Source organism: Anticarsia gemmatalis, chromosome Z, assembly GCF_050436995.1.
Source record: "Anticarsia gemmatalis isolate Benzon Research Colony breed Stoneville strain chromosome Z, ilAntGemm2 primary, whole genome shotgun sequence".
Taxonomy (NCBI): domain Eukaryota; kingdom Metazoa; phylum Arthropoda; class Insecta; order Lepidoptera; family Erebidae; genus Anticarsia; species Anticarsia gemmatalis.
In genome coordinates this window covers 3,222,090-3,465,603 of record NC_134776.1, presented here as the reverse complement: position 1 = coordinate 3,465,603, position 243,514 = coordinate 3,222,090, and the positions used below count along the sequence as shown (strand labels likewise).

The window sequence follows — 243,514 nt, the reverse complement described above, 5'->3', positions numbered from 1 at the left end:
CGCATTTCCCGAAAAAAAATAGGTGGCGAACGAAGTCGCGAATAATCAATTTTATAATGACATTGAATTAACAAAATTCCGTTGTCATGGCAACTGTTTTAATGGTGGATATGCCATAACGCGACTTCGTTATCTATATATATATAAATGAATTGCTGTTCGTTAGTCTCGCTAAAACTCAGTCACAAAATACATACTACATAAAAAAGAAAAAATAACAAATATTTAGATATTTTTAAAATAGAACAACCAACTAATATGTCAAATCCAATTTGTATTTAATAAAAATGCATTTATTGAATAAAGCATGAAGTTTTAAGAATTATTACAATATTATATCTATCTTTGTGGCTACGTGTGCTAGAACTTTATTTACTTTGGTGATCCTTTGTGATAGTGACATTCCAAGTAATGTGCTCTTTTTTGTGATAGTGACATTTTACTGCAAAATGAGCAGGAAATTTTCTCAATTTGATTAATTACAATTTACGATGCCGAGGAGAAGACGACCTGACTTAGGTCGTCCATTTGCGATCCATGAAAGACAACCAACAGTATACCATTTGGCAGTCCATTTAGAAAATGGTCAACGAGTTTATTTTAATGAATCTAACGCGGCAGACAGAGCGGCACATCCACCGTCGACAACATTAACAAGTTTCTTCACAGTCTGTCAAACTGATGATTTTGCTCGCACTTTGCTGTATGCTGACATGCCACGCTGTTACACATGGAACGCATCATCGAAATCGTTTCAGCGTCGAAAACAAGGAACACCAGTTGAAGGACATCCAAATGTATTTGCTTTAGATGCTCTGGGTCGCATCTACACAGTACATCCAAATAACGATGAATGTTATTATTTGCGGTTGTTGTTGGTGAATGTTCGTGGTCCGACATCGTTTAAACAACTGAGAACAGTTGATGGACATCTGTGTGCGACTTACCGTGAGGCATGTCAACTATTACATTCACTTGAGAACGATTCGCACTGGGATGATACGCTCAAGGATTCCGTAATATCTTCGTCGCCGCATCAAATTCGTACGTTGTTTGCGATTATCATATCGACATGTTTCCCCTCGAATCCAAAAGATTTGTGGGTTAAGTATAGAGATGACATGTCTGAGGATGTTTTGCATCGTGTGCGCCGTCAAACTTTGAATCCTACAATACAAATTAATGAAGAAATTTACAATGACACATTGATCATGATAGAAGATATGTGTTTATTGATGGCAAATAAAGTATTGTCGTGTTTGGGAATGACATCACCTAATCGTCATATGCACGATGCATTAAACCACGAGTTGCAAAGAGAACATCAGTACGACATTGAAGCATGGGCCGAAACAGTTCGTACAAATGTTCCACAATTAAATAAACAACAAAGAATTGCGTACGACACTTTGATAGAAGCTTTGAACAGTGGATCTGGTGGAATTTATTTCCTTGATGCTCCCGGAGGAACCGGAAAAACGTTTTTAATTTCATTGCTTTTGGCGAGGATCAGATCGCGAAATGATGTTGCTCTAGCGTTGGCTTCATCTGGAATAGCTGCAACTCTGCTGTATGCAAATTGATTGTATGGGATGAATGCACAATGGCCCATAAGAGGTCACTGGAGGCACTGGTCAGAACGTTGAAAGATCTTCGTGACAACCAAAATATTTTCGGTGGGGCCATGATTCTGTTGTCAGGTGATTTTCGTCAGACTCTTCCAGTTATTCCCCGATCAACTGTTGCTGATGAACTAAATGCATGCCTTAAATCATCAAATTTGTGGCAGTACGTACAGACACTACACTTAACAACTAACATGCGAGTATTTTTGCAACAAGATATAACTGCAAATGTGTTTCCGAAGCAGTTGTTAAACATTGGAAATAATAAAATTGCAGTGGACACCTCGACCGGATTCATCACATTACCTACAGTTTTCTGTCACATCACAGACTCAAAAGTGGAGCTTATTCTGCGAGTTTTCCCAGATATAGCGCAAAAGTTCAATAACCATAATTGGCTGGGTGAACGAGCAATATTAGCCGCGAAAAATAATGATGTCGAGGATCTTAATGCAACCATTCAGAATTTTCTTCCAGGACAGTTGGTTTCTTTCAAATCAGTCGTCACCGTAATGAACCAGGATGACGTAATCAACTATCCCACTGTGTTCTTAAATTCACTAGAATTGCCTGGATTACCACCTCACAATTTGCAGTTAAAAGTAGGATCAGTTGTCATCATGCTGCGTAACAATAATCAATCTCGACTATGCAATGGTACAAGACTGGCTGTGAAAAGACTGATGAATAACGTCATTGAGGCGACAATCATAAAAGGAAAATACAAAGGAGAGGATGTCTTGATCCCGCGGATACCGATGATTCCAACGGACTTACCATTCGATTTTAAACGCTTACAATTTCCAATACGTCTGGCCTTTGCGATGACCATAAATAAATCGCAAGGACAGTCGTTAGAAGTTTGTGGAATCAACTTGGAGTTTCCCTGTTTTGCGCATGGACAATTATACACCACAAAACAAAACAAAAAATATAGTTTATGAGAAAGCTTGAAATTAATAAACAGACAGTATTTTAACAGTGTGTGTCTGTGAATATCAAATTTAAACCTTATAAATGGCCAGTATTTCAGGAAAACTCTTTCTGTGTAACTGTTTTCTAAGTAAGCAACATGATGTAAAAAATGTGAAAATAATAATAAAACTTCATGCTTTATTCAATAAATACTTTTTTATTAAATACAGATTCGTTTTAAAATCATTTTATACAAAAGATTAAGATCTTTTATTTATCGATGAGGCAGTACGAAGTCTGCCGGGTCAGCTATAGAAGAAAGCGTGAGCGGAGCTGCGCGGGTCAGCTAGTAGTAGATAAAATTTAAACGACATGTTTTCAGCAAATCTATTCACTTGAAGGTTATCGAACTATCAGCATGTAATCAGCAATGATAACAACTAAGAGAAAACTCTAGCCTTGTTCAAAGATAAATTAAATCTTAATGCATAATATATTGATATCTGAATCCTAGTGGCCTCTAGAAGAGAAAATATAAATAGCCGATACTTATTGAATTAAAACAACAATCCGAGATAAGAGTGCTAAGTAAGTATGTACATTAAAAAAATATTATACACGTGATGATGTAGACAAATGAAATGTGTTTCCCTACATAATAGAGATGGCACGAAACTACTGAGAATATTCTAACAAAAAAATTAAAAGCTCATTAGCAATTTGTCCGACTTGGAAATCGAACCCAAGTTGTCATTGTCAACAGCCGTTATCATAAGTAATTTTGTATACCTTTGCAGTACTAACTAACGTATTAAATGATCATTGAAGCGTTTTAATTCTTATTCAAAATATTATTAATCAGATTTAAGCGGGCAGGTTTACCAGTCACAGATAATATTGTCACGCAACCTAACCAATAGATAGATATAATAATAACAAACGAATGTAAAAAATATAATATTCTACTCGATAAGCTATCTATTTAGTACTTATTCAAAAGCAGTAAAACCGATCATGAATATCTGGTAAATTGTAATCTAAGTTGTTCAATTCACTTTACAGCTTTATACTTAGAGTTAGCCTATGGATAACAGTAACTATTATTGCAACAGACTAAACCAAAATTTGACCAGCAGCAAGCCCCAGCCAGACATCACTTAACAGCTTTCCATCCATATATATGGAGCGCATAAAGCTTTGCTTTCTATTTCAACGTTTACCAAACGCTGAAATCCACAAAGTCGTGAAATATAAAATGGCCAAAAGCCATTTTGCCACCGACAACGATTTTCTATAATACTTTACCGATTGTTTTGATGTAGTTTATTTTTATTTAATAATTGATTTATTCGTAATCGTTCTTATCTTACTTATTATCTAATTAATCTTACTCTTAACGGCTGTAATCTTAAATAACACCATCCGGGACTGACTTCTTACGTACCATCCGAGGAAACTCTGTGTTCAAATAAGCGAACCCTCATCTATGGAACGACCGTGTCAAACTTCCTTAGCCCACAGATAGTTTACCGATCGATCGCAATTGCTTTTGAGAGCCTGAAATAAACGTTTAAAGTACTTTCTCTCCACCGCCCATTTTTTTTTCACCCCCTATTATTTATTTTTTCCATAACGTCATTTCTAACTATACATAATTCCTATCCTTATATAATAAAACGAAGTTAGTGTAACAGAGATTGGTGGCCTAAATCCTTGGCCCTATTCTTTCAGACCTCACAATGGGCAGTGGGCTAGCAATTATTTGCACTACGTGTCAGGAACCAGCGGCCAACAAAAGGTATAATACCACTGACATGATGATGAGGTCAATTAAAAACTATACTAGTTATGTTTTAGCATATGTTTCCTGCCCGTTGTGCCTATATCCTCTGAGCGGTAGTGCATCTAATTGCAGGGTCGCAGGTTTGATTCAGCTGCATCCGGTGAGACTGGAAGCCGACTCCAACATAGTTGAAAGAAAGGCTAGGCTGATGAGGTTTGGTTCCCAGGTACCATTCCTACATAGAATATTGAGGTATTTTTTTGTCTTCAATATTGGATTAAGCATTTGTCTCCCAGCTCACCTAAATCCTGATGGTAAGTGAAGATGATAGGTAAGAGTAAGGTGAAGTTTATCACACACATAGCTTACTCTTGAGATATATTAGATAAATGTTACAGTATCGCGGCAATCGAGAATTAAAAAGTGTTTTTGTAGAATAAAAACTCTTTCCACTTGCCTTCTTCAAGTACAATAGCACAACATTCTTACATGAACAAATCAAAACAGCTTAGATCCTTGAGAGGAAAACTTACTATAATAAGGGTTAACAAAGTCAATATTTTCCCGAATAATTTTTTAAAATTTATATTAAATTCGCAGAATGTCACAGAAAACCACTTTATTAAATTAGTTTAATACAACTTTAATTATAAATAATTCATCGGTCGCAATAAAACGACCACCATTTTCTATTTATGTAATTATAAATTCACAAACGTTGGATGATCGGATTAAATTTGTGCACCCATTAACAACAAACACTGTTCCAAAACATATAGATTTTTTGATGCAGGCCTCTTTCAAAATTTAATTATATAGACACACTCTGACCGATGCAGGAAGATTTTTATTCTATTTTTTTACCCTAAAGTAAGTTTAAGACGACAATTGGATTGTTGTTACGTCCTTAACCTATCTTATCTTATCTTAGGGGTGGGGGTGCCGCTTAATGCCTGGCTGACACTTCGACCATTCCTGATCCTTTGTGTCACCCCCTCCTTTGCTACTCTAGACGTAGGGGGCAGAGCAAACTATTAAGTTTTGCTATGCACCTCACCGGTAGTAGCCTGTAGTCTTCTGGTTTAGGTTAACTGCATCCTAGAAAATCCATTCTTTTCACCTTAACCTACATTTACCATAGACCTAAGATCCGAAAGCTTGTGACCGCAGCCGATATGGAAAGCAATTCAAAATTACTTTTTGAGTTAAAATGGTATTACCCTGCCAGTCAAATTAGCTACTCTTTATTAAACGTCAAAAACGCTTTTTAGCATCACGACAGTGACGATGTCACAAGTATATATTATTATGTGATCTAATGTTGCAAATAATAATCAAATCAATATGTTTATGTTTTCTCAATAATATAAAGTTTAACATCATTAATAAAGAATTTTAAATAGCTTTTAAGCATTTAGGATGCAAACAGTATCGATACAAGTCATTATTAAAGGTTTTTGTTAACCTAGTAAAATACCCTCTTCCAGTACAATAGTTACCATCAGGCGAGACGCATGTATTTACCTACCTTCGACGGTATACGCATAATAAAAGTTATTAATAATGCAGTGCAAAGATTTTACAAAGTATGCTTGCTTTAAAAAGTAATTTATAATTAAAGACTACAATTTTTGAAGGTAACATTTTCTGAAATTGTAAAATGACGGCTGAGAATTTAATTTACTTGCAATGAACGGGTCAACGTCAAATATTAACACAATGGGGTAAGAGCGATGTTTCTTGAAGCATATGATTTGTTTTGTGTAGGGTGCGACGTATGTTAGGCTCGGAACAGAGTAAGAAAACAATTAATTAAATATGTAACTCGTTCAACTTACATATTTAATTGCAACAGTACGTTTGGCCCAGTGGGTAAAGTAGTCACTTCGCCGCAATAACCGTAGCGCCGCGTGTGGTGGGTTCAAATCGTACTCGGGACAAATCTTTGTGAGATGAGCACGAGCATTTGCTCTGAGCCTGGTTGTCAATTTATCCATATAAGTATGTATTTCAAAGAAGATAAGTATGTTTATCAGTTATTTGGTTACCATAGTACAAGCTCTACTAAGTTTGGAATCAAATGACCGTGTGTGAGTTGTCCAATGATATTATATTTGATATTTAACTTATTACTAAGTTTTCAAAAAGGCGTAAAGTCTGCTTACTGTAAAGAGAATATTTCATGTACTTATTGCTATAAAAAATTTTAGTGTGTGTATCTGTACATAAAATTAAATTATAGATAATACACCTAAGACAAGCACTTGAACAACGGACTTTAAAACATACCTAAAATCACACCTTATATCCATTGGGGTAGGCAGAGACAAGGGACCTATAAAATGTATTTATAACCGATTATATTAAGGTTTTAGACAATTAATCTCAGGACCTCTTCAGCAAAGAGAGCTATAGATAAGCACAAAATAACAGCATGGGATGTTTATCCTAGCTACAAAAAAAATATTCCATAGTCGATAGTGTTAAAAAAATGCGAGTGAATCCTCCATCGAATTCATCCGTGACTGATTGTACAGTCACAAACAATTACATGTGTACAAAAAATTGAAACTACCCGCGACGCATAATGCACCTTTCATGTAAAAAGCCTGGATCACTAGTTTGTTATATGAAGGCGTATGGACAAAATACGTATCGAAAAATTTGTTCAGTCATCGACGTGAGTAAAGGCGTGCTCAGACGGTTAACGGTGCTATCGTTCGCTTTTATCACTACTTACTATATAATTAAGTCTTCTCATCACGACTGTCTGTCTGTTCGTTTGTTGTAGCTAAGCTTAAAATCTACTGAACATGTTTCTGTTTTTACTAATAGATAGAGCGATTCTCGAGAAAAGCGGGCCGCTAGTACGTTTATAATATTTTTCAATGATATTTCGCGTCCTGATTTGTTGAAACTGCGCAAATATTTCAGTAATTTAGTCTGAATATATGAATAGAACCTTAATATCTAGGTTATTTAATCCAGCTCTAATTCCTTACAAACTAATGATTTACCGACACGACGAAATAGAGGATAAAGCACAAGATTGACAACTTTAGATGCTCTTCAAATCAGAAAAGTCTCAGTCACAAAATTTCATATTCGATTCACCGAAAATTTCTTTACAAAATCTATCCTTTTGTCACAATCACAGAGTCCTTTGTAATTTCATTGACTAATGCTGGATCACATATCTACTAAACCATGTTTGCTGAAGACATACAGCAAGCATGGTTCGCTGGTTCGATAAATTCGTCTTCAATAGCATGTTCGCGCGAATCGATCGTCTGGTATGACTTTATTTCATACAAATTAATTTGGAACCGCAGAGGGGTGATGACAGCATATCTATTATACGTTAAAAATAAGGGTGCCTGTACGCCTGTACGTCCGCCACGAAAGCTTTCGGAAAAGTGTACGTATCGAATTCGATACCAATTAAAAAAGCGCCCTAATTTTTGATAACGAAATATTTCTGTTTTAAACCTTTAAAACGAAACCCTCGAGAGAACCTCGTACCTCGTGCTAAAAGCCGTAAGTCAGCAGTAAGTAGTTTGATTTGATTTTTGGTTATGTAACATATGGAGCCTGTTTATCGACGAGTTGTTTGTAAACGAAAACATACTTATATACTTCTACAATATTCTATGTACATGCATACGTACCTATGAACTATTAGGTAGGGGAAAGTCATTTCGCATTGTATTAAGTATGAACTTGTAATAAAACCTCTTTAGCTTCAAGAATCGCAAATGAGTAACGGTTCATTAGTATTCTTTCAGTGAGCTCGTTAGGTACCCAAATATCGACCTTTTTTGTGTAGAGAAAAGATTTTGTTACAAGTTCATACATACTATAATGCGAAAATACAATTTCCCCGACTAATATAAGTTTTAAACGGTAATTTATCAAGATGCCATCGTCGTCGTTCATAAGTTAATATAAAAAATGATCTTTGATGAGCTAATATGGAAAGTAGTATGATTTTTTCAACTAATAAGATATCTTTAGGGTACTACCACGCATAAATGAAACCTCAAAACGCTTTTAAGTTGATCTAGCTAGCTATTTTAGTCGTTCAAACGAGTAATTAATTTGTAGCCTAAGTAAGTATTTAAGATGTACTTATTAGGTAGGTAGGCCTCCATGGCGCAGTGGTGAAGGAGATCGCTATTGTCTTAGGTTCGATTCATTTCTCACATATATACATAAAATCACTCCTAGTTTCCATAGAGGTATGCGAAGACCAAAGATGGTACCTACAAACTTAATTTGTTTCGTTCACATCCATACATCTGGGCATGCAGGATCTGCTCGCCTAAAACGTATCTCAGTTGACAACTAGTGAACGTCATTTGATGGGAACTATATGTATGTACATTGCTGCTTTGACATAACGTGTTAACACTATAATGTAAGGAAGAAAACTATTGTACCGCATAGTGGCTTTCAAATAGTTGTCAACTGAGATATGTGATAGCGCCTTACGAGTTATTTTGTTATACAACAGACGATAACTACCTAACCTTAACGCGTTGTTTCAAAACAATATCCGAAACATTACATCCAATATTGGTCGAAATATCTTCGCCCTCTGTTTAAGGGTAGAACAACAACCTACCCCACTGTCGTTTAATTATGATAGGTCTGTTTTGACGGGTGTCGTTGCCATGGCAACGGGTACGCAGCCTTCAGACAGCGTGCGGAGATTAACAAACAGTGCCTCGATTCTCTTCTACTATCGACTAACGACAACCGAACTGTCATCGAGAAATTTTGTATGAAAATCTGATCAGCGCCTCTGTCGGGTGTCGTAGGAAACATTTTGGCAGTACATTCTAAATGTCAAAATCCGATAGCTAGCCGGTTGTCGGTAGTCGATAGTGGTAGAGAATCGAGGTACAGTGCCTCGATTCTCTATTACTATCGACTACCGACAACCGAACTGTCATCGAGAAATTTTGTATGATAATTTGATCAGCGCCTCTGACGGGTGTCGTAGGAAACATTTTGACAGTACATTCTAAATGTCAAAATTCGATAGCTAGCCGGTTGTCGGTAGTCGATAGTGGTAGAGAATCGAGGTACAGTAGCGCGATTCTGTAGTCGGTACTGTCGAGTATCGAAATTTTGACATTAACAATGTACCTACTGCTAAAATATTTCCTACGACACCCGTCAGAGGCGCTGTTCAGATTTTTATACAAAATTTCTCGATGACAGGTCGGTTGTTGGCAGTCGATAATATAATAGTAGAGAATCTAGCTCGATTATCTGCTTTGATAGCAGCTTTGTAGAATCATCTCAAATCGATGCTTTTGGGACTTCAAATTACTTATTAAGTTTATTGTTAGAAAAATATCTTATTTAATTTAAGTTAAGGCTGTCGAATTAAATGCGAAAGTTTATACCAAAGACGTTTGCTACTCAATCGGATGTTTGTTACTCAATTTTGCCAAAACTACTATACAGATTCTGAAATTAGGTATTGTTAAATTGAAAACCTGTATCGTTGCGCGGACGTAATCCGGCCAAAAGTGAGAAAATTACATTATTTGAAAATATTCTCAAAATTCTACATTTTAAAATTGCAAACAGCGTATCATCACTACCATATTTTAGTTTTAAAAACCATTAATTGATCAACCGTTTCAAAATCCCAGTTCCACAAAAACATACCACACGCACTACCAATGTACCTAACTCTAATCCAAATAGTCAATAAAAACCTCATCAAATCATAAAAGGGGGCTTAATATTGCCCGCCTCCGTGGCGCAGTGGTTTAGGTCCCCACGCCGCAACTATTGCGTCGGGAGGTTCGATTCCCACACGGAATTATTTATTTGTGCGATCTACAAGTAATTGTTTCGTTTCTGGTTGTGCTATGTGTCCGCTGTTTGTATGTTTGTAAAAGTCCCCGTGACATAAGAGCAATTATTTTCTCCAAATCTATCAGCGAAAGCGTTCCGTTCTATCCTTACATAGCATAAAAACATAATTTATAAAAACGGCTAACAAAATCACGATTGTAGTATGCTCCTTAAATATTTATTTTACTGGCTTTTCAGTATGTTAGGTTATAGCGGCAAAAGAAATACATCATTGTTTAATAATTCGACTCTAACTATCACAGTTTATGAGAAATAACCTGGTGACAAACAGTCAGCGATGTCTCGGCAATAGGGTCCGGTTTTTACCCTTTTACGGAACACTAAAAACAAATATTCGAAAAGAATTTTCAGGCAGCGTCAGAAATATGTATGTCACATTTGAAAAGCATTTTTATTAATGAAAATAGGGAAATTACTACTGTTTCCAATCCGTACATCCAATCTTGCAAATTGAGTGATTGTCAGATTTCAATTTATTGATTGATTCGTGCTTTGAGAAGCCTTAGTAATTGTAGTCGCAAAGCGGCTTGCTACTTTGACTGTTTCTGTTTTTGCACTCAGCATAAAGACGAGCTATCTCTCGTGGCTCTACTTAAAAATTTAATATTTTGTGGTTCACCCAAAAAGAATAACATTTATTTTTCATCGCCAACATTCGCATTTACAGTCTTACTATTGAAATAATAATGTCGTGTAAGCTCTGATAGCTTCTGATTATACAGTTATTCAACCTTTTCACTAGTATAGTATCAAAATTTATTGAAAGTAACAAAATATTGTACCTATAACTCTAATCAAAATTTACTCTACGTTTATTAGTACGACAATTACAATATTAGTAGATACAGGTTTTTACACCCGGGTGCAAAATTTGCACCCCATTAGTGTTAGCACCCCTTAGAGCTTAATGTTTTGTAAATCAAAAAAGATACAGCTAAACGTACACAGAGCAATTAAAAGTGTTAACAGTCGAATTTAAGTTCCGTTTGCGAATTAAGTGCACTGTAGTTTTTAGGGATAAGTGGAATCTGGGGCAATGAACTTAGAATCGTCCCTTTGTAACGAATTACGGAAATGTTAGTGCTAAATAAAATGGAACAAATGGACCATCCAATACTTACGGATAGATGCTTTTGCTAAGTATAGTGCATTCTTATTGGGCGAAAAAGCGTGTGACTTACCCCGCACTATAATACTATAGAGTCTATATACACATAAGTCATTACTTGCCGAAACATGTAGATGCTTAGATGCTGGCCAACTTAATTTCAACAAAAGTTTTCAAGTCACCGACATATTATTTTCTTTTTACAAAACTGTGAACAGTGCTGCGACAGCCGTCAGCAGTAGCGAGATTCTCTACAGTACCTACTATCAAATATCGAGAATTTGAAATGTAGTGAAAAAATAGTTCTTAAAGCGTCCGATAGAGGCGCGGTGCAGATTTTCATACATTTTTTCTCGACATTACTCGACAGCTGACTAGTTGTCAATACTCGATAGTATTAAAGACTAGCTGACCCGTGCAACTTCGCTTGCGTCCAATAAGAGAGAATGGGTGAAATTTTTCCCCGTTTTTGTAACATTAATTACTGGTACTCTGCTCCTTTTGGTCGTAGCGTGATGATATATATAGCCTATGTCCTTTCTCGGGTATCAAAATATCCCAACTAGCACACAAGCTGCTTATACAGTCGTTATACAGCCTGATAGTTGCATAAGAGTCGTTCAAATGCTGTACAATTCTCTATAAGTTGTATACTAGCTATTTAAAAAACCCTTTAACAGCTAGGCGGGACAGTAGCCGTTTAGTAGGAAACTAATGACTTATAGTAATATATATGAGCATGTAATTGCATCGCTATAGGGAAGTATAATTGAGTTAATGGAATCTTCTATAACACCGTTAACTGTATAAGGGGACTTTAGGAGATAAAGGAGTTTAAACGGAGTTATGCGTTGCGCTTATAGCGCTCAAGAGCGTAAATAAGCTTTTTGTAATGCCTTAGGTTCTATAACAGATTTTTTTAGGGCTAGTGTATTACTCATCTATAAAAGAGTTGTGTAGGTCTTTAATAGCGCCTTGAGCGTTATATCAGATATTAATATGGCTTCTGTACGGCAAATAGATGTATAAGGTATCATTCGAAACATTTTTACAGCCATGGGGATTACAGAATTATGTTAAAGCACCTAAAGCGCTATAACCGAGTAATATACCTTTATACTAAAGCTTAAAATTATTATCATAATATATTTACATAGGTGCAGTGGTGGTTCAATCTGTCAACTGTTTTCAAAGAATCATACTATAAATTGACTATCAAACCATTTTAATATTCAACGACTGACCCCTTAAAGTACGAGTAAAACGCTGGTGTGCGACCAAAACAGTTATATTGAAGCACTCCCATGCCACTACTGCAAAACCTTGAAGTCTACAACAGCAAACACTAGAGCCTTTGTACAGCTTAAGGCGCTAGAGCAGATGTAACCAACTCTGAGAGCTGCTTGATCGAGACGCCATTATAGCATTTGGTAAACATATTTTTTGAGGTTATTACGATCTTTTGAAGATCATATAAATCTAAAGCCTGGTAACGTTAACATAATTAAAATCATTTTTTATTACCTATAACCATACAATTTCCAAATCCACATATCTATATAACTTTTGCATTTAAAACTGAATATTTTGAGGGCGCATGAAAATATTGACGATAATATACATATATATTGACAGCAAACTGGAACTCGTACTTTCATATCACGTATACAAAGAAATAAAAGCGATAGACTACTTGTTATTTTAATAATCTAATCCGTAAAAATAAAATGTCTCCTCATTTGTCACTGATGATTCATTTTAATACAATATATTTAGTTTACACCATAATAAACCGACCATATTACTAATTTAGAGCGTTAGCATTTATAACCGTTCCACAGTAGCGCTAAAATAAGATAAAGGTGGTATAATCGCGCTACAAGAGCTTTTTTGAACGCTCGTGGCGCTAACCACCTCCGTACAAGAGCCGGTTAGCGCCACGAGACTTCGAAAAAGCTCTTGTAGCGCAATTATACCACCTTCATCTTATTTTAGCGCTCCTGTATAACTACTATACTACGTACTATTATAATTACTATTTACGACTACTGTAGATCCAATTTAGAGCTATAAGCTGGACAGTATGGGCCTATTTGGCGCTACAAGAGATCTGTAGCCGCTTATAGAACTACTATAATTCTTACTAAGCAGCCCAAAGCCGTTATAAATTCCTTTATCCGGTCATTGTGCAGCTTCTTATAGCGCTTGTGTGCTAGTTGGGATCTCCATACCAAATTTCATGCAAATTGGTTTAATAGTTTAGGCGTGATTGAGAAGCAGACAGACAAACAGACAGACAGAGTTACTTTCGCATTTATAATATTAGTATGGATAGTATGGATTTGCGCAACGGGTCGATGAATTTAGTTGACTCCTTCAAACATTCTTCACCTTTGAGGTCTACCATAGTCACTGTTACTAGTAAAGTAAACATTATAATCATTTAATTACCGATATTACGTCTAATTAATAATTAATAACAGTATTGGGAAGATCATATTCAAATTGCCAGCGATTACAAAACGATACACGACACCGACCACGCGATGTTGTTATGAAATTATACTGTAAGCTAAACGCATGGAATTTTGTATTAAAATAGCTAAATTAATTAGTTATTTAACTAATACTTGTATAAGTACCTGTATTAAACAGGGTTAGGCACAATTATCTTACTCATCTTCTATTGGAAACTAATATTAATTAATAGTAATTGGTTAAATCGGGAGTTAATATCAAAATATATCTTGTAAACATCTCATCATTACATGCTTACTGTACGATTACAATTATTTATTAAAGACTTGTACTACTTAAGGGCTCCTTAAAACGAAGTTTTGATATAAACTTAATTCGGCAGTTCCGTGCCGTAAACGCACAATATTAAAGACGACATGACATTAACTGTCTCCATCGTTGGTTCACAATACCAATGTTTGTTATCTATTTTGGTCTCTATACTCAATCCTGCCTGAGATTTAAATGTTAGTCAAATTTTTATTATTATCTAGTCTAACAGAATAAAATGTATAAAATCTAAAAAAAATAAACTGGTTGCTTGGCTATAAAGTGACACCTTATTTAGCGTATAATAAATATTGAACAAAAATTATTATATTGAAAAATATCATCGTCATTTAGATAGAAAGTATCCTTATAGTACTTATAAACGTAAATACAACATACTTAGAGAACATACCTGAAAAAGACCATTGACTGCTCACAATCCGCATTCCCAACCGTGAGCGTTCACATGCCTTAGGCGTGGTGCATCCCTTTGTGCATCCCTGCACGAATATTTGCCCAATAAAAACAAATCCCATTGAACTTAGCAGACAATGTTTAATTCTTTACCTCTCTTCCTCAACCACTCGGTTCCTTTGTATCGTGGAAATGGAAATTTATTGATTGTGTTTCGAACTCCTTCAATAAACTTTTGATCAGACGGGAAGAAAGCTTACCTTATCAAACGATTGCGAGCTCTGTGTTATTGTGCATTGATCAAATTATTTTTCTGTTCGGTTTGTTTACAAGTCAACTAGATCTTAATAAATAATCATCTTTGCGTAGAGAACAGAGCTATTTTCAATTTCTTTTAATTTTTTGTTACTTTTAAATTGTCGATTTCCATCCTTGCGCAGAGATGTATCTTATTGGATAACTACTAACCGTAACAAATGTCGAAGGTTTTCAGGCACATAACTCAAAATTGACAAAAGTTTTTTTTTATTATTCTGCTAGGTCCCCACGGCTGGTCAATGGTCTCCTCTCCTTTAAGGATTGCCGAGGTCGGCCGTGTTCAACTCGGGCCCAACTGCAGGTTTTGATTTGCGCGTACCTTCAAAAACTGTTTAACCTTTACACATTTGTGGGTTTTCTCTAAATAATATTTTTGACCACATTTACAATACACATTTACATTCACAAAGTAATTTGAATACATGGACATTCTACCCGTCTTGTAATATAAATGAATACATTATTCCATGGCAAAAATAAATTATATAGTTTTTCGAACAAAGTCGCATACAACAGCAAGTATAGATTTCGTTGCACCTTAAATATTTGTTATTTCAAATTAAATGCGCGTTTCTTTTGATATTGACCTTAATAATCGTCGCAAAGGTGACGCACTGAAATATGATGTTCAGTTGCGTAAAGTTGTTATTTGTGAATGCAGTTCTGCGTTCTCAAGTTCACTGTGACATTGAGTTCAGCAGTTTTGCTGTTGTTATATGATATTTGATATCAACTTATAAGCGGTGATAGAATTTGAAAGTAATTTTATAACGATGTCAAATTTTAATCAAAAATTAGTATTTTTTTGTTAAATATTTTTGATAATCGTTACAATTACTGAATCTACTTATAGCTCAATTCTCTAGTATTATCGACTGCCGAAAACCTAACTGGCTAGCTATCGAGAAATTTTATAAGAAAATCTATCTTTAACGCTTCTACCAGGCGCCGTAAGAACTATTTTAACTAACTTATTTATGTACGCTGAAGGATTTAATTTAAAAACGAATCATACGTTTTAAAAGTAGGTAACTGTTGAAAGAATTCGCTAAGCGTTGTAAAATTACTTTAGAACCGCTATATTTTATGAGAAAAACTAATACAGTATTTTCAAGAGCTTTCCCGAATGAAAGCGAAGCCTGTTTCAAACATCACGCAGCTAACTCGGTCAGAGTAAATGCGATAAGATTATGACCTTAAGTTCCTTTCAATAGCTGTATAGATATTGCCCTATAAATTATTAACGAATGCAGGTCACAATTATTGTTAAGTAAGTACGAATCTACGAATTAAAAGACAATTTGGAAAAAAGTAGCGATGTGCAAATCGAAATTCTAACTAGCAATAATAATGTATAATATCTAGAAAATAAGAGACAACTTTATTTAATGAAGTATCTTGCAATTTAGGCTAGCGGCGACGTATCTTTCACATAAGCATGTATAATTTATTTCACAATCTACGAGTCGAATTAAAAAAATATAAAAATCTAATGAAGTCGATATACTCCGACATCTAAACATCCCAATTCTAAACGTATAATAAAAACACGAAAGTTTGAATGTTTGTTAGACAAATGAACTGATTTAAGTGAACATCGCATATTGCAGTTTACGTACCATAATATTGCAAAGGTTAGAAAATGATCGATATTACCCATAGTTTTATTCCCGGCAAAACAAAACACAACTATAATACGCGGACAGTTTCAACGGCAAGATCGTTTCATACATATTTCTAACAAGCCAGTATTTTTCAAATCTCACAAAGCTACTCGGGATAACGTGTCTATATCGTATTGTTTAGCAGAAATGTTTCGATGGTGCAATTAGTCAGCACAGACTAATCCGCTTATTGAACGCTATTCGCCATCATATCGAGTGTTTCCAAGCACTCTAACAGTCTACAACAGATACTCATAACTACTAGAAAACGTACGTGAAGATGAAAAATCGTTCATCTTTTGTTTTGATTTGTCTAACACTGTCTCAAGTTGAAGCTGTTAGTCTAAACAACTTGTTTTTGTAAAGGTACAGTTCTGCGATCATCTGTTGGTTAGCGTATCTGAGAGATAAGGTTACAGCCAACGTATGAAAAAATATTTCATTAACTCATCTATTAAGCTGACCGTTTTACAAAAGTATAAATAAATATGTAAATTAATACCGACTAGAAGAATTCAAAACATTTGATATAATATATTATACGAAGTACTTTTTCTAAATTACGTGTGTGTCAGAATTTAATATTACTTACTTGGTCTAGCTGTAAAGGAAACATTGTGGGGTGACATAGCATTCCAAATTTTATTCAATATTCATTAAATGTATTTAAACTAATTGTAAATAGACTTGTGTAGATAGTTATTTAATATACACTCACTAATTTTCGAAAAAAATAATTATCTATTCTTAAAAGATTCTGTTTAAAGTGGTATCTCATGATTATTGCGTAACCTTTTTTAATTGTTTCCTTTTCCAAAAGGTTGTCAAATAATAGTCGGAAATATAAATTATTAGAAATCACATATGAAACCTTTATTCCGAGAACTAAAACTTACGACAGTTCGAAGTAAAACGTTAGAACATTGTTACATTTTTCAGGAACACACTTCTATTTGGTTCGATTACTATTGAATGCAATGTTACATCAAGCGGAAATTTTCAAATAATAGCCCCTTTCATGGAAAACAATAAATATAAAATGTGGAGACAGATATTTTTCCCGTTATTGTGTACATGTTTTGTGCGGCGAGACTAACTAATATCTGTATTTTAGAACTAATATTTTTCACTTCTTACCTTATTATTTGCATTGTTGTATTTCTAAGAAAATTCTCACGACTGTATTATTCGTTATCGATAACTTTGGTGTTTGTTATTATGATATATTGTCACAGACTTAAAGTTTTGAAACTATTATTCTGTAAAAGAGACGAGTACTTATGGGAATTGTACCTTGAATTTAATTTTCCAAAGCAGATGCTTGACAATTCTAACTCTTTTAATGTTGCATGGGTAATTTGGTGAATATTTTTTTTAGACATTCACACTCGGAAATCTGGTTCCAAACTAAGAGTAAAATCATTATATGCGATTGCACCTGTGCTTCTCAATAAGGGTTGAACAAAAATCGTATAATGCCCATTAGGCCTGCAGGCTGTATTTTCGCCGGACGAGGCGTGCCCTGCTAGGCGCCCTTGATCGAATCATAATAATTACAGCATGCCCTCCTCAATGAATTTTAAAGTATATTAAATTATGTACCATCTACTTCACGCACATAATACTACCTATTCCGGGGTATGCAGACTTTGATACCCCAGCCTGTTCCGTCATATTTAAATTTTACTTCGAAAATGTTCGTGATTCTCAGTTTTATTTCATTGGGTGCAAATTTTGTTGCAAACCGCGAATGGTGCGATGGACGCTTTAAAGTATTCCAATTAAACGTTCACCTTAAAATAAAGGCATAAGTTCGACAGCGTTGGGGCTAAGGTAAAATATTTTAGACAGCTTGAATAACTTTGATATTGAAATAAATTGTTTCAGGTAATAGTCGATTCAAATGACTAATAATTTAGCTTGTTTGTAACATAAATATTTGTATCTACGGATAAGATATTAAAATGTTTGTATCATTAATTCAGTACCTGACTAGCAGTCAAATCAACTCTATGAAATGACAAAAACACGTTTAAGTATCTAAATACGGTATAGTGACGTCACAGTTTCATATTTTTGTCGGTATCAAATGAGTGTTTAACAAAATGTTTTAGTCTGTAGAAAAAAATTACATAGCCTGAGCATTTTAGATGAACCTTTAACGAGTACAAGCTTAAATAATTTTTGCGTGAACCTAGCTAACTACCCAATTCTGTCTTTAATACGAAAAACGGATGAAAACTCATGTTATGAAATCAGCGTTGTAGCCTTTTTTGCTTGAACTTTCCGTTATGATTATCCTAGTAATGTTATATATAAATATTATAAGGACGTAAATATGTATGTTTGTTCGTAACTCTTCCAAGCAGACTAATTAAAGGACTTAGCTCACAGATACGAGGGTGCGTTTTTAAGTTCGCGGAATGGAATAGAAGGGGATGAAATAATAAGTACTACAAAATTATTTTTCTTTTTCAATATTATTATATTCACCTAAAACCCTAATACATTTATCTGATCTATGAATTAACGTATGAATACTGTAAAAAAAATGATTTGTCTTCGTCTAAAAAATACGTCAAAATTACATCCTTCACTTCTTCATATGTAGAAAATTTCTTCCCTCGTAGCTCTTTTTTCATTTTTGGAAAGAGATAATTGTAGCTGAGGGCCAAGTCTAGGCTATAAGGTGGGTAATCAATGATATCGAAACCTTATGCAAAGTAGCCAATGCAACTCGACTCTTGTGAACGGGAGCATTGTCCTGTAAGAGCGAGAGAAACGAAGAGAAAAACCTTTGGTAAATTTTTCTCTTCGTTTCTCTCGGATAGCCTCTTTTAACTCCTCTAAAATTGAAGCGTAGTATTCCCCGGTTATAGAAACGCCTTTATCTTTGTAGTCTATTAATAAAATTCTTTCAGTATCTTAGAAAACTCTCGCCTTAAGCTTGCCGGCCGATTGTGACACTTTAAATTTCTTAGGCGGTGGTATACCCTTTTTATTCCACTGCATTGAGTCTTGTATAGACTCAGGTTCATAGTGATGAACCCAAGTTCCAATCCCAGTAAGAATTAGATTCAAAAAGCCATTTTTATTTTCATTATACTGGTTTAAAAACGCACACGAACACTCGACGCGCGGTTGTTTTTGCGACGGTGTGAGCATTCTAGACACCCATCTTGCACTGACTATTGTCAAGACAAAATTGAATATGGAGGATCTTAAAAACGGTTTTTTCAGATACTCATACTCATACCATTTCTGCGAGTTGTTTCTTCTTTAATTGTGCATCCTGCAGTATAATTTATTCGATATTTTTGATGAAATCAGGAGTAGTGACCTGTACAGAGCGCCCAGGTCGGGCATCGTCTTCGATTGATTCCTTGCCTTGCTTAAAGAGGCCGTGCCACTTTTATACCATCGTTTTTCCTGGACAAGAGTCCTAGTAAACTGATGACACCTCTTTCAATATGGTTTGAGCACTTTGTCCTTGCTTGGTAAGGAACTTTATAACGGCGCGGAACTCCATTTTATCCATACTTCACAATTTCTTTCGGATTGAGTTGCTTGATCGACGATAGTTCAAATACTAGTGACCTAATTATCATAATACTCGGTATATATGTTACTGTAAAAGCCCGAACGGTGGTAAATCCTAAGATTTTCCGGTATAACCTAAGATTTACCAACTCGCAATGGTAAAAGTCCGAATAATTCTTTTATTTCGAACATTTACCTATATTCACTTGATGATGTCGAGATGTCGCCGGAGCCCCGCGGGGCTCCTCCTACCGGGTGGTTAAAAAAAAATAACCACGAAGGCTAAGGTGGGTTCTAACCTAACCTACCCATGCCACTGTGCCCAAAAATCCTTCTTTATAACTATGTCACAGTATATAATTATACCGTGAAATAGTTATAAACATAGTTATGAAGGATGATTTTTTTATATACCGTAACATAGTTTTTAAACTCCGGCTTGTTCGGACTTTTACCATTGAGAGTTGGTAAATCTTAGGTTTTACCGGAAAATCGTAGGATTTGCCACAGTTCGGGCTTTTACAGTAACATATACCTATACTAATGATTATTCACTGAACACGATAAGACCTAAATTAGTACCCTCACCTCCCTCCATCCACGCCATTCCGCGGACTTAAAAACGCACCCTCGTAGTTTATAAACTACGTTTTACGGTGGGAAATTATTCACCGCGGACGAAATCGCAGGCAAAAAATTATTTATTTATAATTTCATAACAATGAACCTATTCCTTAAAAGAAATAACACTTAGCTTTCATCGGAGCAAGTAAGCGTAGGTTTTTAAAGGCGATTTGTTTCAGTGGTAGCGTAAATATAGACGGAATGAAGGCGGAAAATCGTCTCCAATTAGAAGAGAGCCCTCGCTCTGCGGGTTTACGTCGCAAATACCAAACGTTGCGTGCTTGATTTGTTCTTCCCTTGTACTGCAATATTTACTCACATGTTGTTGAAAACGCCCAGAAAGACATACACAGATCATATCAGCAATGGCTTAAAGAAAGGTCAAGTGTGTAGTACTCGTAACCGGCGGTCCTGTATGATAAGATGTATGGATGTGAATGACGCAAGGCAAGTTTGTAAATATCGTACCAAGTAGCGTTCTTTGGTCTCTGCCTACCCTGAGAAGGCGTGATTTTTTGTATGTAGAGGCATGTTGTTTGCGTATAATCTATATTAAATTACTTAAATTTCAAGTTGCTATCGGAAGTCACCGAATTCGTTATTATTAATTTCTACTTATGTAGTACCTAGTGGATCTTTAATACGGAACATGCTTCTACTAAATAATCCTCTTACATGTTAGTTCCTGATATTGTTTCTGAAAATACAAATTAGGCTGTAGTTAAGGTGCTTATTTAAATATTGTGTCGTAGCAGAATCGAGATCGAATTTTCGAGACCGTTTGGTGAGCGGAAACAAAAACTTGTGAGATTTAGTCGGCGGTACCTTTGCTGTTGTTTGAAACTTTCCGCGTTAGTTACAATAACCTCACGCTATGTTTCCTTGAGAGTTGGCACAGAGGATAGAATGCCTTTTGGTACAATCCTTACAAACTTATTTTACTTTATTCTCATTCATCTTGTAAGACATGACCACATTCCGCAATTGTTAGCCTATAAGTTGTTTCGTTAGTCCAAAGTTGTGTTACCATTTCGATTTTCAATAGCACCATTGTGTCTTAGTTGGTTTTTGGTTTCGTACATTCGTGAATTATACTAGGTTGAGAATTTTATTCAAACAAATCTTGGAAATTAATAAATCGTGGTCAGAATCAACCAAAATTGAGTTAAATTTCTTCTGTCAGAAAGATACAACACCACCAATGCTAGTAGTTCCTAAATCATGGCGCCGTAGACATCGTCCATCGACATAGCTAGTCTTACAAACATACCAAAATCGAAAACGATCATTTTTATGAGACCCTAGGACGCTTTGCCTGCTTCATTTAGCTTAACAGTAATGTTCATATTTAGAAGTACATACTAATCGATTCAAAACACACCGGGAAAGCTTCTTAGCTGCTTATTACAACTACTTAAAATATAAACATGACATAATTTTCCACCACAAATATTTATATCCCACACCTTCCATATTACGCCTGAAGAGCTAGCAGGAATACTTACCTCCGTTCCTAGAAGGCTTTAGAGGAGAATTCACGAATACCGTAGGCGCTACACATCGCTCCTTTTCGAATGAAGTCTTGCAATATTTTCTACTGAGAATTTTATATGATATAATATTATTAAATTATTTACTGACGTAATATACTATGTGTTATTACGTATTTTATATATTTCCAATTTGTGTTAATGATATAAAGCTGAAGAGTTTGTTTTAACGCGCTAATCTCAGGATTACTGGTTAAATTTAATGATTGAAGAGTTTGTTTGTTACTATAAACTCACTAATACTACTGATTTTAATTAAAATAAATAAATATGTTTGCGTTGAACAGTCGATTAATTCAATATACCTATATGCTAAACAGGCAAAAGGCTATACTTATATAATATCAAGCCTTAACTAATAAGAGGATAAATCAATAAATATTGTCGCTAATAACGTGATAAAGTAAAAAAAAGTGAATATTTTTGTACGAAATAGACGCGCTCGTAGTCACCGGTCGGTAAACGATCTGTGGGTTAAGCAATTGTTGGCGCGATCATCCTATAGATGGGTGACCGCATACTGATATTTGAACTGAGCGTCTCTGTGCTTCGGAGGGCACGTAAAAATTCGGTCCCAGTTGTTGTCAATTAAGACAACAGAATCAGATGTTAGGCCAAGGCCTTTCGGGCGGCTTGAACTACTTTGACACTAGGTTGACCATTAACCATACGATAGATAGATAGATGTACGTAATAGTTAAAGTCCTCAACCCGTACTTGACAAATGTGGTGACTAGAGCTCCTGCCTCATTCTGAGAAACACATCAGAGTTTTGAAACAAACCTTAAAGTAAAAGTTAATTCGCAAAAACATATTTCGTATTTTTTTATGAAATTAAGAAAAGTGTAGGTATCATTTAATTATTATAGTATTATATAAATATGTCAGTCATAAATGTTTCGAAGTTCAATCGCTTGTACATAAGACACGGCGCGGAGAGAACATTTTGCGAAAACTACAATATTGCTTACCAGACAGGAGCCGGGAACGGTTAACGCCATCTGTTACCAAAATGAAGAACTAATCGACGGTGTTGCAGTACGCGTAATATAAGCTGTTTATAAACCAACATAATTGATAAAAGTTTGCAAAACTAAAATGAATCTTTATCAATTGTGTTGGTTTCATATAAAAAAATAATCGAAACTAATTCAAATTCCCACGTGACGTCCCAAATGATTCAAAGTGACCCAAGTTGACTGTACTTTAGTCTGATATACAATTAAATACTGTATGAGGAATTATATTATTATCTGAGCAAAATTTATTTAAATCTACCGAGGTATTACTTGTCATTTGCAGTATCTACGTTAAGCTAAAGTAGGTAACTACCTGGTTTCGTCAATCTATCGAGTTAATTTAACATTGTAGATTAGGTATTTATCTTGATGCACATTGCACAACATAATAAGAAAAAGAATCTCCTTAACGAACTACTCTGAAAATAGTAAAAACCTATGAAGCAAAATAATGAAACTGTTTATCATTCACAACTTATATAATGTGTCTTAATCGACACTAAATTAACCCTAACTTCTTGAGAAAATGACCTCAGCAGCAATAAAATGGTGTCAAAGAAAGGTCAATAAGGTTCACGCGCCTATCTACGTGCAAATGAGTGCATCTTGGAATCAAACAAATTGATGCACATTGGAACAATTACTTCAATGCTATTGGGACACGTGATGTTATATAATATAAGGATTTTATTTATAAATAAAAATAACATTCTACCATTTTATATCTTGTTTTACTATATATCTTTCTTATGTGTTTCTGTGCTGGTTATTTACCAGTACCTACCTACATACACTTAGTCACTTAATCGCCACTTGAAACTAAAGTCGAGGAATAATGCTATGCCATTTTATTCTCAATATTAGTTAAGTAAAGTTCTCAAAAACCGATCAAAGTCATTTCACTATCACTGAAGACTTAAGACTTAAAGTTCTTTATGAGGGCAAGGTATGAAGAATCAAGGATTTTATTTAATAATCACTTATGTTATGTAGATAAAGAGATCGGCAAAACAACGAACAATTTTACAACATTATTCTTCAGTAAACCTTTCAAAAGACGCTTAATAATAGCAATCTCAAACCAGAAAGCTTAAATGCTTTCTTTTGGTTAGGAATGAGTTTATGTCACTAGAGCAGTGCTAGTGACAAGTTCAAGATTGTTATTAGGTTATCGTTTCCAAAGAATGTTCGGAAATTTCTTCATACCACTCCACTAAGAAGAAGAACTAGAAAGAAAGAAAGACTAGCTGACCCGCGCAACTTCGCTTGCGTCACATAAGAGAGAATAGGTCATAATTTTCCCCGTTTCTGTAACATTTTTCTGGTACTCTGTTCCTATTGGTTGTAGCGTAATGATATTCAGCCTATAGCCTTTCTCAATAAATAGGCTATCCAATAGTAAATTATTCTTCAATTCGCATCAGTAATTCCTGAGATTAGTGCGTTCAAACAAACAATCTCTCCAGCTTTATAATATTATTATAGTTGCCATCATTAACTTCTCGTGTTATACTTACTGTTCAAGTTCTATCATAGTAAGGTAGGCACTAGGCAGATAGGTAAAAAAATAACGACAACCAATATAAAGTTCATATCGCTTTAATGCTTAATCGTATTGCCACTTTCTTAAATCACATGGAAGAAACAATAAATGTACTAAACATATTTAAAACTTACAATTTTAGAAATTAAATAATTCACAATTATATATTTATTTCCATCATTATGTATAACAATAACAAAGCTAGCTGAATGAACGCGTGGCGACGCTTCACACTGCACTTGAAATACAACAAAAATACTTTTTAATCGTAGTACGTACCTAATGAACTTTAAATTATTTTACCATATAGAAACGTGTCTCAAAAAACTTAGAACTGCGTCAAAATAATTATAATATTAACTTTTAACAAATAAACGAGTTCGAGATGAACATTTTTTAACTCTTTTCTACGATCATCCTTTATTCTTATAGGGTAAGATAGGCTATAATGTATAACAAACTTTTGTACTAACATATTTTTTTATAATAAAACATTAATTGTTATCATAACTGAATAATTATAGGGTGATATATTTTAAGTAATTTTAAAATAGTAGATTTATACATTGCAGTTTATTTGCATGTTCAGAAGGTACGACGACTAATAAAAATATTTTGCAAATTAGTAAACCATTCCGAAAACTTTCTTTTACACACGCAACTTAAATACTCTTCCATTGGATACGCGATTGTTTTTCTAATAAAAATATATTTTATTACATAATCTGGTTTTAATCATTATTTACAAGTTGTTGAAATATTTTTGAATCTATGATAAGTAACTTGCAAAAGAAGTCATTTTCTTCTCTTTCGTATGATATAATACACGGGATTATCACTTTTGTGCTGAGTCAGTATTATTATTGTGTGTGCAAAAGAAAATTATCAAATAATTTATATGTAACATGCGAGTATATGCCACGGTCCATTGCATACAGCTAAAAACCTGAGATTTTGAAAAAATGCATCAAAGTACAAAATAACATTAATATCATTGTGATGAACAAATAAATAATATTTTAATGATTCACAGCGTACAGTAGCGTGGTACATTACATACCTTTACAGCTGTTGATAAATTAAACATCGTATTAAATTACATTTTAAATTAATAGTTATTAGGTATTATTGACAAAAAAGAACGTTAATTCAACTAAAGTTTAATGGAGTTAAAGTTACATCACTAAAAAGGGCTATTCGTGTGATCGGTGCGCTTGCGCTCTGTCTATCGTATAAGTCTTTGAGACTCGCTTACATATAGCCTCTAATATGCGTACTGGTGTTGCCACACCACATTATACAAACACCATAACATTTGTACATGTTCTTAAGGATTTTTATAACGAGTGTGGCAACACCACATGAACAACGTCATCATATAAATTATAATGTACTAACACGAATGAGCATTGGCATTACGAATCGAATAAATAAGATAAAATAATTGACAGAACAATATTGGCAATTATGAGCTGATTCTCCTACACAATATTATGAAAAGATATATAACGCCACTATCTCTAAATAACATCAATTAAATTGATTTAAGAAATGTTTTAATTTTTTCACACGATTCAATGTTTTGGCAAAGTACTGGCTTTCATGCTATGCCGTAAAGTAACTTACGATTGTAATAAATCCGTATTGAAACAATCTTAGTCAATAAATATGTGAGGTTAGTCCGCGCCCGTCCGAACAGCCCGTATCAATTTAACTAATTTAAGTTTTAGACACATAGAATCGTAAATAATACACAAAGAGCTAACAATAAAATGATACAACACCAAACTTGTCATATTAGTAGGTACTATACTAAGCTCAAGGCTAATTCATTGTACAGGCTTTAGTTAGCTGAGTTAGAAAATTATATTGCTTTTTGGAAACTTGACGAATTGTACGCTGCAGTTATCAGTTGGTTACACTTAAAACACCTCTTTCCTACATTTTCATGTGCCTTCATTCACACTCTGTTTAGTTAAAGACCTGTAGCATCGCAAACAGCATCAGTTTGTTTGTACGACATGAGAAACAAAAGCTTTACAGTCTGCTCTTGAAATGAATTCGCGATTTCAGTAACGCATTAACGTCACTCATATCCACACTTGCTCCTTTTTATGATATAAGCGTGGAATTATTTATCACTATTTCTATCAAGAACGGTGTACAAGGTCTATTACGTATTTCAGTTGAAAACTACTGGAAAGCCTGCTGTTTAGATTATAGTGATTTACGTGTTTCGTCAAAGCAGCAATGTATTATGTACTGAATAGTAACCATTAAATTGACTAGTTGTCAATCGTGATACGTAATTCGCATACAGGTCTTAATTGGTAACTAAATGATAACTGCAGACTTGAATCGTCATTTCTTACATTCAAAAGCTGTATACGCACTTTCAAACAGGCATTAAAAATTACACATTTTCGAGCACATAACACAGCACATGAAAAACACGTTTGAAAATGCGTACCTCTATTACGAAAATCTCACAAAAAATGTCAACGCTTTCGTAAAAGAGTCTAGTTCTCTTAAATATAGCGTTTAGGATTCTGCCTATCTTTCGGCAAGTATAAAAAGCAAGGATAGATTAGAAATCCTTTAGCGCTAGTTACATACGTGGCGATGACTACGGCGGTTGCCTTTTGATATGTCGATCAATGTGTCGATTGAGACCACTGTGTATGTGGCTAGCTGTAGGTAGCTTATCTTGCTCCATACACATTTGCGAATACGATAAACACGCGTGCAAGTAATGTGATGTATTCGGACGTTGTTTTCGAACCGCAAGCGTATTATACTACTCTGCAAAAGTGTGATAATTTTTCGCGTGTTCAGAACTTTCTAAGTGTTTAATAAGCGTTGTTGTAAACGTATTCGCCAATGTGTTTGGATGTTTACAAATATGCAAATAAAATGTACAGATTTACATACTATAATTATGTTTTATACCAGTTTTGTATTACGTAAAGATTTATAACGTGATACCTATGTTAGTGCAAAAATATTTGAGAATAATTTATTTATTTTCAGTTTTTATATTGTATCCTTAGTACTATGAACTACAGCCGTGGTTCAGCCAGCGTCAATATTGTGTGCTTCTGAATGTGATCCATGCTGTTGACTATATTTTTTTTTACTAACATTTATTTTTACTTAGACGTGGACAACGAACCGGCAAGAAACTTGTTTATTCTAGTAACCAAAGCTATAATACTAGCGCCTACCAGCAGCGGAGAAAACTGGTACTAGAAAGTAGAGATCTACCAAAAATTGGAAAATTCTGAAGCGAAAGTAAGCACGATTCCTATGTCTTCTATTTCGTACTTATTATTTTTCCATTTACTCTCAACAGCAAAAGATCACATTCTTAACTGATATTTAAACTTACGTTTATTATGGTGATGTCGTTAAAAATTAATTCAAACTTTGTTTTAACCAAAGATTTAAATCAAAGAACTAACTTGTGTGTCAAGACGTTAACAGTTCTTTTGTAAAAGAGGACTAACTTACCCAAAAGGTGACGCCATTGTCGCTTTAAAACCAAATCAATATTGTGTTGAATCTATTTACGCTTTTGGGATCTCGGCAAGTTCAGTTTTGTGGCCTATATACAAGTGACGCCACCTAGTGTACGTATTATTAGTCGGTGTGTAAAAATTCGGTGACTAAAACTAAAATCGGTTTTAGTCACCGAAATTATATTTTTACATTATTGTGATGGTTTCATGGTGTTATTTAACAATACAACTAAAATATATTTTAAACTGTCATTTAAAATGATTAAGATATGTTGGCTTAGATCGCGTTAGTACCAAATAAAATGCTAGAACAATATAACGTAATAAAAACAAATAATCCCACAATTGGAATTACCAATACATATATAAAGTAACTAACGCTATCTACATTTATGATTGACAACTTAAATTGGTATAAAGGAGCGCATCTGCGCATAAATTGGGTCGCAGAAACGCTCCTTGTTGCAATAAATTGGCAAATGAGTGGGGTCAAAGATGTCTCGTCAAGTCTTGGTGTGAACGTGTCACAGGGGTTTAGGGCGCGGTCGAATCAATTAATACATGCTAGTAGATTTTTTATAGCTTTACAATAAAAACTGCAATTTTTCAGACGGCGAAGTTCGTCCGACGTCTTTAAACGAACGGCTGAAAGAAAAGATGAGCTGCCACTGGACTACTACTTAAAGATTCAGTTTAGTTTAGAAAATTGATGGATAACTTATCCGATTTATAAAGTGATCGTATGAAAAGAGCTGTAGAATTTCACAAGATAAGCTAATCGGAAGTTATTCAGTGATGAAACCGGGCATAATATTTCTGAATTGAAAAGTAATGTCACTCACTCTGATGTCAAAAATACCTGGTATATCACTCAAATTTTACGAGTGTCACCGTAAGATGTAGTCCTCAGGCAGAATATTACAGTTTATAGCTTAACAATGAGACCGCGCCCTTAAATGGTCGTTTCTATTAGCAATCGTTTTATTTAATACTTTGTATTGGAGTGACTAACGACTGCTACTCGGGTCAATTCTGTGGGAGGTGATGAAAAACAAGGCATTCGTAGGACATGATGTCTTTTGACAGCTAGGTACTTGGGAAATTGCTCTGCGGATAAAATGACTGTTACATAAAGTGTCTCAAGGAGTCTCATACATATTGGTTTAATGATAAGGGATGGGTACTAGCCATGTGATGTAATCTTTGTGTAGGTTTTCGTGACTTAAATACATTCGCATGTATATTATATACTAATTAGATACTACAGTTAATAGCGAGGTGAAAAGGCTTTCGTGTGATTCATTCGCACTTCCAAAAAAGCATAAGTTGATACTAAAACAATGTCACTTATGACTTTTTGGACGTGTCAATTTAAATAGCTGTGATATATACGCGTTTTGTTTTGCGACATCTATCGATCTAAATATGAAACTTTGCTATGAGGTTTTATATACCGTGTTTGACAATCGATTGTAGGAAATGTCAGTTTCATAGAAAGATCTATGTTCAGTACAATAGCTATTCTGAAAATAATTTCGAAAAATACTATTAAACGAATTATTCTAATACTAATAAGCTATTAACATTAATTTACAAGTACAACAAAATATAATAGGCAATAATTAAATTGGTTCATTTTTAAATAGCCGTCGAAATATTTTGATAGGACAGTAAAAGTTATAATTATTAAGTTTAATGCAAGCTATACAATTTATAGTACAATAGAAAACTATGTGTTATCTTGTCAAAATCTTATTGCAATTATAACTAAACATTAAATATTTATCTGAGCGTATGGCTTAAGTATTTAGCAACGATCAGACATTTTATAATAGGCGCTTTTACTTTTCAATAGTTAAATCAAACGCGTCGTATACGCGTGCACGCACTTACGTGCAATGTGAATACGTATACGTAGATTATTTGTCGGTCAAAATACTTAGACCATACGCTCCAACCGTCAAATACCTTTTACATCTGACCAATACTGCACTATTCATCGACTATATAGCCTTTCAACCTAGTGTAATTTTTAAGTGTATTTTCTTCTTAAGTTTGTCAAAACGTATTGCTGAATTAAGGTACATCCGATATAAAATAACTACATTAAAATTACTTATTTTGTGATAATTAAAACTGCAAATAAGTAATAAGGCGCTTAATGTATATTGCTTAAAGAATAATTTACAATGCGATTTACAAAAGGTAAATATACTATATGTATAAGGCTTATATTATTTTCTTCATATTTTAAAGAGCATTATTTCTTAGTGATGTATTTGTATGTGTCGGGCCCTTATGTGTTTGACCTATTTCAATAAGGAGTATTTGAATAAAAATATCGTTCTCTTACTTATGATAGTTTTTATGTATGTCTTATACTAAATATGTATAGTTTTCAGTAGATTTCTAGGCTAATAGTGGTTAATGAGAGCTAGCTTGCAAGTCTTTGGGCGTGCCCAGCGATTCGTACTAAGAAAATAAGTCATAGTATTGAATACATTTACAAATATTGTAAACGAATTCAGTTCTATTACAAATTAATATTTTTATAGACCAATGACATTTTTTAATGAAGACAACATTTTGTTCAATATATAATATTGAGCAGTATAATATTATTCGGGTTAATTATGTGAACTACGCTGCCCGAAGGCAGAATAGCAATAAACACACATTATAAACTTTCCGTGGATCTATTCCACGTAGTAAGTACCATGTTAAAAGTCTGTCATTGGTCGAAAGCTGTTCTTGTGACGTCACTATTTTCCCAGTACGAATGAAGTATATAAATATAACTTGCTATAAGTAAATGATCAGAAACACATACCCCTCAAGTAGAAGCTAATTTTGCATCAATTTCATATTCATAAGAATGGTTACAATTTTAGTGTGCTCACGGCGACTTCGTAGATAATAAACTGATTTAATTACGCATACGGTTTTTATGTTCCATTTTATTAATCGCAAAATATTGTAATTGACAACATAGAAAAATTTTATATGAAAAATTGCTTTTTTATTTTGACGCCGTAAGCACTTAAGAGGTAAATATAATAATATTTTTGGTAAGATACATTAAGATTTACAGTAACATAATATTGGACGGAATGCGAATGAATTGAACCCAGTGTTAAAATATGCGTTATAATTCTATTTGTATATGATATAAATAAATTCCCTTCTAAGGATATTAATATAAGTGAGAGGGGTAGTGTTTCTGATGTGTTAGAAAAAGAAGGGTGTATCGACGGAGTTTAGTAAAGTTGAGATGTTTTGAAATATTTGATGATGTAGAACGGTCAGCGTCAAACATATGTATACACTGTCCCATTTGCAAAAGCACTTTTGTCAATGAAAATACTACTGTTTATTAACTTGAAAGTAATTTTACAATCACTGTTCATTGTTGGTTATTGATCATTAAACATTGTTTATTGATCAATAGCAATAACTAAATTGATATTTTCATACAAAAATTACGAGTGAAAATGTAAAGGTGTATATATATTTCTGACTCTGAATGCACATTCCATCCTCGCCACAATTGCTTAAAACATAAGCTGACAGATTTTGGGCGATTCTAACCTGACTTATTTATTTCCAAAAGGGCATATCTCATCACAAACATATACAACATGTGCCCTTTTTGAAATCGTATAATCAAAGGTGGCAAGAAAATGGGATGTACTCCGTTTGGTGGAAGAAGACAGAAGAATTGTGATGATGTCTAATCTATTTCCACTACTGTATTGTTATTATTGCTTGTTTGTTTAAATTGTACCCGTTTAATAACTAATCATCTAATAGTGCAGAGTGCAGCGAGAGTTTGTTAATCTATTGATGATTTTTATTATTAAGTGGGGTTCTTGGATTACCTTATTTATTAAGATTACTAGCAATTTGCGTTACTGAATACTAGCAATATGTAACACAAGGAAAAAATATACGGTGACAGTGCAAAATAAGTACCTACAACCTCTCAAACCATCGAATCGATGTTACATCATTGGACTATTGCTCTTTTTTAAATTCACGTACAAAACTTAGACTTTTACATAGTGTTAAACAATGATTAAACTGCCAAATTGCTTAAAATACTTTTTTTAGATAGTGATAGTTCTGAAGAATTTTAGACTATTCGATATTAAAAAGTAATCCAAAACCCCACACTAATTAAATCCAGGTTTAGTCATTTAAGTTTAAATTACTAATGAAATCTAGCATTTACTACGGCATTATGATATTTTAACTATTGTCATTACGGTCACGCTATTTATTTTAAGGGACCAAAAACAAAAACACGCGACTAGAGCTCATTTATTTTTGCTATAGTATTCCGTTGTAACGTCACATCTACGCGTATAACTTCGATAGGCGAGATAATAGCGGTGTAGTAAACTAAGGTTTCGGAAATCTGAGATACTCAGCGATTTTAGTCATCAAACCATTACCGCCATACACATACACTAAGGTTCGGAAACGAGACGTTCGTTCGCGTCGCAGACATTAGTCCAGTGTGTAGATTTCTATGCTGTCGGTTGAAAGTTAAAATCGTTGAGCATCGTGGATTTGGGTAGCCTTAAGTACGAAGGGCCTTATACTTAGACCATTACATGTCATTTTTATCAGAGCCATTCATCAGATCATTATTCTCGCTCTCACACGTCACATGGAACTGCCCTATTGTAGTCACATTCTTTTGATAGTTTTGACTATGACATAGTTCGCAAGTTTGTGATGGCTCGATAGTATGTTGTTATGATATAGCATATTTGTTTCGGGTCGGAATCTTCGTATCGCGGTTTTTGTATTTTGGTCTTCGTCTCTCGCTACACAAATACACAAAATTTTATTATAGCATGTGCTTATCTGCTTATTTAGCTAACATTTTTAAGTGTTAAGAAAATGCGGACAATTAGTATTGCTCATTTTTTATAAGAGGTCGAAAATTTCAATTACACCTTCCTTTGTTTTTTATCTTCTTTCTTTTTACTGCACGACCAGAATGTAAAATCTTAAAATTGAATGGACCATACACCCAATGTTAAGATTTTCTTAGGATGGTATACATGTTCAAATACATGCATTTATTTAGCTAAAGATAGATTCGAATCATCTGCATTTTCTCAACTAATCTAACCGGCCTACGACTTAGCGAAATTTTATGTATGTTCTTAACCAATTATGAGCTAGTGGAAGCCTGTAGTGATGTGCTTATAAAATTGGTGTCATCGTTATTATTGTCCAATGCTATGATCACGTTATTGCTTGGGGCATAAGACTGGTTTTCCAACGACACGATTTTTTAATTTTCGAATTCTTCGCTTTTGTAAGTGAACGCTGAAGAATCTTTTTCCGAGGAAAACTTTAGCTGTTGGTATTTAGAGGATGTTTATTGCAAGAAAAGTATAAGTTGCAAGATGATACTTTGATTTTACGACCTTATTCCATTGAAACTTATCTTTCAGGGAGCTTGGATATCAAAAGGCGTGTAGGATCTTATAATAAATAGCTTATACTTTTGCTTGCACTGAACTCAAAATGTCAGCAGAACGTGCTGATTGCAGATACGGGCGTATACGTGTACGTATACGCACCGAGCAGTGGGTTTGTTAAAGCAAAAACGGCATAAAGTTGGGTTTGTTATAAATAGGTGGATGCCAGACATCAAAATTGAAGTTCCATGAATAATACAAATGTAGGAAACAGGAGGTATGAATTAGCAATAGTTAGAATTGAATGGTAATGCATGAACAATCTTCTCTTAAAACAGTGTAAGCTTGTTTTTAAATTAGCCTTAACACAAAAAGTACTTTTTCATTAAACCTGAGATGCCGCGTAGAAAGACATATTTCTTAAGACTTTATATTTAACTACAATAGTAATAGATCGAAACAATATACGAATGGATTTGATCACACCAAAATTTTTAAACAATATTTTAAAAGATACAAAACACACAACAAAAGAATTAGGTCGATAACCGACCAATTATCAACGTATCATACGTAACAAATGCTTCATTCATCCGTCCGTCGGTAGAATTACTGCAAACGTCTTCTATTAAATAACTCAAAAACGTAAGAAAAAATCAAATATGCTTGCCATAAATTAATTTGAAAACATAAATAAAATATTGCCTGCAAACAAGCTTGTTCATAATTTCTAATGTTTCCATCTCACTTTTTTCATGACAGCTTTGAATAAAGCTTTTTCAGCTTATGACATCAAATAAACCTATCGTAGAATAACGCTATCGACGTCCATCATTAACAGAATATGACACGGCTAATCACTTCTTCACTTCACCGCCCGAACACTCACATACCTGGCGTTGTGAAGGCGTGACACAGCTCTTTCATCCGCATGATGCGTACGTACACATACGTGTACGAGCGCGCACGAGCACGTGCACGTCACACTACAAGTCACGCGTTCCAAGCGCACACTGACTTCTAGTCCCGTATGTGGTGGGTATGTGTCGCAGGATACGACATACGAACTACTACGAGCGTATGTCTGCCGACTATACGCTTAGCGTGTAAATGCTCAACACTTATTATTTAGTCAATCTCAAGAAAGATTCAGGGAGCACCCGACTCATAACAGCCTCCTTCTGAGCCCGAGTCTTCGTTCAAATCAAAGGGGATGGGCCGTCGGTCCTCCACGCTGGCCCAATGCGGGTTGGGGACCTAGTGTGTCTTTACTAGCGGAGATAACTATGCGTGTAGATTCACTGCAATATCGATGCACGTCCACAATGAACAGAGGTCATTCATCGCTATGCAGCGTACCTACACTAGGCGTACAGCGTACACACATAACTACGAGGAGTTAGAGGTGTGTGCCCTTGGGCTTGGACCCCTCGCCCTCCTGCGAGGGAGGCGAGTGGTGATACCCTGGACTCTCCCCGCCATAGAACGAGATATCACATTTCTAATTATTACAATTCGTAACCTTATTGAGTGAATAATTCACCCACAACTATTTTAAATTCTGTTTAGGATAATTCCAATAAATAATAGTGATCGATTCTTTTGTGTTACGCACTCTGATAATTAGAGCCATGATATAGAACATATAGTAAGGATGACGACAGTGTAATATAATCTAAGTTTCAGTTAGTCCGTCAGCCACATTACGATGAACGTGTTACTAGTTCCTAGTAGTGGATACGTGGAGCGACCTCCGCTCATCTGGTTAATGAATGAACTGTGTTAGTCAACCCGCTCGCGGTACATGTTTTAACATACCACATTAGATATCAAATACTTCTCATTCATTAATCACATGTGAGAAGGATAGAAGGTCGCTCATCGACGTATTCTAGAACTGAACAAGTGATAATTATGTCTAATTAACACACATAACTCCGAAAAGTCATTGGTGTGCTGCCTTCGGTTCGAGCCCTCGACCACTTGCGTGGGAGGTGAATACTTAGACCACTCGGCAATCACTGCTCTTTACAGACGAACAACCGAATTAGTCATCATCCCTTTTTATTTTATAAAAGGGATTTCTTGAGATTAACAAATATAAGTGCTACAGTGAGGGAAAGAAGCTGGTACTTTCACATGTGACACAAGGAATACTTTTACAGTGACCTATACTATTAGTTTAAAACAAAACAATAACGATTGTGGGATTGCTCGCGAATTACGTAATAACTATTTGAAATTTTTTGTGTGTTTATTGTGTCTGGTAGTTTAAGATCAGTGTCGTAATGCGCTAAACACTGTTAAATTGTAGATTTGAGTAGAGCTTTGGACAATAATTGAAAATTTGCTAACAAACTCAACGGCACTCAAACATGCTGAATCAAATTGAAACCGCGTTTCACTACATTATATGAAAACGAACGAATACAGTAATTCCACAGATTGTTAAACATGTTTAATTTATATAACGGTGGCCGCGCGTAGCGTTTTATCAAGCTTACAAGTAACTACCTCAAATATTGATGCAATTTCGTTGATCTCTGATTCACCGTCCGCCTAGTAAGGCTCGTACCATAGATGTTGGGTAGAGCTTTTACAGCAAAAACACAAGTAAACTTTGGATTATACCTACATTTTTATTAATACGAAACGCACCGCTAACCCGAATATAGCTACAAAAATATGATATGTACTTTATGTGACCGAGGCATACGACATGTATACGAGGATACAGAAAAACAAACACTTTGAACACACATCCACAACATAGTTCAAACATGTGCCAGTACTGAACACACGCGAACAAATTGATTGAAAGTATTTTTATAATGTTATATGATCCGGTACCAAAATTTTTATATAAAGAACACTGTTCTCACAATACATTACTACTAACCTTCACCGCCCGAACACTCACATACCTGGCGTTGTGAAGGCGTGACACAGCTCTTTCATCCGCATGATGCGTACGTACACATACGTGTACGAGCGCGCACGAGCACGTGCACGTCACACTACAAGTCACGCGTTCCAAGCGCACACTGACTTCTAGTCCCGTATGTGGTGGGTATGTGTCGCAGGATACGACATACGAACTACTACGAGCGTATGTCTGCCGACTATACGCTTAGCGTGTAAATGCTCAACACTTATTATTTAGTCAATCTCAAGAAAGATTCAGGGAGCACCCGACTCATAACAGCCTCCTTCTGAGCCCGAGTCTTCGTTCAAATCAAAGGGGATGGGCCGTCGGTCCTCCACGCTGGCCCAATGCGGGTTGGGGACCTAGTGTGTCTTTACTAGCGGAGATAACTATGCGTGTAGATTCACTGCAATATCGATGCACGTCCACAATGAACAGAGGTCATTCATCGCTATGCAGCGTACCTACACTAGGCGTACACACATAACTACGAGGAGTTAGAGGTGTGTGCCCTTGGGCTTGGACCCCTCGCCCTCCTGCGAGGGAGGCGAGTGGTGATACCCTGGACTCTCCCCGCCATAGAACGAGATATCACATTTCTAATTATTACAATTCGTAACCTTATTGAGTGAATAATTCACCCACAACTATTTTAAATTCTGTTTAGGATAATTCCAATAAATAATAGTGATCGATTCTTTTGTGTTACGCACTCTGATAATTAGAGCCATGATATAGAACATATAGTAAGGATGACGACAGTGTAATATAATCTAAGTTTCAGTTAGTCCGTCAGCCACATTACGATGAACGTGTTACTAGTTCCTAGTAGTGGATACGTGGAGCGACCTCCGCTCATCTGGTTAATGAATGAACTGTGTTAGTCAACCCGCTCGCGGTACATGTTTTAACATACCACATTAGATATCAAATACTTCTCATTCATTAATCACATGTGAGAAGGATAGAAGGTCGCTCGTCGACGTATCCTAGAACTGAACAAGTGATAATTATGTTTAATTAACACACATAACTCCGAAAAGTCATTGGTGTGCTGCCTTCGGTTCGAGCCCTCGACCACTTGCGTGGGAGGTGAATACTTAGACCACTCGGCAATCACTGCTCTTTACAGACGAACAACAGAATTAGTCATCATCCCTTTTTATTTTATAAAAGGGATTTCTTGAGATTGACAAATGTAAGTGCTACAGTGAGTGAAAGTAGCTGGTACTTTCACATGTGACGCAAGCAATATGTTTACAGTGACCTATATTACTAGTTCAAGTATCCGTTTAAAACAAAACAAAAACTTTTGTAGGACTGCTGGCAAATTATGTAATAATAAGAAAATTCTTTGTGTGTTTTATTGTGTCTGGTAGTTTAAGATTCGTGTCTTAATGCGCTCAACACTCTGTTTAATTGTAGATTTAAGTAGAGCTTACGACAATCGCTGAAATTTTGCTAACAAACTCAACGACACTCAATCGGGTCGAAACAAATTGAAACCGCTCTCCAGTAAGCTCAATGTCAACGAACGAATGCAGTAATACCACGGATTGTTAAGCATGCCTAGTTTATGTTACGGTGGGCGTCTGTAGCGATTTATCACACTTACGAGTAACATAGTAAGACTCATACCATAGATGTTGGGGAGGACTAAACAGCAAAATCACGAGTAAACTTTGGATTTCCTACACCATTATTTTCATGAAATACATCGCTAACCTGAATATAGCTACAAAAATATGTAATGTACTTCATGTGACCGAGGCATACGACATGTATAAGAGGATAAAAGAGCAAACACTTTGGACACACATCCTCAACATCGCTGAAGCATATGTCAGTACTGAACACACGCGAACGATTTCAAAAAAAGTATTTTTATTAATGTTATATGATCAGGTACCAAAATTTTCATTTATAGGACTCTGTTCTGACAATATATTACTACTAACCTTCACCGCCCGAACACTCACATACCTGGCGTTGTGAAGGCGTGACACAGCTCTTTCATCCGCATGATGCGTACGTACACATACGTGTACGAGCGCGCACGAGCACGTGCACGTCACACTACAAGTCACGCGTTCCAAGCGCACACTGACTTCTAGTCCCGTATGTGGTGGGTATGTGTCGCAGGATACGACATACGAACTACTACGAGCGTATGTCTGCCGACTATACGCTTAGCGTGTAAATGCTCAACACTTATTATTTAGTCAATCTCAAGAAAGATTCAGGGAGTACCCGACTCATAACAGCCTCCTTCTGAGCCCGAGTCTTCGTTCAAATCAAAGGGGATGGGCCGTCGGTCCTCCACGCTGGCCCAATGCGGGTTGGGGACCTAGTGTGTCTTTACTAGCGGAGATAACTATGCGTGTAGATTCAATGCAATATCGATGCACGTCCACAATGAACAGAGGTCATTCATCGCTATGCAGCGTACCTACACTAGGCGTACACACATAACTACGAGGAGTTAGAGGTGTGTGCCCTTGGGCTTGGACCCCTCGCCCTCCTGCGAGGGAGGCGAGTGGTGATACCCTGGACTCTCCCCGCCATAGAACGAGATATCAAAGTTCTAATTATAACAATTCGTAACTATTTTTAATCATTGTTTTTAGGATAATTCCAATAAATAATAGTAATCGATTCTTTTGTGTTACGCACTCTGATAATTAGAGCCATGATATAGAACATATAGTAAGGATGATGACAGTGTAATATAATCTAAGTTTCAGTTAGTCCGTCAGCCACATTACGATGAACGTGTTACTAGTTCCTAGTAGTGGATACGTGGAGCGACCTCCGCTCATCTGGTTAATGAATGAACTGTGTTAGTCAACCCGCTCGCGGTACATGTTTTAACATACCACATTAGATATCAAATACTTCTCATTCATTAATCACATGTGAGAAGGATAGAAGGTCGCTCGTCGACGTATCCTAGAACTGAACAAGTGATAATTACGTCTAATTAACACACATAACTTCGAAAAGTCATTGGTGTGCTGCCTTCGGTTCGAGCCCTCGACCACTTGCGTGGGAGGTGAATACTTAGACCACTCGGCAATCACTGCTCTTTGCAGACGAACAACCGAATTAGTCATCATCCCTTTTTATTTTATAAAAGGGATTTCTTGAGATTGACAAATGTAAGTGCTACAGTGAGTGAAAAAAGCTGGTACTTTCACACGTCATAATAGTAATATGTTTACAGTGACCTATATTTATAGTTTACATCCGCCTACAACAAAACAAAAATTACTAGGATTTCTGGTGAATTAGGTAACAATCAGAAAATTCCATGTTTTTAAACTGTGTGTGGTAGTTCAAGATCAGCTCGGCAATGCGCTGTACGAGCTGTATAATTGTGGATTTGAGCGGAGTTTAGGACGATCTCTGAAAATTCCTAACAATCTGAACGGCACTTGATCAATTCACCGGGCTGTTTAGCACGCTACGTTTTTGTTAAGGCAATGGTGTGTAGCATTTAATCAAGCTTACAAGTAACTGACTCAAATATTGATGCAATTTCGTTGTTCTCTGATTCACCATCCACCTAGTAAGGCTCGTACCATAAATGTTAGGCAGAGCTTTTACAGCAAAAACACAAGTAAACTTTGGATTACACCTACACTCTTATTTTCATGAAATACACCGCTAGCCTGAACATAGCTACAAAAAATATGTAATGTACTTCATGTGAAAGTGTATACGACAATACGAACAACTAACACTTAGGACCCGCGTCTTTACATCGCTCAAACATATGTATGTCAGTACTGAACACACGCGAACAATCTCGTTGGAAACAATTGTATAATATTATATGATCAGGTACCAAAATTTTTATATAAAGAACACTGTTCTCACAATACATTACTACTAACCTTCACCGCCCGAACACTCACATACCTGGCGTTGTGAAGGCGTGACACAGCTCTTTCATCCGCATGATGCGTACGTACACATACGTGTACGAGCGCGCACGAGCACGTGCACGTCACACTACAAGTCACGCGTTCCAAGCGCACACTGACTTCTAGTCCCGTATGTGGTGGGTATGTGTCGCAGGATACGACATACGAACTACTACGAGCGTATGTCTGCCGACTATACGCTTAGCGTGTAAATGCTCAACACTTATTATTTAGTCAATCTCAAGAAAGATTCAGGGAGCACCCGACTCATAACAGCCTCCTTCTGAGCCCGAGTCTTCGTTCAAATCAAAGGGGATGGGCCGTCGGTCCTCCACGCTGGCCCAATGCGGGTTGGGGACCTAGTGTGTCTTTACTAGCGGAGATAACTATGCGTGTAGATTCAATGCAATATCGATGCACGTCCACAATGAACAGAGGTCATTCATCGCTATGCAGCGTACCTACACTAGGCGTACACACATAACTACGAGGAGTTAGAGGTGTGTGCCCTTGGGCTTGGACCCCTCGCCCTCCTGCGAGGGAGGCGAGTGGTGATACCCTGGACTCTCCCCGCCATAGAACGAGATATCACATTTCTAATTATTACAATTCGTAACCTTATTGAGTGAATAATTCACCCACAACTATTTTAAATTATTTTTAGGATAATTCCAATAAATAATAGTGATCGATTCTTTTGTGTTACGCACTCTGATAATTAGAGCCATGATATAGAACATATAGTAAGGATGACGACAGTGTAATATAATCTAAGTTTCAGTTAGTCCGTCAGCCACATTACGATGAACGTGTTACTAGTTCCTAGTAGTGGATACGTGGAGCGACCTCCGCTCATCTGGTTAATGAATGAACTGTGTTAGTCAACCCGCTCGCGGTACATGTTTTAACATACCACATTAGATATCAAATACTTCTCATTCATTAATCACATGTGAGAAGGATAGAAGGTCGCTCGTCGACGTATCCTAGAACTGAACAAGTGATAATTATGTTTAATTAACACACATAACTCCGAAAAGTCATTGGTGTGCTGCCTTCGGTTCGAGCCCTCGACCACTTGCGTGGGAGGTGAATACTTAGACCACTCGGCAATCACTGCTCTTTGCAGACGAACAACCGAATTAGTCATCATCCCTTTTTCATTTTATAAAAGGGATTTCTTGAGATTGACAAATATAAGTGTTACGGAATTAAATAGCTTTATACGCGAGACAGTTATAACCTCGTAGAATCAAAATATAATTTAGCAACGACAAATTGATAAAAGAATTTTTTAAATGAACATGATTTTTTGTGTGTTCTGAATTTTGAGTACATCTTAGGGAACAAAAGTAAAGTCATTTTTAAAACGTTCTAATGATTGTCAACAAAAATATTTCAAGCATCGTCATTTCAGGGAATAAATTTTAAGTTTATTCAATTTTGATAATCACAATGTATTTAGGAACGAAGTACCTAATTTCAGAGGTAACCTACAATTCGTGATCAAAGTTTCAACTTTTAACTAAAAATTAAGAGGATTAAGGGATATTTTTAATATTTTTTGTTATTATTTCAGAAGCGTCATTCGTTTGTGCCTACAAACCGTCAAAAATGAAGATTTCTTATAATTTATAGAATTTAACTTATTAAAGATTTTGGTCTGATTTAAAACTTGATTTATAAAACCAAGTCTTGTGATATCGCCGTCAGTATATACATTTACAAATGAAAGATAATATTTCAAATATTTATTAATAGTTATGTCAATATCTCATTGAATAGGGTATTGGCTTAGTATGTGTCTAAGGCTTAGCACAAAAAATGTATTGCGAACAATAAACGTTTGAATTTGGCGATTTTGTCAACGATATTTTGTTAAAAAGGTTGCTCTCATGATGAAAAATAATAAAAAATACTTAATTCCAAGCCTTTTAGACACATATTAGCAATTCAGGGTTAATAACAAGCCGTGTACGATTCGCGAAGTTAATATTGGCCATTAAAATATAACTAAAATATTAAAAGTAAATATGAAATATATGCTTACCTTGTTTTTATAAGCTACTAATATTTATTTTTATCAAAAGGGATGATGACTGATTAACATTTAGCTACATTGAAATATAGTAATAAAAAAATCATAATAATTAATTCCTTGCGGAAGGTGACCCTTGCCCAGTAGTTGGACAGTCGAAAGTTTAAAAAATGAGAGCGGTATTAAATCTAAAATAGCAAATCATAGAGTATTAGAATATTAAAAGTCAAAAGATTTTGGCGAATCGTACGTCATAAATATGTAAATTTCATACTTTTTTTATTATCAAAGTTTTGTGAATTAAAATAAATTAGTCACCATCCCTATGAAAATAAAATATTTGGTCACCAATTCAGATAATCTATATCATAAATATTTTAATTTAATTTGGTCAAATGTGATGCATAAATGAAACTAACGGAAGACTTATAACATGTACCGTCAGCATCAAAAGAAAAGCTTAATACGACTATACTTTTTAAACGCCACACGACGTATTCTCTATGCATAGTGTTATTGAAAATAATAATATGGGTTTAATATTTTAATGCTGACCGTACAAAGTGTCACAGCCTCACTCAAAACCATCACTTAAGTGGCGCTTAATTGTCATTACTGAAAGTTATGCGTTATCCAAGTTCAAGTGATGATTTTGAGTGCAACCGTACATAAATATTAAAAACAAAAATAAATAAAAATATTTTAAGAACAATTTATTTTTATCAAAGCTTTCCATAAATTATAATTAAATAAATAATAAGAATTTGGTCACGAGATGTGATGCTTAAAATAAGCGATAGTCAACTATCACTTAGGCCCTTCTCCCATTACGATACTTGTAGGGTACGATACTCGAGTATAATACTAGTTGGATACATGTTCGCTACCCGATGCTCGCATATTATGCAACTTAAAAGTTACTAAATTCGTCATTTGTGCAAACTCGTTTTTTGTAGACTGACGTTATGTCGAGCGACTCCAGTGACGATGAAGCTCTTGCAGTTTTTTTGTTTTATAGAAATAGAAGACGTCAACGCAAGAGTAGAAAATACTGGATTCATCCATATATTGAAAGAAACATAAATTGTAGAGTTTTTGTAGCCGCACAAGAACTACAACACGATGATAAGAAATTTTTATCTTTTTACCGAATGTCTAAAGAGTCCTACTTGCATCTTGAGCCGTTTTCAATCTATACATATTATTATAGGTAATAAAATCGTAGGAAAGTCAAAACTGTAGATTGCATATTTTTTTATATTTTATCTCTTGGTTGACAGTCCTAAGCCTGTGTAAAGTATGAAGGTAAATCAAGGGATATTTTTGTCTACATTTATACAGTAACAAATAATGTATAAACTATAAAGCAGTTCTCAATTTCTCACAGTTTCTATAGCACCTAGGAGCTGTGAGGAACTGAGGAACTACCTATATTATCAAATGTTAGATTCTGTCAAACTTGAAACGTGGTGGAACTATATAGTTCCGCGAACATGTTTCCTGAACATAGTTCCAATTAGGAAATGAATGATTCCATGTTCAATCCGCTCCCGAACATGTTAAGCGCATGTCTACGCGAGACGCGACGCACAAGCGACCAACACGGCGGGTATCGCGAGACTAGTCGCGAACGCGTAGAATACCAGTATCGTAATGTGAGAGTCTCCATACAAATGTATGTGAGATACTTCGTGGCGACTAGTCTCCGAGACTAGAGTCGCGCGGGCGTATCGTAATGGGAGAAAGGCTTTAGTCATCTACATTTATAGTCGCGTCATAACGTACACGGCTTTAAGTCAAACTATACACAAAGGTCAGTAAGTGTACACGGGAGTGAAAACTATACATGTCATCAGTTAATAAAAACTGCTTTCAGTCAGATAGGCACACGTATAGGCACGTATCTTATTATTGTATATTATGTCAAATAATCGCACTTCTCTTATAGGAACGACGGCTCCAAACATCAGGCACCGCGAGAATTTAGTAAACAATAAAAAATAATAGAATCGAAATATAAACTCTGATCATAGCTCACACTAGTGGCGCCACCTACACGCGATTCCGAGCCGTCATTCCCAGTGTAACGTATGTAAGCTAGAAAACGAAAAGCTAGGAGAACAACCCAGCGGTGTCGGAGTACCTACACTAAGTTAAGTCTGTCCTAAACATAAAGCAAAGTAAACGAGCAGTATCACTTAAAGTTCCTACGCTACAATAAATTATTAGCAAGGGTCGAGGTCGCCTAGATAATGTAGTATACCTAATATTGCTTGCACGGTGCTCGGCGTGTCGAGTGGCGACGTAATAAGTGCGAGGGAGACTGAAAGCAGTGTGTGTCGATTGTTTCATTTCTTGGTGGGCGTGCCGCGCTGCGTGAGGCCCTCGAACCTCTTGAACGTGTAGTTGATGAACACCCAGTCTTTGTACGCCACTTCGCCGTCTTGGGGGATTGGCGCTGATGCTGCAACAATGCACGCAATGTTCATATTGGCTAACGTTGCTACTTAGATTATATGGCACGGATTATGATTCACTATTTACATACATATATACATAAATTCATGTTATTTTTCTCATAATGGTAGCCCGGGACCAATTTAGTTTACTTTAATCTCTAAGTTAAAAAGATATAGTCGAATACTACGGAGGATACTACAAAGATTGAAACTTTAATCCAAAAACCTCAACATTCTGGTTCTGCTATAATTATAATAAACCCCATTTACCTTATTATACAATAATTATTTTCAAGCAATAAATAAATAAAAAATAAGAGTAAAAGTCTTGGTTTTATAACTCTATAACCAATAAATTAACTATCATCCAATCCATTACCACAAAGACAGTATAATACGGAAAAGCAGAAGAAACAAAAATATTTCAAATTCGTAATAAATAGGACACTTGAAACAGTCCATGAAAATAGCAAAAGTGTAACATTTTTGTAAGATATCTGCGAATATTGGAACTGTGCCCATATTTATATTATTTTTGTGATGTACTCGTCAACTCACGAGACGATACTATAAATAACACTATCGCTACACAATAACCGGAATATTAGTTTGTCACATGATTTTATGAATCATTACTTTTGTAAAATAATTTTAAAAGTAATTTCCGCAATAAGAACTACTCTTACGTCGCGGAGACTTTTACAAGTATAAAAAACGGACACATTACTAGGTTCGAAATAATTGATTGCGTCTCATAAATATTACAATATCTTTTTGTATAGTATTGCACCGTGTTGCGAGTTGATTATTATAGGGTTTAAAAGCGAAGACTTTACTTAACGCGAGCCTGAGATAGAAACTAAAATTCTGACTAGATATTGTCTGATCATTTAAATGTAGGCTATCCTAGTGTTACTAGAATAAATTGTAATCAATGGTCTTGTAAGATAGTATGTAAAGAAATATAAATGAATCAAAAGAGCTGTATGTGGAAAGTTGGAGAAGTGTTTTTTTGTTCGTTTTCCACAAAGACGCAAACCATGATTTTAGCTTAAGCTTATATTATAATCATTATCTTCCTCTTGCACATTTATCTGCCAATCACATGATTGGCAGAAGCCAATCACATGATTGGCGGAAGCCTATGCGGGACTAGCAATCACCACATGGTGATTGCTAGTCCCGCATAGGCTTCCAAGAACAAAAGTGCACTAATTCTACCTGACGCTAATTATATGTAATAGATGAACATAGGCTAAGTGATGTGGTGATAGTAATATATTAATAGTACAAAAGTATATCACTCACGTATTTCGAGCTTGACGTCGGGGAAGTCGTCAAAGTTGGAGGTGTCGTCGATGGAGCGCACCTCCACGGAGATGGCGGCGGGGCGCTCGCGCACGTGACTCCAGTCCACGCCGCGGAAGAACGGCACTGACTTCACGTCCTCGATGCCGCGCTGAGAACCCAGTCTGGAAGATAGTTTTATGAATTTTGGTTATTAAGTTCAAAATGGCAACGTGTGTTTTCTTTCCTTTTTTACTGGCGTTCGAAAATATCAACGGCTTGAACTAGATTTGCGTTTCTGGATAGTAATGGGGTCCTTTTTTCCAAAGACACGAGGTACGACGTTGTACGCATACAAGAGGAATATATTTGAGAGTTTAGGCTGACAATATTTGATACGATCTTACTCAATCACTTTTACTTTAGTTCCCATCACACAGGGCACAAATTGTCCAGTATGTGTGTCTTAGTACAAATTGTTCAAATTAATTTTACAATGATCAATTGCAATTTTGTACCCCCATAAAATAAAAAAACTCTCCACACCTAGAGTACTAACAAGATATCATTATCACAGTTCCTTAGCCAGAATACTTTAATAAAATTCCTTAAATGTCGTTCCTTCTATTACCTGCATTATTTACCCTTCTCTTTATCATCTACAAAACTGTAGAGCAATGTGTTACCTTCGATCGGGTTCAGAACAGAAGCGCAGTATGGTCTCCCTGGCCTCCTCGCTGATGGGTATCTCCGGCGGGAAGGTGAGCGACTCGCGCCACGACATCACCTTCCTGTACGTCTCCTGCGGCGACTCCGAGCAGAACGGCGGGTAACCGATCAACATTTCATACCTGAAACATTATTATCATTGATGAAGAAATACTTGGGCTTATTAGTCAATTTTGTGGCTACAATTTGATGGAAATTTAGTGAAAAGAACGAAAATAAATTAATTTAATTAAAAAGGGAACAAAATTATATCTAAAAAACATAAAATAAATCATAAACGAAAAAATAGAAGAAAGATCTAATAAAGAAATGTTCATTACTATAGTTTTCAGAGTATTGTGTTCGTAGCTGTGCTTCATTTGAAAATATTCGCATGGAGTTTTATAGTTGCATGGCTTCTTATAACTTATTATGTTTCTTATATAACACGCAGCAATTAATAGTTATAAGTCTCGACGATTCAACCATTGCTGGGCTTTCGAATTGATAATTTTGTGTCAATGATCCATCACTTTCTAGAACACATTATGACAGTTTATTCCCAGTTCACGAACTATTTAAAATAATCTTAACAATATCTCCAAATGAGTTTATTCCTATGTGCGTTGCAGATGGCAATAAGATTTTTCACTGAAAGTCTATAAATATGAACCTTTATATACGCGCAGCTGCTGTGGCTCCTATGAGAAAAATCTTGCACGAAGTTTCCGAAAAACCATATGCTTCATTTTAACAACTTTGTTGATATCTTTGAGAGTAGATTCTACTTAGTGAAAATAACTGTCGATAGATAAAGTTCTAATATCACTTTATAGATTTGTACTAAATATGCATTTTTTTGTTTCCACAATCGCACAATTCACGCCAGCAATGTTGCATAAATTGCCTAAACGCAGTATTTTATCGCACAGCTACTGTTTAATTGGAAGGAAAATAGATTGCATAGGCTTATAAAAAGAACACAAAATAACAATAAAATATATAGAGAAATCATGTTCATCACAACAATTAATATAGATAGTTAGGAACCCATGGAGCGTTCTCAACCTAAACCACAATATGATTACACAAAGATTTATACTCAACAAACAAATGTGATTTTCACCTTACATTAGTTTGTCATTCATTTTTTTAAATATAAGGCTGACAAATACTGGCTGAAAATTAAACAAAATTAAACTTTTACTATTCAGACACTTGAACTGAACAGTTTAGGAAAATACATAACCACTTCGATAAGACAAAAAACGCGTTGAAGACTGTTTAATTGGCCTCAATGGCACTGCAGAGACCATAGCATAGAACGGTTGTACATAGTAGATAGCTCCATGGGTACCCAACTACCATCACATCATACTAACATGATAACACCAAGGCTCCACCAATCGGCTTGCGGTCCATAACCCGTTTGCAAGAACACTTCAGGCGCTATATAGTCGGGCGTGCCGACGGTCGAGTAAGCGAGCGCCCGTCTGTTTCGCTTCCATGACTCAGCCCGGCGCTTCGAGTCCATCGCGGAAGACGACGTCGATACTGCACACGACAGATTGAAGGTGAAGGAATAGTCTACAGAAATGGAATTGTAATATGTTAAGAGTTGTACATGAATGACTGCTACGTGGTACGAGTGGGCGGTTAGAGAATGATATTTATATTTATTTACATAACTATGCAAAATCACGACTTTTTCCCATAAAGAAAGTCAGAGACCCGAGAACATTTGTTTGTAACCTTTAAATTAAGTGTGCTCTTGCAATTTTTAACGCTTGTTTCAAAGCGCGAACTATTATGCATATATTATTTGCTGTTTAATCTTTAGGGTCTTAAATTCCCCATCAAAAATAAAGTGCACGTAAATAAAAAGTCGTTTACGTACACGCTCTAATTCAAATATTGACAAGAAGTGTGTAGTTTCGATCAGAATCCTGATGCGAATATAAATTACATTAACACGATTTACATTCAGTTCTATTTAATAAATATCATCCTTTAAACCTCATTCACTGTATAGCAGGATAGCAACATAATAAATACAAAACAAATGGCATTCAAAGTTACACAGTTTTATCAAAATATGTTTGAAGTTACAGGGTTTATAAATATTTGGGTAAATTCTATTCATGCTAAGAAACACTAATGAAAGTGAAATCTGCATGTATGAATACTATTTAGGAGGCACTACACTGTATTTTTTTATCAAATAAGTTAATTTTCATGCAATTTCTTTAAAATCTGTCAATTTCTATCAAGTTAGGCATGCAAATTACTTCACTCCGTTCAAATTGACATGCAATATCTAAAGTATTCTAACATAAGGATTAATGGTGATATCTCACTTGGTTACTTGCATTTGCGTTTATATATTTAGCACTGTAAAATTTGGAAACTGGCTAAATTTCGCTCGATGCAAGTTGGCTAAATAAGTCTGTGATCAAAACTATAGAAGTTGACCATACCGTGGGGAAATAAATAAACCCCATTTTTTATTCGTGTATAGTATTTTAAAATAATTAATAATATCGTTTTAATGATAAAACTCTAGAATTGTATTAACTACAAAGTACAGTATAAATGAACGCGTCGCTAGCTTGATATTGGTTATTGCTTTCAACAAATTGGAAATAAGGCTAGGCAGATAATGATCTGAATTGACCAGATGAACCTAAACTATCCACGTTTACCTGTGGACAGTCTCCAGTGCCGACAGTTAAATTACACAAATACGAATAACCAAGTGTAGGTAATATCACCATCAAACGGACAATCAAACTTTTATTATATTTAAAGTGCATACTCACTGAAATCAGAGGGTGTGGCTCTCGACAGGTCTCGGTAGAAGTCCGTGCGATGAGACTTTTTGAGTCCCGTACAAAGACCGAAGTCGCTTAGTTTGATGTGACCGCGCGCGTCTAGCAGTAAGTTGTCTGGCTTTATGTCTCTGGAAACGAAAATGGTGCACTTTGAAAACTAGTATTCATTTAATTTAGGTTTGTAAAGTGATGCCCATTAATAGTTCAGTAGATGCTATTACAACATATTTATTTATAAAAGGTCAAGAAAGAAAAAGCTTTGTTCGTGAAAGAATAAAAAAAATCTGATCCTCACATCATATGAATACACAGATCGCAGTCAGAAGAGACTAACTTCTAGCGTAAAATCATAAGTTTTAACGAAAGCGAAGCATCTTCATAATATTTTTAAGTTATTGATTTTTCTTTGATGATGATTAATTTGACATAATATATATTGCGTATAACATAAGGAGACGTGATCAATTGCTTTAATTCTAAGGTTTTTTTCTAAAACAAATAAAAAAGAGCCTCCTAAAAGAGTTATAAACGTACCTGTGTATGAACCCAAGCTTGTGTATACTATCAATAGCGAGCGCGGTCTCAGCGACATAGAACTGCGCGCACTCCTCGCTGAGCGTGTCCTTCTTCATGAGCAGCGTCATCATGTCGCCGCCGGGCAGGAACTCCATGATGAGGTACAGGTTCATCGGGTCCTGGAAGCTGTAGTACATCTTCACTACCCACTGGTGGTCCGCCTCTACTAGGATGTCGCGTTCTGCTCGTACGTGGGCCACCTGAGGAAGATGTGTTTAGTTGATATTATTCGTTCGTGTTTAAATCATACTAAGTCTAGTGAGCATAATATGTAAGTTAGTATAAGGCGAAGTATTCTGTGGAAAACTTCTGGATTGCGAAATCCAACCAAAATCATTTTTACGTTGTATTAATGGACAGAAGTATCGTGGGATATTAAAGGGTGAGTCCCACTAAAAATGCAATTTTTCAAAAATAGCAAATAAAAAAGCAAGCGAATACTCGCTAATTCTAAGAGATTGTCTATTTTTTTTGTTTTTAATGGAAGCGAAAAAATAATATGATTGGTATTGCAAATTACCATATAAAGATAAGATTGCTAAACCGTTAAAGGTAAAGGTAACCGGGGCAAACTATGCCATTAGGTTACAAAGACGTATGATTTACGGTACCTCGCGAAATCACATGACCGAATGAAAGTAGATCAAAATAACAGTACGATAAACAGGAATAGCGAATATGATGACTAAAACATAAGGAATAATGAATCTTCCTGTTTTAAAAGTGTGTTGCTCCTGATTATAATATGTTTACGTTTGATATTCATTCAAATATGCATTGGATACAGTATGGAGTGAGTTTGAAAGTCAATAGAGACACCTATTTTGTTTTGATGTCATCAAACTTCATCTACTTTTCTAAAAGATTTATACAGGACTAGCTGACCCGCGCAACTTCGCTTGCGTCCAATAAGAGAGAATGGCTGAAATTTTTCCCCGTTTTTGTAACATTTTTTACTGGTACTCTGCTCCTTTTGGTCGTAGCGTGATGATATATAGCCTATGTCCTTTGTCGGATATCATACCAAATTTCATGCAAATTGGTTCAGTAGTTTAGGCGTGATTGAGTAGCAGACAGACAGACAGACAGACAGACAGACAGACAGACCGAGTTACTTTCGCATTTATAATATTAGTATGGAAGAAAGAAGTATCACAGATTCTTTAAATGTCACAATTCACGTGCAACTTTTTTCTTTTACTTTACCAAACAATCTCTTGGCTTTTGACTTGTGCAGAACAATGTAATGCAATGAAACGATGATTAAAGGAATAATAACGCAGTAAAAAATTGGTGTGCAGTACTAGTAACTGGCGGTACTGTATGACAAGATGTATGGACATGTGAATGAGGCAAATGAAGTATGTAAAAATCGAGTCTATCGTCTTTAATATCAAGATGCGTTTTTTGGTCTCTGTCTACTCTTAGAGAAAATAGCTTAATTAACGTATGTAAAGAAATGGCATCGCAACATAGGCTTGCAAAGTTACAGGGAATCGAACCTATTAACCCATACCTACTGTAACTTATCTATGCTACTATTGAAAACATATTTTTGTGTACTAGAACCAAATACGGAACCTCTATACTCGAGAGCGATATTATGCTTTACTGTTCAATAAGCACGAAAAAAGAAAAACAAAATTTCCATATGACACTTGTATGTTTGTGACAAAAATATTGATTAAATAAAGTTGCATTATCACGATGAAATGTATGTCGTGAAATTTGTGGATGTATCTTTTAAAGTACTTATAACAGTTTGTGGAAGAACTGTAGATGCATATATTGAGTTATCATCACAGATAGAGATATTTGGTCAAATTGTAAAAAAATTACGACGGTGTGAATTGAAAAAAAGGGGAATTAAGTGTCAGAGGAGCAGAAGAAGGAGTTGGATGATAAATTCTGCCTTAAGTCACTAAACCACGCGAACAAAGTTGCGAGCAAAAGCTAGTCCTATATGAACAAAAGCACTTTATACGATGCAAAATAGGTTAAATTATTCAAAGAACACATTAAGGATAATGCACAGCGAACGTTTCATAAAAGGTTCCTTGAAGCAATTGTCGCAATCAGCGCTCGTGCATTGAAAATATTCCAAGTAGTCCAATTGCGAATTATTAGAGAACCACTGCCTTTGTGATGTAATAAGGCAGTTGACTTTTGTATGGAAGTTGATTGTGCTTTGGGAATAATACAGTTTTGTATGTCTTTTGTTGACTAATATTCTAATAATGCATAATATCTCCGGAGGTGACCTCTTTTTCTATAAAGCATCCGGTCATTTACCCGTCACTCCTTAAAGTTTTCTCAAAAAGCGTTTTAAAGAGAGCTTTTTTGTATTATATCGACAACATTCCCTATTGTATGTATTAAAAAACACATTTGGTCGAAATTAGGCGGCAAAATGAATTTAAGAGAACGAATATTGCACAGGATACTTTTCACGTAATATTTCACACGAAGGTTACGGAAAAGAGTAAGTTATGTGATTTTTATATCAATATAGACAGTTGAAAAGTTCAACTGTGTTTTAAAGGGTACTGTTATAGCAGTTAATGTTACAAACCTGTTCTTTTTCCAACATATCAGCTTTCCTGAGTATTTTCATCGCGTACACGTGTCCTGTATCTTTCTTTTGAACCAGTCGCACTTCACCGAACGCGCCCCTTCCTATCACCTGAAACAAATATATTATCATTAACAATTCATTATTGTATTCTTAATGAGTTAAGATTGCTTTACTTCTTGTTTAATGAAGCAAGGATTTTTAATGTTGCACGTTAAATTACTTACGTATACGTGCACGGACACATTTGTAGAGCTACGATCAAAATATAGGATATTTTTTAATATACATATCATATTATCAGATATTAAGGGAACTTTATACATATACTAGCGGACCCGACAGACGTTGTCCTGTCTACACGTCTTTAATTTGAAAATTTTAATTTTTTTTTAATAATCTAAACCATTCTCAGATCCCCTTGAACACACACAAAAAAAATCATTAAAATCGGTTCAGTCGTTTAAGAGAAGTTCAGTGATAAACACACTTACAGAAGAATTATATATACATATAAAGATATCAAATCCATATATATAAAAATGAATTGCTGTTCGTTAGTTTCGCTAAAACTCGAGAACAGCGGGACCGATTTAGCTAATTTTGGTCTTGAATTATTTGTGGAAGTCCAGAGAAGGTATAAAACGTGAATAAATTTGAAAATGCGAGGTATTAAATAAAAACAAGAAAGCGTGAGCGGAGCTGCGCGGGTCAACTAGTTTTGAAATAAAAATCTCTAAATAAAACATTTTCAGCCGTGTTATATTTATAGCTACGTATATGATTTTACAACTTATTTTAACTCTACGAAATATTTTTTTACTCAATCTGTAGAGAAACTGCAACCCTTCAATTTACCTCTTATCCTTTATCAAGTTTAAAGCTAGTTTCCGAAAGTAAAACTACAGAAACCTTCACATGCATACTTATTTCCGCTCCAGACTCCCAGACTTATTACAGTAGCTGTTCAATCGAAAATCTACTTTTATCAGATTTGAACACCGTCGCGACGACGCGTATGTAGAGTTGGGACGTACAGGTAAATGTTATTTTGTAGAGACTGGCAATTGTATTGCGTGTTCATAATAAATAAGTAAGATAAGAAAGTCGTTTTACAGGAAAAAGAAAGAAGTTCCTCAGAGTTTTATGTTTTGACAATATAGTTTTACATTTTTACCATTGGTATAATATAGAAAAAGATAATCCTGCTGGTTTATGCTGGTACTATGCGGCAGTTCGTATATGGAGAGTGGCAAAACATTGTTTATACAGTTACAAGCAAAAATATGTATACAGTTTCATACTTTTAACAGCATTTTATCTATGAAAGTAATTGTATTACTTTGACTTGAAAGCAATTTTACAATCACTATATAATCATTGTTGATTAAAAGCAATAATTTAATTTATTTTTCCATACAACAAAAGTTACTATTGGGAAAGTCACATGGCAGATATTGTATAGGTAAGTATGTAAATATTTTTGAAGGAAACAAAAGTCCTTAAATTATCAAGACTTAGTACGTACCTTAAGTGGTTCGAAGTCCTCAACCCCTAGCCTGGACCGCTTGAGTCTGAGGAACTCCGTCTCCTTCTGCGCATGTTGTTGTCTTTTCTCCTGCTTCTGGCTTTCTGAGAGGCTGTCATCTTTCAATGACTCTTCTAGTTTTTCGAGCCTGTCAAAAAACAAAAAAAATAATTCCAAGATGTATAGATATGGTGTAATGTCTCATGGTAGTCGTGTCAGAACATTTGGAGTTATAGTATAACAAACGAATAGTATTGTCAAACGAATGCGCTGATGTACTGTGTAGTATCAAATAAATGTAATAAAGTTAGTTAAAAATACTATATCAACGGCTCTTAAATATCAACTTATAAAGACAAAACTTAAATGCAGTGGATACGTACCCAAAGGGTAAAAAGGGTAAAAAATTTACTGAGACTTCAGTCTGCTACCACTACCAGGCTGTATTTCAAGAATCGTGATAGTAAGTCGGTTAAAATTTTCACATATGATGTATTTCTGTTGGTGCTATAAGAACACTAAATTAAAATCTGTACCAACAATACCAATACAAATTTCTTCGTAATTTACATTATTATGTCCATCATTTATATCAAGGTCTTACGTACGTTACATCACAGTTATTTATCTACTCGCAAAGAACAATTGCCATCGCCGTACCTATGATTTAATAGTGCAGCCATTAATTATTCAGTTGTCAGGATATTAAAGATTACAGGCACCCTACCTGACTGAAGATGATTGTATATTATGTAATATTATAACTACTGCCGACTGCGCAGATTGTCCCCTATCTACGCCCTAAGCGTAGCTAAGTATAGATTATTTTATATACCTTACGGCTACACATACAGTTATATAATACAGAAAACTCATTGTTATTATACTATGAAATAACTAACATCTGCCTATGACATTTTTCGCTAGAATAAATTGCCTGAAGATTAATTTCCTAAAACAATGTTGTTATTCCAGGTAATAAACTATCTGCGCATCAAATGAAATCAAAATCTGTTTAGGAGATTTGGAGCGATTGAGTAACAAACATCAGTCCAAAATTCGACATAATATTTGTACTATAATTATAGATAAACGTTTCTTTTCGACTAATTACTTGTCTAAATAGAGAGCGTCTTCGAAAGATTTGTTTTACCGATAATCAAGTTCTTTAGAAACTATCACCAATGTCGAAGAAACCAAGTTAAAGTTGGAGTAAAGTACAAATCTATCCATCTCTTACTAAAGATTCGTAATTGATAACGGTTCTTTCAACAAATATATCAATAAATATCGTTAGAAGCAGAATTATTTACACGTCATCGTTAAATTAACTGATAAATTGGGGAATTTGATAATTATTGTTCTCAGAGGTTATGTTTTCAGTTGATAAAACTGACGTAAAAACCGTAAAACTTCCTTCTATTGTTCATATTATTTAAAATATCAAATGAATATGAATTGTTGCCTATTTTCATTATTCAACGGAGCAATTAATAAATGCATGAATTTATTTCCAGCACACTTCATACCAGATAGTGTTTTCGTGAGAATATTTTTATTATTTTGCATAAGCATTACTGTTTAATACACGATGACTGCTTGCATAACGCAAAAGACTCAAATGGGTACCACGTAAATTCATGCATTAGAATTCTTCGTAAAGCGTATGTCTATCATTTCTTTCTCGTAGCTAAACGAGTCTGGCCATCAACTTATGAAAACTGTCAGATAACCTATCTGCGAGACAAAGTAACAGCAATCAAATTTCCAGATGGTAATCTATCTAATACATATCCAGAAGCGGTAACGCCATAGTCTAGTAAAGTTGCAAGTAATTTATCCAAGTCGATCGATGTTATTCTATTTTTGTCCCGTAGCTCGTATTTCGAACACTACCATTGCTAACTAGGCTTAACTTGACAGCCGAGTAGCATCCCCTCTATTTTTAGAGCCGTCAAAGGCTGGCTTAACAATTAATAACCTAATGGAACTACCCACACCGTGGAGGGGCCTTTGATTTGGCTGTACGGGTAATTTGTTAATGAAATTGCATTCGGGGGTGTCCAGTTAAGCCCTTTGACGTATTAAAAGGCAGCTTAAAACCAGACAGGGGGGGTGCTCATATATGACTGTACAGGTAGTGACCGCGACAAAGCCAGTATTGATCGGGAACAGTCTGGTGACTGCACATGACACGGACACCATGATAAACCACCACAGAGGTGGCTAATTGATCAGTTATCGACCGCTGGCTTCGAGAGCTCAAATTCAATTATGCTTTTTCATATTTCGGAAATGGAAATTTTGTGAACGATTTCGGGATAATCTGCATTCGGAAGTAAAATAGGTATGTCGAATTCAACGAGTCGTATTGTCACTACAAGACAGGTAGGGAAACATAAATTTTTGAGTGGTCCTTACAACGCCGTTTCGTGTCTAGAAGTCGATGTCACAGGAGTTGTTTGGCATTTCTTACACAAGAAAGTCCGAGTCTCTAAAAACTTTGGATCTCGACCCAGAGGAAAAGGCATTTAAAGCAATTATTCTACAAATATCTCCTAGGCTAATAGATAAGGAAAATAAAATCGGTGAGGGATCAGACAACTAAAATCTAAGCCAAATGATTTACAGTCACACCCACTTTTACCGTAAAAAATATTCCCTAAAATAAAGTTTCGTGTTTCTTACCTCTGCTTTCTCTCCAAGTGTTGTGTGATGAGGTTCGTGTAGAAGTTCTCTAAGGTGACCTTCGCCTTGGTGGCTTTGTCGAGCGTATGCCCGCTAAACCGTATGTTGTCGGTGCCTGTCATTTCCAGCACCCCTGTGGACAAAGACATACCAATTTATTAGAAAGCAACAGTGGACTATATTGCAAGTAAAGTAATATGTGACAGCCTCTGTATTCAGCGGTAGCGTATGCGATTCCTGACTAAGAGAGTCTTGCGTTCAATATCAAGACTAGACAAAACTTTCAGATTTATATTAGGCTATACTAAATTTGTAGTTGGTGAGGTACCCGTATTAATTGTATCATAATAGCCCCCCTATTTCATGGGACTAACATTGTGAATGGCGAACGTAGATTTAAGGCATACACCTCTGTCTTTATTCCACATCTTCGTTAAGACTCGAGGAGTTGCCTTCCCTCTTACGGTTAAGTATTAAAGCGAGAAGTATAAATATCTGTTAAATTGTTGTCTAATAGAACGTTTAATTTAGCGAGATGCACTGCGGGTGTAAACAACGCAGACAATCAAAGACATTCTCCAGACGGTAGGGAATGTCGGATTGCGTCTTGCGTCCACTCATCTAGTGGATAAGAGCTTTAGAGCTTGCAATTACTGACTCAGTTTACTTAATAGTATCGCAGACATCTTTCACGCTTGGATCAAAACAAGAATTCAAATTAAACATTTTGAAGAAAATGTTGTGATAAGGATTGAGAGAGGTAAGCTCAGATGTTTTGGCCATGATGAGAGAATCAATGTAGAATGAGAAATAAAATTAACTACTTAATTACTGTTCGAAAGTAAATGGAAATGCCGGGGGGGCGCTAAATGACACGCAGAGCATATCGGTGATAAACTTCATAAATATCAGATGCGTAAAATCGTAACCGACGATCTTGTATGACAAGACGTATGGATGTGAAAAAACAGGGGATGTTTGGAAGGATCGTACCAATTGGTATTCATAGGCCTCTGTTTACCTCTATGTAAACAGGATATGATTTCATGTATGTAAGTATTTTTTTTAACAGTAAAGTTGAGAAAATACTTTGGTAAATGTCCCATACTAATATCCCTTAAACCCCTACCTTCGTTACGTAACAACTAAAAGAAAGCCTTTTTTAACAAGTCGTTACTCAGGCTAAGCTTCTTTTAACTCAAAGGCTGACGCCCTCTTATTTAGACGAAATAAATGCTCGTTAGGACATGGAGCCGAGCGTCTTTTGAACTTTGGGAACAAAGTAATAGCATGGTTTCATATTTTAAATAGTCTTATTTGCTTAAAATATGGATAGACATAGAGGCTGTGTAGTTAACTTTATTATATTGGTAGGACTCTATTCACTATTTTATTCTATAAAATCTAAAAAGGTTAAGTTTTAAATAGGCTTATAGGTAATAAAATAGTACATTGTTTTTATAGCGCGTTTGCTAGTGTATCTGAATACTGATATAGAGGTTTCAAATTTATTTTCCCAGTCGGAAAAACACTTTGGTCTTTTCCAATTTGTATCAGAATATTTCTCAATAGTAGCCCGGTATGATAATGAGCCTGCTAAATGGCAATAAGCTTGCCTATTACGTAAGACTAAGATTGTTGATGGTGAAACTTGGGTAAATTTCCAGTTTTCCAAGAAAATCATTTCCAAGAATTAGAATTTCCAAGTTACTTTTGGGTAAAGTGGTTGTGATATAATGTTAAACTAGCGCCCCTAACTTCGCGGTTAAAAGAACTCTTTAACAAAAACCCTTTATAATTTTCACATTTAAACCTTCCTATGCAATCACTTAATCAAAAAAATCATCAAAATTCGTTGTGTAGTTTTAAAAATCTAAGCATACATCTAAACATACATATATAGGGACAGACGAAGCGACTTTGTTTTATACTATATAGTGATAATAGTGATGTACTCGTAGACAATAAGAGATATTAGTACAGTCCGATGGTACGATATCATATCGATCGGTCGGCCGTGTCAACGCGTACTCATTACTCAAATGTATGTGTATTACGAACATTGTCCGTTACCAGTGCTCTGTACTTTAGTAATTGACTTATGTGCAGATAACTGTATGCGACGTTACTGTATTACACATAGTTCACTAGACTAACGGCTTTCTAAAGTCGCAACACTTCTAAGTCTTAAACTTATTTTCATAATAATAGCCATTTATTTGAATATCAATATATATTTAATTGGTTGAAGATAAATTGCTGTCTAAGACTATTACGACCAAATAGTCTTTAATTCACTGATTTCGGTAGCAATTGCTAATCGTGAATGTTTAAATGAAAACGAAATAGATATAAGATAGATAAGGGCTTGAAAATATTAGATCATCATCTTTTATATTAGAACTAACGCGGAAATTTTCGAATTATTCTGATCCTTACGCTCACGAAATACTTAAGTTTGAAGCTTCGCTTTGTATTTTTCTTATTGTCTTTGTATTATTCGTATTTTTTTTGTAATGAGAAATACAAAGATCTGACAAACTATTTGAACTTGTAGTCAGACCTATCTGGAACTGCCTAAGGGGAGATAGATACATATACAATATACATAATATGTAAACTTTGGAAAAACAATTCATATTCATAAATTGGCCCCATCATAATCACAATCCCTTGCCCTACTTTAAACCTAGTTTGATCGTAACAATATGCACCAAGTTAATTCGGTTACAGAATGCACCAAGAAAAGTCCTTCTAAACCTAATAAAAACAGTAATTTAACAAAAACAACGTCACAAACACTAGTGTAGTAGTGACGTAACAATGTCAATATCAATAGCACACGGGTACATTAATCAAGGCAATTGGCACTGAGCAGCGATCAATCATTATAACCGCCGAGGAAGCGACTGCTTACGTCCCGTAATGTTCCATGTGATAATGCACTATTACGACGTAAATAAGGCTAGAAGTCATTTTTTTACAACAGTTTTTACCACAATTACTTAATAATAGCAACAAAAATCTACTAAGGTTTTAACCCGTGCTGTCCTGAGACTCAATAATAACTTAACAATAAAGATTATTACATTGTAAATAGTTTCTTATTGAATTAAACCATACATATAACGTATTTGTGGTATCCTTCAAAAGTATCAGAAGGTAAAGGAAATTATAATATAGTTTTTAAGAACCAAACTTAATAGAAATATCTTGGTGTTTTATGTGATAATGCGCTGTTATAGCGTGAATCGTAGACTATTTTTCGCAATAAGATCATATTAGTTATGATCTAGTCATTTAGTTACATTCAACGAATATAAAGCTTCGCACAAAATTCCCAACATTTGTAACCAAGATTTCGTGGAATTTCATGACATGTAAATCTTCTAAACCTACTATAATTTACGAAAGTGCGAAACCATAAATTAATTTTGACGCCGCATGACACGATAGTTAATTAAGATCAAATTTGTAACGAAACTTTAGAAAAACCAGCAGTATACTTAGACCGAGACTGGCGGTAATGCATCAATACGAATGAAACAAAAGTTTGTAAGGATCGTAGCAAGCGGCGTTATTTGGTGTCTACGTACTTTCAAAAGGCATGTCCACTGTCATTGCCTATGACGGCGTCCTTAGCTTTTCAGCGTTGCATTATTGATATTTACACGACACTACCACACAGGAGTGCTGCAATCTGATAAATATATCAAACACAGAGGTAAACAATGTTTTATCGCGTGCATACCCTAATTAATGTCAATATTTAATAAATAAAAATAGATTTTTTTACATTAAAATATATTAAAACACGTAAAAACTGTGACACTGATAATATTTTTACAACAGATTCATAGCTGACCTTGTACACATAAGAACAGATTCTCATAACGAAGTTATAAGCCCGTACCTAATTACTTTCGGGAAGGAAACAAAAGAACTGGCTGCTGCCCCATAGTATCTCCCATGAGTATGGGGGCGAGTTCGAGCGAGTACGAGAGAGAATCTATCCTCGATCAGTCACTAATTATTTCATAAGAAACAAACGTATTAACACCCAATAACACAAAATAGTCGATAAGCCAACTTTAGCACCTGTCACATGACCCATAAATAATATCTTCCATCCACCCCTGCCACTGAAGCGAGATAATGAGATAATATCCTCACGACCTAATGATAATATTATATTTATGCATATTCATAACCAATATTATAAATGCGAACGTCAATTTAAATACGCTTTACGGCTACACTGCTTCACAGATTTTAGCATAACTATAGCGTTTGGAAACCTGTCTAAAAAACTACACAAGCAATTTTTTTGCGTAGTGTCGATTTTTTAAGATAATGTTTGGAAGGACTTGCCTTAATTTCACTACTTCTGAATGAACACCAGAGGGTTAATTCTGTATAGCCACAACATCCGAGTATCGAGATTTTGACATTTAAAATGTACTGCAAAAATAGTTTCTACAACGCCCGCTAGAGGCGCTTAACCGTTTGTAATACAACTTTTTCGAAAGCTAGCCGGTTATCGGTAGTCGATAGTGGTAGAGAATCGCGGTACAGAATACGATACATAAAAGATGAAGTTTTGACAGTTGTTAGTGTCTTAATATCTGTCGTATAGGTTACTCGAAACATATCCACGAACCGAGATACTGGCCCTTGGGAATACAACAAGCTAATTAGTAGCTAGCTAAGCTAATTATTAGCTGAATTAAGCGAAGCTGTCATAATGTAAAATCCTATTGGTGGATAATCTATAATCTTCTTATATGGCATTAATCACAGTTCATTAGTTTCGCTAACCCCGAGAAATATGAAACCAAAATAATTAAATCCAGCTGATTTAATTATTTTGGTTTCATATTTTTTTGAAAGTCTAAGTAAATATGGAAAAATCTATTCACACACGCGTCGGCTAGTTTGTACGAAATAATTTAGGAGTTTTATTATTTACCAATAATATATTACACTATTAATAATGCTCAAAACCTCACAGTTATTTCAAACCAGATCTTTGAATACGGGGTAATCAAGTCATACACTCGCAATGTTTTAACAAGAAGTCATTACATAACGATGAAACAATAAAAGCGTATTGTTTTGTTTAACGGTATGCAAATAAACAACAAACAAAGATGCACTGGACAATAATAACAATAAGAGATTGAAAATAAATGATTCAACGAGATCATTTGCAAACTAAGACATTTATCATGTGATGTACTATCGAACAAACTGAATCATGACCCACCATGTGCTCATTTTCTAAAACGCGTCTATATACGCGTAGGTCGAAATTGCCTTGAACCTTTCGTTTCCTTGGTAATGAATTTGTTATCTGTCATTATTGCGACAAATCTTTGTGCGCCAATACAATAATGCTTTGCTACCGTTTTCAACAAGCTCCGTGGCGTAGTGGGTTGATGTTACGACTGCGACGCGTAAGGAGTGGGTTCGATACCCACTCAGGGCATGGTTTATTCGGCTATTATAGGAAATAATGTAACTATAAAAAATAAATAATATAGGGTAACCAGCATAGTTATTACCCGATTAAGGAATTGATACACAATTTTGGCCAATAGTGTCTTTATGTAGTAAAACATTGACATAAACTCTATTATAAACGCAACTTAAATATTCTTTCTAAAAGAACATCAGTCCTTTGTTTCAATAACTTTATACTAATTCAATATAAAACACTTATAAACCATAAATACTAGCGAATACTGTTAATTCAAATGTGTTATCCTTAACAAATATTGCAACAAACTTTTACCTTTTCTTTTCGAACTACACGCCTGTCGGACATGAGTTCTATAAATTAAAAATGTTACCAATATTCTAAAAATGACATATATCGCAATTAATTTGAACTGGTTACTTTAGAAATTAAAATAAAAGTATTATTCCTTAACATTGGCAATCACTGTATGATGGGCAATGACTGTAATGGTTACCCTAATCGTTTCACAGATTTCTAAATGACGTGCTTTTTGATATTTGACACAAATAGGTTTTTTCGTAGTGAAAAGAGTTTAGACTATTTACATTCTACATTCAAATTAAGAGTGATTTATCGAAAACGTATCTACGCACTGTAATAACAAAGGTCAAAGTTGTATGTAGTCGTAGATACATCATAACACAGTCGTATGCATGTTTAAAATGTCCTAAGTGCAACTTCGACGATAGAGACGAAATTCTTACTGTTTTGACGGTGTCAAGCGAATTATCGGCAAAATGGGTCATGAATCAGTTGGTTCGATAGTACACTCGTGAGATTTCAAGCAATGAAGAGTATAATTTGGCATCTTATTTTGTGTCACCTACAACACATAATGCACATAATGTTGTGAAGTTAATCTTATTCATAAACTGTAGTGTTTAAAAAGCCTTAACGATGAGAAAGGAATGGGGAAAGATTTCACGGTCATAGGGACCGTAGCTAAGAGAAATTCGGATTAACTTCAAGGCACATCTACGAGTAGTACCAGAAAATAACTTACGTCTCATCTTCTAAGATTGTATACAGGGAAATTTTCAAACACATCATGCCTAATAAAAAAAAATCTTAAGTAAAAATGTCTTCTAAATTAAATGAGATTTCTCAAAGCAAAAGTTTCCCAACTACAAAATTACATCTTTCATGTTGTAGCCACAGATAACCGTCAACTTCCACGGTCTCAACATCAAAGGACTTTCATAAAGTTTAGAGGACGAATAAGTAGGATTAAAAGTAGTGTGCCAGCATCAATATCATAGCTTTCGGCAACAAACTTCGAGCTTCAACGGACAGATTAAATCCTGCGCCGATACTCACTAAATACATAATTAGATACACCGGCAGCGCTTATACACGGTTGCACTCACCGGTCGATAAACGATAAGTGAAGAAGCTATCTTTAGCACAACCAATCTATAGATGGAGCGCCGTTTTAGTAATTGAGCAATACCTTTGGGCTTTGGAGTGCAAGTGCTAAGCTTATTTAGAGACCTTCGAGTTGTCTATCGACTTTGGTATACATGAAAGAAGGAAGATTGTATTCTCTAAATACTCTGCTATATGAATGACTGTACTAATGTGTCAAAAATAGCATAAAATGTTAGAAGGCAGCCAAAAGAAAAAACGAAGGCCTCCCAGTCCTCTACGCCCACTATTTGATGAACCAGAACGAGTTGATCAATCTTAGACCCTAAAACTCTTGATGATTTTATGCTTAGTATTTTCGTTCTGAACGGTAAACGGTAACGCTTCAAAAGGAACAAGGAAATGCAAGAAATAATACGATGACGACACTAACCATTGATGAAACTCTGATAGGGCATTATTAGGTAAAGAGGCACCTGTAAGATTGTAAATGAAGGCAGAAGTAGGCAAAGTAAAACCATTAAAAGTATGACGAATACTACGTTATATCGCTACTGAAATACATGAATAGACGAACGCAATCGATCCAAACCAGAAATAACTTGGTTATACTTGGTTATATAAAGAGCATAATATTCACGAACTACAAACCAAATGAGTGACAAGGGTTATTGACCAATCAATGGATTCTTTGTGCACAATGCTGGGTTGCGGATTCAATTTCTTCTAATATAACGTTGTATGGCTAAATTGAAGTCAACGACCTTTTATGCACTCCTCTGAATTGGGTCTTGATAAATCACAATGAGGATGCAAATAGGCTACTTGTGATAAACTCCCTTAAGATTGAAAGCCCTCTTGAGAACTTCCTGCTATCTTCAATGTACTAACAAAGATTACAGATAGATTGCTATTGCTATCTTAGACTAATACGTCAAAATGATTTTTTGGTTTTGGGATTGCTATCCATGATTGAGTTATAAGCGAAGTAACTTTAAAATGGTAGACGCCTGTCGTTAATTGGTAAACGGTGGATAGCTAGGGCATTGAATATGACCGTTTGGAGATAGTTTGGTAAAGGCCACTAGGCTACTAATATAAAAGATTAATTTTCGATGTAATCATTATATTCGTACAAATTACATTGCAGTCTTAATTTTGAGAGAGTACAGCTTATCAGTCACATACCAACGAAAAAATTGCGATGAAATTGCAAAGTACTCATTTTTTTTTTATATTAATAGTACACATAAAAAATTATCGGGATTAAACTAGTGTAAGGACATATACAAACAGATACTAGAGAAAGAGACCTACCGAATACTCTAATCCTTGAAGGCATTAAACCCATGACGCCTTGTCGAAGTATCTACTGGTAGAGAGAATCACTGAAGACTAAACGAAAGAATTGTCTAGTCCGAATGACGCGATGTTCAATAGTGAAATGTATTAAATTTCGTTCTACATAGTGTTAATTATTGTAAAATATAATTAAATAAATTACTGTACAAAACTTTTTAAATACAGTTCTTGATTACTAAACTGTTAATTATAACACCAAAGTTTGTCGGCAGAACTATTTAAAATGTACTAATTACTATTATATAATAAATAAAATAATGACTGTTATACGTAAGAAATATTTCTTATAGTTCAAAAGTTGTGTATTTCATAGAATTATACGATAAAATATTCACAAATAGAGTAGTAGGCGACTATTATCGTTATCAAGTAGTTAACGGGCCGACAAAAAAATAACAATAATAAATTAATGTCTATGTAAGTACGTGTACTTTTATAAGGAAAACGTAGGAATCGGTAACATATTGAATTTATCAGGGTGACAAGGTCACAACTAGTTGGTTACGACTATAACTAGGTTTCAGGATAAGACTTACTAATTTTGAGATAACAACAATTCATTTTTTTCCAAAACAAAGAAGATTCTTACAACCGGTTTCTCATGTACATTTAACGGTAGTTTATCTATTCAATAGCGTCAAAACTCATCCAAAAACAAACCCTATTGAATAGATAAACCACCGCTAAATGTACCTACTCAGAAACCGGGAGTTAGACATTTTTAAGAACAGCAACAACAGTCTTTCAAAAAGCTCATAGTTATATTGGTATACCTAGGTATAATTTTATTCATTTCGCGATTAAAGCGAGTTAAGTTTAGATTTCCAAGTTTTAACAAAAGAAAAAGCAAATTATATGCAATTTGGCAGTGCTTAACTTGCCTGGTATCATTAGTATCCACTTTACTATGCGATTATTTAATTTAAAAATATCTAATTTCGAAACCAAATCTCACAAGGTTTGAAAATCAAAGTAAAGTTGCCACCAGTTCAAAACCTGGATCAAGTGAGAAAACCGACAAGAAAGCCTGTACTTTTTATCATCACAATAATGTATTCCTTCCACGTGTCCCACCTACTGCAATCAATAGCAATATAACATTTCTATAATTAGTTATTAATTTAATTTCGCAGAACCTTATAAGCTGATCAAGTAAGAGCCTTTGCAATAAGAAGACCTACGCAATTAATTGATATTGACGTTTCAATCGTAAGCCCCCAGTGTTCATTTATAAGTAGCGATATAGGCCGACAACTTGGTAGAGAGTATGTAAAAGTCGCTATTAGCAGAGCTATACAACAACGAGAATTTAGATCCTCAGTGACCCTAACCTATGAAGCGGATGGTGGCCTGTCTGAGCTACTTTATTTTGGATATATACTCTTTATTGTAAATTATGTATATTATTAAATCCCAACCCGCAATTGGCCTGTGTGGACTCAAGGTCTAACCCCTCCCTTATTACGGGAGGAGACCCTTGCCCAGCAGTGGGACATTAATGGCTTACATTTATTTATCTATTATTAATTACTACCGACTGGCCGGACTTCGTCCGGGTGTAATACGATTTTATCCCGTTGGTTCCATCCCCGTGGGAATTTTAATCCCATACAAATAAAACTTTGTCTTTACAGTCACAAATATTAAAAAATAACCATCCAATTTAGTTTAGTTGTTCTAAAGCTATGAGCGTAGATACATTTCGGTGATTCATTTTCATTTAAAATAAGCAAGATAAATCGTGCTTGCCAGGGTTCTCTACTAAGGTGTAGCACTACAGGTTCTAAGGCTTGGCTTAATACAATTTATTTAATTGGAATGAAATCAAATGTACCGGGAATATTGCGTGGCTTTACATAGAAAATATTACTTTGTGCCAATATTATTGATTCATGGAATACATACAAGAACATTCAAGACATTTAGGAACGGTTTCTCCATTTCTGGATAATTATCAGACGGAATTTGTTTTTATACATTTTCTGTCATTGTTTTACTTATTTAGCAAATAGATTATCTAGAACTTATTTGTAATCAGTAGTAGTAAATTCAAATAAAGTAGCCAAAGATTTTCGAACTCAGCGGAATGGGACTGTGGTTCATTCGGTTTTCAGAATAAGTTCAAATTTCATCTACATCGACCAAAACTCACATATTTTTATCATTTTTCATGTTTCGTGGAAAAACACAAGAATATTTTTTAGCATTTCTAACAAAATAAATTATAATATAGAGCTTCTTTCACCATTTACGTAAGCGTACGTTTAAGTGCCGCTCAATTAGGCTATTGAGCCGTCACTTCAAAAATGAGAAAGATTAATTATTAATAATGAGTAGTATTATAATGATAATAATGCTAAATACATTTAAGATGTATGTTTGAAATATATTTGGACTACTTTTAATATGTACTTGTTAAGGAATTTCATCTCCTCTCACCTAATAGTAAGAGATTTTAAATCCACGCATACCCACACCATAACTTTACACTATTCACATTCATTCAATAACAATTTTATGTCACTATTTCCTTAACAACTACAATAGACATATAGAATTGCAACGACCGCCTAAAAACGACAAACAATTTTTTTTTTGTTGATACAACTATACCAATCCTAGCAGTGTGCAAGGACACTGACTTTCTAAAAGAGCCTAACTGCCTTGCGTGTATCGCTGACTCAGTAATACCTATTTATTTGACTTATATACTCGAAACCTTTTACAAAAACGTTGCTTATAAAATAAACTTATAATAAGGGATTTCAAAATATAATTCTTCTTTTTTTTATTGAAAGGGGAAATTATTTTGGAAACATATAGCCCAAATAGGATTATTGATTTCAATTCTACGCTAGTGTAATGTTTACTCAATCCAAATTACAAGCTGTATAAAAATACGATTAGTAATTTTCGTTTTTTTTTATGTCAACTGAGAATAAACTAAGAACATAAATATACTCGTTAATCTATTGCTTGGCACGGATCTTTTCCCCTAATGATAGGGAACTTAGCCCTTGTGTACCGCACAAGCCAAATGCTGCTTAAAAACATAAGGATAGTAAATTCTATAATCAATTGGACATTTTAAAATATCACCAATAACAAGCAAATGATCAAAGTTTACAAGTATTGCTTATATTGTAAACGCGGAAGTTTGTAAGGATGGATGTATGTACGATTATAAGATGATTGTTACTCTTTCACGAAAAATCTCCTAGACGGTTTTGATAAAATCAACTACGCAGATGATTTATACATAGGATACTTTTAACTCCGGAAAATCTTTTCTGCGGACGAATTCCCATCCATGAACTAGTATACAAGAACAAAATAAACTCAGAAAACGCACGCGACATATAAGTAGATTATGACGTCATAATACAGTATACCGTCGTACGTCACCGTTGGGACCTTGACACAGCCTCTCCTTGTCAGTTGCTAATGACCGCTTATGTACCGCGAAACACACTATATGTGTACTGTTTACTTAGATACTCTTTAACTTGTACACAATAGAACATGTAGTATCTAGTTATTGTTTGCGTAACGAATGAGTACAACCAATATATCAGAACAATATGTAAGATACCTTGCCCAGCTGTGAGAAAGCGTGAAACGAAGAAGGGGCACAAACTTAAGGCATTTATGATTGATACATTCGCGAAGGAGCTGTTTACAAGAAAATAAGGTTAAGATAGTTTAAACAGAAATGATAAGTCAGCTTTTATCAGCATAGTGATGTGAGACTTAACTTTCACTCGGGACCATAGAAGGATCAAGTAAAGAAATAATAATATGTTCAACTGTATTATTTTCTAGTATAAAACAATGGACGATTAAGGTCAAAAATGACAAATCGTAAAAGCGACAATAACAAAAACAAGTTGAAAACACACCTCTCTTTCTTTTCATAGTAAATAGAAAGAGCGAACACGACATTAATATGACAAACATGTCCTAGAAATCAGTTATATTGGAGTCGTGACACGCCACAAATCAACACACCCAAGGCCCACACTTTTATTAGTCAAAATCGCATATCTTCACTTGTTTAAATAAAAGCCGAATGAATTCAATACAATGACATCATGCTTGGAGAAATATTGCCACGGAATCGATAGCAAAATATATGCAGAAAATACATTTTGGAGATAAATTTAATAACTGGGTGATAGATGTCGAAGGGTTTTTTCATATTCTCGTATTCGGCGTTATTGAAATGTGGATATGCTGGGAGTAGTAATTCCGTATTGGATTTTTTTCAATTACAGGTATGCTTAAATTGACAATTCTTTATTGCAATTCACAATGTCAGGTATTTAAAACTTGATTTAATAACATATAAAATGGATTTCTAGTCCAAGTATACTCCACGATTATTAATAAAGGCCTTCGAAGTGTTCACTATAAAAGGATCTTTAGTATCATTTCGAAAAGTAAACAGAAGTAGAAAAGGAGGCTAAGAGAAAGTCAGTAAAGATATCCTTTTATGTCACGATAGAACAACAATCCCTATTTAGTAACAAACTAAATTAAAAGCACCGTTCGAAAGTCTATAGTAAACAAATAAACTTACTATTTCAATGATTGAAAAGGCAGTAGATTTTTGATAATTTCAAAAAATACGAATATGTGTTTCCACATGACGAGTAATTTTCTTTACAATCGTGTAATAGACTAGATTCTTAAGATATCTTTAAAAGAAACATTGAATACAATAGGGGATTTATACACAAACAAGGTGACATGAAAAGAAATGGTAGGAGAAAGACAAAAGAATTCCACTCCATTAGAAATTATTTTTATCCTATTATGTAGCGATCAAGTCGAGAGGAACAAAGGGGTATGAGACAAACACATTATAGCTTTATATTGTGACTATGTGTTACTCGAGGTTTCACTGGAGTAGACATTTTCTAGTGGGCGAGTATTCTATCCCTTTAAAGCGAATTAACTTATTTTTTTAGTGTTTTTGCTGTAAGACCACAAATTATGCTATGTTTACCTAAAAGACTTAATACCGCGCAATACCGCGCCTATGAGTTTATGCGCATCCGGGATTCTACCAGCATTATTTCTAAACCGAAGAACTTTAAATACCGATCGAAAGATTACTATTTTGATAGTCTATCGTCACACTCTTGGAACGAACTAGTCGTCAAGTGATGCTTACTACAGGTTAGTTACAATTTTTTTATGGTTGTATTCACATTATTTTGCCTGATTCCTCAGTAACTATCGTTCAAAGATACAACAGGCGTTAAAGGCTGATATTACTTTCCCACTACATAATCATGGCTAAGTATATTAGCATAGACGGACGCCAGGGCGGTCGCCACCCACACGGTGGCGTCTTCAGCCCGATTGTACACGCTGACTCGATTGTTTGGTCTACTGCTTACCCTCAGTTCGAATTTCACTTCGAAGAACCACTGATAAATGTACATACTACAGGGAAGCTGAGCTTATTGTATTTCAGTTATGCAATGCATTGAAATATTATAAGAGGGGAACTTAAATACTGGTTAAAACAAGCAGTGTTGTCAGCTCGGAAGACAGCCTACAGGACGATAAAAAAGACGTCAACGAATTTTCCGATAGAATTTCATAAAACAATACCTTTTGTCCGAAATTTCGTTCGCACCATGGAACAAGAACACAAGGCATGCTAAATATGCTCGTCCGATCCTGTCTGTCTCGTATGCATGTATGAAAAAATAAGCGTTGGAGTATGTTCATAAACGAAAAAATCTTTTCGCCTACGAGCTTTGGATACGTAGAATACAAAAACTCAAAAACGTCTAGACTGACGTACACTTTTAATTAAATAGCCATATCTTTAAGAAGTACCTGAAAATGGCCATTAAAAACTAAATTAACGCGATTATTTCCAGTCAAGATTTGCATTCAATATTATTTTTTACGACTATCTACGTTAAACAATTCCTACAATTCTTGAAAGTCAATGATTTTGTTTACATACATAACTGCTTAATGATTGCTCTGGTATGTGCAAAGACTTTTCCCAAAGGACGATACCAAAAAAAAGTGCAATAAATGGCACCATAAAATCGGACTCAAAAACGGGAAATCATTGAAGCAGAAATCGAACAATATCATAAATGTCAAAGGGTTATCTTGTGTCATACAATGCCTTGGTATTGCTACATTAATATAAATTGAATTGCGACTTCCCCCAACCCCTGTAGGCACCAGTATTTCTCTCTATTGTCTAGTCAATCTAATGTAGAATTATTTTAGCATATGTGATTGGAAATCTATGTTTATACCATTGCTAGTCATTTGATTTATGAGCCTAATTTTTATCATTCGTTTCTATTCTAACCCGCACGTGGACAGCATGGTGGTCTCAAGGGTTTATCCTCTACCTCCCTCGGGAACGAAGGTTCGGGGAGAAGACTCTTTTCCAGCGGTAAGACAGTCATGGGTAAAACAGAACTTGAAGGACGTAAGGCACATAGTCTCACGTTCCTTAGGTTTAAACAACTCTTAACATAAGTATTACGCTGGCTTTGTCGCTTTGATGTGTACAGTAGCAACCAAAATACGTGGACTATTATTCATTTATTTATATTTCTGCATTCGGCCGATACCTATGTAGGTATAATAAACCCAATTACGTAATTATAAATACAACTTGCAAAAAGTTATTTTTATCCCAAAATGGATTTTAAGATCGAAATACCGTTCTTTAATCTCTGTGGGAATAAATTCGACACATATGAAATAATATGTACGTATGTAAGAAAAGATTCTACCTAGTGAGTAATTAATAAACTTAAACACATAAAAGAGCAATATAAAGGGAATAAACAAGTGGTGTAAAACGCTCGCTAAACCAGATAATTAGTTAAAAGCCGGTAGGCATCGGGGACTATAAAATTTTATATCTGTACCGAATTGGAGAAAGTTTGTAGGTCGCATACATGTAACCAGATTGAATTTGTTTAATATTTACACTTATGTAAAGAGCCACGCTTGTTATTTTAATCGTGCAGAAGTATACCTTTGCACTTAAGGGTAATATTTTTGACGTATCTCATTAGCATCCTATCCTGATAATATTTTATAGATATAGATAAATGTATGTTTGCTTGTTAATTTTTCTCGATTCTGGACGGATTTTAGTAAAATTTGGTACACTTGTTTATAACCTGGATTAACACATACGATACTTTCTACCGCGGGAATTTTTTTTACACGGATGAAATCACTAGCAGGAGCTAGTCTGCCATGAAATAAAATTCGGGACATTTTGATACGCAGTAGTGTTTACTTTAAACAATATCAGTGTCTATATTTTTGTTCGGACTAGATACTCTGAGGTCTGCCAACGCAGTTTTCAATTTACAGAAATATAAATCCATAATAACATGAAACTTTGAGGCTTTGGTCAACTCATCCCGCTTGATCTCATCCCGCGGGATGAGTTGTCCTAGTCCAATTTTTGAATCGGAAAACTCATCCCGCTGATATATTTTACGATTTGTACAGACTTGAAAAAAAGTGGTTCACGCGCATTAGGACTAACTCTCAGTGTGGCAACCGACTCGCTAGTGTACTATTACTCATTATGGCCACTGCCCCTTTAGGCTACTTCTGAATAGAGCTACTTCTTAAAATTCGGAATTGATTACGGAAGTAAGTACTACTACTAAGTCTAGTCAACAAGTTTAAAAAAAAATGACGTTTTATTTCTTAATAAGTGTCCCAACATAATATGTAATAGTCCCCGTGACACAAGAGCAATTCTTAGAGCGGGAGTTGTCCTTTCGAATCCCACCCGGGACAAATCTTTGTGTGATGAGCACGAGTATTTGTTCTGAGCCTGGATGTCAATATAATATAAATTTAAATATGTATTTAGAAGTATATAAGTATGTTTATCAGTCATTTGGTTACCATAGTACAAGCTCTGCTTAGTTTGGAATCAAATGACCGTGTGTGAGTCCAATGATTTTTATTTATTTAAAAAGAAAGGAAATAAAATATATCGATAAATAAGTGAGTAATAATATTCATCAGACATTTTTGAATGTACAGCTTATAACACAAAAAGAATATTTATTTAACCTCATCTCCTACTGTAATAAACATAAGACCACATTTATAGCAACAGTTTTGTTCACGAATGTACAAATATTTCAAATAATACAGTACATTTTTACCTTTTCTTTAAAGCGGGATGAGTTGACTAAAGAAAAATAATAAAAATATTAATGTGGACAACTTATCCCGCGGGATAAGTTTTAAGTGGGATGAAATGACCAAAGCCTCGAAACTTTACTGTACATGCCCATTTAGAATTTCCAAATATGAGAAAGCTTAACACACAGGTCTGTCGTAGTGTACTTAAGTACCAGACGAACGAAGACCTTTTGTTAATTGTTGCAGCTGCACCTGTCTACATTTCATACCCTCACGTCTGGTTCCCACGGGTCTAAAGGAATATGTCTGCCATAGGACTGTCTACAACCAAAATCGAAGGTACACCACGCAATGCACGGCGGAAATTTTCCATTTTCAACTCAAAATAATGTTTGTCCCGTCTCTTAAACGAAGGGCAAATTACGTTTTGTGATTCAAGTGTAATTGGCGATATTAGTAACATATTATTCAAGATATACGCTGCAATAACTTTCCCAAATAATCTATAGTTTTGTACAGCGTTGCAACAGCAGCGCGATTTCCATTACTCATAAAGTTTGGAAAATCCCGCTTTGCCTCATAAATATAGCAACCCTGATATATGGATGTTTCTCGACTTTGAATAAATAAAATTCGTGAATCTCATCAAAGGTTACGATTACCTAAGCACAAACATTGTCACAAATATTTATTTATAACTTGACAGAACTTTAAACACTTATTCAAGTGAACCGTAGGAAATCGATGGACGGTAACTTCCGTACGATTTTAAACCGTGTGCCCTTGCCAACAGTGTGTATATTAGATCGTTGTTTCTTCGTAAACTTGATAAACTGTTGGCGTGAGAAATTAACAGTGATTTCATAATCGAACACCATCGACAGCCATCTTTGTTTGTGACGTCATGCCATGGTACGATATGCACGAAGGCATGTGACGAGTGGGGATTCCTGAGTGATATAATCCATGGTATTGTGATTTGTTTACGGTGAAAGGCTTTATAGGTGAAACTAAGTTGGTAGCTTTTAAGAGCCATTTTATAAGACTAGCTTCCGTCCGCGTTCTAATGTTTTTCGGGGTAAAAAGTGTCCTATGTCCAAGTCCAGTTAGTAAACTAAAAGTTGCTTAAATTTCATAAAAAATTACTCAGAAGTTTTTGTTGGAAAAGCTTACAAATATACATCTAACCTCATAAACTTTAGCAATTATATAAGTGTGATTGATATTAAATCATAGCCTTTTTATAAGCCTCCTAATTTCACTTTATTAAGGGGCTGTTTTTTAAAGAATTAGATGATATTGTTAATGAACTGACACCGTGTTAATTCCATCAAAATCAGTTCACAAGATTCTTGAAAGCGTAGCTAAGAAATTCTCGTTATTTAAAATTTCATGGTTAAATAAGGGCACGCAATATTGCGTAAAAACGTTTCAATTTTAAAACCAGAGAGTTGTTATATTTCTGGATTTTTACTATGGAAACAGGAAACGATTATGTTTATATGCAATTTAAAATATCATGAGGATATTGTTTTGTGAATGAGATAAGACATTTGAACATAATGTGTCGAAAATATGGTTCTATAGTTCGCAAGTTCGATTCCCCTAAAGGCATTCTCTAGCAAGATGATGGTGATGATGACTTGATGATCTGTTGATTGAACAATGTTGCACAACTTTTATATAATAGTCCGGTAACCTATCCCATAGATAAAATAACAGCAAATGTATGAGAACTGTCAACTATCCACCGAAGTAACCGAAATTAATTAAAAAAAGAGTGAATCCGGGGCTTCCTTTATGAAGGATTTATCATAGATCAATGATCAATATTTTTAAATTTATCGTATGGTTATTGGATAACTTAATGTAAAAGTTATTCAACCCTCTAACATTGTTTAGGCTGTTATCTCAATTTATAGCAACTGGGACCAACACTTGGCGATGTAGCCTCCGAATTACGGAGATGCTATGCTCAGCTGAAATATTACTACGCGGCAACATATTTATAACATATCCACGCCAAAGACTTCACACACTGATTGCTTACCGACTGATGAGTGCAAATGGTTAGGAGCACTTGAATTCATACTTCAAGGAAATGCAAATATTATTATCAAATAATTAGTCTAAACGTATGCTACTGCTGGCGTAAGATACTAAATACTCCATAATTAAATAATGACAGCATTCTATTCACATTCTGTTTGAAACACCATAAATTAATCGATGAGTAATCGATTCTTTTGCCAACAGACGAGTGACGTCACGTGTACATAATGTACTATCGAACAAGCTGAATCATGACCCACCATGTGCTCAATTTCTAAAACACGTCTATATACACGAAGGTTGAAATTCGCTTGAACCTACGTTTCCTTGGTGATGAATTTGTTATCTGTCATTATTGCGACAAATATTATTTTGTGCGTCAATACAATAATGCTTTGCTACCGTTTTCAACAGGCTCCGTGGCGTAGTAGGTTGATGTTACGACTGCGACGCGTCAAGAGTGGGTTCGATACCCACTCAGGATATGGTTTATTCGGCCATTATAGGAAATAATGTAACTATAAAAATTAAAATAATATAGGGTAACCAGCATAGTTATTACCCGGTTAAGGAATTGATACACAATTTTGGTCAATATTATCTTTATTTAGTAAAACATTGACATAAACTCTATTATAAACGCAACTTAAATATTCTTTCTAAAAGAACATCAGTCCTTTGTTTCAATAACTTTATACTTATTCAATATAAAACACTTAAAAACCAGAAATACTAGCGAATACTGTTAATTCAAATGTGTTATCCTTAACAAATATTACAACAAACTTACTTTTTCTTTTCGAATTACACACCTGTCGCACAAACGTCGGACATGAGTTCTATAAATTAAAAATGTTACCAATATTATAAAAGTGACATATATCGCAATTAATTTGAACTGGTTACTTTAGAAATTAAAATAAACGTATTATTCCTTAACATTGGCAATCACTGTATGATGGGCAATGACTATAGTGGTTACCCTAATCGTTTCACAGATTTCTAAATGACGTGCTATTTGATATTTGACACAAATAGGTTTTTTCGTAGTGAAAAGAGTTTAGACTATTTACATTCTAGATTCAAATTAAGAGTGATTTATCGAAAACGTATCTACGTACTATAATAACAAAGGTCAAAGTTGTCTGTAGTCGTAATACACCATAACACATTCGTATGCGTGTTTAAAATGTCCTAAGTGCAACTTCGACGATAAAGATGAAATTCTTACTGTTTTGACGGTGTCAAGCGAATTATCGGCAAAATGGGTCATGATTCAGTTGGTTCGATAGTACATATATGTAAGTATGACAATGTGTTTATGTACAAATACAGAATAATGATTCAGTTTTGAATGGGGAACAGAATTTGTAGCACTCATTGTTCATAGTATTTCGATCTGAAGTAAGTCATGCGTTAACCACAAACTGTAAATTCCGAACGGAAACTTTTATGTCATATAGAATGTAACTATTCAAATTTTGTAACTGCCTACACCCCTTTTATAGACTTATGAATAAACAGTAGTCTACTTCTCTAATACCTCCTAACTCCTGCTTCTACGAGTAAGAAGGAATTTGTACGAAGTATTTGAAGATCGTAACCAGTGGCAATATTTTTGTTTGTCTTCCTACTACGACGAAACCAAGACATGATTATTATGGATTCAAGACCTATTTTAATAAGAGTAGCATTGAGCATAATATATAATTCCTGTCAGCCCCTTCAACCGTAGCCGTGAGCCTAAGAAAGACCTAAATCAGTCAAAGCAAACTATAGTCGACCTATCGCTACAAGTTCCGCATAGAAAAAAAGCAATTACATTTTTTCCGACCTAGAATCAAACTCTTGACAATGCAGTCGCAGTCTACCGCATACAGCAACGAGGCAATTAAAATGGCGTTATTGTTTTCGTAATGGTCGGTTGAAGTAAATAAACAAAGTTTTGTAGTTGTGACGTCATAATGTAGTGTCTCGGTGAGTCATCTTCGTGTAATACGGGATGAGTCAATGTAGTTATGGAAAATTATGTTTGTCGTGGGAATGGCTTTGATTTTTAGGCTAGTAACTGTACAAGCTATGGCACAAACGTGGCTATACTATTAAGTTCTAGATTGGTCTTAATGGCGTTCCTGTATGCGAATGTGAAAGCGAAATAAGTATGAAGGGCATCGCAAATAGCGTTTTTTTGGTCTCCAGTACAAGTTTAATTCTTTTTTTCATAGCAATATGTACTTGAATTTCTAAAACTCATCTCTTAGTGGTCCTCTACTTTTCCTAAGGAATACTAATTCCTTTATACCAAATTTCAAATTTCTACGTTCAATAGTTTCGGCTGTGGGTTGTCCATCAGTCAGTCACTCAATAACTGAAGAGTTTTTTAAATAATGCTAATGAATATATCACATTTATTTATAAACTAGAGTATAGAATATTGTAGAGAATATACCGATCATTAGCACAGCGCATGCAATATAATAAATTGACAATCAATCATGGTCAGCTCCTCGCAACAGCAGTTTATATTAAAACATTCAATATGTAAACACATAAGAGCTATAACTTTAAAATATCATAAAATCGAAATCATTTATTGGTGCAAGTCAATGATAAAGAGAGTAAATTTTCCGCCAGTACGGAAGGTAGAGACAATGACAAGAGCCGGCAAGAAACTGTTCGCCACTTTTCACAGTTGCTCACTTGGATATTGCCTCCATAACATAAGCATTAAAGCTAGAACCCCCAAAAAGATAGCATAGATACCTCCTTTATCAAAATACAGAAAACCACGCCTCAAACTCACGGAAATTCCAATCTAACAAAAATTATCACTTGCTATGACCAAACAAAAATCTTTATTTAGATTAAAAAACTTATTTTGCTTTCACACAAACACATAAAATAACAATGAGTCTGTACAAATTATCAGTCACTATCTTCTGCCCGCGAGTTCGTCCACGTGCAAAGATATCCCGGTGTAAAAAGTATCCTAAGTTGTAACCCAAGTTATAAGCTATCAGTGTATTGAATTTTATTAAAATCCGTCTACTAGATTTTCGTTAAAGAGTAACAAACATACAGAATTTAATACTTAAAATTTTATTGACATTTCACACGGCCAAAACTGTTCTTAGCCTCTGAAAATATGGTCACCTATTTAATTATCATGCAAAAATGTGTAATAGCCAGTGATGAACAGTGTTTAACAATAAAATCATGTTGTTTAATAAACAATTTGAAATACACATAAATTGTTTTATTACAAACTATTAGAAAATTTATAGCACATGACTTATTACTTATAAGTGTATGTGTGTTTAAGTGCATGAGTGTATTGTGTATTGTATACATCTATAGCTATTATATTCTGCAAAAAGTTAGCTTTTAGCTCATGTTCGACTCAGTACTGATTTAGGTTAAACCCTGTAGTCCAGTTAGGGGTGACGAACTGGACAATGGCAAATGCAGGTATAAATTTATCATATGGCAGACCAGAGTGTTATTTCATTCGTAGTGTTTAAGCTACCTATATAGCTAAAAAAGATAGATCTAATACTAATCTATACTAATATTATAAAGCTGAAGAGTTTGTTTGTTTGTTTGAACGCGCTAATCTCAGGAACTACTGGTCCGATTTGAAAAATTCTTTCAGTGTTAGATAGCCCATTTATCGAGGATGGTTATAGGCTATATATCATCACGCTACGACCAATAGGAGCAGCGTACCAGTAAAAAATGTTACAAAAACGGGGATAATTTTGACCCAGTCTCTCTTATGTGACGCAAGCGAAGTTGCGCGGGTCAGCTAGTTGATAATATAATTATAAACAAAAATCTGTAACTGTTGCTGCCATTATTAATCCTTGTCTGCATTGTCTTTATTTTTATAATTTCTTGATTGTATTGTTGTCTTTATATAACATGTGTACGAGTTGTGAGAGAGAGAGTTGTGTATGAGTGTAGGAGTAAGAGATAACTAACCCGGTGGTTGGGGTGCTGGTGCCGGTGTATCTGGGGCCACCGTAGTGCCCGGGGTGCTTTTCCCCCAAGACACGGCTCACTCTGTAACAAATGTAAATATTACTACTGAAATATTTCCCGTTTCACTATTCGATGTAGATAATAGGTAGAACGGACAATTGGTACGGTAAATTCTTGTATATGTATGACATGATGTACCAGATTTCCTTAGGTTAGCCTAATATTAGCACGGAGTTACAATAGAAACTACATTTTGTGGGTTGTGTAGGTAAAAATTCCTTTGGGAAACTCACCAATACATATACAGAGGATGTGTTTCCCTATTCTATGTATGGAATATAGGTAGTAAGGACAAATAGTAAGGTATTTTAAAGTGATTTAATTTATGAATATAAGTATCCATAATTCTGTTAACTCTTATATCAGATAGATACAATGGAAACAATATTGTGTTTCAAGTAGATCTTAGTTCTAGCAGTTGATAAGCTTAACCAAGACTACTTTATTTACAAGTTATTAGACATGAATCTGTATGTAGAATAAGATGGAATTGTGTCTAGTAGGGGAACTGGCACTAATATCATTAATCAGCATGATTATTATATATTATACTAGCTGACCCGCGCAACTTCGTTTGCGTGTATCCCGCTACTTCGACAAATACAGTCAACGCACCAACACATATTGGATACTAATTTTCAATTCACAATAACTTCTCTTTCCCTTAACCGCGTTTAAAATATTAAACTGTTTTTTGGTTTCTGTGACTCTTCTTTGATCGCCCCCCCTATCAGTTTTTGGAAAAAATATTTAAGTAATGTACAGATTTTTTTTTGTCTTATATGTATAGATCAAAGTCGTAGTACCTACTTTTTAATATTATTTATTTTTTATGTACCGGTTTTTTTATATTTTTTGTTTTTTTTATGTACTTACCTACTTTTGTTATATACATCTAACTATTATTTTCTTGTTTACTTTTTAAATTATTTACATTCTACATTTTATTACTTTTACTTATTTTTTATTTACATTTATTTTTAGAAGATTAACTTTGTCTACATTTTTTGAAATATAATACCTACTATTATCATACAATTATTGTTGTCGCGCTGAAAAGCACGTTTTATTTTTCTCAAAGAGCTGCGATAAATAAACGCGTCCGATCGCTTCCAATTTCAAAGTGCTAATGGGGAGCCGCTGCCCCCGCCGCCGCGGCCGGCCCGTACCGTGCCGCAACACTAATATCGTGATATCTCCTAAACTATATGTCTAAATAACACACTGTAAACTGCAAAAATAATCTAAATTAAATGCTCGTGATGATGAACTTACTTATTTTGATAAGGATATATCGCACCCCCGGTGCAATAATGTCACTTTTGTAAAAAAATGCAAAAATGAGTTACTTATGTAGTAATTGATTTAAAGCACTACTACTGTATTACTATTATCATTATATAAGCAAAAGTAAAGTTAAAAGTATTCGCTGATGTATTCATCTTATCAATATCACATAAAGTTATTGTTGTGGGAGGTGTCAAAGTTTAAAATGCTTCTCCTGAAAAACTACATTTTTGCATAAGTGACAGTGTTGCACCGTAAGTACGATATGTATTATTGGTTATATCACCAGTTAAACATCACCCAACGAATTAAATGTTTTTTTAATACAGAAAAGTAGTTTTTGTGACTTAAATAAAAAAGCTGGATATATGTCATCGCGGACTTTTTTGTAGAACTAATAAAGACCAATGTATTTGCTATACATTGTTCTTACTTGTATCCAACGGTATAAGCGGCGCACGCACAAATGCAATCTTCAATTAGGTTTTTTTTTTGACTTCTTGGACATAAATCGCTATAACTCAGCTAATATAGTTTCAATGTATTTCAATTATATATAAAAACCTGTCGGAGAAAATACTCTTTCTATTAGTGAAAACCGCATCAAAATCCGTTGCGTAGTTTTAAAGTTTTATGCATACGAAGGGACTACAGACAAAATGGGCGACTTTGTTTTATACTATGTAGTGATATTATCATTGACAGTGAATGAATTGTAACTTTGGCAATCAAATGTCAATATTTGACCTAAATAAAAGATTAGGATTTAATTGAATATTTTATCTTAATGACATTGCACTGTTTTAATTTTACAACAAGATAGATTATATTTATTTTAACACTTTAACCGACTTTTTAGAAAGGAGGAAATTTTCAATTAAATGCCAATAAAATCTTATAATTTTTATTTATAATTTTGTATGTTTGTGTCAACTTTAGAATTGAATTCGTTTGTTATGCAACAAATGCCTTAGAAGAATATTTTAGGATTTTCAGTCTACATTTCTAAATTCTCATGTAACCATGAAGTCGAAAATATTTATTTTTACTAGTAGTTATGAAACATAACGACTAGTAAAAATAAATATTTTCTTACTTAAACAGAGTCACAAGAGTTCATTATGAGTTAATCATTAATTAACTGATATGATTCATAGCTTCACTGTTATCATGATAAGCAATTAAAATTGATTTCCCCGTACTTCTCTCTGTTATTTTTAACAGTATAATAATTTTGAGAATTGACTAAATTCGGCCCGCGACTTTATCCATGTGAAATAATTGCCTTAGGTAAATAGTATCCCTTTTCATACATCCTACCAGTAGTTTTGTAGTGATTTAGTAACATACAAACTTTCGCATTTAAAGCACAGAAGTACGATTGTGAGTCCCACAAATCCAGTAAATGTTAACTACACATTTAACTATAAAAGACTGAGTATATTGGCTATCTACAAAAATTTGCTATCAAAGTCTTCAGAAGGCTAAGAAAAGGCCTGATTTGGTTATTATACTGTTGAAAGATACTGTCTATGAACAATGAAATGCCTGATATGAAAGCAATATGAAATGAATACAGAATGGCAAGGCAGAGTCAAGGTTAATACCGTTTTACATTTTTGAAAACAATATGTTAGGCACAAATTCAGTCTAAAATCAAGATTGCTTTGTGTAATACTGAATATTTCTAGTTCAATGTGGTTTGAGAGTTATTTATGTTCATTTTTAATAGCCACTGAATATGTCTGCAATAGTTTAATTGCAGATTGATTTATGCATATTTGGGAAAACCTAGTTACTTACTAAAATCTATTACTGAACCTAGTTTTACTGAACATAGTAACTGGTTCAAATGCAGTTTTGAGCACTTATCTTTACTTTATCTGGAATGGAAGTTACAACAATCAGAATTTGCCATCCTTAGTAAAAACTGACTACATTCAAATGGTACTACATAAGATCTTGTGGCAGAAATTGAAGCAGGATATCTGTATTAGTAAAACTTTTAATAGGTCCAGTACTTCAATAGTCCAGTATTTTAAGCTTTAGTTAAGGTCATTTACCTCTTAAAGATGACTGGGTCTAGCATACTATAAAGATTGAGCATGACTGTCATAGGTACTCTATAGTAAAGAGCTACAAAAATAGGTTTAGGTTTTGCTACAGTGGATCATAACAATATTAAATGTTAAAATCATACCTAATTTACTATTTTATTGGATCCTCTGCTTACTAAAAGATAGTTGACTATAATTTTACTACTATGCAAAGCGGGCCATTGAAAAAATGTGACAGCTACACAGACTGAATATAACAACAAACAATGAACCAATTGACTATATTAGAGGTTATTTACATCATTCTACTGTACACTGTCTTAAGGAAACAAATACCTATAAAATGCTCAGCATTAAACACTCAACAAATGGTTTATAGTAAATGACTTCTACAGAATAATATCATAGTTCTGCTGTACATAGTGTTTGTACAATCTATAAATAGTAAATGGCTTGTGTACATATTGACGTTTCCTAGAAGGCTAATGTAATAGCATGACTGTTTAGCCTGAACAGATAGCATTTGTATAGGCAGATTATAAATAGAATACTGTCTTACTGAATCAAATTGTGTAAGAAAATGTATTGGTTAGTGTAGAATGTGCTATCTTGAACAATATTAATTTATATTATAGTAGTAAAATTGGCTTTTATAACCAGAACCAAAGAATTTTTCAACATTTTATTCTATAAGAGATACTAATATCTATGTTAGAATATCAGAGGATGGATTGGACTACATAATATTGTCCTAATCATTGGCCAAGGCCTCAGGGTTACCATTATTAATATTGAAGTATAGATATTGTATAAATTGGCTGCCCCAGTTCCCCTCCATTACACTCATATAGACTAGTTTATGTACCTGAGTACTGAGTAAATACATATCTATCATGTTGTTGTGTATTGAACACAGCACAATGCTCTCTCTGTACAAACAGTTATTGATATCAACACCAATTACTTATCTATGTTTATATGAAGGCAGACTGAATCACACATAACTGGAGTGCCTGTAGTAGTGTGGGAAACACAAATATCACTTGCAATGACCATGAGATTAAAAGGCCCTACATAATGACCACAGATATAGCATGGCTAATGAGAAGAAGTAGATGAGAGCAATGTAATCGTTTCCGTCACACTACATTCACACAATAACGATAGCTGCGCCCGTAAAGGGCACACCACCACCAGCTGCACGGGCTGCACGATCTGTACGAGCTCTATCACACGACACTATCAACTCGTAATTTACGTGTGACAACGTTATCATTGATGCATGTCATCCTTCACTTGTCACAAATCATCACACAACATATAAATAACGGCGGGTGATTGATGTCTTCGGGAACTCGCCTAATTAACGGAGCTCCGAGATGCTGAGGTTTTGCGTCACAAAGGAGCTCGCGAGAGCCAGCCTGACAACCTCCGCGACTTCGATACGCACTCCACTCACCTTAGGTTGGACTGTGACCCGAAAATTGTTGCTCGATCGCCAGTCACCCGACTGCACTAATAAATAAACAGCATGAAAACAATTCCTCTCGACGAGATGACTAAAATCGATAATTTTGTAATGAAAATAAATTATTAGCACCGTGTCACGGGACGCCCGTTAATTTTTAATTGTTGCCCCACAATCAGCGGTCGACACTCGCGAGCAGATAATACCTTTGTTAGATGAATTACGAAAGCGAAATAACGGGATTTTTCACGAGAGACTACAGAAATTGCACAAAGAAAGACGTCAGGCAGGGGCACAGATGATAAATCGAATGGCTCAGTGTTGCCAACGTCAAAATGGGAAATTTAGTTTTTACCGTAACTCGATTCCGGAAAAACCGGTAAACAAAAATTAATCGATTTAGAAATACTTCCCCCTCTGTGAAAAAGATTTAAATGTTTTTATGCTCATTACTGCAAAGTAATTTATAAAAGTTTGTATTTCGCTGCTTCTAAAATAATAAATTGAATCTAGAAAGCAAAATGTTGCACTAAAATAGTAAACTAGAATACTTTGTCTGAATTAAAAGATGTTCTGTGATCTGAATGCTTCCCGAAGCGTGATTTTATGTATGTTTTAACTTTGTATTCATTAATATGTGAACCTATTATGTTTAGTAACTTAAATGAGTGAGACACACTACACAGTCATGTTCTAACACATGCTTTGTTTTCAGAAAATTGTTGGTACCTAAAATACCCAATGGTACCTGCGAGAGATAATGTGAGGGAACAACATTTTAATAGAGCATAACTACTTATGTAACTATTTATGTTATTACAATATATCACTGTGGATACTGATGTGAGTTATGATAGGTTTAGGTACGTAGTCTACATGCACTAACTACTGAACAGGGAACATGCATGGTTTGTGAAAAAAAAAACAATGAATAAAAATAATTCGATTTTATTGTTTAAAATATGATCGCAATCACTTAATATTCTTTCCTTGGCTAAATGATGGTGAGATGCCTGTGTCGTGTATGAGCTTGTATGGACCAGTATTCGGTTCTCCTCCTGTAACAAAAGAAAAATTATTTCAATAATAGATACCTATTCATAATAAAAGCTACAATGTTCTTAGCAGTTGTCTTCTAATGAGTTGAACCGATCTTAGATTTAATATGGACGGTTCTGTCTAATACTTTCATTCAGTTGGATGTAGACATGCCTACCTAATAATTGTCTTGCAAGTTGGTCTAGTAGTACGTCTGTCGTACTTTTAAGGCACAATCACGATGCTACCTAGTACCGAGCATCAAGTGGTACTTACTTTTTTAAACTATCAGAGAGCAGCCACGGCTATGAGCATCTATTATCTTTATCTTATAAGGAGATGTAGGTAAAATGTCACCACATCATCATTGGCCTGTATAATCTATAGCAGATTATTCAGATGCTATAGATTATACAGATACAGCCGTCTATTTTAAAAGAGAAACAAATTAAAGATGACAAACCTGCTCCTTCAGCGGACAAGTGCGAGTTGCCAATGATAATATCTTCCTGTCCCGGTTCTGCACGAGATTCTGATCGGAAGTTAGCTGGTTGAACCTGGAAACATAAAACAATCTTATTAGATACAAAATAATCATGGGTGTCGAACAACGGCGAGATATATGAGACGGTTATAATTTATTTGATTTGACAAGGAATCTATTACATATAATATTTATTAAAAGACTCAAGGCAGTAAAAACCTCAAACGCACTTTGCTTACAAGTTGTATCAGGCGTTCCAATTAGAATTCTGGATATTAATCCTGTTAGTCAACACCTAACGTGTCAGCACATCACACCAACACACACAATCTGATTCGTTAATTTCTGCTAAAGACAATGAAGTCTATATACGGGGAATACCCTGTTTTTTTCCATATTTGTTTTTAGAAGCCATCTTGTAATCTCTGTTTATTTAATACTTAGATAAGAATTTCGAAGTAGTTAATATAATGTTTTATCCTTGCCATCAACTATGCTTTGCTTTAGCTTATATTCTTACGCACCTGGCCCTCATTTCTCATCAGATCTGGGAAGACCGCAGAGCCTGGATATCTGTTGTAAATGCCGTTCAGATTGTAGTGCAGGTTCATATCCGGACCGATGTTAGCCTTAAGCAACTGTTCCCAAATTCCACCTGGAAATCATTAACAAATCGGATTATGGCTTCTATCGAATAGCGAAAGTTTGATATCTATAATCACTTGGAAAAAGATATAGGAATTAACGCAAAATCGGATTTTCTCTTGGAATGCCTGACTTTTCGGCGCCGGTTACAATAGCCATGGCCGTGGACGTTGATTTTCATTTTCCAACATTATTTTAAGGGTGCAAGGGTGCAACGCGAAAGTTAAGAGTAGTAGTAAGTTTTGACTTGGAAAAATAGTTCTAACGACATGCGATTGGGGCGCTGATCATATTTTCATTCAGATTTTGTCGCCATTTACTCCGTTAGCCAATAGATGATAGTAAATAGCCCTTCAGACGTACTAACTGATTATTCAAGCGCTTAAAACTGGTATAACTTAAGACACATCAAGAGTAATAATGAATTTCTTCCGGTTGATTAAGCTGACTCGCTTACATTATGCGTAAATGATGTCTCTAATAAGAGAGACGATCTAATTAGGATGTTATTTACTTTGTCGACTGAGATTCTGTGGGCAGTAGTGTATCTATCTATAAGATTGCTGGTCACGAGGTCTCGCGTTTGATTACCGGGTCAGACAAAGTGCAACTAGAATTTTCTAATCTAAAATAGATAATTCTCAGTTGTGGCTCAGAGTTTGGTAACGGGCCTAGTATACAGGGTGTGGCGTAAATAATGAATAATCCTTTAGCAGCGGATGGGCGACTTCCCGACTGATGTAAAAATTAAAATTTACCTCTGGCACAAGTATCATAGTTTTTGAGATTTTGGCCATTTTATGTGTTTTTTAAGAAAGCGATTTACGCTCGTACTTTTTGATGCTGCGATCACAAATTAAGGATTTTTTTAAATCCGTTTTTTGCAATTAAATCCTGAATAGATGTGCTATTGAATCTAGAACGCGCTTAGCGTGCAAAAATAAAATTAGTCGACCGGCAAAAGTGTTAATAATTTAAGTTCTTTGTAATATTTTGACAATAATCAGTATTAATGATGCATGTTATACCAATTTAGAATTTTAATAAAATTTAGAAATTATGTATGGCGTGGGCAGTAAAGCCACCATACATTTTTTTTTCACCACAAGTGCTCAACGTTGCACGAAAGTTGTGAAAGAGTATAATATTTAACTTTGAATGCATAATTTAAATAGAAAACAAGTAGTAATAACAAAACAAGATATTAGGTTCAATAGCACATTAATTCAGGATTTATTTGCAAAAAACGGATTAAAAAACAGCCTTAATTTGTGATCACAGCATCAAAAACTAAGAACGTAAATCGCTTTCTTAAAAAACACACAAAATGGCCAAAATCTCAAAAACTATGATACTTGTGCCAGAAGTAAATTTTAATTTTTACATCAGTCGGGAAGTCGCCCATCCGCTGGTAAAGGATTATCCATTATTTACGCCATACCCTGTATAACAATAGGCTCGCCTTTTATTAGATAGGTAAATTCGTTTTCTTTATCATGGGTACAGAAAAAGGCGGAACGCGGATACATTGTTAGAACTGCTCTGCCTACACTTTTAGGTGTGATGTTTAAGTAGATATGTACATTATGTAAGTTACCTTTGTCGACAGATACAACAGGTCTGTTCGACTGCCAGGGATACTCTCCGTGAGCTTGGAAGTAGATCGCGTACGTTGACAGCTGGAATAGAGTGAACAGATACCTAGTTTAATAAATTAAGAGCTATTGATGCAGAATAAAAAAGACGTGGACTTTTAATAACTTTCTTAAAAAATATAATATTTCTTAAATCTTTCTTATATAAATCTTTAAAATACAGGTAAATAATATAAATAGGAAATGTTAAATGAAGTTCGGAAATGACTTTTCGCTGATTTTAAATACTTAGTTAAAGATCAATAAATACAGTAAGTAATACAAAATTAACTCGTAACTTTAACCAGCCCCTCCCTTGTCCCCTTCGAACACCACCGGTGGGACAGTCATATGTAAAAAAATACAAAATGAGTTTGACTGCCTCCATGGCGCAGTGGTTTAGTTCGCCACGCCGCTACCATCGACTCGGGAGGTCGTGGGTTCGATTTCCATACGGGACAATCATTTGTGCGAACTACGAATAATTGTTTCGGGTCTGGTTGTACTTTGTGTCCGTTGTTTGTATTTTTGTAAACGTCCTCGCGACACAAGAGCAGTTCTTAGTGCGGGAGTAGACTTAAAAAAGGAAAGTAAGTTTACCTGTGTATAGTAAAGAGCAAGCCAGTATTTTCCGCCGTGACCAACGAACGCCGTCTCATTAGCATCCATCAGACCGATCGGAATCTCATTGTGCAGCATCTCCTGAGATATCTGCAGGTTGCAGCCATACCTGAAGAAGATAGATAAGGTAACAAGATAAGATAAGGTAAATGTATAAAAGTTTGTGGACGCAACATCTTAGTGCTGCTTACGTAATCTAACGTTTATCTTTTAGTTTTTCGAGATTTTACCTAAGAGGATTCAAATCTAGCATTATCATTTACGGTATGAAAGAAGTTTTTCAACATGACTCGGAAGATATCGATAGCTAAGTAATTTACTGGTGAAATAGTTAAGTAATGCAACGGGTCTTAAACGCGGGTCTTGATTTTTGATTTTGATTGAAAATTAACGGTTTGGATACCTACCTTATATGTTTACCCATGCTTTCACGGATTAACTATTTAGTTCATCGTTATGTTTAGAATATCTGATGATTCATGATCAGATTTAGGTTTGGTATTTTTTTTAATCAGTCTCTGAAGTGCTAAAATATGGATGCAGCCACACTAGATCAGACTATATGGGCTTAGATCTTTATTGCGGGTGCGATGTAAATCGTGAGCATCTTAGTATTATTTCAAGCTGCGATAATTAAAAAACGTTATTTATATTTCGTTCCTCAAAGTTGTTTAACTGTGATGGTGAATTACTTACCAGTCAGGGCAAGCCTTCAAAATATCATAAGGTGCTCTGTAGTATTCTGCTCTTCGTACAACCGGGTTCCTTATGTTGAACCGTTCGTTAGGATCGGTTAGATTGATTCGTTTGATCTTAATATCTCTTCGTTCACAAATGTAGTCGTAGTGGAACTTTGGTACTGATTCCCCTCGAGCACAATAGGTTTCTGAAATCAAAAGCAATGAATGGTTATTGGTTAAGCTTTAGAAAATATTATATTTTTAGGAAGATTGAATTGATTTTTTATTCATATGAAAAAAAAGATTTAGATGATGACAATTTTGGGCTCTGTGATCACAACACTCTTTTGTACGTAAGTAGACCAACTATCATACGAGAATAATGAGTAAGGTAAGGTCGGGAGATAGTGGGTTCGACCCCCGACTGTTTCGGATTTACGAACAACTGTATGATGTGTTCTTTGTTTGTAAAAATAGTTCGTAGAACCGATATTGGCTCTAAAGAAATAAAAAATCGGCCAAGTGTGAGTTGGACAGACAGACAGACAGCAGAGGCCTAATAATAGGGTTCCGTTTTTGCCCACCTTTTTGTACGGAACCCTAAAAATAGGTTAAAGAACAGGTATCTACCAGCTAACATATTTATTTATTAACTTACTTTGACAGCTTCCATCCATGGAGCTTACAGCGGCGTATTTATCAATACAGTATCTATAGCCAAGCACAGTCGGGTACCGGAGATACGGCACCTTGCATGAGAACCTCCCTTCCTGGTACATAGCTCCCTGGAAACAGTGACTTCATCAGCCTACTTACTTTCTATCGAAATCAATTCCAATAATCTTTTGTATTACAGGCTTCCTCCGCGGATGTCGGATGTTCGCTCGACCTTTCTACATCCGTTATTGCGAGATATTTTAATTAATAATAAGGAAAAGAATTAAATATGAGTCGTAAAATTCTATAAATCATTTTTAGCAGAGGCTGCCTCGTGGAAAAGCCCACACTGTCAATTGGAATGTTCTTGAAATTAAGATATTAATCAGCTTTTACTGCGTGGTAGGGTATTATTGCTTTCAGTCGCCGTAATATTAAATAATATAATAGAAAATAATTTTCTCTGTAAGTGGAAAATATTGTTCTAGTAATAAACTGTTTATAATAGACATCTCGCTATGAATCACGGCCGGCAGAGAGCAGCAAGGTCTAACACGCGCCAAAGAGCACGAGGTTATAGTTTTGTAGTAGATTGATTACACATTCTAAATTCTACTTTATATATTCTACTTTATAATAGCTTTTATTTATTGCATTTGAAACATTTATGCATAGTAGATCTGCTTATTAGTACGTGATTTTGTTGCGTTGTATATTCGTGTGTTTACTTAAATAGTTTTGACTGCTACTTCCCTCGAATTTCGGTCTTATCATTTGCAGGTCCTTAGAGAGAGATATGTGAGAGTCAGGTACAAAAGTTGAACAAATCGGACGTTTCGATGTAGCTGAAGCATGCATAACGATTAAGATCTCAATTGAATTGGTTGATTGCGGATATTACAACAATTTCTTTTGTTTTACAACACTATAAAACCACAATGTAAAGAAGTTTTGAAAAATGTTGGGTAGTTGAGACTTTTGTATTTTGACTAAGTATATTTTTTATGAGACAACTTACTGTAACTAAAATCACACCAACAAATGATTTTATTCCTTCTATATAACCCACTTTATCTCTACCGCTTTAAGCCTTACCTTACATATGACACTTCTCCTGCCCGGAGGTCTGGAGACTCCTCCGAAGCAGTAAGTCCTGGTGCCGTTGATCATGATCTCCGTGACTCCGATGTGTGAGATGAGCGTGATGCCGTTGATGCCGGCGAGGGCGAAGCGCTGCAGACCAGCTCGCTTGCGAACCTCCACGTTGTTCTTCATACTCATCGTGTTGACGATCGCTTGCCAGCCGTACACGAATTCGTGCATTGGACCTGTGAGCATCACATTGATACATAGACTCGGTACTATATTGATAGGTATCTAGACCGTTGGGTATGTCATAAAATAAGATGGCGCAAAAATGTGTAGTGAGTGATAAACTCTTCTTGAAGCGCAGGTATTGCTTCGGTAGCTTGGCATAAGTCAGCACTAAAATCACTCCTTGTTAATTAAGCCTAGGAAAAATACAAAACTGCAACTTTTCACATAACATTTACTTCACATCAACACACGAGTGAGAGAAGTGACGTATAAAATCTGTTTTTCAGGAGATTTATAACATTTTTAGTTTTTCTTTGAATATTAAAAGTATGGTCTATTAAATATTTACCAAGTAATGTATACATATAATAAAACAGTAAAATTGACGTGTCTGAACAATTACTATATTTACAAAATACCTCTAATTTATGAGGGGTGTTTAGACTTGAATAATTATGGTTGAACAATGAACATTATACAAACCTATGCCAAAGCTGTCTCCATCCAGGAAGTTGAACATCTCTCCGAAGGAGTCAGGCATGAGTCCGGAGATGATGGTGGAACCTTGTATGGCGCCGTCATCGCCCAAGACCGGCACGATCTCGTCCGACGGCGTCGTGAACTCATGGGACGACTGGTTGTTGTAGTGGGAACGAGCATGGTTCTGTAAGATTTTGGTAGCGATTTAGTAGCAGAATAAAGCCGGTGATGGTTTCTATGAGATTCGTAGCCCGATTTTTTACTAGTATCGACTATCGACAACCGCTAGTTTTTGTTTGAAAATCTATCCAGCACCTGGAACCATAGGAAGAATAGGAGGCCATAGGAACTAACGTGTAGTACAATTGAAATATTAAACTCTCGATTTTCTATAGTGTCAGCTGTAGAAAAATGTACTGTAGCGCTACCATGAGTTGGTAACTACAGTCTCCCGGAGACACTGTAGTTCTCGTAAAACTCGAACAGCGCCTCTAGCGGATAGTTAAGGTTCCAAAATTGCTACCATGGGTCGCCATATTTAATAACGTGTAGTTAAATTAAACAACAGTGAATGTAGATTGGCTTTGTCGTTCATTCTTTCCCTATTTGAGCCCACTGTTGTAGTTGCGTTCTCACGTTAACTACTCTAGTTTTTAACTACGCCAACTCATGGTTGGGCTACTGTTTCCACCTTCCTTCCCTTAAACGCACACAGATTTGGAACTAAAAATCCCTAAGAAACTTGCTATTTATCCCCAGTTATTCGAAAGTAGGACTAAAATCGTCATTTTCTTTTATATTGACTCTACTACGAGCCTACACTCGTTTAAATTTGAAGGATGCTAGCTAGCAACGGCTTAGATTTTGGGCTTGTCACCGAGAAGCCAGGCGCTTATATCCCACTAAAGGCTTAGGCAGGGGAAGGCATTAGTCCGCGATAATCTTTGAATTCCGAATACGGAACATTTGATACAGAATTTTGAACTTGTAATACAATCTTTTCTCTACACAAAAAAGCTCGATATTTGGGTACCTCACGCGCTCACTGAAAGACACCTAATGAACCGTGTACTCATCTGTTATTCTTGAAGCCAAAGATAGTTCATACATACTATAATGCGAAAAGACTTTTTCCTCGACCTAATATATTAAGAAAGCCAAAAAAGTACTTTGAGAATTGTCCTTCGTTTCCGCTGGTCCTAAACTTCTTCAGTCTAGTCCAATTCCTTACGATTACTTGTGAGCTACTTATACTTCAATGATTTTAAAGTTTAAGTGTTACTTATCTTATAATGTTGTACAAACTACATATCTGATGCTTAATAAGAGACTGGCCTAACTCAAAAAACTAGATTTGTAGGCAACCGTTAAAACGTTTTTGAAATCATAGTAATAATTGTGAAAACGCATGAGAGTGAAAGAGACCGATATAGTAGTAACTCGGTCTAATAACGAGATATCGAAAAAAATCCGGGATAGAAAGATAGACGGCGTTGAAACGAGTTCCTTTGTTTACTTAACTCATTTTGGACCTAAACAGTAATCGGTCAGTTTATTGAGCGTGCGATATCCTGAAAGGATGTTGTGTTATTTAATGGTTTCGAAAATTTTCTGACTTTATTATTATATTGTTACAGCATTTGAATTATGAAAAATAGTAAAGATAAGGCAATTCCATTTCACACTGTTAACAAGCTTGAGCTTTCGTTAACAACATACATACATAATATCACACCTTTTGCTCATAGGGGTAGTCAAAGACCGAAAAACGCCACTTGGTACGGTCCTAACAAACTTAACTTTCGTTAATAAATCTACATCATTTAAATATTGTTTCTTATGCATGGTTAATTAAGTACCAAAGCATTGCATCTCTTAGAAATCTATATTTATTGACTTTCTTGACTCTGAATGCTCGGCTCAGTAGAGTCAGTAGACGTTCCGACGACAACTTTAAACTTTACTTAACTACTTTACTTCAGATGCCTCTTTATAATATTAGTATAGCTATACATTCAATAGAAAAACCACCAAGAATCTGGTGAAATTTATAAGTCTAGATCCCTTATCCCCCAAAAAGCAAAATGTTACTTACCTCAACCACTATAGAACTAAAAACTAAAAGTATTATTATCGCCGACATGGTGCCTGCTGTTGGCCGCACTGACAGACGGACTCGAGAAGTAACTAACGTTGAATTGTTATTGGAAATATAATTGGTTATAAAGTTAGTTAGTAAGGACTAACGAGTTAAGTAACTGCTTCGATAAGAGCGTTTGGGAACAGTTAACTTACGTCCACACGTCAGTGTTTGTGTTAGAGTTAAGTCAGCCAACTCTCTGGGCCACTGGAGTACCTACATAGGCTACGTATATTATGTAGTTTCACCTGCTTAGATCGATCACAGTTTAGAAAACCATAACGTCCAAGGTACAATGTTTTATCTTACACGCTCCGGAACATTGGCACAGGCAAATATTGCCTGTATTATAGGCTGGCTGAAGCGTGTATGAATGACTTCATATAGGAATCATGCTTATTAAATTATAAATTATCTTTATAAATACTTAATACATCGAATCTACATCTTCATTCTTAGTATTTAACTGCACGATTGGCGCAGTGTGATTCAGTCTTTGTGTGATGAACACGAATATTTATTCTGAGCCTAGTTGTCAATTTATCGATATAAGTATGTATTTAGAAGTATATAAGTATATTTATCAGTTATTTGGTTACCATAGTACTAGCTCTGCTTAGTTTGGAATTAAATGAACGTGTGTGAGTTGTCAATTGTCCAATTATATTAAATTATTCATATTTATCAGTGTATTCATATTCCACTATCGCTATAATATTTATCAAGGTTTTGGTAATATGGTGTCTGCCTAGAATTCTATCCTCAGTGACTCGAACTACTTATTGATAAAAGGCCATCTGTCTTTAAGCTACAACTATCATATTTGTTTAGTAGATATTTGCATCAGTATAAGTTATCTCTTGAGCTTATTTTCTCCTACTAGCATAATTGTTAATAGATATTTTAATAATACTTTCAATACAGATTTACTCTGAGCTTATTTCTGTCTACACTCATACAATCTGATAGGTACCTATCACAATGCCTATCTTAATAGCCCTATGTACGTGATTGTATTATTCACAAAATCATACTTACAATGTCTTTCTCCACGCTGCTTTATAGGTGTTGATAAAATTACCATTTGATTCCTACCTAGTTAAGAAAGCTAAACTGTGATCATAGTTGTGGCACATGAGTAAAAAACATGTGTAATTAGTTAATAATAATCAATGTTTTAATTATTTCAAATTTACTGTATCCTGTGTGTTGTGTACCACTGCTAGGCAAATGCTTTCCCTCTTGCCAGCAGTGGGACACTTCACCAGGCTAAGGTAGAGAAACTGTATGTGTAGTAATGCACTAATACTTTTTGACTTTACTGAGCTTTTAAATGAGTTTCTTCAAACAGAGTATATAAGTATGGTAAAGCAACGAATAGCCAGTCTAAGCCAGGCTTTCTTACTGAGTAGTTGTGTGTATTAGTGTGTACTATGTAAATTATGTGTATTCATGTTTCAGTTTTCAGGGTTAGGTATTCTTAATAAAAACAAGTAAATATGGCCGAAAGATTTAATAAAACAATTAAAAAACCTAAGTAAGTAAATACAAAAATCCTAAGAAAATACAAACAAGTTCAAAAAAGTTATTTGGCACACAAAGTCAGATCAAAAACAGATCATAATTAATACAAAATTCAGTACAATATTATTAGAAAAATTAGGATAGAGGTATACAAAATCACAACAAAAAGGACATAAGTGAAATACAAATTAAATACAATCTTATATCCTAACATCAATTCACTACGGGTTAATATATAATATAATATATTCTGATCATATATTCTTATACACTATTGGTCTAAATTAGAGCTTTACTCAACCTGCGGCCCGCGACTGAATGCGGCCACTCAAACTTATAAGAATGGTAAGAACTAGTAAGAAAATAATTCCCAAATATGTAACATATTGCAGATTAAATTTTGTTCGATATGTAAAAAGCTAAAGTTCATAATGAATATAAAACTGCTAACCATATATAAAGCTCCAGACAGATTTACAAAGTTTTTGAAACAAGTCGTAAATTTAAAATTAACTAAGATAATTATACAATACGCAAATGATCAAACATAATACTACAGCCGCGGACCAAAATAACAATTTTTGTGGTCTTTCCAAAAGAAAGGTTGAGTATCACTGGTCTTTAAAAGGAACAATGAACAATGACGTCAGCAACTCGACCAATCACAGCAGCGAGTGAAGGGGGAGTAAGATCATTCAGTTTCCCCAAAACTTAATATGCAAAATCATAGAAAAATAATATACGACGATCCTCATAGTGTAACGTATCGCTACTGATCTTGAGCCTCGCTACAGGCCGTTGGTGGGGTCAACGGACCTTCAAAGTCTATAATTATTGTTCCTTTTAAAAACAAACTTATAAATACAACATTTACAACTAACTTACAGGTTTTTTCAAACGTGAAACGTATTTTTTACCGCTGTTGATTGATAACCAGTACTATCCCGAACGCTAGCGAATATATAACAATAACAGTTGGTATAAAAGTACAAAAATAAACTTCAACAATAACGACCACCCAACAATCAACTTTAACAAGTTAAAGGCTCCCCCACACAAGCGCGTTATCGTAGGTCGATAATATCGCCTGCGTTACTACCATATCTGTTCTCAGTACATTTTGTATCAGGATGATCATGTAGGTACACGCAGCTGCGATTATGTCATGACATCCTAATACAAAATGTAAGTCAGTGTGGCACATTAAAACCGTATATTTGAAATAATAATCGATGTAATCGAGTTGCAATTTTTAGAATTGTTGGTAAAACAGCTGACTAACCACTCACCTACCTACCTACTACCTTTACCCACTTTTACCGACAATTCTACAAACAGTCAACTCGATTATAACGATCATCATTTCAAATAGACGGTTTATGCCACTCTGCTACTGAAGACAGATGTCACAGTAACGCATGCTATATTTTCGACAACTATAATAAGGCGCCTGCGTGGGGGAGCCTTGTTTCGCGCACGTTCGTATTCATACTATAATGGTTTCGTTCACGACTCGGAACCGCGCTTCTCACTCAGAATATGATTTTAAAACATGCCCTATAATGTCAATTTTAACTTCACATCAACAACTTGTGCAGATAAAATTTACCTTAAAGTTCTTTGTCTTAAAAGCGTAATTTGAACGGCTATAAAACGCCAGGGCTCAACAAGCCATCAACCCAAGTCTATCCACAGCAGCGAAAAATAAACCTCACATTGTCAAAAACCTATCTAAAGTACAGTCGCCCTTAAATTCAATACCTAAACCCCGATCAAGATATAAAACCCCCATTATCGAAATATCAGTCGAATATTACACCCTACAATTTTAAATTTACTTCGTTTTTGCTGCACCAGATTTTCAGTTCACTTTTATGTACTACCCATATTTGCGAGCGACTGTACCTATTTGACCAGCTGACACCGATCACAAAGAACTGAGAAAATTCAAAATGTATTTTATAATAGCATTACAGTACAAAATGCATTGCAAGAGATGACTTGTCGAAACAAATGATTTCTAACAAGCTGTTTTGAACCGTTTCACTTCATATAAAATGCATTTTTTGGAGTATTTTCAAGTTTTTTATGACTCAGTGTTTTGATCCTACCTTATATTTATATTATATTTAATTAATTTAAATTAAAGCTAAATTATGATATACGTGGTGTCCTACCTAACTTATGCTAGAACGCTGAGTTGTTGTAAAACCATGTCTACGATATTTGCTTAGCTTCAGGTGAAGAGTTTACTCCTTATGTCAAGTCTATATGGTACAGTGGAGCTCTCTGTCACCCTCACTTCACGTTTTATGTCGAGATGTTAAGTGTCAGTTAGTATCTGTTGTCTTAGAGAAGTTTCCTTTAAAATGTTAAAATAAAATACGTAATTTCTGAACTCATTACTATTCCAAGTGATGTAAACTGAAAACTTGTTGGTTAAAATCGACAAAAAGTAATCAAACTTAGAGAAACTAATATACTCGTAAAACGAATTCAAGTTCTTTTCTGTTATTTGTTCTAAATGTGTTAATATAAAATCAAAGAAACTATCTTTTACAGTAAATCAAATAATATAAAGAATTTACGAAATTATAACCACTTTAAACTGCCGGTACAGTAAAACAACAAAATCTATTTTGGTTTAAAATAACCATACATAACGATATGGAAATGTTAAATAACTCAGAAAAATCTGTACTAATATAAAAACCTGAAGAAGGTAAACCTATCATAAGAAACTGTAATGAACTTACCCAATCAAAAAATAACAAAAAAATGTGATGAATTAAAAGAAAACCCAAACTATTTCCACTAAAACCTAAACATAAACTCCTTTAAAAACCCCTTCAAATCAAGTCAAATTAATAACCACGAAATTTAAAGCAAGATACTCTCAATCATTTAAACAAATTGTAAATCAAGAGTACCAAAAAAAAAAAACCTTCTTCACAACGAAAAAAATTGACATTTCCATAAAAAAAACACAGGAGACTTCTCTTTGACCAACGTGCGACACAAAACAGCAAGATACCATAAATACGGCATTAAAAAACCGCGTTGTTATCCTAACTAACCCTAACTTAACTATGTCATCCCCATGTCGTATGTACAGCTGGGGGCACTTTCCTTACACCTAACTTAAGGGTAGCAGGCACGCAAGGTGAACTGCCGTAAAGAGAATGTATAATGACAGCCGGGAAAGGACAGAAGGGGCTGCAAACGATGACGTCTGCTGACCAACTATCACTTTACAGAGGGAGTTGGATGCTCTATCAACTGAAACACGACTTTATCTCACTGACGCAAGTAAGATTATTTAAATCCTGTTTTTTGTTTCAAAATGTTTTGTGTCTGTTTCAAAAATGCCTATTTTTTTTCTATTTCAAATGTGCTTTTATTCCAATGTGTCTAATGTTTGACTTTTAGTTTTGAATTCCAGCTTTGATTTGAGATTGTTTTGTTTCGTAATTTGGATGTTTGTTCTAAATGCAATTTGGTTTTCTTTGTCTATTTCAAATGTGCTTTTTGCCAATGTGTCAAATGTTGTATTTTTAGTTCCGAATTCCAGATTTACTTTGACATTGATATTAAATGCTGTTTCTATTGTTTATTGTTTCTTAATGTTTTGAAAGTAATAAAGAGAACAACTGAATAAAATTTTGTTGCTCAATTTCGAAACTGAAACTTAACTATTGTTTTTTGAAAAGTAACTGTTATACCAAATGCTTCAAAAATATTGTGTAAATGTCGAATTATCATCCAAATGTATAATTAATATAGAAAATAAGATAAAATTGCGTCTGGAGAATAAACCGAGAACAGTGACGTGAAACATTTCCCTCCCAACCGACTGCTTTTTACTATGATCACTTATGAAAGTAGGTACTATCGGGTAGTTGCCTGCATCAAATTAATATTTAACGGCCGGATTTTTAACATATTAGTAAAATTCGTTAATAATTAATTAAATAATTTAAACGAATAAAATGTTGCCGGTATTGAAATTATTATCAGTTTTTTATGTATTGAAATTTTACCGAAACATATTCGCAAATGGTAATTAAAATTATTTAAATGAATTAAATGTTGCCGGTAATGAAATGATATCAGTGTTTTTTGTAATTAAATATTTTAAATAATTAGAAATAATTATGCTGAAACACGTACGCAAAATTATAATTAAAATAATTTAAATGAATAAAATGTTGCCGGACGTGAAATTATATGTGTTTTTGTAACTGATAAAATTATTAGAAATAGAACTGAAATATATTAGTAAATGATTATTATAAATTAATTAAATAAACAAAATGTTGCTGGTAGTGAAATTATATCAATGTTTTTTGTAAATAAATAATAAGAAATTATTACACGGAAAATATTCGTAAATTATATTTAAGTTATTTAAATGAATAAAATGTTGCCGTAAGTGAAATGATATCAGTGTTTTTTGTTATTAAATAATTATACGGAAACATATTCGTAAATGATTTTAAATTATTTAAATGAATAAAATGTTGCCGGTTGTGAAATTATATCAGTGTTTTTTGCAATTATTAAAAACATTCTAAAATTATTAGAAATAATTAGGTATACGGAAACATATTCGAAAATGCCATTCTTAAATTATTTAAATGAATAAAATGTTACCGGTAGTAAAATTATATCAGCGTTTTTTTGTAATTAAATCATTTTTAAATTGTTATACGGAAACATATTCATAAATGATTCTTAAATAATTTTAATGTATGAAATGCTGCCGGTAGTGAAATGATATCAGTGATTCTTGTAATAAAAAAGAAAATTGAAATAATTATACGGAAACATAGTTGTAAATTATTTAAATGAATAAAATGTTGCCGGTAGTGAAATTATATCAGTGTTTTTTGTAATTAAGTAATTCGAAATAATTATAGGGAAACATATTCGTAAATGACTTTTAAAAACTATTTAAATGAATAAAAATGACTAATATTAATATTTAAATGAATAAAATGTTGCCGGTAGTGAAATTATATCAGTGTTATTTGTAATTAAATCATTAGAAATAAAATTAAAGAGAAACATATTCGTAAATAATTTTGAAATTATTAAAATTAATAAATGTTGCCGGTAGTGAAATTATATCAGTGTTTTTTGTAACAGAATTATTTTTAAATAACTAGAAATAATTATACGGAGTAACTGATAAACTAAAGATGATGATTTTAATAAAATAATCCGATAAAATTATGACGTAACTCAGTATATTATGTTTAAATCGGTAACGTGAGAATATTTTTGAATTAAAATAAACATGTTTAAAAACCTAGGTATTATAAAACCTAAAGATGAATAAACTGTATGAACAAATACGTAACGAATGTATAATGGCGTCATCGTAAAAATAAATTGATACTGTTGAATACTGTTGATAAGAATAATTACAAAAGAAACTATTTCAAATATGAAAAAGTAATTCGTATGTTAAGAGATTTTTTTTTAAATCAATGCAAGAACAATGAAGATGATGATTTCCAATAACTGAACTATTTCCGAAATGGATGAATAATGTAAAAATCTTATAAAATAATAAAACCTTACGAAATCATGATAAAAATGAGTTTTCAAATAAAATACCTAACTGACGGCTGACGCCATTACTTCGCAATATGAAAAATAAAATCAATTTTATTTTTGCAAAAATAATCGAAATATATTAACTTTCAATTAATGAAATTATAAAAAGTAATTAAACTTTAAATAAACGGCAACTACCCGATTTTCCGTAAGATGGCCATATTTTAAACGGTAATTTCATTCATGCCTATTATTTAAGTTATGAAGTGCCGGACCAAGATGGTTTAATTTTAACGTCGAAACCAAAAAACTTAATATTTTAATAAAAAGAATACCTTGACTATTATTTCGTATAACCAAAATTATAAATGTTAAACTTTAGAAACGCATAAGCCCACGCAACGGAACTTAAACCGCCTAACATTTAATCGTTTTTGAATGTATTTTTTATTTTTTTCAAGACTATTGTTTGAATTTCGGGGGGTCATTTAGACTATTATTTTTAGGGGCCAGTAAAGGTGCCTATTTAACATATTCGATCATAGTAATGGTACATTATTAACCCTCTAAGATAGTCACCAGAGTGCCTCTTACCGTAGCATGTATATACGCATTTATATAGACGTAGCCAAGAACTAAACATACATAATTGTCAAAATTAGTATAATTTAAGTAATTAATAATAATTGTTAGAAAAAAATTGCCAAAATATTGAAAGTAGGAAACTAATGTTAAGTTAAGGTCGAGCATTGCTTGTTTAGATGGTTCAGGCAGTCAGTTGTACAACTGCTCATCACAAGTTCCCGAGTTGTCTTCGGGTTAGTCAAGGTTTTACAACCTGTCAAGCAATTTCTAATATGCTCACCCAAAAAAAAAACAACACAATAGAAATATTGGCATAAATTTAATAACTAAATAATTTCGAAAAGTCTAAATTAATGATAGCGCAATGGTCTTCGTGAATGTTTGAGCGACCAAAGTTTTTAATTTGCGTCGAAACGAAATAAAGAATTATCTCCATAAATGCGTGTATACAAAGCAATGATGTTTTTTTGCTTGTGCCTGGCGTTGAGAGCCAAAGCGCATGAACAGTGTGCAGACAAAGACTTCGCAACAATTCAAACTTTAGTTGAAATACGACTGACGGTGACTATTTTTCAAGTGGCCAATTTAATGTTGACGTTACTTTGGTGTTCTGAACTAGCTTTTACAAGAGGCTGATGGAGTTCTGGCTGCTAATTAGCAGCTTTGTCAAGAGACGCTCAGTACGAATACCACATAGCGGTCTATAGACTGGTCTCTGAGTTATGTTTGCTACAAGCTTTGCCTTTCCTGCCCATATGCTCTGACCGAAGCCTCCAACTGGCGTTTGTACACATGTAGACAACCGACTGTGTAGCAACAGCTGACAAGCTATAAGAAATCACTCAAAAAAAAAAACTGCCGAATACGTAAACCTTGAACCGAGTGGTTCTATAGTTAAAACCAATATAAAGAATTTGGAGCGAGCAATTTCTGTAAATCAAATCAACTGTTGCTCTCTAGTGAAAAATTTGCAAACTTCATAACATGATAAAATTCAAAGTTATTCAACCAATATTTAAATTACAGAGTCACCACACTCATCTTGATAAATACTGGTTGAATAATAACAACACCGCGATTGCATGAAAGAAAATATGTCAAAAATATAACAGCAATGAGGATCATCGGTTTGGTGTCATATATCCTTCCATGCGCTCACGACAATAGGTCTCTGTAGTGCAAAAATAGAAATCTCTTATTTCTAATTATGTCTAGTTAAATCTAATTACATCTAACATTCCTATACAACCAATTCGCCTTTTACTCCCCATAACATTCCATTTAATCCCCCGTCTTGCCAACCGCGCTTCCGCCGCCAGCAGAATTCGTATTTGTCACTAATGCAATCAATTAAATTATATCCAGATTCAAAATAATACATCTCTGTAATACGCAATGAACTGAACAATATAAGACATTTAAACTGACCAAATCATCAGTGGGTAGGGAAAAACAATTTACAAATATAATAAAATAATGTCATCAAGATCCTCAGCAATGAAGATGTCGATGTTTAAATCATAATAATATGTATAAACAATTATTACTTCGGATTCAAATTATTCATAATACATACTCCAAATTCTACTGGCGGCATCGTACGCAAGTTGTACAACATAGGCGAGGTCCCACATTCCATCGCCTATGTCCTTCTGTTCTATCCATCAACTTGCCTTACAGACAACCAACTGATATTTACGAAATTTCATTCCCACACCATAGCACTCGATTTCATTCCTTATAGTCTAAGTACAATTGAACGATAAAGTACATATACTTATTATAAACATCGATATTTGACCGAGCTACATCGCGAGGCATCTCATCATACGAGTGGGGATGCGGCCTGAGTCCCATTGACACTTCGACCATGTTGATCTCTTTCCTATCGCCCCCCACTTAGTCACTTCAGACCCCTATGGGCGCAGCGAGACTGATTCGTTTCCCTATGTTTCTCTATGGAAGCAGTTCCTTACAAGACCCATCTTTTTCTTTCACTAAGAGTTGGACTCACATTACATTTGCATCATCATGGTGACAAGCATCTTTAGCTTCTAGTTTGTCGGTGCCATAGTGACCCGTGAATGCGCTATTATTTTCAAGATGCTTTCTTTACTAAGCTTTATCACGTTCTCGCTCAAACGTTTGTTCGAGCCTTTAATAACCGACTGATGTAGTCTCGATATAAATTCTCATTTCCTCTATGCCGCTCCCTGGCATGTTCACTCAGGGCGAATCTTAGCATAAACCCTTATTAGAAAACCTCAAAGACTGGAGTTCTCTTGGAGGCAATATCGACAATACCTCGCGAGGTAGCTCGGTCAACGTGCTACCCTATTGTACAACGTCGGTAAAAAGATTTACCGCCTACAAGATAGTTACTAACATCGGCAACCAAATAAAATTTAGCCCGATATTACACAATGTAGAGTAGTATAAATATAAATATTTATAAAAGACAGACATATTATACAATTAATATTGTATGAGTATATATGCAGTCTATATCAAAACTCTTCAGTTCGAAACAAGCCTCGTTTGTAAGGCACCGACATACTTTTGACTTCAGAAATCAATTTCAACATTTAATATTTTTAGAAAGAGTGTATGTTACTATATGAAACGTTCATTCAATACATTCGTTGGCTTTAAAAGCACGTTTACAAACTGTGTAATATCATAGATGTGGATAGTACGAGACAGAAGAACTAAAATGCGCCTATCCTACTATAAATCGCAATCTTATACCTACTTATACTAAGTAGCTTTGCGCTCACTTACCTACAACATCAAGTCTTTAACGTAGCTTTTCCTTCAATGTACAATTTGGGGAAGTTTTTTTTACGACGGCTGATGCAAATGAAAATAAAACCTAAACACTGGGAAAACTAAAATGACCTTTGAGAAAACTGAAATTCCCAGCACAACTAAGGAGGCCACAGAAGTGACACGCGTGCAGCTCGCGCGTAGTAGCGATACGTGCGAGCTGCACGCGCGGGTGAACATAACAATAATAAACTAGTAGCATGCAACTAAACAAACTCCTCGTCCCCGACCGTGAAAGCGATGTTAAATGCCGTCGTTTCTAAATAATAAAAAACGTTAACTATTTACACAAATGATAAATACGAAATAAAAAGGTCAAATTATAAGGTGGCCTTTAAAAAAAACAATGAGCGTAGGTGTTCTACTCTGCACATTTAGATGCCGTCTTCATATTAAAGTGTAAATTTTTGCCAATTCCACTTTGTAGATATTGTAGAATAATATGCTATGTGCTTTGTCATTTCGTGTACACATTATTCTTTCGGGATAGTTTTCATTGCACTACGGCGATCTCTGATCCAACATCGTAATACATAGATACGCGTCTGTGCTTGGTGACACAGTGCGATCCGTACTATGTCAATTGAATGCACTCCGGCCGATAAATGCATTAAAAACTATCATCCTAACCGAGCACATAGATTTTTATAAATAATCAAAAAATGTATGTATTTGGTTAGGCTAGACTCAGATCGACATAGAAACGTCGATACAGATCTAGGTAAGGATGGTGTTCAGGCATCCGAGAACGACTACTATAAAACTAACATTCTAACAGCCGATTTCAGCAACAAACATGCACGCTACATACACGCTAAGTTGCAGTCACCAGACTGTTAGGATGATTAGATTTAATGTAGTGTTGTTAGATGACTGAAAACCAGCTTACACCTAAGACTAAAGGATTTATACCTAGGGGAGACCCGATTTTTTTGATGGATTAATTACATACTAAGACTTAGACTACGTATCCTCACGTGTCTTTTACTCTTCTTTATCTTCCACGGCTGATAACAGCAGCTTCTGACAGAAGTGCGTGAAATTGACTGCGAAAAATAATACTCGTTAATGACCTTCAATTTTTTACGACTTCGCGGGTCAAACAATGAAATGTCTGCAAGGAAATCTCAATAGCAGTATTACTTGTAGGTCTGTAGAGCTATATATCAATTGTTCTGTTATGATTATGTTGACCTTAGCTTTTAGAGAATTCCACTCTCTTTCTCTCTCTCTCCTATTTTAAATACCACTTCTATGATGCAACCTCTCAGATTCAAGTTTTGAAGATTTGCAGCTGTTACGGTTGAATTAAGTTAGAAGAATAGCGTAGATACCGATCCACCCGTTCTTGAAGATATAAAGTTTCGTAGTCTGTGAATACGCCCTTAGAAGGTATGGTGGAAAACCCATCTTATTTTCCGAAGTCTTATTTAACACACACGAGAACGACGAAGGAAAACATCGTAAGAGAACCTTTCACTTCTAAATGTTCATTGAACATTTCTCGACGATACAATTTTTACTCTTCTTTCTTTTGAGGATCATTAATTATGCTATAAGAAGAAGGACTATGTTTGCATAATAGCTAAGTTTTTTAATATAATAGGGTTGTATACTCACTGGAAAATCGCGCCACGCACTTCGGCCTGTTCTTGATAAAGGCGTAGTAGACCGGGACGCCCGCAAGCGTCATCAGCGCGCCGGCCACCACCGCCACAGGCTCGCTCAGGATCGGCACCACGAGCAGCACTGTGCTGACCGACACGAACACGATGGGCATCCACAGTTGGACCTATGACGAAAGCTTCATTAGCATATACCTTCTTGGGTAAGCTTATCAAAGGCTTAGTTGCAAACTGGGACTATTTGTTGATAATAGTCATAGGTAAATCTAAAGTTTACTCTTTTTTTACTCTTTAAAGTTGCTCGTATTAAAATCTTCAGGAATCAAAAATGAAGCTAACAACTTAAGGATGTTTCTTGAAATGAATGTCCTTATTCAGGACATAATTCCTGTGCCAAGCATAAATGTTCAGTCCAGCTGGTCGTACGTTACAGCCACTGTTGCTCACGCCTCAGTAATTTTAGTGCGGATTTGTGCATGGAATATTCCCAGAAGCAACAGGAGCGGATGCCGTTCAGTTTGCACGTCAGTTAAACTGTTATTGGGTTAAAGAAAATTCTCACTAGCCTCTGGCCACGCCTTTAATCTAGTTAACTGCTGCAGCTTCGCCCCTTATTACAGAAAACGATAATTACATTTGTTCTATATCCGTCGGAGGTGAGCTGAACGAACGACTTTTTTATCTTATGTACGAGAATATTGCTGCAACATTTTACCTAGCGTCAAGTTTTAAAATAAGCTTTAAATTCCACCGCAACATCAGGACAATCCTATTAGTTTATCAAGTTAAAAATTCTTCAAGCCGCCTGAAGGCTTTTACACTGCTACTAAATTTACCAAAATGTAGATCCATTTTGATAGCCGAATCTCGAGTTTAGATTCTTAATCAATAGCATAGCCGGCCACCGAGGGTTACGTAAAGTAAAAAACCAGCATCACACACTCGTTTCAAGACTGCATCAAAGGCATATCAATCAGTACCTGCAATTTAAAATAAACAATAAAATAGATGCCATACCTTAATAGGTCTAACTAGATGCGGCTTCTTGTAACGCAGCCACAGAACGGCGCTGCAGCTAAGCGTCGTGAAGAAGGACTCCACCACCGTGCAGTATGTGATCAGCGATGTTAAGTTATCTGGTACCAGCATGATGATTGATATCACCATCTGTTGGTGAAAAGTAGGGCGTGAGCACCAACGACAGTTGCTCACCGCTTCACCCGAACATGCAATGCAGGAAGGAAGTAATCGGACTAGGTCACGTTATTTTTGCGTGGTACCCGTCCTTCACTCCTACACTACATCATGGGCATATTGGCTTGGTGAACTTCCGTCTAGGACTCAGTAGGTGCACTTGGTTTTATAAAATTATGAAAATCAATTGACTTAAGTAACAATACTGCACAACATACATATATTCCAGATGTTACATTTTTAATGAGAATTTGTTTAGTCTCACGAATGGATGACATAAATTATGTACATATTTACATTTATATAATAGTTTTACAGGCATTTGTAACGTTTCAGGTATAGATAATACAGTAATAAAATAATCAGACAATAAAATATTATTGTATATATTTATATATATTCGATCCATGCTGATCTTGTCGAGGAGATATTACGCATGACGCTGACTTACAACTAGTGCTCGCTCCGCGCCGATCATGTCGGGGAGATTGTACGCATAACGCTGACTTATAACTATTGCATGCTCTGCGCCGATCTTGCGGGGAGACTTTACGCATAACGTTTACTTACACCTAGTGCATGCTCCGCGCCAATTTAGGGGGGAGACTTTACGCATAACGTTCACTTACACCTAGTGCATGCTCCGCGCCAATTTTGGGGGGAGACTTTACGCATAACGTTCACTTACACCTAGTGCATGCTCCGCGCCAATTTTGGGGGGAGACTTTACGCATAACGTTCACTTACACCTAGTGCATGCTCCGCGCCAATTTTGGGGGGAGACTTTACGCATAACGTTCACTTACACCTAGTGCATGCTCCGCGCCAATTTTGGGGGAGACTTTACGCATAACGTTCACTTACACCTAGTGCATGCTCCGCGCCAATTTTGGGGGGAGACTTTACGCATAACGTTCACTTACACCTAGTGCATGCTCCGCGCCAATTTTGGGGGGAGACTTTACGCATAACGTTCACTTACACCTAGTGCATGCTCCGCGCCTATTGCGGGGAGACTTTACGCATAACGTTCACTTACACCTAGTGCATGCTCCGCGCCTATTGCGGGGAGACTTTACGCATGGCGTTCACTTACAACTAGTGCATGCTCCGCACCGATCTTGTCGGGGAGACTTTACGCAAGAGGTTGATTTACAACCAGTGCATTAGTCGGAAACTCACTCGAGCACCTACTGTGACGAGGAGTTGTTTCCGTAAAAGCATCAACTAACTACAGGCCGTCTCTCAATGTCGAGGAGGGCTATTCGTTTAAGAGCCAGGTCCTGCATCAGGAGCAAGGCTTTATTTTCTAACTACTGGTTTCGCCATTCGGCGTTGTGACACAACATCAATTTCTAACTACGAAAAACAAAACAAAAAAATGTAAATGTAAACGCTGGCATCTTAAAAGTGCTGACATAGAATACTAATCGCACATTTTCTTAAATAAATTTAATATTATTTGGTATAAAATGTAAACTATTTTGTATATCTATAATAACATTTCTTTTTATAAATTACCAAATATTATTTATACATGTGTATTAAATAAATAAGTATGTTGACAAATAATTAAGAATAAACAATTTGTGCACAATTTTTTCGCAGTGCGTATTCTTAAAATATATTTTCAGTCTTTTTACGAAAATATTTTAACATCAATATTTGTGTAGCCTACAAAAATCTATCTATATAAAAAAGGGAATACTTATTTTGTAATCGACTGATAATAATCTCCTTCTTCTATCTCAAGTTTCTATCTATCTTTCTTTACATCTGTTTGCTATATACCTACTATATTATTTTCTATGACACATGTATATAAAAGGGGATACTGAATTAACGACTATCTGACGTACATACCAGCGAACAGTCAAATTTAAAAGTTATTAGAAACTTGATATTTTCTATTACGCATCGTTTTATAGTGTTAGGCAAAGCTAGGAAAAGATTCTTTAGAATTCGACCCCTAAGGGATTAAAATAGAGGACGAAAGTTTGTTTGGAAGTGCGTGATGATCTAGATTCGTTTAGGTTTTTTAATAAAGTACGTATGTACGGTCTAATTACCAGTACGTATTTCAAAGTTTAAAAAAAAGTATCCCCTAATATTAAAATAGGGGACAAGAGTGTACAAAGTACATAGGCGGAATTATTCAACGACTATCGTTTGGTTTTCCTAAATAACACATCTGCTAGTCTAATATTATTAGATATGTTTCTACAAGATTATATGTTTAATTATAATAATATTTTCGAGTCTACACACACATAAATATGAATTCTTGGATTATTAGTCAATGATATTATATTATTATAATAAAAATATATTGTGTCATACGATTTTTTATAAATTTCTGGTCCTATTTTCAAGCGATGCTTTTTTAAAAAAAACTAATGTTTGAATTTAGTTAAAAAATATATTATTTTGTATTGCTAGCGGTGGCTTTTAAAATGGATTAAATAATCAATACATATGTTAATAGAAGATTAAGATTATTATACTTTTTTCTAGTCTACACATGCGAGTATATTATAGAGGACATATATTATTATAGAGGAGTCATTTTAATATCAGTAATGGTACATATTATATTTAATAAAATATATTCTGTCATAGTGTTATTACTATTACTATTTGTGGTCCTATTCTCATATAAGTATGCGTATTTTTTAAAGTTGTTAAGATTGGAAATACTTTATTTCAAATATTTGATGGCCTACTAAAGTGGATTCTTAGTGAAACGTTACTACAAGATTATTTATTTTTTCCTAGTCTACACATACACAAACAGTAGTCCTTTAAATATGAAATAATTGAATTACGTTTATAATATCGTGACATTTTTTTATTTGTGGTCCTAATTTCATAGCAATTTATTTTTAATAATTAATATATTGTGTTAGAAATATAATATTTTGTATTATTGATAGGTACTTATCGATTATATTGGGAAATGTTTTCAATAAGTTTGTTTTTCTAGTCTACACATACATAAAGCCGAGTCCTTGAATATAGTGGTAGATATTACGTTTATAAAAATATAGATATTTTTTTTATATAATTGTGGTCTTATTTCCTGGCAAAGTGATATTTTAAAACTTAAATCTATATAATTTTATTTTTATGATCCAAATTGTATTAAATTAGCTAAACACTTCTATAAGATTCTATTTTTCTAGTCTACAGATACATTAATACGAGTTCTTGGAATATAAGTTAGCGGGATTAAGTTCATAAAAATCTATTCTTGTCAAAAAGTTATTATATATATTTTTAATTTTGGTTCTATTTTGGACACGATGGCCTACATAAATGTCTATATTGGAAAGTGGTTAAAAGTTTATAATTTTTTTTCTAGCCTACACAATACACATACATAATACATAAAGTATATGAGTCCTTTAAATATAAATTATTGATATTATGTTTATAAAAATACATTTGATTCGTAATTTTTCTACAGGATTATATTGTAGTTATTATTTTTTGACATACGATCATAAAGTTGTGCCTTTAAAATTTTTGGTGCTATAACCGTTATTTTATTATTATATATTATGGCCTTTACAAATGGGTTTTATTTAAAGATGTAAAAGCTAGATTATACTTGTTTCTAGTCTACATATAAATAATCATGGGTCCTTTAAAAACCGTTAATAGGTATTATGATTATAAAAATATAGATTTTGTTCGTAATGTTTCTACAAGATTATATTATAGCTACTACTTTTTTTAACCAACATATAGGTGTTTATAAGAGGAGACCTTTGAATACATTACATAAATATATTATTAAGTTTATAAAAAATATATTATACGATAATATTCCCTTTTTTATATCAGGTCTACACTTACAGCAAAGTTCTCTAAAATATTACATCGTTCATGGTATTTTAATGGCCTACACAAATGGCTTAATCGGTAGTAAAATTATACAGGAATACTATATTGATAATATATTGTTATACATAATAATATATTGTTTTATATGATAATATTTTATTTTATATAATAATATAACACACATAATAACTACACATGCATTCGCACAAGGTTTTCGGCGTAAACGGTTAATCGCCGTGTGGATACTACAGTTGTCAGTGTTTTATGGATCTGTTTGAGAGACTAAAGACTATATAGAGATTAGACAGGATGTTTTGGCTTTTTTACAAATTACGCTTAACGGCTAGTGCTGGAGAAACAACTCCACTGTACGCTTCAATGAGCCGAGTACAAGATAACACGTTTTTTTTTACAAATATATTAGTAGATACATGATAATAATATACTAATTTCTACTACATACAATAAAATGAGTCCTTTAAATATAGTTTAGTGATCACTTATTCACGCAATTTATTAGCGTTGTTTTATTGTTACCCTACCTACCCGACGTTCACGCGGAGTAGTGTCATAGCTTGCGGATCAAAATTTTCGAAAGATAAGGTCAAGTGGCAATTGTATTTCTAAAGAAGAGTCCACACGAATATTCGGTTATATAATTCGACGGAAAAACCTAATCTTACTAAATTTGATTTTCGATTTCGCGGCTTGAACCGAACCGGCATTGTAAGTTCCGATTTAAGCGACAATGCATCTTGCGGCGAGACTGCGTTAGTAAACTAATCTTGCGTTTACACCTGCACCGAAGGCGGATGTCAGATACGGGGCATTCGGATACGACAGCGCCATAACGAAAAGTTTAGTGTTTTCAAATCAGAGAGAAATAAGAGACGACAAAATTTACCCCCGTGTGAATGTAGGGTAAGCAAGGCGTTATCGCGTTTTGATGACAAATGATACACGCTAAGCGACTGGTGCTGGCAATCAACTACATTGACGGCGTACCAGTGCCATGTACAAGATTACGCGTTTTGTTAACCTATTATATAAATGGTAAGTTTCTACACAACTATATACTTAGTTTAGGTGTTATATATGTGTAGGGTACAGTACAATGAGGACCTAAAATAACAATTATTGAGATTGTATCAAACGCTATGGCAAACTACTCGTTGAATTTAGAAAAATATGATTCAAATCTTTGACCCTAGTTACTAATAACAATTATGACATGACACATCAAAATATAATATGCGATGATGTATATAAGTATGTTGCGCATTAATTGTAATTAATTAACTATAATAATAATAAAACCAAGAGCACCTACCAGGAAGATAAGCGATGGAAGTGGCGAGAAGCATTTGCAGTTGATATGCGCTAGCAGCTCGGGCATGTGGCCGTTGCGGGCCCCGGCGAAGCACATGCGCGATGACGCCATGATGTGCACCGACAGGCCGCCCACGATGGCCACAGCCACGAGGGTGGGCATCGCCCACTTCAGCACGCCCAGGCACGCGGCCGCGAAATCCTGTAACAAATGAAGCACTTACTATCCGGAACATCACCTGTAAATATAATTCTAGAGTTCATTTTTTTTAAGCCAATCGAAGGCTTTTGTCTGCATTCTTGAACAAGGTACCTAGTCGATTTTTTGTTTCTTTCGAAGTATAGATTGTTCCATTCAAATATCATCAATAGATTGGCAGTCCATGGACTGCGTGCTCGAACTTTTCTTTTGTAGACTAGTGCAAGTTATAACAGGCACTGCAAAAACCTTTTCCTGGAAGTTTATAATTTCAAGTATGTGTACTGCCATTCATCTCCAAACATGCCTCTTATAAATTCATTCTTAATTAATCCATGTGTGATCGAAATCCACTGCTACGACGAAAAAAAAACTCAGTCTTCATTGCAAACCCGGCAATAGAGTTATTTTCTTATGAAGCACTCGATCTCGGAATCGAGTCCTAGACCTATTGATGCAAGTTTGAAGATAAGTGCAATATTTTTGCTTTAAGATCCAAGGAAATTCCTCGCTCCCGATGGTTTCACTGGTAACTCTTGATGAATTATGAGGACCACAATCACCTCGATACATAATGAAGACTTGTTCTAGTAGAACAGTAGTAGACGCTCCCCTTTCGTAGTCGAATGAGTGGCATTTGAACCCAGTCATTTGCAAATAATTCAACTCCTTTACTGTAACTTCCTAAGTCGAAGATCCTGTTATCTCCGAAGATGGAGGCAGATGTGTATGAAATACATCCACATTTCGCCGTTAACAATGTTAAGCCCATGCAAACCGAACCTATTGCCTTTTACTGGGCACGATACCAAACTGCGGTCTACTATTGAGAAATATTCTAATAGAAATTAGAAAGATCAATAGTTCTTTCGATGCGAGACCTCAGTCTCAGGCAGTCTTGTAGATCTATACCTAGTAAAAAGAAGAAATTAACCCATAAATGTCCTAATTCTGGGCAAGGGTCTCCTCTCGTAAAGAGGTAGGGGTTACGCCTTGAGTCCACCACGCAGGCCAATCGCGGGTTGAGGACGTTACCTGCCTTCTATAATTGTTCAAAAGAACTCTCAGGCATGTAAAGTTGCATCACGATGTTTTCCTTTACTGTTAGACTAAGTGTTAAATATTTCTAATACTTACGAACATAACTTCGAAAAGTCATTGGACTGTTGCCTCTGGTTCGAACCTGCATCCACTTTCGTGGTAGGTAGCTAACTTATACCACTCGGCTATTACTGCTCTAAATTTTTGTATGTTTAGTCTATATCGCTGATTGTTGGGAGCTCCTCACATGATCGATTGTATCAACCACATTGTAATTTTTTTGGTGTTTGAAAAGAGTGGCCCTGTGTTTGTTGGTAGCTCTTCTCATAAGGCTCTATCCCCTTTCCGAGCTAGTCTTATATATCTAGTTTAAGGATAATTAATGTAAATATTACTTACAACTGCAATGGCCTCAGTCGCCATTACTCCGGTGGGGCCTAGAACTGCTAGGTACGATATGTTCGCTAGCAGGTATATGCCCGTCACCAGGGGGAGGGAGATGTAGATAGCCCTCGGGAGGTTCACGAAGGGGTCCTTCAGCTCCTCCGTCATGAAGTTGAGGTAACTCCTGTTGGTTAAATACATTGATTAATATCAACTCACTACTTAAGTTCTACATGCTTAATAAGGTGGGCTACCCAGTCAAATTAACCACTTGTTTTAAATGTCATAAACACATTTTAGTATAGAAATACGACACAGTGACGTCATAAGGTCGTATTTTCGTTGTAATAATGTTTCAATGTTAACTTTTAATGATCAATAATCAAAGTAATGCGTAATTATTCTAAACTTGTTATCAAAAGATGATGTCATTCTGGCCGATTTCGGCTACGGCGGTCAGTTTCATTGAAACCAGCCAACAGTGCAGGACTTTGTTTTTAGTGGCCAAGTGTGTGCACAATACGCAGGTACACTCTCTATTCCTTCACTTTCATAATCCGGTGAGATTGCGAAAACCGACACGACCAGAGAGAGGTAAAGTGCAGGACCAACGGCTTTACGTGCTCTCCGAGGCACGGAGATCTAAGACCTAAACTTCCTAACTCCCGCCAATCTCTAAGAATGTATAAACAGAAAACTCAAAAAAAACTTTTTAGCCCGACCCGAGATTAAAACCCGAGACCTCCTACACGGCATTCGCATACACTATCGACCGCGCCATAGAGGCAGTATTCAATAGAAATACAGTACAGTGGAGTAGAAATAAAAACCTTAAAGTAGTTTTACCAATTGACCGATTGAAAATGAATAAACAATGTGTCTGTATTGAAATGGAGCACTGGGGAAATTCACGTAACAAGATATATAGTGATTTTAAGTTAACCGAAGTCTTGTTTCAAATTAAAACCTTAAGAAATAGTATAAAAATCTTAGGGTTTCTCGCCTATGTCCTTAGTCAGCGCATTAGCGCATATTCAAAATTGAGAAGCAATCCTGTTATCGTAATTGGAGTTTCAATAACCATGAATAAGTCTTAAGAACTGCGGATTTGTTTAAGAAATAGTCAATGCATGACTGCGTGAACTTGATAATTTTCGAAATCTTATTATCTAGTTGTAAAACTAATGAAGTGAAGAGAAATGGTAAGAGATACAAATATCATTGGTAAGTAAGCTATGTTTTGAAGCTTATAAATACTATTATGTAAAGATATCTAGTAAACTTCATGATTTTCTAAATCCATTTTATCTAGTTCTGAAGCCTGAGAAATTCAAACGTTTCTATCATTTTTAAATAAGCTATGTCCTGGAACCTCAGTAAACAAAGGTTTCGCATTTATTTTTCGTATTCTGGTTGGTTGATTCCAGCTTTTCTAAACTAATTTGGCTCGTGCATTTTAAAACTAATTATAGTGCTTCATGGTTTGAGAAGTATCGATATTTCCAGCCCTTTGCGAGGCAGACCACAGAAATAGAAATTCAGGCGGTCTGCGAGTCAATTAGCAGTTGTTAACGAATTTTCAGATTTAGACTGAACAGAACCGTGCACCGCGGTTATTCGTAGCGACAATTCTATTCCAACTTTACCTATGTCACTTAACTGGACTCGCATTTTGAAAAACTAATTAACTGGTACTGAGAGCCGAACAATTTTAGGTTTGTTTACGAGTTCGGTACGTTGTTTTTGCTAGTTCTTTTTGGGCCGTCGATTGCATAAACAACTGCATTTAAAGTTTTGTTACTCATTCCCAGTTTTGTTTACGACATTCCAATTAGTGGTTGACTTGCGTTGTAATACCTTCGTGGGCAAGGTTCATGTGTGTTGAGGAGTAAATTCAGTTACTCGATGGTTTTTTGAAAGGGGAGGTTTGGCCGAGAAGTAGGAGAATAAAGCTACACAAGACTATGTGATAGTGTAGCTAAAGAGTGCTCCAGTTATTTGTTAAGTAGTCGACTAACAATAAAATATCTAAAACGCGGAAACTGCCGCTATCAGCTAGCCACCCGGCTCGCGTAACTCGAAGAAGTAAAGCAGTCCAAATAAAAGTTTGATCGAGCTCTCAAAATATAAGATAGCAATGCAACGTGAAAGTTTGTGAGTGTGAAATATCTCCATAACGACCTTCAGCTGTAAAACGTGCTCTAAGTGATCTCGGTACCGAGAAATCCACGTAAACTTTATCCAAGTAGTTTACAAGTCTTGCGTTTTGATAAACTTACAAACTTAGCGTCGAAATCGGAGAATTCTAGTTTGTTCGAGAGTTAGTAGTAGAAATCTAACATTAACGAGGTGCAAACAGAACTCGGGCAAGATTTACGAAATAACGAGTTGGGTATTTTATTGCATATATTTGTACATCGTTATCGCTCAAACTACAAGAAGTTGTTGAATTTTGTACCACAATGCCTAACTACTACTGTACTGAGAAAGGAGAATAATTTCTGCTCTAGCTCCTAACAGTATCAAATTATTGTGTGTGCGTAGTTTAGAAAATGTTTATAATCTATTTGGCGTTTAAAAAGGTGGTGAGAAATTTCTCGCCAGCTATTCTCACCGGTCCTACCTTTCTAAGGTAGTAACTTTAACTTTTATAATCATAATTGCCTATATTTCACCTAAATAAATAAATTCATTTGACTGATTTTCATGCCTGATTTTTGTAAATTTGCTCCATAAAGGGTTTAAATAAGGAACTTAATAAACAAACGCAGCCGCGCTGATCAGCTAGTTGTATCATAAAAGACGTGAGCGAGTTTCAAATCTCACATTTTATCAAAAATACTAAGTAGGAAAGACTAAAAAGTTTTCAAACTGGACATTAAACAGCAGTTTCATTTCACTGTAGATATGTATGTAGGATTGTAGGGTAATCATGAATTCCTGATGTGTGCCACGTGTCGAGGTAAAGCAATAAACTGGTAATCGCACGTGCAACTGTTTTCAATTTCACACTAGCCCGACCAAATTGAATGATCGAGTGCGATTATGTGCGTTAAATTGAAATGATAAGTGTTAAGTTACTGTTACAGCAATTATTTAAGAAATATGTTTATATTTTTATTTTATTTTATGCGTTTGCTGATTTTTGTGTCAATAAGCTCTTAAATGTAGTAATCACAGACATGAAACTTCGCCTACATATTTAACAATTTGAACCTGAACTTAGGACTAGGGATTTGAACCCTCAGCTCTTTCACAAGTCTATGAAATTTACAATAACTGCCAAAGTTTGCCGAATTAAACTATAATGACTTTAGTTTGTAACTGAAAGACATCAAGTCTTTATAATACGATACATAATTATAAGTCTAACATTTTTCTTTTTGTTAGCCTGTATTGTGCCACTGCTGGGCAAAGGCCTCCCCCAATTTCTTATAATCTAATAATTACCAATACACCCATAACTTTACTTGGATGCCGATGATGGACATCAAAATATAATTTAAATCGAAATGATGTCTTTATAGAACACACAATGTTTCACTATCTAAACAAGGATTTGAACCCAGTATTGTAATGTGTGGATCTCATACCGACGCATCATGTGACTTCAATGATCGTCATAGGATATTATTGAAACTATAGTAGCTGCTTTATTATTCCAATTAATCTTTGACTATTCTTTCATTAATCTGTTGTTGAACTAACTACTCAATACGATAGTACATTTCCATCTAACCGTTTAGAAACAACTAACCGTTTTAAAGTAAAATCTAATTTCAATATTAGTTCCTCAGTCTCCTTGTAAGTTACTATAGTCTTAGACTAAGCTAGCCAAACATCTAAATCCTTGAAGAACTGTGTAAAGACTCTCAAGTATGCAAGTGTTCCAAGTTTTCCACGAAGTTTTACCAAGTGCTAACCAGTTTCTAATTGAATATTTTAATCCTAATTTCGAAAGCTTCAAGAATTCGAAAGTAGCTATGTCTCGACTAAGTACAAATTGAAACATCATGTCTGTAAACAACTATTATTACTCCAATGAAAAAATAAATCCGACTTGCAAACAAATATACAAAGGCAAACTTTGAAAAGTCTACAAAGTTTGAAATGCTACTTTGAATGCGAGAACACTCACTTCAGCATAAGACCCGAGTGGGGGCAAAATACAAAATGAATGCACGTTATTTGAATCGGTACAAACAGCGCTGAAAGGCTGGATCCGATAAGTTCAACAAGCTAATGTGAAGGCGAGTTCACATTAGAGCATTTGCTTTTTAAATCCTGAGAATGTTCAGACCAAAAAAAGTTACACGAGACATACAGGTTTGATCGTAAATACCTATACTAAGTGTGTTTGCACTGCGAGCGAAATATTCAGTTTGTAGACGAGCATGTGTGTTCACCTTTATTCGTATGAACATCAAACAAGGGCTGTTCTCAAACAAAATGAAATGCACCGACATCGGCTCATATAAAGTTGCTATGTGAAGACCCTACATGCAGACAAAGGATTGCAAACTCGCCGGAGTAGTTCGGAGCTCAGACGGTCTCGGTATTCGGAATTTCTCAAACATTTCCCTTATCTCTTTATGTGTATGTAATTCTTTTAATTTTCTACGGGCTTCTATCTAGCGTAACAATGCAATGCATGGGAATTTTTTTACAAACTTTTCATGCAATTTCATCGTACTTCCTATAATTCTTTCTACGAGTAGCTTGGATATTCTGCGCTGTTGTCGTAATTTTATTTCAATGAGATGGTATTGTTATCGAGTTAGAGGATAAAACTTTTAATTGAATACTTTTTAAGGATTCCTTGGCGATTTGTTTATTTTTGGTTCGTTACATTGTGGTGTTTTACGGTTCAAGTGATGCAACGGTGAGATATATTTTCAGAGTGTAAAAGTTTTAATTGAATGTTTTGTAAGGATTCTTCCGGTTGTTCATATTTATTTTGGTTCGTCACGTTGCGATGTTATTGGGACATGTAACAATGTTGTAGTCATCATTGGACAGTTAGATTACACGTCGACATTTCGCTGTTCTATTACCATGTTGCAGTCGGAGTTATTGGCAATTTCCAGGGAAATTCCCATATCTGCTGCAAATGTGATATTCCATTCCGCCGGGAATAGCCAAATCCTAATTATACGACGCGAGTTACAGGAATCTAACCTGAATAATGTGTAGTCGAATATACTACAGCTAACATTGATTTGTGTAACATTTTCTATCAAAATGTTAGTCCTAGGTACAAATTTCATCCATGAAAAAACTATGTGGTAGAAGCGCTGCAATGACCTAAAGCATTCCCTATTCAGACAATGTCCATTTAAAATAAACGCAATTTCATACAAAACATTTCTTTATTGCGAATTGTAGAGACTTATATTTTTAATCCTTAGAGCAAACTCAGGTTGAAAATAAGAAATAATTTCCCCGAGTGCTTTTTAAAAAGAAGTTTTATAAAACGCGGTTTACAATTCGCGGTACAAATTATTTCCTTCGTGGAAAATGTTACGTGGAGATTTTCTAGAGTAGAAATACATGAATTATCATGTAAAAGCTTCATTCTGCGAACATCTCCTTGAGAGTGTATTTGCTTTTCCGTGGAACATGCAAGAGTATTAAAACTGTTTCATAGTAATTTTTAAAACAAACAAGTCGTGTTTCCGACACCTTTCAGAGCTTGTTACTTTGTAGGATGCTTCCTTAGAGCAGCATTTTTAATTAATTAAATTTTCTTTTCATAAAGAGAGAAGCAGCAAATTAATTTAATTTAAACTTAGATGCTTTGCAGTCGGGCATCTGACACGTGTTGCATTGCATTTGACGGAGCTTATGTTTTCTCGAAATATTGCATTAAAAGACCACCTTTGCCTTAGCTAACTATAACCTTTAAGCACTAACAAGAAGTATTTGGACATGAACAGATTCTTTTCTCACTGAACAATTGACTAGTACAAAAAAAGCGAAAGAGAGGTAAAGTGTTGGGCCCGCTGACCAATACCAGGTGGAAGACTTTGTATTCCTAACTATAAAATATTATATGTGAACGACATTCCTGTAACATTTGAATAATTCCAACACGTAATAAACATTGTACACATCCATCCTCAAACTTTCGCCTCTAAAATATTAGCCCGTAAAATGGTAGTACGAATAACTAGCATATTAGCTGTTATGCATTATGAGTTAAAAGTAAAATACTTGTTGTTTTGAATTTAACTCGAAACTGGACTAAAACCGCACTCGGTATTTTCCTCTACAAAATAGGTATTTACAATAATTTACAATAGGTATTTTAGTTTTCCTCATAGCTTGTATTATTTCGCTTTAACACTGCTCACTAAAATATATGTTTCTAGTTGTTTGATTATACGAGAATATGTAGTTGGGTTACCACATTTATTTTAATGTAAATCTTTGTATTTCACGTGGTACCCCTTTGGTAAAAAGGCATGGTTATATGCAGATGTATATTTTCTAGAAATAATTGTAAATTAAATATGTCATTAAAATTAGCACTAGATTTATTAGTGCAGGAAATATTGTATAGAAAATTTTATAAGGCGCTATAGGTTCTGTTGAATGTCTTCGAATAACCTAAAACGGTTCTTGAAGACATTGTGTATTTAGTGTGTTAATCTGAATGTAGTGGACTTAAACTGTCTATAGTTTCATGTCCAATTATAGTGAATCTGTAACTCTACACCAATGTGCATATGCCAATGCATGTATGTATTCGTAATTGCAGAACACATCTGATATTACTCATATTTCCCGGTAATGTAAAATATAAACGCCGAAAAATATTTCCGAACCGGATTTAAATCCGTTAAAGAGTTCCGTCCAAAATATCACATTTCATCGAAAAATCATTTCAGTTTTAATTATGGATAGCGAACTGCTCGGACAAAGGTACGAATATTAATTATTAAAAAACGAAGGTAAGTACCATTCATACGAATGCAGAGAATATTTAATATCATTTTAAATCAAAGTGAATTTTGGCCAACAATTTTTTAATCTCGGATAGTTCTGACAAAGGGAGATAAAGGACCACAGGTCAAACCGATGTCAATTGTACCGATTCCTGCTATCAATATTGGTAATTCATTGAGAGCGCAGCGTTGCGCGTTTTTCACTGTGAAATCACGGAGGTAGGATTGAATGGTTTGCACAAGAGTACCGCAATTAATATTTTCCAATATCAACAGCAAGAAATATCTCTCAGAGAGACACAAACACGGACTTTCTGGGCAACATCAAAGGCAGATGCTTTCCGTAAAAAGAAGTGAACCAATGCATATAAAAATTTCATTAGTTGCGATGCAGTAAAAGGAAGGACTGGCAATTTTCTAGATACATTACTAACTTTTGCACTGAGAATGATTGAAACTCAGTAAACCTATAACTGTGTTCGAGCAATGCATCGATTTTGAATTTTATAACAGTCTAAGAATAACGTTCCGCAAGACTTAGTGCTCATTCACGTTGACACGCGGGCGCGGTAGCGGGCGCGGTCGCGAAATATCAAACATATGGCGTAGTTCCCAAGTGTTCACGTACAAACCGTTCGCGCGGTCTAAGGCACTTGTCCCACCGCCAACGATGAACGAGTAACGAGTACAGCTAGAATTGGAAAAGAGTTGGCGAGCCGCGGGGAGCGAGTGCGTAGTTGCGATAGTTGTGTAGCTCTGCTACAAACGAGTGTGCGAGTGAGGCTAGCGATTACTCGCATAACTGTCATCATCGTAGAGAAATGACAGCTGGTTGCTCTCTCGACGTGTGTTCTAATCGCGCGGGTATCGCTGAGCGATTGTTATCTTTCATGGTTCTGCTCGCTTAGCAACAGACTAGTGAAGCGAGTGCTCGCCGTCAGCGTGAAAAGTCAGCGATCAACTATTTGTATATGTGTCTCTTTTGTTGACATGGAATACATATCTACTATACGTTTCTTGAACGAGAAAATAGCCGATAGTTTGTCGTATTCTCGTCGGCGGTGGGACAAGTGCCTAAGTAGCGGGCGAGCTAGCGGTGTCGCGCGCGGCCCGCGCGGCGCGCTCTCGGCAATATCAAATGCGTGAAGATGTTCGGGTGTGTTCACGTCGAACTAGCGGTGGCGGGCGCGATTCACTCGCGACGTCAAGTAAGTTCAACCAGTTTAACCAGTTTGTGAACACAAATCGCCACGTCCCCGCGCTCGCGACCGCCACCGCGCCCGCGAGTTCCAACGTGAACAAGCACATAGGGTTTGAACCTAAGTATCGATCTATTTATTCTATAGACGATATTGTGTTCTGATAAAAACCAAATAGAAAAGTCTATACATCTTTAAAGATAGTTTTTAAAAACTACTTTTATTCAAAATGACAGGACAAATTTCCATTAAAATAGACTAAGGTCTAACAGCTTGAACAAAATCGCTGCATTTTATAATCCAGATCTTTCAATAGACACACTGCATATAATATATTTTTAGACCAAATCTATCATGAACTTCAGTGAGTTAAGATTTGTCTCTTTCATTATAACAGATTGCAAATTTACTGTCACTAACTAGACATATGAGAAACGAAACCTTACTGATTCAGGGATCGAATACTGGAAAATGTAGCTCTAAAATTTTGGAGTTTACAATAAACAATGTGCCCGGAAATATCATTGATACGAGTAGGCCTTTGTATGTGAAATAGTATACAAATTTATTTGTTTTAAAATATTGAACAGGAATCGTACCTACATATTCAATATTCATTATTTTCAAACAAAGAATAGAAATTCATTTTACAAACCTCTATTTGGATTATTAGTAAACCGTAAATCCGATATCCATCATTAACAATACCGATTAATTTATTAAAAGTCAAAATTGTCAAATCCGTAATTCGTTAAAACAAATATCATTTAATCATTATGTACTTAGTTTAATGTCGAGTCCGGTATATAAATACCGGATTTCGCTTGCGTAAATAATATTATACATGAAATATATTTTGTCCTAGTAATTCGACTGTTAAGCAGCCATGTTGGAAAACTATTACAGACGTCAATGTGCATATTGACCCCTGTACTGTTAGGCTGAAAGAGTTTACATTAGCAGTAAGAAATTTAGTTTTAGAAGTGAGAATCCCATTTAGATTTTAGTCAGGTCAGAAGTGCACGGCAAAATTTATTTTGGTCTCAAATTACAATGAAAAGCGTATCATCATAAAACGAGTATACTGGACATAAATTCATACTTAGGGTTGGGCATAAAGTGGTTAGCTTAGCAGTAAGAAATATAGTTTTAGCAGGTAGAATCCCAATTACATTTGATCAGAATCAAAAGTGCACTGTGAAACTGCAAATTGTATTTTGGTCTTAAATTATAAAGGTAAAGCCTATCCTCATATATGAACATAAATTAATTCCTAGGCTGGAACTAAGCAATTTCTATTAAGTATAATCCGATCACGTTTTGTCCGACTCAGTAATTAAAACAGAGGATTATAGTGCAAGTTTAATAACGGAAATGATATTACTCGATAACTAAATCGGGGATAGAAACTGAATATAATAATTCACCAGGTACATTTGCCATACACATACGATCGAATGAAAGAAAATCTTTAAAAATATGGTAGTTTTGCTCTCGACTATACTCATTAATTATTCTTAGCTCTTTTCATTTACGATTATATACCAAAACTTACTGCATTGTTAAAAAAACTTGGACACACTGACCATGATCAATCAAGAATCGTCCTTTTTTCCTTTGAAAGGTTATGGAAGACTTATATGCTGAGAAGATACATTAGACTTTCAAAAAATTTTTAAAGTCTCAATTAGAGTTTAAACTCTTTATGAGAAGTACATTTTTAAAAACGGCCGGTTTCGATGATCCTATTTGAACAACGTATTTACACCCATATAAGAGCTCAATTTAAGTTTAATTACTAAAAAATACAAGGTTTTGAACGTAAAATAAATTCTGTATAGAATAGAGTCGGCATAAAATAATGTTGGCATAGAATAATTTCGGCATACAATTTTAATTAAGTGCACATGCCTGTAGAATTGCACAAAAGAACCGCATGCAGTGTTCCGTTGTCTTTCATACTAATATTGAAGATTCACTCAAAGCGGACTTCAATGGAGTATGCTTTTCAGCTGAATGGTATTCCCATTTAAATTCCCATTAAAGACAAAGAGGGCTAGGATTTAATTAGTCGTTTATAAAACGGAATCGCTGAATATTTCATTAAGTTCTATTAATTAAACGAGAAATATTTTCCGTATACTCAATAGCAATGTAAAACAACCCATGTATTCAACATAGTGAGCAGTACGGATTTTTGAAAATAATGCTCGATTTTTTCCGAACTGGAATATAAATGGCAATAACAATGGCTTATATTCGAACAATGCTTTGGATCACCGAAGCAGACTTCACTAAAATATTCAATTGGGAAATATTATTTGTACTAGCAAAATATACAAATATTCTGAACAAGGTATTATCAAAATACGAACTCTATTCACTATTTCCTAACAATGGTTACGTACATGATAATATGTAGTTTTGAATCCAGTATTTTACAGCAAAAGCTTTGTATGGATTATTCCGAGTAATCCCCGTATGTCTGCTGTAAGTCAGTATTGAACATTCTGTTAAAATCTGTAGTTCGCTGTACTAAAATATTGTACATGCCTGTTTCCTCTAGGCAGCTACTTCGTATATGGCCAGTTATAATCCAGTACCAAATTGTAATGATAGAGCCTTTCATCATAATACTGGACATAAATTAAATCCTAGGCTAGTACTAGGCAATTTCTATTAGAAATAATCCGATTACATTTTGTCCCACTCAGTAATTGAAACTGGGGATTATAGTGCAACTTTAATAACCGAAGCGAGGATCGAATCTCAGCCTCAACGATATTATATTGTGTTCAGATAATGGCATTAAAAATATGCTATATTTATCTTATAATAAAGTTTTTAATGAGCGTCTCTTGTAGAGGGGAACAAGGCCGAAGAGAAAAATAGTCGCGCAATTTTCCGTTGAAAAATCATCTCGGTTTATCGAACAATGGGTAGAAAAGCTTAATAGCTTGAACAAAGGCGGCTCAGTTTATACCCGATACCAGTCAATAGCTGTTAGGTCTACAGACAACATATTGTGTAAAGACAAAACCTATCATAGCTATCACTTAGCCTTCAGGTTTAGCTTGCTTTGTTAGAAAATGCTGTATGCGAGAATGTCGGTGTAGAAAATTTTCCCGACAATGTTCCGAGATAAAACTTTCCTATGTATTAATCGAGGTTAGAAACGAGCTGTGTGCTAGATTTTCACATATGAACAACCAGTCTAACAGGATGGACTAACAGCCTATCTTTTTTTGCGTCACTCATGTTACACCCGAAGGCAGGCAGGGGTTTATGGAAAACATTAAAAAATCTGGTGTATATTTCATACGGATTAAAGGTCTCATTTGAAAAGGCCGGGACCATTGCCTTTCATGGGTACGTAACCATAACTCATAAGCTACTACCGAGATTATTATACAATCAATTATTTGGAAGAACTAAAGAATAATGCATATTATTTCCATTCCTTCTTTACAACAAATACGCGTATTCAGTTAGTCCAGACAAGGAGCACGTTCCGAACTATTTAACATAAACATACGAACACTAACAAAAGGCATTGTAACAAACTTCTCATATGCAGACTGAATGTATAGCTTCAAATGAAACTAATAGTCATTTAGTTTTAAACTATAGTGAATAGAAATCAGCCGGAGTTGAATATTTGCAACTAAACGGACAATGGATTGTTAAAAGTTTCAGACGTCCAGTTGGATACAACTAGTATTCATTTACTCGCTGGTAAATTTGAAACAGAATATTCGTACTAATTGGATGGCTAACGTTACTCTGTAATTTTAGTGAGGCTTTCATAATGGAACTAGTAAAATGATCATTTGTTTAAAATCTCTGAGCAAATATGACGAGACTATAATCACAATTTAATACTACGTGTCATATTTGCAAAATGTATTTTAAAAACGCTTTAAAAAAAATTTAAGACGTAATATATGTCTTATTAGCGAAATCGTCAACTATCACGTATTTTCTACGTAACGGCGTATGAAATAATACGCCGATTTTCCGCGACTTTAATTCTTTCTGCTACCGTTTTCTTAAAATAAAAGATATACTAACATTCTCCGTTCTCGTATGAGAATAATTTAACACGCTCGAAAGAGATATGACTCTACAATTTGAGATTTAAATAAATAACGGAACGTGAAACTGAATGCATGTAGTGCCTTGATATGCTATTGTAAGTATTTTTGGATGGAAGTAGCGATGACGGGTAAGAAAGGAAATTCTCTTGTTCCGATATAAAAATCGCTTTCTCTGAGTCAACTCCCACACGGAGAATAACTTATTATTCATATTGTTAAGGAAGAGGTTGTCAAAACTGACTCTTTAGCCAGTATGTGCGAATTTTAACTCTTAAAACAGGAATCGAATCGGACATGTAAGTTACTCTCGTTTAAGACAAAGTAGTTGCCTTATTCACAAATGTTTTTGGAGATAATAATTCGAGTTTATTACTGGTACAAAGACCATCATTTTCATGTTTCAATATCAGTCAGGAAGTGAAAAGATAGATTTGTTGCAGCGTTTCCGACCGGGAATTGAACCCAGTTCATGCGTGACGTGACAAAGACATTTCTATTACTCGTATTTTACTAATACTATTCATAAATGTTGCATTTTAGGATTATTACTTGTTCCTTTGTGTGTATTTTTAGGAACAAGTAGTATTTTTTTTATTTAACTGTAATGGGAATTATGGCACACTTATAATTCAGAATTCGAACCTGATATTTTACGTAAGTAAGACCAGTATGTTTATGAAGCATACGACATTGCTATAATAGTCGCATGTGTTAAAAATAACACCTTTTTGCGTTCCTTTGTGTATAGATTTTAGGAACTTACATTATTATATTCAAAAACTTTTGAGAACACGTTATTTTTTTTGTATACATCTCTTGTCTGGCATTTGAACCCGGATGGAGCGTTGATAAAAATATTTTTCTACTAAAAATTTACGTTCCTTTTACACACAGAAAGTTAGAAATCGATTTACAAAATACTATCGAATGTAGTAGAAAACCGACTGAATTATAGACGCAGTAAAGTTTCACTGTTTTTTGTAGAAGAAATAGTATCAGTAGTAGTAAAGGAAGAGTTTAAGATCTTTACTGATTTCTTCATAAAAAAAAATACAGACCCTTTCAATTAATTTGCATTCATCATTTTACAGTTACAGTTCTTTGTTCACAAAAATTCGAAAAATTCCTTTCAATTCTTTCAAGCGCACAAATTACGTGATTGCTCTATTTTAAATACTCGCTCGGGAATATAACCCGGAGCGATTTCAGAACATCTTTGCACTTTATCAAAAATCCTGCTAATGCATGGATTTTAGAAACAGTGAACTGTACTGGATATTCAAATTTAGGATATATTTTTTGCGTACCTACAGCGATTCGTAAAAAACATTTTTATGTCGTGAAAATTATGCTATTTTTCGATCACAAATCTCAAATTCGAAATATCCTTAATTTCGTAATCGTTTAAGGAATCGTAAAGAAGGTGATTTTATACATATGTGATTATTTTACTAGTTCCATCATGAGTAGATAAAATAATAAAAAGAAGACTACAAACTACTACTACTAACTACTAAACTATACTACTAAAAGCGTTTTTTTTTATTTGTGACAAGAAGTAGAAAACCCTTGTCATTAGAGTACAATATCATTTTTTTTTAAACCCAGAACTTCCTATAATTTTTGAAAATATTCAATGTTCTGTGTTGGCGATATGGCAAAGTGGTTTCTCATATAATTTGTAATTTCAGATTAGTTGCTGAATTCTACCAATTTAATTTTTTTCTTTATATAAGATTAAACAAAAATTAATACCTACTTTTAAAATCATTTTCCCTGATATTGTTAAAAACACAAACTATCTATACTTAAAAATCGGAAAATTTAGTTTCAAATTAACTGTTTTTCGAGATTTTAACTTTGAATGCCAATAAATGATAAGAAAAATAATAAAGCATCGATCGAGTAGGATTCTAAAATAAACTCTCAACAGCCCTTCCTAGATACATTAAAATCGTTAAGAGATTTTTCCGACTGTTTTTTCTATTTATTGCCGGAAACCTCGAATACAAATATTTAGTTATTAGTTTTTATAAACTATCTTTCGCTCGGGAATCTAACCCGATTACGATAAAATGTATAATTACAAGTTATGTTACAAGTTCCTTTATGTGTTATTTTAGGAACTTTATTAAATTTACACGCAGATACATTAAAATTTTCCTATATAGTTGAGAATATTTTGCATTTACTTAAAGTTTTCTAACAGAAAATGTTTAATTTTCCTCTTCTGACTTGAGAGTTAAACCCAGTCCCCTAAAACTAGCAATTTTGAATTCTTACTTTTGATGAAGAAAACAGATTTTTAGTTTGACGTTATTTATAAATGTAATGAGTAATTCTGTTTAAAAAATAGTTACTGCGTTGTGCTGGCGATATCTGGCGAAGTGGTTTCTCTTATTCGTGATTTTCCAAACAGCCGTCTTATTTTATTACTTGTCAGGCAAAGGATTTTTTTGGACACAATATGTATTTTTTCCTGCTTCTTTTATTGTTTTACCAATAAGTTTGAATAAAAACGAATACTTTGAATTTTTTACCGATAGATCGAAAATGTAGAATATTAATCACAGAGACTTATATTGAAATCTGTGATTTTGAGATCTTAAAGGCACCACAAAGAACTTTCATTTTTTGAATTCTTCCTGCCCACAAACTCATATACTTTTTCCGACTAAGATTTCGGAAATCGAATAATGTTGTTGACTATCTTTGTAAAACATTCATATCTTTACGGGACGCAGAAAGGCTTTAAATTTAAAGTTTTCCTTTTGTGTTTTTTTTTTAGAAATATTAAAGACTCCTAAATTTTTTTCCATCTTTTAACTAACAATTTTCACTAAATCATTTTGATACAATCGGATATTTTACTTAAATGTTCAGTTAATTTGACGCGTCGCGGCGTCTATTTGTAGTTCATGACGTTCAGACTATCAGACTATCAAAATACGAGGAAATACATGTTTCAAGTTCTTTTATGAGCAGTTTTAAATAGTAGACAGATATTTGTACGTTTTCATAATTCATCTTCTTTCTACCTTTCTGTAAGTGTTGTAAAAAATCTTTCTGAATATTTTCATGAAAATCTACCGGTTTCAAAAAAATATACACAACTACAATTTTCAGATTATAACTATTCAATAAAATGAACTTTCTTGCATTGAAATTATTCGTTTCCTTTTTCCTAACAGAAAATTTATTACATTTTTATTGACTTCAGAATTGAATTCCGTTCGAAACTTACAATTTCCTAGTCGTCTATATAATTTTGTTACAGCCAGGAATCACGGCCGCGATCAAATAATTCGTTTTACGTATTTTTATTTAACTGGTTTGAGTTGTATTGGAATTTACCAGTTTCTTTCATTACTTCCGATTTTTTTTCTCAACTAGATATTTTAAAACTGGCACGTTCAGTTTTTTAAGATAACTCCTGCTCGAGGTTTAAACTCGATACAAGAAGATATAAAAAAACAAATTAGGTACGAAGTCATAGTATTCCTTTGTTTTAAATTTTAGGAACACATGAATATACTAAATGTTTTATCACTCTTAATTTTCTAACGGAACATTAATCCTACTTTTCCTGACTTGGGAAACGAACCCAGTCCCTAAGACTAGCATGTTTTTCCCAATTTGGAAATTTAACCCTAGTTTCATAACATAACTACATTTTTTTCTAATGCTGTTTAAAAAATGTTCAGTGTAATTATTTTACGTCTGAAATTCTCTCAGCAAAATTTTTGAACATAAATGTTCTGCTAGACATATTTATAATGAAAATGATCAAGTTTTACAAATACTTTTCAAAAATATACTCTAAATATTTCGTAGATATTTTATAACTGTCTAGATGTTTTCCTACAAATAAATTAGCTTTTAAAAAATATTTTTCGCGTGGCAATCGAATCCGATCACTATAAGATGTACCACTGTTAATTTTTCAAAGTTACATTGCAATTTTCTTTGCGACTTAATGCTGAACTGAATATTTTCTGTTTTTCTATGCAACAGAAAATTTGGAATTTACAAAGTTAGGATTGCACAAAAATCACTTTAATTTTTTCTTAGTTTCCTAACAGGAAGTTTTATTATCTTTCTGACTTGGGAAATGGACCCAATATAGCTAACAATTTTATCCTAACTTAGAATTTTATTCAAACTCACAATTTAAAATCGTACTTTTGGTAAATTAAACAGATTTCTATCTTAACGCTGATAAAAAGTGAAATAAGTAATTCCGCTGAAAAATGGAAAGTTTCAGAACTGTTAAATTCCTTTAAAAGTTTTATTCACAATTTCAAGTGCTTGTAAGAGAGCCCGTAAAATATCTCGCATCATGTATTCGAAAGTTTTATATCGAGAAACTTGATCGAGTATATTTCTAGAATTCTCTTCTAGTGTTTCGTAGTTATTTCGAAACTACAAAAACTTTTTGCATTTTTTTCTAGTTCTGTGAAAAATATCTGTGAGTTTTGCAAAAATATATTTTCCGCTCGGCAATCTAACCCGATCACGGTTAGATATATTATTATGTTTTTAATATTCTTTTATGACAAGTTCCTTTGTATGTAAGTTTTCGGAACTTAGTATTTTAAGAATTTATTTTAAAATTTGAGTTTCTACTGTGAAATTTGTATTTCACTTTTCTTGACTTGGGAGTCGAACTCAGTCCCTAGAACTTATATTTTTAAATTTTATTTAACAGATTACTGCACTTTAATTATTTTATCATTTCTACTTATTTTTTTCGGAAATGTAAAATTTTCAAACTTTATGTGTTTTTCACAGCTTGTAAAATAAATTACATTTTAGACTCAGAAAATTTTACTTTTGATCGAGTATGTATTTATTTATTTTTTTGATAACTCAATCGAGTATGCATCTAAATTTTTTAGATACTTTTAAATAATTTGGAACATTTGATTCTCTCTCATTTGTTCATAAAAAGTCGGATATTTAAGAGTTCTGTTTTTACACAATAATTTATTACACAATAAAATATACAATTTCAAAATATTGCATGCAATTTCTAAGAACTACTGATTTTTTCCCCCACTTCTACCTATTTCAGTAAATATTCGAAGATAATTTTATATCAGGATTTTTTTATCCTATCTTTCGACTACTACTTTTTTACGAGAAATTCTGACTAATCTTTTATCTAACTTGGGATTTGAATCCAATTTCTGCTACAAACATTTTTCTAACTGAAAAACCCTAACAACACATTTTTCGACTTTGGAATTGAATCCACTCTCTGCTACAACATTTTTTCTATCAGGAAAACCTAAGCTCACATTTTTCGACTCGGGAATGAACCCGTGATCTCCTAACTCGACTTTGTAATATTATTAAGCTGATTTTACTACAAGATATTTTTTTTGTGAGTTAATAATATTCTTTTTCAGATGCTTAATTTTTTTCAGAACAATTACAATTTGAAAAGCCCATAAAATATTTAGAATTTTATACTTAAAAGTTTTATATTCGATAACTTGACTTGATATTTCAAAAATTACTGTAAATGTTTCAAAGATTTTAAGAACAACCTAAACTCACATTTTTCGACTCGGGATTGAACCCGGGATCCCCTAGATCGACTTTGTTATTTTAATTGGCTGCTTTTACTAAAATATGATTTTTAAGGTGTGTTAAGCAATTATTTTTTAAATGCTTAATTTTTGTTAGAACAATTAGAATTTTAAGAGCCCATAAATTATTTAGATTCTTATACTTTAAAGTTTTATTTTGATAACTTGAATTTGATATTTCAAATAATTACTGCGAATGTTTCGTAGATATTTTAAAACATTCTAGAGAAATTTTCTTACTTTCAACTTACAATTTTCAACATATTTTCATGAAAAGTTAAACATAAAATTTCAGTTTTCAATAAATCATGAGAATATCAGTATTTCAACTGTATGAATTTTATACGAGTTGTCTAATATAATGATATGAATATTTAACAGAGATAGTTTCATTTTTAATAATTTTATCTTTCCTTTTTTTTTAATTTGCTGATACTTTTACTTCAGATTTCTATCAAAGCCGCTTTTATATATTTTTTTTCATATAATTAAGAAAATTTTGATCTTAGATTTTTTTAGTACTTATTCTTTTTTAAGTCCGTAATTTTCAGAATTATCGAAATAACTTTTATTAATTACATATTTTATTTCAGTCAAGTGGGAATCGAAAATGTAAATTTATTATATTTTTCAGACAAGTATAAAAAGTTGAATAATTTTGAGTTTTGTACTTTTTATAGATTAAGAATTTATTTTAAGTTTATATTATTTTATTGCAAATAGGACTTTATTATTTATTGACTTGAAAATTTTCATCTAAAAAGTTTTTAATTTTTATTCCTAAGTCATAGAGAAATTTTAAGTAAGTATTTTCAAACCCCATAAAATTTAATTAACAAGTTTATTTTATTTTTAAGTTAACAAAAACCCAAATTAATTTTCATCTCAAGGAATAATTAATTTCCCCATATCTAGACAAAAGATTTGAAAATTTCAACTTTAATTTTATGGACGATTTTAAAATATTTAAAGACCCCAACTTTATTTTAGCAAAAGCATCAATTAAAATCCTCGTTGTTTTTATTCAAATATTTCGCGAATTTAATAAGAAGTATTCACACAGCTCGCTTTAAATTATTTAACTACTGCAAACGGCAGCAATGCCCAAAATATTACAGATTATGTGTCTATCTGGAACATCTCGCGGATCCTATAATTAAATTCACCACATGAAATAAATACAAACAAGAGAAACCATTCATTCATCGCCAAATATACTATATCGCCAAACAAACTTTTCCGCAACTTTTGAAAGTTGCTCTAGCTTTTCCCCACGTTGTTCGCCAGCCTTGTTCGCTATTAAGCCGTCGGCAATCAGTCACACAGTAAAATAAAAAATAAAAAACTGAATTTAAAAATTCTAAGTCGATAATTAATCGAATAATTTCGACAAACCCCATAAAGTCCCTTAAAAATTCACAAAGCTTTTAAACGCAAAGCAAAATTAAAAGCGCAACTTAAAAAGAACGAATAAAATTCGGTACCTCTTCTCCATGGAGCCGAGTGGACCCCCGGCAGCAACCCAGGAGCTATCACAGGACATTGTAACTGAACTAACTAAAAGCAAGCCCGGAGCCACCAGCCATTAACGCCGGAGAGGTGCGTTCGCGGCGGAGCTCGGTGGCTTACTTCGCCAGAAAGTTTAAGGGTGATGCAGGTAACCGACGGAGGGCGGGGGCGGGAGGGCTGCGCGAAACACGACCCCAAGCTGCGCAGCTCGGACCTAGCTCACCTAGAGTTCTATTTATGCGTGTAGCGCGCGGCGGGCCCTGCGATCACCCCTCCAACCCCAGCCGCCGGTACCTACGCTTAACAACAGATGTACCAAACTGAATGTCCGTCGCTATGGTCACACGGAATACGCGCGCTCCCGCCGTCCCCCCAGCTTATGTGTCTGGTAAATATGTATTATCATGTACGAAGGGGGACCAGACCAGACTGACGTGGCTAGTTAGACGTGTACCTACGGGCCCCGGGGCTCGAGGGGGACCAATTTGCTTTATAAACCCTGACACAAAGTTAAAATTCAATACCGGATGAATCTGTAGGTACAGTCTGTACGAACAAAATGTAAAAGGGCTCTTTATTAAAACTCCTGTTTGTGACGAGATACGAGATTAAAATTGAAACCCCTGTTATTAGGGTGGCTAGGACTTAATGCCGTTTTGTTGTGTGCGTGTTTTAGTACCTTTGTTTTGTTATTGGGGAGACCTAGGAAGAGCCATTTGATTCGTACATTTGAATTTTATAGATGCCATGCCACTCAAAATAAATCTTAAATGTTAAATCAGAAAATCCTAGTCTGTAAGTTAACATGCTAAAGAAGTATAGAGACTTAAGAAATCATGAGTAAGACGGACCGGACCCCGCTACGGTGTTTTAGCAGAGGGTGTCGCTATCTCAGATCATCTTAACACAACAAACATTTGAAAATAATATGTCAAAGTTAACAGTTTGTTAACACTAGGACATAAAGGACTTCGCGATTAGGCAGTAAGATGTCATCACTAATAAATCTTACGGTGTTTAACTTACTTCTGTCGAACTTTGACGAATAACATAAACTACTGCAATATCTATGAAGCTGCAAATAAACAGCCCAAGACAAACAGTTGGCAGCATACTCGAGTATTACCGATACGAATCAATTCGTTGACATCGCTTACACACTTCACGGGGTAAAGACATTTAGTTTTACGCAACTATCATTATATCTAAACAGTCCTCTTGTATCCCCTGTCGAGTATGCTAAAGAGATAAATAGAAATTCTTAATAGCACTTTCTAAGGCTCGGGGATTAAACCTGCAATTTTTAGTCACGCGCGCGACCGCTCAGGTGTAAGACTGGCTTATAAGATTATTAGAATGTACTGGTCAGTAATTAATTCGCAAATTTAACCTTTTGTATTAATACTAACAGAATGCTTTATTATACTTTTTTGCAGTCAAGTTTAGATCATAATCCTTTGTGCAAGAAACTTATAAGTAACTAAGATTATGTTTATGAATCTGATAAGCATATGGCACCTCTGCGTAGCGGTGGCGTCGTAGTGGCTCTCGTAGCTAGTGCGTCGTAGACGTCATCAAACACATGCACTTGTGGGGAGGATGACGACTCGAACAAGGGCGCATATTTCATTGCAACGCTTATAAAGATTATGTTTGATTTGATTTTAGGTGGATAAAGTGTGTCCGAGTAATACGCGAATACGGCTTTGTTTCGCAATTCATAAAAAAAATAGACACTTATAAGTATTAAAATTATCGTGGAGCCAAAAATAGATGGTAACTAATTATTTTCCCTTTCATTACCCTTTTTTCAATAAATATAATTAATTTACAAAATAATAATAAATAAATTTCTTCTTAAACCAAAACCCTTGTTTTGGTTTAAGAAAGATTAGATAAGTTTTTTTTTATATCTTTACTAAAAGTAAGTCAATATTTTTGTAATGAATATCAACTGCCAATGTTCTAAGATAGAATTCTTAAGAACACTTTAAATTGAAGTAGTATGCGTAAATACGCTTGATATTATTTTAATTTAATTAAGACGAAATTTCATTACACTAAGTCAAAGTCACAGTTCAGAAGAAATTATTCAAAATGTTAGTTACAAACATTAATAAAACGTAGTTCGAATATTTAATCTTGAAAATATTTTTTATAAACTATGAGTAACTTCACAAATGCATACAAAAACCCCAATCTTTTTTTATACGGTGTTAGGCACAGAACAAAGAACCTCAGTTGCTACGATTTCTACATACATCTTTTATAGTATAGAGAAGACACGTGTATAATGCAGATTTATGATTAATGTCTTTAAAAATCAGGTATCGCACCAACTATTCAAATCATTAATATTCATTTAAGCGAATAGACTAAATAAATAATTTCATGAATTCATTAGAATGAATTTTAAGTTTAAGAACTAGCATTACTTCGCGAAAACTTAAAAGTTTTTGCAAGACATAAATTGAAATATTATTAGTAACTAACAGATTTCGGCCTCTTTTATGGGGTGCAAGCCGACTCCTTCGCCGAGACAAAACAAATGAACGTGACAGAGCAAGGGCGTAGAGATAGTTAGTTATTTAAGTTAGTCTAAAGATAGTTAAAAAAACATATTCTAAAACATTTACTAGCTCTTAATTAACCGATTCCTTGCCACCTTTATTTTTCGGGCCTTTCCGCCCCGGCCCTATACAAAATTGAATGACGCGCAAGTCGTGGCATTGGCCCTCCTGGATGATGACGGACCTAGTGTGTAGGTGGCCTCTGGTAGTCATTAATTTTTAAATTGAAATCAAATAAAATGATTTAAGTATCGTTTAAGTTGAAATTACAGCAATTTCGTAAAGACGCGCGTGACGCGTCATTGGCCTCCCTGAAAGCTTCTTCATGACGCGCTAGGTGCGTCATAGGCCATGAATGGTTAATATGAAAAGTGGGAATTATTTCGTAAAATATGAATAAGTAAATATGTACCGAAGTTATAGAAACAACAACCGTAGCGGCGCACGCGGTGGGTTCGAATCCCACCCGAGACAAAGCTTTGTGTAACGAGCACGAATATTTGTTCTGAGCCTGGTTGTCAATTTCTTTATAGAAGTATATAACTATGTTTTTCAGTTATTTGGTGACCATAGTACAAGCTCTGCTTAGTTTGGAATCAAATGACCGTGTGTCAGTTGTCCAATGATATTTATATTCCAAACAAAACTATTGTATAAAAATACACAACAAAAATAAATACGACGAGCAGTAGAAAATCCAATCAGACATATTTTTTCAAAAACAAACCTTCACTATATTCATTTTGACTATCAAATAAACTGTCAAGGTTTTTGATCGATGGTGTACTAGCGGTGCTAGAGTGGTAGTACACAAATACTTTAAAGCCTGTGACACAACAGGCGACAAATATTTGTATTGCGACGCGTGTCGCCGGCGACATCGCGTGGAATTAGCGCTGCTGCCGGACTCCGCTCGAGACGCTACGTTTTGTTCTACACGCTAGGTTTTGTCACGAGCTACGAACATAATAAAGCAAGCCGCGAGTTTCTTGCCGTTTCTTCTCACAAACAGCTTCTCCGAATTGATGGTAGTTAAAAAATACAATGACGATGCAAATACTTGTATTTTATTTTTATTAAAACATAGCTGACCCGCGCAACTTCGCTTGCGTCACCTAAGAGAATGGGTCAAAATTGTCCCCGCTTTTGTAACATTTTTCGTTGCTACTCCGCTCCTAATGACCGTAGCGTGATATTATATAGCCTATAGCCTTCCTCGATAAATGGGCTATCTAACACTGAAATAATTTTTCAAATCGGACCAGTAGTTGCTGAGATTAGCGCGTTCAAACAAACAAACAAACAAACAAACAAACAAACTCTTCAGCTTTATTATATTAGTATAGAGTATAGATATTTATCTATGACTAAATTGCGCGATGTCTTCAATTGACACGTCGCCGTCATGTCGCGAGACATTCTGACTCCTAGTGTATTCCTAGCTCGATATGCACTCTATACCTGAATGTGTCGCACGCGTCAATTAGTCGCGATAAATTGGCTTTTTAATTAAAGCGTTATGAAATGCACGAAGAGTCCTTGTAGGCAGAACTTTGATTACTAGATTTACAGGTCCAGGTTGTTCAAGTAAATTGATTTTTTATTTACAAGCCTTAACACGACTTGTAAAAAAGTTACAAAAAAAATAATTTTACAGTCTAATAGCAAGAATATTTAAAAATGTGGCTACATGGATTGGATATACTTATTGTTTTATAGGCAATCTATTATTTTATTTATTAATGATTAAATTAACTAAACCAAGTTTAGAATTTAGTAATATATTAACGCATGAGAAACTATCCATAATTCATTGTAAACTGACAAAGGGTATAATTTCCTGACGATAATTTACTTTGGTAATTACCTGACATGATTTTCAAATCAAAATGCTTAGTCTTCAATAACTTAAATGATATTTTATAGCGGCTTGATGGCTTGTCAACTGATGATTAGTATAGTTATTCAAAATTATTTATTTATCTGACTAAGCGACGCGAGGGTGGTCCAATACTTAAGACTTGCAGATGAAGGAAAATATATTGTACTGAGTTAGCGAAAAAATCAGGTGTTATAGATAAAATGTTCATTTTAAATGCTAAGACCATTTTACAATCTTAATTTACAATATTTAAATGATTAAAGACCGAAAGCAACTTATGCGTCATCATTTAATCCCGACAAAAATATTATACTTGTGACGCCATGACACCAGTATTTCTATACCAAACTGCGTTTTAACCTTTCATTAAGAGTAGCTGGACTAGTAGGACTAGACTGGTCGCAATATACCTCCCGATCTTTCTCATTGCAAAACCGATTAGTCGTTAAAAGGCCTTCGAGCTTAGTTAAAGAGGTTTTTAGTATTGTTCGTAATTTATAACGCATAACTAATCTTAAAAAAAATCGAAAGGTACTTACTCTTTGTTCCAATCACAATTACCTTCAAAATTAATTAACCTTTTTATTGTTTAACGCTTGGACCATGTTGTGTAAACCGTGTTTTCAATGGCGATTCACATTGTTTAGCTTTCGCTCGGGACTTAGCCCACGTGAAAAGATATTCTGTGGTAAAAAGTATCAATCTAGGTTGTAACTATCTGTATCCAATTTTATAAAAATCCAACTAATCATGTTTCGTGATAGTATAACAAACATACATACATCCATCTTCACAAACTTTTGCATTTATAATCTTAGTAACATAGTAGAATTACATTACAATAACAACGCGAAACTTTCAATATTAGTTTCTAAATACACAGATTACTTATCGCAACGAAAATCGTATTACCAAAACAGATCTAACCAATAAGTACTTCAATAGTTGGGAGGTACTAAAACCCATCTTATAAGTAGTGACGCACATTTAATATTCCATTTTCAGTGATAAACACGGTCTGAAACCTAAGCCGGTTGAAAAGCAGAAAATCTGCGAACACGTATATGAGATATTAAAAGTATTTTACAATATTTAAGCATGTTGAGTGCTGCATTTGATATTCCGAGTGAGCGCACGCAAATATTGAAATATTTCATTATAACAGAATTTAATATACGTACATTCGGTATTTTCAGATGGGAAGGATTTAATATATTCACGAATAAATGTAAAATATTTTATGATTTTATCGTATAAGGAACCCTGTGCTGCTGATAATCGAAATACTTGTAAAGATTTTATTTAAATACGTACGTACTCTTAAGCAGCCAGCGCAGTATGACAATAAATGCACTAGGGAAGTGACTAGTTCTTGGCTACGAAAAAATCTAGTTTGTGTCAAATTAAAATTATCTTTTAGTGAAAATATAATTTTGTTCAATTTATATTAAAAATACGCCTCTAGAAATTGGCTTAGAGCAAGGATATTGCAGTAGTATTACTGTGTGTTCGTGTTTCATTACTGAGTAAAAGTTGGAACGGTAACGTTAAAGTTGCCTTAACGGTAAAGGAAAACATTGCCCTGCAAACGTATGAACTCTTTGAAAGCTCGCAGTACAAATATCATATCCTTCTCTAAACATTACATATAATAATATAATAATAAGTTTATTTAAAAACAATAAAATGCACACATACATACATAGTCTGTTTAACATAGTGGTAGATGTACAGTAAATACATTTAGAAATTGGTGGATAAAAAGTTCAGCTTACAAATGTTTAAGAGTATGCTTACAATAATATGAACCTTGTCTCTTAAACTAGGAGGCCTGTATCTTAAGAGACAGAGACATATTAATATCATCTAAAAACCTTGAGTGCAATTCAAACTACATTTAAACCAGCATTATCATTTCAATACAAAGTCTGCCACTGCGACAGTGGCGAACTGAATATAAAACTTATATCAACCCTTTTAAAAAACCAAGTAATCCAACGGCTTAATATATCAGTTTGAAAAGCCAGTCATTATTAGATTTATGAGAGTTAAATGGAAATTGGACAGGTATAAATTGGACATATAATAGGCACAGGATTGGCTAATAAATGAAGAAGAGAAATTAAGCACTCTACGGATTTATATTTCGTTAATGAACGGTCCATGTGACGCGAGCGGAAAATCACATTCAAATTTAGATAATCTATAGTGCTTCTAATGGAGTTTCTAATGGATATTACGTGTGATGTATCGGGATATTTCCATCACAGACTGCAATAAAATTTAAGTTTGATATTCCATTCGCGCATTATTAATGTTCCTGTGGCAGAAACTTTACAGACACGGAATAGCCGGTAGCTCAAGGAATCAATATGAAAAGTTGTTCGGACCCGCGATACGTTGCTGTGTTTCACATAGGTTATGTATCTGTTAGCCAAGTTTAGAATAAAAAAGTAAACACCTTCATATTCTCGGGTAAAATTTCAAACATTTAGAATTTTCTTGATGGCTTTTTTTGATAAAATTCTGAGTAAGTACTAAAATTAAAAATGTAGTGAAAACTAATAAACTACGACAGAGGACGGACGGCTGTAATAACATCGTCTAAACAAAGCACTGAAATTAAAACATTCCTGCCTTCATCATTTTAAAATCTAAATACGCTTGTCGTCGTACAAAGAAAGTTATTTTCATTAAATTCTACTCAGATTTCCTTGAGCAATATTCTCTTAGACTATTAAGTCTAGCACCTGAATATAATTCCTAATGTAATGAAAAGTTGGTAGACACGAGACACCTAACACAGCTACACTTTGGCGACAAAGTCGAACTTAATTAATCAGGCTATGTCGTATCCGCACTTTGATCAACTTAATGCTTGAAGTAGACAGACTATGTTCACAGTAACGTCTGTAAACTGCAAAGGCTACATTCATATTACGATCAAACATTTATGACCGCATTGGAGTCAAAGAGATGAGCCGCTAAGTCCCTCTTTATGTTCTGCAAATATCGTGTTTGTGTCTATTGAGGGAAATATCCGTGTTGACAGTGAATGGCATCGGAAATTGACTGCGGTACCCTTGCACGGCTTGCCAGCTTCATCCGCTATTCAAAAACAGATTTGATGTTTTATTTTTATTGAACAGTTATTGAGATTTAGATTCAATGCACTTCTAAAACTTATATGAATACTTTACTGATGAAATTCTGTGCGATTATATTTTATGAACAATTCACATAAGTGATGAAATAAAATAATAATGCCATCAAAAACATCCTGTAAAAAACCTCAAGTCTCGCAGCGTAAAAAGTGGTGAGATCTATGTAATACCAAGTCGATTAATCTGTTTAGTCTCTACTGAAAGGACCTTCTGTCTTAAGTTATTACATAAGTTATTATCATGCCAATATTAAAAATATTTCACGTTTAAAACAAATAAATCGACCTGGCCATCGCATAATTTGATTATTAGTATGTACCACACTGCACAGCACGACGGGCCAGCAACCGAAATCCTCACTAGGGTCCTTCCGAATATAATGATTGAGATGAGTATCTTAAAGAAATTAATGCTCCTGAAATTTTAATGGCGAATTTATGTTTTCATGCGATGACCAAGTCGATTTATTTGTTTTAAACGTGAAATATTTTTAATATTGGCATGATAATAACTTATGTAATAACTTAAGACAGAAGGTCCTTTCAGTAGAGACTAAACAGATTAATCGACTTGGTATTACATAGATCTCACCACTTTTTACGCTGCGAGACTTGAGGTTTTTTACAGGATGTTTTTGATGGCATCTCACTTCTTTTTGTAAAGCGAACATAAGTCCAATTTGTATGGAAAGACGGTTATTTTTTTCATAATTCAACATATTTTCCTATTGAAATGTTGTTCAGTTTCATGGGCTAAACACCTTTAAGTTATGCCTCATACAGTAGGTACCTATGTACACCTATTATTTTCTATTATACTACAGTAATAATTAATTCATTAACTGCAAATGTAACCTTGTAATCCTATATAAATGTATAAGATTACAAAGTTATTCTTGCAGTTAATGTATTTAGAAAACTGGACTGAAATTAGAAAATATTGAAATTTTCCCATGATTAAGAAACTAAATTCTATTTGTATTCTAAATTTGAAGCTTCTAAGTCTGCTAGAAATGCCTTAGACTTTTGATGATCGGTGAGTCAGTGAGTCAGTGAATCAGTGAGTGACAAAATTCAAAACTTTAACAAGTTGTCATTCTTAAAGTACTGGTTCAAATTGACTGAAATTTTCAATATACCGTGTTCATACAATGACTGATAAGTCGCTAAAAATTCAGGCTTCTTGTTTTATCTACAACAAAATTATAGGGGGTCGAAAATGGCCTGAATTGCTTCGAGAAAAGATGGTACGGCCGTGCCGCTTTTTTTTGCTCGACTTGCGGGGGCACTGCCGTGCCCCCAGATTTATGAGAAATATTATCTTATGAATTCTTATTCTATAATAGCGTGCGTTCCTCGAGAGCTAGACAAACAAGCACGTTAAACAAAGGCCGTGAACAGAGCCTTATTGCTGAAACTATTCTCTTATTACTCTCAGTACAGGAGCACTACATTCTATCCTTTCATGTCAATAGACGAAGTTAATTTAAAACGATACGCCGGCTGCAATACGTCTCTAAGAAACTCTTGCTCTTTGAGACACGATTTTAGTACAATTTCCACGTCGGAAATTTATTAACACTATTTATAGTCGAGGAAGACTGGTAAATAAGAAGCTTATATTCAGTTTATATTCAACTAGGTGCCGCGCGCAACTTCGCTTGCGTCACATAGGAGAGAATGTGTCAAAATTTTCCCCGTTTTTGTAATATTTTTTACTGGTACTCTGTTCCTATTGGTCGTAGCGTGATGATATATATAGCTTATAGCCTTTCTCGATAAATGGGCTATCTGAAATAATTTTTCAAATCGAACTAGTAGTTCCTGATATTAGCGCGTTCAAACAAACAAAGAAACTTTTCAGCTTTATAATATTAGTATAGATTGGATAGTGAAGCGAGTAAGCGACGTAGGTACCTACTACTGGTAGTGTCTGGGCCCCTTAGGTAAATTAGTAGCGATGCCGTTATGCGAGACCTCGGCTTTGAGCTTTGACAGTTGTTTGCACCGAGCTAAGCTTACAGACGCAAAGCCACACTGTCGCATTCAATTCCTAGAATTGAGTAACTATTGTAATTAAATAGAGCCATGACCAAGGTAGGGTGTGGTGTCAGTATATGGATGTAGAAATGTGATATAATTTTGGACCGAGTAATTTTCAGGACTTACTGACAAATACACGTATTTAAAGCAAGGAAGCCCAGCGTTCATCAAACCAATGTATCAAATTATTATGGACGTAAAATATATGTAAATTAAGTACCCTTACCAAATTATTTTTTGTTCAATAACTAAATTGTTTATTTATAGTAAATAATTTGCAAATTCCTTTACGATTACAACAGTAATAAATGAAAACAACCATTCTCATAATAATTAAATTAATTTCAAACGAAATACAAATATTTCTTCGCTGCGTCTGGGTGCAGCAAGTCTTTATAATTTTCAAGAATCGTCGTACTTTCAAACAAAGACGCCGCCTCAAATTATTTACCCCAACATATAACTTTGGCCACCCCTCATTCAAACATTAGACATTTACAACCTGAACTATATTCTTAGCTATAAAATATAACTCTAACCACCGTCAAATTGGACCGTATACGTATGTTGTGATTGGTCCTCTTCTTCTTCTTCTTATCGTATCAACCTAGTGGTCAACCTAGTGTCAAAGTTGTTCAAGTCGCCCAGAGGCCTTTGACGTGTCTTAAAGACTATTATCTTAATTAACAACAACTGGAACCGACTTTTTACGTGCCCATCGAAGAACGGAGACGTCTGGTTCAAATACCACTATGCGGTCACCCGTCTATGGTATGACCGCGCCAAAGTTTCCTTAACCCACAGATCGTTTACCGACCGGCGAGCGAATTTTAACTTGTAATTATGTACTATCCATTTATGTTGGTCTTTCAAAATGTATGTTGAGGCATATATGAAACATGGCCAGCCTACTCTACCATAATGTAATATTCAGAATTTACGCCCAGCGAACACTATTCAGAATTTCAAGTTTGGAAATACACCGATGAGCTCCTTGTCAGACTCAAAGATCTTTGTTTCTGCACTCGGCATTTCCACGCTAGCTAAGAGCTTGTACAAAGCGAATACCACGTCAACATGTTAAATGGAAATGCTAACATCTATCGCACATAGCAGGAACCATCTGAGCGTGGAATACAACGTAACTCGCATATTCGGACGGATGGTGGTGCTTTCCCGTCAGTGACGAGCGAGTATGCGATGGGATGTATGGAATAGCCGTCAATCGTTTGATTTCCGTTGCTTAGTTAGCGCTGATGAAACAGAGGCCACAGGAAATTTAATAATTTTCGACATACGACGTACGAAAAACTATGCAGTTAATAATTAAAATGCTGTTAATACTACTCAATATATTAAGCCGCTACCAAGGTAATCTTTTGTCCATTAGGAACTGATAAACAATGTCCCCGGAACTAAGCAAGACTTTTGCACGTGCATAAACAAATGCAAATCACAAGTGACGTTGAAAACCCCTTAATGGGTGATTGAAACACTTTGTTTACGGAAGGTTCCGACAGGGATTCGAACAGGGGACAACGTGTTTAAAAAAAGAGAACAGTGACAAGAACCATTAGGGTACTTAGGGCACTGTTTTTCCGATGTACAAAGTGCAGTCGAAATAAAAATCAACACCGCAACACCACTTAGCTTTGTTTAAAGTAGACACAAAGCTTGACAGCTCAGCCAGTCTGTCTACCTTCAGGCCTCACTCAGGCTAACACCGCATGCCTCAGCTGGAGAGCCTTGAGTGCAACCTCCTTGAACATTATTTCGCTTCGATACACACTAAGCTTTAGTGGGATGGAACACATAGTTTCGTAGCAATGCCCCCTATGCTACGAAACTATGTGTTTCTCCTTACAAGGCAATATAACTAATTATATAGCCGGTGAATATTATTATTATCTCCTGATAAAGGTGCATGCTCAAATAGCAGTGTCTCGCAATCACGAATTTTAAATTTCGGCTCCAACACCCGAAATTTTATAGGCGCATTTCTCCTAAGAAATTCTAATTTGCAGTCTGTATTGGATAACGTATCTTGTACATGCACAGACTTAGAGAAATATTACCGAGAACTGAGACACATACTTAGCGAGATGCGAGTGAAGAATTTTTGCTCAGATATATTTTACACTAGGAAATTCAGACTTGAGATATTAAAAAAGAGAATTAAAAAACCTTCGCCGCGTCGGTGACGGAAGATGGAAGGTAAGTGGGGGCGTCGTCGTGGCTGTATGATTTGATTTCATTGCTAAGTGTGGTGCAGATTTATATTTCACGGCACGCTGTTAAAGCGATACCGTAGACAGGCGTAGCTTGATACAATTTTTGTGCAATCTACGGATTGTTAGCGCGGCGCCGCCACCCTTTGCAGTCGCAAGCTGCAAGTCTTTTTTGTTTGATATAATATTTCTTGGGTTTATACCATTTAAAATGTGAATTGCAGTTCGTGTCTTAAGCCTTGTAATAACACTTGAAAATTTGTGTATGTTACATGGACACGTGATAGCATACAGGTTAAATTCAGGTATAAATCAAGACTTATCTTTATGTCTGAAAAGCAAAACTGAATATAACAAAGTTTCTAAGCTACTAGAACCATCCAAAGTGCATGCTCTACGGACCACTCATCGTTCATTGTTTGCCGTTCCGTTGCAGATTAGTTCTAAACACTGACCAACTTCACCTGAAATCTACAATCCTATTCTCTACGACTTGCACTTTAGTTCAAAGTTGAATTTCTATATTACTGACTCGGACGAGTAGTTTGATTTGAAACGTGCAAGTTCATCATGTAATTCTGATGGCTAACATACGGTATTATTCGATAGTTTTACTCGATGAAAAACTAATATGAAACTCGCAATTTTGAGGCATTGTACGTAAAGAATATTGCTCGATCGAGCCAATCACGTCGCGCGTCGAGAAAAATCACGCCATGATCGCGTCGACAAAACTGTGTGAGTGAGAACGGCACGCGGAGCACAGCGCACTCAGAATATGCACTCTGCGACAAAATTGCGATAAAGAATTCGTCAATGCTATCTTCCGGAATATGCATTTTCACTCTGAAATTCGATACAGTACATATTTCCATCGCGAAGGTATTGGTTATTAAATTTCTTGAAGCTTGAAAGCTTTTCATACGACTACTGAATACATCGTTATGGAACTATAAATAACTGGAGAAGACTGATTTTACAAGAAAAAAATATTACCTACGCCAGGTAAAATGTCATGAACCTTATGAGCCGCCTGCACTAAAGTATCAAATGCACGAATCGCGGTATATTGACTTTCATCATCTTACCGAAGTCAATCTGCCTAATGCTCATATCACTAAACAATTAATCTATGCATTGACCGCGTAAAGCCGATGCTTATCAAACTAATTGTTAACGTCTATTGTTGGCGCTATACAGTTTCTATCGAACATCAACAGCTAATGTTAGTTTCATCTTCAGATAATATCTGTTTGAGCCTCTCTAGTAAATATCATACTGATATTGAAGGCATCGGATATTAACTGCGCTGTTATTGAACACAAAGGCTTGCTTTATTGTAACGGTAGGTATTCTATACAGACTTTAAAATTAAAATCTATCTTTTATTTCTGTAGAAACTACTTTCTATAGAAAACTAACGTGAATACCCTCCTTCACTCGAAATAACGTTTGGCTTTCAGAAAATCCTTTCTCAATGCATCTCTACAACATATTAAGCACATAATGCCTTGCAAATTCCGTGCTTACATTCAACATATCCGGCTGTGGTTGTCCGCGCTCAAGAATACAACGAGCAAACAAATATTTATACGTATTCTACTGAAATATAAAGTATCGTACTTTAATATAAAATAATGGTAAATGCAACATTTAAAACAGTATCCTTGATATCTATTTAAAAGCATCGTCGCGTAACTAAGTTGTACCTGCAGTTTGAGTTCATTTTAAAGCTTGATTCGGTGAAAGAAGCGTCGTCCGTGGAACATAGTTCTAGCACATAATTCTATTTCGATAGTATTCTCGTCGAGGAAATAAGCTCTGCAGCGACGGAGTCGTCGGGAACAAGTCTTTAAACACAATTACCTTTTAAAAAATACTCGGAAAAGTATTTCAAAGCTGTACGTTTTAATATCCCTGTGTACGCTCAACAGAATTTTGAATTAAGCCCTTTTAAAGGGAACGTGTCTCGTTCGTAGCTCATAAAAGGATACGTTATATAGTAAATTGCGTTTATTATAGATGCACGTTTGATGCATTATGAAGCTATCTTACATGCTTGGAACAAAGTGTACTGCGTATTAAGTTCAAATTGGTTTAAGGAATTCCCGAGATTTCATACTGAATGTATCGTCAAAAAGCGATTGAATTTTTAAAACCTCTTTATACTAAAGCTTTTAAGTGACTGTAACTGTAAGCGTTTACTTAGTATCTGTTTTCTTTGTTCATGTTACAGTGGGTAAAGTCGTTTAATAAATAAAATTATGTGATAAGAGGAATACTTACCATCCGGAGTAGGAGAATATTCCCGAGTAGAAGGCGACGGACCAGTCGCTCACTGAAGTCTTGGTGCCCGCCCAGCCGTCCTCGAAATGCTCCACACCACCTACGTCAGACATTATAATATCATAGTAGTACGTAGAAATATCATTGTTGTATTAGTGGACTATACTCAAGGGGACGAGGCGTGAAATTAACTAGACACGTATGTCTTATCATAGTTTTGCAAAATGTGAAATATTATGACGGCCAGCCAATGTCTTTGTCTCGAGTTCGCAATCAAAAGGACGTTAAGTAAGAAACATGAAAAATAAAAAATCATTCATATTTAAATTATTTTGTATTTTATTTTATAAAACGCTTGTTACAAAGCACTCAAAGTAGCCTTAAAAATTAAAAGCAACCACGTAAATACCTTTCAGTACAAGAAAAACATAAGTAGTCTTAAGATGCTTTCATTTCATACTTTTCTTGAAGACTACTTAGAGAATTTACATGTTTTGTTAAAAATAGACTCAACAATAGAACTTATTTATAAAGAAGGCGCTCGTTGTTTGTTGTATGTTTTTGTAAAAATACAATTCCATTTTGTAAGTCACAACAAAGGCTTGAATTAGCCAAGTGTTTGTTTGTCTTAAGGTCAATGAACGATAAGAGTCTAGACGAAGTTCCGAGAAAATGTTCTAACTTTAATTTCGCTCACAAATCTAATTATGTGTGAGTCTAAACCCTTTGATTTTCTATTTAAAGGCCAACCACATTTGATGGAATATAATATTCTGAATCAAACAAAGAGCGAGTTTTATTTTTCTCATATTAGATGTCAGACATTGGATAGGTGTTCGAAACAATGAGAGAAAATTCCAGACTTTCTGAAGATATAAATAACTGTCATAACTATTGAGGTGAAATATCGTGAAAATACCTTTAATTCTGGTATTTATTTTTACATTTGTTGAAGGTGACGGATCATAAAGCAGTCATTTAACAACGTGGTCGTACAACGGAATAGTTTTAGTAACTTACAACTGTTTCTGAAACGCAATATATTTATCGATAAAGAAAAACCTAAGTGAAATAGCCTAGGGTGAGAGTTCTTTATGGGTTGCGAAGTCTTTGCGCTCGCGAAAAATCATAAATATTATTTAATTTTTATTACTGTATTGTACTTTTGCGAGGTCGACTATTGCTTCGTTCACAAAGAATAAACCCGAGCTCGCCAGATACTTGGCGGACAAAGCTTCTTTGATGTAACAAAACAAAATATTAATCATAAAAGTGGTTTTATTCTACTTTATTTATTTGCCGTAGACTGCCAGGTATTAACATCAACATATATCTCGTTATATCAAAATCAAACAAGCCAGTGGTTCGCAAATGAAAATAAAACTACTCGCACAGACAGGCTGCGGTGAGGGGCGCTCGCTCGTACACTCTACCCTCAAATAATTTCACAAACAACTAAAGGTGATTTTACATCCGAATTAATGATTGACTAACCACCCTTTATGCACAAAATTGAAATACGATAAAAGCTCCGGCTATACTCTAGAGTATTCCTTCTTGCTGATGTCACAAGTCAAATGAGTGAATAACTCTGACCGCATGTTCAGATATCTTATGCTTAATCGCGCAAGACAAGTCAAGTCACCGAACGACTCTCAGAATGATACAAAACGACATGTTGATGATTTTAATAAAATTTTGATATTCTTCATCACATAAGAACACAGACAGGATGCATTGTGTATGCACCTTAAAATTCATAATAATGTATTGCGCAGCTCAATTTAGTCAGATGAAGCCACGTTTGATTTCAATCACAGCTCCCCTGTCGTGAATATGTTTGTATATGTATATTTGTCGAAACGTCTGTCTGTCGGCTAATTAATAGGCAGGCAGGGGTCCCCTTTCACAAATTGCAGATAATTGCGAGTGCAGCGCTACCAAAGCCGCTCGCCAGACGGTCACGTGATACGTCTGTATCGACAACTATTATTACTATGTGTATAATACGCATATTACACATGTTACATTGAACAGAGTCGCACGCAATATGGAGCCGACAGTCTTCATTACGTTCATGAATCCTTAACAAAACGTAATTAAAAGAATGCGAAGCTCATTGTCATCTATTTTAAAACGTCTGAGTCATCTTGTTAACCGAAGATTATAATATATGATAATTTTATTTTGTTGAAGTGCTGTTGTATAAATGTGTTTGTTAGACGTGAAGATGTTCACTTTACAAGTCGCTTGCGCATATCCGCACAACATTGTTGAAGTTGACGATACCAAAGGGATATTTCAGTGTTGCGTTATTTTAGCGCTGCATTAATTTAGACACTAGTTAGAACTAAAAGCCTATGCATCTCATGTTTAATTGACAGACCATCGGTCTACCAATGAGTTACATTATATTATCGTCACACGAAATACCTTTAAATTTTACACGCTTTTGCACTTATGCAGGTATCCCTAAAAACGATGACCACATGGCATGATTAATTCACATGTGCCGTCCACACGTGGCACTACAAAGGACGGCTTAAAATCATTTATATTTCTACATCATACAAATTAATTTCTCAGAGTACCCGAAGCGAAAATCATGGACTTTAGCTACAACAAATAGCAGGTAAGTCGTGTGCCGAGGGGTGATTATATTCGCGAGACAGCCTAATCCGCTTCCCCTTAACAATGAACCAGACAAAATATAATTGAATCCTAACCTAGGGGTAGGTAGGTAGGTACGGTGGTGTGGTGGTAGTCTGTCTCCTTTGACAAGGGGTGGAATGAACAGGGGGGTTTATACAGTCTGACCATGGCGTTTGTAATGTGTTGTGTATTTATCTGTAGGTGTGTACTATTAGGGTGGCGGCCAGACGCATCGGCTCTATTTGAACACGGTTAATATTGAAAATGATTGGTACATTTCGTTTCACAAAGAGCGGTCTGTGTTGACGTATTTGTATTTATGCGTCGATGACAGCAACATTCGTTTCATAATTAAAATGGACATTCAATGGGTTGGCTTTGACAGCCTTTTACCTACCCGTTTGTGTAAATGTTTGTATGTACACACACTGTGTGTGCTCAGTAGTCAAAGCTGTAGTTTAAATACGACTGGCATCGCCGAATATGACGAGGTTTTAATTTCGGCTCAAGAGTACAGTTATATGGTTTTATATCCGAATTTTTTTCATTAGTAGCCGCAGTTCGGTTATGAGCACGGTAACGCTCTAAGGAAACTTTGGAAAGCACGAGTTTATTAATGTACTTCTACACGCGCCTTTAGGAAAACTCACATGGTAGATAGAAAGATGATAAGGAGATTTCTAAAGATATAATTAGGACGTACGATCGCAATAAGCGCAACACCGACACTCGCACACGTATCGCGTCTTACATCAGAACCACGTGGCGGATGACAAAAATAGATAGCAATTTTCGACTTCAAAAATATTCAATACGGCTTCGTCTACTGCACGGCTAATATCGGCGACCGTGGTCAATTTTATGAAGCTCTATAAAACTTTCAATTACAGCTACATTTACTTGTGTCATGTCCAGACAGGATTTTAAATTGAATCTTATATTGCAATAAGAACGGGCCTTTTATATACGAGATAGGTAGTCTTTAGATAGTTACTGAAGCGTTTACAGCTAGTTGAACTCACTGGTGGGGAGCGGTTCGTGAACTTCGATCTTTAGACATTTCATTTATTGATAGACTTATTGGTTTCTGAAATATGTTTTAATCTATACTAATATTATAAAGCTGAAAAGTTTGTTTGTTTGATTGCTTGTTTGTTTGTTTGTTTGACTGTTTGTTAGTTTGCTTGTTTGAACGCGTTTATCTCAGGAACTACTGGTCCGATTTGAAAAATTATTTCAGTATTAGATAGTCCATTTATTGACGAAGGCTAAAGGCTATATATCATCACGCTAGAACCAATAGGAGCAGAGTAGCAATAAAAATATAACAAAAACGGGGAAAATTTTGGTCCATTTTCTCTTATGTGACGCAAGCGAAGTTGCGCGGGTCAGCTAGTATTTTATAAAGCATTATAGGTCACTTCTTAAAGCAGTTGTTAGGTGATGTGAAAGGGCTTCGTATGATTTGATTTGGCACTAAGATTATTGTAACTTGCGAGAAAATATAAAAATCAAACTCATATTCTTAACGCGTCGACTTTGTAATGATTGCTAAGCCGTTATCGTGTAAATTTGAACAGCCAACAGTGACTTAATAAAAATGTTGTGCGTTCGTGTATTAACAAATTAATAATGACACTAAAAAAACGTCTCAAGTTGAGTTTCTTATTGCTACTTTCACTTACCGGTCAACAGATAGTACTTAGCTCTTTGACGACGTTCAGTGATTAGTACTTATTGGTATTTGAGCCGAGTGTTTCAGTACTTGAGAGTGCAATAAACGTCATGCCTTGTTGGCAATTAAGTTAGCAATTAAACTCAGTTCTAAGCTTCAACTTGAGCGACTCTCACTTTAGTACCTAATCGTGTAAGAAACAAGTTTTTGATTCGTTTAGTCTTGTTTGAGTTGTGTGTCTGTAGCGCTCTGAATTCAAAGATAGGTTTATTAATCAGATCTTGTAGGACATCGGCTGCGTCGTATAGATGTAGTGATACACGATCGTATATTCACTTTCAAGTTTCAAAGAGATTTAATCTTTCGGGCTACATTTACAGTGCGAGTGTAAGTTTTATAACATAGCGGCCGTCCGCGACTTCACCCGCGTGGATTTAAGTTTTCCCGTTTTTAAGACATTTTTGTTGTATCTCCACTTTTATTAGTCATTGTGGGATGTTATATAGCCCTCTCCTTCAATAGATAGACTTTTTAACAAGAATATATTTTTTCCATTTGTACCATAAATTCTTAAACTAAGCTCGTCGAAACAAAAAAAAAATTATACTATTGAAACCACCTAATTTCTTCTTCTTAATTCCTAAATTCTACATTATACACTCGTGAAATCACGCCCTCTTAGGAATAGGCGGACTAGAGAACGGCCCTAGGAAATATTTGCTTCATATCAAAATTTTAATTGCGCAAAATTTTAATTGATAGCAACTGGTACCCAGACCGACATTTTCCAAAGTAAAAAAAACCTAGACGTTGCTACCACGAATTTCAAAGTAAAGCAGACTGCGAGTCGCAGACACTTGTCAAATACGACTAAGTAGCCTATCTTTTCGTAGACTAGCCGGTTTTATTGATTGTTTACTAAACGGTGAGTGCTATGAGCACCTCTTGTGAATGTCCTCTCACGATACGATAAGGAAAGGTTATCATTTGAAAAACGTTTTGAGTGAAAAACAAAACTTGAACTTCACGCGTTCAAGTTTTTTTTTATAAAATATTGTTGAAATCTGCTTGTAGTTAACAGCTGATCATGAGGTTTTGATTCCCGGGTCGGGCTAAGTACTATTGGTATTTTCTTAACTCTAGTTTGGAGATAGGTAGCGTGACCGGTATATGGTAATAGGAACGTCCCCTATTACATGGAACTTACATTGTTAATTTCGAAACGCCGATGTATATTTTCATACACCTCTGCCTACATCTTCGAGTAAAATGGCGTGGTATTATGTATGTATGTAATAATACTACAATGCTAAACATCTTTTAAGCGATGGGTTAAATGAAATAATAATATGAAACAATTTAATATTACTTGAACTATGTAGATATTAAAAGCACAATATGTTATCTGTTTGGAAAATTTCATAAAATCGATATTCATGTTCGAGAAAATACTTGTAGTTTTCAGTTTCGTAAAATGCAATATTGAGAACAATTTCCGTATAGAGGAAGCCTTTGGAAAGCAAGTTTACTTAAACTTATTACTTTCATCATATAAAGCATTCGTTTGTACCCGCGACGTCACCCGCGTCATAAGATTTTTCGGGGTAAAAGCATAATTATCAAATCAAATCAAAATCTGTTTAGTCGTTTTTCGCGGTATTAAGTAACATTTATATTACCTATAAAATAAAGTCCCCAACCCGCACTTGGCCAGCGTGGTGGACTCAAGGTCTAACCCCTTCCTTATTACGGTAGGAAACCCTCGACCAGCAGTGGGACATTAACGGGTTTAATTTATTATTTATATTATCCATACAAACATTCAAATATCCAAATTTTTGCATTGAAAATATTAGTATAGAGGATTTTTTATCTTGTTTGGCTTGACATTTAAGGTATTGTGACCAGAATTAAAACTCGGCATGTACTCGTAAAGATGTTTCCATTAATTTCTAATACTGGGTACTAGGTAACAAACATTTAAAGATACATATAAACTAGGAATATAAGTAGATACTAATTCAAAGCGATTCTTTGAATCGACTCCTAACTGAACTAAAACCGCAAGCGGAATTTTCCTACTCGTGTCAGCTTATTTAGGATTTTAGTCTAGAATACAAAATCGACCACTCATCTTCCTAAGTGAATCATATACTTAGAATAGTGTTTAGTTATATTTATAGTTTAATCCCAATAAAGACTTGAGTAATTGATTAAACGCACCACGTGTTTAAAAAAATCCTTTATGTATAAACAAAGTCCAATAAAAAATCGTAAAACTGCATGAACGGGCAAGGTGTTTTAAAAAATGTACTTTATGTATAAAATATATTTTTCTATGCATTGCAAAAACTTGTCGCTTTTTCCTCGTTTCTTAAGGAAAATGTATACTAGGAAAATTATTTATGCAATAGTCATTTTCCATAACACTTTTTAAATAGGGAGTAAAGTTGGAAGACGAAATAAAATTATTATTTATTCACTAGTGGACCAGACAGACGTATCGCTCGAACTCGAAGTGGGATCGCGGCGCTAACACTATTTTCAAATCTTTGACAAACTTTATTGTGTTTCAGATAATATACCTTTAGTGCAGTATACATTGTATAACTTGAATTGTAAAGTTCTCTGTATACTTTGGAGCTATTGAGTTTATCACATAAAAAAACGGCGGGAGACTTTATTCTTATAGTATTCATTTAGTGATGTCACACAGCAACAGATCAACACTTTCCAGCGTGTACAGAAGAGAAAAAAAACACAAAATCAACTGTTGAATTCGGTGTGAGAAATACTCAGACGGGGAGTCTGCATACGTAATATAAAAGTTGGTTTTCTTGAAGGGGTGCCAAGTCGGCCGACTCACTGTGTCAGTGGGTTAAACTATGGATTAACCCTTGTCTTAGGGGTTAGCGATAAGTAGGGTAAGGTTAAGGCCAGCTATACTTTTTGAGAGGGGAATCTTTGAAGTAGGGTGGTCGAAAATATGGATTAAACAGATGATTTTTGAATAAAACTATTGTAGTTTAAGTTGCTTGGTGTTTTACATCGTATAACTGACTGGTACTTGAGTAGTCAAAACTCAATTAAATAACATAAAACTAGGTGTTAGACCGTTGGTCACATCGGATTCTAAACTCTAAAGTCCCATTAGTATTTTAAATATGAAAGTCTATCTGTTCATTACGCACTCACAGTTACCCGATCGATATTGACGACTGGGAATCAAGCATAGGGGTGGAAGTTTGGACGCGAGCGGAGTTGCAACGGCCAGCTTGCTATGAGTAAGAGTTATTGCAGACGCGTTATATTAGGAAACATTTTACAATGCTGAGTTTTTAGTCTCAACTTCACTTGACTTGAACAATAGTGATTAAAATAAAATAAAATATTGTGGGATAACTCACACACGGTAAACTGATTCCAAACTGAGCAGAGCTTTTACTGTTGTAACCATATGATGATATACTTCTAAATACATATTTGTATAGTAAACTAGCTGACCCGGCAAACGTTGTTATGCCATATACCTAAATAAAAAAAGTGTCACCTAGGGGTATGAAAAATAGATGTAGGCCGATTCTCAGACCTACTCAATAGGCTCACAAAATTTCATGAGAATCGGTCAAGCCGTTTCGGAGGAGTATGACAACGAAAACTGTGACGCGAGAATTTTATATATTAGATTTAACCAGGCTGAGAACAAAATCTGGTGCTCGTTACACAAATATTTGTCCCGGATGGGATTCAAGACAGCCACACGCGGAGCTACGATTACTGCGGGGAGGTGACCAAGTCAACCAACGCGCCAAACGTGCAGTTAAAAAAAATACATCCAGGAAAAATGGCATTCATGCTAGTTACAACATTAAAGTGATCATTGTACTCAACTCTCTCCACATAATTTCCTGAACAAACCCGAGTCTTATTTCAAACAAAAACAGTTTCGCGGTACAAAACATTTCAATTAAACTTGCACTAGCAGAGAACATGATGCCATTAAAAACATTCTATAAAAACCTCAAGTCTCGCCGTAAAAAGTTGTGAGATCTATATAATACCAAGTCGATTAATCTATATAGTCTCTACTTAAAGGACCTTCTGTCTTAAGTTATTACGTATGTTATTATCATGCCAATTTAAAAAAAAATACCTTTAAAACAAATAGACCGACCTGGCCATCGCATGATTTGATTAGTTAATGCTCCTGAAATGTTAATGGCGAATTTGTGTTTTCTTGCGATGACCAAGTCGATCTATTTGTTTTAAAGGTATTTTTTTTTAAATTGGCATGATAATAACATACGTAATAACTTAAGACAGAAGGTCCTTTAAGTAGAGACTATATAGATTAATCGACTTGGTATTATATAGATCTCACAACTTTTTACGGCGAGACTTGAGGTTTTTATAGAATGTTTTTAATGGCATCTCACTTCTTTTTGTAGAGCGAACATAAGTCCAATTTGTATGGAAATACGTTTTTTTTTCATAATTCAACATATTTTCCTATGGGAATGTTGTTCAGTTTCATGGGCTACACACCCTTACCCACCCTATACCCCTCCCGTTATGCCTCATATAGTAGGTACCTATTTACACCTATTTATTTTATTTTCTACAGTAATAATAATTCATTAACTGCAAATGTAACCTTGTAATCTTATACATTTATATGGGATTACAAAGTTATTGTTGCAGTTAGTGTATTTAGAAAACTGGACCGAAATTAGAAAATATTAAAATTTTCCCATGATTAAAACACTAAACCCTATTTGTATTCTAAATTTTAAGCTTCTAAGTCTGCTAGAAGTACCTTAGACTTTTGATGATCAGTGAATCAGTGAGTGACAAAATTCAAAATTTTAACAAGTTGTCATTCTTAAACTACTGGTTCAAATTGACTGAAATTTTTAATATACCGTGTTTATACAATGACTGATTAGTTGCTGAAAATCCAGGCTTCTTGTTTTATCCACAACGAAGTTATAGGGGTGTCAAAAATAGCCCGAATTGCTTCGAGAAAAGGATGTTACGGCCGTGCCGCTTTTTTTTTGCTCGACTTGCGGGGGCACTTCCGTGCCCCCAGATAGGCGTATCTGAATATTGAATGCGACAGTAGCCTGCGCTTACAGTGTTGTTTGAGAAACAATTAATTGCAACGAACTCCATTTTACTTTACACTGACGCTTTATAATGAAGAAGTATCTTCGAACAGTTCGAACTTGAAACCATTTTAATCTTAACTTTATTAAAGTTTTTAAATAGATAGTATTCATCGGAGTGACAGTCGGTTAATAAAAGATTCATCTAATAAACTTACAACCAATAATGTTGTGAAACCAATTTGTATTATCGTTTCAGTCCGCTCAAAAAAGCAAGTGTAGAGTGCGTGAGAGGGATCCTAAGTAATTTCTTCAGGAATTGGTTCTGGATGCTTAGAGAATAAACATACTAAAAATCTCCGCCTCTAGGAGGGGCGCCGGAGTGGGGGGAGGGGTTTAAAGTTCCCATTTTTCAGTTTTTCACTAATATTTTTAAAACGGTTCGTTGTAGAGAAAAAGTGTCTTCTACATAATGAAAGATGATAAAATTGTCTACAACTTTTGTTATACACACTTTATCAAAATTCTCAACAGTTTTCGAGCATCACGCTCCGAAATCGTTAAAATGAATGTTTTTCAGATCACGAGTGAGTGTCATAAATGCGAAACTTTGCTTTCGCTTAACTTCGGAAGTAAATGACCTATAGACTTGAAATTTTAGATTTTAATTATGTGATTATAGCTTATTGGTTAACTAAATTTTCAGCGTTCTGATCTTATCCAGAGGTTCTCTAATATGGGTCTGAAAATACGGCGATATATTTTTCCGCGGCGATATATTACCTCTGGATAAGACCGGAACGCTGAAAATTTAGTTATCTAGTAAGCAATAACCACGTAATTAAAATCCAAAATTTCAAGTCTATAGGTCATGTACTTCCGAAGTTAAGCGAAAGCAAAGTTTCGCATTTATGACACTCACTCGTGATCTGAAAAACATTCATTTTAACGATTTCGGAGCGTGATGCTCGAAAACTGTTGAGAATTTTGATAAAGTGTGTATAACAAAAGTTGTAGACAATTTTATCATCTTTCATTATGTAGAAGACACTTTTTCTCTAGGACGAACCGTTTTAAAAATATTTGTGAAAAACTAGAAAATGGTAACTTTAAACCCCTCCCCCCACTCCGGCGCCCCCCTAGAGGCGGGGATTTTTAGTATGTTTATTCTCTAATCATCCTGAACCAATTTCTGAAGAAATTACTTAGGATCCCTCTCACGCACTCTACGCCCGCTTTTGGAGTATTCTTAGAGCGGACTATTTAGAGAAAACAAATATATTATACTCTAAAAAGTATATTACTACTAAATAATTATTGTAAATAAGAAATCTATCTCAAACGAGAGGCATAGCATACTGAGTATTTTAATAGCAACTTTTTACCAACACGGTATTCGTTATGAAGTAAAACTAGTTCGTTTCAGTTCGAACCCAGAAAGATTTTAAAGGTAGCAAAACTTAAAGTTTAAATTGAAAACATCTGACGCGTGGAAACAGTATAAATCCCACACTCGCGTGCTCATTAACTTACCAGGTAATCGTCCTCTTTTCAAACGAGACATCGACCAACGACTTCGATATCATTAATTTCTACTTATTTTTATAAATACGTGTTGCTAGAATTTTTATAGAGATTCGTTTCTAGAAATCCCTACGTCAGCGTCGTTAGCGGTAATGAGGTGCGACAAGTATAGAACATTATTTGTACACAGTATTGTTATCGGAAGCAGTGGCGAAGGCTCCATACAACTCGATTCCTATCGGCTTCCCTTTCTGGACAGATTTAATATTAGTGTTAAATTAATTGTTTACGATTGCCAAATAAAACACAATTTATTAATAATCACCAATATTTAAACCGAAATCTTTAACTAGAATCATTAATCTAATCGAAACAGTACGAAAACGCCTACACTTTAAAAATTACGCTTCGCTTAAAACGCAACGTGAGGTAATAATAATGAAATAAGCCGGAGGCGCTGATCGAGAATCGCGTACAATAAAAACTATGGCGGCGATGTCGCTTACGACCTTTTGGATCGCGCTTCGCACCGCGCTGCATAGTGGCGAGCAAGCCGGAGGAAGAGCGGGTTGCCTCGCGCTACAGCGCTCGCGCCGCGGCGGACACATGATCTTACGCATGTTTCTGTCGCGGTGCGAGCCGCGTGCAAGAGCGAGATGGAAAATATAAGCTAAGCATCCTGCATTAGTATACGTTTTTATCCAGTTTGACATTAGGTTATGTTTGTTTACTGTTTACATCTTTCGCGCGCTCTATAACAAATTAGAATATTTGTGTTTATCACAACATTATTCCTTAATAATTGTGTTTGTGCATAATTGTGAATGTATCAGTACATTAAACAGTAATTGTTTTGCATGTTTCTATTAGAGTAAATTTTCATTTTGTCAGATTTATAGGTTAAACTCATAACAATAAAAGTGTTCTTGCGTTGCGTTTATCCATAATGTGTTTGATATTTTATTGTTGATGAATACATTCTAAATTGCTTGTATAATAAGTTATTAAACAACCAGTGCGAGACAATCATCAATCGTTCGATATACGTTATCTTAAATATGTGCTGTTGTGTTACCTACGTGTTACTACTGAAGACAGAGTAACTTAATACAAAACAAGCATGATTAGGTAGCACATGGTAAGTACCTATGTATTATTAGTCTGTAGAGAGAGAAATAAGATACCTACTGTAGTCGAATATAGATAATACTCTCATATTGTTATTATGCAGTAATACGCTACTTTTACGTCGGCATTCTTACGATGGACATTACGATGGACATAATATGTAGGTAGGTACTATACCTAGGCAATGACTTATAGCTCCGGCTTACCTTTTGTAAAAAATGACCCTTCGCCACTGATCGGAAGCACCCACCCGTGACGTATTATAACGAATGTTTGAGACTAATACAAGCCTTATTTAATTGGCCAATATATTTCTTCTTATAAATAGCATGTTATGACGTCCGATTCGTCCTTATTTGACGGGTATTAATAAATATTTCGTAGAATATGCTTTAGAAGTAAGGCGGCATGGCCAGTTGACGCACAAGTCTGTAAGGTTTATTCCCTTTGATTGAAAATAACTACGATACGGAAGCTATTTTAATGCGGTCATTAGAAATGCGAATGTGTGTGACTTATTGTCAATTATTAAAAAAAAAATCGGACGAAAATGATTTTAGTTCATCGAAAAGTTACATTAAAGGTTGCCGGCCGCCATTTTGGAAATGGGGTCTGCGCCGGGGAGCCAGGGTGGCGACCCCACAAATTGAAGCTTCCACAGACCCCCACCCCACACCAAAAAATCAATGCTTCCTCTGAAAAACGCAAAGTAAAACCAAGAAAAAATTTAACATTTTAATGGACTATTTTTCTAAAACTCAATAAGTAATACAGTTTTAACATCCCAATAATACAGGGGATAGGATAACACATACTTTTAAACTGTAGTCTAAATAGGGTTCTCGCAAGTCAAATAGCTAGTCTTTTAAAAATAAGTATGATAAGTGATTTCCCAGACAAATACTATGTCGGATCTTCCAAATGCAGATAAACCGGTATGTATCTCTTAGATTGGCATGTCACATCCTCGTCTTCATAATAACATTTCATCAGGTGAGATGAGAGACAAATGCCTAATACAATATTTAATAACTGGGAGATCAGCGCAGCTTCGCTCGCGTATAAGTAAGGAGAAATAAAAGTGGATATGCGTCCTATATTTTAACCCGTTAGGGACAATTTTTTGATCTGTTAACAAAGTTTCACATTTCTAACTTCGAAAATGAATGTAATCCTATTTTAACATTCATATCGTATTAAACCGACCCCTAGGTAAAACCCCTTACGAGATGATTTTCCGAAATCAGTGTAACACGTACTTAGTTATTTGTGATCATAAACCTAAATACATATGTGGGATCACTTTTTTAGCTCCATGATGTAATTCCATACAAACTTTCATCCCCTATTTTACTCCCTCAAGGTTGGAATTAATCAGTCATGATAAGTCATTTTATATATACAGACGAAAAATAAAGAATGATAATCTCCCATACGAACATTCATCCCCCATTTTACTTCCTTAAGGATGAAATCAGTCAGTCAATCAATCAGGACACGTAATATTATTTATGCAGACAAAAATTAAATAAAGTACTACATACCTTGGCACATCCACACGATGCCGCCCATGATGATGATGACCAGAGCTGCTATCTTGGTGAACATGAACACGTTCTGGATACGTGTCGTGAACTTCACGTCGTACGCGTTTATGAACGTCAGAAAACCTGCGAAAAGAATAAACTGTTTAGTTGTTGTTTGTTGTTTGTCGTATGGTTAGTGGTCAACCTAGTGTCAAAGTTGTTCAAGCCGCCCGAGAGGCCTTTGACATGGCTTAACGACTGTTATCTTAGTAGACAAGTGCCGGGACCGACGTTTTACGTGCCCTCCGAAGCTCGGAGACGCCCAGCTCAAATACCACTATGCGATCACCCATCTATGGAATGACCGCGCCAAGGGTTGTTTAACCCACAGATCGTTTACCGACCGGTGAGCGCAACTGGCTATGTTTAGTAAAGAAGTATAAAAAACGTCTTAGAATTTTGTAGAACTTATTTAGTTCAAATAAACGTCGTAGCTCACCACTACATAGTGTATTTATAAGTCGCTTGCCCGTGTCTGTTCCTATGTACGCTTAAATCTTTAAAACTACGCATCTTTAAAATTGCATAAGCAGTTATAGTAAGTTCTTCAAAAATATGTTTTATAGAGTATAATATATTTTACTTATCTCATATAATTTTCAAATCAACGTTTGTAATTAATGACGCCCTAAGCATATCATATCTTACTCTTCTATTTCAAATTATTTGTAAGTCATTAGTTAGTCCTTAAAATAATGGAAGTTGAACCACTCTCAGCTCCGTTAGAAACGAATTTCTATTTACAGTTTCTAAAACGGTTCAATCGTTCAGGTACACTCAAAACCTATCGCAGTAAAAATTGCTTTCCACGGAAACGATTAAAAATATTTTACAGTGCAGAGTTTGGTCAATACAAGCCGACTGCGTTACGTAAACACAGTTTCAATTATTTTATTTTAAAAGTATTTTGATTAAAATCCGCAGTCGAATGTAATTTCCATCGTCAAAGGGATGTATGAAATACAAATATGTATTGCATCATGCGAGCACTGGGATACGCTTTTGAAAATACTTTTGAAATATTCGTATTTATTCCCGGATACAAACGGAACAAATAGTATGTATGTAGTTTTATACATCGAGAAATGAAAATCGAAAAGTTGGGATTAATATGGTTGTAAGTCAAAATGGTATTCGCAATGTAGGAACATTATTGTCGTCTGTCGTAGTTTGACGAGATATTTAAAAGTAGATAAAGCAAAAGAAATTTTAATATAGGTACATATGACTATAGCTATCAAGAAAGTTTACCCGAAATCAGTTTAACGCCTCTGTCGGGCTCCGTAAGAACAAATTTGACAGTACATTTTAAATGTCAACGCGGCGTGCAGTGGCGAAAAAACAAAGCTAATGCGATAATCATTAAATCCAAAGAAAGAATAAGAATAAATTAACTTTTAACCTATCTCACTGAGGTGATTTTTTGAAGTTAAACTAGTATAATACCGCTAGTATAAGAACCGAAAACTATATTTAAAAGGATAACTTTTTTTCCACCTTATCTTGTAGTGCATATCCCAACAAGCGTTATGTTGAGAGTGGACTCAAAATATAAGTAGCCCTGTCAGCGAACATCAGATGGGTTTTGTGAATATTTCGCCGAGACAAAAAGCCACAGAGACTTAGTAATAATGCACGTGACAGACAATATAAGTGCACTAAGTGGAGCACTATTAAAATTAAGTGCAATATTCTACGTAAAGTAAAACTTTTGAGCAAACTACAGCACCTAGAGTAGGGACTTACAATGTTTAATGTTGTTCACTGTTCAATTTGAATGCTCTAAAGTTTAATTTAATTTACCTACATTGCCAATAATTTTTATATAGGGGTGTATATTGTATAATCGAATGAAGTGCTCTCCCCGAAATTGTCAAGGAGTATTGATAATCTCGTATAGTAAGAACATTGTTACAAAAAATATATATTTTTCTTTAAGACTTCTCGGTTATATGATTTCGAACTTAATACGAAAGACAGGATATTTATTAGTGAAATGGTTTTATATGCGTAAAGTTAGTTTTTTCCACATTCATAGTTATTTATATTAATATAGATTTTAATATATTGTGTAGTTTGAACGAATATAATAACGTACGTTTGACAAGTCTCATAAATTTACTATTCGAAAAATATTTCTATCTCCTTTTCAATATATTAGTATCCTTCATTAATCACTGAAATGTAATGACCGTCACCAACAGTTGCACTCATAAGTTCGTATCGTTACCTTGATGGTAGAGACAGTAATGTGTTTCGCAACTTCCTTCCACGTTAGTTAGCTACCATCAATCATTTAGCACTTAACAAGCCACTGTAACGGGCAAAGATGCCACGAGAACTATTATAAAATCTAATAAGGTGTTATTTGTACGGAGATATAAATGACTTTAAAAGATGTTAGAGAAGTATTATTTATTTTAGTTAGTGAGTGATCTACTAAAATCACATTTTACTACTCATTTCTGTCTTCATTTAGCATGATCAAAAAACACCACTTATTGAGATCCCTGCAAACTTCCCTTGGTCGTTCACATCTATACATATTGTCACACAAAACCGCCGGGTACTAGTTCTTTACTGCCTATCTCTATGAGAAAAGGCGTGATTTTATTTTTGTATTTAGATTGATTTATTTCAGATTGTTACTCATTTTATCTTATTATGAAAGAACCTAAAGCCACAGAGGACTTTAAAGACATAATAATTATGGATAGATAGTAAATAACTATTTAAAATAATTATCTATAGATCATAGATAAGATTACCTTCATAGGAGACCAATCGTATGACTTTCTGTCGAGATAATCGTTATGCCATGCTTGCTATTGAACTTTTTCCAAGGTGTATCAAAGATATTATTATTGTAAAATTGACTAGTTTAAAAAGATATTTTAAACTTGTACAGATACAATTAACATCTGTAGCTCGATTCTCCGTCACTGTATATCGAGAAAGGAGACCATTCAGGCTCCATACATTTCGGCCCAAAATAAATGATCTCCTTTTGTATGAAAATCTGACAAGTGCCTTCAACGGGCGCCGTAGGAACTATTTTGGCAGTACATTTTAAATGTCAAACATTCGATACTTTATAGTACTGACTGTAGAGAATCATGCTACTGAAATGCTTATTTTATGTCAATATATTTTGTTTATACTGACGAAATCAAATTATTGTATGCAGAAACAATACTCCGGTCAATTTAGACATTTGACCCACGACAAATTCAGGGGAAGCTGAAAATTCTTAAAATTGTTTAAATTATAATTATAAACATTGTCTTAAAAGTCCCAACCGATCCCATGTAAGGAAAAATTTTTAACGGGGTAATAAGGTCCAAAAAATGAGTTTTTCGCGATTTTCTTGAAAACGGTAAGTTTTATCGCAAAATTACCCCAGACATAATTTGTAGATCAGGGAATTTCCTATAAAAAAGGTATCAATATTTTTTTCCCTAAAAGCCACCGCTTCTGAGATATAACGATGCAAAACCTCTGGAAAAGGATTATGTATTGAGAACCATTCCAAAAGTTTTCGTAAGTCTTTAGCATCTTTTTTTACTCGTGAATCACTTGCATCAACATGCTGCTCGGTCGTATCCATCCTAACATTAGCCAGATCTTCTAATTTTTCACAAACTGTATTCATTGCATGCATACTATAAACCCATTTACTTATGACACTCTGTTTTGTGCTTCTTCCTCGAGCAATACCTCCATCTGTCTTCATAGCTTTCATCATAGACTGCTCAATTACCATGTCCGTTGAAGTGCCACAGCTTAATTTGTCTGAACGTCTCACAGTGAAGAATCCTTCTGAAAATTTTTTATAGACTTCAGGATCTATGAAATTCTCTAATTGTAGCATATCCTGCAAGTATAGGTGTGCAGACTTAGCATACGGAAAATGTCCAGTCGCGTGAAAGTAAGGAAGCATTTCTTTGACGCAGTTTAAATGAGCTTTCCAATCCCCCATACGTTCAGCTCTTAAAAACTCTTTAAGAATTGAAACCATATAAAAATATTGAATCCAAAGTTTCGCTGTTGGTCCTCGTTCCTCATAATCCTTAAGTTTTTGATTCAGTTTATTAAGTAAAGCTCCAGATATTTCATCATTTTCAATATCATTGTATGAAAAAATTTTATCTACTATATTTTCGATATTAATTATTAAATCAGCATCCATGATGTCATCGATTTCAACTTCTTTTAATATTATAATTGCTAAAGCAAGTTGAAGTAGTGTATGAGTGTATTATGACGCTCGCAATTTTTTGCATCGTTATATCTCAGAAGCGGTGGCTTTTAGGGAAAAAAATATTGATACCTTTTTTATAGGAAATTCCCTGATCTACAAATTATGTCTGGGGTAATTTTGCGATAAAACTTACCGTTTTCAAGAAAATCGCGAAAAACTCATTTTTTGGACCTTATTACCCCGTTAAAAATTTTTCCTTACATGGGATCGGTTGGGACTTTTAAGACAATGTTTATAATTATAATTTAAACAATTTTAAGAATTTTCAGCTTCCCCTGAATTTGTCGTGGGTTTACTGATTTTTTGGTCTAATTTGACCGGACTACAATATTTTAAACACTTATTTGGTTGCGAAAACACGAAAAGTGTGACTTCATAATATCGGGCTGCATACTTAACTATTATGTAGTTTTTTTTTAATTGTTATTTTGGTAATCGCCTACCCTATTACTTACATGTATACATATTGCAGTCAATAAATCTGTGATCAAACAAGGAACAAACTTTACCAGTCTTTAGTGTGTGTTAGTGTGAATGAATTCCATATTGTCATGTTCATAAAGTCAACACACAATATTCATTGTTAAGAAAATTAAACATACGGACGAACAGACACGTGTTAACGAAAGTTATTTAGTGAATTTGACACCTCAAATCTTGAATCTAGAAATTGTATTTATGTCAGGTCTATTTGGACTCAAAGACATTATACAGATCATACCGGTGATTTCTGGCAAAAGGGTCAGTACGTAGTACTGTAAGCTGCGGTCCTGTATGACAGGATCCATGGATGTGAATGAAGTAAAGGAAGTTTGTGAGAATAGTACCAAGTGACGTTCTTTTGTCTCTGAATACTCCTATAGGAAGAAGGCGTGATTTTGGGTACGGTAGAACGGGGTTACTTTTGAATGCAGGGGTTACTTTAAAATGTAAAGAAATGGACATGTTTACGGTCAATTATACTATTTAAAATGCTACAATTTTATTCACAGTGATATTTACTACCGAGAACCGGACAACTGAACTCGTCACTAACTTTTTGTGCGAGCTATTAACTTATTTCTATTATCAAATTAACCCCAAATTTTCCTAAAGTCACCCCGTTCTACGGTATGTTATTTGAGATTTTTTTAGATGTGATTACTTCGCTACCAGACACGTTGATATTTATCGAAAATATGATTTTTACTTAAAGTATGTTTCTTTTCCCTGAACTTATTTCTTTTCAATATTTTAAAGTAGTTTCACTCCGCCATTTCGCTCTTAGATCTTTTTAATAATTTAAAGTAGTTTCCCTCCGCCATTTCGCTTTTCACTCTGTATATTTAGTGAAACAAAGTTGTGTTAGTTTAAAAACTGAAGAACGACTGAACAATCTACAATATTTGATGTGTATTTATTTAATGTTCAATTAGCCTTTATGCGGAAAGTCATAAGCAAAATTCATAAATATTCGTATACATTAAGAAAAAATGTTAAAGCACATATTTTTTTTAATATTTAATTAGTCAAGAAAATTTTCACAAACCGGGCAGTCGTATGGGCGGATCATTAGTCCGAAATAAATATCCCTAAACAACTCACGCACTCACAAACGGTAATCTCATTCCACTGAGAAGATCTTGTACCGTAAAACTACTGATAAACGTACGCATTAGTTTGAGTACGTCAGTATTGATTCTTGTTACTGAAATTTAGTGAAATTTTAAATTGAGTGTTTTCATGTTTCATCACCAATCTCTTTTGAAACTACCTGAACCTAAAGTGTCGATGATGAGGAATGATGACTTCGTTGTAGAATATAAAAAATCCTGAATATACAATTTTTCTTCTTTACTTTGGTAAAAAAAATACGGCGATACAATGATTAATTTGAATTTCTACATGTCGTTATGCCTAGATCTCTTCGTACTACCAAAGTTTTATGCGTTATAACTAAGTCACTTTCCAATTCATGAAAACATGGCAATAACAATTTATCCACCTCTAAATGTTTTTTTTTTTTATATAAGTATGAAAATACGACAATAATAAATTTAACTATCATGTTTTTAGACGTGAAGCAAATATCAATTAAAACTTTCAATTTAAAACCCAAACTCAGAAGTCTATATCTCATCTGAATGCTGCGTTCACTCGGGCCCTGTAATCAGGACTATCCAGACGGTGTCAAATGCAGACCTCGCAGGGACCCTACGTAAAACTAAACAGGGGTACTGAGTTTGGATCCCGATCGTGACAGTAGTTGGTTTTTCGGGATTTCTGTTTAATTTCCTATATCATACCATATTAAAAGATACTCAGTTGCTAAAGAACAAGGCTTGAAAACAAAATTAGTAATTTAACCTGGTTTTCTAAAAAAAAACGTGACGCAAATACCAATGAGAACTTTCATTTTAAAACCCAAACTCAGAAGTTCATATCTCATCTGAATGTAGCGTTCACCCGGGCCCTGTAATCAGGACTATCCAGACGGTGTCAAATGATGACCTCCACAGGCATCCTACGCATAACTGAACGGGTTTACTGAGTTCGAATCCCGGTCGCGATAGTAGTTTTTTGTCCGTGACTATCTCCGTGTGCGATCCACAAATAATTGCTACGGGTGTAGTTGTTCTTTGTGTCCGTTGTTTGTATATTTGTTAAAGTCCTCGCGACACGAGTAATTCTTAGTTCCGGGAGTTGTCTTTTCAAAAAGAAAAAGAATTTATATGATTAACTTCGTATGCCATACCATATCAAGAGAAACTCAATTGCATGTTTTCTGAAAGCGTGATGCTAATACCGATCAAATTTTAATTTTAAACACACAAACTAATAGTCTAGCTGTTGTCTAAATGTGGCATTCACCCGAGGCCTGTAATCAGGACTATCCAGACGGTGTCAAAGCCAGACCTCCGCCGGGACCCTAGGTTTTACACATGAATGGTTAACGTTGTTGAAAACTGAGCGCGTGTACGGAGTTCAAATCCCGGTCGTGTCAGTAGTTTGCATTTGTGATTTAGACATCTGTTTATAGAAGTTACGGAAATAACACACTAGTTTTGCTCTAGAGCATTTGTTAAAGCACATATTATAGATAGTCAAAAAAGTAACCAAATTAACTTAAAAATGTTTTAGATGAAGTTTTAAAGTGTAATTTTTTTAAAACAATTTTTATTTTCTTCGACACAAATACTTCTCACAACAATTCTTAAGAATAGTTTAGAAGACACCCATACTCGGAGAACAGCCTAACAGTCCAACCACGTGGATCTCTATTCCCAAGCTACCACCGGTATATTTGTCTATTTAGAACAAAGAACAAGACTTCACAAATGTAAGAAAATTTTCATCATCTTTCGAACTGATGACCAGTTACGTATTTCATCACCGCAACAACACGTGATAATAAATATCTAAACAACATCACCTTCAAACAATCTACAATTTTATGTAGCGTATCTTAGGCATTTTAAACTAAAAATAAGAATAGAGTCACCACAAACGGATCACCGTTTCATTATTCAAGTAAAGACATCTAGTACACTCTAAAATATTCAAGAGAAGTATCCAATTAGTACTTTAAAATCACGCAAAGGTCGGTTGAAAACTCCATCTAGGTAGTATTTTAAAGCACGCAAATGTCGGGGCTTGAAACATTCATCGCAGACAGTTCGGGGGGAGTAGTAATCAATATTATTCGCATCACATCTAGGTACAGATAGAATGTATCGAATCACCAACATAATAACATCAGAAGGGTTGGGGTGGCGAGCTTGCATTGTGGTGCATACACATCGTACTTAAATGTTCTAGAATAATCTGCGTATTGGGTGACTAGTATTCAAATTTTAGTCTTTATTCTGTTTGTATCAATGTGGCTACGTTTTTGTCTGCCTGCTTTTATGTTCCGACATCACATAAAACTATTAAATGGATTGCACTGAAATTTTGTAGATATGGTCATAGAAAAAGTCTTGGAATAACATCTACGATACTCATTGTCCATAAAAAAACTTCGAATTCCAGAAAATTGCAGAAAATCAGTGTCATTACAAGACAAATCACTGAGTTATGTAGTGACTAGTGAATTTCACGATAAATTTTCCGAAAAATCTGAAGGCAATGAAAATGTAAAAACTTTTTATCAAGTTGAAATCTTTTAATTCCCCACTCAAAAGTATTCCGTAACATTGTTATCTATTATAACCATATGTAACTATATCAAAGGCTAGACAATGTTACTTAAACCCGGTAACAAATATCGGCTCAAACTAGTTTACAACAAAAACCGTTTCGTCTATCCACTAATGAAGGCACGAACAACAAATAACATCCTGCTATCGGATGTCTCTACAAAACTTTGTTTTACAAAAAACAAGTCTGATGTGGATGCACCATTACGCATACGTTGTATGTGGATAGTTATACTAGGTCTTATGTAAAGGGGGAGGACCCTAATACATAGGGTCTGGATTTTAATCCGACGGGCGAAGGGGTCCAGCGCCGAAGTTTGGACTGTTGATATGAATTATTGAACGGACGCACTCCAAATGGATTTTTAGTTTTGTTAATTAAAGCAGAATACGTGCTGCCGGGTTGAAAGCCGGTATCAAAGCGTAATATTTTGAAAGGGTAGTATTTTTTCAGAGAACACTGCGTTTTCAAAAGATTTAGTAATGTTTACTCTGTTGTATGTTCCAATGCGTCGATGTAGGAAACGGAGTGAAATATTATTTTTTTAAAGTCTCGTTATTATTTTTGTTTTCAATAGTGTTAGTTTACAAGTAAAATAAGCGGGACAAAGTTATTATTAATACATTTTCTGACTTTAATAATATAAGTATTTTTAAAAGCATCTCGAAGGCCTGCGCTTTTAGCTTAAATGCAATTGCTTCAACTACAAAGGACCTAAAAGGAGCGACATTTTTATTCACCTTTTATTCCGTAGCAAGGAGAAAGTGGGCTAATTAAATCAAACATTGTTCTACACTTTTATAGTGATAGTGATGTAGAGTACCGCACTGATCGTTTACTCACCGCTGAGTGCAAGTGCGCTTATGAAACTATCAAGTATCGTAAACAATATCTTAGTTTTAACAATCTTGTAGCGGACTTGATTGAAAAGTTCGCGGCCTTCGACGTTCAAGAGATTTTCAACTACTTTATTATTATCGGAAGAAAGTAGTTGGTACCTTATTAAATTTAAATTCCACTTTCTTACTGCGATTATAAATGCGAAAGATTGTAAGATTGTTCGCAACTTGCAAAAAAATACTAAATGCACTTTAAAAAATCTATAAATAGTTTATTATTTAAATTTTTGTTTAAAATTCTATAGATTTTATAAAGTGCAATCAGTATTTTTTTTTATGTAACCGGCAGTCCTGTTTGACAAGATATACATACGTATGTGAACAAGACAAAAGATGTTTGTAGGGATCGTAGCAAGTGGCGTATTTTAGTGTCAGTCTTCCCTAGAGTTCACGTCACTAAGAACTAGTTCTTTAAAAACACAGCTGGTACAATATAAACTCGTTTGCTGTGAAAATAACTGCATTTACAAATGTATTTTTAAACATCTTTATGAGACCTGACAAAGGATATCGTGAGAGTAGACGAATTAAGGCATACAAGATGAGGAAGTGGCATCAATGAAGATGAGTGTCGCAAGAAAGGGCTTTAATAAGTAACAATTATAACTGGACGGGTTTCAATCATCGTGGGAAATGGTTACTTGGGTCATAATAAAAGATGGTTTTGATGCTGACTGTTTTAAGTGCAAAAATATATTACCAAGATGCAAAACGTGTCCTAAGAACTAAGAACAGTCTATGAAAATGTAAAGCTTGCGCTACCTTATTCTACAAATTTCTCCGCACCGAAGACATGTTTTATATTTTTATAAAAACAACCGGCGGAGAGCGAGTTGGAGTCGCGAAAATAGAGTTTCTAACCATTATATTTAAAAACTGTATACAACGTGCCGCTCCAATGGCTTATTTCCTTCAACGTATGGGTAGGTTAGGGGATCCCCAGTCATGTAATATACAACAATTTGTATTATTATTACTCTTTATAGAATTATTATTATACAACTCCCGCGTTAACAACTCCTCTTGTGTTGCGGGGACTTTTACAAACATACAACCAACGGACAAAAAGCACGACCAGACTCAAAACAATTATTTTTGTAGATCGCACGAATAATTGCTCCCAGTGGGAACTGAACCCACGACGTCAGGACGCAATGGTTTAGGCGTGGCGAAGTAAACCACTGCGCTATGGCGGCAGTCAATATATTATCGATACATAATATATTGATTTTGATATGATTTATAAATTATTGAAAGCTTTAATTTGGCGAGTTTTTAACGTGCGTGAGAAACTAAAACAATTATTCCTAACATTACACAGCAACATAGTTATATAAATCGTAGCGTGGAAAGACCCCGATAATAATCACGAAATAAAAAAAATCTTACAAAAAAACCTATCTCCAAGGAAAAATATCGATTTAGTAGCATCCCGAACAGGACCATCATCGATGTTTAAAAATGACGCAATTTTAAGGATACTTAAAAAAATCGTATCTTATCCAATTTGCATCGAGAGAACCATCTTCCAAATCTAAAAAGAAGCATCAATAGGTCCCTCAATACGACAAGATACGAAATAGCAAATATAAAAAATACAAACGACTTAGGAATATCCTAATTATTTTCAAGTCGGTTATAATATAATATAGTATAAACGCGCACAATTTCTTTAGCTTGTTACATAGAATTTAATCTTATGTGGATTTAATACATTACTATTTAGTTTTATACGCTCAGCAAGAAGAACAACTACGTATCTACATTGACTATCGACAATCGTGCAATATTCGAGTTATATTGCCTAGAAAACCCATTTAGAAATTCCGTATTCTGGAAAAGCTATTTTATTTTCTAGCAATTTTCACTATCAATTGCTCCGAGCGTAGGCAATCCCCCTACAGAATAAACCTAGCTCAAAGAGTATTCGTTGCTAGTGTACACACACCCTCGATAGATATTCAAATTACTACGTGAGCGTTTTAATTACATCGGACACACGTGCAGTAGTTTACTCAATAATCTGTAACAATGAAACCATCATTACATAGGCATTGTTGTGTTAATACGATATTATAATGACAACACCTGTGTGCGACAGAAACGCAGCGGTCAGGCTGGTTGCCATGCCACGAGCACTAAAATAATATACGGAATATATTTTCAAACGGAAGAAATTATGGAAACTGAGAATATCACGCCTTTTATACGTCACGGTGTAGGCAGTGCAGTAGTGGTATAAGAAATCACGGTTCGCTATTTATAATTTTATAATATTAGTCACATGTAATAGGTCGAGTCTATCGTCATATATCGGGCACATTACCAAACTCCGGAGTACCTAACTGATAAATTTCATAAATACTAATAATATTAATCAAAATAAATTAAAAATTCTGATAATATTAATTAGAAACGACCAAAAATAGTTTATCCGTCCCAAAAGTCGAAAGTGAGCCCTATCTTTATCTTTGCAGTGTAGTTGCCGTGCATAGAAGTTACTTTAGTACCTATCAATTGGAACGTGTAAACAACCTAATACTGTAAAGAACTCTCGCTATTTCTTCGTCAAAGTTTTCCCACATAGGAGAACTAGCAGTGGATTTAAGTTGACCACTTTCTTCAGGCACGCTTTCGTTACTGAGAAACGAACTGGTTAATTTATTATTGCATGTTTGTAAAGTCTTTCTCGACTGTGACACGAAAACAAATTAAGTATTTTATAGTATAAAGGAAACTTTATTATTGCAACAGCAAACTCTACTCTTAAATAGTAGAAAAAACCTTTTTTTTTTAAGTACTCTTTTTCTCTGGTTTAACGGGAAAACGAACCCCGCACTTTATCATTTCGATCATATGTCTCGCTGCACCACCGAGTTGTTAATGCACATCGGAAACCTCATTACGGTCGACAATGGACTGGTAATTATACCATAACACACTCTATTACCGCTCCTAATGGCACCCGTACTGGCCGTAATATGATTAAAAACAGATCACACCTGCGGTACTAGAAAGGCTTAAGTCTCTGCAAATTAAATTCATTTAACAACCTTATTGAAAGTGCAACTGAAGGTTTTATTCGACGTCTTCAATACAAAAAAGTCGTCTTGTATTTATTTCATTTTGTGATCTTCTTCAAAAGAAACAATCTTTTTCTTATATGTAACTTATAATGTATGTGTAACTTGTCAGAGTAAAGAGGGTTTTAGTGGTTATTATTTTGTACCAATCCATAAGCTTTTATGATACGATATGATGAGGATCCATTCACAAACTATTGAAAGCAGTCCTGCAGGTTGTATTTTCATCTTAATTAAAAGGCGCAGTAGCGCAATTCTCTACAGTCGGTACTGTTGAGTATTAAGAGATTGACATTTAAAATGTATTAAAAAAATTTTCTATAGTAGCCCGCTCGAGGTGCTGATCAGATTTTCGTGCAAAGTTTCTGGATAGCCAGCCGGATCGACTACCGACAAGGTAGTCGATCGTAGAACAGAACCGAGGGACTATCATACTCATGTTTAAAAAAGTTAATAAACATTTAGATAAGAAAGAACCATTGATCACAATGTTCAAAACAAACATTTCTTAAGCAACCATAATACATTCTCATTTTATCCTCCTGATTTTCATCACCACCTTTACCACGTTCGATTATCAAACACGGATATAATTCAAACTTATACAATTTCTTGACCATTTAAAGCGTAAGGACCAAAATAATTATATGTATCTTATAATGAAATGTACAATGACTTGGGAATAAATCTGTAATGTTATTTATAAATAAATAGATAAATATCTTGATACACATTTCAGGATACAAACAAAACATACACTTAGATGCAATGAATACTTCTATGAAATGTATACAAAGTGGGATAGCACAAGTTCCTCGAAATCCTCTACACCGTGCTTTGAGTTGCTCCTTTGATTCAAGTTACAAGAGTATTACGTGAATTAGTGCAATTCAATGGTCTAGCTTAACATGTTTAGCGTCAATAGCTTAGGCTCTATTCAGACGTGCTACAAGCACACTAACGGCGAAATGTGGTTATAAGTAAACTAGCTTTTGCCCGCGGCTCTGTCTGCGTGGTTTGTGACTAAGGACAGAATTTTTACACAAATTATCTTCCCCTTTTTTATCCCCTTTGAGGAAGAATTGATCAAATTCTTTCTTAGCGGATAACTACGTCATAACATCTACCTGCATGCCAAAAATCAGCCCGTCAACCCACTTGGTCGGATCGGGCTCATTTTTGGGCTGTGCGATGATATATCACTAATGCCAGGTTTTTGAGGCACATTTAGCAGTAGTTTATACCTGTCATTATTATTATATAAGCTTAAACGCTGTTGAATAGATAAACTACCGCTCATGTGCCTCAGAAACCGGGGGTATGACAGTCAGTCATCTTTGAGTTACATATAATTTTAGATAAATAGTAGCAGCAAAACAGCTTACTTCTTAGAAACTGCAAAATTTTATGTGGATGGGCGATAGGTCTGACTGCTTAATTCGCGATGTAGTTGATGATGATATTTCTCACACAGTTCCGTTCAACGGCAAAATGTAGTCAGTGTGAATTTAACTAGGAATTCATTTTTGTAAAAACAACTGGCTTCTTGTCGCGACTTTGTATTCGACGCTTTAATTCTGGGTATAAACTATCTTTTACCCAAACATCAAAATCCGTACTTTTGCGTGAAAGAATTACAAACTTACTAAAGAGTCACATACCTTAACTTCACTTAACTTTCAGATTTATTATATTAGTAGGATTCGAAGGATAGTGGACGATAAGGCTGTGGTACGTCAAAATAGACCCTTGTTCAAAGGACTGTACAAGGTTCTCTGAATCACATACCTTCATCCACCGTAGCACAGGGGTATCGCATCGTAATTACGCAGAAATAGCTGCTAACGTTGCAACGAACATTTCATAGCCAATGTGTTATCTACGTATGGCAAACCACAGACAGATTGATCCGCTAATTGGGAATAGTGCGCGTTCTTAGGCCGGTGGTACACGCATCGATGCGAATTAGCGATTGTGCGGGCGGATTATTGGAGAGGGCGGCGCAAAATGTTGTAGGTAGACATGTCATCAATCATTTTTTTATTATTTAGCACTTTTATCATTGTAAACTAACGGAACCTACTAATATACTAATCTAAAGGCCCACCCAGCCTCACCAAGATTAAAAAGGAATTTTACAAGAAACCTTAACAAAATGTAATTGCGTACTAAACTTTTTCAGGAATCGCTCGGTCTATTGGTGGAAAGCCTATAAAAATCCGTTCAGAAGGTTTCCTGTTTATCGCGAACAGATAGACGCGACTAGCGGACTAGTGCGTTTGTGTGAATTTAGATAAAATTGGCACACAGATAATATGATGGAGCGAACGACAGTACATAAGGCGCATGAAAACATTTTTTGCTTCGACAAGTCTTCACAAAAAAGCTTAATATACTGTTTAACTAGTAATGTAAGTGCTGTTAACAATCAATACATATGCGATTCGGTAGCAATTGGAATACGTATTTCAGTGCAGGTGTATATTGAAACAGGCCAGTACTGTTATGCAAACGTATTGTTCAAACAAATCTACACAGACCCCCAGGTACGTCTATTGAGCTGGTTTTAGGGGAACTCCATTGTATAGTTTCTAACAATTATATTCGGCTACACGTGTGCAAGGTTAGGAATCGGTTTGCCTGCGGCAATGCTCCACATGTACAATGTAGTTCCAATCTAAGGCTGCTTCGATAAATACCAATGCGTCGCAACGCGTGCACCGCACGTACCTCCGGCGAGGCGATGCTTTCTATGATCCACAGAATTATTTCGAAAATCGCTCCTGAGCGCACTTTGAGCCCGTAACACGTATGTTTGAAAATACCAACTAAATAGTCCGTATCGCAAAGGAATGAAGCAAAACAGCATTTTCATCACAAAACCACCGACATGCACCGCTTTGTGTGCATGACGCCACAATTCGGTATTCCAGCACTTTGTAGTATGAAAATACAAAAATTTCGGCGTATTTCTATAAAAAGGGGTTTATTCTCGGTGCCAATCACCTGTCGATAAACGACCAGTTTAATTAAGTCACCTTTGGCGCGGTTAATCAAAGCTTTCAGAGCCAGAATGCTTGTAGGCCGTGATGGCTTTGACGTGGTCAATTTTCAAAACTCAGTGACCGCTCGCACTATCATATAGACATAGTAAGGCAGAGTGTACATTTCTATAAGGGAACTTAAATAATGGTCTATAATCCTGCTAATAAGATTTAGGCTCACAAAAGCACACCTTCAACTTTTCGAGGTTTTATGTATTCAAAATCGGATGCTCGATCAAAGAAAACATCGGTAGAAAACCTGCACAAAAGGTTCTTGGAGGGATGCCAAAACTAGCAAACCCAAAATTGGCTTGAGACTATGACCTACAATTTTTACATATTTCCTCACAATTTTCTGGAATATGTTGCCGATCTGTTTTGCAAAATGGAATAAACAGGACACAGTTTTACAATAATTGGTTTTGCAACTCCAATAAAATATTCATACGAGAGCAGCTGAACGTTTCTAAGCTTCGAAGAGCTAGAAAGTAGGTTGTGGTAAATTGCCATTTACCGCAATCCCGGCTCTGAGCGATTATTGCATCTGTCGTTTAGCAATACTAAAAGAGATTATTCTATATGCGATGGCATACTTTTGCATCGCTTTCTACCTATATTTATTTCAGTTTTTATGTAGTTCATCACTGCGTGACACTGGTTTTTTTTCCTGCGATTTTATAACTGTTTCTGCATATTTAGAGGTCCCAGATCAAGAAAATAGTATCAAGTCAATTTCCATCAGCTCTAGTTTTGAAGATATAAGGGTATGCTATTTTCACTAGAAATTACAAATAAAATACCTCATTTTCAAATAAAAAAATGTACTACATGCTTTCAAATGATCTTTTATGCGATTTTCTACAGTGAACAAGTCTAGGCTGATCTCGACGTAAGCTCCAACAATAATCAGCCATCATATGGACGTCCCATCTACCCCGATAGCGCTCCTCCATAGTCCAATGTCTTGGTGGAATCTCTCGCCCTGCTCCTCGCTAAAATCTCCAAGATTTTCCGGAAACTTGTGCAAATGCGAATGCAAATAATGAATTTTGATGCTCATGTTGCATCCCAGCTCTTTCAAATTACATAACATGCTTTCGACTAGCTAGAAAAAAATGGCAAAAAATCCTTCTCGCGAGTACGATAAAACGTTATTTTTGTTCCTTTTGTGAGTAAATTCTTTCCTTTTAATCGAGATGCGAGCAAACATGAAGCAGTTTTTGATAAGTTTAGGTCTCTAACTAAGTCATTCAGTTCGTTTTGATTGAAAGGTTGTGGTCCCGATTGCAACACATCAAAGTCCGAATCACTATCTTCTCTTTCTACGTTCAGCTCCAAATCCATTAGTGGGTCGTCAGAAAACTTTGATGGTCCAGCCTGTACATCATCTGAAAGGAGTTGAGGTCGTTTGGCTGATCGTAAATCAGGATATATCCACTTGTTTTTATTGGTAGAGTTGATACCGTTAATATTTACCATACAGAAAAAGCAATCATCGTGATGATTTTTTGGTTCTTTCCAAATCATGGGTGTTTTAAATTTGATAGCAGTCCTTTTTCCCTGCGACCATTGACGTAGACACACGACGCAATTTTGACACACAATATGAGGCACCCATTGTTTATCTTGATTGCACAGTTCTATTTTAAAGTAGTTAGAATACGCTAGTTTTACAAATTCAAAGGTAGGTTTTCGGTATTTTTCGAAAACATATTCACCACAGATGTAGCAAAAGTTATTCGGATTATGCAAACAACGTCTTAGAGTAGAAGCCATGTCGAAAATAATAAATAAAACACTTATCTACTGGAGAAATTGCGATGATCGTAGTAAAAACGGCAAATAAGGGGAGTTTGCTATAACTCAAAAACTAGAGCTGTCACAGAAAAACTGAGGGTATATTTGAAATCAGTGCAGGAAATCCAGCAAGAATTAAAAAAAAAATCCGAGGAAAACAAAAAAAGTGCTAATTTTGTCACGCAGTGAATTGAATTCCATAATGAGTTACGTAAATTCAAAGATTTATTTTGTCACTCCTGTAGTCTATTAATCCTACGATTCAATTCGACGTAGAGACATGCCGTATAATGTATGTTTAACAAGATATATCCAGCAAGGATTATTTAGATTCTCGTTGACCAAATTGGTTCACAGTACATTTCAGTGACTAGAACTAAAATCTCATCACAGTTTCACGTAACACAGGTACCGAGAGGCGACAGAGATATTTCGAGCACTAGCTAAAATTGAGTGACGTTAGTGAATTCGACCGTAAGTGTGCTAAAGCCCTAAGGCTAGCGACAGTCTATCGGAGCATGGCTTCATTACCGCAAACCGTATATTGACGACATATTGATTTGAATATGATTAGACGCACATCGACTACATAACTACTCACTACGTTGTATACACTACGCACTACGCACAGCGGACTACGCTATATTATATTATATATATATATATATATATATATATATATATATATATCAGCTTAGCCTTTTTTCCAAGCTATGTTGGAGTCGGCTTCCAGTCTCACCGGATGCAGCTGAAATACCAGTGCTTTACATGGAGCGATTGCCTATCTGACCTCCACAACCCAGTTACTTGGGATAACACGGTACCCTTCGGTAAGACTGGTTGTCAGACTTTCAAGCTTCTTCTCATGTAATAACGAAAATGTTTCTTTACTTATTGCTGAGTACATTATTACAAACTATGTACTAAACAATATGAAATTACAATTTTTTTTCTTTTGATTATTGGTTCATACGTTAAATTGTGGATCTGATGAAAGTCTGATCAGCGTCGCTAGCGGACGTTGCAGGAACTATTTTGGCAGTACATTTTGAATGTCAAACTTTCGATACTCGATGGCACAGACTGTACAAAATCGTACTACTGGTTTCTTTTTAAAATTCTTTGACAGTCGTTACCAGTAGTCAGAAGCTTGAAAGATTGACAAGCAGTCTCACCAAGGAACATAGTGTTTTATTTATAACCACAGTAACTGGGTTATGAAGGTACGATAGGCAGTCGCTCCATGTAAAATACTAACATAGTTGGAAGAAAGGCAAGGCTGTTGATGACTTATTAATAACTTTTAGACTTTCGCGTTGCATGTTTACTTAGGTATGTTTACGTTAAATCACGTATTCTTTGAAATATAAATTGACTTATTGGTTCCTTAGTAATATGAAACTGTCCTAAAAATGTAATAAAGCGCCCCTTTTTGACCATCAAAGGGTTAGACAGAATGTATTCACTCCCCTTCGCTTCGTATCAAGTTGGACGCAGCAAAAAATATAGTGAGACTTAAAAAATGCGCAATAGTTTTGTAGCGTCACATTCATTGCATCGTTGATCACATTGACAGTCGATAACTATACTTCTAACATAACGCTGAGTAATTTTTTTTTTTGTTAATATGTAAGACTTAAAGCTTTAAATGTATAAATAATTGCTCAAAGTCCTCTAAACTAAAGAAATAAAGAGCCTAACGCTTGACTAATAACGATACGAAGTAAACTAGCTGTCTTACCTCTTTGAACGTATGCGTAACGTAACATAATGATTTAGATTATTTAAAATTATTTTATTGCTTACGAAGATTACAATCCAACTGATTTTAATTTCCTTACCGATAGAATATACGCGAAAGTTTGTAAGAATGTTCGATAAATTAAATCGTAAAGAACAGTGCACGGATTTCCAAAAAAAAATATAAAACAGAAATAATAATTTATAAAACGGATTAGCATAGCCTAATTTTATATCGCCAAATTAATTAATGGTCATGAAGATTCTCTACTACTATCGGCTACCGACAACTGGCTAGCTATCGATAAATTTTAAACGGAAATCGGTTTAGCGCCTCTACCGGATTTCGAAAGAACTATTTTGACAGAACATTATAAATATCAAACTCTCGATACTCAATAATATAGACTATACAGAATTGCGCAACTGATCATAGACATTAGTAAAAAAATAATGCACTTCTTTTCGGCACTTAGCGTTTACAATAACGATAGAAATTAGACCTATACAATGTTATTTGCACACAAAATTATACATAAAAAAAACAAAAAGAAGTAAGTACTGTATCAAATACTCAGAAAGTCTTATTAAAAAGAACTTATCACTGCTTATCGCGGATCTCATAAGGACATGTGGATATCTAGTCCACCACACTATGAATAAGGATTCGGGTCTTTGCATTCATTGTACAGCAGTGCTATAATAGAACCATAATCTTTCCGAATTAAATATCGGGTATTTGGCCGACCAACAAACATCTAACATAGTAAATTATCCAAATCATTATATCAGTAAAATAATTACTAAAGTAGTAGATAAATACACCTTCGTATAGTAAAGATTACTCGCTTTTTATGTGCTGTTGGTCTCCCAAAGACAAAACTATTGGTACTAATAAGGAATTATGTACGTTTAATAACTGACTAACTAAATAGTCTAGTGATGAGAAGTTAGAATCGTTTACATACAATTAAGATCAATGTACATTTGAATGAGTGTGTTCGTGTGGCTTTGTCACTTATGAACAATGTTTTTGATTGTCTAATAAATAAAGTCAACTCCCTCCCAGCTGTTTGCGTTAATTAAACATGCAACGAGAAAATTTAAAATTATGATGACAACTCCCGCAGTAAAAACTACTCAAGGCGCCTACAATAATTTAACGATAACTAAACTTCGCACAACATTTTGGTTGATTCTTACCACGATTTTACTTATTTTGCAAGCTTATGTCGATTCTTCGAAATCAATTATAATTTGTTTTAAAAGTACATAACTAAAAATGTATTTAGACACAATGATAGTTATCCAACATCGAGATCGTTACCAAAGTTCGGATTCACGAACCTTGGTAGGCCCTGGATTAGTGCAGATTTTACAAACATACCAACAACGGACACAGTACCTACACAATAATTTAATATTATACATACATATATATTTTTATGTCTATATTTAACCTGCGCTATAACACTGGGATATCAATGAGAAAACTATTTTTACCACTACCGGCCTCGATGTCATGCCTTCTAATGAAGATATACCAAAAATTCATTAGTTTCTGAATAACCCTTTTCATTTTATAAACACCTGAATTATACGGCGATCAATGGTTTCTTGTACCGATTTAATACCCCTGGCAGTAGTCGCAAATAATAATCATGCAACATGAAGATTTAAGTTACAAGTTATTAGCTTCCGCCCTCGACAGGCTTCGTTAGAATTTGTACAGTAGTTCTTTCATGAAAGTGTAACAACCATACTCAGTTTCTTATAAACTTTCGCATTTATAATATTGGTATGATTTCCCTTAAGATCATCATCAGTCATCCTTGCATATCTCTGCATGATGCATCATCCCGTGTGGAAAGTTTCTGGCTAGCCGTTCCCACCGTTTATACCCTCGAGATAAATCTATTACTTACAAAATATAATCTTTAAAACTTCGCGACTGTTATACCCAAAGGGTTAGACTGAAATATATTGAAATAAACTCCTTTTCCGCAGTTGAAATGTTGATCTGTTATAAACGGGGGCAAGTTTATGACCAGGCATGTTACAAAACTTAGATCTACTACCTATTTGTGAAAATACTAACAATAAATTAAAAACAAGCCGGCAGAAAATTTTAATTGCGAGACGGTCTCGCGGCCGCAGGAATCGGAATCATTATTTATAATAAGGGCAAAAACGTTTTTTATATGGAAGCCTCCGTAATTATTTATTTTATTCTGTTTTTAATGTTTACTTTCAAAATATCAACTGTCTAACTATCGCGGTTCATAGATACAGTCTGAGAACGGTAAGATAGCAAAGTCTCAGTAACAGGGTCCAGTTTTTACCATGTTATACGGACTCCTAAAATCTAAATTTATGTTTCTGAAAAATGTGACAAACAACAAGCCCGGAAGCTTACGTAATTGTTGATTGGACTAGTAATCATAATATAGTAAATACTACAGCCTTATATACACTAAATGTTAGTAAGACATATGTGGTTTCACTTTGAGCTCTCCCTCTAACAAGATTGTTACCACTAATCAAAGGACTAATTAATTCAATAGCCGAACGTAATTACATCTTAGCGAGAGCTACAATATTACGATCTGTTCATAATTCCCTATTGTGTTGTTTATTGAATATTATATCAATACTAAATATTGATATGGTATATAGGTACCTATACCTATTTGTTAGGTATCTAGTACAGTTCGTAATAAGGATCGCTGTGAATACTTTACAAGCTAGCTAGGGCCTATAGAGATGAAGTCGTATGAGTAGAAGTAATTACTTGTTACCGAGTACTTATCGGCTTACAAGATAAATAGGAAAAAAACCCGGCCGAATGCGGGGTGGACTCGCGTGCGAAGAGTTCCGTACCATATTTTTATTAAAAAATTGCATGAAGAACACGTTAGTTGTATGGGAGCCCCCTTAAATATATTTAAAATCTTTTTTTTTTGTATTTACTATTGCAGCGGCATCAGAAATTCTTACACTCATCTTTGAATTTTTTAACTGTCTCACTATAACGGTTCATGAGTTACAGCCTGCTGTCAGACCGACAGCGAAGTCACAATAACAGGATCCCGTTTTTACACTTTTGGGACGGACACCTAAAAAGATCACTGATATGTGCCAATATTTTAATGACAACTTCATAATACATATTTGAATAATGACTAAACTGAATGTTAAAAGAAGTAACAAGTATTTTTGCTTACAAATTGACTTTGCGTATGACTAACCGTTCGTTCCACTGAATTATTTCGACATTTACATAGATTGTTGTCGGAATAGAAATATAGAGTTTCAGAAGTTGACTCAATTTTAGAATAAGTGGCTTTGTCAGCAGTAGTGTACCCGAATGCTGACCACGAGGTCCCGAGTTCGATTCTCAAGTCGGACCAAATGCTTTTTCTAATTTGTGTTAGATTAAGTATAGGTAATAATTCTCAAAAGTAGTCCGGAGTTTGGTAACGTGCCCGGTAAATGGCAATAGGCTCACCGCCTATTACATGGGTCTAACATTGTTATTGGCGTACTGTGCGTGTATTCCAAACTATTCTGCCTATACCTTCTAGTAAAACAGGTGTGATACTATGTACTAATATACGCAGATTCATATGTATTTTAATGAAATGAACCAAAAGCAGAACCGATCTTTAATTAAACATTTTTAAAGACATATTCTACAACACCGTAATCATAAATGAACACTATATAAGTATAGGAATTTTACACATACTCTTAGTATTGAATTACAATGACCTCATAATTTGCATGTACATTCAAAACGGCCTATTAGCACTATTGTTCAAATGGAGTACATGATAACAATAGTTAAAGAAACCAAACTTATAACGTTGACTCGAGTCTGTTGCAGCAAGTAATTAGTCCGAAGGAATTTATTTCACTCAATGTCTAAACCAAGAGCTTTCAAGAAATGATGACTGTGGTTGGAGAGTTCAGAGAGTTATTGTATTTCATCTTCATTAGTTCAAAAATGTATTATATTTTTAACTTATAATTTTGAGTTTATTGATGTTTTCTCCGTTCCAATTTTACTGTCCCAGTTCCGTTTTTTTTATTATTTCCGTCGTATTGAAAGATCGATTTGGCAACTTTACTTCTAGTTGAAGAAACCTATGTTTCATGCTTTAATTGTCCATAGTTAAACGGAAACGATCCAACCCACACAGACGTAGTTTCGAGATATTTAACTTTAAAGTTCAGATCGTATTCCGTCATTGATTCTCCACTTTAACTTTGGGGACTAACTCAGGACTATAACTTCATGGTGGGTTTGAATTTTACTTGGATTGTTTTCTTGATATTAAAATTTTAACTTCAAGGAGTGTTTTAATAGTGTGGGTTGGATCCTTTCCGTTTAACTACGGCCAATTGTAGTTGCGCTCACGAGTCGGAAAACGATTTATTGGTTAAGCAACGCTTACCAAAATCATACCATAGATGGGTGACCGCATAGTGGTATTTAAACTAAACGTCTCCTTCGGAGGGCACGTAAAACGTCGGTCTCGGCTACTATCGATTAAGATAGCAGTCGTTAAGTCATGACAAAGTTCGGCGGCCTCAACAACTTTGACACTAGGTTGACCACTACCCAGACGACAAAAAAATTACTTTAGAAAAGAAAAGTGTTACATTACATTTGGCATTAGATAACTGTTCTAATATGCATACAATGTTACGATACGCAAAAACTCGTTATGCAAATGAGTACTATCGAAATCATTTGAATTTATAATACGGATTCTATTGAATTTTAATGAGCTAAAAGGAGAATTGACCAATTGTCGAACAATCGGCTTAAAATAATGAACAAAATCAAATCATGTATCTATTCAATAATAAAGTAAAATTTTGATTAAAAATTTTATGATCGTCGTTACAATTACTGTATTTTTAATTAGCCTGGAAAGAAGGGAGAAGTTTTATGATAAGAGCTAGCAAGAAACCCACGGCCACTATTTTCAATCGCCAAATGATTTACAATGTGGTTGACACAATTAATGATCTTGCGGGGAGCTGCCAACAATCAGCGATGTTGATTAAACGGCGATTATAAGATAAAAAAAAGTATATGGCTGAGTATATAATTATAGGGAGATCGAAATTATATTTACGTTGTTCTCTTTCGTTATTTGTCTTGTATTAATACATAAAGACAAGATATTTCAATCGCACATAATTATTAACATTGTTTTTTTAGAAAATCACGTATTCTTTAACGACTTAGCAAGCCATATTATTTACAAGACAAACTTTAAAAGTTTAAATTAAATAATTTAAGTAGTTAGGTCAAATGAAGACATTTGTGATTGTCAAAATTAGTTAGTAAATCTATAGCCAGTTCGAAAGTTTGCACCAATAAGAAAAGCTCGCAAGAAACTCTTAAACACTTTTTTAATCGCCAAATATTTTTACAGTTATAAAAGTGTCCATTGCCCCCAACATTGAAGTCTGTCCGTCACAAATTTTACGTAATCCTAACACGCGGTTTTGGCGTCCTACAAATACAATAGTTTTCTCTTTAGCCAGTCGACACTTTAGCTATGCCGTATGTGTTATGCCGTATGGCGAACTTCTTATTTATTCACAATCTATTCATAGATGTAACAGTTCTACATCAGTTCTACAATTGTCTTGTAACGCTTCGATGTGTTATTTTTATATAGAACGACCGCACTAGGAATGATTTTTGCGTCGTGGGAGATAATTAAGTTTGTTGTATGTGATACTATTAATATTAATTTGCCTGTGTGGTCTGACGGCTTCCGACTGATGATCTCGAAGTATCAGATTCGATACTGGGTAAAGTGCTATTGGTATTTTTTAACAAAAATGATTAGAGAAAAGTCTTATTTTAATACTAGCTGCTGCTGACCCGCGCAACTTAGCTTGCGTCCAATAAGAGAGAATGGATGACATTTTTCTCCGTTTTTGTAACATTAATTACTGGTACTCTGCTAATTTTGGTCGTAGCGTTATGATATATAGCCTATGTCCTTTCTCGGGTATCAAAATATCTCCATACCAAATTTCATGCGAATTAGTTCAGTAGTTTAGGCGTGATTGAGTAGCAGACAGACAGACAGACAGAGTTACTTTCGCATTTATAATATTAGTATGGATTGTCCATACTAATCCGGAGTCTAGTAACATCCCGGCGTATGGCAGTAATGTTGCCTCTTATTTAATAGGGTTATCATCGCAAATGGTGAAGCTTAAGTACGATACGCTTCTGCCTACAACTCCTGATACAAGAAGGATAATGTTGTATGTAAAATAATTGCTAAGAGATAAGTTTGTACTTAACATGCGCATTTGGCATTTGTATGTAAATGACACGTTACTTCAACAAATTAGATAGAATGATATGCTACTAAAATGTCGAAAACCGACACGTTTTGTGTTTATTTATATTTAATTACTAGATGACCCGTACAGCTCCTCTCACGTTCCCCATGTCTTAAAGACAATAAAAAAAAACAATATTCATTTGAAAAATAACGTAATTGGCGATTCATTCATATATGTAAGAAGATTCATGATTCTTTCTTATTAGGAAACATGCCAATTGAGGTAATTCGTATGATAAAAAATTAGATATTTTCCCTTTAGCGGGATTAATACTATATTTTCTCTTCGTGTTTTCATATACCCACTTGACGTTAAAGAAACATTAATAAGACAGTTAAATGAAAAGAATAGCTGTTAGAATGGTTTTAAGTTCCATTTTCTATGTAAAATAATTGTGAAAAGTAATAGCTCTTTCTCGTTTGTGTTTGTCATAAAACAAAAAAACGCACTCAAAGTATACTTCAAGGCTAAGTATAATTGCAGCTACTATTAAAATACTACAGTTTTTGCGTACAAGTAAGTAACAAGACATTTATAATAATTTACTCTTTCTCATTAATTGTACTTGTTAGGTTAAGTAATAGATAGACTCAGGATACCACAGGTTTACTTAAACCTTAGTGGTTTTTTGTTGCTATTATAAAGTTATTGTTGTTATTTTCTGTTGAAATGATAAATAAATTAAAAAAAAAAATAAGCACAAGTATTTTTTAAGATTATTTTGTTACAAAACGCATAAAATGCTCTTCTTAACTCTTTGCGCTGATTTCGATATGAGCATCGAGACATCGGTAGTTAGTGGTTTAACTTTTTTCCTAAAAAAAAAAACAAATGTACCAAAGGAATCCAGATTTCATTCCACACCCTAATACAATTTGTTGTCTACTCAAATTAGGCGAAGCAAACCTTAGTATGTGTGGGTACGCGTACTGTATACTTTTCTACTCCTTTTCAAATCCTTTTGTTTTAGCTCTTTCATTAAAATCTTCTTTAAATTGGTAAATACATTTATATTTAGGCAACATTTTGTGAAATATACAACTCAACTCGCTCTGATATTTCTTCCTTGAATGTGTCCGCTACTTGATAATGGTACTTATTATTACGAGAATATTTAGGAGACTATTCCTATAACTACAATAGATAAAGCAAAATAAAAATAAAACATTAGTTTCAGATAGAAAGGAAACGGACTCACACTCCACCTCACAATTATTATTATCTGATCATTACAGAAATCAGAAGACGATACATCCTGTCGCTATTTCTATGGACCGGTGAAGCGATTAATAAAATAACACTTGTTTTTGCAGAAACAAACCGTGACAAGGAAAAATACACAAGAATTTTATCGATATTGTTACCTAATACTTCCTGGGTGACTAATGTCTGCCTCTGTGGCCCGGTCGGTTATGTATCCGACCGTTGACCACCAGGTCCCGGGTTCGATTTTTCTTTTCATTTAAGACTAGAGGCCGCCCGGTGGAAACCCTTCCCGTGTAAATCCCGATCCCTCGGGAAAACCGGGATAAAAATGTAGCCTATGTCTTTTTCTGGATCTTCAGCTACCTACATACCAAATTTCATCGTAATCGATTCGGTAGTATTTGCGTAGAAGAGTAACAAACATCCATGCATACCTACATACTCAGAAACTTTCGCATTTATAATATTAGTAGGAAAATCTCAATAGTAGCCCGGAATTCACTAACATGCAGGCAGTATCAATAGGCTAGCCATATATGGGACTAACATTGCTAATGGTAAAACGCAAGTGTTTTGCTCACATCTTCGAGTTATAACAGGCGTAATCCATACTAATATTATAAATGCGAAAGTAACTCTGTGTCTGTCTGTCTGTTACTCAATCACGCCTAAACAATTTGCCTAAAATTTGGTATGGAGATATTTTGATACCCGAGAAAGGACATAGGCTACTTTTTACCCCGGGAAAATGACGCATTCCCATGGTAAAATTCAGGTGGCGGACGAAATCGCGGGTAAAAGCTAGTATTATAAATGTAGGCGTGATATTATATAGCTATAATTCTATTGTATTTATTTTATTGTACGTAATAATAACAATTCCTCGACATCGGTTTATTAATGGATTAATTACTGTTTATTTTTTGTGTTTATTCTGATAAAGGTCACACTAATTAACAGAAAGAAAAATAAAGATATTGCTTTCTAATTAGGCTTCCTTGTTTTTATTTGAAATAATAAATAAAAGATTTTCTCGATTTTCCGAATGTATGTCGTTGCTAGTTGTTTTATTGAATTTTTTTAACCCATTACTGTCCTACTGCAGGGCAAGGGTCTCCTTCCAAACGAGGAGGCCCTTATATTTATTGTATTTAAAATTATATTATTTTAAACGTATTCGACAATGTCGGCTCCTTGTGGTGTGGTTGGTAGTTTACTACTACTAAGTCTTAGACCATTGACTAGTTTAATAAATCTCGTCGCTGTAACCGAATAAGGGCCAAATTGTCATTCTAATAATAACCAAGGAAATCATTTTTTTTTTTATTGATATTATTTTTTTCATAGAAATAATTCACCGACATAAATCTGGCGCTCGTCGGACGCTTCCTTGTTAAACGTTACGAACCCCAAAACTACCCCCGATAGCGACATCTATTATCAACTTTGCGAAGTATTCCTGACTAAAGGCCCATTTACATGATGCCATTTTATTGCACAGAATAGAGTTATAATTGAATGCAATTATTTAAAGGCAATAATTGACCTTCAAGAATTGTAAGCAATTGTTTACACGTTGATAGTCGTAAAAAAATTGAATACAATAATTGAATGCAAATCTAGACAAGAAATAATCGCAAGTGTCTTTTGTTTACATACCATGCGATTATGTTTAGGCGACTATTGCTTTCAAGTCTTGACTTGTCTAAACATTGACTTGTAAGTACGTGTACCATTTACTGGCGACTTGCTTTAATTATTGTACGTATTTGCATTGGCAAATTTTTATTCAATTGTTGAACGTATTAGAGCAAAGGTGTTTCTTCAAAAACATGAGTCAAAAAGTGTTAAAATTCGGTTCTGCTGATTTAATTAAGTTTATTGAGATTTATCGCAGTCATGATTGTTTATGGGATACTGAAAATCTGAACTATAAGAATCGTGATGCACGTAATGCGGCACTAGCCGCATTTGCGCAGGAATTTGGAGTTGAAGGTTTCGGACCGAAGGAAATTACAAATAAAATCAAAAATTTAAGGACGCAGTATCATGGGGAAAGGAAAAAGATTAAAGATTCTATGGGAACTGGTTCCGGTACTGCTGATGTTTTTATATCTAAACTGTCTTGGTATAACCTAATGGATTCGTTTTTAAAGAAAAGTTCTGAACACAGACAAACAACATCAAATATGGTATGTATTTATGTAATTTTGTGAAGTACAGCTAGGTGCAATAGTGTACAATAAAGCATTCCTTAATTTTATCGTATAGGTACCTTAAATAATTAAAAAATGGCATTGTCTTGCCATGGTACAGCACCACCATGGTTAAAATAATGACAATAATTATCACGGATTCTTAAAGCTTCTCTTGTACTATGCCTATTATTCTGTGAAGTTATATTTTCAAAAGCCCCGCTTGAAAAATGTTCTCTCCAAGTACCAAGACGACCTCCACTTCTTGGACATTCTTCATCAATAAAACCTGGTGGTGTATAAGACGCTGGTGAGGTTTTCCTTAGCCAGTTGTGTAATGCGCATGATGTTTTCACTATAACGTGTACTTTGTCTATACTTGTAGTAATTGGCTTTTCGAACACTCGAAATCGGGCTGTTAATATTCCAAAAGCATTTTCTACGATTCTCCTACATCTACACAATCTATAATTATAATTTTTTTGTTCTCTTGTTAAGTCGTTACGACGAGGATATGGTTTCATCAAATAAGGTTTTAAGGGAAACGCTTCATCGCCAACAAGTACTGAATTACTTGGCCAATGTATTGTGTTTTCTTCGATGGCCTCCTTAATGTGCAATTATTAAATATTCCACCATCAGAGTTTCTACCCTTTGCACCCACGTCAATATACGTGAAACAATAATCGTGATCTACACAAGCTAGTAATACAATACTAAATGTACTTTTATAATTAAAAAATTCTGAGCCTGTGCAGGGAGGACATTTTACATTTATATGCTTCCCATCAATGGCGCCATTGCAATTGGGAAAATTCCATCTCAATAAAAAACCTTTTTGAATTTTATTCCAGTCCTCTTCACATCTTGGTACCTGTAAAATAATATATGTTTTCAGGATGAAGCTTTCTTCATACCGCAAGCGAATACATCACAAGATGATATCGTTTTTGAATATACCGATAATACAGAAAATAACCCTAATATTCCGAATTCAGATGTACAAGTCCTCCACGCTCCATCTCCGATGCCCAAAAAAACGACCAAAAAGGCTTCTGGTTATATAGAATCGGCTTTAAATAAGTTGGATAATATTGAAAAACGGGCGAGACTAGAGAAAACTGATGATGATTTAGATAATTTCGGCAAATATGTTGCATCTTCATTGCGTATATTAAATACCGAACATGCTCAAGACGAAATACAAGCAGTATTGTCTAAATTTAAACTACTGGATCACAAAGAAAAGGAACGAAAGAACTCTACTCCTATGCCAGAATCTCCATACTCAAAACAAGGCAGTGAAGATACGTGGTGGAACTCATAATTTTTCTATTTTGTAACTGATCAATTACTTTGTAAAACTAGTAAAATTATTATATTCTAAAGACAGCTACTTTTAGTACATACCTTTATATAATCTTCTAATGCTAAATAAATAGCTTCGAGAACTTCAACCAAGAAAGTACTTATAGTACACTTAGGTACCCTGAATAACTGTGAAAGTGTACCAAGTGAATCTCCAGTTGCCAAATATTTTAATGTTATTTCTAATTTTATTCGAGCAGGAATAGCATTACGCATTGTACTATTTTGCCTTTGTATAGAAGAACCAACTTTATCTAACAAATAATAAAACTGGGTTCTGTTCACACGAAACATGTTCTTGAAGTCATCTTCATTTTCTATTTGCAACTCCAAACAAAGGTTGTTAGATACTCCAAGAATATCTCTCCTTGCTATCCATTTTTTGATCCAACACCTTTTTTTACGTTTTTTTCTCAAAATTTCCTGCCTTAGAAGAGCAGCAACGATTAATACACCCTCACTCGCTGCACTCATGTTTACAAATGAGAGAATATAATTGAATCCAAAAATTGCTAAGAAATTATTGTATGTATTGTTTATACCAAGAACATTCTGGCAGGGAAATATTGCCCAAAAAAGCAATAATGTTGTATGTAGTTTAGACAATGCGAGTCATTTATTGCTTTGATATTATTGTATGCAACAGGCAAGAAACTTGCATCGTGTAAATGGGCCTTAATGGTTGTACTCTACCACATTATACAGGTAATTAAACGTAGATATTTATAAATCTAGCAGATTAGTAGAATATTTCTTTCGAAGTGAAAGAATTAATATTCTCCTAATCCATAACAGTTTGAGACTGCAGTGAAGAGATCTCGGTCGAGTACGTATCATGAGCCGGACCAAATTTTTTTGCATGATTTTTTTTCGTCATGAAATGACCTCTCGCTGGTCGTGTCAGCAATCTGATTCACCAGACAATGATGGAATAGTGTACGTATTGTGCACACACTTGGACACTATAAAGAAAATCCTACACCGTTGGCTGGTTTTCACGAATCTGGTTGCCGTAACCGAATACGGACTAGTAGGACATGCTAATAATTAACAAGCAAATCGCAATTTTTTTTATTATATCATCTTTATGCATCTGGCGCTCGTGAGAATTACGCACTCCAAAACTACCACTGTCAGCGCCATCTACACACACCGGCACAATTAGGGGAACACAAAAAAAGGTTAATTTTTTTAAAGTTATGTTAAATCTTGAGAGCTAGTTTTTGTTAATGTGTAAGTACCCTCTTAAAAATAATATACGTAAAAATTTCACAAGTTTAAAGAGCGGTGACAGGTTTTATGGTTCTTTTAAGAATTTGCTGACATCGAGTGTTTCTGATAAGAACTTTGTTGGATGCTGTATGCGGTAACTGTGGTTCATTTGACTGTTTGCTTTCAATAGTGCATTGTTCATTTTATTGTTCTGAAACAAAATGAGTGATTTACCAGCAACCTCAGTGGCTAGGGCAGTAACCATGATCGAGGAGGGGCATTTTTACCGTTCGGTCAGTCGCGCATTGGGTGTTTCGACATCGGTAGTTCATCGCGTTGTTCGACGCTACAGAACGACTGGATCTTACGTGCGGAGGCGAGGACAAGGCAGAAATCGATCAATCAGTGCCGTAGATGACCGTTTTATCGTCTTGCAGACGTTAAGAAATCGTCGACAAACTGCTGTTCAGACCCGAAATCAATTGCAAGAAATCCGTAACGTAAATGTAAGTGAACGTACAGTAAGGAGACGACTGGCTGCAGTTGGGCTAGGATCTTATGTGCCAGCAAAAGCTCCAAAACTCGAGACAGCTCATCGTGCGGCAAGATTAGCGTTCGCTCGCGAGCATCGAAACTGGACAAAAAGCCACGTTTTATTCACTGATGAGAGCTGTTTTTGTGTTAATTTCGTGGATGGACGGGAGAGGATGTGGAGATATCGAGGGGAACGCTATAACCAAACCAACTTTACGGAAACTGTGTCATATAGTGGAGGGTCAGTAATGGTATGGGGTGGCATATGTTTGGGAGCTCGCACAGAGTTAGTGATCATTCAAAATGAATCACTTACTGCACATCGGTATGTAACAGAGATCTTAGAACCCTATGTTGTGCCTTTTACCCCATTCATTGGAGATAATTTCATTTTTATGCACGATAACGCGCGGCCGCATTCTGCTCGCATAGTGAATAGGTACCTTAATGAGATTGGTATTACTCAAATGAACTGGCCAGCACGGTCGCCTGACCTGAATCCTATAGAACACGTCTGGGACATTCTGGGAAGAAGAGTTCGACAGCGAAATCCAGCTCCCAGGAATGTTCATGATTTAAACCTCGCATTGGTGGAGGAATGGGACAATTTGCCTCAAGAATCAATCGACAACTTTATTTTGAATATGAGCAATCGTATACAAGCACTTCTAAGAGCTCGCGGGGGCAATACTCGATATTGATTTTTATTTTTTTGTGTGATAATTTTAAAACTGTACCGACAGTAACTTAAAGGAAAAATTGCATAAATCGCTTATTTTTCATAATTTTCGTTATTCATCTAGCGCTCGTGAGAATTACGCACTCCAAACCTACCACGGTCAGCGCCATCTATTATCAACTTTTCAACGACATTCATCTGGCGCTCGTGAGAATTACGCACTCCAAACCTACCACGGTCAGCGCCATCTATTATCAACTTTTCAACGACATTCATCTGGCGCTCGTGAGAATTACGCACTCCAAACCTACCACTGTCAGCGCCATCTATTATCAACTTTTCAACGACATTCATCTGGCGCTCGTGGGAATTACGCACTCTAAACCTACCACTGTCAGCGCCATCTATTATCAACTTTTCAACGACATTCATCTGGCGCTCGTGGGAATTACGCACTCTAAACCTACCACTGTCAGCGCCATCTATTATCAACTTTTCAACGACATTCATCTGGCGCTCGTGAGAATTACGCACTCTAAACCTACCACTGTCAGCGCCATCTATTATCAACTTTTCAACGACATCACCTGACGCTCGTGAGAATTACGCACTCCAAAACTACCACTGTCAGCGCCATCTATTATCAACTTTTCAACGACAGTCATCTGGCGCTCGTGAGAATTACGCACTCCAAAACTACAACTGCCAGCGCCATCTATTATTAACTTTTCAACGACATTCACCTGACGCTCGTGAGAATTATGCACTCCAAAATTACCACTGTCAGCGCCATCTATTATCAACTTTTCAACGACATTCATCTAGCGCTCGTAAGAATTACGCACTCCAAAACTACCACTGTCAGCGCCATCTATTATCAGCTTTTCAACGACATTCACCTGACGCTCGTGAGAATTACGCACTCCAAAACTACCACTGTCAGCGCCATCTATTATCAACTTTTCAACGACATTCATCTGGCGCTCGTCGGAAGTTAAACGTTACGCACCCCAAAGCTACCCCCCAGTCAGTCAGTCAGTGCCATCTATTATACGCTTACAACTTTTTCCGACTTTTAGTTGTACTGTACTACAGAATACAAGTAATTAAACGTAGATAATTATAAATATTACACATTCTTTCGGAATTCAATGCATAAACATTTTCCTAATCTCTAACAGTTTTTTCTTTGACAATCAATCCTGTATTCGGTCTGTAGAGTACGCGACTGTCTCGCATTGGTCGGGTACGAAACCTGAATAGGGAATAAAATGTATTCCTGAGTTTTGTCAAGAAATAACTTCTGACTGGTCGTGTCGGCAATATATTTCACCAGGCTAAGACAGTGATGAAATAGAGAACGTTCTCTACACTTTGTTATATGGACTTAGCCTTAGTCTGTATAGAAAAGCCAGGCCAATGGAAAAAAATTCTATTTTGTTACGATTCACGAATATTTTTTTTTTCAAATTCCGTAGACTACAAGGAACCATCATCATCAGCCTAGCCTATTCGGCTTCCAATCTCACTGGATGCAGTTAAATGCCAGTATTTTACATGGAGCGGCTGTCTATCGCATTTCCACAACTGGATACCCCTCGGTAAGATTGGTTGTCAAATTTCAAGCTCATGACTACCAGTAACGACTTTTAAAGATCTTTGAAAATGACGACCGGATCTCACAATTTAAATATAAGTGATGGAAAACGGAAATCTGAGAAAAGAAATGTTTTTCTTTGCTGTCGCTTACCGCACGACACAAAGAGTCAAATATTTATTAAGTAGATTAAGAAATCTGTTAGTGAAGTTTAAAGTGTTTATTAAAAACGTATATTTCCTTTAGTTTTTTTGGACCCCGTTCCTTTGTTTTGAATGAGTGTTTTTCTGACAATAGAGATGCTTTTTATAACCAATGTAATTATGCTATTTTATACTCAGTTTGTTGCATTTTAACTACTTATACGATATCGCCTTCAACGAATACGTCGAATTATCTATAACTAACTGTATAATATATGACGTTAATTTCACACAGTTCATATCTACAACATTTTAACCAGAATACTGAAATTATCTCTAAAAACATTCTACTCGTAACTTTATCTAAACCGAATAATTTCCCGACATACAGCGACATCTGACGCACGGCGGCCGCTACAGCGTTAAACGTTATTCACCCCAAAACCAACCCCGACAGCGCCATCTATAATAAACTTTGCGAATTTTTCCCGACTTGGTGGAACAGGTTACACTCTACCACAACATAACGTTAACGCAGATATTTGTAAATATTGCAGAATAGCAGAATATTTCTTTCAGAATCCAAAGAACAAATATTCTCCATTTGTTTTATTTAACAATCGATCCAGTATTCCACCCTATTGCGATGAGTTAATATATCAGAAATTATGTATAAGTACTACAACTATCCAAAAATGTCTAGTTCGACTAATAATTCTAGTAAACCCAAATTATTGTAGCAGTGCAGAGCCTTGTGTTGAATGACCAAACTAGTGCCAAATTTGTTCAAGCCGCCCAAAAGATTTTGATTTGACTTAACAACCGTCATTTTAATTGACAACAACCTCAACCGACTTTTACCGTTCCCTCTGAAACATGAAGACGGTTTTAGGCTTATGCGGTTACCGATCTATGGAGTGACCGCGCCAAGGGTTGCTTAACCCCAAAGATCGTTTAACTACCAGTAACGCAAGGGGCTATATGTGCCTAACTAAAAAAACTGTAGCCGTGATTTGTATGTTTGTAAAATTCTCAAACGCGGGAGTTGTCTTTTAATAAAAGGTTTAATACTTACATATAGTGACGGCTGCTATAAGTTTTCTACATAGCGGGTCTATAGGACAGTCTGGAAATATAGGGTCCAGGATGTTGTTAGCGAACGTCAGCGACATAATGGCGTTCGTACTCGGCCTGTAAACAAATAATACTGTTAGAACAAGATCTGGGTCTTCCACCGAGGATGAGATTAATCTTTATTTACTCATCTATTCATCTATTGAGCGCACTTCTACCCACTGTTGAGTATACTATATAGATATCCCGCTCTCCACCATTGTTTTAAATCCTGCGCTTGTCTCATCCATTTCAGTACTACGCATTTGACGATGTCTTATAATCTACGGATATAGATTTTCGGTACTCAGTGAGATTCTTTTTTTCGCATATAGCCACTGTCTAGGCATGAAGGTGTACATAGAGGTGTATTATATAATTCCTTAAATCCCCGTATGGGTCTATGCCACTAATACCGTTGAGTGGTCTCGTCACGGGACTAGTGGTATAGATAGGATCTATCCCATCTATGCCTTGTCATTTACCATGTTAGCTCCATGTAGTATTGGCCTATTGGGCGAACATATTGCAATAACAAAAGTCTAATATGATTTTGCCCGACTCGGGAGTTAAAGCAAAGGCCGTAGTAGAAAGTTCTTTTTTAGGTCGCGAAAATACACCCCGCGGTTTCAGCACTAATGCTGGGGCTACATTAGCGAGCGAAGATTCGTATGGTGTTGGCGCGACAAAAAAACATCGTGTTCGGGTATGGGCGATGTTCTTGTCTACATTAAGGCGGGCGAAGATTCGTGTCGAGTTGACGCGATGCATCGTGCCTTGTGCTGTTCAGTTTGTTGTGCGGATACGTGAGCGGTAAATTAAAAATGGAGGAAATAGTGGCTTTGCATTATATTTAAAAATTAAATGCACGTCCGTCTCGCTTCAAAGTCTGGACTACACTGAATTGACGTAGATGTAGCCACCTAAGCGAATATTGGCGCGACAAATCCCTTTGATTCGCGCCAGTTTACCGACAGCTCCTCGATACTACATCGTCTTCGCCCGAATACTACGCGATGACACGATGAACCCGGCCACATTCATCGCGTTAACACGAATATTCGCCATAGCCCGCTAATGTAGCCCCAGCATAACAGTCGTGATTTCTTGGTATGAAATACATATTACACCATGACTCGAAACAATTGGTCGTAAAGGGCGATGTCTTGATTGGAAATGGAAACCACGCCACAACATGAGACACTACAAGTGCATGTTAGTCATCAAATTGGTTCACTGCTTTTGGTACTATATAGCTGCTTACTTTATGCTTACTTTAGGTAAAGAGTTATTTCCCGGCCTAATGCGAGTTAGACTCGCGCACAAAGGATTCCTTACCCTAATTCAATCATAATTATCAAAAAAAAATCACGTTAGTTGTATGAGAGCCTCCTCACGTATTTTATTTTATTGTTATTTTGTATTTGTTGCTATAGTGGCAACAGAAATACATAATTTCTGAAAATTTCAACTGTACAACTATTCATGAGATACTTACTGCCTGGCGACAGACATAAGCTTAACAGGGTTCTATTTTTTACCCTTTGGTTATGGAACACTCAAAACCAAATGGGGAAACTAAGAAAATATGAAATAATAGACAGGCTAATTAGAGTACCAAGCAATTCCTATCACACTAACAAACACTTTCAGCATATATTAATCGCTGTATACCAACTGCAATTTAACGAAACTGGTTGTCACCAGATCGGAATACCATTTAACTCATAACATTTCCAATTGATGAGTCAAGTGCCGTCAATATTTATTGAATTATATTGAACAGTGAAACAATACGATTGACAGTCGGGTCAAATGCTTGGTGTAATAAACAGCATTTCTCAACACTGGAAATATAATTGCCAATAAAAACTAGGTAAAGGTTAAAGAAATTAAAGGGCAAAGCTTTACACTGCTATTGGGCTCAAAAACACAAAAAAAATCAGTTTAGGTCGATCATTTCAAACTTTTTTCAAAATTTTGGGTTTACCACTAAAATCATAGGTACCTAACTAGCTTGAGTAGGAACAAACATTATATTTTATGTTGATGCTACATTATGCTACAGAGCTGATTGTCTTAAACATTTCAATGGAATTCAACTTGGTACTATTTAAAGCAAAGCAACTTTTATGCTGTGAAGCAGTTTCTCATTTTTCTAATGATAAATTCCAAGAATAAAATAATTTAAGAGCTCCCCTTTCAAATATAACTTAACTGATTTTATATTTTTTTGTCACTTATCATTACCACTACTACCCTCTACGACAGGGGTTCTCAAAGCTTTCGTAGTGCGGGACCACTTTTATATTATTCTTGTTAGCAGGGACCACTATGTAAGTATTTTTAAAATTAAGTGTAATAATCACCACGAAAGGAGATCGGCAGATTTCGTACAGCTTAAAGTTTGTGTTGTTTCATAACAGAATTTGTACCACTTATTAAGGGGACTAAGTCACTTATTTTTATTTGGGAGTATTATTTTTAGAAGTCCAGATTAATTAGAAAGTATTTGTTTATTTAAATAATAATTTTTGGTATATGGCTTATATTTGTTGACAACTAAAGAAAAAGAAAATCTCATGAGACGTCACTTTTTGTCTGACGTCTACGCATCCGCTAATTTGCTGTTGTTTTGGATTGTGGTTTTGACAGCATTTGAGCAATTTAGCGAACTATCGGGCCTTCTAAAAATGGACATAACTTTTACCTCCCAACTTTTAAAAATATAAGAATTTTAAAATAAGCTTGTTTATCATATTAGCTACCAATTAAAACAAAAAGTAAACCTAAACATGACATTTTGTAAGCTGTACGAATTCTTCATATAAACCTGCAGTTCGCCTTTTAAAATTATTTGCGGACCATATTTTGACTTCCGCGGACCACTGTTTGGGAAAACACTGCTCTACAATAACCTCTAGCATCCACTGCAGCTGGTCACCACCCCCATTAGAAATCTATTGCCATATATTTATGAATATTGCTTTACTGGTTGGAGCCCCCTTCTAATAGATTCTCTTCTCCCATGAATATCCCTATATGTAGTTGTATAGAAGCATACTTACACAAAAACCAAGTTAGCATCCCATAAGTATAAAAAGGCAGGAAGTGGTCCATAGGCTTCATTGATGTAATGGTAATCTCCTCCGCTCTGTGCCAGTGTTGTTCCTGGAGAACAAGTAAATTTTGTTGTAAGCTAAACTGTTTTATTATTTTATCTTATTTATTACAAATGGTTGCATCTAAAGTGTCGTCTAGTGGCCAGCAACAGTGAATGTTAAGTGGAACTAAATAAAATTTAAGGATTTTTTAATCTCTATGTGATTCCTTAGACATTCCGATAAATTGGATGTATGTACTACCTATTAATCATTGCTTGTTAAAATTTTTGGAGTAGATGAGATGCTAATATCAAGCTCTTTTGAATAAAAATATATTTAATTTTTTATTAGTCACCCAGCAGTGTATGAACCAAAGCATAAAGATTTAAAAGCATACATTTGCATGCGAGAGAGTGCAACTCGTTTATTCTATACAGAATGATGATCATCAAAAGTCTATCAAAGCTAATCACTAATGACTAAATAGCTAATGCAAGACTAAGGCTGTACCACTGTCGGACAAAGACTTCTATCCAACATCCTCATTCCCACCTATTTATGGCAGGCGCTGGCCAGTAGCTGTATTTCTAGAAGAAATCATTATTTTAAATGATTCGTTTGATATTCTAGAACTTAACAAATTATTTTCTATATCAAGATGAAATGGTTATGCACAGCCAGCATTTTTTTACAGAGAGAGTTTGACCTTAGTATAAAGTTGCAGCTTGCTGTTCGCACAGCGGATTACAGCTACAAGTATATTCTACCACAGCGTCATGTAATAACAGGAAACAAAATACATATTAATTCAAAAATAAACAAAGTTAATGAAAGAGCATGACAACACAACACATGTGCAAATAATGCAGAAGGACGCAAGCAATTTTCGCTGTGAAAATAAATAAACACTACTCTGCTTACCTAGTTCTGCGTATGCTAAGGCCCCCAGCGTCGCTAGAACTCCACAGGCAGCCCATACAGTCAGTGCTCCATATACTGATCCGGTTTTTTCCAAAACTTCTTTAGGTGATATAAAAATACCACTGCCGAAGATGATCCCAAGAATAATAGCTATACCCTCCAGCAGACCGAGCTGCTTCCTCATTTTTACTTTTTCATCACTCATGTTTACGTTTTTATTATGCCGTTAGAAAAATACCGCACTTTCTAGCACAAGCAAACAGCTGTTATGATTAACCTAAACGGGTATTATAAAAATATCCTTCGGGAGCTTCTTTTAATTCAAACTCACTGGTACAAGAGTTTATATTTTTCAATTAGAATTAATTATAAATAGTAGGTCAATTATTCCGCTATAAAAATCTTAGATCACATGAAGAAAACAGTTTTTAAAGCAGCATGCGAGATGCGAACGATTTTGAGATCTTTTACCGCTACCTACGCTTTCGTTTATATCTGAACACGGTTGGAGTCTGCGCGGTACAGACGTTTATGTCTGACAGACAACTGACATACATCCGACTTCCGTCCCGCTCGGTCCCGCTCTTCTTGATTGAACACAGATAAAAAATTACCAATGTCAACTATTGTGACAGTAATGACAGCTCAAAAAGTAACGCTCTTGTTTCATTGTAAACGCCCGCAAATACTATTCTTCGCCCGTGGCGTTAGACGTGTTAAGGTCAATATGAGCAGTTATTTAATATTTTTTATAATTAGGTACCTACTATTCAAAATTTTATATAAGCTTCAACACGTTGTAGATATCAATAGTATCAACAACAATAATTATAAGAACAGAAACATGACGTCGGTTATATTAGTTCCAAATTATAGCGGTTTATTTCTACATTTTCTACAAACGTTTTTCTAAAGTTTTTATTCCATTTTATTGATATATTTTTTTCTTTCACTGCACTGTCGTAATTAATATCTGATTATGTCTGCACTTCCTATTTGTATTTCGTATAAATGCTCTGTTTGTGTTTGCTCTAAGACGATTGCCAACAATATCACCTGCGATCTACGTAATGTGTATTCGACTGTTATCCTGCCAATATAATAAATATAATCCTTCGGGTGAGTTTAGTAGTACAATTGGTACTTTAATGAACTTGTATGCTAAGTAGTATTTTCTACCTACTAAAACTAAACGATGATTGTAGAAATTCATTACTGAAAGTAAATATTACAAAACAATGAAATGAGACTGCGGCACGCAAATGGTTACATTTATTTCTTGATAACTGCAGGCGTAACAACAGTAAGAACACAGTTAGTTAGAACAATTTTGGAGTAATTTCAGGATCCGGATCTGGATAATATTGGAGTAAGTCAGCGACAGGCGCCTCTTGATCTTCGTAAAAGTCACAAGCCAAAAGATATTCGCGTTTAGAATAGTCGTCTCCTTTGCAAAACATTTCACCTGAAAAGTAACAATGTTATTAGTTTCGGGAAATTCCAGGTAGACCAAAACAAACCAAACACTTGCCTTAATTTGGTTGTTATGAATATTACCTTCTATATCCATAATGTGAACAGCGGTTTTGGCTTCAAGAGCACCCACACAATAGTGTTCCTCGGTTAAATCAGGATGCCAGTACATAATGGCATCTCTGCAAGATGATCCAGCGATGGGTAGCAGAATTCTGTCCTAATTTAAAATAGCACATTGATATTAATTTGTGATAAACACAACATTATATTTCTAAACACACAGTGCTTAAATAAATACCTTGCAAATGATTTTATTGTTCACAATGGGCTCCTTTACTTCGCCGGTGCAAAAGAATTTGCGTTTTTTACGCATAATCAATGTGCTGACTTCCAACACGGTTTTGATACTATTTCCTGTAAAGCAGAAGTAGTAAATCACATTTTTCTTATAAATATTTAGGTTGGATCTTGAAAGGTCTTTACTGATTGTATTAATATATTAGGAAAAAATCGTCCTTGTAAATACACCGAATACCTTTTTCCCCGTTGATAGCTTCGAGCTCACGCATACCACGGGATTGTGTTTCTCTACTATTTTGTTGTTTCATATAATTGGCCAGCCTGTACATAGCTTCCACAAATTCATCGATGGGGCCTGAAAATTTAACATAATGCAGTTAATTTCAATTTGTTACAGTGTAACATGAGATAAATAATGTTTGTAGAAGTAATTATTTTGAATCGCTTACCTGTTCCAAAACTCGCTCCATCTAAATAGTTCAAGAACTGATAAAACCTCAAGGCTTCATCAGACTCAATTTCATCCATGACAGGTCTCTGGTAAATAATAAATAAGTAATTGCTACCCGTTTTTAGGTTTGAAACCAGTGAAAAGCAATAAGCTCTCCCTTGATAAGGTATGGATACAAATGGATATAACTGCTCACCCTTTGTGCTGATCACAAAGGGTGAGCAGTAAGGCATTAAGTTTTACCATGTTAAATGAAATACATACAAATTTGCCGCTCCATGCCCCCACATCGGAATACAATGAATTTACGCGACTAGGCATCCAGTCGAGGGAAGAGCGGGCTACCAATACCGGGTGCTGAGAAATAATATTTTAATAATATATCATTATTTACCATGAATATATCGTAATTTACATCAACAGAATATTGACAATTTGATAGTGATTACCAAAGATGCCAAGGCGCCCTCGGCATCATCGAAGATCAAGAAGAAAATAGATAAAAGGAGCCAAGCCGTAAACATGGCAGCTATGTAGAAGATCAAACTGAACTAGTTGATATTGCTCGTTAAAAGTAACGTAAATTTTTGTTACCCTTTTCAACTTTATCAGTCCAATTAATTGTTAAAATAGTAATAAACCGTTAAGATTACGGGTTCAATTTAAAATAGGGTACCGCAAAAGTTAAAAGATTTGTTTATTTCTTATATAACAACTAAAATAGTAATATCTTTCTACGTATATATACCATATTTTAATAGAATTTGTTCAATACGTAATACCGTGGCATTTTTTTACACAAACAAAAAAATATGAAAGTGAATTATAGTTGGTAGTTATACACCTTGTTCATAAATTTTAATTTTGTGTAAAATTAGATGGTTATTTTCTTGATTAAATACGTAAATAATAATTGACTACAACGTGATTTTTACAACAGTAGCCATAAACTTGTCATAAACGTCAGCGTCACTAGTTTTGACAGTACGCGACGTATCGAGCGAACAATTCGCGCCATTTTATTACGATCAAAATCTGGCACCGTGTTTCCTGTGTACACATAAATTTTGAATTGTAAATGCTTTCAATTATTCATCGAAATGCATGTTCGGATACGTATCTTTGGCAAACCAGATACTATTGTGGTTGTTGAGTCCAAATTGACGAAGGTAGAACAATTCCGGCGTATAATTAAGGATAAGTTTGGTGTGGTGCCGAAACTTCAGCGCCTATTTTACGGTGGAAAACTAGTAAGTATTGCTTTCTTTTTCTCCAAAACACGTGTAATGTTTACACAGCTTAGTCCGAGCTAGGAATTCAAAGTAAAACAAAAAGAACTGTTGTAGTTTTCAACGGTTTCGTGACGTCATGTTTTACGAAAATTCAAGTATGTTTGAACAGATTCTCTGCCTTGATGAGTTACAAATTGAAGTCTTGCAGAGTATTGTATTTTATTTAAGTGGTACTGGGCATGCTACTTGTTCGTTTATTGTATTTATTGGTTACTGGAGCCTTATATTTACCTACATTTATTGATGTTTACGTGATAGTAGATAGTCATGCGGTTGTGCAGTGGTTCCATGTGGTCCCTGAGCTATGCTACGGCGAAATTATTGCACGTGCGTTTGTTTGAACTGAGCATGTCTCCCTACAGCTGTTCTCATGCGTGGTTTGTGCCAGCGCTAGCATGCCATTGGGAATTTGTTTGACTGCACTTCTAGTAGATCAGAATATGTCTTAACAGTTTCTTCATTTGGATTAAGCATGTTGCTCTGCTAACCTAATACCTTCTATTGTTATTCGTCATTAATTAATGATCTAACATATTCCTATGAGATGTTAGCTGTTAGAATACCTTTGAGTTTGTTTCAAATTCAACATTATTATTACTTGTGCTAGTTTTATGCAGCCAGGTGACAATTTGACTATGCTGGTTTTTTGTGTACCCCTCTATTGTTGATTCATACAATAGCTAGCATTATGTATGTAGTATAATACAGTATTCTCTGTTGTAAAAGCATTTCAAACTCCATATTTTCTAATTTCACATATTTGACGAAGTTTTTTGTTTGTATATTTATTAACACTGCAAGTATAATTTTGTAACTGTAACATTTAAAGAAGTTTCATATTGAATTACACTGATAATTTTTTTTAATTCAACGAACATGCAGTAATTTAATTTTAATATAGTGTGAAGTATTACTCTCACTCCTACTTTATCTTCATATTTATTGGTTGGGAGGCATGTGATTGGAGTTTCCAAAATAATTGAGTGAATTAAGTAGGTAGTGGTTAACATGACACATGTGAATTTTTTAAACAGTTGGTTGAACTTAGAATCAAGTAAAACAAAAACTATAAATTCAAGAGTGAACATTTGTGTGTGTTTTTCTATTTCATTTGCATTAAATTCTTACTAAAATTGTTAAAGAATAGAATTATAGAAGTACTTCTGTTTAAATTCCAGCTTGAAAATGGCTATACATTCCATGACTACAATATCAAGCTCAACGATGTTATCCAGCTTATGGTCAAATCGCAGCCAGATGACAGCCCCAAAGAAAAAACGAAAAATTCTAACGGTACTGACGAAAAAGAAAATGGAGCTGGCAATAAGGAAAAAGAATATAAAGGTAAGTAGACAATTGTTTTCTTAGTTGATTACTTTAGTCCATTCATGTCCCTCTCCTGGGCAAGGAACCCTACAGAAAAGAGCAAGGTCCTACACCCTGAGTCCACTGTACTGGCCAAGAGCTGTTGGGGGACTAAATATTTATTATTTTTCTTAAATGAGTTACTTAACCAGTAGTGAATGTTAATAAGGATTGGAAATTATATTGACCAACTAACAACAACAAAAAATGTGGTATACTCATGTTTGTGTATGATAGATTGTCATAGTGCAGAAAATGCTCTGAAGTGCTAGAATGACTATAATGCCTAGTGTTCTCAGAAATTCTATGACTAATCTAATATATTCTTTGAAGGGTATCAGCATAACAAAGTTGCAGTAGTCCAATGCTTCAAAGTCCAAACTTTTCTTAACCAGACTAACTTACAGTCAAACACTCAAGAAAAACAAAATGCTATTTATAGCATTTTGTGAGTTCTTTTTAAATATAGTAGTGTTACTTAAACAGTGCTATTATTGGAAAACTATGAGTGATGATGTCAATGTCTTGTACTCATATAAAGGTCTATAGTTCATCAGATATGTTATATGCTGTGCGAAACTGTTGCTTTTCTTATTGTTATGATTGACTCATATATGAGTAGATGATTTATCTGATTGGTACACAATGTTGATGTCCATTCTCCTGTACATGTGAATGAACTATAGCATTGATGAATCATCTGTAAGTGACAGATGATTCTGATTTACTGTCATAAAAGATCAAATTTTGCAATACTACTAATATTAGAATTGAGAGTTTACTTCCTCACGAAAAATACCGAACTAATTTTAATAAAATTTAACATTGATGAACACAGGATACTTTTTATAACGGGAAATGTTTTCACGCGAACAGAGTCGCGGTATTTCGTGTATTATATTCTTTCTGAATGCAAGGTTTGTAGGTAATTGATAGTCTCCAATGTCATCATAATGGTAAGTGATCAACCTCATGTCATAGTTACCTGAAAACCCTTTGATATGGCCGAATATCAAATTATATTATTAATTGACAACAACTGGTCTCTAAGGCATATTGATCTTTTTGTATGCATGAAAGCATGAGTTCTAGGTGAAGGTATTTTGTGTGAAAGATTGTTCTATTATTCATTGTCTTGTATGCTACCTAAGACAAGATAAAGAACCCACAGTTATTGTTTACCTTAGTTAAAATTATTGATTTACATTTGTTGAGCAGATTTACAAAGTTATAATTATTTTGTAATATTGACATCTAGGCAAACTATTGATATGTGCATGTAGTAAAACACACTTTCATAAAAAGGGAATTATCAGAATAATGCATCATATTGAATTTTCTCCATCTGTCTTGCACATGTCCAGACTAGCAGCATTGCTTATCTTTATAAGCAAAAATGGTTATGTAGAAAGAGAGAATCTGCCTGAAATTTTAAACTTAACATAATTATGTATCATTAAAATTAGTATGTGAGTAAAATTACATTTCATTGCTGCACATAGTAAATTGCCTTATCTTTTTTACGTACTTCCTACATACATCCTGTAAGGACACAATAAGCTGCCTTTCCCAGACAAGAACCGAGGTCATCTAATAACTATTTTTTACGAAATTGAATAAAAACCTCTTTGAGTATTGAATGGATGAATGGTGATAAGCACATAATGGTTTAAAAAATCCATAGCAAGTGTGCATTGAAATAGCAATTAAAACTGCATAAAAATAAAACACATTTTAACGGATAGCTAATTTTGCACGCAAAGCGAATCACCTTAGCACCTTAAATTATAAAGATCTAGAATCCAATCACCAGCACCACAATTTCGTTCTGCAATATGTGTATTGCAAAATATATTTTTACACAAAAGTTCATTAAAAATGTTTCAGATGCAGAAAGCACGTTGTACGCAGTCGGCGATTTGATAGACGTGAGAGACCGAGAACTAGGCTCGTGGCTCGAAGGCAAGATAACTAGAATAGTCCAAAACCCAGACATTCCACAGACACCTGATTTAAATACCTCTACAAACGACTCAGAAAGACTTACTTCTAATTCTAATTCCGATAACAGTGATAATAACCAAAGTTTTGATAAAGAGAACGATGTTGAGAATAAACCACCGAGTAGTCCTATGAACGGTGATAGTAGTTCTAAGATTAGAAGTAAAGGCATTGCCAGGTACTTCACGAAGTCACCTAAAGCTGTGCGAAAAAAACCGAGCGAGGAGGCGAAGAAGACTGAAGTGAAACAAAGTGTTGACGCCGGTTTACTATTTAAAGTACAATTAGATTCTGAGTAAGTACAGTTTTAGTAAGCGTAAGTATAGTTTTGTTCTGTTTTTTTAAGTTGCTTGTGTCTCTTTCTTAAAAACTGGTGTAGAGTTGTTCTTTGATACCAAATGCAATTTTCACTGCGAATATTTCGTTTACAATAATCATGTATAAAGTAGAAGTCATAGAGTTTCAAATCACGTATTAAGAAAAGCGTAAATATTGTGTTTTGAAATGGCTTCAAATTACATGATTTGAAATTATCAAAACCAGTAACCTGCCCACAAGAGGTGTTTTAAATTAAACCCCGAGGGCCAGTTAAAAAGTTAATAATTGAGTGTCAGCTACCCTATCTGCTATATAAAGTGACAGCAAATGTAAGAAAACAATTGTCAAAATGCCATCTGATCATGATACGAGATCTGATTGATAAGTAGTAGAGTAAGTAGGGATCTGAGAATGGTTTAGATTCACAATTTTGTCCGCTGGACAACGTCTGTCGACTGTTTTTTTTAATTTTTTAGACAGGACAACGTCTGTCGGGACGCTAGTGGCTATATAAATTCTTCCTCTATTTTATCTCCCATATCAGTCTCATTGTACAAAAAATCTATTAATCATAGGTAATGTGTATAAAAATACGCCCTTTTCGTAGGCTATGAAAAGACGCTATGAAATGGCGTTCTTTGGTCTCTGGCTAGCTGGCCAGAGACCAAAGAACGCCAGATTTAAAGCAACGATCCCTACAAACTTCTCTTGCTACATTCACATCTATACAAAAAGAAAGAAAGCTCGGTTACGAATTTCAGATATTTTTGTGAAATAACACTTATGATCTGTTTGCCTTTCTAGGCCGTCCTCTCCATCCGTTTTATTTACTTCCCAGTAAATTTTATTCGTTGCCTATTGTACATTCATTCAATCTCTCTTCTTTACATTATCATACCAAACCATTTAAGCATACCTTTCTAATGTTTGTCACGACATTTTTCGACCACAACAATGGTCATCACGCCATTCTTTTACCGCACTTACTGCGCAATGAGCGTATTCCTACTGCATTTATTCTACTTGCGTCCTTTTTCTGCCACGCCCCACACTAACTGCCTTTATATATTAGAGTGGGCACTAACACCCCTTGGTGTGCAACCTTTTCCGGATTTTAGCTGGAACATCCCAGGGTCAGTATTATTAGCTAATTTAATTTTAGCAGTAGACGGGCCTTTAACTCATGGCTCTTTGTGTTGTGGTTTGCTTTGCGCTTACTCACAAATTCGCGCATTTGCCATTTCATCAACCCGCGTCGTTCAGGCCGCTATACTGCCAAGCGCTCCTATTAAATTGGCTCAATCTTGCATCTTTTAATGAACTATATTAGATACGAAAAGACACGCGCGATAATTTCAGAATGAAATCAGCAATTTCTAGAAAACTAGGTGTAAAATTTCATGTTAATATAAATTCCATGCTAATAAAATCGTTCTCGATTCAAAAAAGAATCGCATTGAAACGATTCCTATACAAGTCCCTTAATTTTTGCTAAAAACACTGAAACACATCATTATTTATTTCTAATCAAAGATCTGACAGACTTCCAGTAGCAAAAACTAAACAACACCCGTATATAAAAATGTGTTTTTAACCATCTTAGGAGACAGCTTCACGATTCTAACTTTAGCGAATTATGCTTTTACGTTCAAACTTTCATCCCTATAAAACCCCTTTGGAGGTGAATTTCCAAAAATCTTTACGTTTGATAAGAAGTGTTGTGCAAAATTTTAAGTCTGTAATACAGTAAATTAAATGTGCGTTGATGTATGAATTAAGTCAGTCAATCAGTAATTAAATCTGTATGCCCATTTATACATTTAAAAAATACCTAAAAGTCTTTAATCCACCGAGATTTTATATCCTACCAGAAAGTATATTAGTAGACATTCGTTCTTAATTACTCTAGGAATCATAAGTGCAAAAAAATTCCATACAATTGTCCAACCCCTTCTCGTGTTAATTTAAGAAATCTAGCAAAACCCAGAAACACCAATTTTCATAAATCGAATTCAGTTTTTCATACAAACTTTTGCCTGTATTTTACCTTTGTAGAAAAAGAATTTCCAATACCTCTCTTTATCGTGGTATGCATTAGCAAATAAACTTCCAGGCAAAATTGACGCTCAAGGTCTAAGCTGGGTGATAATGACTACAAATTACTGGGTAATACAAGGTATAGTCCAACAACTTAGCAGGTCGATTTTCATGAATGTAATGAATTTACTATTTTACTGGGTTAACAAAAGAACAAACTGGTGAAGATAAAATTTATATCCTAACCTACCTAATTTTTTTAACACACTTTATTAAAGTCACAATATTCTCGCACAATTCACAAATTTTCTCGACCAGAATACTAAATAAACATGTGACGTCATTACAAAATGTTGATATTTCACTAAACTTGATTTAATTTCTCAATATTAGGAAAACACCTTATAGTTCACGAAGACTACTATCATCAATATAGTAGTAATCTAGGTAGCAACCCAAGACCTAAAAAAAATCTTGTTTTTGTCCCATATTAAAATCACATGCGTACTTGTTCCAGCGACGAGGACTCCAACCTGTACTGCAAGGTTCAAGACATCAGGCCCCGCGCGCGGACGGAGATCGACATCAAAGACCTGCAAGTCGGCACTACGGTCATGATCAACCATAACACTGACGAACCTTTAGAAAAGGGCTACTGGTAATTATAGTTTCAACAAAATAATAGAAGGTAGATCTCATTCATGATGTATGAATGGAGTATAAATGTTTGGGAGCATTGCAAGTGATTTAGGATCTGTCTTTGTATAGAATAGGGTCAGTAACGCGATTCTGTACTATGTAATAGTGATACTTATCATATCATACATACGTTGATAATAGTAAACAATCAAGCTACAGTACTTGTGTATTTGAGTTATTAATTAAGAATGTACAGTACTTGTGTATTTGAGTTATTAATTAAGAATGTTTGAGTAATTAGTGGCGTATGATAGCGAGTGCAGGTGTGAAATCTTAAGTGAAGTGAAGAAAGTGATTGTATGAAATCTTAATATAAAAATTACATAAGAGGGTGTATTAGAATGAAGTGATTATATTAGTAAGAAAAAGTATGGTTTGGGTCTTAGGGATGAACTGGTAACACTTATCGTTCATCTGAGTAAAATGTAACTAATATAGAGTATTTTACCTAATGGCAAAGAAAATTCATAATTCTTTCGAGCCACCCAGCCTTAGGTGCTTCCCAGTATTTTCCGGGATCACAACATCTTACCATAGTATTGGTGAGGTTTGAAAAATGTACAACACTTTTCCTATCCTTTCTCAGAAACGTATTTTTGTGCTTGATACCAGTCTGGTTCTAACCTTATAAACTGTGGTTATCACTGTGATGTTTGGGTTTCTTGTTGTTAAGCACAAGGAATTTAAGCAAATCTGGTTGCATTTTGTTTGTGAGAGTTAAAGGTTTAGAAGTTATGAGTAGGAAGGCAAAGCATAAGATAGAAATAGTTAAATGCAAATAAAACTTTGGTGGAAGAGACATCTGCCAGGTTAAGGATATCTACATAATGGAAATCACTGATGCTAAGATATCATCACATTGCTTACTACGGATTTCTTGTTCACATCAAACTAGTAATTTTATCAAATCTGGGTGCAGTTTGTTTGTGAGAGTTAAATTATTGTGTCGTCTGTTGATTGAGAGGATGATTGGAAGCAGCTATTCATATTGTTGAACAGAGACATGGGTTACTAGAAGTTAGGAATAGGGTGAGTCGGAAGAAAGAAGTATTATTAAGTGCAAATAAAATTTAGGTGAGATAGAAATGGTGAAAGGTTACAACCTAGTTTATTCTCAGCTTCACTTTGCCAATTGTTGGCTATAAGCTTCTTCCTGTTAACGCCAATCAACTTTATTCTGTGCCACACGCCCTGGTCGAGCGATTTGTTACATTCAGTGCTGACGAACACCATTTTAATTTATTCCAAAAACTGTTTCCTGGCTCAATCATTGCACAGACGACATTGCGACGAGTGGTAACAATGTGTTATGATGAAAATAGAACTTGTTTTAACTACTAACTTTATTTATTCAGTAATTTCACCAGAAACAGTAAGAAACAGACGTGAAAAGGAGACCTTAAAAAGGTAATAAAGCGAATGATGAGCTTGCTTGCATTTTGTTTCCAAACGATTTCGGAATGTGCCTCAGTTTGGCTTTAACGTCTTAAAGGGTTTTGGTGTTAGTATGTGTTCAACAGAAATTTGTAGTTCGTACAATGTTAAAAAAAAGTGATATGATACTTAGCAGAAATGAAAAAAATAGCGTGTGGCAATATCGACCTTTGTACACAAGACTACGATACTCGACGATTTTAGTCTTCAAACGACTACAGCCATACAATGTCAGCTGCAGGATGATTGACGGCTATGCAAATCGTGTGCGATCCTTAATGTAATTGAGGTAGTCACTTTAAGATCGCTATGTATCGGATATTTGCGTAGCCTTGTGTACGAACGGCCTAAAGCTGCGACCGCAAGGATTTGTTACTTTGTATTAATTTCTATGGTACTGCGTCCACTAGATCTGAATTTTGGCGCCATAGAAATAAATACAAAGTGACAGCTTTAGGCCTCGTATGTTACTGTGAAGTCAAGCTTTGATTGCAACTTAGTTCCTATAGGTGCCGGTCTCTTCCGAACTCTCGTAGTGTGTGAAAGTTTGACTGTGAATGTATTTCATCTCATTTTTGTTGCTGTTGCGAGTAGTAGCCGGTTTACAGACACTTCATTTCTCACTAGAAACCACGGACATTTTAAATACTAAGGACTATAAACAAAACGAAAATAGAATATAAAATGTGAATCGATTATAGTCACAAAGTGGTCTGGTTTTACATAAGACAAATTATTTGTTTAAACTTATAATGCACGTACTATTTCAAGAGTCTGAGCGACATTACACAAGATTGCATGCAATGATACGACAATATTATACTGTTAAATTTGCTGAATTTCGTATCGTAACAACTTTTAAATGGTACTTTCTGTTAGTAGTTGTTAGGTGTATGCAAAATATATTTAGCATAGGAGGCTTGATTCAAATAAACAGGTCGATGACGTCATTTGTTGATATTATTTTTCATTGTAAGCTAGGCATCTAGCATAAAAACAGTACTACGTACTCTGCAGACAATAATTTATTATTCTGTGATTCATGTCAATATTTTCGATGACTTACATGAAATGTATGCTTCATTAATAAAACTGTGAACATGAAGATGATGCAATAAAGTCATTTCTGCTGTGTTTTATTATATTATCTACTTTATTTTTTAACGAAAAATGTTACTCTACACATTATTTTAGTGAGACTGCTGCTCCACCATTGTTCCATTACACTACGTATTGGGCGTCGTGGGTTCGACTTTGTGTGGGTTATAGTTTCTCTTTATTTTTCTTTGCTCGCTAGCTGTGTCTAATTTTTCGTCATAATGTAATGATTCTACGATGTAAAAAATAAAACCTAGTATCAGTATTGTCTTTTAAAGTAAACATTTAAGTCACTAGTGGTTAAACTAGCAAGTGTTTGCTTTTAGTAGCTTTGTGGTGGCATTAGAATGCTTAGTAATGCTATCAAATCAAAAATTATTCATTGAATGCTGTAATATTAGAAGGCGACCGAAAATTTTGGTTTTCCAAGTGTGAGACTTATTATCACTTATTACTATTTGATCTTACGGCTTGCCTAGAGTATAACAAATAAAATATATTGTATTACGCTTCTTTTCAAGCCCAAAAATGTGTAATTCGAAGTACTTTATCTTCGTTGAAGACCGAATCAGATTGTAAGCTGCATTTAAAAGCGAATATTTTTTGAAATCTTAGACAGATCTTAGTTTTCTTCACTTATCCTACTTTATAATTAGTAGTAACATAGTCCTTAATATATCAATGCTCCAAAAAGTGGTGATTAAGAGTTAGGTTTGAACTCGAGACCTAGTTCAAGTCTAGTACTTGCTAGACTTTTGAAATTGGCGCAACAACGTCATTGGCGCATCGTATGCACCAGTGCTGCCGAAGTTGCGATGCGCAATCAGCAGTGCAGTTCTCCAATAAAATTTATTGCATCGATTAGTTTTTGCCGGACCTTCCGCCATGTCGCGCGTGCTCTCACGGTCCAAAATGTACGGGCGTTTTTGTATTTTTAAAAGTATTCAAAGTGTTAATTTTAATCGTGTGTGCTCGACAGGTTTGATTTCAAAGTGGGGGAAATCAAAAAGACGAGGGCGGTTTACGAACTGATTGGGACTTTATACCTCGGCCCGGATGCCGTGCCCAGTGAAACGCGCGTGAGGGTCCACGATAAGATATTCGCGATTGAAGCTCCAGTGCCAGTTGCCGAGAGGACTGCCGACTTCAAGACATCACCCCCGGACAAACGTAAGATATTTTAATTGGCTATCTTATCTTTCTTCTCTTTTTTCTTTCTTCCTCTTTTGTTACTGCATTAGTTTTTGTTTAACTTTCCACAATTTTTCTGCGGGTACAATAATTTTCCTTGTTCGCGAAAAGAACAAAGGAAGTGATGTTACGTAACGCATACGCCACCCCCCCTTCCACCCCCGATGGGTCCGGCCGAGTAGCCGCGCAACTTAGGTCTTTGTTCAAGAACAATTTATACATATAAATGATCTAAACTGCTGAGTGTTTTTAATGATGTCGCTTCTAACCGGGTTACTGAAGAAAACATGACAAAGAAAATCTGAAACAAATGGTGTCCATCTTAGCTACATGCACGTTGCGCAGCCTGGGGTGGGGCAGACATGCGCAAGGCTTAAGCCTTTGTCTGACTTCTAGTGGACGAAAAGGGGTTTTAAGACTATCGTAATAATTCCGTGATAATCGATATAAAATTGGTCACTAGTATTCATAAAGTTCCGACGATAGAAGATAGGAAATTAAGATGAAACTTGAAATTCTGACCAAAACTCCGCATATCGCGCAGTTCGCGCATGTGCGGTGAGAGCGAGAAACGGGGGGGGGGACTTATGTGGATGCTTGTAGAATATACAAAATGGCGGCTGCGAATCCCGACATTAACGCGTTGCGCAGTTCGCGCACTAGTAGTTGGGGGGGGGGGGGGAGAGTGAAACTTGTGCGGAGGCTTGCAAACAAAATGGCGGCTATGAACCCTGACATTAACGCGCTGCGCAGTCCGCGCACGTGCAGTAAGGGGGGGGGGATAACTTGTGCGGAGACTTGTAGAACGAACAAAATGGCGGCTGTGAACCCCGACATTAACGCGCTGCGCAGTAGGGGGGGGGGGGGAATATGCGGAGGCTTGTAGAACGAACAAAGGGCGGCGGCTGTGAACCCCGACATTTACGCGTCGCGCAGGTTGCGCATCTGCAGTTAGGTGCGGGGGGATCTAGTTGACATGCGCGGCGCCCTGCGGAACGCCAACGTACGAACTGGGCGTCAGTCTACGTATCGGCGTCGTGCAGTTCGTACACCTGCAGCGTGAGACCCGGCGGGCCTTGTTAGCTAGGGCGTTACCTAGCGTGGCTTCTTACCTAAGGAGTGCGCGTTCGCGTTTTATACATTAAAGAAAGGATTTGCAGTTCGTGTTCTTGCAGTTAGGAATCCAAGGAGGGAGTATCCAGTTGACTTGCTCGGAGTTCTGAAGATAACACAAGATGGGGGCTATCAACCCTGAGAGCGACGTTATCCGCAGTATGTGCACATGCGGTTTGGGAGCGGAGGAGCGACCGAGTACTCGAGCAAACCCAACATTGTTCGACGTTTACGTCGCTAAGCGTATCGGCCTTGCTGTGGATACTTCAGATGGAAAACTTTACTATCGTTACGTCTGCACCCGCATCGGCGAGCTGACGGGGAGTATCCGGAGTAGCAGGGATGGTGGTGGTCAACCAAGAGATAACTAGAGGGAAGATCTGTAGATAAAACAAAATGGCGCCTATCAACTCTGACATTAACGCATCGAGCAGTTGGCGCACCTGCAATGCAGAGAGGGGAGGAGTGGGGGGATCGAATAGCTGTGTAAAACGAATTTGACTTCACATCGCGCAGGTCGCGCATCTGCAGTGAGGGGCGCGGATGGTGGGGGTGGTGCAGTATCATGGCGCCTCGGAACTAAATGTCTTTAAACGCGTCGGCGTCGCGCAGACTACACACTTGCTGTGTGAGTGTCGAGTTAACGTGCTGAGTTATCCCGTTACCGTGCCCCGCAGTTTGCACGACTGCAGCGAGTAGTGCCATGAGTGTGTGAAATGTGCGTTGTATTGTGGAGCAAACAAAATGGCGGCTGTGAACTTTGACATGAAGGTGTCGTGCAGTTCGCGTAAATACAGTTCGAGTGCAGAAAATGCCGAATGGCAAACTCAATATGCATACGGCGTTTTAGATATTGGACAAAATGGCGGCTATAAAGTAAGGAATTGACGCCTCGCGCACCTGCATTGAGAGGAGTGGGGGGGGGGGGGGTGACTGAGTCTTGAATTGACATGCGCAGCGACATGAAGAACGAACAAGATGGCGTCTTTGACATGAATGCATCGCGCAGGTCGCGCATACGTCACTAAAGGTGTCGGCGTCGCGCAACTCGTGCACCTGCTGCGAGTGTCTCGAGTTCACATGCGGAGTCTTGTCATTATCGCGTCGCCCAGATCGCTATTCTGCAACGAGTAGTGCCGGGAGTGCGGGCTCGTGTTAATATGTGCGCTGTATAATAGGATAACCATAGTGGCGGCTGCGAACTTTGACATGGAGGTGTCGTGCAGTTTGCCTAATTCAATTTTATAATCGTAATCTAATCATATAATCGCATTTAAATTATATAATCGTATTTAAATTATATAATCGCATTTAATCAATTAGTGCTAGGAATGCCAAGAAGAAATGGCATTGGATATTTGGATTTTGGATAAAATGGCGCCTACGAACTAAAGCATTGACGCACCTGCATTGAGAGGCGAGTGGGGGGGGGGGGGGGGTGATGCTTGATTCGCGAGTTCGCATGCGCGGGATCCTGTGCAAACAAAATGGCAGATGCAAACTCTGACATAATCGCGTCGCGCAGATCGCGCACCTGCATTGACAGTTGCGGGGAGGAGGGGGCTGATTCTTGAGTTGTCATGCGCAGCGTGCTGAAGATGAAACAAAATGGCGTATACGAATTAAACGCGTCGTTGCCACGGCCAGTACATCTGCTGCTCCACCAGCTGTGGGGGACAAATGGAGAATTTAGAAATAAGATGGTTGACTAAAGCATCAATTGGTCGCGGAGTTTGCATATCTGCGGTGAACAGTGCCGGGCGCGCGGTTGACATGCGCAGAGAGTTGTCATGCGCGGAGAGATGACTTGCGCAGAGAGTTGTCATGCGCAGAGAGTTGTCATGCGCAGAGAGTTGACATGCGCAGAGAGTTGTCATGCGAATTAAGTTGACATGCGCAGAGAGTTGTCATGCGCAGAGAGTTGACATATGTGGTGAGATGAAGAACAAGATGGCGTCTGTGAACTCTGACATTAAAGCATCACGCAGGTCGCGTATATGCAGTGAGTGGCGCCAAGTAATAGAGGGTTACTGTATCACGTTGTCTAAAGGTGTCCGCGTTGCTCGGTTCGTACTCCTGCTGTGAGATACCCGAGTTCACGTGCCGAGTTTTAAAGAAGAAACAAGATGGCGACTGTGAACTCTGCCATAATCGCGTCGCGCAGATACACATCTGTAGCGAGTAAAGGCGGGAGAGCGGACTAGTGTTAACATGTGCGGTGTATTGCGTATTGTAGAATATACCTGTCAAGCTGTTCGATTACCTGCATTGAGACATGAAGAGGGACTCGAGTGGACTAGTGCGGCGTCCTGTAGAGCGAACAAAATGGCGGCTGTGAACTTTGACATAAACGCGGCGCGCAAGTCGCGCACTTGCATTGAGAGGAGCTAGATGCGGGGCTCGGAGTGTCGGGCGTGACTTTTACCTGCAGTGCTCGGTGTTCTCGCAGCGTGCACCATGGCTGGCAGATTGAATCCTGTGGAAACAAACAATCTACCACATTTTAAAAAGTGAGTTCTAACTTTCTTTTGATACTTATGTGCATCTAAAGCTTTGAAATCTTTTAAGTGAAGTCGTTCAATAAACATCTGGTAACATTAAACGCTACTTTTACATTTAATAAGGGGGTTTTGAGATTCCCAAAAATAATTATTGCTTCTGAACTTTGTCATTATGCTTGAGGCAGAACGCGCAACTGCATTGGGTGGGGCTGTTAACGCGCGAAGTGAACTATGCGCTGAGTGAGTCCTAAGGGACAAAGAATGTTCTGGACTTCATATCATTTGTACTTTTACCTTGCGCTGAAGCAATTCCGCTGGCTATTAAAGACATTAAATGAGAGGGTTTTGAATTATTCTGTAAAATATATCTATATTCTGAACTTAGTCATTACGCTTGGGGCAGAACGTGCAACTATATTGGGTGGGGCTCGTAACGTGCGCGGTGAAGTATGCGCTGAGGGAGTCCAGTGGGAACAAAGAATGTTCTGGACTTCATAACATTTGTTTTTTTACCTTTCAATGAAGCAATTGCACTAACATTACAAGACATTTAAAGAGGGGGTTTTGAATTTTTCTGAAAATGTATCTATGTTCTGAACTTTGTTATTACGTTTGGCGCAGAAGCGCACTGGTATTGGGTGGGGCTTGTAACGTGCGCGTTGAACGGTGTGCTGAGGGAGTCCAATAGGAACAAAGAATGTTCTGGACTTCATAACATTTGTTCTTTTACCTTGAAATGAACCAATTACAATTACATTAAATAACGTTTAATGAGGGGGTTATACGTTTTTCTAAAGTTGACTGAAATAATAAATCCTGTTTTTGAACTCAGTCACTACGGTTTGCGCAGAAAGCGCACTGGTATTGGGTGGGGCTTGTAACGTGCGCGGTAAACTGTGCGCTAAAGAGTCGTGTGGGAACAAAGAATGTTCTGGACTTCATAACATTTATTTGCTATACCAAAATATCCTTAAAATTGCATTTCCATTATTCTAAGGGATATGACCTTCTTTCTGTAAACCTCCCTTTGGTACAGTTTCAGTACTTGCAAAAATCAAGTTTCCTCCAGACTAGTTACTTGCGTAATCATCTAATGATGCACTCCTGTGGTATCAGTTTTGGCCATACTGTTGGATTTTAAATATCTGAATGTTGGGAAAAATAAAAGTCCAAGATGTAGTCTAAAATTGGTTAGCTGCGCCCTGCGCATGACGCTCGCACATCTGCATTGGGCGAGGCCCGGTGACGTGCGCAGTGTGCACTTTTTCGGATACGCGCAGATATCTGGGATGCTGCAGATGGGCGAACAGAAATCAATACCGTATCTGCATTGGGCGTTAGCTCGAGAGCAAGCATGCGCGGTACCCCCCGCTCACCCGCGCACCCCCGCGCGTCCGTAGAATACGGGGGGTGGGGGGTACCTGACATGCGCAAAGGCTACCCCGAGCTAGGGCGCGCCCCGGCCGGTGCAGCTCAGTCCAGAACCGAGCGCCGCGGAGTGATGACGTGTCACTACTTTACCTCTAACATTGAATATTGGCTTTTAATATTAGCTTCTAACGTTGAATATTGGTGTAGGATCAACGCCTCTCAACTGCCTAACCTGCCGAGATGACGAAGAGACACCGTGCAAGGACTGCGGCTGCTTCCTGTGCGCTGGCAAGGAGTTCCCTGAGAAGGTAAGCCTTCATTACGCCTGCTTTAGCTGTGGCATGTTCGAGCTTCGCTGGAAGATATGGTTCCAAAGGCATAATTTGTTGGAGTCTTCATGGCATTGGAGCAGTTTAAATGCAGCTTCGGTGGGCCTCTGCAAGACTTTTCTTTGTTTGACTCTAGAGACGCTTCATCTGCTTTCTTTTACCTTGCTGTGATACGTGAGTGCTCGGTGACGGAGGGAGACCAGACAAGGAGTCTTAAATTTTTTTTCTAGTCTTTTTAGTACTGGAGCCATTGAAGGAGCGTCTTAGTCGGCGTTGGCGTCTTAGTGGCGGGATATACCCTTCTTTGTTTTAATAGGCGCATCGTCTTGTTGATCGACATCGATAAAACGCTGAGGGCTACGAGCTTAGTTTCATTTTCTTATAGCGTTCACAAACTCCCGGGATGAAAACAAAATGGCGGATGGCGGCGTACGCCCTGTATCGATCGATTACGTGGGCTCACAAAGGGGCGGCCATTTTGTCAGCGGTGCGCGACATGCGCACAATCGAGCGAGACGGAGATACTATCCCACGTTGTTGTAGGGAGCCTGCGGGTGCAGTATAGCATATTGATATTTTAATTTCAACTCGTTTGCTCTAGCCTTATATGCGGGTGATGCTGTTGCTGTACATCGGTCATAGCAGTATTGTCGGTAGCCGTCGTTGACATTTAGATATCGGACAGATATATTCTATGGAATACGGACATATGACTTATTGACATACAAAGACAAGACATAAGAGATTAGACATGGGGACATAGATAAATGGAGACAAAGAAACAGACTTAGTAACTGGGAGCTATACAAATATAGAGACAGACAGTCAGTGACAGACAGACAGTCAGTGACAGACAGACAGTGACAGACAGTCAGTGACAGACAGTCAGTGACAGACAGTCAGTGACAGACAGAAAGTGACAGACAGAAAGTGACAGACAGAAAGTGACAGACAGACAGTGACAGACAGGCAGTGACAGACAGACAGTGACAGACAGTGACAGACAGACAGTGACAGACAGACAGTGACAGACAGACAGTGACAGACAGTGGCAGACAGACAGTGACAGACAGTGACAGACAGACAGTGACAGATATGCAGTGACAGATAGGCAGTGACAGACAGACAGTGACAGACAGACAGTGACAGACAGTGACAGACAGTGACAGACAGTGACAGACAGTGACAGACAGACAGTGACAGACAGTGACAGACAGACAGTGACAGACAGACAGTGACAGACAGACAGTGACAGACAGACAGTGACAGACAGACAGTGACAGACAGACAGTGACAGACAGTGACAGACAGACAGTGACAGACAGACAGTGACAGACAGACAGTGACAGACAGACAGTGACAGACAGACAGACAGTGACAGACAGGCAGTGACAAGACAGACAGTGACAGACAGACAGTGACAGACAGGCAGTGACAGACAGACAGTGACAGACAGTGACAGACAGACAGTGACAGACAGACAGTGACAGACAGACAGTGACAGACAGACAGTGACAGACAGACAGTGACAGACAGACAGTGACAGACAGGCAGTGACAGACAGACAGTGACAGACAGACAGTGACAGACAGACAGTGACAGACAGACAGTGACAGACAGGCAGTGACAGACAGACAGTGACAGACAGTGACAGACAGTGACAGACAGTGACAGACAGACAGTGACAGACAGACAGTGACAGACAGGCAGTGACAGACAGACAGTGACAGACAGACAGTGACAGACAGACAGTGACAGACAGACAGTGACAGACAGACAGTGACAGACAGACAGTGACAGACAGACAGTGCCAGACAGACAGTGACAGACAGACAGTGACAGACAGACAGTGACAGACAGACAGTGACAGACAGACAGTGACAGACAGACAGTGACAGACAGACAGTGACAGACAGACAGTGACAGACAGGCAGTGACAGACAGACAGTGACAGACAGACAGTGACAGACAGACAGTGACAGACAGACAGTGACAGACAGACAGTGCCAGACAGGCAGTGACAGACAGACAGTGACAGACAGACAGTGACAGACAGGCAGTGACAGACAGACAGTGACAGACAGTGACAGACAGACAGTGACAGACAGACAGGCAGTGACAGACAGACAGTGACAGACAGACAGTGAAAGACAGACAGTGACAGACAGACAGTGACAGACAGACAGTGACAGACAGACAGTGACAGACAGGCAGTGACAGACAGACAGACAGTGACAGACAGACAGTGACAGACAGGCAGTGACAGACAGACAGTTACAGACAGTGACAGACAGACAGTGACAGACAGGCAGTGACAGACAGGCAGTGACAGACAGACAGTGACAAACAGGCAGTGACAGACAGGCAGTGACAGACAGACAGTTACAGACAGTGACAGACAGACAGTGACAGACAGACAGTGACAGACAGACAGTGACAGACAGACAGTGACAGACAGACAGTGACAGACAGACAGTGACAGACAGACAGTGACAGACAGACAGTGACAGACAGACAGTGACAGACAGACAGTGACAGACAGACAGGCAGTGACAGACAGACAGTGACAGACAGACAGTGACAGACAGACAGTGCCAGACAGACAGTGCCAGACAGACAGTGCCAGACAGACAGTGACAGACAGACAGTGACAGACAGGCAGTGACAGACAGACAGTGACAGACAGACAGTGACAGACAGTGACAGACAGTGACAGACAGTGACAGACAGGCAGTGACAGACAGACAGTGACAGACGGACAGTGACAGATAGACAGTGACAGACAGACAGTGACAGATAGACAGTGACAGACAGACAGTGACAGACAGACAGTGACAGACAGACAGTGACAGACAGGCAGTGACAGACAGACAGTGACAGACAGACAGTGATAGACAGACAGTGCCAGACAGACAGTGACAGACAGACAGTGACAGACAGTGACAGACAGACAGTGACAGACAGACAGTGATAGACAGACAGTGCCAGACAGACAGTGACAGACAGACAGTGACAGACAGATAGAGACAGACAGACAGTGATAGACAGACAGTGCCAGACAGACAGTGACAGACAGACAGTTACAGGCAGACAGTGACAGACAGGCAGTGACAGACAGGCAGTGACAGACAGGCAGTGACAGACAGTGACAGACAGTGACAGACAGTGACAGACAGACAGTGACAGACAGACAGTGACAGACAGGCAGTGACAGACAGACAGTGACAGACAGACAGTGATAGACAGACAGTGCCAGACAGACAGTGACAGACAGACAGTGACAGACAGTGACAGACAGACAGTGACAGACAGACAGTGATAGACAGACAGTGCCAGACAGACAGTGACAGACAGACAGTGACAGACAGATAGAGACAGACAGACAGTGATAGACAGACAGTGCCAGACAGACAGTGACAGACAGACAGTTACAGGCAGACAGTGACAGACAGGCAGTGACAGACAGGCAGTGACAGACAGGCAGTGACAGACAGACAGTGACAGATAGACAGTGCCAGACAGAGACAGACAGACAGTGACAAGACAGACAGTGACAAGACAGACAGTGACTTACAAACATACAGGCAGTAACATACAGACAGGCAGGAAGACATACAAGCAGACAGACAGTGACATACAAACATACGGACAGTGATATACAGATATTTTGAAGTTTTCTGTATTGCATTTTCGACATTGGTCTTTTAGCAGTCTCATCGAAGCAGAGCGTTATTGCCTTTGGAACTGTATTATTGCGTACTTTGGTGTGTTGTATGTTTATTATTAAGTATATTATTTTTGGGATATAAACTGTTTGAATTAGAACAATTTTACTCAATATTTAAAAAAAAACTATCAAAATCTAGTATCCAATATCCAAATATTTATTAAAACTGGAAAGAGATAGGTTTTTAAAAAGGTTTTGCCAGAACTGTCTTCTCATACTAGCTGGTGATATTTATGGAAGCGACTCTGCCCTTGGATTTGATCGCGCTATCAGTTCACATAGGTCGTGTAGTGGCGAGTCCCTGCGAGTTCGCGTGAGTGCCGTCACTCGAACCACCACTTAAAAAAAAAGATCAATAAACAAATTTTATTCTAGTATTTAATTGTGATCAAATGCACGGGAAGAATCGCCGCCCAAAAAATCATCAGCTATTATGAGAAGACCTTGTATTAAAAAATAGTCCAAATAAAATTTTACTTAATTAAAATAATTCTGGTCCCGTCTCAAGCACCTTGTTACCAACCGACTTTGAAGTAGCGCCATTGAATTGCGATTTTAAATTAAAATCAAAATTAAATTTCGTGCATCGAACGAGTACATTCAAAACGGAATTGGCCATCTGCCAGACTTGCAAAGGGCTCTTTAGACGGCACCCTACGGGGTTTCCTAAAGGGTTAAAATGTCGTATTGATTAGTACCGGTCAGTCTGGCTGTGTGCCAAGTTTTCTGTGCATTTATGCACTTGATATTGAATTATGGCAGTCAGTCTGGGCAGGAAACGACCCTACTTGTAAAATGAACGGATAAAGTGCGAATGTTAACTTAGAATGGTGGGCTCGTTTCTCAATAAGAGATATATTTAAGTCAAGTTATTAAATTTTATCTTAGTAAATTAAAAAAGTAAAAAAATGGTCTTTTAAGCATAAATATAGAAACAAAAAAGGAGTGTAAAAACAATGAGTAACAAGTAATAAAATACTAAAACCGTCTACTTTTCAAATGACGAAAGTATCGGCCATTCATTCTGAATATTTTATAACATATTCCTTTAATACCTTGTCTAGACATCTGCTATACAAAGGGTTATACAGGTGTCGCCCCACAGGGGTTGCTACGGAGGGGTAGTATTGATTAGTACAGGCCAGACTGACCGTCTAGTACAAAAGATAGCTCGGTACGACTGCACGTCTGCGAAATTGAATAAGTAGTGATGCAATTTATCAATTTTGTGCATCCTGCTCTGTGATCAATCGACACAGGGCTTCGTGTGACCTTAAAATCATTTGAGGTGTAAGCGTTGAGTGATACAAATGTGCATAAAGTCTTCCGTTACATTCAATATTTCAAATATAAAGGAAATAAGTTGAGTCCTAAAGGATACAGTTGTGTAAATAAATATGAGTGATTTGCGCAATTACGACAGGTTACGGACGAAAATATCCATTAGATCTAATCCTAAAATTGTATTTTTTCTTCTTTTTATTCCAGTCCTTCTATTGGACGATCGATAGTTCACATTGGTTAGTAATATGTTCCTTGTGAAATTGTTTCTGGCGGTTATTAACCTGTAGACACTGATTCGTGGCGTCGCGTTGTTTAATTGTTGGTTAACAAGGAGCCTAGGTTAAAGTCCCAAAATACAAGTCAACTTGACTGATACCAGCCGTATCTCGACAGATCGTGTTGTGCGACGAGTGCAATAACGGCTACCACATGATCTGCTTAGATCCTCCACTCACCGAGCTGCCGGCTGAAGAGTGGTACTGCCCCGATTGCTACCGAGACCCCAATGACGTCATCGCGCCAGGAGCTGCCAAACAGACGAAAAAGACTATGACCTCTAAACGGGATTGGGGAAGAGGCATGGCTTGTGTAGGTGAGATGTGATTATCAGTGTTGTTGCTTTAGATACATTTACTAGTAGTTAGGTACGGGCACCACGCAAAGTTTGAACATTTCCTCGACGCCACCACTGTATCATAGCTTTCTCCATAGTTTATCATATATTGTGTGGATGTGTTCAACCACTTTCGGTGCTGACCGTACGTAGACATGTGAAATGTGAACTGCGTTTTTCAATTCTTTGTATAAACTGGACATGTACATAAAAGGTAACATTAAAATTTAGGGGGTATTGTATATAATATATATTATAATGCTATATTTTTGGGTTCAAATTAACCTGCTTGTGTAAATAGCACTTAGTTCAATGAACTAACAGAAGGGTTTGTACTCATAACTCTAACTAACAAATTGCAGGTGACATATAAAACTCATTTCACACTACTTTTCACATGGAGCTTTTAGATATGCTTTTGTTGTTGTTGCTTTGAGACTTTGTATACTAACGTGTTACGAGAAGAAGGACAGACGGCTAATATAGTTTTTTTTTTGGAAATTTAAAGTAAATTTTAAAATAGGTTTGTTGAATATTAGATTCCCTATAAAAATTATCTTCTACAGTTGTCATGATAATCTCTATCAGATTTTTTTTGGAAATTTAAAGTAAATTTTGAGAGTACAGTTTCTGGACAATAGATATTCAATAAAAATTCTCATACACAGTTTAGATATTTAAATATTTTTAATCTAACTATCAAATTCTGTAAATAATACAGTTTTTAAATTAACATGTAATTTAAATGAGGTCAAATAGTAGTCTTAAACCTTTTTTGAACAGCAATATTTTTATAAAATCTGTTAATTCTCGTATTTTTTTCTAGTAATATGCAGTCCGTCTGTCCTTTCGTTAGTATCAAAGTCTCTGCACGCTATTTGAACACATTTATATCATAGAATACAGAAATAACTAGAGCTAGAGTTTGAACAGTTTTCATTTAGGAGTAGATGCTAACAGTAACGTTTGAACTGGACGATAGGACAGTAGAAACATGATTGAACCAATTTCACGATCGAATCGAGAACTAAATTCTCAACTCTATAAGGTTCACTTTTTAATACATTACCCATATTCATTATTACTATTCGTATTAACAACTTGTTTTTTTGAAATAAGTATTAGTTTCGCGCGGTTCTCTTAATATCTAATTACTAAGTATTCAGAAAAAAGTTCTTCGCTTTTTATATTTTAGGAAACATACAATCATTTGTTTTTTTTATATTAACTGACACATAAACATATTTTTGTAAAATTTTTTGAATGCACTTAGAACAAAATAATTTAAACCTTCAATTAAAATATAATAAATTCATCAAAGTCTCTAGTTATATCTGTTTTCTAAAAACATACGCACAAACTATTTTTAATAATAACCTCTTACTAAAATTTCACTATGGATGTACTACCTATTGAAGTCTGTGCACTATACTCGTATTAATTGCAACTAACCCACAAAGCTTAGTGGGTGTGTGCTAGAAAGAACTAACATGTTTAGAAAATCTTACTATAACACGAATTAACTTCGATACTAAAAATATTAATATACGCGCCAATCTCACCTTACTTTTATTGCATTAAAATCTCAAAATATTTCCAATAACACCGCAGTTGAAATAGTTATTGGAACATAACAAAGGATTTCTCATTATGAGATCATTTTAACTGAATTGTTTAGTTGTGGAATGAAATCGTTAAAACAATATGCAGTCGTTCATTTCTACTAATTTTCGAACAAATATGCCCATTTCCATTTTCATTTATTTCTCATTTCGTAAGCTATAGGAATCGAAAATAATACCGATACCAAGACCGGCCAATGCAATATTTCGTGATATAACTCGCAACTCTATCATCTCCCTTTGGCACTTTTATCTGTCATAAATGTGGTCGCGATTGCCACTCCCGTGTAAGCCATTTGAGCCACGAACAAAAGTGTACTAACTCTCTCTGAAGCCACCTTAATCATCTGCAATAGATGAATATGAAATAGTCTAAAACGAGAGGGCAGTTATAAGTGCGTCATTATCTGGGCTCATTTAAACATTGTTTCGAGCCTCGGTCTCAAATATTTATAGTGCTCTAGTTTAGGTAATACATTTATGGTAGTACAAGTATGGTACCCATCTTAGCAATATTGCGCCAATAAAAACCTTAATTTCAACCCTCGTGGTTCAATACGGGGATATACGCGATCGAACGTAATATTTTTCTTAATTTTCGCTTGACATCTCGGCACTGATTATAATATATATTAAAAATATCAGCTAGTATCCCGAAACTTTCAGCGTGCCCCGCGTATGCGACGTGACACCACCGAACGACATATTTCAGGATCGTTGACGTAACATTTTGTAATCATAAAGTATTGGCGGCAAAACACGGGTAACTCAAACTAAAATAAGTTAAAATTAACGACGGGAATAGGGTAAACTAGATATAAAATAATTATTTTCATTAGAATACAAAAAAGAATGTCACGGTATTATTACGACTTGTCATTATTTAACATCAGTTATAAAATAGTTACCGGTTACGACCCTAAAATATGGCCTCGGTCGTGTTTGACTCGATGTATGCGCCGTCGGACCATATAATAGCAAAAGTTTATCTTCTGCAGGTCGGACATGGATAAGTTTTAATACCAAAGTAGGTATTGTAATTTATTAAACTTAAGTCCAGGATTATTATATAGAGGGACGTGGTTACAAATGTCTTCAAACTTGTAAACTTTTCTTAAACATATTAAAATGATTATAGACAGAAATAACCTATTGATTACTTATTTGAACCCAAATAAAGTACGAAACTTGTGACGTCACAATGTTGTATTTCTATCCAAAAAATTGATATTGCATTAAAAGTAGTTGATTTAACCTTAGTTAAGTACCTTATTAGATGTAGTTAACGATTTTTTTTATTCTCTAGTCCTGTTAGTGCCGTTTGGGGCCATACAACGCGTTGATGCATCCACGCGCAGGTCACGCACTCACTATCATATTTCAAACTAACAATTTTACACGTTTTCACAAAAAATCTATTATTATTACACTAACACCACTCCGGTAAAACTGGCTAAAACCCATACAGTAAGTAGTAGGTTCTTAAGTTGGTTACAAATATAAACTAAAATTTAAAGTATTGTGTTTATGTGCATGTGTGTATTGTGTGTATTTATAGTATTTTCACAAGCTGTGCGGGCTTGCGTCTACTCTAATTATTAATATTTAATCAATTGTATATTACGTGTATGTATTTCTCCCCTAATCATCTAGGTTTCTAGGTCAAAATTAACTGACATTATCACCATTTAAAAGGTAAGACATCAATTATCGTGCCTGCGGAACGAGATGCGCCAGAACATTTATAGATTTATAAAGAAACTTCTCATTTGTTTTAACCAAATTCAAATAATTTTCACGCAGGTAAAAAAAACAGTTCGCGAATTAAATATCATAAATAGACAACAGTTCTGGCGCTTTTCGTTCTTTACATTTTTTATCTATGTTATTATTGGAGTCTTATACAAAACTATATAATAATATCCCTTTCATATAAATTCTGGTCCCAAATCCTCCCAAACGGACGTGGTTACAAAGGTTCTCTATCACTGGCTAATATAATTCTACACTACACATTTCTCATGAAACCCTTGACGTTGCTATACTAAATTAGCTTTAAGTATATACACAATCAAAACTGATATTATTATGTATTAAGTATTTCTAAGTACGTTATATATTTTCTAATCATCTAGGTTTCTAGGTCAAAATAAACTGACATCACCATTTAAAAGGTAAGACATCAATTATCGTGCCTGTGGAACGAGATGCGCCAGAACATTTATAGATTTATAAAGAAACTTCTCATTTGTATTAACCAAATTCAATTAATTTTCACGCAGCTTGCTTTTTTATACTCGATTATATTAAAAGCTACTTTCATGGAAACATTTACTTTACATCAACCAAATTCGAAAATATTCATTCATTTAAGTACTTTGTTAACGTAAATAATAGCGACAAGGGTAATTAATGTCGATCTAAGGGTAAAAAAAAAACAGTTCGCGAATTAAATATCATAAATAGACAACAGTTCTGGCGCTTTTCGTTCTTTACATTTTTTATTTATGTTATTATTGGAGTCTTATACAAACTTATAACATATTTATATCCCTTTCATATAAATTCTGGTCCCAAATCCTCCCAAACGGACGTGGTTGCAAAGGTTCCCTATCACTGGCTAATATAATTCTACACTACACATTAAAATTTGTCATGGAACCCTTGACGTTGCTATACTAAATTAATTTTAAGTATATACATAACAAAAACTGATATTCTTAAGTATTTATAAGTACATTACATATTTTCTTTAATAATATTGGTTTCTAGGTTCCAACAATTTTAAGGTAAGGATTTCATAGAGTTGAAATATAATATGTTAAACAATTTAAATCTAACACACAAAATACACTTTGTCTTTCCCGTCAAACTCTGTCAGGCTATAAATATTTTAAGTCACGTATAAATAGTATATAATTTTAAGAACTAATACTTTTACATAAAAGGTTCTCAGTATTAATCATTTAGATTTCTAGGTTCAGCTTAATTATTTAAAGGTAAGGCTTTCATAGAATCTTAAGAAACAATATATTAGGTTTATTACACTTTTCCGTGTAACAGCGTGTGTAGGGAAATTACACTCATAAGAAATTCTTTGTCTTTATAGTGAGAATAGAAATTTATTAACACATTTATTAATACAATTTTTAACTATAATTAAAAAATATTAATAATTTATATTTCAAATCATTCATATTATAAAGTCGCGCAGACACTAATAGTTTTTAAATATATCGGGAACTGCTTGACGTCGCTTGCTAGACGGCCGCTTCGAGCCTATCGTCGACATACCCTCCACTGCAATCATCGACGACACAGCTTAGTCAGGCATCTCTCCCCATACAACGTTGAGTCTTCACCCCCACTTAGAAGCTTAGTCGATCACCTCCAAGTCTCGGTGAGAAGCGGATTTTTCCTAGCACCAGTCACGCCAAGTACTTCGCGATCTAATTGTAAATGTAGCAAAGCTACTAAGTAAACTTTGATTGGTGAAACATTTTTTTCGGCCAAAGTGTCGACGTGACTTTGAACAAACTCGAAACACGGTTTTGTTTCAAATTCTTGTAACGTGTTTCGAGTGTACCATTTCGTATCGGATCTTATTGGTATATTTGTTTTGTTGTGTTGCATACTCCCGAGGGACATACGCGCGGTAAAAATTCAAATGATTTACGTGTTATCATGCATGCTTGTAATATAATTATTATATTATCATTCATTGTTTCACTTCGTTGGAGTTTACGTACAATTGTACTTGTGGACAGCGGAATGCACGTGTCCTCTGTCTTCTGTACTTCAGACTGCTTTTGTATCGCTGTGTAAGCAAGTGGTTGGAAATAATCTGGCCGTTATAAATGTCCCCTGCTTTTGCGATCCCGGCTTTGGGAACTTACACGGTTTCTCCTATACTTTTAAAACGAGTGACGCGCTAACATATTTACAGATATACATAGGTACTATATTGAGAATCAGTCCCAAATTAAATAGGTTAAACCGTTTAAGTGCGACTGTGTACATTTTCCCGTACTAACTTATTAGAACTTATTAACAAAATTAAACAAAATATAAAAAGGCGACTGTTAAGTTCTATGTTGGTACATTGTATGTTGTTGAATGCATTTACACAATCCGTTGGTTTATTCTTATCACTGACGCGGTATGTTTGGTACAGGGAAAACGAAGACCTGCGCGATGCCGCCCAACCACTTCGGACCTATCCCAGGCATCGAAGTTGGGGCGTGCTGGAGATTTCGAATCCAGGTAAAAAAAAATACATTAATCTGTTTCTAACAAATTCCCGCATACGAATTTGAATCGGTTATAATGATAATATTTGTTCACAGCTATCCGAAACTGGAGTACATAGACCTCCGGTTTCGGGGATCCACGGCAGAGACGTCGATGGTGCTTACAGTATTGTCCTATCAGGTCAGTACATACAAAAATTTTATGAGGAACATACTAAATCACAAAATTAATAATATTTACGGTATTTTTCTTTATAAGTATTCACATTTTTTTTTGCGTAGGGGGCTACGAAGACGACGTAGATAACGGCTATGAATTCACGTACACCGGCAGCGGTGGTCGAGACCTCTCCGGCAACAAGCGCACTGCAGAGCAGTCCTGCGATCAAACACTTACTAGAGAAAACAAGTAAGTATTACTTGCACCTTTTCTCCCTAACATATTAGAAACCTGATAAATTATTGTTAAGTATATAAATTTTTGAACTGACGGTTGATAATTTCATTTTCTTTGTTCCCAGGGCTTTGGCACGTAACTGCGCAGTGAAGACAATTAGTGAACAAGGCGGTGACGCGGGCGAAAATTGGCGCAGCGGCAAGCCAGTGCGGGTCGTACGCTCATACAAAATGCTGAAACACTTTCCAAAATATGCACCTAAAGAAGGCATAAGGTAGGGAAAATGTCTGTTTAATACTCTAGTAATTAGAAGCTGTTTGAAAACCTAACCTAACTAATGAATTTATTCTTTGTTCTCAGATACGACGGTATATACAAAGTGGTGAAGTACTACCCCGAGAAGGGACTGTCGGGGTATCGAGTGTGGAAGTATCTGCTGCGACGCGACGACCCGAGCCCTGCGCCCTGGGAGCCCGGCGCTAAAGAATACCCGATCATTGTAAGTAGTATTACTTGACTGCATTAATTCTCCAAATTGCCATAAGTTGGATTTTTAAACTGATATTGATTGTCTTGTTAACAGTATCCGGACGGCTATTTAGAAGCAGAAGCTGAGAAAAAAGCGCTGAAAGAAAAGAACAAGACCAAAGGGAGTAAGAAGGCAAAGAAGCGAGCCTTGAGGGAGAGCAACCAGACTTCCTCGGAAGGGGAGACGTCACCGCCTGTGAAGAAGCGAAAAACTTCACTGAAAGCAGGTAAAACTACTACTTTAACAAAATATTAACCTGTAATTTTATTTACTTTCGTCGAGCGTACTCAAGTGTAAGCTGTTCGCGATTACTCGGAATAAACCCGGGAATAAGTAGCTACAGCTGCACGTTATTTAAATAATTACTACGTATACATGACATTTTGTGTTTGTAATAGGAAAAGCGAAGCCAGTCGAAAGTCCAAAAGGCAAGATCGCGAGCATCTTTATGAAAAGTCCTCCTAAGAAGGTCAAGCCAAAGAAGGAAGTAGAAAGCGGTCTCACGGCCGAAGAGCGAGAGGCGATAGCAGCAGATACGCTGAACAACAAGCTGTGGGACGAGTGCCTTATCGTGTGTGACACTAGAGGCAAAAAGGTAAATAATATATTATTTCCTTAATTTTTTAGGTTGGTGGTGTTTTACAGAATGTTTAAATAACAAATAACATTACTTGTATAATTTCTTAGGAGTTCGTTGAGTACGTGACACAGATGTTCCTGTGCATTATATGTCAAGAAGTGGCTGCCAGTCCTGTGACTACACCATGTCTACACAACTTCTGCATGGTCAGTATTCGTTTTCTATTTTTGTACCAAATTAAATCATTTATTGCTAAGGTTCAATTTCGTGACAGAATTTCGGGTCCCGGATCGTGTAACACGTTTTATCGTATCGTTTTTTTCTGGAATTTCAGATTTGTTTCTAATTAATAGTTAACTTATTGGCTTGAAAACTAACGATATGTCGTTTGTACGCAGGCATGCATAAAGCTGGCCTTCAAGTCAACGGGCGCTCAATGTCCCTGCTGCCGACAGAGTCTCGTAAAATACGAGATAGAACCCAACGAACAACTCAAGACGGCACTTCGCAGCATCCTCGCCGGATATGATGCAGGCAAGAAATAACAACGTTACCTCCATCTCTTTCTGACACTGTGTCGAAGGAAGAGACATGAATATTTTAATTTGCTAGCGTAAAGAAATGTCATCGGTTGCTGATATGATACGAGAAGACCGAAAAATAAGAGAGTCTTACGAAAAAACTAATAACTATTGAATAGTCTCTTCGGCTTGAAGCTCGAGAGCAGTCTTCAAAATCACCAAATCGCTGCCATGATCCCAGAGTAGAGAATACTGATGGAAGAATGTTTACGAGAAACAGCTTTGAAATATTCGGAGTGGAATCACCAGCTCCTAGACCGTCGTTAACTGTCTCAACGTGTCTGAAAGAAGACAGCTTAAACAAACTGCGACAGAACTACAAAAATGTCACGCATGTTCTAGGCTGGTCCCGAAGCTAGAAGTGGGGGGACAGAGGGTGGGCACAAAATCTTTACTAGGTCCCCACTTCCAGCTGATCACCGACCGCTAGAATACAAATGGCTGTCTCACTGTCGTTTTGGTAATCCGCTGGAAGCTATACGGAGTCTTAACATCGGAACACCTAGCACTCCAATATATACCCAGATCACCGTCATCGTTGCCTGATTGACCACTTCGGGTATTTCTAGCTTAAGTCATTAGTCTAATACATAGAAATAATTGATTATCATAGTTGTAAACGAAGTATACCAGTTTGATGTATGGGAGGAGCGCTGGTTTGTAAATATAGTTAGTAATCGAAAAAATTGAAGAAGTGGATAAAAAGTACATCGATTTCGTCAATATTTTTTCTCCAGCATCATCCCGTTACGTATTCGGACCACCTTGAATAGCCTCAACCCTCTAGCCTCTCCCCTAATTGGTATAACTTTATTGGTCCAACCCTTCCATACTCAAATTGTGGATCGTGGCACTTGAAAGGTACCTACCAAAGGAAGTTGTAAAATACCTTTCCTAATAAGTAGGCAGTACCAGCCCGCCGTCTTCTTTTGAAAATGTGTATGCAAATCTTTTGGTGTCTAATTGTAGTAATGTTATAATGAGATACTTACTAGAAGAATATGTCAGACGTGGTCCCTCTCTTCCAGTTTCCAACAAGGACCAGTCCGTCACCTTCTTGTTTAAAAATGTGGGTATCTGATCGTAAACATGATGTAATAAGGTACTTACCATAGGAAGTTGGTAGGAGTGATTTCGTCTCTATTCATTGGTAATACATCAATATTACTGTGCATAGGCCGATCATTTCGCCCATCATCTTTCGGGAATTGATTTGCAGCACTGTAGGTATCTGATTGTAACCAATGTCACGAACACCATCAATGGCCCTTCACTGTTGTTTAATTTCATAAATTCTTTTCGAAAAAACCAATCAGTAGAGTCTTTGAACTCATACGAATTGAGGTGAATGTAATGGTCGAAACCTGCCATATTCAAACTGTGTATTGAGTTGTTTTGTCCATAGAGCCACCGATCGAAGGAAAATGGGTTAGGAATTGAGATTGGCTCACTATTCACTAGTAACAAATAGAAGTTTTTACTGTGAATAGGCAGACCAGTCCGCTCATTTCCTTTTGAAAACGTGTGGGACGGTTGGTGTCTGATTGTCAGCATGCTTTAATGCGGTACTTACTTACCAGAGGAAAATGTGAGGTCTGGCCCCTATTCACAAGTAAACTAACATACATATACTGTGCATGGGTGGACCGCTCCGATCATATTCTTTATGAATGTAAGTATCTGATTACAAACATGTTGTGATGTGGTACTTACGGGGGGGAAATGGTGGGGCTTGGACCCTATTCACTAGTAAACACAGTATACTAGGCATAGGTAGAGCGACCCATCTATTCTTGTTCCGGAACAACACATGTCAGATGATGATGGTTTATCGCACTTGGCTCTGTGCGACAAAGCAATCGGTTTGCAACTGATAATAGTAAAATTGTGTAAATGATAGTTAAGTATTGTTTAGGGGCATTTAATATTAGGTTTAGGCTCAGTAAGAATAGGATAAGTTAAGAAGTAGAAAACAAACACAAACACAAACTCAAACTTTTTGTACCATTAGTTAGAGAAGCCTTGTATTGTTAATTATTTGTTATGAGACTTGACGCAAAATTCGGTCTCTTTTTCACTTTTATACGTTGGTTATAGATTGCAGATAATATATTTTGCTAGGATTTTTTGAGATCATCTCAGGCCGTTGTTATAGTTTGATGTTGATAGTACAAATAGTGTAAGTAATATGTATCGTACTCTGACAATCGATGAGAAGAATGTTTCCAGGATCCTAATCAACCGTTTGTATGTGTTTGTCATTAGTTTGAAGGCAGGTAGATTTAGTATTAACGTTTTGTGTTCAAGAGCCAGGTTCACAGCTTGTGAACGAGTGTCAGATACCTTATCATAGAGTGACAGCAAATGTATGAAAACAACATCTCAATAGTACTCAATACCATCCGATAAGGTGTCTGATACTTATTCAGCGGAGGTGAACCGGGCTTTATATTTATGTTAAGGCTTTAATAGAATGTTCAAGGCCAGTTTCACAGCTAACGAATCAGTGTCAGATACCTTATCATAGAGTGACAGCAAATGTATGAAAACAACATCTCAATAGTACTCAATACCATCCGATAAGGTGTCTGATACTTATTCACCGGAGGTGAAAGGGGCCTTATACCATAGGCCGTAAGGGTCAGTTTCCCAGTTTAGAAATAAGTGTCAGCTAAACTATCCGATAGATAAAGTGACAGCAAATGTATGAACAACATCAACTTTCCATCCGATAAGGCGTCTGATACTTATTTAGAACTGGTGAAACCGGGTCTTATGGCCGGGTTCTGTAAACTTGTGTTGCACATAGCTTTTGTTCTTGGGTTGTATAAGAATCTGGAATCAATTTCAATGTGTAAGTGTACGATGATAAGATTTGATTTTCGTGTTTTGGTGTCCTTTTGTTGATGATGAAGATGATTAATGAATAAAATAATAATTAATAAATGTAAATTTTATTTCGTCACCTTACTCAAAATACACAACACACATCTTTTTCGCCAAACTGTCAGGATACAGGTGTAGTTAAACCTACAAAGATTTTACTCTTTATTTATCATTTAAATTTCTAAGTGTACCATAATTTCAAAGTTCATTGGTTTTATTACACATTCCCGTAAATCAGTGTGAGTAGGGCAGCTACACTAATATGAAACTCTTCACTTTCGAGCCTGTCGTCCGTATAGTCAGGCATCACTGGGGGTGATGAATAGAAATCTAAACATTTATGAAGCCTATTTTAACTATAATTAAAAAAATTTAATAACTTTTGACTTCGAACAAAGCTCGAAACACGGTTTAGTTTCAAATTCTTGTAACGTGTTTCGGGTGTACCATTTCGTATCGGATCTTATTGGTATATTTATTTTGTTGTGTTGCATACTCTCGAGGGACGTACACGTGGTAAAATTTCAAATTATTATTTGTGTTATCGTGCATGCTTGTAATATAATTATTATATTATCAATTTATTGTACTTGTGGACAGCGGAATGCACACTCCAAACTGCTTTTGTATTGCTGTGTAAGCAAGTGGTTGGAAATAATCTCGCCGTTATAAATGTACTTACCCTGCTTTTGCGATCCCGGCTTCGGGAACTTAAACGGTTTTTCCTATACTTTTAAAACTATTTATGCGCTAACATATTTACAGACATACATAGGTACTATATTGAGAATATTTAATCTGGGACTGAGATTAAATAGGTTAAACCGTTTAAGTGCGACTGTGTAAATTTTCTCGTACTAACTTATTAGAACTTATTAACAAAATGAAATAAAAACTATAGCTTTCAAGAAATATAAATAGCTAACTGTCAAGTTCTATGTTGGTACACTGAATGTTGTCGAATGCATTTAAACAGCTCGTTGGTGTATTCGTAACACTGACGTGGTACGATTGTTACAGGGACAACGAAGACCTGCGCGACGCCACCCGACTACTTCGGACCTATCCCGAGCATCGAAGTTACTGGGCGCTAAAAGTTTTAAACGCCGGTAAAAAAATACACTAATCATTTTCATATTGATACTAATTATTAATGATGAGTCAGTTCTAATGATAATATTTGTTCACAGCTTCCCGAAACCGGAGCATCGGCCTCCGGTTTCGGGGTCTCACGACAGGGACGTGGATGGTGGCCACGGCGTTGTACTACCAGGTCAGTGTGTATCAATGGTGCAATAACATATCTTCGGAATATAAATGTTTGATCATATTCAGAATTCAAGATCATTAAAATATGTTTCTTTTGCACTGGGGGCTACGAAGACGACGTAGACAACGGCTACGAGTCCACGTACACGAGCAGCGGTGGGCGGGACCTCTCCGCCGACAAGCGCACTGCATAACAGTCCTGGGATCAAATACAGTAAGTATTAAGTAGTAAGAAAGAAATTGTGAGTACGAAATTTTTAGGTTTGAACCAGTTAACAGTTGATAATGAATTCATCTTTGTTCCCAGGGCATTGGCACGTAGATGTGCAGTGAAGACCTTCAGTAAAGAAGGCGGTGACGCGGGCTAAAATTGGCGCAGCGGCAAGCCGGTCCGGGTCGTACGCTCGTACATAATGCTGAAACACTCCCCAAAATAAGCACCTAAAGAAGGCATTAGGTAAGGAAAATATCTGTTTAATAATCCAGTATTAAGGAGCGGTTTGATAATTGACAAGTCCGATTTTAGTAAAGATTTTACTAACTAATGAAATTGTCTTTGTTCTCAGATACGACGGTATATTATACAAAGTGGTGAAGTACTACCCCGAGAAGGGACTGTCGGGGTATCGAGTGTGGAAGTATCTGCTGCGACGCGACGACCCGAGCCCTGCGCTCTGGGAGCCCGGCGCTTAAGAATACCCGATCATTGTAAGTAGTATTACTTGACTGCATCAATTCTCCAAATTGCCATAAGTTGGATTTTTTACTTATAATGATTGTCTTGTTAACAGTATCGGGACGGCTATTTAGAAGCAGAAGCTGAGAAAAAAGCGCTGAAAGAATAGAACAAGAACAAAGTGAGTAAGAAGGCAAAGAAGCGAGCCTTGAGGGAGAGCAACCAGACTTCCTCGGAAGGGAGACGTCACCGCCTGTGAAGAAGCGAAAAACTTCACTGAAAGCAGGTAAAACTACTACTTTTACTTACGTCGAGCGTGCTCAAGTGTAACCTGTTGATTGTCTTGTTAACACCTTCTTTAAAAATGACCTCTAATATGACATGTGCTTTTGTAACAGGAAAAGCGAAGGCAGCCGAGAGACCCCAAGGCGAGATCGCGAGCATCTTCATAAAAACACAAACACAAAAAGGACTCAGTGTCAGCTCAATGTCCCAGCTGTCGCTGGCGAAATACGAGATAGAACTCGAGCAACTCAAGATGGCACTTCGCAGCATCCTCGCCGGATATGATGCAGGCAAGAAATAACAACGTTACCTCCATCTCTTTCTGACACTGTGTCGAAGAAAGAGACATGAATATTTTAATTTGCTAGCGTAAAGAAATGTCATCGGTTGCTGATATGATACGAGAAGACCGAAAAATAAGAGAGTCTTACGAAAAAACTAATAACTATTGAATAGTCTCTTCGGCTTGAAGCTCGAGAGCAGTCTTCAAAATCACCAAATCGCTGCCATGATCCCAGAGTAGAGAATACTGATGGAAGAATGTTTACGAGAAACAGCTTTGAAATATTCGGAGTGGAATCACCAGCTCCTAGACCGTCGTTAACTGTCTCAACGTGTCTGAAAGAAGAGAGCTTAAACAAACTGCGACAGAACTACAAAAATGTCACGCATGTTCTAGGCTGGTCCCGAAGCTGGAAGTGGGGGGGACAGAGGGTGGGCACAAAATCTTTACTAGGTCCCCACTTCCAGCTGATCACCGACCGCGACCATTGACCCGTTACCATCTCGCAGTCGTCTTGGTAATCCGCTGGAAGCTATACGGAGTCTTAACATCGGAACACCTAGCACTCCAATATATACCCAGATCACCGTCATCGGTGCCCGATTGACCACTTCGGGTATTTCTAGCTTAAGTCATTAGTATAATACACATAGAAATATTGATCATCATAGTTGTAAGCAAACATATGTACAGTATATGTAATATATGGAAGGAGCGCTGGTTTGTAAATATAGTAGGTAATAAAAAATCCAGTGTCTTTTTCACTTGTGTAAGTTAGTTAGAGATTGCAGATAATATATTTTGCTAGGATTTTTTGAGATCATCTCAGGACGTAGTAGTCGTATGTACTATGACAATGGATGTTTCCAGGATTCTAATCAACCGTTTGTATGTGTTTGTCATTAGTTTGAAGGCAGGTAGATTTAGTATTAATGTTTTGTGTTCAAGAGCCAGGTTCACAGCTTGTGAACGAGTGTCAGATACCTTATCATAGAGTGACAGCAAATGTATGAAAACAACATCTCAATAGTACTCAATACCATCCGATAAGGTATCTGATACTTATTCAGCGGAGGTGAACCGGGCTTTATATTTATGTTAAGGCTTTAATAGAATGTTCAAGGCCAGTTTCACAGCTAACGAATCAGTGGCAGATACCTTATCATAGAGTGACAGCAAATGTATGAAAACAACATCTCAATAGTACTCAATACCATCCGATAAGGTATCTGATACTTATTCAGCGGAGGTGAACCGGGCTTTATATTTATGTTAAGGCTTTAATAGAATGTTCAAGGCCAGTTTCACAGCTAACGAATCAGTGGCAGATACCTTATCATAGAGTGACAGCAAATGTATGAAAACAACATCTCAATAGTACTCAATACCATCCGATAAGGTGTCTGATACTTATTCAGCGGAGGTGAAAGGGGCCTTATACCATAGGCCGTAAGGGTCAGTTTCCCAGTTTAGAAATAAGTGTCAGCTAAACTATCCGATAGATAAAGTGACAGCAAATGTATGAACAACATCAACTTTCCATCCGATAAGGCGTCTGATACTTATTTAGAACTGGTGAAACCGGGTCTTATGGCCGGGTTCTGTAAACTTGTGTTGCACATAGCTTTTGTTCTTGGGTTGTATAAGAATCTGGAATCAATTTCAATGTGTAAGTGTACGATGATAAGATTTGATTTTCGTGTTTTGGTGTCCTTTTGTTGATGATGAAGATGATTAATGAATAAAATAATCATTAATAAATGTAAATTTTTATTTCGTCACCTTACTCAAAATACACTATCTTTTTTGCCAAACTATGTCAGGCTACAGTTGTGTTAGGTGAGATATCAATCAAATAAATAAGTAGTAATGAAGTTAAGCCTACAAGGTTCTTACTCTTTATTTATCATTTAAATTTCTAGGTGTACATAGTAGAATGCTAAAATAAAAAAATATTACACATTCCCGTAATTTGGTGTGAGTAGGGCAACTACACGAATTAGAAACTCTTCACTTTCTAGTTGGAATAGGCACTAATAGTTTGCATATCGGCCGCTTCGAGCCTGTCGTCGGCATAGTCAGGTATCTCTCCCGATACAACGTTGAGTCTTCACCCCCACTTAGAAGCTTAGTCGATCACCTCCAAGTCTCGGTGAGAAGGGGATTTTTCCTAGCACCAGTCACGCCAAGTACTTTGCGACTAAATTGTAAATGTAGCAAAGCTACCAATTAAACTTTGATTGGTGAAACATATTTTTCAGCCAAAGTGTCGACGTGACTTTGAACAAAGCTCGAAACAAGGTTTAGTTTCAAATTCTTGTAACGTGTTTCGGGTGTACCATTTCGTATCGAATCTTATTGGTATATTTATTTTATCGTGTTGCATACTCCCGGGGGACGTACACGTGGTAAAATTTCAAATTATTATTTGTGTTATCGTGCATGCTTGTAATATAATTATTATATTATCAATTTATTGTACTTGTGGACAGCGGAATGCACACTCCAAACTGCTTTTGTATTGCTGTGTAAGCAAGTGGTTGGAAATAATCTCGCCGTTATAAATGTACTTACCCTGCTTTTGCGATCCCGGCTTCGGGAACTTAAACGGTTTTTCCTATACTTTTAAAACTATTTATGCGCTAACATATTTACAGACATACATAGGTACTATATTGAGAATATTTAATCTGGGACTGAGATTAAATAGGTTAAACCGTTTATGTGCGACTGTGTAAATTTTCTCGTACTTACTTATTAGAACTTATTAGCAAAATGAAATAAAAACTATAGCTTTCAAGAAATATAAATAGCTAACTGTCAAGTTCTATGTTGGTACACTGAATGTTGTCGAATGCATTTAAACAGCTCGTTGGTGTATTCGTAACACTGACGTGGTACGATTGTTACAGGGACGACGAAGACCTGCGCGACGCCACCCGACTACTTCGGACCTATCCCGAGCATCGAAGTTACTGGGCGCTAAAAGTTTTAAACGCCGGTAAAAAAATACACTAATCATTTTCATATTGATACTAATTATTAATGATGAGTCAGTTCTAATGATAATATTTGTTCACAGCTTCCCGAAACCGGAGCATCGGCCTCCGGTTTCGGGGTCTCACGACAGGGACGTGGATGGTGGCCACGGCGTTGTACTACCAGGTCAGTGTGTATCAATACTGCAATAACATATCTTCGGAATATAAATGTTTGATCATATTCAGAATTCAAGATCATTAAAATATGTTTCTTTTGCACTGGGGGCTACGAAGACGACGTAGACAACGGCTACGAGTCCACGTACACGAGCAGCGGTGGGCGGGACCTCTCCGCCGACAAGCGCACTGCATAACAGTCCTGGGATCAAATACAGTAAGTATTAAGTAGTAAGAAAGAAATTGTGAGTACGAAATTTTTAGGTTTGAACCAGTTAACAGTTGATAATGAATTCATCTTTGTTCCCAGGGCATTGGCACGTAGATGTGCAGTGAAGACCTTCATTAAAGAAGGCGGTGACGCGGGCTAAAATTGGCGCAGCGGCAAGCCGGGCCGGGTCGTACGCTCGTACATAATGCTGAAACACTCCCCATAATAAGCACCTAAAGAAGGCATTAGGTAAGGAAAATATCTGTTTAATAATCCAGTATTAAGGAGCGGTTTGAAAATTGACAAGTCCGATTTTAGTAAAGATTTTACTAACTAATGAAATTGTCTTTGTTCTCAGATACGACGGTATATTATACAAAGTGGTGAAGTACTACCCCGAGAAGGGACTGTCGGGGTATCGAGTGTGGAAGTATCTGCTGCGACGCGACGACCTGAGCCCTGCGCCCTGGGAGCCCGGCGCTAAAGAATACCCGATCATTGTAAGTAGTATTACTTGACTGCATCAATTCTCCAAATTGCCATAAGTTGGATTTTTTACTTATAATGATTGTCTTGTTAACAGTATCGGGACGGCTATTTAGAAGCAGAAGCTGAGAAAAAAGCGCTGAAAGAATAGAACAAGAACAAAGGGAGTAAGAAGGCAAAGAAGCGAGCCTTGAGGGAGAGCAACCAGACTTCCTCGGAGGGGGACGTCACCGCCTGTGAAGAAGCGAAAAACTTCACTGAAAGCAGGTAAAACTACTACTTTTACTTACGTCGAGCGTGCTCAAGTGTAACCTGTTGATTGTCTTGTTAACACCTTCTTTAAAAATGACCTCTAATATGACATGTGCTTTTGTAACAGGAAAAGCGAAGGCAGCCGAGAGACCCCAAGGCGAGATCGCGAGCATCTTCATAAAAACACAAACACAAAAAGGGCTCAGTGTCAGCTCAATGTCCCAGCTGTCGCTGGCGAAATACGAGATAGAACTCGAGCAACTCAAGATGGCACTTCGCAGCATCCTCGCCGGATATGATGCAGGCAAGAAATAACAACGTTACCTCCATCTCTTTCTGACACTGTGTCGAAGAAAGAGACATGAATATTTTAATTTGCTAGCGTA

The 243,514-nt window shown here is 35.7% G+C and overlaps 6 protein-coding genes and 1 long non-coding RNA gene across 9 annotated transcripts; 3 read left to right on the top strand and 4 right to left on the bottom strand.

The window, feature by feature from the left end:
• Window positions 1-24,825: 24,825 nt before the first annotated feature.
• Window positions 24,826-84,907, bottom strand: trc (Serine/threonine-protein kinase tricornered). 3 transcript variants are annotated; one of them, XM_076135070.1, is made up of 11 exons: window positions 84,597-84,907; window positions 79,734-79,814; window positions 57,281-57,413; window positions 54,593-54,740; window positions 53,065-53,175; window positions 50,451-50,692; window positions 49,905-50,044; window positions 48,468-48,672; window positions 47,064-47,228; window positions 46,399-46,562; window positions 24,826-45,095 (listed from the first exon to the last, which is right to left on the bottom strand). In XM_076135070.1, exons 3-11 carry the CDS (start codon window positions 57,400-57,402, stop codon window positions 44,980-44,982), a joined length of 1,413 nt encoding a protein of 470 aa, XP_075991185.1. In that variant the 5' UTR covers window positions 57,403-57,413; window positions 79,734-79,814; window positions 84,597-84,907; the 3' UTR covers window positions 24,826-44,979. The 3 variants fall into 3 exon arrangements, with proteins under 3 accessions (XP_075991185.1, XP_075991186.1, XP_075991187.1); XM_076135071.1 differs by having other exon boundaries at window positions 24,826-45,089; XM_076135072.1 differs by having other exon boundaries at window positions 48,468-48,639.
• Window positions 84,908-85,537: 630 nt separating this feature from the next.
• On the bottom strand, window positions 85,538-94,378 carry LOC142986355 (uncharacterized). Its single transcript, XM_076134813.1, has 10 exons — window positions 94,257-94,378; window positions 92,165-92,345; window positions 91,460-91,692; window positions 90,366-90,492; window positions 89,724-89,913; window positions 89,007-89,136; window positions 88,370-88,451; window positions 86,652-86,782; window positions 86,107-86,200; window positions 85,538-85,663 (listed from the first exon to the last, which is right to left on the bottom strand). The coding sequence occupies exons 1-10, from the start codon at window positions 94,302-94,304 to the stop codon at window positions 85,578-85,580; spliced, it is 1,302 nt and encodes a 433-aa protein (XP_075990928.1). The 5' UTR covers window positions 94,305-94,378; the 3' UTR covers window positions 85,538-85,577.
• Window positions 94,379-101,014: 6,636 nt separating this feature from the next.
• On the bottom strand, window positions 101,015-201,591 carry gb (solute carrier family 7 member genderblind). The gene is made up of 10 exons (XM_076134560.1): window positions 201,064-201,591; window positions 200,107-200,209; window positions 197,001-197,116; window positions 161,563-161,688; window positions 147,935-148,034; window positions 114,432-114,600; window positions 112,794-112,994; window positions 107,441-107,590; window positions 106,419-106,590; window positions 101,015-105,844 (listed from the first exon to the last, which is right to left on the bottom strand). The coding sequence occupies exons 1-10, from the start codon at window positions 201,266-201,268 to the stop codon at window positions 105,783-105,785; spliced, it is 1,404 nt and encodes a 467-aa protein (XP_075990675.1). The 5' UTR covers window positions 201,269-201,591; the 3' UTR covers window positions 101,015-105,782.
• LOC142986212 (uncharacterized) lies at window positions 189,943-191,953 on the top strand. The gene is made up of 2 exons (XM_076134561.1): window positions 189,943-190,393; window positions 191,316-191,953. Exons 1-2 carry the CDS (start codon window positions 190,030-190,032, stop codon window positions 191,717-191,719), a joined length of 768 nt encoding a protein of 255 aa, XP_075990676.1. The 5' UTR covers window positions 189,943-190,029; the 3' UTR covers window positions 191,720-191,953.
• A 716-nt stretch (window positions 201,592-202,307) lies between the features above and the next one.
• On the bottom strand, window positions 202,308-203,869 carry LOC142986436 (uncharacterized). Its single transcript, XM_076134941.1, has 7 exons — window positions 203,740-203,869; window positions 203,555-203,647; window positions 203,289-203,376; window positions 203,075-203,194; window positions 202,838-202,953; window positions 202,621-202,756; window positions 202,308-202,528 (listed from the first exon to the last, which is right to left on the bottom strand). Exons 1-7 carry the CDS (start codon window positions 203,812-203,814, stop codon window positions 202,383-202,385), a joined length of 774 nt encoding a protein of 257 aa, XP_075991056.1. The 5' UTR covers window positions 203,815-203,869; the 3' UTR covers window positions 202,308-202,382.
• A 437-nt stretch (window positions 203,870-204,306) lies between these two features.
• LOC142986341 (E3 ubiquitin-protein ligase UHRF1-like) lies at window positions 204,307-236,568 on the top strand. The gene is made up of 16 exons (XM_076134795.1): window positions 204,307-204,540; window positions 205,761-205,926; window positions 207,835-208,243; window positions 210,821-210,961; window positions 214,514-214,704; window positions 219,918-220,018; window positions 225,444-225,642; window positions 231,460-231,548; window positions 231,632-231,716; window positions 231,818-231,944; window positions 232,057-232,206; window positions 232,293-232,431; window positions 232,516-232,687; window positions 232,860-233,056; window positions 233,149-233,247; window positions 233,440-236,568. Exons 1-16 carry the CDS (start codon window positions 204,391-204,393, stop codon window positions 233,584-233,586), a joined length of 2,562 nt encoding a protein of 853 aa, XP_075990910.1. The 5' UTR covers window positions 204,307-204,390; the 3' UTR covers window positions 233,587-236,568.
• A 1,059-nt stretch (window positions 236,569-237,627) lies between these two features.
• On the top strand, window positions 237,628-240,792 carry LOC142986342 (uncharacterized). Its single transcript, XR_012960349.1, has 6 exons — window positions 237,628-237,781; window positions 237,892-237,991; window positions 238,085-238,234; window positions 238,344-238,485; window positions 238,569-238,739; window positions 238,852-240,792. It is a non-coding gene; the product is annotated as an uncharacterized LOC142986342 (long non-coding RNA).
• Window positions 240,793-243,514: the final 2,722 nt, after the last annotated feature.

What these genes read in the sequence shown, in the direction of transcription:
- trc (XM_076135070.1), bottom strand. Translation starts at nt 57,402, where the DNA reads ATGACAGGCACCGACAACATACGGTTTAGCGGGCATACGCTCGACAAA. An exon ending in CACTTGGAGAGAAAGCAGAG is followed by an intron (nt 54,741 to 57,280) that starts GTAAGAAACACG and finishes GTTTTTTGACAG; the next exon opens with GCTCGAAAAACTAGAAGAGT. An exon ending in ATATGTTGGAAAAAGAACAG is followed by an intron (nt 50,693 to 53,064) that starts GTTTGTAACATT and finishes CATCTTCCTCAG; the next exon opens with GTGGCCCACGTACGAGCAGA.
- LOC142986355 (XM_076134813.1), bottom strand. Translation starts at nt 94,304, where the DNA reads ATGTCGGCGATAATAATACTTTTAGTTTTTAGTTCTATAGTGGTTGAG. An exon ending in TGGAGACAGCTTTGGCATAG is followed by an intron (nt 91,693 to 92,164) that starts GTTTGTATAATG and finishes TGATGCTCACAG; the next exon opens with GTCCAATGCACGAATTCGTG. An exon ending in TGATGAGAAATGAGGGCCAG is followed by an intron (nt 86,201 to 86,651) that starts GTGCGTAAGAAT and finishes TTATGTTTCCAG; the next exon opens with GTTCAACCAGCTAACTTCCG.
- LOC142986212 (XM_076134561.1), top strand. Translation starts at nt 190,030, where the DNA reads ATGAGTCAAAAAGTGTTAAAATTCGGTTCTGCTGATTTAATTAAGTTT. An exon ending in AACAACATCAAATATGGTAT is followed by an intron (nt 190,394 to 191,315) that starts GTATTTATGTAA and finishes TCATACCGCAAG; the next exon opens with CGAATACATCACAAGATGAT.
- gb (XM_076134560.1), bottom strand. Translation starts at nt 201,268, where the DNA reads ATGAGTGATGAAAAAGTAAAAATGAGGAAGCAGCTCGGTCTGCTGGAG. An exon ending in TATAGCAGCCGTCACTATAT is followed by an intron (nt 161,689 to 197,000) that starts GTAAGTATTAAA and finishes TTCTTTTCGCAG; the next exon opens with GTTTTCTGACGTTCATAAAC. An exon ending in CATCGTGTGGATGTGCCAAG is followed by an intron (nt 148,035 to 161,562) that starts GTATGTAGTACT and finishes TGTCTGACGTAG; the next exon opens with GTGGTGTGGAGCATTTCGAG.
- LOC142986436 (XM_076134941.1), bottom strand. Translation starts at nt 203,814, where the DNA reads ATGTTTACGGCTTGGCTCCTTTTATCTATTTTCTTCTTGATCTTCGAT. An exon ending in AGGGCGCCTTGGCATCTTTG is followed by an intron (nt 203,648 to 203,739) that starts GTAATCACTATC and finishes ATTATTTCTCAG; the next exon opens with CACCCGGTATTGGTAGCCCG. An exon ending in TGGAGCGAGTTTTGGAACAG is followed by an intron (nt 203,195 to 203,288) that starts GTAAGCGATTCA and finishes TTAAATTTTCAG; the next exon opens with GCCCCATCGATGAATTTGTG.
- LOC142986341 (XM_076134795.1), top strand. Translation starts at nt 204,391, where the DNA reads ATGCATGTTCGGATACGTATCTTTGGCAAACCAGATACTATTGTGGTT. An exon ending in GTGACACTAGAGGCAAAAAG is followed by an intron (nt 233,057 to 233,148) that starts GTAAATAATATA and finishes ATAATTTCTTAG; the next exon opens with GAGTTCGTTGAGTACGTGAC. An exon ending in GTCTACACAACTTCTGCATG is followed by an intron (nt 233,248 to 233,439) that starts GTCAGTATTCGT and finishes GTTTGTACGCAG; the next exon opens with GCATGCATAAAGCTGGCCTT.